The sequence below is a fragment of the Magnolia sinica genome, chromosome 1 (assembly GCF_029962835.1).
Source record: "Magnolia sinica isolate HGM2019 chromosome 1, MsV1, whole genome shotgun sequence".
Classification (NCBI taxonomy): Eukaryota; Viridiplantae; Streptophyta; class Magnoliopsida; order Magnoliales; family Magnoliaceae; genus Magnolia; species Magnolia sinica.
In genome coordinates this window covers 112,790,855-113,074,806 of record NC_080573.1, presented here as the reverse complement: position 1 = coordinate 113,074,806, position 283,952 = coordinate 112,790,855, and the positions used below count along the sequence as shown (strand labels likewise).

Sequence of the window (283,952 nt, the reverse complement as noted above, 5' to 3'; positions counted from 1 at the left end):
ATTACTAGCCTGTACAAGCAGTGTCTGCTAGATCGGTGATCTAGTCCGTTCTTCTTTTGGGTACCTGTGGATGGACCATGATCAATGATGGATGGCAACCTTTTGTAGATACTTTGAAGTATCTGACCTCGATTTAATCGGATCTAGGCACAGATCAATATTTCAGGTTCATTCACTTGGACCCAATCAGAAATCTAGTCCGGTTGCATTTGATCCTTTCAGATCAAATTGGCAGTTGGGCTGGATTGGGTAGTTAAGTTACCCAATTGTAAGTTGTATTGATTTTTACTGGAAAATACCCCCATGAATCCCAAGTTTACGGAAGAATCCTACACGAATCAAAATGCCTGGTAGTGTTTTCTTTAGGAGAAGTTGCCAAGTACTATCATATATTGTTTTTCTTTAACAAGTAATAAAATCAAAATTTTCCCACATGCATTGTAAATTATATTTAACCTGTCAAACATATGCTCCCAATAATGATAATCGTATGAATCAAAAATCTTTACGGTAGAATCACTAGATGTGCTGTAGTATATTATTTTTTTTGGTATGGCTCACCCTTGATTTTTATTATTTTTTAAGGGGCCCACATATGTGAAATTCACTCTGACCATTAGATATGTAATCCAAGAAAAAATAAAATAAAATCAGGCTGACCTGTAATCTAAGTGGGCCACGTCTAAGGAAACAGTGGGGAGAGAGGTGCCTACCATTGATTTTGTTGTGGGCCCACTGTGATGATTATATGAAATTCACTCTCACAATTAAATGCCACGCTAAAATTTAACCATAGGACTCAAATTCTGGACTCATACATAATTCAGGTAGGCCATAAGAAAGGAAACAGTTGGGAGGGTGAGCATTGCCCTCCTGAATCTGTATAAAACGCCTGATGGTTCTGAAGGATTTCACATGGTTGAGGTGGTTTTCACATAAGCATCATAGTGCAGCCTTCTCGAGGCACCACCAACTCCTTCACTAGCACCGTTGTTGCTTTTTCCCATTTTCTCCCTTCTTCCAAGTTCAACTCACTTGCATCTCTCTCATTTTCCAAGCTCCGAACTCCCTCTCTCTCACATGTCTGTCAATCTCTCATTTCTTCCTAAGTTACTCCATCATCGCCTCCGGTTAAACCATTGGATTTTCGCCTGAATCTACTTGCAAATATGTTGCCATTCTGACCTTCTAGTGAGCCTTAAACAGGTCCGCCTCTCTCTCTCTCTTACGGGGCGTTTGGATCGTAGCTTACTTTAGATAAGCTACCTATGTCATAAATAGTTTATCTTGATTTCTACTTAATCATAAGTACATTTGGTAAACAACATACTTATCATTCAAAAAGTAGAAAAGCATATTTGGTTTCCAACATTATAAGTAATTATCTCAAAAGTTTGTTTGGTCTCCCTCACATCCACCGTCCATCATGTGGGGCCAACCTTTGATGTGGATCATTCATTGTATGGACCCCAAACATCTACTCCTTTAGTAATCCAAAATGACTCATTTACTTGAGGAAGTAGATCGAGAGTTTATCCTACATGCAACAATCATGGAGATGTGGGCCACTTGAAGTATGGATGCCTTATCTTTAAAAGGCCACAATCCACCTTAATCCTGAACCACATAAATAAATATAACATGATTGAGAAATCAACACACTAAAGGAGGAGTCTTCCTATAAGATCACCGGAAAAGAAGAAGTTACCAACCCCTCCAAAAATGAACAATCATATGAGGAAGTTGATAAAACAAGTTATTCTTTTAAATGAAAAACTTAGAAAAATGCTTAGTTGAGGCAATAATAAGGTTACGAACCAAATAGAAAAATCTCATATCGAATATATATCTTCAAATAGGATCTTACCTAAGAGATAAATTTAAGAAAGAAATACCCTCTCTCGAAAACAGTTTGATTCGTAGGAAACTCACACCCTAGTAGATCGTGAAGAGGGATAGGTGACCCTAATTAGTATATGTGAGCTTATTGGTAGATCTATGGATTTAAGCTTCATTATCTTTTGGTTAGTTTAGCTTAAGTTACTTCATTCTTATTGTAATTTTTTAAATTATCTTGGTCATGTTGCTTGATAGGTATATCTTTTAAATGACCATATTATACATGCTCCATGAGTTTCTAATGTGTATATGCACCCTTTATACATTCCTTTGTTAGTATGCGCTTAAGGGTATAATTATGATTTTTAAAGCTTTTCATTTTTCTGTACTTACTAGCATATCCACGGAATTATCTTTTTATTATTTACAGACAAAAAAGAAGAGAAATACCAAGTCCCACTAAAACAAGTTGAATGTTATTTCGTAGGTTCTATTTGTTACAATGATTTGATGGAGTTATGGGGGAGCATTTGAGGAAGAGCATTGCAAGTGCCTATATGTCATGTCTTGTATTTATGTTGTAAATCTTTGTAATTTTGAAATGTAATATTTTGAGTTGTCATTAGTATAAAATATGACAGGGTGTAGTTTATATTTGTCACATAATTGACAAAAGAAGAGATTGTTAGTGCCTCAATTTGTCAATGATGTGTGCAAGTATGTCTTAAGTCGATTGAGCCTCTATTATAAGACTTTGAAGACCGAAGAGTTAAAGACTTGAAACATCAAGGCTTAAAGACAATAGGTAAATTGAGGTGCCTTGGTAATCCTAGACCTAAACCCCAAAACAACATGCCTCTGGCTAATCCATTCCTAAAAGGAAAACTATTTTTTTATCATCCTATGGTCTTAAGAATTCAATTAATCATGTTTAGATGACTTTAGAGGCTTTCTATGCATTGTTAGTTTGACCTAAATGGTCTGATTGAAAATGACCAAATCATTCCAACAACCAAATTGACAAAACTAGACATTGTTAGTCCGACTGATGGAATTTTCGGTCCAATTAAAATTGGCTAAATCAGTCCAGTAAACCAATAGGAAAATCTTTTCTTTTTTTTGGTTCTTCTGAACTGAGCCTTCGGCTCAAGTCAGTCCAACCAACAATTAGTCATTGTAAATTCATTTGAACTTTTTCTCTATATAATTTGCATTTGGATCTTTGCATAGGTGATGTAATTTGGTGATTTAGAAGCCTTAGTAGATCATAATCATTCTCGTTACTCCTAGACTCAATTCCAAAGAAATTCATGACATCTTCTTAGTGATTCATCACTCTAATAATCCAAGCTTCATTTCAAGAAGAACATGACATTTTGGATTCTCTAGAGATTAGACACTAAACCAATAGGTAAATCCCTTATATATTAATCTCTAGAATGCTCATATAAGTGAATTCTCAATTAAAAACAACTATCCATTAGTTATAGGAGATTCCTCCCTCCCTTCCATTACCTCAGCAATTCATAGGTACATCCTCAAAGTAACCAATCATTTGAAGACGAAGAAGATCAACATCAAAGTTCGATGGAACAAAAGAGAAGCTGATTGAAGTGTGGTGAAGCATTAATCAAGCATCTCAAGAAGGCGCATTGACAAGGCTCAATACAATAAGAGTTTATATTTGAGTTTAAAACCCAAACTCGAATAGGTCCTTGTATAAGACCGTCTCTGGCAGGAGTGTACATAAGTTCTTGTGAAGGACCGCATATGTTTTTTATTAGAAAATTAAGTATTCGAGAGAGCCACCGACATGGGTGCATACGTGTAGGTTATTGGTTAGCCTATAAAAAACCTTTGTAGTCTCTAAGGGAGCCACCAACACAAGTGTAAATGTGTTCCACCAACACGGGTGAGTATGTGTAGGTCTTTGTCTAGAACTGTCATTGACACGAGTATGTATGCACCAACACGGGTGTGTACATGTAGGTTCTTGTGTATGGGTATAAAAATTTATGGTGAACCTATTGAAAACCATTAAAATAGTGAAACCTGGTACACTCAAGTTTGAGTGCGTTCGCCGAGAGTGGAATAGGAATTTAACCAAATCACTGTGCATCATTGTATTTGCGATTTCATATGTGGATGCATTTCTATTATTACTTATGATTGAATTTGTTTAATTCATACGAATGCATGATTAGAGTGTGTGCTAGGTACTTAATTTGTAGTATACATAATTGATATTTCATATCTCACCCATATAAACTATTGTGCTTATATAGTTGTATCTTATTTAGTTTATGATCTTAAATCACCTTAATTGTATTAATTGGTAAATAATTTTAAAAGGTTATATTCATCTCTCTCTAGGACTTAGCTATAATTCTAAACTTCAAAACTTTGTATGTGTTATGGTATCGTGTTAGATAATTCACGCAATTTCATGTACTCGAGAGAACGGAATCTCATTAACCCAAAACCTATATCAACGTAACCATGTCGTCGCTACGAATCCAACGATCCCCCTCAGGTGTCGAAGCCCGCACTCGAATCCGAGTTATTGTGAGAAGAAAAATTGGAGCTCATATGCACAATGAGCCTAAAAACCCTTGAATAATGTCATAATTCCACTTTTTTATTAAAAAATCATAAATTAATTAAACCCCTTAATCAAATCATAGTGGCATAATATGGCCCTAAACTAGCTTAACCTAACATTATTAGTTGTTAGTAAGGGCCATTTTTCCATAAAATACTGATTTTCTTTGAAATTAGGAGAGTAAGCCACCTAATCACTTATAAAAGTGACTAAGTCTTAATAAACTATACTTAAGAGCCCTAATTCATGGATTATATGGTGTAAAAATGCCGTTAATTTTCTTAATAAAGTGGTAGGAGCAAAAAGTCAACAAAATTCTTCAAATTAAGGGAAGCTTGCCAACATACATTTTTTAAAAATACTTAAGCTTAATCTAAGCACTATTAAATCCCATTAAGTGTAATTAATCAACTCAAAATAATGATTAAATTAAGAGTAATAAAAGTGCATTAGCAAAAGTCAAATATCTTTTTCTTAAATCAAGGAAGGCTAAGTATTTTCTCCCCCTACTTTTCTAAAAAAGCACATTGTGGTTAATTAAGGTGTCATTAGCTCCCTTAAACCATGATTTGGTGGGACCAATCAATCTTGAATTAGGGAGGTGCGTCCACCTAAGTTTTAATCTACAAACCTCCCCGTAATTACTTTCTCTTCTGTATATAGTCATTCCCTAATCAAACTTTGTGCATAATAGTGCCCAATTTACATCCATAGTTAACCTAATTCCTAGTTAAGAGAGAGAAAAGAGGTAGACCATCCATCAAGAAAATTCCACCCATCCAAGGAAATCCACACCCTTAAACAAGGTGAGTGCACTCTCCAATTTTCATTTATTTAATTTCCTTGATCATACTTTTCTTTGATGTAGGAGTGAGATTTGAAGAAGGCAGACCCCATGATGAAGATCAATAACCGATCGGATGTACCGACATATTACATGAATTTTCCTACTATGCACAAGTCCTCTATTGTTCCCTGAAGGCTTACTCATACCGAAAGGTTTACATATTTGGTCTGCTCCACAGGTAGCCTTGGTATTAATAAGAGAAGATTCAAGTTGGCCGACTTTTAGACTCAGGTATTGATTTTCAAATTTAATTTTCTCAAGTTCACATTCCAGACCTGCTTAACTCCTTAAAGTTTCATAAATATCATATTTTATATTTTTCTTTACTTGCATTAGAGAGAATTTTATATTTTACTTGTTTAAGTTTGTCAGTCAATTGATTTTTTTATGCCTTAACCAAACCTAGCTTTATTATTATTATTATTATTATTATTATTATTTTCAAACTTTTCATGAAAAGCAGATTATAGGCCTCTTTCAATTGGGCATCATATCCTTCTTATCTTCTTCTTCTTTGGATGATATCTCTTCTCCTTCTTATATCGAAAAGTTGAAAAATAAGTAAAAAGGAGATATGATTGGAATCAATTATTTGTGTTGATCTGTCCACTTTGAAGTAATGAGCATGACTAACATTACGAAAAGAAAGTTATATACGCGGTCCATAGTTAATATCTGCGGTCTACATTGAATATCAGCGGGTCACTATTGTCAGATTTTCTATTATTGTATTTCTTTTTTTTTACAGAGATATTATACAAATATATAAGGAGATTAGCAACCCTATTCTTGGCTATACATAAATAGTGTATAATCACGAATATAATCTTTCTGATTTTCTCTTAATTGACAACTTATTAATTGATTTGACAACTCACACCAACACTCCCCCTCAAGTGGAAGCATCCAAATCTTCAATGCGCAACTTGTTTAGTGAGTTGTAGAAATCCTTACTTGATACAGCATTTTTAAGAATATCCGCCAGTTGGCCTTCGGACTTCACCAATGAAAAGCGAATTATTTTAGCTTCGAGATTTTCTTTGATAAAGTGTCTGTCAACCTCCAAGTGTTTGGTACGATCATGCTGGATCGGATTGTGAGCAATGGCGATAACTGCCTTGTTATCACAAAAGAGGTCCATTTCAGATGTAAGAGTAAACCTAATTTCAGTTAGAAGTCTTTTGAGCCACAGGAGTTCACAAAATCCTTTAGCCATTCCACAGAACGTTACTTCAGCACTTAATAATGCCACCACTTTTTGCTTCTTACTTCTCCATGTAACAAGATTCCCTCCAACAAACATGAAGTATCCTGATGTGGATCTTCTGTCTGTGGTATTCCCTGCTCAATCTGCATTTATATAACCATTAACTCTGAGATGGTTATTTTTCAAAAACATAAGCTTTTTTCCCAGAGAGGATTTTAAGTATCGTAAAATCCGGATCACCGCCTCCATATGATCTTTACTAGGTTGATGCATGAATTGACTTACTACACTCATTGCGTAGGCAATATCTGGACAAGTATGAGAGAAGTAAGTAAGTTTACCAACTAATCTCTGGTACCTTCCTTTGTCCGTTGGCATTTGGCTTAGATATTCTCCAAGCTTATGGGTTTGAATGATTGGAGTGTCTGTTGGCTTACAATCCAACATTTCAACCTCACATAGTAAGTCTAATATATATTTTTGCTGAGAAAGAAATATAACTCGCCTTGATCTAGCAACTTATATTCCCAAGAAATATTTAAGTCCTCCTAGATTTTTCATCTCGAACTCGGTCACCAATTGTTTCTGAAGCGTAGCAATTTCCTCCTTATCATCCCTTGTGTTGATCATATCATCGACATATATAATTAAAGTTGTTACCTTGCCCCGTTGGTGCTCCAGAAATAATGTGTGATCTGAATTGCTTTGGTGGAAGTCATACTTCTTCATTGCCAGACTGAACCTCTCAAACCATGCTCGAGATGATTGTTTTAATCCATACAGTACTCGCTGCAATTTGCACACAACTTCAGTGTTTGAAGATGTTGTGTAGCCTGGAGGAGTATCCATGTAGACTTTCTCTTTAAGGTCACCATGGAGAAATGCGTTCTTCACATCAAATTGGTGCAATAGCTAGTCCAAGTTGGTTGCGAAAGATAACAGGACCCTGACTATATTTAACTTGGCTACTGGCGAAAAAGTTTCTTAATAATTTACGACATATGTCTGAGTGTATCCCTTTGCGAGTAGCCTTGCCTTGTATCGTTTTATAGATCCATCTGCCTTATGTTTAACAGAGAAGACCCATTTGCACCCAACTATTTTTTTTCCTTTGGGCAATGGAATCAAGGTCCATGTTTGATCTTTAGTAGTGCTCTCATTTCTTCCTCAATTGTCTGCGTCCACTTGGGATCAGTTAAAGCTTCCTGAACTACAGTGGGAATATGACATGTGGACAGCTCGTGTGAGAATGTCTTGAGAGTTTCAGGTAGCTTTTCGGCGGAAACATAGTTGGCAATTTGATACTTCACGACCTTCTTTCCTCAATGTTTGGAGAGTATCTGTTTGGTGACTTACCACGGTTATGCCTGAAATGTAAGGTATACCCAGCAGACGTATCTATGTTATTCATAAATAAGAGTATAGTGAAATTGCTTACCTCATGAATATTCTCAGGAGATGGGTCTGCAGGCCTGAGAGATGGGAGAATTCGGGTTCTTCTCCTGATGATGTGAGCTCAGTTGCCGAAGGCCCTCTAGATTCAGAGAATATGTCAGGCCCTGAAGATGTATTTGTTGATTTATAACAACCCCAGTTCTAATAGCCAATCGTGAACACTTGCGTATATAAGTACACTTAGTAGAAAACTAGTAAATGCATAGAAACACTGGAAAATGAGGTATCGCCCCCATTTGAGGTAGAAGTATCGAATTTCGGGAATGAAATTCTGTTGAAGGAGGGTATATTGTAACACCCCGTGCTTTCGAGTACTAGGGTGTTACTATTATAATCTAGATTAGCGTAACTATATACATTGTTCACCATTATTTGACAAGTCATAACTCACTACTAAATTGCAACGGTTAGAATACCAACATCTCATATCCAACAATTTATTTAGATAAATCGATAACTAAACAATAAAATCCATGCATTTTAAGCCTACTTATAAACCCAAATAATCAAAATTTTATAATCAAAGACCTATAGTGGACTGAGTGAGTGAATAAATAATGTTAATTGGGGTGTGACCCACGTGATCAATTTAGAAATATATATATATATATATATATATATATATATAATCTAACTACAAATAATTAATTTATCTTTGAAAAACATACAGGACGTCTCCAAAAGAGAGAACCATGGGATTTAAATATAAATAATTAATAATCGAAAACATAATAATAAATTTAATAATATTAATAATAAAAAAATTGATATTTAAAACATTTTGAAAATGACACTTAATATTACAAATATGTATTTGGTCATCTAATCCCTAATCTAGGCATTAACATCTAGTTAAATGCTACCGTAGACCCTTACTACCGTTGACGTTCAAATTTGGTACGATCCGACCATCGGATTAATGAAAACCTATGACTGAGGACCCCAAATCACAAACTATGGCTGACCTAAGTCATGGATCTGATTTATTCTTCTTACTGGGACTTATTTTGAGCTGAAAAAACAGATTAACGGGAGGGATTGAATCACAAGCTGTGTGGACCCCACTCTTGTGTGGAGTGTGTACACCGTGTGCGTGTACCCGCGAAGCACCAAGCCACTGGCACGGTCAGACGAGCGCTGACCCGTGCCCGCCCGTAAGAGGAAAGGATTTCCCTCCTTTCCCTTTTCAAATTTCCGTCAGGTGGTCGAACAGGGACCGTTCTCAATGGATTGTGGCCCACCAATGTTGCCTGATGGATCGATCCGATCCGTCCATCTTGTATAGGGCCCGAAGAAGAACAGAAGAATGGTCGATCCACCGTTGGATTTCACGCATGCGCACATAAATTCAGCTACAAATCGGGCCTACAAACACAGGATTCCCAAAAATGGAAATTCCATTCCTCTGCTGCTTGGCGATCCGCATGAGCCTGCAAGAGCGGATCTGGACCATCCAAAGCAACTTAATCTCGACCGTCCAACCTATGGCGCCACTCCCTCAATACCAGAAAGAGAAAACCACGGTCGGTTTTCTGTTGCCAACAGTATTCGAGTACTTTTGTAAAACGAACCCAATCCAGGCCGTTTAATCCTCATCCAACGGCTCTGAGAGCTTGGGTGAGCCATAAAAAGATCCCGGATCGAGCAGCCACAGCAGATCCTCGTCCACTCTTGCGGCGGTTTGAGAATCGGCCATTTTCTTCCACTTCCGAACCCACCACCCAAACCTTCTTAGAGCTTCAAGATAGCTTATCCATAAGCTCCCTAGGGTCCCTACGAACTGTCCCACGCTATCAGAATGAAGGGAGAAGCAATGGGAGAGTCTCCGCCATTAACGGTCGCCTTCTCCTCCGCCGTTTTTCCCTTTGCCACTGAGTTGGATCGGCTCAGTCAAGCTGAGTGATTCCAACGTTGTGGCTGGAATGGGACAAGAAAGAAATAGAAGAAGTTAGAGATAAAGAGGGAAAACAGGGAGAAAGAGAACGGGAGAGAGAGAGAAGGTGGTGCGGCTGTGCTGCCACACCCGTCTGAGTCGGGTCAGGTCGCGGGTCGAGTCGGGAATCCTTCCCTGTCCGGAGAGGAAGAAGAAGAAAGTGGAGAGAAGGTGAGCAGGAGAAGAAGGCAAAGAAAGGAAGAAGAAGAAGGGAAGAGAAGAGAGAGAGAAGCTGTTACCCGGTCAGAACCGAGTTGACTCGGCTGAAACCGAGCCTGACTGGGCCAAGACGGGTCTGGACCTGTTCCGGGTTGGATCTTGCTGGGGTCCCAGCTAGGAGTGAAAGAAGGAAGAAAAGGAAGAAAAAGAGAAGAAGAAGGAAGTAGAAGGGAGAAAGAAAGAAAGATAAAGAGTGCGTCGAGTTGGTACATTGGTACCGCCCCAACCAGACTGGGTTGAGTTGCTGATTGAGTTGCTCGTTGATCTTGGTCCAACAACCTTGTTGGATAAATCAAAAGAAAAGAGTAGCTGAGTCAACTCGATTTAAGACCGAGTCGAGTGTGAACTAAGCTTGCAAGGTAAGATCCCCTCTTAAGCCCTTCGCGGGTTTAAGTAAAATCTAAGTTTATGTATTTATGCTTCTAAATTGGATGCATGGATATTGTTCTCCCAACCTTTCTGTTTGGATCTACGCTTCATTGAGTTGCATCCAACCTTGGTCGACCTGAGTCGAATCATGCAACTTCAGGCTAGGAGGTTAGTAAGTTATATGCCCCTTTTGTAGAATTCATACTCATTTGTGTAGCTAGAGGTACGTCAGGAAACTTAAATTTCCCAACCTTAACCCTAGGATTGGGGTACTTGTGGAGTTAATTAGATTAGCGTTCATAATTAGAACTCTATGGACGATTCTAACTATTCATTGGAAATGATTTGGGTTAGGACTTGTGCCTAGAGTACAAAGAAAAATTCAGTTCTAAGGATTTGAGAAACAAACCAAATTTAGAAGGTGATGACTCACCCCTTAAGCTTCCCACTTAAATTCTTCAATTTAGACATGGATGGTACATTGATTTCTCTTATTGAGTTACTTACCTTATTATATGAATATGTTAATCTGTTGTGAAATTGATTCATATAATGGACATGTCTCTTGAATTTAACAAGTATAAATGATTTGATGCTCACATGCTATTTCCATTTGTATAACCTGCTAGTTGATTAGACGTTGCTACTTGTGATCATTTAATGGATAGAATGAGACTTATTGTGGACTCCATCTTACAGTTCATATCTGCCCTATGTGGCTTGGATCGTCTATTTGCCCTTTGCAGCCTTGATGGAACATTGGTGCCCTTTTGTGGCTAGTTGATTCTCTCTTCATCTTGTAGTGTTCAATCGTATGGTGATTTCTAGGTGGAGCGGGTATTCTCTTAGCGATTTCCTATCCATCTTGCGGTGTTCACATACGATATGATTTCCGGAAGGAGTAGAGTTTTATATGCTGGTTTTCTAGCCATCTTGTGGTGTTTAATCGTACCATGATTTCTGGGTGGAGTGATGTTCATTTAGCGATTTCTTAGTCATCTTGCGGTGTTCACGTACGATATGATTTCCGGATGGTTTAAAGTTTGTATGTTGTTTGTCTCTTCATCTTGCGGTGTTCAGTTGTACCATGATTTCTGGGTGGAGCGGGTGTTCGCTTAGCGATTTTCTAGCCATCTTGCATTATTCACGTACGATATGATTTCCGGGTGAAGTAGACGTTTGAAGCTAGAATTTTTAGACATTTTATGAAATTTATAAGATTTATTATTTGACTACTTGGATACGGTCACTTGTATTGCGATTGCTATTATGGTTTGCAAATGATGAAATTGTGTTGATTAGGTTAATTTTGAGTATATGATCATAATAATGCATTGCTCTGTTTAATATATTCATTCTTATGACTTGCGATCTATTCTGGATTATGAATGATGAGTGTGCAATCTTGGAGGGTGCTCCTCACTACAATAGTCATTGACGCTATCAAACCATAACAGTTGATGTAGGTGCAGAGCGAGCCGATGCTGTTTATTGGGTTGGTAGAGCAAATCGAGTAACTGAGGAGCTAGACGGGGTCCCTACGGCCCATATTGATCTCCACCACTAGTTGATAGACTCCTGTCTTCAATTAATGAACTTTGTATTTGGGATTGTATAAGTCCTGTATGGGTGCTACATTTAAAGTTTCATTATGGTTGGAATGTTTTAATTTAATGCATGGTTTACTCTAGCTTCGTTGCTGTTAACTCTGATTAATGATAAGCGGTTCAAATTTACACTGGATTTTATAGGCTAACACTCTGGTTTTTGGGAAACGGGTTATATACTAGGGTCTTGAAAACACGGGGCGTTATATTTTTCCTCGCCAATTATTAGTGTGTTATTCCGATCTTCAAGCAAGTCAAAACTCAGCTAATTCAACTCTTCATCTAGTGTCTCCCCCTGAAGAGAAGAAGTGAATGCCGAAGAAGGATAGAACAATTCGGATTTTAGAAAGGTGACATCCATAGTCACATAGGTATGCTTTGTAGCAGGATCATAGCAACGGTAGCCTTTTTGATACGTGGCATAGCCCAAGAAGAGGCACCGAAGGGCACATGGGTCAAGTTTGGTGCTCTAGTTCTTAGGGATGTGCACATACGCCACACACCCAAATATGCAAGGAGGGAGCATTAGGGCCGTAGGTAGAGAGACCAAGGTTGACAGAGACTGTAATGAGGTTTTAAAATTTAAAATTTTGGAAGGAAGGTGGTTGATTAAATGTACGACAGTAGTAATAGCATTGGGCCAATGTCGTGTGGGGCATGAGCGCCTAGAAGGAGAGCTCAGGCAATCTCAAGAATATGCCTATTCTTCCGTTCAGCGACTCCATTTTGCTGAGGGGTTTGAGGACATGAGGTCTAGTGAATAAGACCATGTTGTTGAAAATAGGAATGAAAGTGATAATTAACATATTCACCACCATTGTCAGAGCGGAGAATCTGAATCTGAGCGGAAAACCGGGTTTGAACCATAACATGAAATGACTGAAAGATATTAAACACTTCATCCTTATGTTTCATCAAATATAACCAGGTCATCCGGGTGCAATCATCAACAAATATCACAAACTAGCGTACACCAGATTTAGTAGATAGAGGAGAGGGTCCCCATACATCAGAATGAATTAAAGCAAAAGGTGTATCACTTTTATTCATACTTAATGGATAAATAGCACGATGACTTTTAGGTAAAATGCAAATATCACAGTGAAATTCAGAAGTCTCCACATTAGAGAATAAATCAGGAAATAAATGTCGTAAGTACCCAAATGACGGATGTCCCAAACGATGATGTCACAGCCAAATCTGTCGAGCCTTGGAACTAAGTGTAGAAGACATGTAATGCGCACAACCCAAAATGAAATCTTCCATGTAGTATAATCCACCTCTTAGTACCACGCTCAATTATCTCCTTGGTGAGAATATCTCAAATAAGATAAAAATCGGAAAACATCAGCACCACACAATTTAAATCTATAGTAACTTGGCTAACAAATAATAGTTTGTGAGATAAAGGAAACAAGCAGAGTGTTGGGTAAATGAAGAGAGGGTGATAGGGTTATAGATCCGGCCCCTGTGACAGGTGAGGTCACTTCATTAGCAATCGCAATACTGGTGCACCTTGGGGGTGAGTGATGAGAGAAATCCGTGGGATCAAACATTATATGATTTATGGCCCCAGAGTCGAGGAGTCAATCACTACTGTCCACATCGTGGCGATGACTAAGTAAGGCATGACAGAGGTTACCTGGATCTACAGGAGAGAAATCCGATTTAGGTGAGGTAGTGGGTGGGACGAGAGAGAGATAAGGTTCGGCTGCTGCCACAACAGCCTTTCTCGCGCCTTCAGCCGTACCACCTCATTTTTTTATAGCTTGAAGCTCGTGCCACTAATCAGGGTACCCATGCAGCTGGAAGCAATTTTCACGTGTATGCTTCGTGTTGCCACAATGAGAGCATTTGAGACCATTAGATGAGGTACGAGCTTTAGAAGAAGGTTTCCCAGTATGCTAAGAAGTCGATCCAGACAAGCCAAGCTTTAGGCCTTTTGAAGCAAGCACCGCCCCTGGAGGTGGTTCGTGGTCGCCGGCATTCATCACCACCTGGCGAAGAGCCTCCCTGTGGACATGGGCATATGCTTGCTCCACGATGGGAAACAAGTGCACTTGCAACATGTCGCTGCGAATATTGTCCAACCTGTCATCAAGACCATCCAAGAATACATAGACCCGATCTTTTTGGAAAAGATTATTATAACATTCAATATCGGCAGGGCACTCTATCGGATTGGGATGTAAAAAAATCAATCTCACTCCAGAGTCCTTGCAAATCGGTGTAGTATTTTTCCAGGGAGCCACCCGCTTAGCGGAGACGTGAGACGCGGCACAGGAGATCATAGACTTTAGAGGTATCGGCACCATCAAAATAGGTGGTAGCAACTGAATCATAAACCATTTTGGCCGTGAGAAATCGAATGAAATTGCCGATTAACACCGGATCCATGGAGTTAATCAGCCATCCTTTGACAATGACGTTGTCAGTACACCATTTGCGGAATGACAGATCGGTTGGAGATGGCGGAGGTAACTCACCATTGATGTAACCCAACTTGTCTTTACCGGAGATGTACATCTCGACAACTTGGAACCATAAAGCATAGTTGGAACCATCCAACTTGATGTCAATTGGGACAGCTGCAGGTTCAGAAAGCACGGTCGGGCCCTGAGCTTTGGACAGAGCTTCGGCTATTTTTGTGGTGAATATTTCAGAGAGGAGCATATTATGGTCGATAGAAGAGTCATTAGACTTCGTCGGGGTTTAAGTGTCTCCCATATGTGAAGGTGGCGGCGTAAGGAAGGTATGAACTAGGGTTAGATGTGAACCAAGAGCCATAAATCGACTAGCTCTAATACCATGTTAGATTTTCTATTATTGTATTTCTTTTTTCTGTTTTTTTTACAGAGATATTGTACAAATATATAGGGAGATTAACAACCCTATTCTTGGCTATTCATAGATATTATACAGTCATGAATATAATCTTTCTGATTTTCTCTTAATTGACAACTCATTGGTTGATTTGACAACTCATGCCAACAACTATTAGTATTAGCAGTCCACAATGAAGATTAGTGGTCCATAGTGAATATCCAAAGTCCAAAGTGAACAACTGCGATCCATGTAGTCACACCATTCATACGGAAAACAGGAACCCTCATACTCTTATCCATTTCACAAACTCTCATAATTCATAAAACAAATAACCCCACAACATGTATAAAGGGAACCACCACACACTCCATTTCATAAACTCCCACCAATCATCCCCAACCATACAAAGAAGCACAAAAAAAACTTATCTTTTAGCACCATAGCTCATATGTCGGAGATTGTGGCTGGAAAGGTTTTAAAAAAAACTTGCTTGCACCTGGAGATTGTCATGAGCTTTGCTGGAGTTTCACCGAAGCTTAATCGGAGATTTTCATCGTCGCCCGGAGATTATGGTGTCTGACCATATAACTACTAATTGTTGAAGAAACTTCGGCTCCGTATGGTTCCGGTAAGTGAAAAAAAGGAATAAGACAAAATAAAACAGACAATCAGCCCTTGCACGGTAAGGGCCCCACATTTGAACCAATTCACATCTTATACAGGACCTACTCAGTTGTTTTGAAGCAAAATCACCTATTCACATGTGAGTGATTTTAATTTTATGTTTAAGGCACAAGTTTAAGGGCAAAACTTATCACAGGTGGACCACATCGGAAGAAACAACTTGAATTAACGCATAATGCTAATGTAGTTATAGGTCATAGAGAGATTGAAATTAAAAAAATGGAAAAACCCTTCTTTAGATACACTAATATTAAAATGAATGATAACATCAGCCAAAAGGTGTGCCGAATCCATTTTTGGTGGGCCCACTCCCCCTTTTCAAATAACCTCCTCCTTTTCATATAAGCTAACGCAGTATGATGAGTAGATATTGCAAACAGGCATCTACATCTTGAAAAAGATGAAAAGTGTTCCAACACTACAAAGGCTTAAGTCAGGCTACGAGGGGCTAACCACGGATCACGTTGTAGCGTAGGACTATTGGGACCAATATCCGGGAGATATGAGGAGGGTAAAGACATGGAAGCAAAGATGCACGGACTGTCCAAAGCCTGTAAAACTTGGGGTGCACAACGAACTGGTAGAATCGTGGAATCGAACCGGAACCAATAAAACGATCCGGTTTGGTCCGGTTCTAGATTGCATTGGTTCCGGTTCCGGTTTCAAAAATCCAAGAACCGTTTGATACGGTTCAGTTCCGGCTTAGGGGCTTGTAGAACCGATCCGAACTGTGGACCTGAACTTATTATTTAAAAAAAAAAAAGAGAGAAAAAAAACCTATATCTCTTTCTCTCTCTCTCGCTGTCTCCCTCTCTCTTGTCGTCTCTCACTCTATCTACGTGCGGTTGCGGCCTCTGCCGACTCTCACCTCTCCCCGTCTCTCTCTCTATCTCTCTTTCTCTCACCGTCTCCCTCTCTCTCGCCGTCTGTAAGTTTGCGTGCGCCGTGCAGTTGCCCAGGTCCCTGCCCTCCCTCCCTCTCTTTCTCTCTCTGTAAGACCCGTATCCTAGACCGTACCATTCCGTTGGCTTCTGCGGTCTTCCCGGTCGAATTTTGGCAACCTTCGACCCTTAACCGGTATTTACGTGCGACCCTGTGTCACACGCCGTCAACCTGAATCGACTCAAACCGAAACTTGTATCCTTGCGACCGCGCCGTCACCGCGGTTCCAACGCCGCGTCTCGCGCGCCGAGACGATACCCGGGCCAGGAGATGTCGGCCGCGTTCAGTTCAAAAAAAACACCACATGTTACAATCCCAAGAGAATGTCCCATCACTCAAATCAATCAATCAAGTACCATATCACATCATGTCAAGTACCAACACCCATCCCTCTCTTACCTAAAGTCAACTCTCCCTTACAACCAAGTACACATCCATCACCCATCACCCATCTCTCACCCATCACACCCCATTCCCCTCTCTCTCTACATCACCTCTCTCTTCTCATTTTCTCTCTCATTCTCCCAAGCAACTCCAACGTCCATGGCTTCCATGAGAGAACTAGGTGTGGCCCACTCCCTACCACCCAATCCCACCCTCCAAAATTGATCCCAACCATTGAAATTGTACCTTTGGAGCTCTAACATGCATTGGCGGAAGAAGGAAAGGGAGATCAAAGGTGGGTGTTGAAAGCATTTGATCTTGGTTTTTAATGTGAGGCCCACTTGTGGTGGGACCCGTTTTGATGTATGTGTTGTAGATCCTAGAGGGACCCATAGTGGCGGGGTCCCTCATCACACCGTTCTCTCTCTCTCTCTCTCTCTCTCTCTCTCTCTCTCTCTCTCTCTTTCCCCTTTTGTGGCCCACCTTGATGTTAATCCATGCCGTCCACCTTTGTGGGACCCGCTGGATGTATGCTTCAGATCCACACTGTCCAGATTCCCGGATGGTAGGTTAATCATGAAGTGTGCTTTATATCCTAACCATCTATCCATTTTGGCCAGATTCTTGGGCCCACCTTGATGATGGTGATCCAGACCCACCTGCCTCAGAACGTCCAGCAGCAGTTACTGCTGGACCGTGTGAAGTGGAAAAACAAATATCAGCTTGATACAAGCTGCACGGTGGAGCCCACCTTTTTTTTATGTGTTGTAAACTACACCGTCCATCCATTGCTGGACAGTGGGACCCAGGTGCTTGTGTAGGGTCTCCACCATCCAGACGTGGCATGTGGGACCCACCTGATGAATGTATTTGATATCCACGTCATCTGTCCATCAAGGACGTCCAAAGTCTGGATGATTTACAAAAGTAAAGAGGAATATAATATCATATATTTATATATTATATACATATATCATGAGTGGTGGGACCCACCTATTAAGATGGTAGTCTGGCTGAGTGCCTTGCACTAGTTGCACGTCTGTTGTGTTGAAACAGCAAGGTCTGGGTCTCACCTGCTATCCACACCGTCCATCGGATGGACGGTTGGACCCCACCTCAATGCATATGTTACATTTACACCGTCCAGACATCTGGACGATGGAAATCTACCATGATGCATGTGTTTTATCAAAGCCACCCATCCCTTTTTATTTATTATTATTTTTTTTAAGGGCCTGCAGCAAGTAATTACATCTGCTGCTTTGATACAGCAAGCCTTGTGGACCCCATCACAAGGTATGGGTTTTATCTGCACCGTCCACCCATTCTCTGCTGTTGTGAGGACCACCGTGATGTATGGTTTTATCCACCTGGGACGGTGGATCCACACCATGAGGTATGTGTATTATTCATGTCGTCCATCTATTTAAGAAGGTGGACCCACCCCACACGTGTGACACGTGTGGCAGGTGGGACCCACCTTGATTTATGTATTACACATTCACACCGTCCCTGCTGAAAGACGTGGATACCCACCATGATGTATTGTTCTCCACTGTCCAATCTCCTGGACGGTGTGACCCACCTGATAGAATATATATTATATAATATATTAATATATATTATGGTGGGCCCTCGTGGGACCCACATGCGTGAGAGGAGATTGGATGGTGTATCTCACATCCGCTCCATGGCTGGTGTGATTGACATCAGCTGGCTATGTAGGTCTGATCTGGGGAATGTGATATCCAGATCGTCCACCTGTTGTGTGGGCCAACCGTGATGTAAGTGTTTTATCTGCACTGTCTGTGCAGTGGATCCCATCTTGATTGTATTTATTTTGCATCCACCATCCATCACAGCAGATGGACGCACCCTGATTGTACGAGGTCTGTCTTGATGAATGTGTTGTATTCACACCGTCTGTCCATTTTGATGGATGTATGGCCCACCTTGATGCATCCGTTTTAGCTACGCTGTCCATTTGATGGCTAGCCCGTAGTCATTGTTGTTGTGCAGACGTCAGTAAGTTCTGAGGGCTACCGTGATGTATTTGTTTCATGGCCCATTAGTAGGGCCCATTGATCCAGCCCACTTGATGTGTATGAGGCCCATGTGTAGGGCCCACCTATTGTGTATTTGAAGCCCATGGGTTATGGCCCAATGTGATGTATTTGAGGCCCATGGGCAAGGCCCATTATGATGTATATTGAGATCCATGGGTCGTAGCCCATTATGATGTTATTGAGATCCATGGTTCTATGGTAATGTATTTTAGGCCCGCGAATTCAGCCATAATGATGTGTATTTAGTCCTTGAGTGAGGCCCATCGTGATGTACATTAGACCATTGTGTGAGGCCATGGGCCCACTATATGTTTAGCTCTATATGGGCCACTCCTTGGGAGCAATGTTGGTTAAATTTCCACATTGATGTGTAATGATGGTTGAATGTCCACATTGTGACCTTTCATTAGGCCTTGTTAGGCCCATTCTTACCCATCCCGATTGTCATGACCGATTTGCCAATTTCGACATCAGGGTCGAGGCCAATTCCGATTACCGATTACCGATTTCGATTATCGGGGTCGAGGCCGATTCTGATTGCTGATTATCGATTTCGATTATCAGGGTCGAGGCCGATCCCGATTGTCGTGACTGATTTTACCGATTCTAATTATTGATTGATCCGATTGTCATGACCGATTTTACCGATTCTGATTATTGATTGATCCGATTATCGTGACCGATTTACCAATTCTGATTATCAACCGATCCGATTGATGTGACCGATTTGCCAATTCTGATTATTGATTGATTCCTATTATCGTGACTGATTGTCGATTCCGATTGACGTGACCGATTTGCCGATTCTGATTATCGATTGATTCCTATTATCGTGACCGATTTTACCGATTCTGATTATTGACTGATCTGATTGTCGTGACCGATTTACCGATTCTGATTATCAACTGATCCGATTGTCGTGACCGATTTGCCGATTCTGATTATCGATTGATTCCTATTATTGTGACCGATTGTCGATTCCGATTGATGTGACCGATTTGCCGATTCAGATTATCGATTGATTCCGATTATCATGACCGATTGCCAATTCTGATTTACATAACCGATTTGCCGATTCTGATTATCGATTGATTCCTATTACCGTGACCGATTTGCCGATTTTGGTTATCAATTGATTCCTATTATCGTGACCAATTACTGATTCCGATTGACGTGACCGATTTGCCGATTCTGATTATCGATTGATTCCGATTGTCATGACCGATTGCCGATTCTGATTGACATAACCAATTTGCTGATTTTGATTATCGATCGATTCTGATTGTCGTGGCTGATTGCCGATTCTTATTGACGTAACTGATTTGCCGATTCTGATTATCGACAGATTCCGATTTGTCGAGGCAGAGTATCGAGGCCGATTGTATAGGCCGATTCCGATTGTCAAGGCTGAGTATTGAGGCCAATTCTGATTTGTCGAGGTCGATTTTATAGGCTGATTTCGATTGTCGAGATCGAGTGTCAAGGTCGATTTCGAGTGTCGATTCCGATTGTTGAGGCTGATTTCATTTGTTGAGGCCGATCATCGAGGCCTATGTGATGAGGCCCATTGTGATGCATTTGATGGTCAGGCGATGGAGCCCATTGTAATGTATGTTAGGCCCATGTGAAAGGCCAATTGTGATGTGTGTTAAGCTCTTGAGTGAGGCCCATGGCGTTGTATATCAGGCCCTTTGTGAGGCATGGGTCCACTATATGTGAGGCTCTATGTGGGCCATTTCTTGGGGGTAATGTTGGTTAAATGTCCACATTGTCAAGGCTGATTGTCGATGCCGATTGTCGGTGCCAGTTATTAATACCGATTATGAGTATGTGACAGCATAACATCACGATACATGCCCATACGCATCATCTACATGTTTGTTATGAGACTCCCCGATAGGCGAAGATTGTCTCACATGAGTACACGGTATGTGCAGGATTGATGCATGACTGGATTGTATGACTCATGCATCTTGCATTGTGTTGTGATTACTGTACGCCCTAGCGACATCAGGGTCATAGCCTCCACTAGTATTTCGCGGATGGCCAGATGGGACACCGAAAATCTGTTCTACATGGGGTGCTATAAATATCCCTGGGTGAAAGTCCCTAAACCCTCTTGGTTCCAGAGGTTGCTCCAACGTCTAGACCGAGTGGATGCATGAGCGTATGAGAGCCATATACTGTTAGGCCGCGTCTCCCACTGTGTCGTGGTCGGTTGGAAGGGGGTGCGGCCTTACCTGCCCGAGAGGAGGGGGAATGCTAGGCTGAGTCTGATCAGCTCGAGGAATGGGTCCGCTATCGACGAGCTGGGCCCGATATTGGCAGGCAGATAGTGAGGTCTCTTCTACTCACCTTATTGCGCGCAATGGGGCAGTAATCTGGTTTGGAGTGTAATAGACCCCGGTGATTTCCCAGAGAGTAACCATACTGATTGTGGACTTATTGAGTACGAGTTGCATATTCATACATTCATTTCATTCACTATCCACTCGGGCTGGTGGTGCGCAACTAATTGTTGTGTACCTTCGCATGGCTAGGATTTCGGTTGGGCGCGCGACTAACCTGAGATCAGGAGTCTACTACATTGAGTTTGGCTATCCAAATTTACGTATGAGACTGGTTTGGATAGAAGTCCTTTGTGATGGACCCCGTAGCCTACGATACTGCGTACTATCATCCCGACTTCACACTCTAGCTTGGTCATTTCATTCGCATCACATTGCATTTTCAGCACATAGCATTTGGTTTACTGTACTTCTATATTGCATAACATAATTAAGGTTAACGATATTCGTGGACTCGGTATCTGATATTTGGCTTACTATGTCTCCCCATTGCATAGCTGATCTACATTTCTTCTTCAGTATATGATATTGGATTATTATATTCTTGCATCGCATAGCCTGGATAAGGCTAACGGTATTTATGGGCTTATCAGCATGTTTTTACATTACTCTGATATTGTATGATTTATTAACATGCCCGTATTATTGATAATATTTATAGACTTGTTAGTATTTTCGCTTACTCTGATTACTCTGATATTGAATACTTGACACTTACCTTGTGCACACACTTACACTACCCTCTAAGCTTTCATAAGCTTATGCACGATAGATGCGTGCAGGTGATGTTAGGTTGCAGCAGTGTCGAGCTTGGAGCGTGCAGCGGTTTCCTGGAGCCCGATTTTTTTTATTTATGTATTTCCCTTTCAGTATTGTACTTAAGGATTATATTAGTAAATATGTGATGATGATGTTGCCTTTGTGAATTGGGTAATCTTGTGGTTATGCTTATTATGAGTTAAATGTACAAAAATAAATCCTCCTTGTAGGATCTCAGGATCGGAATCTGGCGTATGGACGCTAGGAGTCGAGAATGGGGTTTACGGAGGCTGTCGGCACCGGATTCGGCGATCGGGATTCCTGTGAATCCGATTTCCGGATTTGGGGCGTGACACACACACACACTCTCTCTCTCTCTCTCTCTCACACACACACACACACACACACACACATCTAAAAATCTAGCCTCTCTCATCTCTCTCGTTTTCCCTCCAGCGTAAGGCCGCTGACTTGAACTTCGCAGCCATGGCCTGTCCAATAGAGAAATGCATTTTCTAAACCCTAGATGTAGAAGATAAAGAGAGATGGGGTTATGTTTTTGGAAATGGGCCTGGTTGAAGGGCCTGTGGTCTGTCTCATTTAAAGGCCTGATAGAGTGAGGTTTTAGCCATTGTACAAGGTAAAGGAGAGTGAGATCAAGTAGAAATGGATAATGGGCCGGGTTTTTGGGCCTTGTCTTTAGGCTAAATGGGCTTGCATGAATATATGTCCATTTTCCAAAGTTTTTTGGTTGGATTTTACAAAGCTCGGAACCGTGGAACAGATCCGGAACCGAACCGGTTTTCACGGTCCGGTTTTGGTTCGGTTCTAGGGTGCTAATGGTCTGGTTCCAGTTCCGAAAATCCTATAACCGTTAGGAACGGTTCGGTTCCAGTTTCACCCCAGAACTGGACCGAACCGACCCGTGTGCACCCCTAGTAAAACCATGTATACACACTGTACGAGACAGATTGTGCACTGAGTAATTCAATGCGCTGTAGTGTACCGAGTAATCTACATGCGCCGACTGTCCATCCGTTTTACCAGCTCATCGAAGCATATCGAGAGAGGATGCGAATTAACTACCGAAGTGACGTCACCAAGTTCTGTGGGCCCCACCATGATGTATGGTTTTTATCAACACCGTCCATCCATTTGGAAAGATCATATTAGGGCATGATCTAAAGGAGTCAAATCTAAAACTCGAGTGGACCCCACCACAAAAAACAGTGGGGAGAGTGACGTCCACTATTAAAAACTTCTAAGGGCCACAAAAGTTTTCGATCAAGCTTATATTTGTGTTTTCCCTTATTTCATGTATGCATTAACACATGAACAGGTTGGATTTGAAATAAACATCATAGTGGACCTTCGGAAAGTTTCAACGGTTAGGGTCACTCTCCCCACTTTTTTCTGTTGTGGGGTCCACTATAGCCTTGGATCTGTCTCGTTCTTTGGATCATGCCTTAAAATGATCTCTCCAAATGTAACGTCTTAGAAAAATCCATACAAAGGCCCGAGTACCCCCTCAGGCAGAAATCACACAGGACCAAATCCTTTAGAAATTATGCGGGAATTAACTAGTGCTAAACTAGCTTATTGTGAAATTAGCACTAATCACTTTAAATATGATCTACAAGACCCAAACTGTGCAGAATCATTACCGCCGCATTACCTTAAAACTTTAGGTCAATCTCAAGTCCCGGTTGCTCTTAGGAGCGCTTCGAAACTTCGTATCGGACCTACACCGCACGTTGAAAGTCTGGTAACTACGAAACTATACGAATATGACCGCCTCGTTGGGCTTGACAACCATCCTAAAAATCAAGTCCTAATAATATCTAGAAATGCACAACTTTAGCCCAGAGCGAAGTATGTGAGAAATGCGAATACCTTTAAAAAATAAACCCAAACTTAAGTAAACTGAGTCGTTCACTTGTAGGTCCAAATATAAGGATTCAGACTGTCAGAATCTGACCCAATTACACCCTCGGATCAGGAAAAATTTTCAACACATGTCAGTACACTTTGCGGCCTCGATTGAGTACTGGTGACCGTTAAACTGAAACTGGTCCGCCATGGTCGATCTGTAAATCCAATCGGACCGAAAACTCAGCTTAACCTAGATCCAATGTTAGGGAGCTTAATTTCGACCGCACGTAGAAGAAGGGCCACCAGAAGTGCTCTGTTGGGCTGAAACAGATGCCCTTTGGATATAACCTAAGTATACCTTGGCCCTGGGGCCATTTCCATCAGACCTGGGCCTATATAAGGGCTTTAAAACCTCTCTCTCTCATCTCATTTGAATTTGGGAAACCCTGGGGGAGAGAAGAGAGAAAAGAGAAGGAAAGAGAGAGGAAGTGAGAGAGGGTACTGGTGTTTGTTCTTGGGATTTAATCCTACCACTCCACACGCTTATCTATCGCGTTTGTAGCGATATTCCGGTGTTTCCGACAACGTACTTGGGTAAAAAAAACTAACCTTAATCTGTTTTAGGGTATCATATAGTGTTAGTGGTGAAATAGCTAACCTATTTCGTACTGTAGGTTACCCTTGTGCCGTAGACAAAGACTCGATATACAAACTGAGTTTGATACTTGTTTATCGGCGTAAGGTGCGGACTATAAATGTTTAGGTTATGGTTTTCAAAGCTTTCAATGTCAGTAGTAATTTATGACTGGCTTGATTACTATCACATGTGCTTAAATATGATGGTTTCCGTATAATACACATATATGTGAACTATGTTGATTTTAAATGCATTTCATGTGTTTGTTGAAATGTCTGAATGAGTATAAAATTATGATTTGTGCTTGCCATGATTTCTGATTGGGAATACTTGATTGTTGTACGTATGGCAACTCCTATATGGAAGAATTTGCCATAATATGTGTTATAACTAATATATTACATGTATGTAATATGTGTAGTTTAAGTGTTTGATAAAATGCCTGTATGAGAAAACGCTCAATGTAATGTATCTAATGAGGGTGTTGAGATAGGATTTTCGATCCCCTCATACGTAGTTACAGTTTTCGGTGTGAAGCCTATATTACTACTATGTGATTATAGATGAAATGCTTATGTGTGATAACATGTGTATGATGTGGTTGTTTAAATGCTTAAGTAAGACTTATATTTACACTGGTTGTCACATGCTGTTTTGGATTATTATATGTTAGTGCGATTGTTGGAATGTGAGTGGGGCTACGATGTAGTCTAGGCAATCGGTAACAGATCCTGGGTTGGTGGCTGAGGTTTTTTTGCCACACTGGACGTGTTCGACGAATCTGAGTCGTACGTCGTTTAACGGCAGTGGTTAGGCCACCCGGAATTCTTACGCACTCCATGTTGATCAAGTCAATGTGCGCTCGTCAAGTAACTCGATTGACCCAATGTATGTTCACCATGTATGGACGCTACTGCTTGAATCTAAGGTACCAAACTCACCAGTGGAAAACCCGTTTAACCTTGGTACCTCGATCCGCTAAGACTCATGAGCCGGACATGGTGGTATGGGACACTGTGGTCGAGCTGTCAACCTACGCTGGGGTGACGAGCCTTCTCATAGTGTCCAGTGAGCAACCCAGACTCGTGAGCCGAATACGGTGGTATATGATACTGTATTCGAGCTGTCGGCTTACGTCTAAGTGACGAGCCATTCGTAGTGATCTTGAGCATATTCTAAGACTGCGCAGAGACGACAAGTCTTTCCGTAGCAATTAGAATATAAACTAGGCCTACACTGATCAGGTGACGAGCCCTTTGTAGTGACTTATAACCACAACATCGTATGAGATTTCTTAGGAATGATGACCCTAGAATGGATCATTTGTAACGTCTTGAAAAAATCCCTACAAAGACTCAAGTACCACCTCAGGCGGAAATCACCTAGGACCAGAACCTTTAGCAACTAGGTTAAGATTAGTAAGTGTTAAACTAGAGTACTTGTGAAATTAGCACTAATCACTTTAAATATGATCTGCAAGACCCAAGCCGTGCAGAATCATTGACGCTACATTACCCTGAAATCTAAAATCCATCCCTAAACCCAGTTGCTCTCGGGAGTACACCGAAACTCCATGTCGGACCTGGACTGCATGTCGAAAGTTCGATAATCGCAAAACTATATAACCATAACTGCATTACTGGACTTGACAACCCCCTCGAAAATCAACTCTTGATTGCGTCTAGAAATGCACAACTTAAGCCCAGGACAAAATGTGTGAGAAACATGAATGTCTTTAGAAATAAAATTCGAATTTAAGTAAATTGAGTCATGTCGCTTGCGGGCCAAATATAAGGATTCAGACCGTCAGAATCTGACCCAAATACATCATTGGATCAGGGGAAATTGCCCATACATGGCAATGTACTTGTGGCCCTGATCGAATGACGGTGACCGTTGAATTGAAACTGGTCCGCCACCGTTAATCTGTAAACCCAATCGGAGCGAAAACTCAACCTGACCTAGATCCATGGTCAGGGAGCTTAAGTCTGACCGCACGTGGAAAAGGGGCCACCAGAAGTGCTCCGTTGGGTTGAAACAGGCACCCTTTGGATATAACCTAAGTATACCTTGGCCCTGGAGCCATTTCCATCAGGCCTGTGCCTATATAAAGGCCTAAACCTACTTCTCTCTCACTACATACGAATTTACAAACCCTACGAAGAAAAGAGAGAAAAGAGAAGGAGAAAGTGAGGAGAAATGAGTGAGAGTGTGAGTTAGTTGTCGGGATCTTTCCTTGACGCTCCACGTGCTTAACCACCATCCTTGTATGGCTATACGTGCGATTCCAATTCCGTACTTGGGTAAGGAATCCTAACCCTAACCTGTTTTAGGGTTTCCAACTATTGTAATAGATGAAATGCTAACATATTCCCTGATATAGGTTGTTGTGGTGCCATAGACACAGACTCGGTATACAAACTGAGTTTGATACGCGTTTACCGGCGTAAGGTGCGGACTATAAATGTTTAGGTTATGGTTTTCAAGGCTTTCAATGTCAGTTAATGATTTATGACTAACTTGATTGCTATCACATGCTTAAATACGACGTTTCCCATGCTTTACACATATATGAATTACGTTGAATATAGTGTATTCCATGTGTTTGTTGATATGATTGAATGAATATGGAATTTGGATTTGTGCTTGCCATGATTATTAACCATGAATATATGCTCGTTGTGTATGACAACTCCTTTGTAAAAGGGCTTACCAGGATATATGTTATAACTAGTCTCATATATGTATGTTAAAGTGTGTAGTCTATGTGTTTGTTGAAATGTCTGAATGGACATGGAATTATGATTTGTGTCAGCCATGTCTATGGAATGCAAATACATGAATTGTTATGTGTGTGATAACTCCTTGTTGCGAGGATTTGTCCACATACATGTTATAATCAACATATGTTGTGTATGTTGATATGTGCAGTATAAGTGTGTGACACAATGACTGTATGTGAAGTAGTTAGATGAATTGTACTTAATAGGGTTGTTGGGATAGGATTCCCAACTACCGTAGTTATATACATAAATTCCTTCAAGTTGTTGTAATCTAAATAGTGTGGTTCGTGTAGAATACGTATTTGTAGAATGACATGTTATATGTGTTTCATTATACATTCAAATGCTTTCTATGTTTGCATTGATTGTTAAATGTTGTATGATTGTCATGTGTACATATTTCTCATATCCGAATGTGTTTGGGACTATAATATGTCCAGACAATCAGTAACAGGCCCTGTTTTGGTGGCTAAGGTTGTTTCACCACGCAGGACGTGTTCGATGAGTCCGAGCCGTACTTCAGTTGTCGACAGTGGTTAGGCCACACGGAGTGCTTGTGCACTTCATGTCGATCAATTTGAGGTGCGCTCGTACCAGTCGAGCTCGTCAAGTAACCCGATTGACCCGATATATGATCACCATGTATGGACGCTACTGCTTAAATCTAAGGTACCAAACTCACAAGTGAAAAAACCCCTATAACCTTGGTACCTCGATCCGCTAAGACTCATGAGCCAGGCATAGTGGTATGGGACACCGTGATCAAGCTGTCGATCTACGCTGGGGTGACGAGCCTCCCCGTAGTAACCAGTGAGCAACCCAAACTCGTGAGTTGAATACGGTGGTATGAGACACTGTATTCGAGCTGTCGACCTATACTGATAAGGTGACGAGCCCTTTGTAGTGACCTAGAACTGTAATATCGTATGAGATTTGCTAGGACTGACGACCCTAGAATAAATCATTGTTTGAGAATTGATATAAGGGAGGTACCTTAGCTTCCCAATCCTACTGTATGAAAATGACTAATAAGAACTTGGTAATCACGCTCATGCACCGCATTACATATGCGTTTGGCGTAGTAGGTCAAGCACTAAGGAAGTGTTGCATGCGCGATCGTGAGATGAAGTCGCTGAGGGAGTGCATGCGAGGGCATGCATCATTATTTCATATCATTCTTGCATTAATCACAGTACTTAGGGATGTTTACTTGTATTGCGTTATCATTACTGCTTGACCGAATTAATAACATGTTAACTTTTACTTTTTTGTTTCACTGAGTTGATCACTCACTCCCATGTTACGGGACGGTGTTGTACACACCAACCAGACCCTGTGTGTAGGTTTAGATGATGGCGTAGCCTGCGAGGCGGAGCCGGACTTTAAGAATGACGAGGAGGCATTCTCATACATGCAGTATTCAGGCGGGTTCTCGTAGACCGTTCTGAATCATCGGGGCTTCAGGATTTATGCTTGTAGAGGTCTACCACTCTTTTGACATTTTGTATTTTGAATCAGTACTTGTAACTATTTAACCTGGTAATGTGTTCATACTTTGGGGACTTATAATGATATATATATGGTCTCCCCTTATCACAGTCTTCCACTTGTGAAAATTCAACTGTCCCTAGAGTATGATTCGTTGATTTAGCTTAATCTCATTCATGTTTTATGCACTAACATGGACAACATCAAATCATCATTATATTTGTTGCATAAGTGATGTGTTGGAACTTGGGATTTAGGTACCTGCTCGACCCCCGATTTTCAATTCGTTACATCATTGTTTGAGAATTGATATAAGGGAGGTACCTTAGCTTCCCAATCTTGCTATATGAATAAACCTAAGTAAGCAACTTGACTAATCACGTTCATGCATCGCATTACGTGTGCGTTTGGCGTAGCAGGTCAAGCACTGATGAAGTGTTTCATGCCGCGATCGTGAGATGAAGTCGCTGAGGGATCGCAGGCGAGGGCATACATCATTATTTTTATATCATTCTTGCATTAACAAGAGTACGTAGGACCTAATTGTTGTATTGCGTTATCATTGTTGCTTGACTGAATTGATAACATGTTAACCTTTGCTTTATTGTTTCACTGAGTTGATCATTCACTCCCACGTTACGGGACGGTGTTTTAAACACCAGCCAGACCCTGTTATAGTTTCAGATGATGGCGCAGCCTGCGAGGCGGATCTGGACTTTAAGGATGATGAGGAGGCATTCTCATATACGTAGTATTCAGGCGGGTTTCTATAAACCGTTCTGGTCGACGGGGCTTCAGGGCTTATACTTGTAGTAGACCATCACTTTTCATATTTTGTATTTTGAAATAATACTTGTAATTATTTGACCTGGCGATGCGTTCATACTCTGGGGACCTACAATGATTTATATATTTTATACTCTGATCACAGTCATCTACTTGCGTAAATTCAACTGTCCCTGGAGTATGATTTGCTGATTTAGCTTAATCTCATTCATGTTTTATGCACTAACATGGATAACATCAAATCATCATTATCTATGTTGCATAAGTGATGCGGTGGAACTCGGGAGCTGGGTACCTGCTCGACCCCCGATTTTCAGGGCGTTACACCAAATGTATGGACGGTGTGGATATAACACATGTAGGTTCCACGGAACTTGGTGACGTCACTTCGGTAGGAGTCTGGCTACTCAACCTGTTAGTAGCTAATCCGTGTCCGTCGAGAGAAGCCAGAGCTTCAAGTCAACCACTTGATAGTAGTAGGGGTGCACATTTAACCGTTGCAATCGTGTAACCGAACCAAAACCGTTGGTTCGGTCCGGTTTGGTCCAGTTCGAGAGTGTTAACGGGTCGGTTCCGGTTCCCAAAATTTGAAAACTGTTGATTACGGATCGGTTCCGGTTTAGGGTCCTGTAGAACCGAACCGAACCGTTGATCTGAACTGTTAACCGAACCGTATATCCGAACTATAGAACCGTAGTCTTTACTTTCTTCTTTGAACTATAATTTGGCCATAAATGTTGTAGTATTATATTTACCTCCGAAGTACCAAGGGTTAGCTACAATTATATTAGTTTTTGGTTTTGGAAATTCATTAAAAAAAAACATGGGTTTTCTGTTTTCTCAATTATGTTTTAAAATCATTGTTGCCTGTTGCAATTTCTATATTTAGAATTCCATTGAAACATGGGTTCTGAGCTACGAATATGGAAATTAGGATTTCAAGGCAATTGGGTATTTCTATATATATATATATATATTAATTCCTCTGCTTCAATATTTTAAACAGGGCTGAGATTGTGAAAGTGGTTGATTTTAGGGCTTTTGTGAGATAGCACGGTAATTTATGGGTTCCGAGAATGAATAGAGAAACATGGTATTTTGATATTGGAATAGGGTTCTCTTTGAAAGGAGAAAGAAAGTATTTTTGTTTTCTTTTAATTTTGATCATTTTTGACCTATAGTTAGTGAATTTAGATCTGTGTGTTCCTGAAAACCATCAGTTTTCAGCCCATACCCGTTCAATTTTGCTTTGTTCATCATAAGCATTGACCACCATGCTTTGGATTCATTTCTTCAAAAAAAATATCGGTTTTCACTGCCACTTTGAGTGGAATCCCATTCTTGGGTAGTCCTTTTTTGTTGGTCATAAAAGTGGAGAAGCGGCAGAGCTTCCACGAGAAACAAATGTACAGCTCTGAAAAGCTTGGTTGAAGTTTTCTAACCCATCTTTCAGGTGGAAGATCCTAGCCTTTTTTTTGCTATTGGGGTAGATTATTCTTTTTCTTCTGTTTCATCTTTTTTTTTTTTTTTTTCCAAATCAACTAACTCAGCTGGATTTTTAAAAGCCCATAATCGTGGATCCGATCCGGGACTGAACCGTTTTTCACGGTCCGGTTCTGGTTCGGTTCTAGGATGCTTACGGTCCGGTTCCGGATCCAATATTTGCAGAACTGTTAGGAATGGTTCGGTTCCGGTTTCACCCCAAAACCCCACTGAACTGACCACCCCGTGTGCACCCCTACACTAAATAGTGTGCATTGAACGCCTTGGGTTGAAAACTTCTTAATGTCACGGAAGTTTCGGATTTAAGCTGATAATTGTGTTTTCTCTGCGTGACCTTATGAAAAAGTTGAGTGACAAAGAAATATCACTGTGGACCGGGAAGGTTTCGACGGTGGACATCATTATCCATACTCTTTCCTGTAGTGTGGTCCACTTGAGCTTGGGATGTACTTCAATTTTGGGCTCTTGCCCTAAAATGATATGTAAAACCGGATGTACTTCAAAATCCTGGACTTTTTATGAAGAAAAATTATGAGATAATAGACTATTAGGATAGTTAATAGAATATGGACGGTTCTAATCTTTGGACCATCTCAACGTGTGGGCTACAGGGAGTGGCGACACACGCTGGTTCTATATCGCGACGGAGGCAAAACGAACCCATGCGATGGTGACCATGACTTCCTCAGTAATTCGTATGCATCATAGACGTAACTGGATTCGCGGATCTCTCAAGTAAATTATCAAACGTGAGATCTATTCCGTTCATCAGGTGGTGAATATCATATATTTCTTGATCAATTTTCTCATTAGGCCATAAATAAGCGTAAAAATAAACGGACGGTTGATATGTTGAACAATTAGGACATTCAACCGAAATATATGGATCAGATTTGGAAGCATTCTTTAAATTTTTTTTCTTTTGGCCAAGGAATCAGAGGAACGCACCTGATGAACGGATTTGATTGCTCACACTGCAACAAGCTGGCATGTGTAATTCAGTGCACTCGCGCGAGTCATATTCAAGAAAGTATATCGGAGAGTGGGGAAATCAGTAGCCTGCCGCACCGTCCGGATTGGTGGTCGGTCGCAATCTAGGCTGTAAACCTGGCTCGTGCAAGTGATGGATCCGGATGTCATTTGTCGCAGTGTGGATGCGGGCACAAACTCACATCATAGCCCTTGGATCAACTGAGTTTCGACGGTTGGATATGGAACATGGAAGTTTCTTGATCACCGTCTACTTACTGGGTATTAAGTTTCGAAGGCGGCCCTACAGAGTTTACTCCGTAAGCATACCGCTTCCGCACCGTACGCCCAAAGCTGTGGGGCCGACCATGTGTTAACGGTAAAATCCACTCCGTTCATTAGGTTCTACGTTCTATTTTAGATCATAAACCCAAGCACGGACTCGCCCAAGCGCACACCAGCATAATCCGCACCGGCCAATCTCAGTCCAACGCGCCTTACCCAAAAACGGCATCTTCACCCTTCGTCTCGTCACAAGGGCACTTTTGAACGGACAATTGGCGTCGGACAGGAGTTAGTTAGCAGGATCGTAGCAACTGATCATGTGACCTCAACCGTATATCCGTAGGCCGCAAATCGAAGGGCTAAGATTTTCCCATCGACTGGTTACTTGGGCTGGGCGTAAATTCCTTCAACAGTAGGGAGCATTTCGTAATTTCACTACCCTAAAAACCCCTCGCTCCATAAATCCTTTCCCTCCCTTCCCACGCGCCCGCTTCTCCTACTCCAAAAATTCGTGAGTATTACATCTGCTCATAGGGTACGTGTTCTTATTTCTCCTCATTTCCTTCTTTTATCTCATAAATTCCATTTTTGCCCTTGAATTCTCATACTATTTTCTTCTCCAGCCAGTAAATTCACTTCAACAGCTGACATTCAAATTACTTTTTTTTTTCTTTTCTTTTTTGAACTTCCTGAAAATTTTCTGTATCGTTTTAATTAAGTGAATTGATATCTGCATTCAATCTGATTGATTAAATACACCCATTTTCCGACCCCGGAACTGAAATAGTGAAATTTGTGCCATTTCTGTTTCAAATTTGCAATAATGGGTTACCTTAGTTATTGCTTAGAAATGTTTTTTTTTTTTTTAAATTTTTTTTAATTTTAAATTTTTAAATAAAAGATAATTCTCAAGACTTGCTAAAAATTGGAAAAATGTTATTATTATTATTTTTTTATAGATAATTCTTGCTTGCGTTTTTTTTTTTTCCCTCCAATTCTTTCTATATCTTTTTTTTTTTCCTTTTAATTTTTGTAGCTTCTTGGAGGAAAAAATGGACTTCAATTAAATGTTGAAACTATATGAATTAATTACATAGTATCATTTTCTTTTTTCTAATTCCTTTTTTGTATGTGTGTGTGTGTGTGTGTGTGTGTGTGTGTGTGTGTGTGTGTAAATTCTAAAGTTGTTTTTATTTAATGATGATAAAGTAATGTGTGTTGAAATTATGTATTGAATATGATGAATTTAGGGGCTAGACTCCTATGTTAGTTTTGCACCATTTAAAAAATGGTGGTCAATCTTCAAACTTACATGGCCTAGTTGTATGGCAATCCAGACTGTCCAAATCACTGACCCAACTGTGGATTGAGCATAACTGAAAAAAAGAAGCTCTGAGAAGATAATATTAACCACCTGATTCTTCCCTTTCAAATTTAGACCTCATGCCATTTTAATTCTGACCATCCATTTGATAACCATTAATTGATGGTTGGGATTGCTTGATCAGTGTGGGATATACTCCTTTCACTATGGGAGCCACAATTTGGATTGTCTACATAACTGCCAATCAGTGCCACATGTGAAATGGATGAGTCACCACCAGTTTTTAAATGGTGCAAAACTAATGTAGGAGTCTATCCCTGAATTTAGTAGTGAGGCTGATCCAGCCTGTTGTTCATTGAGCTGGTGAGCATGGTTAGTAGTATTGGGTGAATCTCCACTTTCCATCCAGTGGGTTATTTTTGTGGAGGATCCATGTGATGCATACAACCCTGATCTGTATTGTGTGTTGATATCAACCTCAAAATTTTAATTATTTTTTGTTGATTGATTGGCCATACAAAATCTACAAGTTTAAATTAAAACAATGCTAACCCCAAACCAACTTTAGCCAAACTTAAAACAACTTTCTAAAACAATCATACCATAACAACAATCATTCCAAATTATAATAATACTAAGGTACTAAATTCTAGAAAATATTCATAATCACCATTACCCTTGTTCTTGCTGTTTGAGATTGGCTTAATGCTCATGATTGATTAACAAAAGTTCAAAGACCTGCTGCCGACCTAAGATCAACCCTCCTTTATTCGGGCTAATGATTGCTGACGCATCACTATGGAACGGAGTTTTACGAATTCTAGAAAATATTTCTAAAACAAGCTAAAGATAGTGATTTTGGATGTGATGGAAAATAACTTGTCCTCAAGGTTGAAATCCAGAAATCACTGTGACGAGTTCTGTCTCCCAAGTTTTATATATATATATATATATATATAAACCCATCCACTCACACCCCACACACCCACTCACTCATACCATAGTGGGATTTCACCACAATGGGTACTTGAACCCATGACCTCGTGTTGAAACTCATGTGAGTCTACCATTGAGGCATGAGTAAGGACCCGAGCTATCATGCAACCAATCATATCAACAGTCAGTGTTTGGTAATCACTGTCTTGATACAAAACACCAAAATAGGAGACATCTGATTCAGCTGTGAGTTTACCACTTGATGTATATGTCAAAGCTAGGTACTAGGAACTGCCTTGAATGTTAGTGGCACAAAGCATGAGCGTAGGTAGCTGCAAATTCAGTTGTGGGAGTGTGGAAACCTTTGTTCCAAGATGTTAGCAACTATAAACAACTAGGAAGATGGAGTGGGGTTTGAGTCCAAAGCATGATTTGAAGTGGCACCGGTGGAAGGTTCATGCAACTAAGCCCGAATAAATGGACCCAAAATAGCCACTGTCCTTGGTATTTGATGGAGATGTGATGCAGAACAATTAATCACTTGCTATAAAAGCTCGAACTGATAGAGCATGACGAATCAATCCCTTTATCTCATAGTCTGGGCCCCACATCCCATGGGTTAGGACCTTGAGCCCAATGTAAAAATACCCCTGCATTAATCACCTCCGGTGAGGAGTCTCGAATACAAAATCTCCCGCTCTGATACAACTTTGATGCAGGACAATAAACCACTTGCTCTAAAAGCTCGAACTAATAGAGCATGGCGAATCAATCCCTTTATCTCATAGCCTAGGCCCTACATCTCATGAGTTAGGACCTCGACTGAAGTCACCTCGTGGGCCCCACTTCACATGGGTTCCGCATCACACGAGCCACCTGCCTCACACGGGCTGCCCACCCCGAGTGTGCCCCTGCATCCAACAGGTCACCCCACTTGAGCCTGATGTGAAAATGCCCTTGCATTAAGATGCAAGTGGAGTATTGTGTTCCAATTATAGGCTTGTCCGCCATACAGTTTGTGTTCACCAAACTTTGACCATAACACCACAAAGGGTTCCGTTTCTCCCATATCCACATTTCTTTTATATGGTTGATTGGAAGAGGTTGTGCAACTGACTGCTTATCTCAGGGTGTAGAACTAGGGGATTCATGCTGTTTGAATGTTATCTTAGATATCTCCTTCAAATTTACTCCAAAATTTGAGACACGGCCAGTTTATAGTGATGGACCCTTTGACATAGTTTCTTCAACTTTGCATCCCTTGTCATTATAGTTCACAAACAATCGATAGTGGAAGATGGTTGTGATACCAACTGAAATGAACTCTGGCTGTATCACGCGTTTTGATCTCTTTTACGGAATCAACCACCACAATTCTAATTATTATCTGTTGATTAGTAGGCCACACAATGTCGACAATTTATAATAGAAACATGATCACCCAACTTACACCACATTTAACCTGACTTGCTAATGATATCAATGTCCTATCAATCAGAGCAATCTAAACCATGAGAATACTAAAATATTGAATTCTAAAACAAGCTAAATGGAATATATAAACGGGGACCACATTGCAAACAGGAATGCTAGCCGATTGAGTTGTGGCCTTCAAATAGATGGGTGAAAATAGAAGACGGTCAATGGTCTAGATAGGAAAGATAATATCCTATTAGTCGAATGGGTAGGATTCTTTAACTGGCGTGGTTTTTGTATGATGGCCACTCACAGAGGAGCCTATTAAATGGATGATCGGGATTCACCAAACAAGCGCCTGTGTGTATAGCGGAGAGACAAACTACTGAGATTGGTTCAGTGTGAAATGAAATGAAAGTTCCCCTTTCGTATCCTATTAGTCGGATGGGTAGGTAGGACTCTTTAACTTGTGTGGTTTTTGTATGATGGCCACTCACAGAGGAGCCCGTTAAATGGATGATTGGGATTCACCAAACAAGCACCTATGTGTATAGCGGAGAGGCAAACTACTGAGATTGCTTCAGTGTGCAATGAAATGAAAGTTCCCCATTCGTCTATAAGACATCAATGGTGATTGGTTTTGTTGGAAATTTGTTTTTCCATGGATTCAAATTTCAATTGTAATCATAATTTACTGTCATTTTATTTTTAGTTGGATGGATAGATTGTTGGGTGTTGATAGCATCGGCGAAAAAGGAGTACCATGGAACCATCTCCTGCGATATACCATGCACTTCTTGTAACTATTCAAATTGATGTACCTTAGAACCAATGTTGTCAAAATCGTTATCGTATCGCAAATCGTAGTAGGCTTTGAATCATATTGAATTGCAAATCATATCGTAAATTGTAAGATTTTTACAATTTTCTTAGAAAATTGAAAACAAATATGAAAAATATAAATAAATCAGGTTTTTGTTTTTAATTCATCAATTTTCCTTTTGCCATCAATGTGCACCAAGTAATACCATGTCATGATAGTGTTAAAGGATTCTTATTCCTTTATTATTATTATTATTATTATTTTTTTCTTTCAAGAAATTTCCCTTAAAAAAAACATACAAGGGTCCTTTAATAGTTTATGTTCTTGTTACATTCCTTGAATGTAGAATCATGGTGGAAAAACACTCTTTGATACTGCAGACCGATGAAAAAGATATTTTGATTTCTAAACATCATTCCATAATACACATATAAGTCAGCATGATCGTAACCATCCACAAAAACATTACAATTAAGTCACACATCAATTTGGTGTTTAGACCAATTAAGAAGTAAGAAATCACAAAAAAAGCTACATGATTTAACGTTGAAGAGAATATATATCATTTAATCTCTTATAAAGAACAAATAAAATAATTTACCTTTTCTAAATGATTCTTAAAGCCCCCACCAATTTAAAAACATAAAATGAAAACCAAGTGAAGCTTAACATAGAAGAGAACAAGTATAATTTGAATCGTAAATCTTGGGATAATCATAGAATCGTAGGAGTCATATAAAAAGGGATTCAAGGTTGGGATTCAAATCGTTTTGCTTAGGTTCAACTAAAATCGTATATTGTAAATTGTAAGATTTTGACAAAACTGCTTAGAACTATCATATTAGGAGATAGGCTTCCTAATCAATTCAAGAGATAAACCTTGTAATTAATAAGGAGGGGACATCCCCTCTCTCGAGTGTAATGAAGCCATTCTCTTCAAATCTTTCAATCTTTGCTTCCTTGCTCATTGCTCCTCATCAATGTGCCCTATCCTTTTCTTTATTAGATGGGTCCTCCAATCTTGGCAGTGGATAGCAAAAGCACACTAGCAATCTCATCAGGTATCCGTTCTCAATAGTTAGCTGTTTGTTGATGTTCAATGCTCATATGGTAACTTTGAACAAAGGAAAGAACATCACCAATTGATAAGTGGCATGTAATTGATTCTTATTCATTTCTTTTTGGGAGCTTTTAATTCTAGAAGAGGGTAAATTTCTTTGACTATTTTCCATGAGGAACTGAACAAAGCACAATTATGCGACAATAGAAAATTTGGAACTTGAGCATCTATACTTAGGTACAGATTGAAGTTCTAAATGACTGGGGTTTGGGCTTGTAGCTCAATGGTAGACAGCCTTTGTTTCAACTCTCAACATTGAGGTCTTTGTTTCAACATTTGAGGCTACTTTCAACATTCACAAATAAGCAATTCTTTAGAATTGTTTATTGAGAATTGCTTATGTGAAAAAAGCCATGTCTGGTTAATGTCTGCACTACTCCTTGAAGCAAATTGCATCTCTTTTATTTTTGTGTCTTCCTATTTCTCGAAACCCCGTAAAATTACATAAATGCCCTCCCAAATCACCCTCTTTAGGATCTTAAGGGCATTTAAGTCATTCTATTATTTTTCTTCCCTTTTTTTTCCCCCTATATTTTCTCTTTTCTCCAACCCCTATGAAATTACATGAATGCCCCTCAAGAGTTGTACCTTTCTAATGTTTTAAGGGTATTTAAGCAATTCTATTTGTGCACTTTTTCATGTATGAATATAGATAATAGATACCATTTAGTCTCACATGTATTAATCACATCACAAGTGTGTAGATAAGGACTGTAGCCATTGGATCTAGGATCATTTTTGGTGATCCAAACTGTTGATATGATGAGATGGGTCATATGTGTTGTGTACACTCACATGCTCCCTCAGTTATAAATTGTTGATTTTGTGACCCATAGACAGAAGGAAAGGTTAGAGCAATGGTCCACATCGAACCATTAAAACTTGTACCAATTGGACGGTCAGATTTTTTCCAGCTACCACAACTTTGCTAATAGACCATGCAAACAAAAGTCCATCAAATTAATGATCTTGATAACCACATGCTTGGCATGTGCATATTGAGGAGGGAATTGCCTGCAACTTTGATGGAGGACATTGCATAATGTCCGTGTCAGTCCTTGCAAGCCATACGATTCTCCTCTGGGTTTTCATGAAAAGATAGGCCTGAGCTTTTATCAAAGAAAGAACTATGTCATGCTTTGGCAGAGTATTGGTCATACTCTAAACACACCCATCTCGAGTGGTGTATCCATCCTGCTGTTTGAAATGTGGGCCACAACAACATTGTGGAGGGAAAAATAGCCTGATATTAAATCCATCAGATGATCCCAACCACTCTGTTTTGATCGTTGTCAATTTTCTTTTAACTGCCTATTTTCATGACAATTAATCAGATGCTTTAGTTTATCCAAGTAGTATGCTCCGCCCCTTCGATAAACATGGGTGGTTAAGAAAAGGTCTGATAGTCCAAATCCAATGTACACGTGCGGTTCACCTGATGAGTGTATTATCCTGGTTTTTTTGCTACATGGCATGTTCATAGTGTGCCGTACCTAATGAATGGCTTGGTCTCTAACAGGTGTGCCGCATGGAGATCTCTGGCATGTGTTCTGCCAGGCCCTTACATGAGGGGCCTCTCATCAAATCATGACTATTCTAGGAGAGGGGAAGTGCCTCCTATGAAATGCCCCCTCCATGCTTAGAAAATAAAGGCTGTTTTAGTCAATTGTTTATTAAGGGCCTGTTTGGTGTCACTTAATTAAATGCTCTTGAGCACACTGTAATTCCCAAAAGCATTTAATTAAGCAATAAACATGTTTGTGTAGGGGCTTGTATTAATTTCTTATTAAAAAGCAATTATGAAAATAGTGTTTTTTTTTTCCCTCAGCGACTTGGAGATATTTCCAAATAGCTTTTTTGCACTAAATGGCTGTACCCTCATTTGAGGGGGTGGAACATGTGTCTGATCTCTGTGTACAACACACGTGTTAGAAATTTGGGCCATTCATCTAGTAGAGGGTACTATGAACATGCCATATACCAAAAATCCAAAGGTAGCACACACATCAAGTCAGCCACACATGTATGTTGAATGTAGACTGTCGGACTCTTTTTTTTTTGTTTTTTTTTTGCTTTTTTCCTGACTGCCCATCTTTCTCATACGAGTTTGACCTGCATGGCAGCGGATCCCCATTATTTTTGTCCACGGCATGTGCATGCTGTACCCTACCTGATGAATTTGCCTGGATCTCTGATATGTGTTTCATCCACCATGATCCTTAACACGTCTTTTGCCCCCTTACATAGGACACCCCTCACTGAATAGTGACCCCTGTTGAAGATATAGGATTTAATGTCTATTAGGTTTGCTAGCTTAACAAGCACCAATCCCATGTGTCAACTTATAAAGTCTTCATGAGATGGAAAAGTATATCAGTTGGGATCTTGATGCAGGACATGAAAATTAGATATGATGTGCAAGATTTCAGGCCGTAGATCATAATAATTTAGAAATAATCACAATAATTCTACATCCCATGTAAAGTCAAGCATTCAACAAGGGGAATCTACGAGGGTCCAAGCCTACACATGTTAGTGTTGAATCAATTAAAAATTATAGACCAAACAATGCTCAAAGGATAGTAGACTGAATGTAAAGGAATATTTCCCAATTCAAGGGATTCTCACGTTTCAATTCGGGAAAACCTAATGTTTCAAAAGTGGAATAGAACTTGGGGATTTGAGATAATCTAGGGTTAGGGTTATGGAAATAAGGCGAAATAGGAGTGAAATAGAGACAAGAGGGAACCTGTGATCAGCCCGCACATGTGGACAACAAACCAGCCTGACGCATGTGCATGGATGGCGGCTCGCACGTGTGTGGGGGCCCACGAATCTGGAATCAGCCAGCTAGGGCCTGGTCGGCCAGGGATGGGCCACCTTCCCTTCAAATTTTAGGCTAAACGGATGATTAGTTTGAACAAGGTGTTCCGTTAAAGTTTCAGCCCTCCTGCAGGGCCAAATTATGAAAATCTGTTGTAGGGTGAAGATTAGCTGCAAACGCGAGTGAATTTGATGAAGGGATGGCTGTAGGAGATGAGGAATTGGAGGGTAGGAGATGGGGGCGATTTGAGATTGGTGTGGCTTCGCACCATGGTAGTTAGCCCTTCGAAGAAGGGAGGGTTTCGCACCCAATTAGGTTTCCACAACTCAGAGAATTAGAGAAGCGGGAAAACATAGAATTTTATTAATCATCTTCAATGAGAAAAAAATACTACAAGGGGTGCCTATTTATAATAAAATCCTATACCCCAAAAATCACGCCATGTGCGCACCCTATTACTTGGAGACGAAGTAATAAAAAATAATAACAAATCAAAGCAATCTAAACCGTCTATGATATTCCTAATAACAATAATAAGCAAAACTCAAAGTACTAGATTATTTAGAATAGTGGGCCACGATCATGAGAACCTATAATGGGATTCACATGACGATTGGGTCCACTATAATAAACCAAAACGCAGTCCTCTAGCTAGGAGGCCTTCCTTGGATGTCGTCATCGATCCAGATCGATGATGGGGCCCTCCTTGCGTACGTGCGTAGGGGGCATGCGTGTGCGTGGGATGTACCCATCAACTCTCCTCGGCTGTGAAGATTTCGCCATTGGCGAAACAAAACTCTTGAACCGCTTCAAGATGTCAAGATTAAGTCTCTGAAGCTTCTCATCAGTGAGCCACGTACTGTCTGAAGCTGGGCGTGACTTCTACTTGATCAGGAACTTTTGAAATTCACTGTCCGACGTCGATATTATCTGATGGCCTAGGATATCCTCCATCTCCTCTATGGGTGTGAGAAGGGTAGGTATCGGAGGTAGAGGCTGGGAAGATGGGTCGGGAGGGGGCTATGGATCAAGGGAAAGGTCTGGGGAATTAGGATGGTTAGGTGACAGGCTGAACAATGTATCAGTGTTCCCTTGAAATATAACTAGATCCTCCACATTGAATGTGGAACTAATTCCCTTGGAAGGTGGAAGATCTACCACAAACGCATTGAGAGCATTTTATTTTATAATTTTGAATGGTCCAGCGCTATGCGCGTGTAATTTACGAACGGCTCCTTGAGGGTACCGCTCTGGCTTGATGCGGACCATCATAGAGTCCCCTATATTGAATTCCTTAAATCGTTTATGTTGGTTAGTAGAAATTTTGTAATGTTCATTACTAGTATTGATCTTTCGCCTGATTTCTTGATGCAATGAACGAATGTGATGTGCAAAGGACTCTGTAGACTCTGATGGCCTATAGGACAGAGACATAGGGACAAGATCAATAGGCTTCCTAGGTTTATAACTAGTAACGACTTTAAAAGGACTTAAATCTGTGGATCTATTGACAGAATTATTAAATGCAAACTCGGCGATAGATAGTGCAGTGTCCCATGTCCTAGTGTGCTCCCCCACTAAACACTTGAGCAAATTTCCCAGACTCTTATTGACCACCTCAGACAGGTTTGATAGAGTCGCCCCAAGGACTAAATCAATGGCGTGCTGTATATCCCTTATAGGGGGAATCTCATCCAGTAGATTATCGGGAAAGACATCACGAAACTCATCCACTACCTGAATGACCTCAGTGGGTAACTCTTCACTATCCTCTGGTGCACTTTCCCTAGCCACAAGGGTGTACACTATTGAGTCCGACTTTGTCTCTCGCTCAAAGTCTTTGATATTTAGAATATGGAGAGGCTTAGACTTGAACTTCGATTCCTCAACCAACATCAAGTGATAAGAGAAAGAGAGGTATTTTTCCTTAAGAGTTTCTTTCATTTCTCTCTAATGGACTATTGAGGGTTCCCTCAATCTCTCTTTCTTTCTCTCCAAGTAGCCCAAAACCTCTTTGCTTGACCCACAAGCTTCATCTTGGCAAATCGGACTCGACGAGCATCCGACATGTCATACTACTCAAAATAGTGGTCCATATCCGCCAACCAATCTAGAAAAGCTTTAGGGCCCAAGTGACCATTAAATGTAGGGGCCTCTACTCTAACTCTCTTGAGGAGTTGTGCATCTGGGTCATAATGATCATAATGCCCCTCGCGGGGTGGGTGTACGGGTGCACGCCCATGTCTGTTTCTTTGGCCACCCCTATATCCTCTTGACCACTTGCCTGATATTGGGCATCTTCTCCAATGGCGGGGTTTGCCCATGCAGAGGTTTTTAGTTGGGTAACGTGTACATTAAGCCGATCCCAGCGTTGGTCAATACGTTGTTCCAAGCGTCCACCCAAAGACTCAAACTGCCGATTTATGTTGTCCATGGACTCTTGTAATTGCTCCATGTTTAGTGCAGGGTGCAATCCAAAACCGCGACCAATACGGGTGGGCATACAACTACTCACTCAACTCAAAGGTCTTCTAATGCCACTATATGCATCTAAATGGGACTAAATGCTCCTATAGGACTCTATATGAGGAAACTACGGAACACTCCTAAAATTCCAGCAACATAACTATCCAAACAGTTTATTAACAGAAAATTCAGCAATGGAAATTGGAGAATTTCTGACAATAGAAAATTCAGCAGTCTATGTTGTGAACGATGGGTCCTGAATAGCCCTATATGATGAAATTTGATGCAAAATAAACACGAGTGGACTAAACCCTAAACATGCAATGCAATCCACTATGAAAAACCTAAGCTCTGATACCAAATTTGATGCAGGACATGAAAATTAGATATGATGTGCAAGATTTCAGGCTTTAGATCATAATAATTTAGAAACAATCACAATAATTCTACATCCCACGTAAAGTCAATCATTCAACAAGGGGAATCTACGAGGGTCTAAGCCTACATATGTTAGGGCTGAATCAATTAAAAATTATAGACCAAACAATGCTCAAAAGATAGTAGATTGAATGCGAAGGATTATTTCCCAATCCAAGGGATTCTCACGTTTTAATTTGGGAAAACCTAGGGTTTCAAAAGTGGAATAGAACTTGGGGATTTGAGATAATGTAGGGTTAGGGTTATGGAAACAAGGTGAATGAGGAGTGAAATAAAGACGAGAGGGAACCTGTGATCAGCCACACATGTGGACAGCAAACCGACCTGACACATGTGCGTGGATGGCGGCCCGCATGTGTGCGGGGCTCGTGAATCTGGAATCGGCCAGCTAAGGCTTGGTTGGCCAGGGATGGGCCAACTTATTTCCAAATTTCAGGCCAAATGGATGATCAGTTTGAACACGGTGTTCCGCCGAAGTTTCAGCCCTCCTGCAGGGCCAAATTATGAAAATCTGCTCTAGGGGGAAGATTAGCTGCAAACGTGGGTAAATTTGATGAGGGGACGGTTGTAGGAGATGAGGAATATGGAGGGTAGGAGATGAGGGCAATTTAGGATGGGTGTGGCTTCGCATCACGGTATTTAGTCCTTCGAAGAAGGGATGGTTTCGCACCCAATTAGGTTCTCACAACTCAGAGAATTAGAGAAACAAGAAAACGCAGAATTTTATTAATCATCTTCAATGAAAAAAAAAGACTACAAGGGGTGCCTATTTATAATAAAATCCTATACCCCAAAACTCGCACCATGTACTCACCCTATTACTTGGAGACGAAGTAATAAAAAATAACAACTAATTGAAGAAATCTAAACCGTCCATGATATTCCTAATAACAATAATAAGTAAAACTCAAAGTACTAGATTGTTTAAAATAGTGGGTCACGATCATGAGAACACATGGTGGGATTCACATGACGATCGGGTCCACTCTAATGAACCAAAATGCAGTCCTCTAACTAGGAGGCCCTCCCTGGACATCGTCATCGATCCTGATTGATGGTGGGGCCCTCCTCCTCCTCGAGTACCTGCGTTTGGGGGGGGGGGGGGGGCGGGATGTCCCCATCAGATTTGCAGTTAATATTATTTGGCTAGAAACTCAAGTTGCTTAAATGTCAAGAAGCCCACACAGGTCCTAAAACAATGGATGGTCTAATCTGTTGTTTTTTGTACAGGTGGGCCTATTTGATGGTTGATCTGTCTAATTTTTTGCTACGGGCTGTAGGTCCACTTGATCCGCAGCTGGGATGTCCTACACATGTTGATGCAGTTCAGCGGTAGGTATGGGGATATCAATATGAGTCATTGCCCATGTGACATCCAGGCCATTCATTGGGTGGGCCCGATGGTGTATGTGACTATTCGGTCATTAGGTGGTCCTGATGTATTTGAAAAGTTGATGCTTAAAATTGACCAGTAATGCACCTTCAACATACACATTTAGCACAAGGTTAGACCTATTTTTGGGCCATAGAACATGAAGGATGGGATGCATATAATGAACTGCATTGATCCATGGGCGTGTGAGAGTAGGATTTGAGATCCTACTCTTTCGCCTAGCCATAGAAGGGCACTTTATTTTTGGCATAATGGGTGGTGGCCAAGAATACCATGGGTACTTAGGGGACACATTGAAAAGCAGTAATATGCAGTGTTCGAAGTATTGGCATCGCTACAAGTTTCGCCGGCCACGGATATGGAAACAATATCGATATTGCCGATAATATCGCTGATAACTAAAAATGCAAGAAAACATGGGGAAACCGGTAGAATTTACAGCGAAACTTCAGGAGATGTTAAAAGACTCATATTTGCATATTTAGGAATAAAAAATTTACAAAAAGAATGAATACATAATAAGTTTCCATTTAATGGGGGGCTTAAAAGCATGTGTTGTCATAAGAAACAGTTTAACCATCCCATCCATCCCATCTAACAATCTAATCATCCATGCAACCTTCCATCCAAACATCCATCGATATTGCAGAATATCGATAACTCATGATATTTTGACAAGAAATCATTGACAATTGAAAATGAAACAAAAGATTGTGGTCTTGATATCGGGCATGTTGTGATAACGATAATGTGTTGAGGTATTATCAAAATTAGTAATGACAAATTGAAAATTGCTTACAACAATGTGCTCATAAAAAAAATTTAAATATAATTTTTTTAATAAACAAACTTTTCGTGATATCTCTACATTGGCGATATTATTGAAATATCGCTGATACACTTGTGATACATGCGTCATCTCAAATTTACACAGTAAAAAATATTGGCGATATCGATACATTGGCAATACAAGTGATGCCTGGAATTTACATAATTGAAAAAATTGGCGATATCGATATGTTGGCAATACTTAGCGATACATTATTGATGCCTGGAATTTCTAATACTACCGGTGTTATCGGTATCGCCAAGCTGGAGATAATGATAATATTGGAGATATTTCGATAATATTGGAGATAATTCAAACAATGGTAGTATTATCATAACTGCTTTGACAGATTGACTTTGTCCATTGAATGTGCAAGATTAGGCTACTTTTCTTTAACTGGTCCATTCTCTACTGAAACTCTTCTAGTCCAATTGAATGGTTAAGATCATTAAATTGGGTCTCATTCTCTCAAAACCTAATCTCCTCGCAAAGAGGTCTGCAACACGAGGCTGATGTGCTGCTTCATGGTTTTACAAGAAAGAAAAAAAGGAAAAAAAAGTAAAAATAGAAAGAAGAAGAAGAAGAAAAGAAGACATGTTGCTATTATAAGTAGGGTACACGTTGTTATTATGTTTGTCTAGCAAACATGTTCTTTTTCGCTTGAACAATTTTCAATAAGCAGATTCCAAATAATTGTTTATTGTGAATTATTTCTTCCTGGAAGCAACCCTAATAATTGATAATGAGTGCCCTGACCAAACACATTTAACACTTGAGTGCTTTTGAGAATAACATTTGCCCAAAGCCACTTTTTTAAGCAACCCCAAATAGGCTCTTGACAATTAAGATTAACCAAACACATTAGTTAAATTTCATGAACTTGAGAATTAAAAAATTGCCAAATTTATGTATTGGGTGCCATACAAAGATTCCAAACAGCTCCCTATTAAAAAAATAAAAAATAAAATTATAGAGTTACAAGTAAGTATTCTTTTAGTTATAAGTTGTAGTTTGTGCCATTCTTTTATATTTCATGGGCATGTAGAGAAAAGCTGAATGAGGCCAAGAAAGTCAATTCTATTTCCAATGCATGTTCTGATCAAGTGCCATGTTTGCAGAAGCTTTCAAAGGTAAGATGCATGAGCCTCAAATGGAGGCACCAAAGCCTTTTGCATCAGTCAACAAGGGCGAGCCATTCAATTTCGTCCGTGTTTTATGTGGTAAGTTCTGTAATGACTGTTACTGTTATGTATGCATGAAAAAAATTGATCAAGATGGATTGAAGTTGTCGGTTTGAAACCCTTCAACAATGCACTATGTACTTGCTTGGTAGCCTGGCAATCAAGCTGGTGGGTCCCTGGTGCAATTCGAGCTTAAGATAGGGTATGTTAGTGTGTTAGGGTTCTGTTTTTTAAATCTAAAATAGCCAATTAAATAGAAGGACCCAATTATGAAGATTGTGGCGGGTGTCATAGGAATAGAAAATTGAATTGCATTGAATCAATTTGTTTAGATGTTCTAGAGGGGAAACATTATATTTGGTTTCTGATTGTAAATTGGATTCTTCAACTTGCTGGGCCCAGTTCAACTCGATCAAACGCACTGATTTGATTGAGTTTTTGAATCACCTTGACTGGGTTAAACTCATTGATACAGTCCAGTTTTGAATCACCTCTTGACAATGTTATCTTACAACTGAAAGTCCTACTTATGCTTAAAATTATTTATCTTCTAAGGATGAATAAATGTACAGAACTGTTTAGTTCTGCATGTTACTTTTACGTGCTTCTGATCTCACAATTTTGGATTATGCAGAGGGTTTTGTGGCAGGTGGTGCTGCTGGTGTTGTAGTAGAAACAGCTCTATACCCAATTGACACGATAAAGACTCGGCTGCAGGCAGGTTAACTATATTAAAGCCTTTATAGGTGTCTTTCTGTTGTTTGATATTTACATTCCCAAAGGTCTAGAATTAGCTATAGAAACACATTATCCAGTATTATTTGTCATTTGATGTTTAAAATAGGTGAGATTTAACTCAAAAAAAAAAAAGTGCTGTTTTCGTTGAAGAAAAAAACTAAAATAGCAAGTACTGTTGGTAGGAGGTAAATATGCATGTCGGTTGTTATTGGTACTGGATTCTAGTTGCATTCGGTGGGAGCAGAAGGAGCTGATTTGTGTGCGAGTTGGATGTGTCATTTCTTGTAACAAGCACAAAGTGATCTGCCCAATTTTAGAACACTCTGGTTCACTGATGCACTCCATGGGGTATGTGGTTGCAATTTGCTAAATGTTCATGAACTCACTTGAAATAGTAGGGTTAGTCCATCCATATTAAACCAGTTTTATGCTATCGCAAAATTGTCACATGTTTGTGTTTTCATGTTTCCTGTTTTAATTCTGAAACCTTTTAGTAAAATGATTTCGCGTTAAACTTAAATTTCGTGGGATAGGGCATGTGGTTAGAAAGAAAGTTTCTTTAGGCAAAAACCTCAATCCCACATCTAATGCAAACAATTGCAGGTTGGTAAGGTGCATGAACTTCTGAAAGGCATAAGAATAAGGCTCCGATGTTGTTCATATATGTAGGCAGTGGAAAAGATGTAAGAAATAAGTTTAACTATTAAAATCATCAAAGAAAAATAATTTAAATTGCGATGGGATCAAGGACAGGCTACTGGTTTTTACACTCAAAGGTTGGCAAGGCTGAAAGGGCACATGGATGCTGATGAACACTTTTTCTTCCTGGGCTCTTGAACTTTTTTTTTTTAATGGCAAGAGGCTAGGGAAAGAGACAATGAATGACCTTCTCATCCCTCTCTTTGGGGCTGTCAGCAATGTCCATTTGGCGCCCCTCTCAGCACTCTCTTTGGGACTGTCAGTAATGTTCATTTAGAACATTCTGCAAAATACCGGGATGCACTAAACACTCCCATCCACAAATGCACCCCAAAATGTGGATGTAATGATGATGTGTTGGACTTGCCAACGTTGCATTTTATTTTGGGAGGTGGACTCATGCTTCCGTCTAACATTTTGGATATGCCCATCTTGGCCCTTCATTTTTGACTAGAGAGTTGTGCTTGTTAAGTATTTACTTTATCTAAGTATCCAAGTTTATCTTAATATTTTATGCAGGGATGCACTAAACACTCCCATCCACAAATGCACCCCAAAGTGTGGATGTGGTGATGATGTGTTGGGATCATTGTCATTGCATTTTATTTTGGGTGGTGGACGCATGATCCAGCCTAACATTTTACATTTTACATTTTACATTTTACATTCACCCAAACTGGCCCTGGGTTTTTTTTATGAGAAAGATGTTCTTGTTAAGTATTTACTTTATCTAAGTCTCCAATTTTGTCCTAATGTTTTATGTTATTTCTTTAGTAAAACATTTTTGTTTTTGTTTCAATATGAATTCCCTGATTTCAAATTCTCTCTCTCTCTCTCTCTCTCTCTCTCTTATTTAATGAAAAGGAAACCACTCCATTAAATAAAAGAAGGTACACAGAATTGCTTAGCCATGTGGCCATTAGTGTTGGCAGGGGCCCCATAGTTTGTAGTTATGATCACCCAGTTGGAGCTGTTGTCTCCATAGTCCAATAAGTTCATTATATGGGCCATCTGATTAGTCCTATTGGCCAAACGGATCGACTGGTCCATTAGATGGGCAATCTGATTGGTTCAGTGAGTCCCAACTCCCAAGGATCAATTGGATGCCCCTAATTGGTGATTATTGATCAGCCAGCATGTGGGGTTCACTGCAGAACCTGCTTTGGTATGTATGGTGGATGGGTATCCTGGATGCATCAATGGTGGATTAGTTTCTTTAACATTTGCTTGAATGCAACAAAGCATGTTGTGATTCTGATGTCCCTGTCCACTGCTATCGAAGTTTGCTCGGATATGATAAATTTTTTTATTGCATTTATAACAATGTTGTGGTTAGCTGTTCATTGGGTACTCCATTTCAGGCAGCTCGTGGTGGAGGACAAATTCTTTGGAAGGGCCTGTATTCTGGACTGGCTGGAAATCTGGCTGGCGTCTTACCGTGAGTACGCCATTGAATGAGTTGGAAACAAGGCTTCTCTCATCTTGAATTCATGTCTGAGCCTGCCTTTAGATTGAGGAGTGTTACTGAGTTTTACTCTGTTTAGTCTGTTGTATTATTGTATTTATCTTGTTCTTCTCTACATCTCTTAGCTGTCTGTATTTCACTGTAAGTTTTAGGACAGAAATACTCGACTCGTTCAGCCATCAATTGTTTCAGTTGTGTATGGATTGACTAGTTGTATTTGTCGTATGGGTTGAACCTATGAACCATAGGTTGGATAAGGATGGTAAAAATTGGTTTTTTAAATTCTTATAATAATGTGTATTTGGTTTCTTTTTTAATGTAATCTGCATTATCTTTTTCCTTTCCTTTTGATGAAAAAGTAAAAATAAACAAACTCAAGCTGCATTTAATTAGTTCCCTGTTGATATGGTACCAAAAGTATGCAAAGGAAGTAGAATAGTAAGGGACAAGTGGAAATGATGGATTGTTAATTCACCATTGCCTGCTGCATTCCTTTGACATCTTTATACCAATTTCATGGGCTCTTGATGCATGCTGGACCTAGGGGTCCCATAGAAAACATGTAAAGGGATAGGAGAGGGACTGCATGATGATGGTGACATCTTTTTATTGACGTGCTCATTGGAAAGTGTGCATGCCATGCATGAGTCTTAAGTGGTTAATTATTGTCATCAGTCAAGGTTACAACTTGCTTCAAGTGTGATACAACATCATCAATTGAGCAAGATATATGAGCAGAAGATGGTCATGGTATGGTATAGTAGTAGTAACCTGTGTTAGGGTGGTGAAGGGACTCGTGGTAGGGGCCCGCATGACTCAAGCTAGGTTAATCATTTTTGGTTTGCATATTAGGAAAGATCTAGAAATTTCTTTATTGGAATATCCTAAGAATAGTCCAAGTGGGTTTCTTTATTTATGGTCGACATAAATAAAGACCTAAAAGACCTTTAATTGTTAACTTGGAGCTTTGCTAAGCACACACCCATGTGCAATAAAGCTCATGTACATGCCACACACGTGGCAGCATGGCACAATGGGTCTGAGATCCAATGCCTCCATCAGAAAGGAAACTCTATAATGATGCCCTGGCCCAAGAATCACGTTGAGCCACTGGTCAGTTGGTCCACAGCTTGCAAAACAAATGCAACGCTCTGAAAAACTTGGCTGAAGTTTTCTTACCTGCACCTGTTTCAAATATTGGGGCTCACATGCTGACCCCACTTATTTTTGGCAAAACACATAGAAGGTTGGACCAACCTGATGGATGTATTGGATCTCACACCTGTGCCATTCTGGCACATTTGTGGCATTTACATGAGCTTTATTGCATAGCAAAGCTCGTTGGCTTGCGATGCAGTCATATTGTATAGTTTGTTTTGGGGTAGATAGTTAGGAAGTCTTAGTTTGATAATAAGTTGAATTGGGAGTGTTTTAGAATTACAAAGTTGTGCTTACGGGCCTCATGGTACTACTTTAGAACTTATTTCTCTCTCTGTCTCTCTCTCTCTCTCTCTCTCTCTCTCTCTCTCTTTTTAATACGTCTGGAGATGTGATTCCTTCTTGTTTACATTTATTATCAATTAAAGTCTGTTTGTTGGGTTTTCTACTTGCTTGACAGTTGATGTTTCATACATTGACAGGGCTTCCGCGATATTTATTGGTGTATATGAACCTACAAAACAAAAATTGCTAAAGATCTTCCCAGAAAACCTTAGTGCTTTCGCTCATTTGGTAAGATCTCAACCATTTTTATCTATCAATTAGACCATAAATTGCATATGATCCTTCTATCTTTTGTACTCTCATGGAAGACATCATTTTTTTTTTTTTTTCCTGTGCACTTCCATTTTTAACTTCCTTTTATCCTATCTTGCCATAACATTTGCATATGCATATCCTGCAAGTAGGATGCAGTCATGGCACGAAATATGGTATGCAAGAAAAGATAAGTTATATACTATTGACCGTTACATATCTCTAAACAATGAAAAATAGTCTGGTTATTACAATTTACACAAGTGGAATGTGTCAACCAAGGGGTCACACTCTCAAAACGTTGATCCCATTTAATCATGTACCACACTTAGATTGTTTATTTTAGGAATGAAATTATTTTCCTTCATTATCCCATCCAATCATGTACTATACTTAGGTTGTCCATTTTAGGAATAGAATTATTCTCCTTCATTATCCCTTAAATCAGGGATTGTAATCACCCAAAATTATAGGTCATATACCATGTATAGCATTCTACAATCTATTTAAGAGGATGAAATCTCACAATGAGATCATGAATTGGATCAAAACTTGATTTTAAGATCTCAACATTTTAGATTTCTATAGAAATATCATGGTATCAGAGCCATGGTGCTCTCTTTGAAGTTCGTGTGATTTTCTTTGTGATCGGAGACTTCTCATCTTCAATTTATAGACTTCCTTGTCTTTCCCATCAATTTTTTGTTTGCTGCAATACAAGAAAGTTTCAGCATCTCTCAGTTCGTACAAAACGAGTCTGCGATCTTCCAAGCAACGTTAGAAATTACTCTCAGTTCATGACAACCTGATTAGTCAGAACATTCATAAGATTTTTAGCAATTTTTGCGCAACAGAGATCCAATCCATTCTTGGTTGTCAATCATAGAAATGGAGAAGTTTGAGGTATTTTTGGTTCAATTTATTGGAAAAAATTATACCTCTTGGGCTTTTCAATTCCAAGTATACCTTGGAAGGCAATGAATTATGGGGGCATGTCTCCGGATCTGATCTACTGCCTACAGAGGATGAGAAAAAGATATCCTCCTGATATACTTAGGATGCGAAAATCAAATCCTGGATTCTTGGATCAGTAGATCCTCAATTCATTCTGCATTTCAAACACTATAAAACCGCTAATGACACGTGGGAAAATTTAGAAAAGGTATATCATCAAGGACATTTGGCATGTCAATTCCAATTAGAATTCGAAATTGCTCAATATCATCAAGGAACTTTGTCCATTCAAGAATATCCTATGAACTATTCAACTTATTTTGTCCACTGTTTGATTGTCCCCGCCTCTTCGTATTGTGTTGTGTTCTGCATGCTGAGGACTAACGTTGAACTTTGCTTATATTTGGACAGTTTGATTGTCCCTGCCTCTTAAATGGACTTCTTTTTTCTTTTTCTCATTTTGGTTCTGGTTTGCAGGATGTTGGTATTATACTTCTTTGTTGGATTTCCTCGTTTTTGTAATATGTTTCAGAATTGCAGACTGCAGGTGCTATTGGAGGTGCCGCTTCTTCTCTTGTTCGTGTCCCGACAGAGGTACACAAGTTTACTTTTAGTAGCAAATTCCCAAATTGCTTTTATTAGCTCTTGATCCTATAGTGCTTTCCAGGTAGTCAAACAAAGGATGCAGACTGGGCAATTTGCTTCTGCTCCTAATGCTGTCCGCCTTATCATTGCTGACCAGGGCTTTAAAGGTCTTTATGCGGTATGTATTAGTTTCTCATTTTAAAATTAACAATGGATGCCTGCACGCCTTGATTGCAACATACAGATGTTGGATTTTTATTTTACTTATTTTAATGGAGTGCACAGGTTGGTTCACCTAGGGATTCAATATTACCATATACTGGATTGATTGGATGAAACCCAGAATGAAAATGAGGCGGAAAGAGTCCTGGACACTCCATGTTTTGTGGAGATGTTTGGCACATCCTGCAAAATGGCGATGATGGCTGTTTTAATTGCCTCTGTCCACTAAAGTCATTCAAAATATGAATGAGATAATAATGGATTGGATCTGTTATCATCAATTTTGTATTCAAAGCAGTGGACGAACAGATCAGCCAGCATTCCCAATGACATTCCAGACTGCGGCTAGCCCATCATCATGTCTTTCTTATGTATGTGGATGCTGTTACTTCTTGCATGTTGTGAGGTATCTTAGTGGAGGTAGAGTGGTCCTGACCTTTGTCTCTGAGATTGTAGGGATATAAATCCTTTCTATTGCGGGATTTGCCATTCGATGCCATCCAGTTTTGTATTTACGAGCAACTTCGGATAGGGTATAAGCTAGCGGTAAGCTTATTTTTGTTATTTTGTATTTTTGCATAAACACATGTTAATGCATGCCTTGGCAGGTTTTATTTTGTTGAATTGGTAGATTATGCCCTCAATCATGAACATTAGAAAATTGCGCAACTTGATTTCAAAAAGCTTATACATGCAATCCATTATAATTCTGTACATTATCTTTGACTTTGTACACATGATGGGTGACCTCTCTGTCTCTCTCTCTCTCTCTCTCTCTCTCTCTCTCTCTCTCTCTCTCTCTTCCTTCATATGCTTGAAGTTTGAGGTACAATGATATTAAACAATATTTGAGGTACATAGTAACCAGTAGGTTTATTTGTCATCCAATGTTCTTAAATCTTTTTATTTTTTTGTTTTTTTATTTTTATTTATTTTTAATTTTAAATTTACTGAATTTTATTAAAGAGGCACAAAAGATACAACCCCAAACAGACCACTAACAAAACACAACCCAAAACACCTCCTTTACAACCTCATTACAGCCCAAACAATAGAAGCTAAAGACTCAACTTTCAATGTTCTTAATCTTTCGTGCGCAGTTTACTGAAAGTAGCATGGGATCTCTGTCAAGATTTACATGTGATCTCATATTCTTGAAATGAAATGGGTCCTGCCTCCTTGACTGTAAGAATTAGTTTCAGACTGTAGTGCACATCTTTTACTGCAGTGGCAATCAAAGAGAACGTGGGTACTGCTGTTGAACGCATAACTGGATGGTTCTCTGTGTGGCCTTGTTGATCATGGATTTGATCCCAGCTTACCAGCCCAATAAAACACAGAAGAAAAAGGAAAAGATAAGAATGCTGCTAATCAAGAAAAGATTATGCCAAACAATACAAATTATGAAGAGGAGAAGATATCATAGGCTGTTTCGGGAACCACAATAAAATCCTAGATGGGGTTTGGTTCCTTGAAGTGCCAAGTGCAATCATTGACTATGGTAGGCCCTGTTTGATAGGTCTTCACGTGAGATGGATACAAAGGGGTTTCTTAGTTTTATTTTTATTATTTTGGCCATTCATACATCCAGGGCTAAGCTCTTAATTAAGGTGCACACTAATCGGCAAAAGTAGTGGATTTGGCTAAGTCTTAATTCTCTAATACTGGAGTCAAATTAGATAAATTTCTGTGAACAATTGTGCATAACATTTTTGAACAGTAATACATATTTTCTGAAAAAGCAATTTAAATAAATCAAAATAAAGTACTGGTGTCATGTGGTTTATGTGAAACATAATTATTAATTAATCAGTAAATTGCACAAATGAGATGATATCTTTTGACAGATTTTCTCTTGGATTAGGAGGTCTTGGTAAAAAAAAGAAAAAGAAGAGAAAAAAAGAGAAAAAAAACGTGCACACACACAGAGAGAGAGAGAGAGAGAGGAAGGGGAGTCTGGTCCTTAGGGTTGTCAACAGGTCAGGCCTGGGGTTGGCTTCGGCCCAGATTTCTAACCGTTCGGGCCGGGCCTATTTAAAATGTTGATTTTTCCAGGCCCAAGCCCTGCCCATTGACACCGCCACTGGTCGTTATTCAGATTCAAGGTTAGTTTTAATAAGTGGAATGCATGGTTTTTTTTTTTTTTTTTAATTATTTAAATTAAGTGTTCACTCAGTGGCTGCGCAGGATTTGTATGGTAACTAATTGAAGTACTGAGTTCACCTAATACCACCTATGTTCATCCTTTTACAACTTCTCTAATTGTTTAAATGGATTCAAGGTTCTCTTGACTCTTAGGATGTGCTCTTGTAATGGTATTCATAAAAACTCAGATCATTTATCTGCAAGAAAGAAAACCAAAATATCATTTGTTGGTATTTTGACATTTTTATATATGTGGGTCATGTCAAACTGGACATTAATCAGACCTTTTGTCTTATCATGTCTTATCCAATAATTTACACATACTGATAAATAACTGTCAGGCATGGAAATAATTTTCCCATAACAACCATAATTTCTAACTATGCCGAATCACTTTCACAACTTAGCATCAGTGGTCCTTGTGACCTAGTTGCTTCGCGGACCTTGGTTGTAGGAACCCTCTATCTAGGTGCCACATTGACGCTGCACTTCGTTCCCCTACTAGTGACTTAGGGTTGCGAGTAGTGACAGATATGTCATGCATCTTAACTGTGATGGTGAGCACTGAGTAGAAGGTTTTATGAAAGCTGTGGATGTAGAGTTGTATTGACAGTTGGTAATTTTTGTCCTATGATACTCCTTTTAGCGGATTGATGCTCAAAATGTGGGAATGTGATCTAATTTGTTACTCTTTTGGTCCATGTACAATATGCTCCATTTCCTTTGTTTTGTCGTTATGTACCATGTAACAATGGCTTAAACTGCAAGTTTCATGAAATTGGCTCAAGGATACTCCCATTATCAATAAAAAATAACCTGATAAGTAATATTTTTTTGGTTTTCATTTGAGCTTTTCTGCATACAGCTGGAGAGGTATCTCATTTTATTCTGATACGAGATAATTGGAAATTGTGTTTCTTGTTTATTTTAGAATGAGTTCTATCTGCAGTTGCAGACTAGAAAAACTTAACTGTGCAATGATTGGTCAAGCAACCATGGAGGCCCCTTCTCAGGGTTAATTTTGGGAGCTGGAAATGACTGGAGGGGTGCCTGACCAATCATCACCTGAGTAGGTGACTTTTTCCTAGTCAATGATTGAGCATGGCATTCCTCTCTTAGTTGCATCGACATTCTACCAAGGTGCCACTTCATCTTCGAACTTGCACTTTAGACTCACACTACCATTCCTACTTCCTAGGATTCTACATGTGCTAAAATTTTGAGCCAGATGTTTCCTCACCACTGGACCCCAACTCCTTCCCACGACCCTTCATGCTGTGTGCTTAGTTCCTTCTACTTAGATACCCTAGGAGTCTCTCTTTTATCAGCACTTGGAACAGATTATGCTACAAGTGATGGTTTTGTTTTGTTTTGTGTTTACAGAATCTGACTCTGTTCTGATTGTTGATTACTCGAATACTTCATCACACTGGAAAATTTCTTTGATAATAAAGAGAAATTGGTAAAAAAGTTGGGTTTGAGCCTATAGCTTAATGGTAGACATTGTGCATTCAACATTGAGGTCTCAGGTTCAATAGCAGCTTAACAGTAAATAATAAAAACAGAAAAAGAAAAAAAAGAAAAAGATTAAACAGTCCATCATACAGAAATAGGTACATGCTATACCATGGTTTGATGTATCGTCCGAAACTGGTACATATCGCTCATGAATGATATAGCTCTACTGGCCCATATTGGCCCGAAACAGCCTGATACAGGGGCAATATGACCCTGTATTGGTGGTGACTGATACGGTACCTGGAAATGATTTTGGGAAGAAATGCATGGTACAAAACCAGTGGAATGAGTGATTTCACTAGAAGGTTCAACTTTTTGTCCCCTTTTTCAATCTTACTTCCAAAGAAACAAATGGTGGTTTGACATTATAGTCTCCATGGAAACATTAATATTTTATCACATTTCAACCCTTCCTCTTTTGCTTTACAAAAGAATTACCGTGTTCTCAATATTTTCAATCTGAGTGATGTGTATTTTTCATTGTAATGGTATTTGATGGATGTTTGGCTTTATTATTGTATCTTTTCTTTTTCTTTCTATATCATGTACATAGACTAAGAAGAAAAGTTCTTGTGCCGCAAAACGATGTGCAGATAATGGTTACTTCTCTTTCATCTGCAGGCAAAGAGGGATTTAAATGATCCTGAGAATGCTATAATTGGTGCCTTTGCTGGTAAGTTGGCATGCCTACTTCCAATTTACGTAATTCTGGACTTTGCAGTTACTTCTTGCTGCCATACAATAAAATTGGTTTGGAATCCTTATAATTTTTTCTTGGTTAGCTTTGAAAACTTTGCTTGCATTTGCAACTTATTCTGAGAATATATCCTATCTAGTGGAAGTCTACCAAGATGAGACTGAAGTTGCGAAAGCTTACTCATAGTTGATCACATTGTTAGTGCATTGATTTGTGCATCTTGTTTGTCTATCATGTGAGTCCGTATGTCATGTAGTCGGTTGAGCCCTTGGAAGCTGAAGACCAAAGACAAGAGTACATGAGCATCAATGAGCAAATAACAGGTAAATGAGGTGCCTTGGTGACCCAAACCCTTGACCCGAAACAACCTCTTAAACCTCTAGATGATCATGGCATAATAGGTAAACTTTGTTGATAATTCCTTAGTCTTAGGAGCTTAATTGGAACATGATAAGGCTAGAACAGGTGCAAAGCTGTTGTGAAATCGTATGCCTAAAACAATAGTTTTCGAGTGGTATTCGATCCCATCGACAGCCTGTCAATGGGACTCGATCCAATCGAACGCTCACTCGATCAAATCGAAGAATGAGTCCTACAACCATCAAAGAAATTCCTGGATTTTCTCAATAGGATTGATGCACTATTCGATCGGAGCCGTTAACTAGCCATTTTATAATTGTTGCAAATTGGTTTATTATAAAAGGGCATTCGGTTCTTGGGCTCCACACACTCGCTTTTCTCTTTTATAGTCTCAGAAAAGACCTTTTACAAAAAAGTGCTCTTAAATAAGATTCTTAACATAAAGACACTTAATAAATTAAAAGTTGTTCCTAACTCCTTAATCTCAACATAAATATAAGCTATACAAAAAATAACGAAGCATGTAAATAATCTAAACAACTAAACTATTTCATGGCCCATGGGGGTCCACGATCAAGATGTTCAATGATGATGATCCAACGGTCTGATCATCGTGTCCATCAAGCTCCTATATGCAGCCCACGCGTATCTTCCTAGTGTGGGGTCTTCAACATGGCTAGGAATGTGAATTGGGCCAAGTGGGCCTCATGTAATGGTCGTCTAACCATAAGGAGATTGGTGCAGTCTTCCTTTGGTATGGTGCTCGAATGTTGACATAGGGATTAACGTGATAAGGTCGATCATCGTCTTCCTCAGGGGATAATTACTCTGAATCCACGGAGCTTCTCTGGACTCCTCACAAAGATTCCTCGAATCCACGGGGAAAAATAGAAAATAGAAATAAATTCTAATAAATTTGAAAATAAATTGATTGATGATAAAAACGAATTTACAATCCTTTAAATAGTGATATCAAACCTAGGAAGAAGTTTCAAAATCAAACTCCAACTCAAACTCCCAAAAAAATGTGACTTGCTATAAATAGTAAACATACTATTTATAGACGATCATGATTTCTACTAGATTTCATGGTTTTCGGCCAAAAATAGTAAGTGTCCAATTTGGCCTAACCATGTTATTCTCCTAATTTTTCTAAGCCCTTTTCATGTTGGGCATGACTCCTAAAGCTCAAAGGATCAAGAGTTTTGATGAAACTAAAACTTATTATAAATATTAAAAACGAAATTAAAATAGACTTTCGACTGTCGATCTGATGCAATCTCGCAAATCCGGCATGGGCAACTTGGTGTAGCAGGGTTGGTTGGCTAAAGTAGCTTCTCCTACCCCGAAATCATTATGGTACGTCGAAAAACTCATTCCGGTTTGCGAGATACGACTGTTTTAAGGTTCTGACGGTCCGGATCACTTCTGCCTCCGATCGGGCCTTCTTTAGTCTATCTTGGCCATGAAAGTATCCGCGATCCTCTTTACATCAGTCCCCTCCACTTCAAAAGAACTCGTCTTCGAGTTCTTGTCTTGCTTCAGTTCATGATACTCAATCAGGTCCGCGACGTTGGAAGTAGTAGAGATCTCCATGTCATTCGGAAGATCAACAACGTAAACGTTGTCATTGATCTTTTGAAGGATCGATACCGATCCAATCTTCTTATTCTTCAACTTGTTGTAGGTCCTAGTCGGAAATCTCTCCTTGCATAAAAGAACCATAACATGGTCGTCTGCCTCGAACACCTTTTGTTACTGATACTTGTCGGCTTGCTCCTTATACTTGTTGTCCGAGGCATGCAACTTGGATTGCACATCCACATGAATGCCCACATTCGGTCCGCCATATGTTTTGCTGCAATAACCATATCCGGGAGCTTGGGCAAAGGGACCAAGTCAAGTGTGTGGCGACGCACTCGACCATAAACAATCTGGAATGGGGACTTCCATGTTTAGCGGTTCATCATGTTGTTGAATGCAAATTCTGTTTGAGATGAGGCTGAATTCCACTACTTCGGTTTGTCACTTCAAATACATCAAAGGAGGTTTCCCAACTTGCGATTCACAACTTCAGTCTGCCCATCGGTCTGTGAATGGTAGGTACTACTAAACTGAAGTTGTGTACCGAACTGATTCCAAAAAGTCCGCTAAAAGTGGCTAATGAACTTCGTGTCACGGTTAAAAGTAATAGTCTTGGGAACCCCGCATAGCCGCATGACCTCTCTGAAGAATAGATTTGGCACGTGTGTTGCATCGAGAGTCTTCTTATATGGGATAAAGTGCGGAATTTTTTATAAATGATCTACCACTACGAATACCGAATCCATGCCGTGCTGTGTTCGTTGGAGACCAAGCATGAAGTTCATAGATAAGTCCTCTCAAGGACCGTTAGGCACATGTAATGGGGTGTAGAGGCTCGTATTCTGAGACTGCCTCTTGGAGGTCTGACAAACATGACTGTGCTGCACTGCTTTACCCATGTCACGTACCAATTGCGGCTAATAATACTGCTCTTCCACAAGAGCCAGGTCTTGTCTCGCCTATGGTGTCCACCAAATTCACCTCGATGTAGCTCTTTAATAATCTGCTCCCTCAAAGAACTTTGGAGATGCATGGACGATTTCCTTTGAAGAGGAAACTATCTTGTATATGTAGGTCACTGGGATGACCCTCTTAGCATCTCATCTATGCATCCTTGAAGTCTTTGTCCTCGGCATACAACTCCTTGAGACAGTTGAAGCCGACCACCTCATTGCTCATTGTAACAAGTAGTGATGCACGACAACTAAGTGCATTAACCACCCCGTTCTGCCGCCCTGACTTGTGCTTTAGAACGAATATGAATTCCTGCAGAAATGCAACCTATCTAGCATGCACACAATTCACGTTAACCTAACTATTAATTAACCGTAAGGCTTGATGGTTAGTGTAGAGAACAGACTCTCTAAATCAGATAATGCCGCCAATGTCTCAGCGCTTGAACAACTGCATACAACTCAAACTCATATGTCGATCACTTCTTTCGGGCTTCGCCGAGCTTCTCGTTGTAGAAGGCTACCGGCCCGCCTTCATGTGATAAGACTCCAATTCTGATATATGAGGCATCTCACTCAATCTCAAACAGTTTGTCAAAACTGGAAAGAACCAAGATCGGTGTTGTGGACAATCGATGCTTGATTTCAGCAAAGCTCTTGTCAGCCTCATCGGTCCACTGAAAGTCCCATTTTTAATGCAATTTGTAATATGTATGACTATCGTGCTGAAATTCTGCACGAATCGACGATATAAGGTCGCCAACCCGTGGAAACTCCTCATTTCATGTATGTTTGTCGGGATCGGCCATTCCTTGATGGCTCACACATTTTCATTATCCACATGGATGCTTATGGATGTCACAACAAATCCTAAGAACAAGAGGCCGTTCGTTAAAAAAAACTGCACTTCTTCAAGTTAAGGTACAACTTGTTAACTTGCAGGACCTGTAGCACTTGCCTGAGATGTTTCATGTGCTCCGTCTCATCCTGACTATATATCAGGGATGTCATCAAAATATACTACCACCAATCGGACAATGAACGGCTTTAACACTTGATTCATCAGACGCATAAAAATGCTTGCTGCGTTCGATAGACCGAAGGGCATGACCATCCTCTCATACAACCGTTCGTTGGTCTTGAATGCCATTTTCCACTCATCACTGGGCTAGATACGAATTTGATGGTACTCTCTCATCAGATCTAGTTTAGAGAACACCTTGACACCTTCTAGCATATCGAGCATGTTGTCCAAACGCGGTATTAGGAACAATATTTAATGGTAATCTTGTTAATTGCTCGATTATCGACACACATGTACCAACTCCCATCTTTCTTAGGCATTAACAACACTGGCATATAAACATGAGCTCATGCTCTCTCTCAAAAGACCCTTATGGATCAAATCCTCTACCTGCCCCTGAAGTACCTCACACTCTTTCGGATTCGTTTGATGTTGAGGGTGGTTGGGCAAGCTAGCCCCAGGGATGAAGTCTATATGATGTTGGATATCCCACATAGGGGGCAATCCATCGGGTAACTCTTCGGGTTAGATTTCCTTGAATTCGTTTAGCAATGGCCTTAAACTTGGGGGAATTTTTAAGGACTCTGATTTCTCGCCCTTTACCACTACGGCACATACCTCGCCGGTGTCCTTGGATTCTTCCATGAAATCCCGAATGCTCAGTAGAGAACTCCCCTCCACCTTAAAAGCTTCAGGGTGGTTCTCTGGTGCCATAGGGGCAAGGACCATCTTTTGACTGTCCTTGATGAAGATGTAAAGATTGTCTCGTCCTTAGTGGGTTGCATCATGGTCCGACTGCCATGGTCGACCGAATAATATATGGCATGCATTTATGTCGACCATGTCACAAAGTACTTGATCCTTGTAATTTTTACCAATTGAAAACGAGACATTGCATTGTTTAGTACATTGGTTCGTTTACCTTTTTTTATCTAGCTAATCATGTAAGGGGAATGATGCTTTGTCATAAGTAGCTGCAACTTGTTTACCATCACTTTCAAGACGATGTTCTCGCTATTGCCATTGTCTATGATTACATCATAAACCTTGCCATTGACGGTACACCACGTATGGAATATATTGTACCGCTGTGAGTGCATCTCCTTTCGTGGAGTGTACAATAATCGCTTCATGACCAAGGATTCGCCATGATCCTCGGCTAACCATTCTTCGTCACCAGCTCCTTCCTCAGTAGTTGTTTATCTTGATCAAATCTAGGGCATTCTTCCATTGTATCACCTTCATTGCCCCTTTCGTTAATGTGAAAGTGGGCTATGGGGCATTGAGGGCAGGTGTTTGATAAGTCGCTCGGTTGGCTACAACGATAACAAACCGACCATAAGGATTTAGAATCCTACTCGGACTTGCTATTGTGCATGATGCCTAGATGGACTGCTCCTCATGTCACGGTTTGCGATTGCAGGAGGTTGAGGATGTCCTCCTACCGGTTCCTTTCCTCGTGCCAGTGGTGAATCCTGTGTGGGACCCGTCATGAGGGGCTGAGTCGAAGGATAGGTCCGAGTAGAGACTCTTGCAAGCTGTGTTTCCGCCCTACCTACCAATTGAACTGCTCATCCATGGTCCCGATCGAGTGCATCTGAACTCGGTCCTGAATTGTCGATCGTAACCCACCTATAAACTGTGCTACCTTCTGCGATGCGGTTTCTGACAAGTCATTCCGCGTTGCCAACCGCTAGAATTCTTTGGTGTAATCTGTAACGGTTGATTCCCCTATTGGAAATTTTAGTATTGCTGGAACAATACCTACTCGATAGTCACTAGGGAGGAACTGTGATTGAAGAAAGCGTCTCATCCGTGGCCATGATCGGATGAACGCCTTGTTCTGTCGGGCACATGAGAGTTGTAATTGCTCCCACCATGCAGAAGCACCGGATTTTAATTTGAATGCTACTAATTTCACCTTGGTTTCAGGTTGTTTTTAGGAATGAAAATCAATCTATCCAAGTTTGAATTCTTTGGTATCAACCTTGATTCCAAGGTTTGCTCATTTTTGGCCGAATCATTCCGATGCAAGGTATGTATGCTTCCCACTATCTATTTGGGTTTGCCTAGAGGTGGGCATGTAGGACGATCCGGCGGATCCGACCCGACTCGGTACCGTTCCGAACAGAACTGACGGCATAGATTGGCCTGATTGAGTCTGTCCATCCAGATTCGATCGTTTTTCGGATCAGGTTCAGATAGTAGTGTATCCGAACAGAACCGATCCAAAAATCCGGACCGAAAGGGTCCGAACCGACCCAACCCGACCCGACCTGAACCGGGGATGTAAATATCCCTGTATCTTTGGCTTTTCGTTTGGCACAAAAAAAACCCGCCAAACATACACTTAGCCCCCAACTCTCTCTTTATCTCTCTTTATATTTGTCTCTCTCATTATATCTGTCTCTCCCTTTCTGTTGAAGATGAAGGTGAGTAGAAGACTAGTTAGATATGCGGTAGATCAAATACCTCTCTTTCTGTCGTTAGATTTTGGAGATATCTCTGTTGGAGAGATATACACTGGAGATACGATGGATAGCTGTGGACGGAAGAGAGAGAGAAAATGACTGATAGCAGACATTGATTGAAGAAGGTCGGCGTACAGCTGTTTACAGGCATCGTCTTGACAGCCAGACCCAAAGACGGAAGCAGATTGGCTAGTGTAACGTTAGCAAGTTCTGTGGCTCTAATCACGAGGTATGTGTTATATCCAAACTGTCCATCCATTTGGCAATATCATATTAAGGGTTGGGACAAAAATAAAACAGATCTAACCATTAAGTGGACCACACTACGGAAAGCAACGGGGTATAGAACGTCTACCATTGAAACCCTTTATGGGTTCACAGAAGTTTTGGATCAACATGAAATTTGTTTTTCCACTTCATTCAGGTCTTTGTGACCTTAAGAACAGATTGGATGGAAAAGAAACATTATGGTGGCCCTACAAATTGTTTAATGGTGAAAATCATCATCTGCGCTGCAATTTATGGTGTGGTCCAGATGATCTTTGGATCTGATTCATTTTTTTGGATAATGCTCTAAAATGATCTCTAAAAATAGATGAACGGTGTTGATATAGTAAATAGGTCACTGTGGGGCCATGTAACGTGGATCTCCTTTGAACCATTTGTACAACTCGGAGCTCGAGGAGCGTTAGTGCTCGTCTTCGCACGACACGTGCCTAGATCAGCTAGCTAGCTGGTGCTAGCTGTACTTGGAGGGAGACGGATCGGCTACTCCCCCCCGTGGCTGATGGTCGGTGCTCTGTGGGCCCCACCATGATGTACGTGTTTCATCCATTCCGTTCATCCATTTTTACATATCATTTTAATGGCTTGATATAAAAAGTATAGGGATATAAGTCTTACGTGGGCCACACCACAGCAAAACAATAATGAATGGATATTCACCAATAAAATCCTCCAAAGGCCCACTGTACTGTTTATTTGAAATCCAATCGGTTGATTTGGTCATAAAGACCCAGATGAAGGGAAAAAATAAATATAAGCTTGATCCAAAACTTTTATTGCCCCCAAAATGTTTTTAATGGTCAAAATTCATTCAACACTGTTTCCTATAATGTGGTCCACTTAAGATTGAGATATACTTCATTTTTTTTTTCATATCATAAAATGATATATAAAAATAGATGGACGGCATGGATGATACACATACATCATGGTGGGCCCCACAGAACACCGACTACTAGCCACTTGGGAGTTACCATTTACAAAGCTTCTTCAAGAAGCTATCTCTATTGTGTAAAGCTTCTTCGAGAAGCTATCTGCGGTGTAAAGCTTCTTCAAGAAGCTATCTCTAGTGTAAAGCTTCTTTAATAAGCTAACTGTCCGTTTTTTTCCTACTGAGTAAATTATGTGGGGCCCATTTTGAACTTTTTTTGGTTTATCCACACTGTCCATCAGTTTTGATCCGAACCTTACTCAATCCGATCCAACTCGGTTTTGCTGACCGAGTCGAAGTCGGATTGATTCAGGCCACTACGAGTTCGGATCTGTTTGAGTTAAATGACCCGGATCCGGTCCCAAATCGGATCGAGTTCGGGTCGGGACCTACAAATTTCGAACCTGGTCGAGTTGGACCAAATCCGATCCAACTCGGTCCGATGCTCAGCTCTAGGTTTGCCCCTCTACATAGGTAAGCCTCCCATTGCCCTTTGGGACAAAATCATTGAGAGAATGGAGTGGAAACTCTTTTCTTGGAAACTGAATCTGCTGTCATTAGGAGGTAGACTAAGTCTTATAAATGGTTCCCTATCTAATTTGCCGGTATATTTCCTATCGCTTTTCAGATACCTGAAATCAGCGATTGCTAAAATAGATAAATTCAGAAGAAATTTCCTATGGCTAGGTTTCAAGTACTGGGAAATTTCTGCTATTGAACTGGAAAGAGATTTTCTGTTCATATGAGAGTTGGGGGGACCTTTTGCTGTTTAATGAAGCTCTTTTTCCTGCATTTTTCTTCTGCTTTGCTTGTGTTTTCTTCCCTTTCTTTTGCAATAATAGTATCATCTTTCCAAAAAAAAAAAAAAAACCTGAAAACCTATATTGGCCGCATAATGGACCATTATGGGGCTGTTACAGCCTTTATGGGGGTTGTAACGGCTGTTACGGGTCATTTTTTCCATAACATGTAACTGTTGCCACTGTTACCTTTACGTAACGGCCTTTACAGCACACCATGGTTGGGGCTTAGGGTGTATATTATGAAGAGTGAGATGTTAGGCATTGGCATCAAGTAGCATCTCTTGCTGGAAAGTGGGGTGGACTGCCTGAGGTTACTTCTTTTTGTTGGTTGGCAGATACTACTACGGTGCTTACAAGTGATTACCTTTGGATGAGGAATATGATTATCCCAAAATGTTGTGCATTATGTGCTTTTGGGATGCAGATTGTGGATCATTTATTTATGCATTGCATCTTCACTAGAGTTGTTTGGAAAAGATTTCTTGATCTTCTTCTTCTTTTTTTCTTTTTTCTTTTTTCTTATTTATTTATTTATTTATTTTAAATAAAATTTGCTGGGTAATGCCTCTGATTGGTTTCTTCTTCTTAGCGTAGCATGTGTGGGGTAGGCTATAAAGGGAGAAATCTGTGGAGACTTCTCAATTCTCATGCATTTGTGATCGATTTGGGTTGAGTGGAATGATAGATGCTTTCGCAATTGCCATCTATGTCCTGATGAGGTGTTCAAGAATGCTAAATTGGATGTGATTGTGTGGGCTTTAATTCTCAATCAGTTTGTGAGCTGTCTTGCTGTATCTTTTGATTCTTGTTGGTCAAGCTTTTGCAAATTTGGGGCATTGATCCCTCATCTTCACCTTCTTTTCTTTCAATGGAATCTGCATTACCTCTGAAAAAATTGTAGGCGACATGCAAGTTGCACCATTCTATGAAATGATAAGTTCATGTTTCTACGAAAGCACTTTCCTTTTAGCAAGTTTTCCCTTTGATGTTTCTTATTCTCTTTTCTATCCTTTCAAGGGTGAAAGTGTCTTCTGTATTGGATCTTTATGTTCAGCAGCTTGACCGGACCAAGCCTCCACAACTTCAAAATTTCCTTTGCTGGATGGCCTGCTCTCCTCGGTTGGAGTAGGGTCAATTCCTTCCCTTAGAACCATGCTTCAGAGTTTCCTACCTCATATGGGTCTGCAGTCTATTCTTTTGACGTATCATCCTAATATACCATATCTAACTGAATGAGATTTCTTGTAACCTATTCCTTTTTTTTTTTTCCTCCTCTCGGGTTAACAATAAGAGGTTAATTACATGAGTTTCAAACTCTAATTTTATCTTGCCTCGTTTATGGTTCACATTGTCAAGTAAAGAATGAATAGCGGTGGCAGTAGGCAGGGCTAGGGTTGGCTCTGGTCCTAATCAGGCTAAAATTGACCCTGGTCCTGGTCCTGGCCCTGGCACAGCCTTTGCCCTAAATGTGCCTAAAAGCCCCCAACCCTGCTCCTAATCAGGCTGAAAGGGCCTTGTCCCTGTAGGCTGGGCGTGGGCTGGGAGAATAAAAAGGTAGTTACCAAATGTGTGTATAGTACCTACACATTGTGCCAAAAAATTGAGGTATTGCAGCACTACAATCTCCTTATTCTGCTTGCACTAATCGGAGCAACTACTATCTGCAGGTGCAATAACTGGAGCCATAACTACTCCTCTCGATGTAATTAAGACAAGATTAATGGTTCAGGTACTGCCAATCTGTTTCTGTTTCTTCACAGAACACATTCATGTGAGGATGGATACAAAATTGATGCAATTTCCTCGACCTACTTTCCAGGGTTCAGCAAACCAGTACAAAGGGATCATCGATTGTGTTCAGACCATTGTAAAGGAGGAAGGACCTCCTGCCCTCTTAAAGGTTTGATCATTCTATCTTGTGTTTTCTTCCTTGCGATATACTGAACGTCTTTTGATCTTAGGCACTTGCGATAGTCGCAATCTTGCATGCTTGATGGAATAGTCACATTTTTTCAAATAAGATGTCCTTGTCATTTTGGGTTAGAAAACTCAAGCCGCGTTGAGAAGCCTCCTTGGTTCTCAGTAGCAGGACGAAAACTGATAGAAGTGCATCAAAATTTCTCTGTGAATCTCTAGAGACAGGTCTTTTCTTTTGTGCTTTTGTTTTTAGTCCCAATAATCTCCTATCCAAGGTGCCGTGCTACTGATTCAAGGCCTCTTTTCCTTCCCATGTTCACGTCTCCAAATCCTCCTTTAATGTCTTTTTAAATTATTATTTTTTGAATATCATGTACATCTTTTCAATAATTTTGGATTGTAGATAATTGCAGAAAGTTCTATGTTTTATTAATACAGCCAATAAATAACCTAATTTTCTCTACTCTCTTAATTTTAGAGCATATTTTAGCCTTTTATGTCATATATGGAAGTCACTACATTGGCATTCTGTGGAACAGCCATTGTGTTAAATGGCTGTTAGTCACATTTCATGGGCTTGCTGGCTTGCTTCATTGAGTGTGCTTTGAAATGGGGTTTCCACACTCTCCGAACTCAAATCTATTTGGAAGAGCAAGTGGGTCCCATTCAAATAGTGTAAAATGCACATTTTTTTTATATCTCTTTCTAAACTGCGCTTTATATTTTCAATAATTATCTTATGCAGTTCTCGTTGATTGTAATCGACCTGTCGTTTGTAATCAACCTATGTAATAAATTATTAGATAGAGATTGCGTGTAATCAACCTGTGTAATGATCTATTACATTGCACCCTGGGAGTAACATGCTCTCATTGCTGGTCCCCAGCCCAGATAAAGGAGGGTTGCGTCAGGTTGGCAGCCAGCATCAAACTTATGCCATAACTTCAAACATGAATCTATAGCCAATCCCAATTAGTTGGGACTTGGGATTAAGGCTTAAATGGTTAATGATGATGATGATATCTTATACAGAAGTTCCATAGCTGCTCCTGCTTCCTGAATCCCCCCCTCATTTTAATTTTAATTTAATTTTTTTCAAATTGCTGTTACAGGGCATAGGGCCAAGAGTACTATGGATTGGTATTGGTGGATCGATTTTCTTTGGTGTTCTGGAGAGGACAAAGATGTTACTTTCACAGAGGCGCAGCAGGGTCCAAAATTCACAACCTCCTAAACGGGAGTGATTATGGCCATAGTTGTCAAAATCCTATGATTTACGGTTTACAATTTGAGTTCAATATTAAGTAAAACAATTTAAATCCCATCTTGAATCCCTTCTTAGATGAATCTTACGATTCTATGATTTTGGAAGAAATGAAACAAATTCCTCTATATGCTGCTTTTGCAGTGTAAGGGCCAAAATATACATGATCCTCCATCTCAGGGCATGCAAGGTATCCTTGGGTTTTCAGTTTTACGATTGGGCCATATTTCCGTTCAGGACTGCTTGTACCGTGAGAACAATCGTGGATGGCCTATGTACCAAAAATCTCAGACTAGAAAGTTTTAGCCATCCAAGCTTTCTTTTTTTCTTCCCTCGTTCTGTATAATTGAATTTGGTTTATTTATTTCTTTCCTGAATTCTATTTCCAGGTCACTGTTGGAAGTTTAGGAGTGTCCCATTGAGAAATTTCTTGGCCATGGTCCATCCATTGGGGCACGCATAGCAATGGTCTGGATCACCTAATTGTTCAGCCCACATTATAAATTAAGGACCCCAAGAATCCACAGGCAATGGTCTGGATCATCTAATTGAACTGTTTATCTGGTGGCCACCAGAATCCACAGGCAATAGCCCAAAAATGACAAATAGACTTATCTTAGTGTAACATCAATGGTTCCAAAATGGGAGGTTTACCAGCCGCACGGACTGTCCTCATGCATCTATATAGCAGGCCTGGAACGTGTAGGACATCCAAGCTGCTGTGTAGATGATCTGGTAAAGGAAATCAAGTTGGTAATGATCAATTGGACAATACAGGCAGACCATTCTTTCTGTAAATGTTTGGGCGATCTGATATTTTACTGGGCAGATTTTTTCATCACATCATGATACATGGTTGGATCGCCTTGGCCATGCAGATGCCAGGTTTGCACGTGTGGCTGTGTGGAGCAAGGGTTTTCATAGGAAGCATCCCCCTGTATCAGTGCTATTTACCGGGACTGGTTTCCACTTGGCGGATTGCATCTTAGATGATTGGAACCATTCGTGTTCTATTTACTACCATAAAGATGCTATGGCCTTATAATCATGCTTCATTGATGATCCTGACCATTGACTCTTGGATTTGAACATGATCCTTTCAAAATTTATTATGTATTAGAGACCATGGTTTAGCGAGATAATTTTTAATCCTTACAAAAAAGAAACATGATCTGTCCTTGCTGATGTGAAATGGTGAAACAACTTACATGACGAGGATGATCATGACCCAAACAGGCTCACAATTTTCACCAGCGACCACCAGATGTGAAAATAGGCAGAATTCGTCCTTGAAAAAGTATTGCACAAGATTCTTTTTTTGAGCACATCCACAGTTAGCATAACACCAAGAAAGTCATGCTCCCACATCTCTCTCCATTAAAGAAAAAAGAAAAAGAAAAAGAAAAGATTTGAGAATAGAATCATGAGGGCATTTCACATTTTGAATTTTCAAGAATCCTTTTAAAAATGTGAGGCATGCACACGAACATTTACCAAAACAACTATATCAGAAGATCTAGATTGAAACTCCTTGCCTCCATAATGCAGGGGCATTCTCACACCGGGCTCGAGTCGGGGTGTCTGTGGGATGCAAGGGCACACATGGGGTGGGTGGGGCCCATGAGGGAGGTCTCCTGGGGGTGATTAATATGCATTTCACACTGGACTCAAGTGGGGTAGCCTGTGGGATGCGGGGATACACTCGGGGTGGGCAGCCCATGTGAGGCGGTACCCATGTGATTTGGGGCCCACGAGGGGGGTTCGGCCGAGGTCCTAACCCATGAGATGTGGAGCCTAGGCTAAGAAATAAAGGCATTAATTGGCCATGCTCTAACAGTTCGAGCTTTTAGAATAAGTGGTTAATTGTTATGCATCAAATTGGTATCAGAGCAAGAGGTCTAACTGTGGGATACAAGGGCACACTTGGGATGGGCGGGGCCCACGGGGGAGGTATCGTGTTCAAGACTCCTCACCGGGGGTGATTAATTATCCTGCATCACTCATATTAAACTAATAGACAGTTTGTGTGAGGATAGATGTTGCAAGGGTACATATTTGCTGGGTATGCATCCAATGTTGTCGAATTGCATATGTGATCATGTGCGATCGCATATGCAATCGCACAATCGCATATGCGACTGCAATTTTTTTTTAATTAATAGATAACTAATTTTACATATTGAGAGAAAATTAATTAAACAATGAATTAAACATCAAATCATCGACATTTAACAGTATAGTTAACAAGAAGTAACAACAAAATCAACAAGCATTTATTTATTTATTGTAGAAAATCAACAAGCTATCTTCCTTGAAACTTGATCTTCCAACTTTCAAGAGAGGCAATGTAGGAGGGAGAGAGAGAGAGAGAGAGAGAGAGAGAGAGAGAGAGAGCACTTGTAATTAAGAAATGTAAGAGAATAAGAGACTAAGAGAGTTTTGGAGTGAGAATATTGCAAATGGAGGAGATTTGGAAGGCCTTTTTATAGGCAAAATGTTTTTTTTTTTTTTTTTTGGTGAAAAAATAAAATAAAAAAAATTTAATGTGCCATGGCCAATATGCGATTGCATACATTGCATATGCAATCGCATATTTTCGCATATGCAATTTGCATATGGATATGCACAAATACGGTCGCACATGAGAACGCTGCATGCATCACATTCTCTTCTATTGTAGGATGCACCATGGGACATCAATACAGTTTTCAACACAGCTCGACACAAGACATGCACAAAAAAAATGGTAAAATCAATGCTACAAATTTGCACTCCAATTGGTAGAAGGAAATGAACTGCCTTGTGCACGAAATTGCAAATCTCTGATTGTGGTCAGCGAGGACAATTGGAAGAAGGGGAAAAAATTATAAATGACAGGGCTATCTGAACTGAGTGGTGCCAGTCGAATTGCACGGTCCATATCACTTCGGGGCCAAATTAAAGTGAGTTTAACACGCAGGCCCATCGATACAACACCGCTTACACATTGAATATATACTTCTCAGGATACAGATCATTCTCTGCTGACAATCCAAAAGGGTCGTGCAGAAAGCCCCTGAACCGTTATTGTTTTTCTGTCCCGATTTTTATGGCAAAAATTCATCCCCACATAACACCTGGACTATTGGAAAATCTAGGGAGATGCTTTACGAGGGATGCAATTATCAAAATGGCTTTTGTCTTATTTTTTTTTTCTTTGAAAACAGCTAAGGACTTGTTTGTTTCTTTCACCAATTACCTGGTAGTATAAAGAAAATGTATCATTATTATGATTTTACCACTGTCAAATCAAACATAGGAGACTCTTCTTGTTTTATTGAGATTCAACATCCAGTAGTGCCATGCTGGTTTAGACGGCTCCTCTTATACCCCTCCCCCAGAATCGTTAGTCAAATAGTCAAATGCATATGCATTTAGGAGATGGGTAAATAAATTTGTAATCATTGCACTTTTTCATAAATTTATCCTAAAAATCTAGAATCCGAACAGTGACATCAATATAAAATTTAACATTTAAGTGATAAAAAAATGCCATCATCACAATTTTACTGTCAATAAACCAAAACACGAATTGACAATATAATGCATATTTTTTAGGAGAACTAATTTATAATCCGTGCACATTTCCTTTACATTACAATGGGAATTGATGATTAAATGCAGATGTTATCAAATGACAAGTAATTTATAATCATTGCACATTTCATTTACATTACTATGGTAATTGGTAAAAGAATCAAACCCCATTGTAGAACTGTACATGTGGTATGCATATGACATCAATCTGTCCAACTTATATGCACCCGATGGTGGTGATTACATGAACCAAAAATCTGGTGGATCAAAATTATCAGAGGAGACTTTAAGTTGGATGTTTTTGAGTAGTGCATGTTACTTTTTAAGGTTTGGCCCACCTAATGATTGGATCTGCAATATTTTAGCTTCATTTGGTAATCACGGCAGGGTGCATTTGTTGAAATGGTTGAATATCAAACTACCACACGGGCCTACATTTCTCGATTCTCCACTTTTTAAAGAAAATATAAACGAGGGCATTTGCATAATACTGCCCAAGAATTTTGGTTCCTAATATGCACTATTTGGTAACATCCAAATTCCTGAGGATTTTTCTGTAAAAATCCCTTTCTTTCTCTTTTTTCTTTTTTAAACATAGAACATATACTGTATTGATTTGAAAAGCAAAATTTCAAGAACTATATCAATGAATAGAACTATAATAATATACAACATACAAGAAAGAATACCACCACCCCAACTTCCACACTGTTAAGCCCCAAAATAAAGCAGCTTTAGGAAACCTCACTTCATCAAAACAATTTCAAAGAACCAAAACGTCAGGCTCATTGGCTTAAACTTTCTCACCACCTTAGAGAGATGAGTTGGCTGACCTTGACGAAAGACTTGAAATAGAATATTGATAGACAGAGTTGCCTTGCCTTGCCCTGCCTTGCTGATAAAAAGTGTTACCACACAACTTCCATATCGTTCTGGCTTGAGTAAAGGTCTACGTCAGCAAGCTGTAATGTCTCTGAAATCCTTATTAACTGTCACCATCACCATCACCATCATCATCATCATCATTGTTCTTGATCTGTTTTTTCACATGAGTGGGAGGTAGGTGCCCCCATGCCCTTTCCTTAGAATGAGTGGCCCAGCATTGTCGGGTACCCTATCCAACGCTTTCATGCATGCATTGATCACATCTCCGAATCCTGTTGCAACTGTTGCCAACTGCATCCTCAACCTTAAATCTCTTGTTCGTTTCAGTAGGCTTCTAAATGACCTTCCCAAGTGCCTGGCCCATTCTGCAGGCAATCCCCCAGGCGATAACCACACAGAGAAGTGCGACTGGTCCCCCCTTGCTGCTACCTCGGCCCTGTAGAACCTTGCCAGCTCCCCAAGCATTGATGGCTGGAGTGGGAGCACGGCTACAAACTCGGCCACAAACTGCTCGGTGAGCTCTGGCTTGAGCATCTGGTTCCATAGTACCAGGGCCCACTCACTGGGCTGATTGAGACCGTAGGCTTCGGCAACAATGAGAGCTTCCTGGAAGCGGGACTGCTCGACGAGTGCACGCCGTGCATTGGTCTCGGAGAGTTTGATCCAGGCAATATCCGGCATGCGGATCTGGAGGGATAGGAGGGAGGCCTGTGCACATGCACGGCGTGTCTTGTTCCCGGCGTCGATCGTTGAGTGCACTTCAGCGGCCTCGATGAAGAAGCGCATGGACTCCAGGAGGTCCTCGGTCTGCTCCTTGTCATTGCGGAAGCGCCAGTTCTGCATGGACTGAGTGGCTCGTGACTCTAGCAGTGACGCTGTATCGTGCTTCATGTCAAAATGATTATAGACCTGAAAGAAGAAAAAAGAGGAATCTAAGGCATACATGGTTCTTTTGCTTCTTTACCACACAGGTGTTACTGCTATGTAGAGTAATAGCTTGCTCTAACAGGTGTTTCAGCAGATAAAAAATGGAAAAAAAAAAGAAGAAAAGGAAAACCGTTTAACCTGATATTTCAGCTGTTTTTTCTTTTTAAATTTAAAAATTATTATTTAATGGATGATACAACACCTCAATTCCATGAGGACTGGAGAGGCTGTTTTCTTAAACAGGAAATATCTTTTACACAGTTTTAGAGTTCTTGAAAATTATGACGTTTCAAAAGGAGATGATCAATGTCCTTTTGTGTGAAGGAGTAATGGGAGTTTAGTTGTTCTCCTTGGGGACTTATTAGATGATAGCCTTTTTTTGTTTTTCTTTCTTTCAGAGTGGAGCTCTTCTTTTTTACGTGTATTATACAAAGCTTTTTAAGAATGCTTTTGAAAGCAATATGTTGTTACAAAAGCAATAAGTGGCAAGGTATCTCTTGATTTTCTGGTTGTAAACATTGATGGTTTGTTTCAGACTAGGAGGATGTTCCTTTTCTCTCTCTCGGATATCTTTCCAAAGATGGGAGTATTTTAACTTTCACTTGTTTCAAAGGTGCTTGAAAGCGAATGTTAAAACTTCAGGGCCGTTGCTGATACAAAGTCCACTGTTATATTTTCTTAAAACTATGATTCAGATGACCAGAAATGTGCAAAGAGAAGTGCTCAGGCTGAGAGTTTGTCCGGTACATAGGTTTTCAGCTGTGCAAGTGTGCAATGGTTCAGTGATCAAAACTGTTGGTGTGATGGGCCTTAGAAATACCCAGATTTGAAGACTCCAGTAACAGAAAAATTTGGCCATTTTGGGTTCAATGTAGACTCTGTATTTTGTTCACTGGGTATTTCCGGATCGTCAGTTCAATGGTTAGGATATTCCAATATGGAAAAAGTTTTGTGCATGGTCCATCCATAGTGAGGCCCATAATATCAATGGCTTGAGTCACAGATCTCTGGTCCCTCCTGTACAAACTGAAAACCCGAGCAACCCGTAGGAACTCTAAGCCAGAGCACTGTATGCTACCTCAGAGAACAAGCTAGAAGCCTAGAATACTATGTGCATTTTCCAATATTTCTTAAATGGCAGTAGGCTCATCCACTGTGTGCATGACATGCATGTCGCTCAATCTAGAATGCGAACCCAGACTCACCGGGTTAAGCATATAGTCCAAAAGGCAAGCAATAGCTGATATTGGCCATTGCATTTGGACCTGCCACCATTTTCTTATCGTCGTGCATTTGCTGATTGTTCAGCTGGGGTCATTTTTTGGGGTAGGATTCATCCACAATGACACTGACCTTTTGGATTGTCTGGATTTACTTGCATGTATGCGATGTGTTGCCTGCTAGGAAAACATTCTCATGACGCCATGCATGCAAAACATGTAGAATAGGATGCTATCAATTCCAAGCAAGACAGAACATGAAAATAAAAACTCTTCGGCATTAGCATAAAGGAAGAACAAGAGAGGATAAAGCATGCTTATAAGAAGAGAGGAGCCCGATGGGAGCTTTGAACATCCAAGCTCTCACACCCCCAATGTCCTAGTTGTCCACACACCCTTGGGTGATGTTGGCAATGGCAACATCCACTTGGGGATGGGCACAGGATCCCTTGTGCATTACTTGTAGAGTCCCATGGGCTTACAAACTACCCATCCTCCAATTTCTTACGTATTTGGATCATCACCAACCACTTGCATATAAGAGATATTGACGCAGGACAGCCCTAATTATGATGCATGCTCATGGAGATAATTAAATAGCGGAAATAAAAGGAATAAATGATCTAAAATTCTTACAGTAATCATCATAACTGAGAAAATCATAAAGGAAACATGCAATGGAGCAGGCCATCACTACAACCATGGAGTATGGAATTCAATTATTACTTAGGTTGGATCCGGCGAGGGATGAGACCTCCCGATCTTGCATGGTCACACCCAATCGATCAATGAAGATCACTAGTCCGAAGAACCAATAAGTTTCTCGGATTAGGGATTTGAGAATTTGGGGATTTAGGGTTTAGATCGGTTCTCAAGATTTTGATCGAAGAAGAATTAGCCAAAACTGAAAAATAGAAGGAAGAAAGTTATTACCTTGAGGAAGTTAGAGGGGCACAAGAAGAAATTAGAAGAAGAAGATCAAGGGGAGAGAAGAAGCATTAGAGAGAAGAGAGGAAGGAGGCAACCAAAGGGTTTGCTTTTCATTAATCAATAGTTGAAATTCGTGTTTAGGGCTTTAGCCCACTTAAATAAGCAAATAAAGACATAAAATTACTAAAATACCCCTAGAATAAGCAAATAAAGACATAAAATTACTAAAAGACCCCTAACTAAGTCAAAAACGCACAAATAACATAAGTACGGGAAAGTTTGGGCGCTTTTGGGCGCTCGGTCTTCTTTCTCCAATCTTCCTTCACATGTGTCTTCCCTGAGTGGGGTCTTCTATATGTCCAATCACATGTGAAAGGTCTTCAGCTCCTCAATAGTCGCCTATCCATAAGGACGACACTTGTGGTTGGCGCTTTCTTCGTTGGTACACCTTGAATGCGCTTGTGTCCGCATCAATTCTCCTCGGGTGAGAAAAACTCGACTCCGACGAGTTGAAACTTTTGTAGCGCTCGAGTAGATTTGGATCAATACCCTGCAATGCGTCGTCCGACAGCCACGTAGATTCAGACGATGGTTTATTCTTCCACTTGACAAGATACCTTTGGAAACCCCCATCTCTCGTGGATACTATCTCGTCATCCAAGATTTCTTCAATTGTTTCTTTATGGGTAATGGGTGGAGGAGGGGGTGGAAGGGGTTGGGTAGCAAAATCAGAAAAAGGCCATGAAAGGGACGATGTATCAATAATGGGAGTATGGGCACGGACTAGATCTTCCACATTAAAAGTTGGATTAATGCTCATTTCAGGTGGAAGGTCAACCCGATACGCGTTGGACCCAACCTTTTGTAATATCTTGAATGGTCCAGCACTACGTGCTTGTAATTTCTTTGCAGATCCTTGAGAGAATCGCTCTGGCCTTATTCGCACCATTACATAGTCTCCTTCTTGAAATTCTTGCACTCTACGATGAGAATCAGCTGAAACTTTATAATCATCATTGCTCTTATTTAACCGCTGTCTAATATGTGTATGCAAATCATGAATATGGCGTGTGAATGCATCGGTTGACTCAGAAGACCTTTGGGTAACAGACATAGGTAAGAGATCTATGGGCATTCTAGGTTTATAACCACTTACAATTTCAAAAGGATTCAACCCTGTAGTTCTATTAACTGACCCATTATAAGCAAGTTCAGCGGTTGGTAAAATTAGGTCCCAAGTCTTAATATGTTCACCCACTAGACAACGTAGAAGATTTCCAAGGCTACGGTTTACCACTTTAGTTTGACCATCTGTTTGTGGGTGGTAAGCAGTAGAAAACTGCAAACGAGTTCCCATAATGTGCCACAGTGTCTTCCAAAAATAGCTAGTAAATCGGACATCACGATCAGACACTATGGTTTTAGGTAACCCATGGAGACGCACCACACCATCAAAAAAGAGACGAGCAACATGAGATGCATTTGACGTCTTCGAACATGGGAGGAAATGCGCCATTTTAGAAAAACGGTCCACAACGACAAAAATGGAATCGTGCTTTTTAATAGTCTTTGGAAGCCCAAGCACGAAGTCCATACTAATGTCCTGCCACGGAGCATGTGGCACTGGCAATGGCGTGTACAGCCCAGTATTTTGCTTTCTTTGCTTTGCCGGTTGATAAGTCGACACTGCCCTAAAACTTTGGCTACGTCTCGCTTGAGGCTTGGCCAATAGAAACGATCTTCCACGAGGGCAATGGTCTTATCACGACCAAAATGGCCAGCTATCCCTCCTGAATGAAGCTCCCAGATGAGGAATTCACGAAGGGACATACGGGGAATACAAAGTCTGTCTCCCTTGAAAAGAAAGCCATCTTTAAGAACATATTCACCCATAATATGCTGGTCACTAGAGAGCGACGCGTAAGTACCCCCAAAATCAGGACATATGGGGTATTCATCTTTCAGTTGCTCAAATCCGACTACCTCTACACTCAAGGAGTTGAGCAACGCCACTCTCCTACTAAGGGCATCCACTGGTTTGTTTTCAACCCCGGCCTTGTGTTTCAAAACAAACGAATATTCCTGAAGAAACGCTACCCACTTGGCATGCCTTGGGTTGAGTTTCTTCTGAGAATGCAAATATCTCAAAGCCTCATGGTCAGAAAACAAAACGAATTCTTGTGGTAGGAGGTAGTGTCGCCAATGTCTCAGGGATTGCACTACCGCATAAAATTCTTTGTCGTAAGTGGAGTATTTTTGTTTTGCCTCATTCAGTTTTTCACTGAAATAGGCCACTGGGTATCCTTCTTGACTCAACACTCCACCTATACCGACACCAGACGCATCGCACGCTACTACAAAGACTTTAGAAAAGTCAGGTAGACGCATGACAGGATCTTCCACCATCTTGCCCTTAATTTCTTTAAAAGCCTTGATGGCGGCTTTAGACCACACGAACTCTCCCTTTTTCATGCACTCGGTAATGGGAGCCATGATCGTGCTAAAACCCCTAATGAACCGACGATAAAAAGTTGCTAAGCCGTGAAAACTTCGCACCTCATGAATGTTCCTTGGTTCTGGCCACTCAACTATGGCCCTGACTTTTTCAGGGTCTACCCGCATCCCTTCAGATGACACTATAAATCCTAAGAACACAACTTGGTTAGACATGAATGCACATTTCTTAAGATTATCGTACAACTTTTCCTTCCTAAGGACACTACAGACCTTCTTTAAATGTTCAAGGTGTGATTCCTTAGTGGTACTATAAATAAGAATATCGTCAAAGTACACCACTAGGAATTTTTCCATGAACGGCCTCAAAGTTTGTGTCATCACCCGCATGAAAGTACTGGGTGCGTTAGTCAAGCCGAATGGCATGACCAACCACTCATATAGCCCATCTTTCGTCTTAAACGCCGTCTTCCACTCATCTCCTGGGCGTATACGAATTTGGTGATATCCACTCTTGAGGTCTATCTTAGAGAATATAGTAGACCTGGCCATCATGTTAAGCATATCATCAAGTCTAGGTATAGGGAACCTATACTTGACAGTAATTTTGTTTATGGCACAGCTGTCCACACACATGCGCCACGTGCCGTCTTTCTTTGGCGTCAACAATGCAGGCACGGCACACGGGCTCATACTCTCTTGGATGAAACCCTTTTGCAGAAGCTCATTAATTTGCTTCTTCAACTCTGCATGCGCTGCAGGGTTCATCCTGTAGTGAGGAAGGTTCGGTAAAGTAGACCCTAGGACAAGATCAATGGCATGCTGTATGTCCCTCATAGGTGGCAACTCATTCGGTAAGTCTTCAGGAAATACATCACTGTATTCCTTCAGGACCGAGGTCACCTCACAGGGCAACTCTGATGGAACCTCAGGTGTAATTTCTCTAGCCACAAGGGCATACACCATAGAATCCTCCTTAGCCTCTTTTTCAAACTCTCTTGCGTTGATTATATGTAAAGACTTAGGTTTGGATTTCCCCATTTCTCTAGGCTCACTTGCCTTCTCATCCTTCTTCTTCCCTAGTGTATTCTCAGGTGGCATGGGATTAAGTTTGATCTTTTTACCATTATACATAAAAGTACACGCATTCGAACGGCCAAAGATCGTGACATAATTATCGAATAGCCACGGTCTACCTAGGATAACATGTCCCACATCCATAGGTAAAACATCACACCACAAGGACTCTTTGTATGACCCAAACTCGATGGGGACTAGACATTGCTGGGTGACAGGTAGGGATGTCTTGTCAACCCAAGAAACTTTATACGGGTCTGGATGAGGTGTGGATTTCAGTTTTAAGCGATCTAAGGTGCTAGTGGAAATCACATTCTGACAACTTCCACTGTCCACTATCACCTTACAATTCTTTTCACCACACTTGGCAATAGTGTAGATGATAGTGCTTCGACGCCAGTTAGCACTACTTCTAGACTGAGCTAACACACGCCTGACTACTGCAAGCGTTGCTTCTCCATCCACTTCTTCATCAGTAAGTCCTCCTTCAGGGTGATACTCTTCAACTTCATAATCACCCTGGTCATCTCCACCCTCGTGGGACTCGCCTATAACTAAGGCTCTCCCACGGCTCTTCGTAGGACACTGATTAAACATGTGACCAAGGTTGCCACACTCATAGCACCTCACTTGGCTCATGTTACTAGGACCGGCACCAAGAACCCCTTTGCCCTTGTCCTCCCTAGGCCTAGGCGGAATGGTCGCCTATGCCCTAGGTTGATTACCAATATTAGGTCTAGTTCCTTGGGAACTAGATCTAGCATTGGAGTCTCGGGACTCAAAACGACGAAAGACAGGAGCCTTCAGATACTGCTCTAACTCCTGCACGACTTGATATGCTTCATCTAAGTCCGTTAAGGGCCGAGTAATAAGCTCGCGCTGAAGATCCGCACAAAGGCCCGTCTTAAAACGCGAGAGCGTTACTAGAGGGTCTTCTCGGATATCACATCGCATCACATACTCTTCAAATTTAGCGATGTAGTCAGCGGCAGGCATTGACCCTTGGCGTAAGGATTGCCATTGGTCAAGGAGCTTCTGACGGTATGAGAGAGGAAGGTACTTCTCCTTCAACTTCTCTTTCATCTCATACCAATGTGTGATAGGGGCTCTACCAACTCTCTCTATCCTACGCTCGGTGTTGGTCCAGAAGAGCTTGGCTTGACCCACAAGCTTCATCTTAGCAAACCGCATTTGACGGTTTTCTGACATGCCATACCACTCAAAGTAGTGGTCCATGTCAGCAACCCAGTCAAGGAATGCCTTGGGATCCAAGCGTCCATCAAAACTCGGGGCCTCAACTCTCATACTCTTCATCGCACGCTCATCTGGATCATAACGGTCTTGATGACCACATGTGGCTCGTGCCTCTCGCATCACACCACGACCGTTACCACGATCTCTATCCTCACTACCACCACGTGTGGCAGCATGTTCTTCAATGATTCCTTCCACTTGAGAGTGCGCATCTTCCCCTACAGCGGGGTTTTCCTTTTGGGACGCCTCTAGTTGCTCCACCTTAGTCATGGTAGTGGTAATTTGGTTCTCAAGGCGGGCAAACTCACGCCTTTGACCCACTTCTAGGGCGGTTATCTTTTGTATCAATTGAGCAAGTTGCTCAGATAACTGCTCGTTATTCATGGTAGGTTGAAGTCCGAAACCTTTACCTCTTCTCGTGGGCATACAATGAAGACTTGAACCAAACTCTACCTAACTAGACTACTAGGAGTTATGACTTTCAAGATGAATGCGATGAATGCAAAACTACTATGAACTGACACAATTAAGTTGAAACAGGAAACAACTCAAATCTGAAAATTTTCCAGATTAGGAACTTTCTAAAATTGAAAACTTTCTAAACCTGGAACTTTCCTAAGTTAAACCTAAAAATCAAAACCCTAATTTGATAACTCGATCTAGACAAAAACCATGCAAGCCTAGGCTCTGATACCAAATTTGACGCAGGACAGCCCTAATTATGATGCATGCTCATGGAGATAATTAAACAGCGGAAATAAAAGGAATAAATGATCTAAAATTCTAACAGTAATCATCATAACTGAGAAAATCATAAAGGAAACATGCAATGGAGCGGGCCATCACTACAACCATGGAGTATGGAATTCAATTACTACTTAGGTTGGATCCGGCGAGGGATGAGACCTCCCGATCTTACATGGTCACACCCAATCGATCAATGAAGATCACTAGTCCGAAGAACCAAGAAGTTTCTCGGATTAGGGATTTGAGAATTTGGGGATTTAGGGTTTAGATCGGTTCTCAAGATTTTGATCGAAGAAGAATTAGCCAAAACTGAAAAATAGAAGGAGAAAGTTATTACCTTGAGGAAGTTAGAGGGGCACAAGAAGAAATTAGAAGAAGAAGATCAAGGGGAGAGAAGAAGCATTAGAGAGAAGAGAGGAAGGAGGCAACCAAAGGGTTTGCTTTTCATTAATCAATAGTTGAAATTCGTGTTTAGGGCTTTAGCCCACTTAAATAAGCAAATAAAGACATAAAATTACTAAAATACCCCTAGAATAAGCAAATAAAGACATAAAATTACTAAAAGACCCCTAACTAAGTCAAAAACGCACAAATAACATAAGTACGGGAAAGTTCGGGCGCTTTTGGGCGCTCGGTCTTCTTTCTCCAATCTTCCTTCACATGTGTCTTCCCTGAGTGGGGTCTTCTATATGTCCAATCACATGTGAAAGGTCTTCAGCTCCTCAATAGTCGCCTATCCATAAGGACGACACTTGTGGTTGGCGCTTTCTTCGTTGGTACACCTTGAATGCGCTTGTGTCCGCATCAGATATACACCACAAACTCATTGTTCCTTAACATTTTATTCATCTATACATCATCATCACTTACCATCATGTGGGTTGTGGGCCCCAAACAAGGACCCTATTGGATGATCTTGAAGATCCACCATTGGATAAGAGACAGGCCATGGTCAAAGAAAATTAATTTACTTAGGATGGCTACAACACATTTTTCTTGCAAAAACCACTTTAATGATTTTTATTTTTATTTTTTTTTTAAAAAAACAAAAGACTACATTTGCTCAAAATTAATTAGGCTTGTCAATCAAAGTGATCTTCCTGGGTGAGCAGCAGTCTACACAAGGGACTTACATTTCTGGATTCTTTATTGAGCTCACATAGGACTAGTTTCCGCAGTATTGGTATTGTTGCATGTATCGTTGGTTGGGGAGGAAACATGTAATGATACCGCCGATACCCAAAAACGTATCATTGATTGAGGGAAACATGGGGGAAATGGTGGAATTTCTCAATGAAACTTCCAAGAGATGCTAAAATACACATATATAGGAATCAAATAATTGCAAGAAAGACGCATAGATAATATGTTTTCCTTTAATGGGGGCATGTAAATAGTGACAAGAAACCTTTACAGTTGCTACCATCGTGAAAGAAACTAAACATCGACAAGAAACCTTTACCTCACTACCTTGCTTAAAATAAGCAAGTTTATATGGAACTGGATGCCTCTTAGTCCTCAATTGGATCTATTCTATTATGTCCTCAAAAGTGACATTTTTACAGTTGCTACCATCGACGATCACCCCACAGACTTTGTCATTCACTATGCAGCTCGTTTAGAAAATATTAGTTTACAACCAATCATCTTCCTTAGGCGACTTAGGCGCAAGAAGAGCCTTTTGGATCACCAATGTTTTTGGGCCATCGCCATATAGTATCTTGTCTCCACCGCTAATATCAAAATCCGCACCATGCGTTTCCTCTATGGTCTCACCTTCATCATCAATTGACTGTTCCTCCACAACTGCTTTGGAACTGCTAGCCAAATTGATTTGTTGCTTCCTACATTCGGAGGATATATGTCCAATTCCATTGGATTTGTAGCACTAGATATTATTTTGACTTGTTTGTCCTATTGCCTCATCGTTTAAAACTCGTGACCTTGACGTAGAAGTGACATTTTTGGCCCGACTCGAATCCCCTGCCGGCTGGTTACTGCTACCCGGAATATCGGTGAATCGATTAGAAGCTTCCATGCAACCATACATGGCTTTAGTCCTTTAAAAAAAGGTGACTTGCCTGCATGCTTCTACAACAGTAAACATTGATTGAATACCCAACTGATATGCAATAGTGGGCTATAACCCATCCATGAAACAAGTAACCAATTGCTCTTCAGTCTCGAATAAATTATTTCGGGCCACTAGATGACGAAACTCTTTCGCGTACTCCTCTACGGTCCTGTCCCCTTGTCGGATATGCTGTAATCGCTGGAAAAGAGAATGTGCGTAGTTGATGGGTAGAAAGGCCTCCTTCATGAGAGACTTCATCTCCTCCTATGTTTTCACTTTGGATTTCCTGTGCCTTTCTTAAGTGGCCTTAGCCTGTTCCCACCATTCTAAAGCTCTACCTTTCAACTTCATGGCGATTATTTTCACATTTTTTGCTTCATCCACATTTTTGTAATAAAAAAATTCTCTCCACAACATTAATCCAAATTAGAAAATCATCCCTGTGCATACTACCGTGATATTCAGTGACCTCCATATTCACTTCCAACTCCCTACTTTGGTCCTAATAATCTCCTCCTTTCCGCTTGTTACAGCTTAACAAACGGGGCTTCACGATGGAATGGGTTACTGTTGCTCCTAATCGACTCATTATCGTCATTTTCATGAGTTGGTGGTTCATTCCTCGCTAATAGCGTACCGAGTTGTTGGGAGATGGTTTGTATTTGCCTTTCTAACATGGCAAATCTCTCTACTATTAGATCTGAGTCTTCTTTGTCCATTCTTCATGCACCACAACCTCTACCTCTATGCAGCATCATCATAGGATAAGAAGCTCACGCAAGAATGAAACACTGGTGAAAACAGAATCTCTGATTCCAAATATGGTGTAGCTAATGAATGAAAATCGCCAACCACTCGCAGTTGTATCAAACCCTAGGGCCAAATCATGCCCAAACACACCCAATCCAAGAATTGCGATTTTTTTTTTTTGTAAATTTTAAAAACCAGAAACAAAAGGAAAAAAATACAATAACTAGCGAATAATTGAAGCTCTCACCAGTTTTGATGGCTTGGATCATATGCTTCACATGTGCAAACATGCAATTGCACAAATCCTAGCCCAAGGCTTGTAGAAACGTAAGAAAATGTCCTAAAAGCTGCTGGACAATTTTTATTATTTAGTTTTTATATGAAAGGGAACAAAAGAAAAGCCCTATAATTAATCTGGGCCTTTCACCAAGCATAAACCATGGGTTGGATGTTATAATCTCAGCTCTATTATCTTATTTTAAAGGAAAAAGACTAAAATACCCCAACTACTTAAGTGAAACATAAGCAGAATAAAATAAACTAAAATTCATCTAAAAATAAATAAAAAATTGTTACTTAAGAAAATGCCATCAAATGTAGGGCTGTACATGAGTCAAGCTAGCTCGCTCAACTCAGCTCGACTCAGCTCGGATTGACTCAGCTTGAAAGGCCGACTCAAGGCGAGTCAAGCTTGTTTACTAAAGCTCAAGTTGAGTTCAAGCCAAGTTCGACCATGGTGTATTTCAACTCGACTCGACTCGAAGCCCGAGCTCAGCTCGAGTAATATATTTTAATAATATATATTATATATATATATATTATATTAATATTAAATATATATATATATATATATATATATATATATATATATATATTTAAGTTAAAAAAAAGAAGTTAAAACTAAAAAGTTTTTACTAAAAAACCCTACTCGTCCCCATTCCCTCTTTTTCTTTCCCTTACCCTACCGAGGTAAACTCGACTCGACTCGAACCACTAGCTCGACTCAAGCTCGACTCGAAAGCTTTGGTAAACAAGCCAAGCTTCAATGTTGAGCGCGAGCTCGAGTATAGCATGGACGAGTCAAGTCGAGCTTGGCCCACCTCGACTCGACTCGGCTCGATGTACAACCCTAATCAAAAGACATGGACCCAAAAGTGTACCACGAGTGCCATAATGCGTGGTCCATGAGTTTACAGGTTTGGCCCATTATGGAAGATATTTGCGCCCCTTTCCATGCTCTAATCCATGCCAAAACTCCTCGGCAAGTAGATCAACCTGATCCATCAACATTAGGTAGTCCACATCCTCATCACCTTTAGATCAATATTTGTTCTTACAAGTAAAGATTAGTGCAACCAAAGACAACCAATGCACATGCCTAAGCGTTTTGGGCCTATTACACCTCGCTTGGATCCTAGGCTAGGCGTTTATCTTAGGTGGGCGCCTAGGCATTTGCCTAGCGCCCAGTGCCTGGGTCTTAAGCACACCTGCGATAAATTTGGCATTTCACCATTTATGGGTACCTCATATGTGTGGGTTCTTTGTTGTTTTATTACCCATTAAGGGTGCAATAGATAAGAAAGGGATTCCAAACCTGATGGGGACATCCCGTGCACATGCGTAAGCACGCCGAACCCCCTACACGTATGCCAGAAGGAGGGCCCCATCATCGATCTAGATCGATAATGACGTCCAGGGAGGGCCTCCTAGTTAGAAGACGAAATTTTGGTTCAAGAGAGTGGGCCCGATAGCCAAGAAAAGCACATCATGGGATCTCATGATCGTGGCCCACTACTAGGATTGATTTCATATTTTACGTTTTGCTTATTTATGTTATTTAGAACATCATGAACGCTTTAGATTTCTTTGATTGATTTTTAATTTAGTTTACTTCATCGCCAAGTAATAGGTTGCGCACATGGTGCGAGTTTTGGGGTATAGGGTTTGTAGTTCTTTTGATTTTTTTTTTTTTTTTGAAAGATCACTTAAAATCATAGAAGGGAAGAAAAATAGAGTAAGAAAAAAACAAACAAAGCAAAATAGGAAAACAAAGAACAAAGCAAAGCCCAGCAAAAAAATTCCTGCAAGTTTAATAAAAAAGAACAAAGCAAAGCCCTTGTAGTTCTTTTGATTCATTTAAGTTTAATAAAAATTCCTGCAAGTTTTTTTCTACTCTCCGAGCTTTTGAGTTATGGAAAAATTCAAGTGGGTGTGAAGCCCTCCCTTTCGAAGGGTTAACTACCGTGGTGCGAAACCACGTTTATCCCCATCCGCCCCTCCATCTTATTTCATCCTCCCCACAACCATCTTCGCGCCAAATCCATTTGTTTTGCAGCTGTTCATCCCTTCACAGCCAGTTTTCAGAATCTGGCCCTGCAGGAGGGCTGAAACTTCGACGGAGCACCATGCCCAGACCACAGCCCGGATCGACGTGAGATTTGGAGGTTTTGCAGCCCCAGCCTGGCCGACCAAGGGCCAAGAAGTCGATTTGGGAAGGCGGGCCTTCATTGCACGTGCGGCCAGCCCATCTGCGCACGTGCGTCAGCCCCGGGGCACCGTCTACACGCGAGAGTTATTTTTGGGTCAGGTTTTTCTCTCGTTTTCTTCTTTTCATTCCTAATTTTATAAACCCTAACCCTAGATTGCCGTAAATCCCCAATTTCTATCTCTTTTCTCACCCTAGGGTTCCTTGATTTGAAATTGGTGATCTCCTTGGATTAGGGATTGATTGTCATGCATGTGTGGATGATTTCTATTTCCCTTTGAGTATTGTTTGGTTCATAATTTTTATTGATCCAACGCTAACGTGTGTAGGCCTAGACTCACATAGATTCCCCTTAATTGAATATTTGGACCTTTGTGTGGGATGTGGAATTTGTGTAATTGTTTATAAACTATGTGGTCTTAAATCTAAAATCTTGCACATCATATCTGAATTTCATGTCCTGCATTAAAACCCCTATTTTAACAACCTTTCTCAATTCTTTTGATATTAAAAATTGAGATATTCTCCCCCTAAATTCTAATAACTTTTCTCATTTCCTTTGTTTTTTATTTTTTTTATTTTTATTTTCTTTCTTCTAATAATGTGTTAGGGTCATCACAATGGACTTCTTAAAAGCAATTGGTGCTTCCATGGGTGTGCCCATATAAGAGATACAAGGTGAATTCGGATTTTAGGGAATTGGAAACTTTAGGTTAGAGGATTTGCGGATTTTGAAAAATTGGATCATATGGTGAAGAAAATTTAGGGATTTTGGTAATATTATGTTTTTAGATTGGGGAATTTGTGAAAAATAAGAGGGTTAAGATTTGGAGAAATTGGAAAATTAAGATTTTGAATTGGGGAATTTGAGAAAAATTCAAAATATAGGGTGTTGGGCGAAGAGGAAATTAAATGGTATTGAGTTTGATTATTTTAAGAAAAACTTGTATGTATATACATATATATATATATATATATATATATATATATATATATATATATATTAAATATTGATATTTATTTATATAAAATTTAAAATTGCACCTTGAATCTCTAAAGCATGCGCCTACATTTTCAGTGCTAAGGGGTAGTTACTCTTGGGGTCCACCTAGCGCCTTTGACTACATTGGTGAAGAATACAGTGAAAATATTGTCCCCATTCAAGTACACATCTAGGGAACTTATGTTTCTCTCATTGGTTTTCATTTTAAGGATCACTACAACCAACATTTTCTCATTGTTGATAACAATCACATGGAGTTCAAGTTAGAACACTTGAAAGTCCCGACGACAATGTAATCGACCTCTAACACGTTCGTTCTGAACCACTCTTCCATCAACTCCTCTTCATTTATAAATCCTCCTTAGGTTGGATCAAAGGTCAAGAGTTTAACAATCTATTTGAATGATTCAAAAGATAAGTAATATATATCTTAGGATTGGGTTCAAATGAAACAAATTCTTTCAAAAGATTTGCACATTCGAACGATCATATTTATGCATGGAGAAAAATCCCACAAGTTTTTAATGAAGTCAGTCAAGATTTGATTCCAAAAAAACTAATCTTATTTCTAGGATATTACTCAAGAGAAACATAGAAAAATGCCAGATCTCCTCATCATGGACTTGATCTTCTCATGGAAGATTTTCTCTCCTTCAAGAATATTTAGGAGTGGTCCACCGTGAGATGTTCCCAAAAAGTTACGAATGACCTAAAGGAGTCATTTGAGCCATATGGCCCATGTTCACACATTATTTGTAGTTAATTACACAAGTTTATAATGTTTTAAGCTAAAGAATTGAAACATTGTGTAGTCCCATGGGTGAGAGAACTATATCTTAGTTACTTGCACAAAATGAGATTCTTCTTGAAACTTATAGTTTTTGCAAGAAGGTTTCTAATTGCGTATATCATTGGAAGTTCTAGCCATCCGGATATAGTAACTGTTAGGGGGAAAACCGAACTAGCTTGCTGTACGATATATGCAAGTGATCATAGAAGGGTATCCTTAAAGTTGTTCTAATTAAGAATACATGAATGAACTCCTTGAGCTACCGAGGCATCAACTATGAGATGAGCCCTTGTGTGACCTTGAAGGCCGGCACTGAGCTGAACTGCTTAAGGTTAGAGCTCGATAATAGGACTCACCTCCTGATCTGCTCAGATTCAACCCGACATAAGAGGAGGAAAATCCAGAGAGAAATCCGCCCCAAGCCAAGAAAGGAAAGATTTGGCGAGATTCTAGCCGAAGATCACGCCGACCGAGGTGGGCTTGACAATACTTTCGGAAGTACAGTTGCATTCAAATAAGGACCCTCTAGCGTATCCCACCAAGATACGCAAGTTCAGGAGCCACCTAAGCATCCTATAAATACACCCACTTCCATTGGAGAGAGGTAAGCACCAAAAACCCTAACTCAAGTCCCGTTTCTACTTTAATTTGACTCGCCTGACTTAGGCATCGGAGGGTCCCTGGCCACAACCGGCGCCCCCGCTGTCCTTTACGTAATACTGGTGTAGGTATTCGAACGTCTACAGGTGTGGTACCTGCCCATCTAGATTTGAGCAATAACAGGTGTGGTACCTGCACATCCCTGGAAGATGAGGAAGCCGGCTTCGCCTGAGGCGAAGGGGCCTCCCCTGTTCGAGGTGCCATTGTTGGCGATGGTTCCCCTGAAGATGGGGTAGATCGGGAGTCTCTACTGTCATTCATAGACCTCCCATGGAAGGCTTGTAAAACTAAGGCCCCGGAGTTCTCTTCGGAAGACTTACATAAAAAGGGGGAGAAGACATGAAGAAAAAGGAAGAAGAAAAGGGACTCAAGCAAGGGCCAAAGTGTATCGGAAGCACAAAGATCTTTGGTTGCAGTAGGCTGACAGAGGAGTGTACAAGACGAAGACTAGCGGAGGACTAGGTTGGCAAAGCTTGGGCTTCGCAAAATCAAGTAGGTAAACAACAAGGGGGAAAGCCTCTACTTATACAGTTTCTGTGGTCGGGCATTTAATGTTGACTAGAGCCACGTAAGCTTGAGGAGACGCTTCGACTGATGTGCCCCTTAATGTGGCAACATAGGGTTAGCACGTGCAAGGCCATGATGACTCAGGCGACAAGTGTCCATTGGTGAGTTGCATGGAGGCCGAACAACGCTCACCAATTAATGGGCATTCATTCGTACTATGCAATCACTAGAGCTGGGCATATCTGACCCAATCCGGTGGATCTGACCCGATCCGACCCGTTCAGAACCGAACCGACGGCCTGGATCGGTGCGGATCGAGTAGGGTCATTCAGATCCAACGGTTTTTCGGATTGAGATCGGGTTGTGGTTAATCCAGACCGATCTGATCTGAAAACCGATCCGAATGTATCCGGACTGATCCGATCCGACCCGATCCGGAGTGATTTTTATCAATACTTCTACTTTTTCCTGTGGTATGGTCCACTTGAGCTTTGAATATGCATCAATTTTGGGTTCAACCACTAAAATGATCTGGAAAAACCAATGGACGGCGTAGATAAACCACATGCATTGACGGTGGGCCCCAACAGAGTTTACTAAATACATCGATAAGAGCCGCTGTTGCACACGCAAAATTGGATTTCCTGCCAAAGCCTTTCGCAGGAAGTAACTGCGCTGGGAACCCAGGTGGGGCCCACTGTGATATTTTGGAGAAATCATCTCCGTCCATCAGTTTTTTTATTTCATTTTAGGACATGATGCCAAAAATGAACCGTATCCAATGCTTAAGTGGGCCGTAATAAAGGAAAAGATGGTTAGGGAAATTCCTACCATTGAAACCTCCCTGGGTTCGACAATGATGTTTATATGCCATCCATACTGTTAAGAACGTCATTCCTACTGGGATGAACTGAAAACACAAATATTAGGATGATTGAAAACTTCTGTGGCCCCACGAATATTTCAACTGTAGAAGTTCAATTATCACGTTTTCAGTCCACTTGAGCATTAGATACGGTTACTTTTTGGCATGATTTCTTAAAATGAACTCACAAAACTGATGGACGGGCACAAACATCACAATGGGTCCCACCTGGCTTGCCAGTGCAGGCTTTCGCAGGAAATCCGCGTCCTACCCACCCGATGCAATTCCTTGCACGACACGTTAACACAGCTGGTGTGTAGATACGTGTCGTGCAAAGACGATCGAAGACCACCTCGAGCTCCGAGTTGTACGAGTAAACTATGTGGGGTCCACTGTCATTCATGCATTTTATCCACTCCATCCATCCATTTTAACAGATAGTTTTAGAGATTTAGCTTAAAAGTTAAGTCTATCCAAAGCTCAAGTGGACCACACCAACGGAAACAGTGTGAATTGAATTTCTACCGTTCAAAAGTTATTGGGGGCCACAGAAGTTATAGATCAAGATGATTTTTGTGTTTTCCGTTCATCCATGTCTACTTGATATTATTAACATGTTGGATGACAAATAAACATCATTGTGGGCCTTGGAAAGGTTTCAACGGTGGAAATTAATAGTTCCACTGTTTCCTGTGGTATGGTCCACTTGAACTGTGTATATGCTTCAATTTTGGGCTTAACACCTAAAATGATATGTCAAAACGGATGGACGGCGTGGATAAACCACGTACATTCACGGTGGGCCTAAGAGTTTACTCAGTATGATAAGGGCGTACTGAGTAACTCGGTACGCAATCCAATTCCTGTGTGAGACACGCCAGCGATACAGTTGGTGTAGATACGTGTTGTGCAAAGATGAGCCCCGACACGCCTTGAGATCCGAGTTGTACGAACAGCTCAAATGAGATCAAAGTTACAGGGGCCCACCATAATGTTTATTTTCTATCTAATCTGTTAATAAGGCTAAAAATACATGGGTGAATAGCAAATTTTTTTTTTTCATATTGTTCCGAAACTTATGTGATCTCTAACAAGGTTTCAATGGTAAACGTTCAATCCCCAACTGTTTTTTACAGTGTGGTCCAACTGATCTTTAGATCTGTCTTATTTTTCAGCTCAAGTCTTAAGATGAGCTCTTCAAATGGATGGGCGGATTGGATATAACACATAGCTCATAATTTGACCCATAGACCCAACCCGATCCGAACCTTACCCGACCCGATCACCGAGTCGGGACTTGGTTTGGGTCAAGCCAACCGTGCATCGGATCGGTTTGAGTCAGATGTCCCAGACTTGGTCCCGGATCGGATCGAGTTCGGGTCAGCCCATGTAGATTTCGGACCGAATCGAGTTGGGCCCAGTCCGATCCGACTCGGTCCGATGCCCAGCTCTAGCAATCACCATCTATCTTTTTCGATTCTTGCGATGGCCGCCGCCTTTCCCGCATTTCCAGACCAATTCAGGCTCCTATTCCCCAAGAACAAGGTGGTGGAATTTAAAAGGAGAAAACAATGTTATTCAGAAATAAATTGATGGAAGAAGGAAAGTGGAAACTTAAGTAAATGTTATGTGGAATGAAATGGCTGAGTGCATTAGGAAAGTGGCAAAAAATGTTTTAAGAGTTTCTAAAGGGAAAATCTAATATGTAAGGAAACTTGGTGGTGGAATGACAATATACAAAAAGCTATCAACAAGAAACGTGCATGTTTCAAAGTCTGGTTAGGGACTAGAAATAATGAAAATCTTGAACAATATAGAAATGCTAAAAAAAACTGCTAAGAAAGTATTACATGAAGCTAAACTCAAGGCTTATGATGATCTTTACAATAGATGAGGGACAAGAGAGTGTGAGAAAGATGCATTCAAACTTGCAAAAATGAGAGAGCGGAAGAGTAGGAACCTAGATCATTCTGCATTAAGAGCTATGGCTGGAGGGTACTAGTAAAGGACAATGAGATCAATGAAAGGGAAATTTTATAAGATGGCTAAAAGACCAACCATATTTATGGCACAAAATATTGAACAATTAAGGAATAACATGTCCACAGGATGCATGTAGTTGAAATGAGCATGTTGGGATGGATGACTGGCAAGACAAGGAAGGATATAACTAGAAATGAATGCATTTGAGGGAATTTAGTAATAGTACCAATAGGTAACAAGATGAGGGAAAGTAGAGTTAGATGGTTTCGTCATGTACAATGGAGACCAAGAACTACGCCAACTAGGAGTGAGTTCGTATAAGTTGAAGTATCAAAAAGCGCAATGGAAAGGCTCAAAACAGGGGTGGAGGTAGTAAGAAAAGACTTGATGATCTATGGTCTAACCAAAAGTTATGGCTCTTGATAGAGTGAATTGGTGGAAAAGGATTCATATAGCTGACTCCAATTAGTTGGTATAAGGTTTAGATGATGATGACGATATTTCTAGACATAAGATTTGCTCGAAATTTTAACATAATCACCATTATATTATAAGATTTTCTCACAAAATTTCTGCACATCAATATTTCTGAAAACCCCTTTCAATTCAAAGGTTCTACACATTCTAAAACATGGAAATTCCAAAATCATATTTCCAAAAGTCGGGTTAGCCCCAAATTTTATTGTACTAAATAAAAATTTCACAAAATTTTGGTAAAATCCGACTCCCAGAGACCTGCATTCGACAAGTTTGAAGGATTTCACAAAAGCTCATCTTCAGAAAAATACAAGTTTTTAGTGCTCGGATTTTCCAGACATTGATCATATAGGTGTGTTTCTCCATGATTGGACAGCCCTTTGACCAAAATCAAGGGCTTCATAATATTTGAAAACTAAAAAACTTCCAACTTAGAAAATTTTAATAAACAATAAACTCCACGATTTACATTTTCTATGGATACTCCAAACAAGGAGTGTTTACACATGCATTATGGGGCCCGTCTTTAATAATAGGACCAACCCTCTCATCATGATCATTTCAGCCCTCAGTAAGATTTTTATTTATGTATTTTTTTTTTTCAAATATGAAAACCCTACTTCTTCCAAAATGTCTTCTATTTATGGATCAACCATGAAAACCCATTTTCTATGGTGGGTTTTTCTCTTGGACCAAAACTCACCATCAAGATCCATAACTCCCAATTGTTAACAAAGGAAAAATCATGCAAAGATATCCCAGAAAGAAACATGTAAAAAAAGATGAAACTGTAGAAATATTATGAAAAAAAAAAAAAACTCAACACTTGGCATCCAACACACTTTCTCATGTATGAAAATGTCCAAGGTGGAACGTCCACCATTAAATTTCCAATAATCCTCATATCCAAAAATTCCAACCCTAGATTCAATTGCATGCATCAACCTACACTTTGATACCACTTGTTGGGAAAACACTCCTATGACGCCATGCATGCATCACATGTAAGATCGGATGCAATCAATTACAAGTGAGGCATAGAACATGTGTGTGTGTGTGTGTGTGTGTGTGTGTGTGTGTGTGTGTGTGTGGATATGGTGTAAAGAGAAAAAAACAAGAGAGGAGACGTTTCAAGCCATAACCATGATGGGAGAAGTTCTTACACCTCCAATGCCCTAGTCGTCTACACCCCCTCAGGCTAGGAACACTTTCACACTCTTCAAAACCTTAGAGGAAAGAGAGGAAACGAAGAGAGAAGAGGGACATCCACTTGGGGATGGGTGTGGGATCCCTTGGGGCGTTATTTACGAAGTTCCCATGGGCTTGAAGCCCATACCTCCTATTTCATGTGCACATGGGCCACAACCAACTAATTACACATGGAATCTCTGTCATGTGCAAGGTGTCCCGTATCCGTTACAATACGGCCGTATCGGCCGATACGTAATAGTAACAGCCGACACCATTATGCGATACGGGGTCGAAATAGCTGGGTCCAAAAGAAAGGAACCGAAAAAAAAGATAACTTTTTTTTTCTTTCTTTTCTTCTTATTCTTCGCGGGCTGCTGCCCTCCTTCTTCTTCTTCTTCTTCTTCTTCTTCTCTCTCTCTCTCTCTCTCTCTCTCTCTCTCTCTCTCTCTCTCTCTTCTTTTTCATTTCCGGCATCGGCATCGAAAACGGAATGGACTATGTGGCTGTTTCACAGCCACGCACTTAAATTTATTTTTATTTTTTGTGTTCTGCGGTGCATGCTGAACAGTGCACTTGCACTGTTTTATTACACGGTTTGCTGTAATGTTTATTTTCCATCTAACTTGTTAATTGGGTCACACTGACGTGGATGAAGGGAAAACACACATGTCAGCTTGATCTAAAACTTTTGAAGCCCCCAATAAATTTTTAATGGTGGACGTTTAATTATTGTTATTTCTTATGGTGCGGTCCACCTGAGCTTTGGATCTGCCTCATTTTTGGGCTCATGCCCTAAAATTATTTGGCAAAATGGATGGATGGTGTGGATATAACACATTCATCACGGTAGGGCCCAAAAAACTTTGCCACTCGTGCTACACTTCACAATCCAAGTCCCGCCTAATTCGAGCCCTTAAAAAATTGTACACGAGACATGTATTAACTTGAAATTTACCAATTAAATTATGAACTGTAGTTGCTAACTCACAATGCCAAAATCAAATCGTTTGAATACTTTTAATTGTTAATTTGTAGACGCTTATTTTTTAAAATATGGCCTTTTGATTTTTTTTCATGATTCACTATCCAATAAATGTCCACCAATTCATAAGTGGGATAATGCCAATAAATTGCATGAATTTGAGGCTGATTTGGGGCATGGATTGGTCGTCTAAGTCAGCCCCAAATTGGCAACGCCATCTACCTGAATTTAATTTCATTTTTTTAAAAGAACTATTGGGAGAAATAATATCAAATTGTTAAGTATATAAATTATATATTTAGAAAATTAAATATATGAATTTTGCAGTCAAATTCAGGTTATCTGGCTCATAAATTCATCAGACAGTCCGATACAACGTCTCACCAAAGAGTAGACCGTTACACCACCATAAACATGTTCCAATTTATAAATGAATGCATATTTGGAATGCTTAGAATATTCCGGATTTAATCCACATTTTTTTATATATATATTTTTGGCAAAAAAATAAATAAATTTCCACCGTTACGGGCCGTTACGCTCCCGTATCGCCGTTACACCCCCGTATCCGTATCGGTATCGGAGTGCACCGTTACGCCAACCAATACCGATACCGATACGGGATACCTTGGTCACGTGGCACTTCATTCATTTACACGTCCTTCCACATCATCACTTTGCCATCATGTGGGCCTAAACCCCAAACATGGACCTCACTTGATGATCTTGAAGATCCACTGTTGGATGAGAGACAAGTCACGACTAAAAGAAAATCAATTTACTTAAATTGTAAAAACACGTTTTCTTTTACCGGGAAAAAAAAAGAAGAAAAAAGAAAAAAATAATGAAGTCTTTTGAACCCAAAAGACTGCACGCTAGGACTATCAATCCAAGTAATGAGAAATGGTCTACATAAGAGACTTCCATTTGTGAATTCCTTATTGAGCTCACATGGGACAAGAAGTTTCCCTTTTGAGCGACCCACCACACATCATCTCGGGGCTTGAGAACCACATCATGTGTTAACACCACTTTATGGGATAAAAAAGTCTACACAATCACTTCACTATGATCACTTCCTCAAGATGTAGTGAAGATGCACAAAAGTGTGTATGGAACCTAGCAACTGAAGAGCATCCCTTCGCTATGATCACTTCCTCAATGTGCCAACTACCTATGTTTTTCATATTCATGTACTAACCTGAGCACCCGACTTAAATTGGCCAAGACTAGATCAACACTGCTAATGCAGTCATCTAGTACCTTGACAACCCCACACATGTACTATCCAAGTACATGTCCGTTCTGAACACAATTCTCATGGACGAGGAACCTAATGCTTATCCCTCCTGTGTCAATGGCTTAACTTGATGCAGGAATAATGGATGAAATCAAATAATGTGTGAGATCAATCAGAAAAATTAAATTAATTAGTAAAAATCACAAATCCAGCTAACATCATCACAAATATCAAGATTCTAAGAGGAAAGCATGCATAGTTTAAGCCAATGTTCGAAATATTGGTATCGCATTACATATCACACCCTTGGGATACAGACACGTATCAGTTATTGCAAGGGATATATCATTTGTATCGAGGAATTTATCGCGCTTTTTGGGAAACATGGGGAAACATTGGGAAAATGGTTGAATTTTTCAATGAAACTTCAGGGATTGTTAAACAAGACCTTATGATGAGGACATCATGTCACGTACACCCTTACGTACGTATCAAAGGAAGAGGCAGGCCGCGCCGATTTCCCTGTAGCTAAGCGAGTAGTCGTAATCGTGATGAAGACCCCATGTGCATGTGCAAGCATCTGCAAGACCCCACACTGGGAAGATGCACATGGACTGCTTTATGGAGTGATCCAGATCACTGGATCGCATGGATCATGTGATCGGGCCATCGATTGTTGATTGTCCACATCAATTTTAGACTTTATTATATTTTGGGATTTATTTTTTGATTATTTTATATTTGGACACATTATGAGTGTTTTAGTTGATTTTATTTAAACTAGGGCTATTTTCGTTAAAGTTCACAAGACAGAGATTTTTGTAAATTTTGAAACTTCTTGGATCTATAAAAAGAGGAGGGCGTGTGACCTCTCCCCATTGAATTTCGTGATAAAAAAAGAGAAAAGCTCTTGCTTTCTTTTCCCATCTTCATGCGATTTGAAGATATTTCCATGCGATTTTGAAGGAAGATTGGCGTGAGGCTAATCTTCATCAACAGAGGTGCAAGGTCTCCATTTATCCCCACACTATCTTCTCTTTTCTTTCCCATCCAGGTATTTTCTTCAGATTCTTAATTCTCTCATCCCAAATCTTTGTCTTCTCCCAAACTCAACTTTGTCATACCCATCCACAATCCAAACCTTAACCGACCTAAACCCATCCTCCCATGCCACACGTGTGACCGTACGACCACACGTGTGAAACCCACCCACTCCTTTTGGTTTCCCATCATCATTATATCAAAACCCCTTTCTTCCATCCCCGAAACCCTAACCCTAAACCTAAATTTCTTACTTTCCCAAATTACCAAAACCCTAATTTTCATCCTAGGTTGTATTAGGTTTCCTATTTTGAAATAGACTATATCTTATGCTAATTAGATGTCTCTACATCCATTAGATCCTAGTTTCTTTTTATTTTAATGATCTTGAGTTACGATGTTGGTAGCTTAGGCTAGGATTATGCATGGTTTTCTTTTGATTTTCATGATATTTGTGATGATTATAGCGATGTTTGTGTTTTTTATTATTATTTATTTATTAAATATCTTAATTTGGCTATTTGATCTCACATGTTACTCAGTTCATGCATCGGTCTTGCATCTCCTTAATACACACTTTTAAATCATAACATCTCAAAAAAGAAGTGTGTTTCCTTTCTATAGGGTCCTAAGCTATGCGTTATCTGATTAAACTAATGCAACTATATTCAAATTGAATGCATAACATTTAGAGTATACATGATGATCATTTCATCAAACACTCCCAAATATTTCGAAATTACTCTCAATTGACAGCTAGTTAGAGGAAAAGTTTGAAAAAAAGAAGATAATATTTTAATATTTTTAATTAAAAATGATATTTATTTTTCGAAAATTGACAAAGACTTAACAAAACAGTAGATCAACCCTCATAAATGCTTAATTTCATGTTTGGAGTCCAACATTGCAAGCAATTTCGGAGAAATTGGGGAAATTTTGAACTTTCCCCAAATTTTCCCAAATTGGACCACCTACATTCAAAATTTGAAATTAGAGTGTACGTAATGATCATTTCATTGAAGACTCCTAAATACTTTGAAACTAGTCTCAATTGAAAACTAGTTGAAGGAAAATTTCAAAAAAAAAAAAAAACATGGAGAACATGAAGAACCAATGGATATCAAATCAAAGCTCCAACTCCATAATTTTTCATGCAAAACGAGAAGAACCAATGGATTTTTAACAATCTAACACTGATTTAACATAATTAAAAAAAGAAAGATCAGAAATTGAAAATGCTCCTCTGATCAAACATGTGAGATATATCGGCACTACTTGTGTGTTTCGTATCGCACAGGTGAGATACAAGATATATTGTAGGATATATCGGCCGATATTATCGATATTTAAAACAAGTTTAAGCCTAAGTTGTCAAGCATCGTCCTACATGATCATTAAACATGGAAAACTAGGATCTAATGGATGTAGAGACATCCAAATAGCATAGGGTTAGGTCTATTATAAAAGGGAAGATCTCATACTACCTAGGATTTAATAGATTTGGGTGTCGGTGAAGCTAGAGTTAAGTAAGTTTGGGGAATTGGATAAAGGGATTAAAGGATTTAGGTATGATGAGATGAGAATTAGGGTTTTGGATGTAGGAAAATTAGGGATTTTAGGTTAATTGAAGGATTTGGGGATCTATGGTTTAGGAATTTTGGGAAAATGAGAGATTTGAGGTTTCAGGGTTAGGGTTCCAAACAATGGATGAAGGGGTTTTGAAGGGGAAATCAAAAGATGCAAGGGGAATAGTGATGTGGCCATATGGACCAGCCCATGGGCTCGCATGTGTGGCCGTATGATCACATGTGTGGGGTCCGGTCGGCTTAGGTTTGGCCCGCGGTAAAGGGATTTGATGGGAAAGGATAATGGGGAAGAAGGGAAGATGTTTGGAAGAGTTTTGAATGGCTTGGGTGAAGGGAAGATGTTTGGAAGAGTTTTGAATGGCTCGAGTGAAGAGAAGATGAGATTTCTACAAAATACCATGAAGTAAAAAAAAATGAATCAATGGTTGATAACTGGAAGCTTTGCACTCCCGTGATTGAAGATGGGCATCACACCAATCTTTGTTCCAAATCACATGGAACAAGTCTTCACATCGCATGTAAGAAGAAACAAAGAAGCTTTGTTGTTTTTCTTGTTTCTTTTTGAGCCCCCCCCCCGAAGAGCTTCTAGAAAATTACAAAATAGTCCCTGCTTTGGCCCTAGTCTAAGAAAAAACATATAAAACCACTCATAAAGTGTCCAAAAGCATTAATCAAACATAAAACTAGATCCTAAAACATGTCCTATGATGAAAAATGGTCCACAATCAACAACCCCATCATGTGCATCTTCCTAGTGTGGGGTCTTCCAGATGCTTGTACATGCACTATAGGGTCTTCAACACGGATACTCGCCTAGCCATAGAGAGACTGAGGCTCGCTTCCTCCTCTGACATGTGCACAAAGGTGTACGTAATGTGATGTCCTCATCATAACCACATGCACAAGGCTTGATACAATATCCATGACGGCCTACATGGATCTAGTCATACTATATTTTAAGCATAATCTTTCTAGGATGCATTTCAAACATGAATTTTCCTAAGTAACCATGCTACATTGATCAGTTGCATAGTGTGAAACATGGCTTAAGTGGGAAACTGATTTTCTTTTAAGGGCACAAAAGCCAACATAACTACCATTTAAGAAACGTTGGAATTCTAGTGGTGCAGGACAATTAGACACTTGCTCTAAAAGCTCAACTGTTAGAGAGTGGCGAATTAATCCCTTTATCACATAGCCCAGGCCCCATATCGCATGGGTTAGGACATCGGCCAAACCCTCCTCGTGGGCCCCCTAGCCTTTTTAAATTAGAAGAGATATATGCTTTAGTTCTCTAACACAAAAGGAAAAGAACTAAAAAAATGAAAAATTAAATGAAGGTTTGTAGTTACAAACCATAGCAAATGCATCAAGATCATGTGGATTGAAATGCTTTAGCGCTGTAAGAACAGCCATTCGAAATCCTCTGACCCCGTCACCAGTACCCGTCGCAGTGTCTGCAGCTGAATACTTGTGAAGCAGAAGCTCCAGTTGCCCATTTTCTATAAGAATGCCTAGAATAAAATTCAGGGCATGGAAATTGCTCACTCCAGTTACCAGTCGAGCTAAACATGAGAAATCCCCTTCTGACACATAAGATTCTACCCTTGTTGCTGCCAGGGCTACAAGAACATCAACTCCATCTAGGCAAGCAGAAGATTTGTAGAAATGGTGGGCCAGAATGAGGAGCTCAACCTGAAATATCATGTGAACTAGTTATAAGAGAATATATTAACATAGTTATAAGAAAACTAGTAGCAGGAGCAACAAAAAAAAAAAAAACATTTCTAGAAAGCATTTAGGAATTGCCAGATCCCAAGGTAGGAAGAACTCCCTAAGTAGAAGTTATAGAAATTATAACTCGAATAGCTATTTGTGAAGCTCTCTAAGGATCCATAATTAGCAAAGAGAAATTATTGGGTCCTGCTCATTAATAAGTGAACAGTTTGTGGATGTTTGTTTACCGGTATTCTGTACAAGTGGGGCTGTAGTTTGGTGATACAAACAGTTGTTTTAATGATTCCCTCAATGGAGAAGGCATGCCTCGAAAACCGTAAAAATTGGCATATAATCAAAGGTTGTGGTATTTGAACCTGGGTGGTTGGGGAATTCTCTATCCAAGATAGGCCTCATCAGATGAACGGTCTTGAATACTGAACCAGGGCCCCACATTTATGGAATCCCTTGCATCAGAAACAGGACCCTATACTCCCTATAAACAAATAGGAGGCAGATCTGATCCTCGAAAAATCCTCAAATCAAGACAACAAACAACAATGAACTTTAGATACAGCACAAAAGGGGTGTATAATTGCATCTAAAAGCAAGACTGATCCTATTCAATGTCTGAGGAATAAAGAATATATATGAAAACTTGGACCAAGAACATACTACTCAATGAATCAAATATTGAAAAATGTTTATAAGTGACAGAAGATAAACTGCATAAACTAGGAACCAAATTATGTAACATGAAATATTTAATGCAAATGAACAAAGTTTATGGAATGAAGGAACAGATATTAGGGGATGGCTGGGAAGAGCAGAGGAGAGATTTTGGAAGACTTAGAATATGCAGACTAGACTGAATGATTATACGAGCCATATGATGCAAACCAAACCCACTGACTAATAAGCACCATGACTGTAAAATCATGATAACACTGACTAGTTTTTATCACCAGCACAGTTTTCTGGTAGCTATTTCACTAACAATTACAGTTTTGAAAGACTACCTTGATCATCGGTCTGAGAACAAATCCTTAACTGATTATATGCTCTTTATTATTTTAACCAAGATGACAGGGCTGCTTCAGTTAACATCGATTATTAGAAGTGAGAATGCATGGATTTAATTTACAAAATTCAGTACAAATATGTGCCATTGGACCCAACCTGCTGCCTGATTAGATATACAATTTTGAATAGTATGGGTAGCCTGACATGCACAGGAGTGCATGGATTGGACCTGACACACTATCTGATGGATATTTAATACCCTATTTGGTATCAAGGTCATACCATTGAATTTGTTAGATCAACAAATGGGGTCCACCAGTGGACCTAACCTTCTGTATGACTCGATTTCTGGCCAAAATCCAATTGGACTGGATTGTAGGGCCACAAATCCAATCAGATAACCCATAAATGCAACCTGAAGGATTTGCATCCACAGGGCCAATCAGCAGTTTAAAATGGTGTTTATCCATAAATCAAATATGGAGTTTTCCCTCACACAAACCAAGTAGTTGTATATAGAACTCTTGTATGGTTGGTGTATATGTAGTTCTACTATTTTCTAATTATTTGGATTTATTCTTTAAATTTCCTTATATAGAACTTCTGTATGGCTGGTGTATATGTAGTTCTACTATTTTAGAATTATTTGGATTTTTTCTTTAAATTTCCTTAGTCAATGTTGAAATGTTTTAGGAGAGTTTTAAGTGTGAGCCAATAAGGTTTTAATATTGGCTTCTTCGGTTTGAAGTAGAACTTATAGAAGGCTGAGGCTGTTTGGATGCATAAAATTAATCAATTCAGGATTTGGTGTGTTTGTGGGTGGGTGTGTGGCTTTGCACATGCATGCATGTGTATAGCAATATCTATGGACAGATTTATTTTTATTCCATATCTATGGACAGATAATGAGAAGAAGACGAGTAAAATTAGTTTCTTGTTTCTTGAGATGGCATTCAAAACCCTAGAAGGTGATTCTTCTAGAGCCCCCCTCTAATGTGACTCCTTCGGGTTCACAGTAGAGTGATTCTGCAAAGTTGTCTTTACTTTCTGCTATTTTCGAATTTCTTGATAATAGCGGGATTTATGAGAGACATATTGGAACATCTAGAGGTGAAATCAATCGTCAAAAGTTTGTAATCTACACGTTTCTAGTTCGATTTTCGTATTTTGTTGTTTCATTAGCAGTGGGAGGAGCATTTCGATTCTTGTGAAGCACAAGTGATATTTGTGCAGACTGGATGGTATCTGAAATGATATCATGTTCTTAAAACCACGAGAAGAATACCATACCTCACATGCATGCGGTATTTCTTGACCAGTAATAACCAAGCGCATCAGTGCATGGCCAATTTCTGGTTCCGAGGGACAAAGTTCAGCCCACTTCAAGAAGTCAGAGAACCTCCATAAAAGAGGAGCAGGCCCCTCTTCCTTTTGAGAATCCATATATCCTCCACGATGTGCAGCCAATAGACCCTGGTAAAAAAAATAAAGATACAATAAATAAATATTTGACTTTGAACATGATTTAAGCATCGCTAAGCTAAAGGAGAGGAGAAGGATGCTGGAAACATGCCTTCAGAAAGGATTCAGCAAGAATTCTTGCAATACTGGCTAGAGGCATGACATGTGTCTGTACTAGGAGTTTGGCTTGCTCAAGTGAATCTTGAGCTTTAAGTGAAAGCAGCTGTAGCAGTTCAATTGGCCGTTTCCCAAATGCCTCAGAAAATGAAAGGCCCAAGACATTTGCAGCTTTTACAACTGATACTATTCTCTTACACAATCCACGCCCACAACCTTCATTGAATTTAGTCGCTAATATCTCCAAGTCCTGCAATCATGTAAGAAACATGTAAGGATATCCTGTCAACATTTAAAACATTTCGAAAGTCTTAGGAAATAGGTTAATTGATTTTAAAGATATCTAAATTGGGCATATGTATGGAATTTGGTGCCTGACATAGGTATCAGCTGTCAGATACACTGGCTTTCAAAAGTCAGAATTGCAGACAGGTATGTGCAAATTTTAAAATAATAAAACTGCATCTTAATGCTATATTGTAGTAGTTTATAATTAAAACACTCAAAATTCAATAAAGAAATAATAATAAAACTAGAAAATCACTATTTCATATGAACATATTCCAAAAAACAAGAAATTCATAAATAAACATAATTTGATTTTTTATATGAGCCATGTATCTAGCAGTGTTGGACACGGTGTTGACATGGCACAGTTTCAAAAACATTTCGTGTCCTTATACACAGACTGAAACGAATTGAGGGGAAAAGCAGCAACAGCACCATTAAACATGGCTAATGACATGTCCTCATTTCTTTTTATCTCAACAACCTAAAATTAACTGAAGCAGATCCTTCACAAAGAATATTAACTAGAGTTGAATCAAAACCTGCAATGAGTCAGTCAAGTTATTGTCACTCAGTATATTGTATGATTGAATAACTGAAAGAGCTTCCTGATCAAGCATAGGTGTAGATGCTTCTCCACTACTACTAGGAGATGAAATAGCAGCAAGCTTTAAAGCAGCATCTACAAGCACAAATTCAGATGGCATGTGCGATGGAGACAGCTTCTGTTGAAGCTGCTTGGCAGCCGTTATTTGCCCAAACTCCAATAGAGAAAGGACAGCTCTTTCCAATTCAGCAGGTCCCACTCTTTCCTCCCATCCAGACAAAGATGCCTCTATTCTGACATTTTCCTCTTGCAACTGCAAACTTCTAACTAAATCATTGTTGGTCTTGAAATGAAGAGAGGCGGAACTATCATCAAGGTCGCCAGTTCTATCCACTGCATCTACTAAGGATCGTCTTGATGGCAGGTAGGTTTTCGCTCTCCGCTTCATCTTTGTACCACCTCCTGACATGGTGGGAGAGTTACCATCTAGGACTTGCGGCTGACGAAAATGTGTCTGATTAATTTCCCTCATGTCATTTCTCTCAGTAGCTTTGGCCCTCATTGCATTTAAATGATTATCCATTTTTGTGATAATAATTGCAGTCTGATCTATAATGCTGCTGCTATTTCCTGCCACTGGATTCTGGCTATAATTGGTTGAAGTCAAGTCTCCCTCAGTCTTTATCTGAGCCTCTGATTCCACAGCTAAGAGCCATACTCTAGTCTCAATTTCCCGCAGCAGATGCAAAGGGTAAACTCTGGAAAAGTTAAATATGAAAGAATGAGTATGAATTAAGGTATACTGAGCAGAATAATAGGTATCAGAAAATCACTTACGGGCTGGATTGGGTTATAGTCCCACTTAGCCATTGGAGTGAAAGTAAGAGCATTTCGTGCAGTTCTCTTGCTGGAATGTCTTTCTCTACTGCTTCTGCGTGCTTGAGGAAAAACAATCCAGCCTGCGGGTGACTCAAAAGAAACACAAGTAAGAAGACAATTTGGAATTAAGAACGGTTCTTTACATGCTGGCTAATTTAGTATGAGCATGACCTGTAATGCAGGGAAGGAATATCTGATGAATAGTGTTTGGCAATGGCCCCACAGAGCAGCTCTCTCTTCTGGGACATCCCATAGGAACTCCTTCCACTCTGCTACCATGGCTTCAGCCTGCAAGACATGCATAAACAGGAGACTGGAAATGAAACATTTAGACAAACAGTACAATGAAAATCAGTCTAGAACAGCAGCTGTACACGGTCATTGCTGCAAGTTGGAAAAATATCAACCATTTTCAGCACATTTAGTGCCTGAACTGATTATGTGACAGATAGCAGAAGCTTAGATTCCTATGCATGAAGCAGGGTACCCTTTCTGCAAGGCTGAGTTGATCTGCCTTTGGGGGCATTGGGTAATTTTCCATTCAATATATTTGTACGTAACCCCTTAGGCTGCCAATTAACCGGGCCGCATTTATTTATTTTACTTCCATTTGGAACATTGAACAGTACTGGAGCATATCAAACATAAAACTTTTTTCCTAATAAAGCATTAATGTAAAAATCGATTTCAGGAAATCTATCTGACTCGTGCAATACACAAATGTAGAAGCAGATGAATATAACGTACTCACTGACTCATGCAGGGTACCCTTTCTGCAAGGCTGAGTTGATCTGCCTTTGGGGGCATTGAGTAATTTTCCATTCAATATATTTGTATGTAACCCCCTAGGCTGCCAATTAACCGGGCCGCATTTATTTATTTTACTTCCATTTGGAACATTGAACAGTACTGGAGCATATCAAACATAAAACTTTTTTCCAAATAAAGCATTAATGTAAAAATCGATTTCAGGAAATCTATCTGACTCGTGCAATACACAAATGTAGAAGCAGATGAATATAACATACTCGCTGACTCTTTCCACTGATTGAACTGTGCAGTTTAAGCATTGAGAATTAAGAGTTGAGAAAATTTTTGTGACAAGCTATAATTTCTAATAAGATCCCATGTTCAGGAAGATACATATTAAAAGTCAACCTCAGAGCAGAATAGCCTACAGATCTGGGAAGGTTCCCCAAACAAATCTATCTTATCTATAATCTATTATACTACTTGTGTTTGCATGCACACACATATTTATTGTCCAGTTCACACACATTTCTCGAGTTCCTTCAAAACCGAAATGTTGTAATTCTACCTCAAATTGTATAGTCTTCAATTTCGGGCAATCTTTTCTGAGAACTGTGGCCCATGCAGCCAAGCTAGACATGAAATGCTGGCCAACCAGAATCAAATTGTTCTGTGAACCACAGATCAAGGGTAGCTTTGAACATTTTATAACTTATAGCTCTTCCCTTGACAAGATAAACTTTTAGCAGTCTAAATTCCCAGAATAACAAAAACCCTTCCATTTCACACAAAGCATTTCTCAAACATAATCAAGGGTTATCCAAATCATTCTGTTAAAGTCTAAGACATGTAACATAAATGTATTATACCTGTGTCTCAGTAACATGATGAACAACTGATTTCCAAGGAGCACCACTCGATTCCAACTGCCTGGCCCAATTACGTGCTTGTTCCCAGTGTCCATTTTTCTCTAAGGCTGTCAAAAGTGAATCATCATCCAGTGTTTCATTCCCCAAGTACAATTCATCACCTTTGCGTAGAGAAGGTTCAGCTAAATTAATTTTCCAATAAAGTCGGCGAAAGCATGCAGCAGCAGATCCCCCATCTCCAAAATCAGCTTCAGCCAGAAGTTTTAGCAAGCATCTTTTTTCATATGCTGATGGACTTGTTGAAAGCATTGCATCTGCAGCTTTAACAGCAGTTGAGCTTAACCATGTTGTTCCGATCTTTCCATCTTTTCCAATGTTTATCGGCATATGATGGCGTTCTTCCTTTATTCTGGAAGAAAAGGATGCTAGATGAGCTGCAGCCTCTAACAGTCTCATTTGAGAAAATGCCTAAAACCAATATACGGAAGGATCAATACATTAATTACAACAAAGTCATCATCCTAGCATGCCTGAACAGTGATCAGAAAAAAGGCACCAAATATAAAGATTGGACTGTTGAACTTTAGCCTTGTCCATGTACCTGGAGAGATCTGATGAAAGGTAACAGAGAACAGGATGGAAGGAACATTTCAAAAGCTCTGAGCAAAGGAAGAAACAGATGTTGCTCACAAAGCACTGCGACCATCTTGGACAGAGAAATAAGTCCCTCATCAGGATCAGTTGGTACTTTTATTTGTTCATCAGCTTGTTTTCTCCTTGCCTCTTCAGCAGTGATTTCTTGAGCAGCAGAAATTGTGGTAGCACTGGAACTACTATAAACATCAAACAGGGCACCAGATGGGCCATTTCCTGATGTTTGTTCCATCAGATGCCTCCGTTTTGGGTTCCTTCGATTGTAACGAAACATAAGGGCTCTACTACCAGTTGGCAGGGCATTAGTTGCCATTACAGCTGCTCCAACATTATTTGCAATTTGAGAGGAAATGTCATTCACCTTGATCAATGAGGTCTCCCTACAAAGAGAAGTCATTTAATGAGATTTTGACTTGATTTCTGTTGCAAGCCTTGTTCTGACTATCGACAACATTATCAATAATATCGCCGATATTATCAGTATTGGCAGCTCCGCCATACCAATAACACTGGTGATATTAGAAATTCTAGGTATCGACGATATATTGCCTTGTATTGCCTATGTAACGATCTAGCAAAATTTGTTATTTTATTTTATTTTATTTTAAATTCCATTTAAAAGCTTTTTTGGGGCGCATGGTTGTATGACCAACTCCATGTATGCATGTGTATATGTATGCATATATGTGTGCAAGGATGGTTGGAAGTGTCTATCAGTATTTATGCATGATTGGTGAATGGATAGATCATGCATGTGCGTATAGATGTATATGTCATTGTGTGTATGTATGTATGCATGCATGGATGTGGTGTTGGATGGATAATAAATCATGCATTTTATTTATGTTATGTGCACGCATGCATGGATGGTTGGTTGGTTGGATGGATCCACCATGTTTCCCCAATGTTTACTTGCTTTTAGGCCCCCATTAAAGGGAAACTTTGTATGCATCTTTTTTGTTATTATTTGATTCCTAAATATGCAATTATGTGTCCTTTTTAAATTTTTTTTTTTTTTTTTTTTATAGCATCTCTTGAAGTATCATTGAGAAATTCTACTATTTCCCCATGTTTTCCGAATGTTTCCCTAAGTCAGTGTTATATGCTTTTAGGTCCCCATTAAAAGGAAACTTATATGTATGCATCTTTTTTTCAATTATTTTATTTTATTTTATTTTTTGAACAATAAAAGTTTATTACCAAACGGCCAAAACCGAAATTTACATGCGTACACAGAAGAAAGGAAATTACAATTCTAGCCAACTATCCAAAAAATGATCAATTGCCTTGGATGCAATCGCCCATTCCATAACATTGCATTTAGCCCTATTAAACACCTCCAAGACCTGCCCTGACTGATTCCTGAAACATCGATTATTCCTTTCTAACCATAAGAACCAAATCTCTGTGAGCAAACAAAGCTGCCTCACTTTTTTCTGCCTATTACCATAATCACCACTGCAACATGAAGAAAACTGTGCAATAAAGCACGGCGAAATCTAGGCTTATTTCGAATAGCTTGAAAAATACCTTCCCAAATAGCTCTTGCGAAAGCACAATGAATAAATAAATGATCTACTGATTCCTCATCTTTTTCGATTCCTAAATATGCAAATATGTGTATTTAGCATCTCCTAAAGTCTCATTGAGAAATTCGACCATTTTCCCCATGTTTCCCAAATGTTTCTCTCATTCAGCATCACATTTCCGGGTATCATCGATAATATCAGCAGTATCAATACATGTTTTCGTATCCCCAACCAGCTATACATGTAATGATAACGATATTATGAACACTGGTTGTAAGATACCCTAATTTACATGGAAATATGAAATAAATAAATAAATAAATAAATAAAAAATAAAAAAATCTCCCCTGAAATCCTTCCAGAAGATAGAATATCATGGTCATATAATAAAAAGAAATGCCATTGCAATAATGGAAACAAAATAGAATCACAAAAACTAAGGTGCAACAGTTCAGCCAACAACAACAGTGAAGATGCCTGCAAGAAAGAAGGGTCACTGTTAACCTTGCTGCGGTAATCTCAAGCCAAACTGTCAAGCATGAGAGAGGAGATGTATCTGGAAAGCATGACGCCACCATTGCCAAAAGAGACCAGCGCAAGTCTTTTGCTCTTATCAGAAGGGCCTCCCCCGGATTTTTCTGTTTCTCACACTCAGCAAGAATCCCAAAGAGTTCCACAGGGATCATAATGTCACTTTCTATAGAGAAGGAAATGTCATTACTTTTTCCTGAAGACATTGGATTTGTTGAAGAGGTAGCCTTTTTCCTTGTCAAATTCATGCTTCTCAGAACTGTTAATATGTGGGTCCTGAGCCTTGGATCACTGAACTCAGATGCCTGATAAAAAGCCGAAGCAAACAAATCAGAATGGAGAAGAATGATTTTTATCAATGAGAAATAAGTAAATGCAATTCTCTTGATAATAGTTAATGTCATATATTGCTGAAGAAATCAAACTTACTACTTGGATGACCATGTCAAATGGGAACCCCCCGACCTGAGCTTCCGTCAGAAATCCAACCTAATAAAATAATATGCTATATTTATGGTTCAATCTTGGATGATCCTAAAAACTTTATTCTTAAAATGATGGGTGAGAAAGTACCCAGTCATTGTCCTTTGCAAGCACAGCAAGATATTTTGTGCTTAGCGGAAGATGATGCAACTGACAGAAAGCTGTAACCAAATTCCAGTGCCGGCTTGCATCTTTTTGTTGAGATCGGAACTCAGTTCCATCACCACTGCCACTTAAAAGCCAAGATCCACAGGTATTCCCTTCAACAAAAACTGGCAGGCTCACTTTTTCCAAATGCTGGAGGACAGCCATTAGAGCCCGTGAAGGTTGTCTACTGGCTGCAACTCTATTGGGAGTATCCTTTTGCTGAATGCCAAGATTATCATGGTGCTGATAATCTTCTGCCAATGCTCGAGCAAGAGAAACCGTAAGATCACCTTCACTGGATACTGCACAAAATGCAGATCCCTTCGGTGAAAGATGCTTATGCTGCTCATTATAATCAATGGACTTGTAAAATGAAGAAATTCGTCGTAAGGCGGCAACATCTACACGAAGCATGCTAGCAGATAAACCACAAAGCTCAAAAAGAAAAGCGCAGGATGCAACCAGAACAGAGTCCTCAAAGTGCAAGATAGCAAGTGGCATAACCTGAAACCAATAGAGCACACATGAATGTTAGAGAGAGAAAAGAACCAGATATCTAACTGATTATCCAAAATCAGTGATGAAAACAATGTAGTTACCATTAAAAGATGGAAAATACCTTCTCAAGTGAAAACGGTAGAAGATGTATTTAAGGTTGTTAAATAACTTAGCATTTCATAATTTATTTCATGAATCAAAACTAGGTCCATTCTAGCAATTACCTTCAGTGCCATATTCATGGAGATTCAAATCAAAATTATACTGGCCTTTTGAAGGTTACAACTTTCTATTTTACACTATTTCCCCACATATTTAAGTGATGACATGTGTCATATTGAAACATCCTACTCAATGAAAAGCAAAGCATCAATCATTTCACCGACTATCTAAAAGCAAAGAGAAACGTTCCCTACGGATGAAAGAAGTGATTCTTCATTTTGAGCCAAAGGTGCAATAAGTTTCTGCACATTCAATTGGATATTAGTTTGTCCATGCATTGAAGCTCCAGATGATTCCTGATGGGCAGTTGTTGATTTTAACTTAAGAGCGCGTATGCCAAGGAGATGGTTGAAAGCTGCTAGTGCACGGCCACGATGCAAGTGGTGCTCAACTCCAAATCCATTCTCCTAAAACAAATAGAAACACAGTAAGACCATTGAAGAATGTCAGCACAACTACACAAGTAACTTAAATGCACAGCCACAAAGCCATTTAAGGTAAAGGAGGAAGATCTCACATTCTGAATTGAGAAATAACGGTCAATCATAATGATATAGAAAGAAATTATTGGCTCAAATTTATACTAAGATTAAGGTTGTAGTAAAGATGGGTAAATTCTTCATGATCACATGGAATATTCTAAACATATACTTAAACACCTTGAGCTCATCACTCAGAAATCAGGATGCATGATCCAAAAACTGCAATATAATTTAGAGCATGGAACATAAAGAAAAACTTGTAGCAGTTTAGCAATCACAATAAATACAAATCCTGCGGAAGTTCTTTCTTAAGATAACTCAACTTTCATTGAAAGACAAGGAAAAAATATAGGAAGGGATAGTGATGAGAGGTCACCAATCCCTATCCAAAATAGAATCAAAGCCCTGACAAATTTCAAAGAACTCGACAAGCATCTTTCCAAAGTATTTAGGGACTTGTCCCATCCGACCACTTTCATTGAACTTGCTAAATTACGAGTTTTGCTATTGCATTAGGCCCATGTCAACCAAAGTCCTACAAGCATGGAAAGGTTCCGTAGAATCTTCCTTTTAGAATGATAGCAATTTTTTTTTATTTTTTTGGAAAATTGACAATTTTATTCCTAAAAGGCCAAAGCCGCAAATATACAAGTATAAAACCAGAAAAGATATACAAATCCCTCCAACATTCTAGCAAATAAGAGATGATCTTTAATGCTTGCGCCCACCCCAAAATATGAAATTTAGCCCTGCGGAAAACCTCCAACACCTACCCCTTACAATTACTAAAACATTGATCATTCCTCTCAAACCATAGAGCTCAAACACCTACTAGCAAACTTGAATGCCAAAATTTCCTTCGATCTTCCCTATACCCCCACCATACCACATCAAGAAGAACTCATTGATAGAGCCCGACATCACCCATGCAACTATGAATAATTTGAAAAAGTAATCACACATTTCTCTTGCAAACAAGCATTGGATAAAAAGATGATCCACTGTTTCCTCGGTTTGAAGACATACAAGACATGCATTTGGAAGGATCAAACTTCTTCTGCAGAGATTATCCAATGTTAGTACTTGCTTCCTCCCCGCTAGCCACGTGCATGCCACCACCTTTGAAGGAGCACCATAACGCCAAATGAATGACGTCGGACAGACTCCAGATGAAGAAGCATCCCCTCTTACGAACATATATAGGGATTTCACTGAGAACTTTCTGGATTTTTCTTGTAACCACACCATTGAGTTCGATTATGAGATTATCGAAGATACCGTAGAAAGCATTCCAAGCAAACTAATCAATTCATCAAATTCTTCATCTACCAAATTCCTTCTACATGGCGGGGCCCATACTACTTCCCCTCCCACTATGGAGAAACAACCAGCCACCCTAAGATCTTCTTGAAGAGAAATCCCCACCAACCATGGAAAAAGCTAACTCAACCTCTACGCTCCTACTCACTTACCTTCCCAAAATCTAATATTCTTCCCATTCCCCAGCATAAACCCCACCCCTTCCCATTCCCCTAATAGAGCTAAAGTCATATCCTCCAACTTCCTAAAGCCCACTCCCCCTTCATCCCATGGCTTAGATACTTCTTCCCATTTCATGAGGTGAAATTTATGTTTATGTTCCGCTCCTTTCCACAAAAAACCCGCCTAAGTTTTTTCAAAACCAACTTGGGGCACTTAAATAGAGACATATAATAAACTAGTAGGTTAGACATTGCCGTCTTAATCAAAGTTATTCTCCTATCCATAGACAAAAGTCAAATTTTCCATTGAGACAACCTTCTTTCAAACCTTTCGATCACTTTATCCCATAGGTGTTTTGCCGGTAGGAAAGGAACCCTCCCTACAACCAAATGTATAAGTATATAGCTTTAGTTCCTCAGGAATTCCCACCCCCAAAATTTAACTCTTACTAATATAAATTTTCAAACCCAAAACATTCTCAAAGTTGACAATGATCGCTCGAAGATTTTCAACATCTAGTGAATCTACCTCGCAAAATAGCAAAGTAACATCAACATATTGCAAATGAGAAACCTAGAAATCTGATTTATCCACTTAAAAACCATTCATCAATCCACCTCCACCTCTGTCTATCAACGTGCTCAAGGCCTCCATGATAACGACAAAAAAGTGTGGGGAAAGTGGAAACCCTTGACGTAGACACCTTGATGCTAAGGGAAAAAAAAAACCATTCGAGGAGCCATTGACCAAAATTGAGAATTTTGCTGAACTCACATATTTTTACATCTAGGATTGCCATTTAGCCCCACATCCCAGCCTTGCTAGCATATAATATAGGAAATCCCAATCTACATGATCATAAGCTTTTTTGATGTATATTTTGCAAATGAGACCTTTTAATCCTCTTCTATTACAAGACTCAATATACTCATCCGTCACAAAAAAAAAGAAAAAGAAAAAAAACGATCCACTATCTGTCTTCCTTTCATAAAAGCCCCTTGCGAATTTGAAATAACTTCCCCCAACACTGCTTGAAATCTAGAAGCAAGCATCTTGGCCAAGATCTTGTAAGGACCACCCAGTAAACTTATGGGTTTGAAGTGTTGTAGACTCTCGATACCTTTTTTTGGGTATTATTGCTATGTATGTGGCCCCTAACTCCGAAGCAATGCATCCTTTCTCATAAAATTCATTCATGAACCCAAACACATCCCTCTTTACCACCTCCGAAAACCTATGGTAAAACGCTATTAGAAAACCATCCGGGTTGGGAGCTTTACCACTACCCAATTCTTCCACCGCTTGTTTAACGTCTTCCTTAGGGAAAGCCTTTTCCAATGATTCTGCCGCTTGTGACAAAATTATCGAGTAGCGACCTTTTCCATTCTTCTCGTGTTAACAACTTTTTTTTATAAAAGCCAACTATAGAGGCACATACCTTAGTCCTTCCCTCAATACTTTTTGCCTTCACTATGAGAGATTTGATCTTGTTTACCCTTGCCCTAGTGCTCGCTATAGCATGAAAAAAATTGTGTTTTCATCACCCTCTTTCAACCAAAGGGCCTGCGGTCGTTGGCGCCATTTAATTTCATCCTCTCGCATTCTGACATTGTACTTTGCGCAGTGAACTTCCCACCATGCTCTCCTCTTCCATTATATTTATTAACTCTTCTTTTACATTGAGGTTCTAAATTTCTTGCAGAATTTTTGTAGTCTCCTCCTCGCGACCCCTCAATTCCACTTTCCTCTATTTGTAGACTCTTAATTTTAACCTCTTTAATTTCTGGAATAACACAAATCCTGCACCCCCTTGTATCGAAATGGGCGATCACCAATCTATCACCTTTCCTACAAAGCCTTTAATTCTAACCAAGAGAGCTTAAATATGAAAGGACGAGGACCCCAATCTTCCTCATCTATCTCTAGCAATATCAAACAATGATTTGAAACCAGATAAGGCAGGCCTCTCTGGTGAATCAGTAACGGTTTCTCCACCCAATCTGCAGAAAGGAGGAAGCGATCTAACTTTTGACTTTAATGTCTTAGCATATCCATTTGACCATGTAAATTTAACTTCGTCCATAGGTAAATCAACCATTTCATTCCTAAGAATCCAGTCCAAAAAGTTCCGCATACTAGTTATTCGACCCCCATTTGATTTCTCCTGTATGAATTTGATTATATTGAAATCATCACCTAAGCTTCATGCCACTCCAAGAAAATCAACAAGATCAAACAAGGCATCACTCAATTAATGTTGAAGAGCTCAAAGATTTCCACAAAAATTAGCAATAAACATAGTCGTCGTCATCATCTAAGACACGCCCCAACTAATTTGGGTAGGCCACATGAATACTTTTATGCCATTCCACCCTATCAAGGGCCATAACTTCAGTTAGACAATAGGTCAATAAGTCTTTTCTTACTACCTACACCCACATCCTTTTGGGTCACAAAAAATTGGCAATGAACTTGGTGAAAAAAATAAATGGTCCATTGACTACCCATCCAAAAGGCAGAAAATGCTGGAATGATCATTTCCGATTTCTCAAGTGATTTATGGTTAGCATCTTATTATTTCCAACCAACCACCCATAAGCAATCACCCCTAGCGACCCACATGAGAGCATATGAACACCAATCAAAGCATTTGACGAGATTGCTTTGAAAGAGCTGAACAAAATGGTTTCATAGAAAAGCATCCCAAACTATCTGTCTTCTAATAGAATCTATCCCTCGCTCTGATCAACAACTAACAAACCTGCATGTGATCCATGAGATCCATGAGACCTGCAAATTCTTCAAGTTTCTCTCCATGAAAATTCAATAAAAATAGTAACCATGCTAATTGGTTCCCTCCAACAGAGTAACATTGATAAATCATCACCACTCTATCTACCATAACCTGGGCCAACATGGGAAATGCAAAAGGCCAAGACGTTGGTTGGGCACCATACATCCAAAATCTAGTTCCAAACCGGTCCTCAATGCTATGAATAATCTCCTTTCTGATTTTGATGCCCATTCTATAAATCACTTCCCATGCACCCGAAGCTCTATACAAAGAAAGGGCTTTAGTTAACCAATCCCCAACTTCCACACCATATTTGTTCACCATAAGTTGCTTCCATAAAGTTTCCTTTTCCACCCAGAATCTCCAAAGCCATTTTGCTAGAAAAGCTAAGTTCACAATCTCCAAAGATTTGATGACAATCCATCCTTGACATGGTGTGTCGTAAAGGCTGTTACAGGGCCGTAAAGGCCGTTATGTAAAGGTAACAGTGGCAACTGTTAACCATTACAGGGTCGTAACGATTGCAACAACTGTTATGGAAGAAATGACCCGTAACCGCTGTTAACGGCCTGTTACGCCCCCTGTAAAGGCCGTAACAACCCTGTAATGTTCTATTACGGGACAGATGCATGTTTTTTGGTTTTTTCTCAACGTTACGAGGCAAATATAAGTTTTTCGAAATTTTTTCTTCCAATGATAAAAGCGAGACTATAACAGCAGTTATGGGGGCTGTAATAGCTGTTACAACCCATATTGTAAAGGTAACGGTGGTGGTTATATGGTCACCATTACCACTATGGAATACCATAATCCTTGATCTTTTAGTTTAGACACCACACCTCACCCCACCCCCACCAGGTAGACTTTTTTACTTCTCCTCAATACCATCCACAGGAAGTCCCTTCTTGTTCTTTCAAATTTGCCTAGGACACTAGATGGCTATTGGAACATGGACATTAAATTGATATATTTGACAAAACCACCTTAATTAATGTTAAATTCTACAACTTGTTAGTCTTTTAGATGGTGAAGATGAAAGAGAGAGAGAGTGAGAGATTCAAGTTGTTCAATAGCAATAACGGTGGCGCCATTACCGTTACGATACGGGCTGTAACAATTTTTACAACATTTCTTTTTTCTTCTTCTTCTTCTTTTTTTTTTTCTTTTTTTTTTTTTTTTTTTTTGAAAAATCCTATTTTGGAACTGTTACAAGGCCGTTATAGGCAATTTTTCCTGTAACGGCCATTACGACCTTGTAACGGGTAACGGTTATAGCCATTACCATTACATAACGGCCGTTATGTAAGCATTTTTATATACCTTGAAGAGATTGCTACACGTAGAAGGAGAAGGAATAGGTGCAGATAATAACCCTAACCCCAAAGCTTGTTTTTATAACATGAAAAATATGTGGGAACTCTCTCCCTACATTGGGCCTTACATGGGCTTCCCACATGGGCCAACCCATAATATGAAACTGCTTAATCAACTCCTTCTTGCAGCCTATTCCACTATATACTTAGACTTATTCAACTTCCCTCTTTTCTATATTTCCTACACTCCCCTTGAAGCTAGAGCATCCTAATGAGGCCTAGCTTGGAACAAGGGCTAACATAATCAAATCTAAGAAAGAAGGAAATTCTTCTCTAACATCCCCCTCAAAACTCAACATTTATTTAAAACATGAAATAAAAGATAATGCAGTCGCGGAGATGAGTAGCATTGGCTGTGTTGAGATGCAAGTAGGCGAGCGAGCGGAGGAAGCGATGAGATGACCAATAACTTCAAGCGAATAAACACTTTTGTAACTTCAGTGATGTGAGCAACTAGACCAACTATCTGGCACAAATGAGTTTAGATCAACTATCTAGCTCAGATAATGATGCGCCAACTACCCAACACAAACATAAGTACGGATCAACTATTTGGCACCAATGTTGTCAAAATCATTATTGTATCGCAAATCATAATAGGGGTTGAATTGTTTCGGATTGCAAATAGTAAGATTATTTATTTATTTATTTATTTATTTATTTTTTACAATTTTCTTAAAAATTTGAAAAAAAATATAAAATATAAATAAATAAAATTTAAAACTCATTTATCTTTCTTTTGCCATCAATGTGCACCAAGTAATACCATGTCATAATAGTGTTAAAGGATTCTTATTTATTTATTTTTTGTCTTCAATCAAAATTTCCTTAAAAAACATACAAAGGTCGTTTAATATTTAATGTTTTTGTTACCTTTCTTGAGTGTAGAATCATGGTGGAAAAGTGGCCTTTGCTACTGTAGTAGACTAATAAAAAATGATATTTTGATTTCTAAATATCATTCCATAATACATATAAGTTAGTATGATCATAATCATCCATAAAAACATTACAGATAAGTCATACATCAATTTGGTGTTTTAACCAGTGTTTGAAATATCGGTATCACGCAATGTATTGCACCGTTGGGATACAGATATGTATCGGTTATCGCATGGGATATATCGTTTGTATCGCGTAATTTATCGCCCTTTTTGGGAAACATGGGGATACATTGGGAAAATGGTTGAATTTTTCAATGAAACTTTGGGGATTATTAAAAAAAGACCTTAATACACACTTTTAAATCATAAAATCTCAAAAAAAAAAAAAAAAGGTGCACATTATAGGTTTCCTTTATATAGGGTCTAAGCTATGCGCTGTCCCATTGAACTAAGACAACTATATTCAGTTTCCACCCCGTCCATCCGTTTTTCTATATCATTTTAAGACATTATCCAAAAAAATGAAGGAGATCCAATAATCAGGTAGACCATACCATATGAAACAATGGTGATTGACCATTAGTGGACCACAAAAGTTTTGGATCAATCTGATAATTGTTTTTTTCTCTTCATTCAAACTTATGTGAAGCTATCAGCAGATTGGATGCCTAATAAAATATAGGGAAAATTAAGGTGCACCCTAAGAAGTTTTTAATAGTACCGTATTCAACTACCATTGTTTTCCTGAGTATAGTCCACATGATAATTGGATTTTCTTAATTATTGGGATCACGCTGTAAAATGATCTGAAAAAACGGATGGATGGAGTGGATACAAAATACACACGTCAAGTTGGGCTCCACGATAGGGTTTTACGGTCTTGGGTGAGGCCGAGGTCTCACCTAAAACCATAAAATTATATGGTAAAATGGATGGATGGAGTAGACACAGAATACACACGGATGGACGGAGTGGTCATTAATCATTGTTTCATGTACTGTGGTCCACCTTAAACTTTTATCTTATTCATTTTTGGTACCATGGCATAAAATAAGCTAAAAAAACATATGCACAGCGGGGATATATAATTCATACATCGAGGTGGGCCTTATGGTCAGTGGTCCCACACACATTGCTGGTTTTGGAGACTCACCCAAGTTGGGATCGGACGCGGATTAGGTGTTATCTGGGTAACAATTCTTTGGGTGTTACTCTTACCATAGGGCCCACCTTGATGACATTTAGTATATCCACTCTGTCCATTCGTTTTTCCAGAATATTTTAGGACAAGTTGCTAAAAATTAAGCATGTCCAAATCTTAGGTGGACAGCACCACAAGAAACAGCGATGATTGAATATTCACCATTAAAAACTTCCCAAGGCCCACTTCAAGCATATCCATAATGTTTATTTTCCATCTAACTCGTTGATAAGTTCAAGCAGAAATGAATGAAGGAAAAATACAAATATTAGCTTCATCCAAAACTTGTGGCCTACAAAAAGCTTTTAATAGTTATTTACCACCTTTTCCAGTGGTGTGGTCCACTAGAGATTTGGATCTGCATAAATTTTGGGATAACGTCCTTAAATGAGCTAATAAAATAGATGGACGTTGTGGATATGGATAAAAATCATCAAGGTGGGCACCACACAATAAGGTTAACACCCACTAAACTCTTATCCAGAAACAACTAATCCGCTCCCTCCCCCGTGCATAGTAAGAGACGGATGGACCAATCAAGAACTGTATGGGGCCCGCCATATTAAGTATGTTTTATCCATGCCGTCCATCCATTTTGACAGATCATTTTGGTGCATGATCTGAAAAAAGAGGCAGATTGAAGGCTCTAGTAGACCACACCACATTAAATAGTGGTGATTAAGTTATTTGCCATCCAACCTGTTCAAAACGTGGTAGGGCCCATCGTAATGGTTATTTGGCCATCCAAGCTGTTCATAAGGTCACATGGACCAGAATGAAGGTAAAAATTGAATATCAGCTTGATCCAAAACTTCTAACCTTATCAAAAAGTTACCAATGGTCAGCGTTCATCTCCATTGCTTCTTGTGGTGTGGTCCATTTTAGCCTTAAAAATTCCTATTTTTTGGACTCATGCCCTAAAATGATCTTCCATAATGAATGGATGGATTGGATAAAACATATACATCAAGATGGACCCCACAGAGCCCGTGATACGATCGTCCGTCTTCAGCTAGTGCGACACACCCGCGTTGGTAAAACGATTTAAAAGCCAATTTTCGAAAACCTGCAAATAGAGAAGGTTTCGGAAAATCTCTCGAAAAAATCCCTAAAATCAAGGGAAATCTCTCGATTAAACCCAAATCTCTAGGGCTTTCGCAGATTTCTTGTCGAAATCTCATATACAATGTAAATGGAGCATTTATTCGAAGAAAATCAAGGGAAATCGAGATTTCGTTGAGCTTACGACGCACCGCTATGGATCGATCGAGTGGCCCACCAAATTCTGCTTCCGATCACGCAATGTTCTTCTATAGGTACCGAAATCCTCTGGATTGAATGATTTTCCCTATTTTCTTTTTTCGATTTTTTTGGTGACATCGCAAAAAATTGTGCGATATGGTGCGATATATCGCACGATACATGGAAATCTATATATATTTTTTAATTTCCGAGGGGTTTACAACAGGTTTCGTTTCGCTGGCCAGCAATAACGATAATATCGGCCGATAGTATTGATATTACGAACACTGGTTTTAACCAGTAAAGAAGTAAGAAATCACAAAAAAACTTCATGATTTAATGTTGAAGAGAATATATATCATTTAATCTCTTATAAAGAACAAATAAAATAATTTACCTTTTCTAAATGATTTTTGAAGCCCCCACTAATTTAAAAACATAAAATGAAAGCCAAGTGAAGCTTAAAATAGAAGAGAACAAGTATGATTCAAATAGTAAATCGTAGGATTCAAATCGTAGAATCGTAGGATACATATAAAAAGGAATTCAAGGTTGGGATTCAAATAGTTTTGCTTAAGATTCGATTAAAATCGTATATTGTAAATCATAAATCGGGTTTTGACAACATTGTCTAGCACAAATAAAAATGGACCAACCGTCCAATATAAACAACGAGTCCAAGCAAACTTGAAGTAGAGAAGGTTGGGACAAACACCTACTTCAAACACAAGTCTTGGCCAACTATTCGGTACATAAATTAGTCGGGTCAACTGTACTTTATAAAAACTAGTCGCATCACACATGCTAACAAAGGAGGGCCTGATGTAATGAAGCTACTACGGCGTCAAAAGAGGTGGTGGAGAAGAGACGAGCCCTTGTCACACAGCAAGAAACGATCTAGTCAATAAGGTAATGAGGTGGGCCACAACATCCCAATCCAAACTGTCTAGCAATGATAATAATGTCCCAACATCACAAAAAAAATAAAATAAGAAAATGATGGCAAGCCCACAACAAACTGGGCTAACAGGGTATATGTGAATCGAGTCCACTAGACAAGCAAATCAGTTCCAACAACAACCACAAACACAAACCCGCCAAACAGGCCCAAGCAGCAAAACAGATCCACCAGGCCCAAATAGGCAAGTTTAACAAATCAATTCAAACTATCTCCAATTGGTCCAACAACTTCTTCATGTTCGAGGCTCAAAACAAGTTGGGCCCAATGATGCATATAATGACTACGGCCCAACAATGAGACTTGGACATTCTCAGCCCTCCCAAATTAACAGGTACGAATAAGCATTCATAAAGTCACAAGCTTTGACTTTTCCTCAACTCTTTTCCCATCAACCAGAACACCGTAGGCGCAGTTGCATCTTCTCCTTGCACCAGCAATAATATGAAAGGTTCCAAAATTTTAACCCCTTAAATAGACAGCCTCTTATCTTTGTTGTGACATAATATCCTCCTCTTTGACCTTCTTTTGAATTCGAGCTTTAACAGATTCCAAGTATTCCTTTCATCCCCCAAGATAAGTGAGATGACCTCCTTATCAAGAGGATTTTAGCTTTGAACTCCTCCAAGTCCTGAAATGATCCTTTTTCCACTTTTTTAACAACGCTTTACGTAACTTTAGTTACATCATTGGCCTATGCAGTAACCACCAAAAAGAAAGATTTCCACCACTCTTTGATTTTTTACTTAACATTTTCGAACCACGTTAGCGCAAACTAAAATGGAAATGAGCCCTCATTTCTTTGCAAGATCCCAAGATAGTGGGACAATAATCTCAAAAAGGAAGAGCCAAAAACCTCAGTGGAATTCCTGGAAACCTCTCTTCGTAGTCAGCCAAGCCAAGAAATCTATCAAGCCTGGTTATTACTGGCCTTTCTTAGTTATTTGACCAGGAAAATTTGATTCCCCCCATCAGAAGATCAATCAACTCATGCTTGTCTACCCACTCCGAGAACTCCATGCTTCTTCTAAACGCTCTGCCCCATTCATCTTCCCAAAAGAACCTTCATAAACAAAATCACCTCCCAAGCACCATGGTTCTCTCCATTTATTCTTCATGCTAAGTTTTGTCCCAAAAGAACAGCCCTAACCAAAATATAGGCCCATAAATTGCTGTAAAAAAAAAAAAAAAGCCCCATCTAAAACCATTGCTTACATATCCCAGGACCCAAACAGTAAAATGGATCCTGCACACCAGTATCCCTAAATCCATGAATGTCTGTTCCTTTAACCATGATCTCCGTAGCTGTCCTGATAGCAATAAGTGCAACCCAATACATTTATTTCTTTCCCCCTATGGATATGATGATCTGAATACCCATAGCCTGAATTTCTGTCTCCTGAAAAGACATAAGCTGAGGCTTTTGGCTTTTGAAAAGCTGCTCTTTTTCTTTTCTTTTCTTTTTTCTTTTCTTTTTGAACATTGGAACATTTTATTAACAAAGGCGGCAGCCAAATTTGAAAAGCTGCTTAATCTGATCACTTTTCTAAGGGCAGCCCAACCTCCTTACACTCTATGATAACATTGTCAAATAACCACTTGCTCGAGCTTTTAGAGCAACTGGTGATTTGACATGGTATCAGAGTGGATGGTCAAGTATTCAAATCCTAGGAGCAGCGAATATGCCTCCCTAATATATTCTCCCACAGGGGGCCGTTTATGGTGTGAGTTGTGAGTATCCCTCCACCTGGGTGTGAGTTGTGAGTGTCCCTCCACCCTTGCCTAGTATGTTCCTGTGTGGAGTTCCAACCAGTATGTGCAGGTGAGTGTTAAAGTCCCTTGATATACAGTGATACACCATCGTCTGACAGCTCGAGCTTTTAGAGCAACTGGTGATTTGACAAACATGAATATGAAAATATCTAGATTGCCCTTCCCCCCCTTGCTGCAATGCTTTGGACCCCCTAAAGATCCTGTGGGGGAATCATTGATTAAAACATGACCTATGCATCCCAAACACACTTGCATGCATTTCTTCCATCTTACTCCAAATCCAAGGGGCTGTTACATGTAATTCAGGAAGTTCAAATCAATATGATTCTCTATCTTTCCCATTTCAAACTAATACATAATTCCCTGCATATTACTTCATGTAATGAGAACAAATGCATTCATGTGCAATGAGAGCCCATCTTGAATCTGCCTTGTGAGAACAAATGCTCCATGTGAGCTTAAGATCACACCTCCCAGAACCTTTCTCAACCTAGAGGCAATGTTTTTTTTTTTCCCCAGGATTTTGCACGATCCACCAATTGGATTGATTAGCCTAAAGTCTTTCAAACTCCTGGCTCCTTTCTTAAGGACCAAAGTAAAATGAGGCTCCCATTTCTTTCAACCCAGAATATCTATATCATGGGGTTGAAACTCTTTGCTATGCCTCGAATTCCAGCACCAAATTCCAATAAAACATCAGTGTATAAGAATTATCATTTGATTTGTGAGAATACTTCTAGTAACTTGAAAGTTGAAACTGAGACTCCACAAAATCAATTCCTAAGAAAAACAGTAAGACTTGAATGAATTTATGAGTATGTAACACAGACAATCATTCTCTCATTACGAAAGATAACAAGCAATAGTTTATCACTGAGTATCATCCATATGTTAAGCAAAGATGCTGAAAATTTTGAGTTTTCCTCAAAGAAGCATAAACAACTTACCTCAAATGAAGAAGCATATAGTTCCTCTTCAATGTTTTTCTGGATAGCTGCTTCCCAAGATATGGCACGGATTTCAGCATTTTCATTTGCTATTGAATCAGCATAACTGTTTCTGTGCATAAATGATTCTCCTGTGTGTGTGACACCTCCTAAAGATTGCCATCCAAGGGGGCCCTATAAGCACAGATAGAATTAGGCCCTGTGGAAAAAAAAAAAAAACTTGGGTGCAAGTTATCATTACCATAGGTGAAGATGGACTATGGAAATGGCTACAAACAAGTCACCATTGAATACTGATGGAGAAAGTCCTTGTTTATACAAGACTATGATGAATAATGTTACTGTTAAAGAAAACAAGCCATTCCACAATTGGTCATGTTACTCGCAACTGGAGAAAAGAATCTTTGCAATTGTGGTCCACATGAGATAGTGATTTATTCCATAATTGAAAACCTGATCTGTCATTATCCCAGATAATATTCAGCTGCGATGATTGATTGGATATTACTGCAGTAGTAAGTCTAGTGACGTGGTGCATGATTGAAGAAGATATGCTACTGCCTAACAGCAAGCAACATTCACTTTTCTGAAAGTTGGCAACATGTAATCAACAAGAAGTAGGCACCTTAGTTAAGCATCTATATGTTTGATACAAAAGATTATACTGAGTAATTGGAATGTGAAGATCTAGCACCAGAGAAACAAGTCTACAGATACAAATGGAAGTTTACTTGGGGAATAGAACTCTTGGAGAGGACTTTCTGAGGCTAGCTGGCTTATCAGCAATCATGGAAGTCCCAGTGGCCCATTGCTATTCAGTCTTGGGTAATGAGGCCGTCTGGACCCTCCATGCCAGAGAAACCTGTTGGAGGAAGAGGAAACCAAGTTTATTTCTCTGTTGAAGTGGCTTACCGGTATTCAGCCTTTGCTGGCTATCGAGGATTCACTGCTTTGGACTAAGGAGACGAGGTCAGGGAAGTTCTCAGTGAGTTCCTTCAACAGGTACTGAGCCGGCACTTATCAAGGAGGGGTAAGAATAAGATGCACAAATGTCTTCTGTGGTCTTATGGGGCCCCTTCCAAGGTTGTTGTGTTGGCTTGGCTGGTTGGATGGAAGAAAGTGCTTGCAGTTGACAACCTTAACAAGACGAAAGTGCTAATCATCAACACTTGTCTTCTCTGTTTGCAGAACGAGGAGACTGCTGAGCATTTTTTCATCCATTACCCTTATTCTAGGGAGCTGTGGTAAAAGTTTTTGGAGACTTTGGTGCGTTTGGGGTGATGTTGGAATCGATTGAAGGTTTGTTCCTTTCTTGGCATGGGGGTGTGTTGGGAAGAGAGGGAAGAAGGTATGGAGGGTGGCTTTATTGGTTGGTTTGGCTGGTTGGATGGAAGAAAGTGCTTGCAGTTGACAACCTTCACAAGAGGAAGATGAAAATCATCATCGCTTGTCTTCTGTCTGCGCAACAAGGAGACTGTTGAGCATCTTTTCATTCATTGCCCCTATTCTAGGGAGCTATGGTAAAGGTTTCTGGGGACTTTTGGTATTTCTTTGGTGATGCCGGAATTGATTGAAGGTTTCTTCCTTTCTTAGCATGGGGGTGTGTTAGGAAGAGAGAGAAGAACGTATGGAGGGTGGCGTTATTGGTTGGTTTGTGTGCTATCTGGGGGAGCAAAGTAATCGGTGTTTTCACAATTGTAGTGGGGGAGGTTTTTAGGCAGGGAAAGAGGGATGTAATGGATTGGGTTGTGATCACTTGTGGAGGGGTGGGGGTTGCTCTCTACCCTCTAATTCTTGGGCTGGTTTGTAATTCTTTGGCCAGATCGACCTATTATCAATGAAATCTTTACCATTCAAGAAAAAAAAAAATGAAAGTCAAATTTTCTTATGAGAATGAAAATGTCTTGGTAATCAATATCTTTCTTTGAATGTGTCTTCTGGATTACCAAGAGAACCTTTAAAAAAAATAAAAATAAAATAAGGGTGGGATCCACCTGCTATGTATTGAAGAGAGGAAAATGTACAATTGGAGATTCTGGCAGGCCCCATAGGGTGACAGGCCACACCTATCATATGGAAAGAGGAAGGAAAGAAAAAAAAAATCTACAGAGAAAAGAAAGCAAAAAATGGAATCGGTTGCTGTAAATGGCACTAGCTGACAAAGCTTCTAAGCAGAGCTGAAAAGAGCCTCCCAGATGGAGAGTAGAGCTACTCAGGGGCACGAAATTGGTAGAGTCTGCCCCCAGTGCGACGCGAAGGCAGGTTCTGCAGAGAAACAGGGTCAGCCAATCTCGGATTTGGGCCTGGAGAGCCTAATCTGGCCAAGGCCAGATCTTTCAAGAAGCATCGAGCCTCTAATGGGCCTCGGAAGGTCACTCGGCTCAAGGAAGGAGTTCGGAGCACCCATGCTAGCCAATTTTGCGAGGCCGTCGGCCATCGAGTTTCCTTCTCTAAACGTGTGGGCGAAGCTGATGTTAAGGGCCTGGGTTAGCTGCTGAATTGATCCCAAGAAGTACCAAATCTTCCAAGGAGAGTATCTGTTAGGATTGATCACGACATTGAAAATCACTCGGGAGTCTGTCTCATCTATGATTTGATTCAAGCCTCTATCTCTGCAAAGATTCAAGCCATCAACCAGCACATGGACCTCAACAACTATGTTGGAAACTGAACCATATCTGTTATGGAAGGCAAAGATGAAGTTGCCAAGGTGATCTCTGCATATTCCGCCTCCACCCCCCTCACCCGGGTTGACCCTAGCGGAACCGTCCACATTCAGCTTAACTCATCCAGATGGGGGTTTATGCCAAGAAATAATTTGAATCTTACCAGAGATAAATGGATAATTCAAATCCATACGGACCATACCCAAATATTGGTTGAGGTGCATCCCTTGAGCAGAGGAGATATTTAAGTGAGGCAAATGAGAAAGTAATTCTCCGATCCACTTAAAAACTTTGGCGATCGTAGAGGCTGTTGAAAAGGGCCAACCGTCGAATCTGGCTGTGTTTCTGCCAAGCCATAGTTCCCATATAATAAGAGGGGGAATGAAGCCGCAAAGAAGCTTCCAAGAGGAGGATTTTCTAGCAGCCATCGTCCACTGCTATATTTAGAGTGAAATGGTTTGCCCTTGGGGGAAGTGGATCTCGAATAGTTGGGCGAAGAAGTACCAAACTTGGGAAACTTCAGGCCATTGGAGAGAAGGTGGTCGAGGTTTTCAATGCTGGGGGGGGGGGGGGGGGCAATGTCGCTGATATGGGATGATCTGATCTGTTGGATGTTGGCCATAGGAAGAGGAGCTGAGGTGACTAAATTTTGATGGTTTGAGGGAGATGGGAAAGAAAATGGAGTTGTTGTGTCTTGGTTGAAAAGAGGGAATTGGGCAGGCTGAGAGGAAGGGCTGGGACTGAGGAGATGTACTTCAGCTTGGAAAGGAATGGGGCTAGAAGTTGTGGCATTGGCCTGACCGCGAGGAGTTGGTGAAGGGGCTGATCGTGGCTAATGGCTGCTAGCGGCAAACGCTTCATGAGATGGGTTGGGGTTCATACAACATTCGCATCTTGACGCCAAGTTGATACCAATGTTCTGAACCACTGCATCTACCGGGATCGCTCTATGCATAACTTTCAAAAGAAATATGCCGATCTTAGGAGGAAGAAGCTTGTTCCAGGCCCAGGGGGTCCAGGGCTGAATGGGACAGGGCGTTCCAAACAGATTTTGAAGAAAACTTCCCTGAAGGCGATAGGTTCCAAATAAGTTTGTCTCGTCTGTCGGAGAGGATGATGCCGCTATCTTTAATTAATCTGGTTGAGGCAGCAGGGAGAATGGATTCAACGGACGAAAGGTTCCATCCTCCAGAGGGACTCCAAAAGTCCTTAACCAAGGCATCTTTGGAAGGGCCTAGAATGGGGGTGAGAGTAGCTCCAATCAGAAGCCCCTTACCTGTCCAATTATGAGTCCAGAAATTAACATTTCCTTCTCCAATCATCCATCTCGAGTTGAGAATGCAGAAAATGAGCATGCTTCTAACTTGAATCCATATGCTCGAACCTCCAAAGTTGGTTAGGCTTCTGCCATTGATGAATTTAGAAGGGTACTTTGCATTGAATAGCTTGGCCCATAGAGATTTCCCTTCAAGTAGCCTCCATGCCATTTTGCAACGGAAAGCTTTCATGATATCCATGAATCTTCTAATGCCTAGCCCGCCTTCGCTAAATGGATAGCATAGTTCACTCCATCTAACCCAGTGCCGGAAGTTACCAATTTCTGAGATTCCCCAAAAGAATGAAGCTAGCATCTTTTCAATCTATTGTTAGGCCTTAGTCGGGACGTTAAGGGCTGAGAGGATATGCACAGGGATTACCAAGGGAACCTTGCTCCACTCAAATCATTACATTTCCTTCTAGTTGAGGACATGTGAACTCACCCCATAAAATGTCAAAACAATGGTAGATAACTCAATGCAAAGTACAAGGAAAATTTCTTCAGTATTCACTAGTTGACGGGTCAATTAGTCCCCAGATGCCACCCTCCAAATCATTGTTTATTCTTATGTGGTGTTCCTAGACCTACGAATGTGCAAGAGAATTGAGTCCAATCATGTGACATTCAAGGATTCTTGTTTATCAATACCAATAGAAAAACCCTATTCAATTAAGTGATATTTACCTGGAAAAAAAAATAGATGGATGAGGAGAATAGATCTTGTTTGGGATGAATTGCTTCCTAAGTAATTTATTGCATTCACTATCATTTAGGGGTGGCAATGGGCTAGGATGTTTGGCCTTGTAGGGCGAGGGCATGGCCCCCTAAACTTGGCCCGAGGACCAAGCCTGGGCTAAAAGTCTTGGTGTCCTGGTAGGCCGAGCTAGGGTCATTGATGAATGGCCTACCAAATCATCAAGCAGGTAATTGGCAAAATAAAAGGACAACATGAAGATACTTTTGAATGGTCCCATTCAACATAAATATGTAGCTTAAAAGCACTTTTGGATTGAAGGTTTGTTTTTATCATCGAAACAAATATGAATGGATTCATCACAGTTGAAGGGGATACGGCAAAAAGTTGATTAGATTTGAACCATTTGACCTTTGATCATATCACTCTCTTTTACTTACAAGGCTTACCCTGCCTAGTCCAACCCTATAAGGCAAGGGCCATGCCAAGGACTTTCTAGCTAGAGTAAGGGTGGGGCTAAAGGGATTGGGCCAAGCCAAAGCAAACCTTAGCCCATTGCCACCCTACTTTCTGTATCCAATCTTCCAGTCTATTACCTCTTTTATTTATTTATTTATTTATTTTTTATCTGTTTCTTCTCCTTTTTTCAAAGGAAATAAACTAAGACTCCCAGTGGTAGAGTGGAATGGTGGAATAGGATTCATGTTTTGAGACTGAATGGTGGAATGAGATTCACGCGGCCGACCTCAATTTCTTGGGACAAGGCTTGGATGATAATGATAACGACAATGATGACGATGACAATGATGAAGAAACTAAGACTCCTAGTCTATTACCACTCTCTCTTCAAATGTTGTGGTGGGTGGCCAAAAGAGTTGAGAAGCTGCAAAGAGATTTCATTTGGGAGGGGAAAGCAGTAGGACATAAATTTCATTTCGTGCAATGGGAATATGTGAAACAATACAAGAGAGATAGTGTTGAAGAAATGAACTAGGCACATCTTCGGAAGTGGTGGACTCAAAGATGAGTCGAAGGCAATGTGGAGAAGTATCAATGCAATGAAATATGACAAATGCATGGGCGGATGGTTCAATAGAATCGCCCCATAAGTATGAAGGGTCAGAGATTTGGAAAGCGATTTGTGAAGTCGGAAGAGAAACTAATGCACACAGTAGGAAATTTCCCAACAGGACACACAAGCTCTTTAGGTCAGAACATCAATTTGTTACCAAGAAAGAGGGATTCGAGAGTTTGGTTGATTTTCATCTAGTAAGTTTGATCAATAATCTATATTAAGTATTAATGAAATTTCTGGCTACAAGATTCTTAAGAGTTGTGGGTTCAATGATATCTAAGTCTCAAGGGGCATTCTTGTGTGAGAGCCAAATCCACAATAGTGCATTAGCGGCTCATGAATGCATTGATTCTAGACATAGGGCAAGAATCACCAAGATCATTTGTAAATTATATATGGAGAAAGCATATGATGTGGATTGAAAATTCGTTGGCAATATGTTAAATAGACTAGGATTTTTTGTATTAAATAGCAAAGGCAAATATTGGAATGCAAGACCCCAGCATGCTTTTCAGTTCTTGTGAATGGCTCGCCAAAAGGGTTCTTTAAAAGCTCACGTCGCCTTCAACAAGACGACCCTCGTTCCCCGTTTCTCTTTATAATGGTGGCAGAGGTTCTCAACAAGATGTTTTTGAAGTCAAGAAATAAAGGACTAATCTAAGGATATGCAATTTAGGATGCTGATGCTATTTTTCAGCTTCAATTCACTGATGACACCTTGCTCTTTTATGGGGCAACTCAAGCTCAAGTGGATAATTTGCATAAGATTATTCGATGTTTCGAGGTGGTTTCAATTCAAAAATTCAACATTCAAAAAAGTGACATTTAGGTATCACTCTCACTGATACAGAAGTGAAAGCATGGTAATACCTTCAATGTAGGAATCGCAAGTTCCTATTGTCATATCTTGTCCTTTTGTTATGCATCGGGAAAACAGCAAAGCACCTTTGGGATGCAATTTTGGAAAGAATGCAACATAAATTCTTAATATGGATAAGTGAATTGTTATCATTTAGGGTCTGCATCAAGCTAACTAAGGCTACTTCATTTAATATACATCTCTATTCATGGCCCTATCCATTTTCCCTTAAGTGTTATCAAGAGGGTAGTAAAAATTCAAAGAGATTCTCTGCATGGGCAAGGAAAAAAAAGAAGAAGAAGAGAATTCAATCTAGTGAAATGGAGAAGATGTATGTAAACTTAAGGAGATGAGGTGCATTAGTATAAGATCGCTTCGTCATCATTTATATCCTAAGTAATTGGAATCGGCTACATGAATCTATTTCTGCCATTCCACTCTATCAAGGACCTTGGCATAAGATCACTCTAATAATTCAATCTCTCTCCTTGCCAAGTGGTTGTGGAGATTCAGGGTAGAAAGAAAAAGCCTTGGGAATAGGGTCATATCTGTCAAGTATAGTGAGGAGTGGATAGTGTTCACCACCTCATTGTCTACTTACAAGGCTTCACGGTTGCGGAAGGTGATCCTTTGGGTGACTAATTCTCTCATAGAACGCGTATCAGTTGTTCTAGGTGACGGATCTTTTATGAGAATAGATGGTGTGGGGACGTCCCATTCGACAATGTGTGTGTGCAAGTGCACGTTGGGTGAAGACGAATGAATTTGCTAGTTTGATGGTTGGGTTGAAAATCAAAGGATATTAGGTGTGGAATGGGATGGATGCGTTTGGAACACAAGCAAGTCAGGGCCTTCATGATTAATTCTTTCTACATAGTGCTCATCCGAGTTGTAATATGAGGATCCTATTCATCATAGTTGAAAATATCCGGGTTCGTCTCAAGTGGTGGCCTTTACATGGCTAATGGATATCCTACATAATGGTTCTCTTTTGGGTGATGCCTTAAAAAGTTGGGGATCTTTTCCCAATGTGGTAGTTCGCTTGGCTAGAGAGGAAGAAAATGAATGTTTCATGGCAAGGATGCATCCCTAGAGCAACTGTTCCATAAGGTTGGACGGTTAGTTGTGGAATGGTCTAGAGTGTCTAATGTTTTCAAGGGATGCCCTTTGGAGCTTTTCCAGGGAAGTTACAGAGTTTTGTCATCTTTGTATTAGCCAGATGATTTCTCATCATCCCTTTTGTATTGCTTTTTAATAAAATTTTGAATTACCCTTTGAAAAAAAAAGAAAAAGCAAAAAAAGATCCAGGTTATTCCTTTGTGATTGTTGATCTTCCTTCTTTGAATAAAACTAAAATTGTTGTTTATAAAGAAAAGGTGGGTTTTTGAATGACTTTACTATGCTCGTTGATGGTTTCAATGCTTTCGCACTACCTCTTTACCAAATATTTTTCTTCTTCTACTTCTTGTGTGTGTGCACACGCGCGCTCCACCATTTCTTTACAATGAAGAATTTAATGTGACAGGAATTGATCTACAACCTAACCAGAAATTTCTCAACAGAAATTGTCATTCCCAAAATACAAGAGTATAGAACACAGATCATAAACAAAAAGAAGAATCACGACTACTATTAGGAATAGTATTTTTTTTTTTTTTTTAAAGGAAACATGTTATAATTTTTCTTGGGAGTTACATTTGGAGATTGCGAAGATGACTATGCTACTCTATTCCAAACTATTCGAGAGGGGAATTTAGAAAGAAAAGAAGGCTGCATTAGCAGGTCAACCAATATCTCCTAGGGGTTTGAGGGAGCTGAAAGGGCTCAAATGGTGGTGTATCATCATTTGAGGGTGGGTGATGTAGGACAATTAACCACTTGCTCTAAAAGCTTAAATTGATAGAGCATGGCGAATTAATCCCTTTATCTCATAGTCCAGACCCCAAATCCATGGGTCAGGTCCTCGGCCGAACCCTCCTTGTGGGCCTCAAATCCATGGGCTCTGCCTCACATGGGCCCCAAATCCATGGGTTCTGCGGGCCACCCAACTCGTGTGTGCCCCTGTATCCCACGGGCCACCCCACTTGAGCACGGTGTGAAAATGCCCCCACATTAGTGGGGATAAAGGGAGGGGTAAAAAGGGGAGCCAGTGAAGGTTATGGGTTCGAATGTGAGGGGCATGGGCTGCTCTAAAACAGGGCTGCTCTAAAACACAAGTCCAAATCACGGACATTTGCAAAAGATATGGGGTTCAAATGATGGCTATTCAGGAAACGAAAGTGGCTTCAATGGGGCAGAATATGGTGGATGAGATATGGGGAGGCAACTCGAAAGAATGGTTGGCCAAGGATGCAGAGGGTACTGCAGGGGGCATTTTGGTAAAATGGAACTCATCTCTTTCGTTGAAGGAAGATAGCTAGGTCAGGGATTTGTCATTAAACCTGCAACTGCACGATAGGGTTTTTGGGTTTAAACGGGCATTTTCTGTTTATGGCCCAAATTGTCCAAGCCTCAGGAATGCTATGTAGCTGGAGTTGGACTCTTTTAGAACCAGATGGGGATATCCCTAGCGTGTAGGATGGGATTCCAGTATTGCAAAATTTTCGTTTGAAAAATCTACATGGGGGAAGATATCTTAAAGTATGGTTGAGTTTTCTGAATGGGTGGGGAGGAATGGAAAGGTAGATGGGGAGTTAAATTCACTTAGTCAAATGGGCAAGTTAAGCCCATTCAGTCCAAACTAGATTGCTTTCTAGTATTGGGGAGCTGGATCGATAGTTTTCGTTTATGCAATTAGCAAGGGCTGCCTAAGCCCGTATCAGACCATGGTCCAATTATGCTTGAAATGGAAATGGAGAGCTGAGGGCCCAAACATTTTAGATTTGAGTTAGCATGGGTTGCGGTAGAGGGCTTCAAAGATATGAATAAGGGATGGTGAACCTCCTTTCATGTCCATGGTCAGTCGGGTTTCATCTATTTCAGAAACTTTGAAGGAGTTCTTCCGTAATCATGAGCAAGAATTGGACACTGTTTTGGCAGAAATTCAAACCCTCGATATTAGGAAGGGGCCATAGGGATGTTCTTTGGGGGGAGTATTATAATTGGCTGAAAAAGAACGAGGTGAAGTGGAAACAGAGGTTGCAGGTAACATGGTTGAAGGAGGGTGATAACAACATTGAATTTTTCCACGTAGTAGCTAGTGCCTAAGCTCGAGGAAATAGAATTGAAAGTGGGGTGGAAGAGGGGGTTAGATTCGAAGGCAAAACTGAGGCTTGTGAGGCAATTGTAGGCCACTATAAGAATTTTCTATCAGATCCTCAAATTAGAAGGCAAAGGCTAGACAATTTGGGGTTTGAGGTGCCCTCAGGAGTAGATGCTTAGTAGTTGGAAAGGACCGTTTCCGAGGAGGTGAAGGCTGCAGTCCAAGAATTGGAGAGAGAATGGGAAGCCATTAGTGGAATTGGGTTCATCTTTCATTGTGTTGATTCCAAAAAAGGAAGGAGCGAATCGCCTTTATGATTATCAGCCCATCAATTTGATAGGGGCTTTGTATAAAAATATGGCTAAGGTCTTGGCATCAAGGGATAGGGTTGTATGTTGGGTCACATTATCTCCAATAAGCAAGCCGCTTTTGTGGAAGGTAGACAAATCCTGGATGGCTCATTGATAGCTCATGAAGTTATTAACTCACACCACCGGTCAGATAATAGTGGTGCGGTGTGGCGTGTAAGCTAGACTTAAAGAAATCCTACAACCATGTTGATTGGGCTTTTCTAGATTATATATCAAGTCGGATTGGCTGTAGAGGAAATCAAATAGTGTGGGTTCAAGAATGTATGAGATCGTCTAAGTTTTTAGTGCTATTAAATGGCTCCCCGAAAGGATTTTTTAGATCAACAAGGGAGCTTAAGCAAGGGGATCCATAATCTTCTTTCCTTTTTGTTGTGGTTGTGGAAGCGCTACGTCGCATGTTGTCCCAAGGGGTTTTTGAAGGCCTTTTTAGCAGCTTTAAGGTGGTTAAGGGGGATTTCCAAGTGTCTCATCTTCGATTTGTTATGTAGATTCAAGTGATACTATCGAACTTTTTTTTTTTTACTTCTTAAATCTATCTTCTAGTGTCCGAAGTGAGTGCTTAACAAGCTTGAAAAGCTTAGAGGGATTTTTTATGGCAGGGAGAGGAGAAAAAGAACTTTCATCTTATGAAATAGGAGGATGCTTGTAGGCCAAAAGAGGTGGGAGGTATTGGGGGTTAGAAGCTTGGATTCCATGAATTCAGGCTTTTGGGGAAATGGATTTGGAGATTTGCTAAAGAAAAGGGTAGCTTTTGGAAGGAGGTTGTTAAGAGGAAATATGGGGTGGAGTGGTGGGCCAGTAGCTTTTGAAAGGAGGGTGTTGAAGGCTATAATGAGGTTGAAGGGTGTGGTGAAAGAGGGGGTTTGTTTGGTGTGAGGAATGGTTTGAGGGTTGGGCTTTGGAAGGATGCGTAGCTGGGAGAGTGGATGCTGCAAGATCTTTATCCAAACATAGCTTGAGTGGTGGTGGATTCTGACATCATAGTTGCTTGATGTTTTATTGTTATAAGGGACTCAATCTTCCAGATGGTGAAATTGAAGAGTAGGTAGCCTTTTTGTTGAATCAATTATTGAGAGAGGCTCTCCCGAAGGAGTTCAATTCGGTGTGATAGAATCAGGTTAAGTCGGGGAAATTGCCAGTGAAGTCCCTTTTTCATGCGTTGTCTAAGGTTTTGACCATGAGTGAGAAAGCACATTCCTTCTTCCTATGGTCCTATGGGGCAGTGTTTGCTTGGTTGGTAAGTTGGAATAGGGTCTTAACGATCGATAATTTAAGGAAGATGGGTTTATATATTGTGAATGTGTGCCCCCTTTGTTTGCAAAGTGAGGAATCGATCAATTGCCTTTTCATGTATTGCTCATTCTCTAATGAAGTATGGGAAAGATTCTTCAAGATGTTTGGAGCAGCATGGATGTTGCCCAAATCCATCAAAGGCCTCTCTAAGCAATGTCATGGTGTTGGTATTGGTGTGGGAGCTTTAGGTCAAGCGGTGTGGAGAATGTCCCTTCTTGTGGGTCTTTGGTCCCTATGGGGTGAAAGAAACAACATGTATTTTTGGGGATGTTATTGGGATTTCTATAGGAGTTTTCCTTAAAATAAGATCCTTGGTTGTAGGATGGGTTCTAGTTGTAGAGCAATTATGCGATTGTAATATGCCTGGCCAGGATTGGTCTGGTTGCAAGTTTTCTCTTCTTTCTGATTTTGTATTCTTTGCAGCCTCTGCCACTTTACTAATAAATTGTCATCCTTAAAAAAAGTTACAAATTTTCACCCATAATATGATAAGATTGTGACACGCAAGATTATAGAACACAGATCCATACATTTTCCTCAATTAAACAAATTGGACTTCTTTTTTACCACTCAACTGCATAACATAAATTAAGACAAAAAAGTACAAAGTACATGGTAAGTAAAGTAGAAATAACCTGGACAAAAATCTGAACCAATCTTCGTATAGCCTTCGAGAACCAGCATGGGAGCATTTGCATCAACGAAGTGTCACCTCCAGTAGAGGAGAAAATCTGATCACGCCAATTCAAATAGTCCGACAAAGCAGACTTGCCAAATACTGTAGAATGAAAGATGCTGTTCAGATTCGTTCAATAGGAAGATTTTTTTATTTTTTTTAAAGAGAGGTCAGGGCAAATTCTTCGAAAGAAAACTTGGAATAGCACGACTATGAGACAGCACTGAAACTGGAAAAAGAAGAATGTGGAAAGAAGAAAATAACCCCTCTTTGCATTAAAGGCCAAAGAAGCGCCATCTGCATCCTGTCCAAAACACGCTGAAACCAAAGTACGCCACAGAGTGGGGAACTGTTGAAGACCAGGTCTTAGATTTTCCAATGTGCACTGGGCTGAAGAGCTACAATGCCTATTTACACTTCCACTGCACAGGCATTTTTGAATGGGGGCAGGGGCATACATTAAGGTGGCTAAAGCTGCCATTTCTCCTCCTCCTTCAGCCATATCATCAACGATACGTATGATTTCATCAATCTCAGGAACGTTGATATTGTTACCAAGAACTACATTGTGAGACATAATTGACCGAGCATTAGAAAATGATGCATCATATTCACGTCCTTTTATCCTCGATAAGAGCAACCACTTTGCCCAGTGACAATCTCCCTGAAAAGTATCCAAGCATTACCAAAAAATCATACAGGATATTATAACTAGTGGAACAACAAGGCATGGAGGTTATAAGTCATCATGATCACTGGACACATCTTAAATCATCTAAAGTATATTTGAAAAGCTAGGCAAATAAATAAAAAGCACTATGTTAATATTCTGGGGAATATATTACAAAACAAAAAGAAACTCTACAGTTTGATGTGATGTTTTAATCAAGATGGTCAAAGAATATTGATATGAATCCATAATACCAGAGACCATGACACCTGGACTTTTAGATTTCTTGGGATACCCACATCAAATTTGACAAGATATGGGTACAGGTGCCATGCCCAGCTGAGTGTTGCTTAGACATGCTCAGATGTTTTATATACAAATCACAATAAATTCTAAATGCATATTCAATAAGTGTTTCAAATAGCACACGCTGCGTAGCATAGGTAGCCTTCGTGCTACCTTCCCTAATGTATATCCACCCTAGCATACGATAGTTTAGGTGGCAGGAATGCTACAAGCCTACAATCTATGTAGCGTATAGCAAAGTAGAGGTAAGAGTACAACACAAGGTACTTCAGCTTTATAGCTTAAAAAGCTTAAGCTTTGAGGGGACCTAATTTTGTATTAGTTTAAGCAGTGTGCTTTAAATAGCTACGCTATGTAGCATGTAGCTTAGCCTTAATGCCTTGTAGCTCATGAAAATAGCTTAAGTCGTGTGTAGCTTACGTTACACACTACATAGACTTCACTACATGCTACGTAGCTCACATTACAAGTTATTTTTCATTACAATATTAAAATCAATTAATGTTTTCAATGATTAGTTGCATTTTTCTATTTTCAATAAAAATTAGTTAATCTTTTTAATGCTTTTAGTAAAATAATATAAATAACAGTATTAAATCAATTTCGTTGCTCTTTCTTTTGCCTTTCCTTTTACTTTAGGCTGCATTTGGTTGGACCAAGCATCATGAAATTTTGTTAAATTTCACTATTAATCAATCTAATTTGGTGCAGAATGTCATGAAATTGCCTTGATTAAAATCTAGAAGTAGCATGTAGCTTGCACTACGTGCTATGTAGCTTACACCTCACGCTTTAGAGGGGTGAACGCTACGCTAAACGCTATTAGCTATTTAAAACACCGTTAAGCACCCATTTCAAAATGGTGGTGACTCATCATCCTCACATGTGGCACTAATGTAGCTATCCAGACCATTCAAACGGTGGGCCCCATTTTGGATAGAGCATACATCTAGAATCACACCTATCAAGCAATCCTAATCACCCGCACAACTATGCCAAGTGTACGGTTGAATAGCTACAGCCATTTTAAAATGGAGTAAAATAAACAGGAATCTAGCCTTTAAAAAATATGAGGTTTTCGAAACAAGGCATTCACAAGTTCTAATACCTTCAACCGCACATCGCTGCCCGCCCAAAATTCCAGCCTCCTAATTCTCTCAATCCACACAACCATTTGAGACAAAAATTTAGCCGATCAATTGACACTTGGAGAAGACCATTTGACAAAAAAAATAATAATAAAATAAAATAAACTGGGGCATTGGAGCACAAACAAAGGAAAACATTCAGTTTCCCCCTTTTCACATCCATATGGCTCTTGAGCTTAGGGCTCGATTGGGAACTTGTAAACGGAGGTAAATGAAATCCATTTCATAATTACACTCAAATCAAGTGTAAATGGAATCCATCAGTTGTGTTTGGTAGCTTGTAAATGAAATGCACTGGCATCCAACACTTCTAGTCTAGCGGGCGTGATCCAACCATCCACCCATGAATTTGGGGGTTTTTTGGGTGGATGTCCATTGTTTTCTATGATGTGATGTGGCCCACGCAATGATTGGATAAGGTTGATCTTTGGGGCATGCTATCATCAAGGTTGAGTTCACTTGATGTGTGGATTAGATGACAAGCAAGCCTAACGCCTGCATCTGACAATCCGACCACGTTAGCCACATACATGGAAACATGGTTGTTTGCAACTGTTGGAGCATGTAGTGGTTGCAAGGCTTTCAAAAATTGTATTGCCCCTCAATCCCACTTCTCAACTGGATGTGTTAAAATAAGGTTTGGCTCCATCATCTATTGTAGCCTGTGATCCAAGTGATCTTCCCATTGCATTACGCAAAAGGAGACACCTGTGTATTGCTCATCAAATTTCCAATTTCATGTCATTCAACACCCTTCCACCTTCGCATTGTGTTATTTCTCTGTTGATTCCCCTATTTGTGTGCGAAAGTCAGGCCCTTTCACATTGTGAGTGAAGAAATGTTATGTTGGATGAAATGCATGCCCTAAAAAAAAAATATATCAATCATGGAAATTCCTTTTGTTCCCCCTAGTAAGCAAATTGTGGGATGTTATTGGGTCTTTATAGTTAAGTAAAAACCCAATGGAGACAAATCACGCTATCAAGCCCGTTTAGTGGCTAAAGGACTAACTCAAACTCATAGCATTGATTTTCATAAAACCTTTGCCCCTGTTGCAAAGTTGAATCTCTGCACATGTGCTACTATTGCTTGTTGCTGATTTCTCTTGCCCCTACATCGGTTAGGTGTTGAAAATGCCTTTCTTCATGGTGACCTACAAGAAGTTTCAGTGGATAGGATTTCTTCCATCTACTGGTGTGCATACAATATGCAAATTATGCAAGGCTATTTTTTGGAGTCAAACAATCTCCTCATGCATAGTTTAAGCATTCAGCAAAGCAATGTTGAAATGTCACTACACATAGTAGTGCAAATCATACTCTATTTTTCAAAAGAAATGTCGGCATCTTCATTGTGATTGTTCATGTTGACGATATTGTTGTTGCAAGACATAATCTCAAGAAAATTCAATTATTGAAGAGGTTTCTCTGTCAGAAGTTTGGCTTAAATATTTGGCCCCTTGCGATAATTCTTGGGCATTGTAATGGCTCAATCTCAGTAGGACATTGTTACGTCACAATTGAAGTACACTCTTGATCTCATGTGTGATTGGTCAACTTGATGCTTGACTGATGGATACAACCAGACAAAATAGTCTTCACGCTCGGTGGTGATTTGTTGTCAAATGTGTGGAAGTATCAGTGATTAGTAGAGCTTATATATTAATGATTATTCATCCAAGATATCTTGTGTGTCGTCATTGATGAGACCAATTTATGCACGTGCCTCATTCTTGCCGCCTAGGTGTTATTTATCAAATCTTGAAGTACTCAAAAGGGTCTACTAGTAGGTCTTTTATGCTCTTAACCAAAGTATCCAATATGGTTATGTAACAGCAGTAATGGCTGTTACATAATGGTAATGGTGATAATTGTTACGTGTTATGGAAAAATTGACCCATAACAGTCCGTTATGGGGCCAAATTAGGGTTTTTTTTTTTTTTTTTCCAAAAAAAAAAAGTCATAACAACTAATGCCGTATGGTAACGGTAATGGCAGTGGCCGTTACCGCCACTTTTGCTATTAGTGTCTGACGTGCTCTTGACATGGGCACCTTATATTGAGGCATATATTGATGATAGATAAACAATCTACTAAAAGTTATTATACTTTGGTGGGTAGAAACAAGCTATATGGAAGAGCAAGAAGCAATTAGCGGTGGTTCCTCTACTGTTGAGGCAACATATTATGCCATGACACAAGCCATGTGCAAGCTACTATGGTACAAGACTCTCTACTGACCTGCATATTCCACTTTCTCTTCCAATGATGCTTTGATGTGATAATTAGATCAATCCTATCTCCTCTAATCAAGTTATTATGTAGTGGTAGTGGACGACAAATTGGCCAGCTTGCTAGCCGATTAGATATGGGCCGTATCAACCAATACAGCCTCCATATTAGTCGATGCAGCCCTGTAACAGCCTAAACTTTCTTTGGGAAAAAAATCTCAAAAAATTATAATTTTTTTTTAAAAAGACCCTATATATGCACATTTCTTTTTTGGTTATGGACGTATATTTGACGGTGTAATGGGCTGTCTTTGGTAAGAATATTGTATTGGACAACATCAACTTGCCATGCTGAAAGTCCACAAAAAGGCCCTAATCGAATACAGGTCAACCAACATTTGGTGGATTAGGGATTGCCACACGTAAGTACAACAAAATGAAGATTGTAAAATGTTTTTTTTATTTTTTTATTTTTATTTTTAAAAGAGTGATAGTTTACCCCTTTTGATGTTACCCAAAATGGTCTGCTTCGCTTCGATTCATCGAATCCCACTCAAAATTTGTGTTTTAATCATCAAATAGTCCTACATGGTTGATGTTATTTGTAAAGGACTACATTGTTGAGAATGAAAGGAATATATAGAAGAGGTGGGAGATCTGTATGAGATTTTAATAGACACACACACACACACACACACACATATCCATCTATATAATTATTTATAGCATGTACAGCTGCATGGACATCCTACATCCCCCCCGCGACAAGAAAAAAAAAAAACCTCAAGTTGCTCTAAGGAGTAGCTTGAGCTTGAAAGGCCTAAAGAATATTTATTCAGAAACAAAGGAAAATTTTCCACAACCAAGAAATTTGAGCAGCAGCGAGTAGCATGAGTTGAGTATGCAAGGTTGCAACATCATCTCCAAGCATATGGTGCACCATAGGACAACTGAATATATGTATATTGGACTTTCGATGACTTCTAGGATGCACACCATTGGTTCTTCCAATGACCAACGATTGTTCTAGTGGCACTTCCGGCAGCTAGGATTTCAAAAATTGCCATTATGGTGGATACAACAGTTCCAGTAGTTGGGAACCATTGCTATTCCAGTGACTCTAATTGTTTTGTAGCAAAGAAGAGAAGCTGGCAAGAAATGCTCAACAGAACAAAGAACGCCAGGTTTGATAACATGACAAATAATTTTCTAGTGAGAAAAAGATGAGCAGAGAAGGATTCTAGTGTAAACATGATGACTAGGTTGCATTCAAGGCAGATGAGGCAAGTGCATCACTTAAAGTGCTCCTGGCCTCTTGCAGAGCACTGAAACTAATGCACCCAAGGAGCACCAAATGAACCTCTTTTCTTCCAAGATCAATGTGGGTTTTCATGACTCTCCACCAACTAGGGAAATCTGTCATTGCATTGATGATCTTGAGCGCAGACAATGGCGTGCAAATTTCGGTGACGGCAGCAACCGATGACGAAATGGGTGCAGATTCTGCCATAGTTATAAAGCAGATGAACAATAGATGTGGGACAGGTTCTCACCGGTGAGCTTCGGAGCAGACTCATGTAGGGGCTCAAGAGTCTGTGCAGACGATTTAAGATGGGTGCAATTTTTTTCTACTATCAGACGTGGCAGCGGCCGTAAAATTTAAAAGAAGCTTCTATTGATGACAGCGGAGAAGCAAATGGTGAAGAAGAAGATAACAGGAGTTATGGAGCTAGCAATTTTGCAATCAAATCTGACGATGAAGATGTATAGTGGTGGTTGTTAGATGGGTGACAGATTTAGTTGGGAAAGATGATGGTAGCAGCTTGCGTTCCAAAGACAAGGATCTGAAATCTGAATTGGGATCCAAACAAATCTTAGATGCAACGGTGACAAACATTGATGAGTAAGGATCAAAGGAGGGGAAACATTTGAAGATGACAGCAGGATCAGCGACAAATCATGGCACTGATGCTATGTTATTAACAAGAGACTACATTATGGAAAATGTTGTAATATATAATTCCATTGAGAATGAAAAGATCATATAAAAGAGACAGGAGATCTGTAGGAAACCTTAACAGATATACATGCATCCATCCATATATCTACCTATAGTATGTAAGATATCTTATACCATGAAAGTTGAAATGAATAAAGTCGAAAGACGAAGGGGGGGAAAAAAAAACTGAAATTGGAAGCTTTCAAAATGGTCCTTTTTATGGTCTTCTTGGCCTGTAACAGCGTATTGGCCTGTCAAAGAGCTTATACGGGGCATTTCGGCCTATATCAGCCGATATGGCCATTTTTTAAATAACAAACTGATTCACGTAAGCGAGGTGACCGTTTCTTTTATTTAATGGCCTTTACGGTCACAATGTAACCCTTTTTCAATACCATTCCTCCAATTTACCATGAATGGACAAAGCATATCAAGGTTGACCATATCCATCACAAGCTGGTCATGATCGATATCAATACTCAATCTTGAGGAGAAGTGCAAAGACGAATTTCTGTAGTCATGTTTGTACTATGTTTGTTTGTTTCTTTTTGTGATCATGTTGAAAATTATAATGGTCTCCTTTTATTAATATCATTAGTGTGGTTGTTTGTGGACAATATGTACAACTTTTGCCCTAGTCTTCTCTCTCTCTCTCTCCTCCTTCCTCTCATTCTTCTCTCCTTTCTCTCTCCCTTTTCTCATTCTTCTCTCCTAATCTTCCGTTCTTTCTTTTATTCAAGAGATTCAACTTTGACATGGGAGTGTTGTCAAAGTCAGAATTTTCCATGTGCAGTTCTAAGACTATAAAAAGGACATTGCTCTCCAATGGGCAGTTGAGATGTAAAACTTCTCCCAACCTACCAGTTTAAAGCCAGCCCCAAATTTCTAGGAAAAAGACTAAGATGATGATGATGATGATGATGGTAATTTATAACAATCTCATGAGGATTGGATGGTGAGGATAGAAAAAGAATCTAGAAAGACAAGCAATAACCCAATGGAGTCCATCACCTAGGAGGTGTATGGAAACAAACTTTTTACGGAAGTACTCTAGGAAACCTATCAAAGTATTCAATAACAACAACGGTGGCCATAACGACCAACCTTATGGCCATTATGATATGGGCCATAACGGCCATTAAGCCCCTATAACAACCGTTACAGCCCTGTAATGGTCAAAATCATTTTAGAGGAAAAATGTATTGGCCCATTATGGTCCCTTGTTGGCTGTTACAGGCCTGCTATGGGCCAGTTTTTCAAATCAGGCATTACAACCCCATATCACATAACAGGCACCACGTTATTGTTACGTACAGCCATTATAGTCATAATTGTAACCATTTTTAATACCTTGGAATCTATGTCCTTCTGGAATAAGGGTTATATCACATAACAGGCACCACGTTATTGTTACGTACAGCCATTATAGTCATAATTGCAACCATTTTTAATACCTTGGAATCTATGTCCTTCTGGAATAAGGGTTGTTACGAGGGATGACACAGGCGGAATATGTTTTCTTTTTCAAGCCCTTAGGCACCATTGATTCTAGCAAGGCAGAAGCAACAGCACAATGCATTAACCTCCAATTGTCCAAGTCTTCTTTTATGGATCCCTTCATCCAAGGTGATTCAAAGAATAAGATAAAATGGGTGTCTTCCATGGAACCTGGGCCAATTATTCCTTTTCTCATGCTTTTAGAAGGCTAATAGTAGAGTAGGCTCTCTAGCCAAAGGCAGATTAACAAGAGTTACCGCTCTTTGTACTTTTCTTTTCTTTTCTTTTTTTTTCATTTTTCTTATTCTTTTTTGAATTCTCTCTGAAGGAATCATTACTATTTAAAAAATTACAAGAACAATCTAAACATGGTTTTAAATAGTCCAGTAATGAGTTGACTTAGTGAAATGAGTCATGCTGTGAAACTTGCACCTATTCTGCCCAAGTTAGAATGAGTCCCTACCAGCTTCAATCCTTCAGTAAGTTGCACTTGGAGTCAATTAAATCAACGAGCCTAAACTGGATAGTGAAGGATACCCTAGTAATTACACCAAGCCTATGCAAAATTCCAATGTGCCAGAGTCTCATTCCAAATGCACTGAGGATGGACTCCACTGCCATGCATGCAAGTGCATTTGCAGTGAATTTCAGAAAAATTACACAATTGGATTACACAACCCCATTCATGTTAATTTCTTAAAATACCCGAAATGCCCTCCAATCTACTACACAAATGGGTTAGACAACCCCATCCATGATCTCCCCTTGAAAAATAGCATGGCATTAAAATTCCTAAAATGCCGGAAATGTCCCAATCTACTTAATCATATTCCCTGTTCTACTCTCGAATCTTGATAATTAGAATAAAATCCAAAAGCACACTTACTAGAATGATTACTTTGTCAAATAGGACATCAAGAAAGTCAGTAGGTCCTTGTTGTTTCTTTACAACTTTTGAACAAGATTAGTAGACTACACGTAGAGCTGTACATGAGTAGAACCGAGTCGAGCTTGGCACAGCTCGACTCGGCTCGGCCACTAGCTGACCCTAGCTCGAACTTGGCTCGGCTCGGTCCTCAAGCCTGACTGGCCAGCTCGGCTCGGTTCGGTCAGCAGCTCGGGTCAGTTCGAGCCAAGTTCGAGCCTATGCAGCATTTTCTCAAACACATGGAGTGCACCTTCAATTTCTCACAGTATGCAAAATTGCAGCAGCAGTTTACAAGTATTTCATCAAACACTCAATAGGTAGAATCAAAATCAAGATACAATGGTAGTTTTATCATGTAATGTTTTTTTTTTTTCTTTTTGTAGTTATTTGTTTCATATCCATACCTTCCTCGCCACCAGCTGATCCCGTGGAGAATGTATGCACCCGAAACAACACTTTGTTAAGTCATTTCATCAAACAATTGGTGAGCAACATCAATATCAAAATAACCGAGTCACCGAACTGGTTCGATCCGAGTTCGATTCAAGTTGAGGTTTGATCCGAGTTGATTCGAGCTTGGACAAGCTCGAAATTTCCGAGTCAAATCGAGCTTTTTCGAGTCGAGTCAAGTGAGCTAACCGAGCTAACTCGGTTCATGTACAGCTCTAACTATGACCCAACTTAAATTGGGAAACATGAATGCTGGGATTTATAGCTATTTACAGCTTTCTTTTGAATATAAAAGGATACATTTGGAGGAAATTAGGATTGACTACAGGATTTGAAGCTTCCATGGTCAGGAACAAAGTTTTGTAGTTTTTTTGGGTTGCATAATAGCACAGATTATTTTAGGTCTATGTTGCTAGATGGCTGCTTCTTACAAGATTATTACTGAATTTAGAACTCTCTACTGCAATTCAAGATTTAAAGTACACATTACTGTAAATTTCGGAGTGTTTGCCTGTTTATTACTCCAGTAGTTGGCTAATGGATTTTTTTTTTTTTTGTTCAAGATTCTTATACATTTGAGTATTTCTCCTCAGTCAACGGCATCACTGTCTGACTTCACCTTCTCGATGCAGCATTAGAAGAGGAAAAATAAAATAAATACCACAGTCTATTACAAGTTTGTTGTCCTCTTTACTTGACACTCTTGTGCTATAAGAATAATAGAAAAACAATTGCTAATAAAATGCTAAGAAATATCAATTTGAAATAAAAGGGAAGATAAATTTTCATTATTACTTTCACATAGTGAAGAACTTGTAATAGACTGTAGTTAGTCCAAATAAAATCTAAGCATACACTAGAGATACCCTAAGTAATGACAAACATTTATCAAGATAAATGAGAACATAGAAATAAGCCATTACAATCAAAGCAAGCATTTGCAAACTGTATCTTGCATTGAAAATAGTAAGACTCACTGGTTGCTGGGAAACTTACTGCAGCTTCCAGTAATGAACCAAGAGAATCATTATCTAGAATCAATTTGTGGTGGTCCAGGTAGAGGTCCAGAAGGTTAGGCAAGTTATATCTTGCACAATGATGTATTACAAGTTTGTGCAAGGATTGCAAAGTATCTTCGTGAAATTCTTCAGTGATATTTCCGATGTCAAGATCTGATAAACTCTCGGCAGATCCACCCTGGTAGGAAATTTCAGATGCGTTGGTAATAAAGCCTGCACGTGCCAGAAGCGGTATAATCTTTGCAGTGCCTTCCCAATATTCCTTCATGAAAATAAACTTTCTAGCTAGTTTCTTCTCCATGAGCATTCTTAACCACATGGAGCACATATTAACAGCTGAAAACCTGAAAATTTTAATGTTTGGTACATTTATGCAAACAGCATCCAATTCATCAGCAGGGAGGAAATAATTAACGTGATCAGGCATCCTGTCGCTGCACTCAACAGTAGCAGCAGAATGTAATCCATCCAAATTGACTTGGAGACTTCCATCCAATAACAAGGATGGAGGAATCATGTCTAGGAGCCTGGATACCTCATCCCAATCATTGTGACATATATGGTACTCCAGTTGTGATTCCCATAATGTGTGAACTCCCATAAGAAATGGTTGATCCAGAACTATCTGCACAACAAGAGACGATTATAAAAATATATGTGAAGTTTTATACAGTAACTACAAGAACACATGTAGAAAGGTGAGAATAAATAGAATCAATCGGATTTGCAAGTTGCACTTAATAAGGAATAGCCAGTGAAACAAAGTAAAATCCCATAATCAATCAATGCACAAGAAAAACAAGATAATTCCACAGTATTATACCATTGATCAAGAAGCAATACTGTTTACAATGTTGAACTTGACCATTAAGAAGACACATAGAATAACATGGTTTCAACTCAAGCAACATGACAGTTCCATGTATCTGCACAACCATCTTTAAGGACTCGACCTTGGCATCCGAGTCCACCAGACCCTCAAGCACAACAATATTGTTATTTCAGTGAAGAGTAAGGTTCTCATTTGCTCATTATAACTTGAATTACCAACCTGCAAAGTCGAGAACATTCATTGTCAAAGAACTTTGGTTTTACAATATTTTCCAGATATTTGTTGAGTGTAATGGCATATTGCCATTGTTCTGAGTATCGGCGATATTATCAATAATATCACTGATATTATCGGTATCGCCGGCTTAGCGACACCGATAATATTGTAGTATAAAAAATTCTAAGTATTGCCGATATATCTCTTAGTATCACTAATATATCAATTAATGTATGCAGTATCGATAATATCGGCCAATATGTTGGCCGATATTATCAGAATCGCACTCTAGGGATACGAAAAATCCCTGGAGTACTGCTGAAAATGCGAAAATCCTGTGTATTGGTCGAAATATCGCACCATAATGCTAGGTATCGGTAATATCTCGCGATATAGTGCGATATCGCAACTTTTCCCCTTACAAAATTTCTTGGTATCGACAATGCCTGTCAAAATCGCCAGATAGTTCCCAAAACCCCCTGAAATTCTTTTTTTTTTTTTTTCAGATTTTTTCTTCAATTTTCTTTCTTCTAACCTGTTTGTGGGTGGATTTCGGTCCATCATTGTTGATCGCGAGGCTTCTTGATTAGAGAGACCTCTTTCTCCCAAATTTCTTGGATTTGGGAGAAAAACCAACGTTTGAAAACATAATCAAGATTTTCTTGCATTTGGGGCTATATCATATCCATAGTCTTGTGGTAAACAACGAAAGAATAGAGGAAAACATGTTATCTGCAAGTCAATAATTGATTTTATTCCCACTTGCTCGCCAATGATGGTTGGAATTGGCCAAGGTTGGACAATCTAGCTTTGATCAAATTGTTGATCACGAGGCTTCTTGATTAGAGAGACCTCTTTTGGGAGGAGGTGCCAAAAGCAACGAAAGTCTTGGCAAGGATAAAGCTCAAGGTTTAAATGGCTTTCTTGATGCATTTTACCTTGTACTATGCGAAGAGGTTAAGGGTGATGTTATGGCATTCATATTTGTGTCTTTCGAGAGAGGAAGATTGTCTAAAGATATAGGTGCATTTTTTATTGCCTTTGGCCCTAAAAAATGTGCAGAGTGTGTGAAGGACTACTGGTAGCATGGTATCCAAAAATGGTTATGTAATGGCCATAACAGTTTTTCGTAGCGGTAACTAGGAGTACCGTTATGTGTTATGGGGCGGCAATGGCCATTACAGAAAAATTGGCCTGTAACGATTTGTTACAGCCCCGTCATGGCCGTTATAGCCCCATTATGGTCAGTGTTGAGGGTCAAATATTGCATATTAGACCCCAATTATTGCCTGAAGTTATGAACATGATACTGTTTAATGGCCCGATTTAATCGTGTTTGTGATGCAGAGTGTATTTACGAGCTTGAACTAAAACAGGGTGCTAAAAGCATGGATTTAACGCTCTAAAGTCACTAAGGCAAGGGACGGACTCTAGGAGACTAAGATCGACGGATTTACACGCAAGAGATCCAAGAAAATCGAGAAACTGAAGCTCAAGTGGCCTGAAAGATGTCTAGAATGCTAGACAACAAAGTTTCCACCATGCGTTCAGCCCGAAACTTCATACGTGGATTGAGGACTATAAATTAACCGTACACATCAATTTTCATCCATTAGATCCCTCGGAAAGTGGTCCAATGGACAGATCAGCCCATAAAACCTTGAGTTGGGGCTCGCCTGAAATCTGGATATACTTCAATTTCATTATCATCGCCTTAAATTGGTTGAGGAAAAGGATGGACGGTACGGATTCCTTATGAACATCACAGTGGACCCCACATGAGGGTGTGTGTGCATTCAGTGCACACACACGCGAGCCGCACCGGACTGGAGAATCCGGTCAACAGGCGCTGACCTGACCACTGTTGCGCAAATAGTGGGCCCCACTCGCTCCCCAGAACGTTGATCTGGACCGTACATTCATTCCATAGGATGGCCAAGACCAACTCCTAGGTGGCAGAACTGCAGAAGAAAGCGTGGATCAGATTTTAACCATCCAAACGCAGGACGGACGGTAGGGAGAAAATTCTGTGGGCCACACTGAAATCAGTCCAAAACTGACCATTCCTGACTGGTTTTTCAAGGGGAAACCAATGGACGGAGTAGATTTCTTTGAAAAATCTGATAATGGCCCCAACCGACAGCCAGCGCAAGAAGCGCTGGCTCTGTTTTCTGTGTTCGGAAGAACCGGACGTTCCAGGAGGTAGTGGCCCACCACTGATGATTATATTGATGATCTGGACCATCTATCATGAAGATGAGCTTGAGCAGGTCGAACTCTAGTTGACTGTTTGTAGTCATATACGCAAATGTGCCCGCTACAGCAATCAACAGATGACCGTCAGCTGCCGTTACAATAGGATTGCTTCACTGGGCCGCATCAAAGGATGATCAAAACTTTCCCTCTCTGGTTAAAATTCTGAGGAGAAGACAATGGATGGACTGGATTTTCTTACCAGCATTGATTATGGGCCCACTAATCATCAGATGCGTAAAATGCTTTTCAGAATATCTGCTGCGTAAACAGAGTAACCGACCTGCGAAAGGAGTGCGTTCACGCACTCCACCGACTCCATCAAGGTCGGTTCTCCAGCGACAACTCTCTACTGCCTTCATTGCCTATAAAAGTAAGAGAAAGAGAGCAAATCATCTTGGCTTGGGTTAGACGTGGAGCAGAGAGATAGAGTTTGTTTTTGTTTTTTTCTTTTTGTTTTTTTTTCCTTTCTTTTCTCTTGAGATTTAGTTAATCAAAACTATGGTTGGCTAAACCTCTTAGCTAGGGCTAAGAGGTGATGCTTGTAGTATGATGTGAGAACTTGTTGCTATGCCTTTTGTTTATACTGAACTGATGTTGATTTTAGTTTAATTAAGGGAATGTTTTTAGTTTTTAATGGTCTGTTGTGACTGAAATTACAATGGGTCTGCGATAGCTTTGAGCATGTTCCTATTCCTTTTATGTTTATGACGTCAGGAAGCCCTATTGTTCACCATCGTCTCCTGGGCATGGTCGGATGACAGTACCCTTCCTAACCTTCATAGCATGTGGATTGGTTGGTAATTAGTTTAATTCTGTTGTTTACTTTGTCTCCTGGGCATGGTTTGGTGATGGAATCCATTCTAATTCATATACCTTTCATCTCTTGAAAACTAGATCAAAGTAAGTTCAGTTTGATTTTCATGGTTACACCCTTCAACTGGATGAAGATGAGACGCTAAGTCCAGTTGAGTTCTTGAAGCAGGCATAAGATCTCCCTGATCTCTACAAGTGGATCCTCTGAATCCCTAGTTTCTTTTCCCTGAATTCCTTAAATTTTAGATAATTATTTCACAATTATCCTCAATCTACAATCAATATTAGATTTCATCTTAGTCTAGTTCTAGTTCTACTTAGTTTCAGATAACGTACAGGTATCAGTCCCTTGGGATTCGACCTCGGTCTTACCGAGTTTATTACTACATCACAACCCTGCACTTGGGGAGTGAACAGTCAGCCGCTATGGCCCGTATCGTAACGGTAATGAAGGTGGCCATTATCGTAATTGAATACCTTGATTTCAAAAGGTTAGTTATTTTGCATTTTGATCCTTTTTTTCTTTTTTTTTCTTTTTAAATCATAAGAAATCAATGTGAAATCATAACATATCAGTGATTCTTCATGTTTTGGATGAAAAAAAAAGGATCTCAAACTTCAATTTCGAGATTTGTTAGTAGGTGGCCCGATTTGGGGGAAATTTTCAAATTTTCCGCAATTTCTCCCAAATTGCTTACAATGTTGCACTCCAAACATGAAATCAAACATGTATAAGGCCTGATTTACTGATCTATTAAGTTTTTGTCAAATTTCAATTTTAAAAAAAAAAAAGCACATTTTCAATTTAAAATTAATAAAAATCCTTTTTTTTTTTTTTTTTGAAATTTCACTTCTAACAGTATTCAATTGAATCCAATTTCAAAGTACTTGGAGTTTTTGATGAAATGCTTATCATATACACTCAAATTTTGAGATTTGAGGGTAGGTCCGTCGAAATTGAGGGAAATTGGGAATAATTCCAAAATTTCCAAATTCATTACAATCTTACACTTCAAATATGAAATCAAACATGTATGAGGCATGATCTACTAGTTCATGTATTTTTTATAATTTTCAAAATTAAATATTATTTTTAATTAAAATTAATAATAATAAATATTTTTGTATGAATTGGTTGTATTTTCATTAATGTTTTCTTACATTTATAAATATTATGAATTCATTTTGAATGTAGTTACATTAGTTCAGTCAAACAACACATAGCTCAGGGCCCTACGCAAAGGAAACCTATTATTTGCACTTTTTTTGAGATGTTATGATTTAAAAATATATAAAAATCTTGTTTAACAATCCATGAAGTTTCATTGACAAATTCAACCAATTTCCCAATGTTTCCCCATGTTTGCCAAAAAGTGTGATGCATTACCCGATATAAACAATATATCTCATGCAATAACCGATATGTATTTGTATCCCAAGGGTGCGATATGTAACGCAATACCGATATTGCGAACATTGGTATCAATATCGCCAAGGTTTTCAACTGTGCAAATTCCAGGTGTCACTTGTACGCCAATGTGTGATATTTCGATAATATTGCCAATGTATCGATATTGCAAAAAATCCGTTTAGTTAAAAATATTTCCATTTCAATTTTTTATGGGTGCATGGTTGTATAATGAAATGCATGTTTGTATGTGGATGGATGGATGTAGATATGGGTGTATGCAAGTATGCATGGGTGGATAGATATGCATGTGTGTCTCATTGTATGTTTATATCCATGCATAGATGGTTGGTTGGATGGATGGATAGATCATGCATGTGTTTGTATATATGTATGTGCATGCATGGATGGAGGGATGGATCCACAATTTTCACCATGTTTCCCTAAGTCAACGATACATGCTTTTAGGCCCCCATTAATGAGTTGTATGTACAAGTCAACCAATATCAACATTAACAAATATCTACCTTTATGGATAGATTAATCAAAACAATTTGTAAATGAAGTGAGAAAAAAAAATGGCAGAATTTATGTAATAACAAATGTATATTTTTTCGTATTTTCCGTATGGTAACGGAATAGGTTGCTCGGGACTTGAACCCCGGACTAGTCGGATGTGGTAGATTATTTCCATCTTGCAATCGGACAAAAAGGGAAAACTTATCGTTTTTTTAAAAGGTAAAACTGCCAGGGATTGAACCCTAGTTCACTCACACACACTACATTGTTTATACTACCTAAACTAACAAGCGAGAAACTTATCATTTGATTCCTATATATGCAAATGGGCATCTTTTTGTTATTATGTATGTGTCTTTTTATAATTATTTGATTTCTAAATATGCAAATGTGTATTTTAGCATCTCTTGAAGTTTCAATAAGAAATTCCACCGTTGTTTCCATGTTTCCCCAAAGTTTCCCTCAATCAATGATACATTTCTAGGTGTCAACAATATCGATACATGTTTCTGTATCCCCAACCAGTGACACATGTAACGATATTGATACTACAACCACTGCATATTGCCTTAGCTTTAGGCGAGTGACATGTTCCCAAGGGCAAAAAGGTATTTTTCGTAAGGTTACTTGATCTCTAAGTCAAGGCATGCTATAAAAGCTAATAGAGATGGTCTCGTCTTAGAAGCCTTGAAGAGTTTTAATTGTGCTAGCAAGAAAAAGAGAGATACAAGAAGGTTTTTCAAGGGGAGAGTATTCTCTAATATGTTTCTTCTCACATTAAGGAACAATGGAGAGAAGTGATGGGATGGTTTTCTGAGAGGTTTTATTGGTTGCTTGGTTCATTGTATGCAAGCACTATTTCTCTTGGATTTTATTTCTCCTTATTTTGCTAGTTGAATAATTTCGGGTGCTTCCTTGTGGATGTAGTCACATTGTGACAAATCATATAAATCCCATGTCTCCTCCTCTATTTGTTTCAACGCATGGTGATGGGTGTTTTGTGTTTATCTTCACAAGACCAATTACAAGAATGGCTGAAAGGCTTCCCCATGTGGGAGCTCCATTTGTTTCTTAGTTTTTGGATTGTGAGCTTCCTTTTATGCAAGGACAAGATCAAACCTAATTAGGCAACACAACACCAATGGGTTGCAATGATAAAGAACAGCATATGACTAGCTATCCTATCATGGTTTTAGGTAAAAAAGCTATGAGCTTATAGAAGATTTTTTTTTAAAAAAAGTGACTATGAGCTTATAGAAGTTGAGAACACCAAGAAAGAAACAATGGGCAATGCACAGCTCATATTATCTCACACTATCAGTGGAACAAAATTTAATTAGAGCCTGTTTCGAAGCTAAGAAAATAGAAAGAAAGTTTTCAATAAAAAAAAGGTAAAGAAATACTTTCATTTGTTTGGGAGTTTGCAAAATGTCCATGGAAACTTGCAAGTAGTTTTCTAAGATCTACATTGTAAAATGAATGAAGAACCACATCAACCATTCATTACGATCTTATGCGGTGGAAAACAATAATGGAATGAATCCACCTCCTCCTTGCCATGTGAGCCACACTATGTAGACTTGGAGAAGGGATGTTCCATATTGATTATAGTAGAAAATGTCCTATCAGTGATCTAGATTGTCCATCATGTGAGGCCTACACCTGTCAAAAAAACTCTGATTGACTGATTCCAACCATTTGATTGATGGCTTAGAGTATGGACGGCCCATATTGATTACACTAGGAAAGCTTGAACATTTATCTAGACCATCCATCATGTGTGGACACCTTTAATGGCTCATCCCATTCAAAATCACTTTGATAGGATGATCCTTGCCATAAGACCAATGGCTTGTACAATGGAACACTCATATTGAATATATTGCTAACGGCCCCTTAATGATTCGAGACCATCCATCATGTGTGGCCCACCTTTGATGACTCATCCCTATCAAAATCATTTTCACTAGATGATCCTAACCACCTGATCAATGATTTTGAAGAATGGATGGTTCATATTGATTACACTAAAAAAAGTCCGATTATTGATCCAAACCATTTAGTACGTGTAGCCCACCTTTGATGGTCAATTCTTATTAAAAAAAACACATTGACTGGATGATCCCAGAGTTCCAAATATTGCCAATAATATTGATATTATTGGTATTGCCAAGCAGGAGATGCCGAAACCCACAGAAGTATCTCTTTTTTTTTCAAATATCGCCGATATATCAACGAAATATCGCCCATGTAATGCTAGGCAATAATATTGCCACAATATCGTCATTCTCCCTTTAAAATTCCCATGTATTGCCTAAATCAATGATATGATCGACAATAGGGTCGACATAAGTGGCAACATGCATTAAAAAAAAAAAAAAAATTTAAAAAGAAGAAGAAGAAGAAGAAGAAGAAGAAGAAGAAGAAAAGAAAGATAAGAAAAAACAAAAAAGGGAAAAAAAAAAAAAAACTATAAATCTTCATCCAAAATGAAAAGGAACTCATTAAGAGATATTAAGGGGTAAGAACATAACTCTATCAAGCTCGAGAAGAGATTCAATCAATAAAAAAACTAAACTTTTTTTTAGCTTCAAAGTCATGAGGACGTAAAAGGGGGGAAAATCAATTTTTTTCCTTTGTTTGGGCTCCAATGTTCTTGAAGAAACATGGAAATGGACCATGTAGGGCTGATTGATCGGCCAAAATCTCCTCTTCAATGGGTTTGTGGATTTCTAGAGTCGGGATGTCGTTTTGGGGGCTACAATAGAGCTTAGTGTTTAAAGTTGAAGAAGCAAGGCTTAGGGCTTTGGGCTTGAAATAAAAGGGATAGGGCTCTCTCTCTCTCCTCTCAAGAGAAATTAGGGCTCGAAGTCGAAGGGGTTGGGCTTTAAATTTGGAAGTCTTTATGCTTGTGTTTGTTTTACACCATTTAAATGTTCATATGACTCTTTAAGTTGTATACTTGTCACACTTGTAGGGACAGTTACAATTGCCTGATAGGTTTGATTCTACAAATACACTCCATCAACAATAGGACGCACAGTTTGAATTGTTTTGGATAGCTATACTTTAGTGCTATGTGTGAGGACTGAGAAGGATGGGTCGCCACCATCTTCCAATTGGTGCTCAACTAACATAAATATATGGAGCCAAAATCTCAAAGTTTTGGAACTATGGTGTAGTAATGTATGTGATGTATGCATTGACGGATGGACGGATAGACATATAGGCATGGATGGATGGATGGATGGATATGCATGCATGCATGGACAGATGGATATATTTACTAATGTATGCACGCACGGATGGATGTATAGATGGATGGATGGAAATATGGACGTATTAGTGTATCCATGGTTGCATGAATGGATGGATGGATGGATGGATGCATGAATGCATGAACGGATGGATATATTTGTGAATGAATGTATGCATGGATGGATGTATAGATGGATGGATGGACAGACAGATGGATGTGTTAGTGTATTCATGGTTGCATGAATAGATGGATGGATGCATGGATGGATTAATGGATGTATTACATAATAATTCATTTCGTTACTATTAAACTATTTTATTTTCGACAGCACATGCTTTAGGCCCCTATTAAATGTAAAGTTATTATGAATGGTTCTTTTTTGCAATTTTTCCCGAATATGTAAAATATGTGTATTTTAGCATCTCCTAAAGTTTCACTAAAAAATCCCACCTTTTTCCCATGTTTCCCTCGGTCAGCAATACATTTCCTGGTATCGGCGACATCGATACATGTTTCTATATACCCAGTCAATGATACATATAGCAATACCAATACTACGACCACTAGATGATCCTAATCATTTGACCAATGGATTGGGGGATGGATGGTCCAAATTTATTATAGTAGAAAAGGTCCAATCATTGACTTGGAGCACCCATCACGTGCTCTGCCTTTCCCTCTCAAAAAATCATTTTGATTGGATGATCCTAAACATCTAATCAATTGTTTTAGATATTGGATGGTTCATGTTTATTATACCAGAAAAGGACCCACCATTGGACTAGACCATGCATCATGTACAACCCATCTTTGAAGGCCCATCATTGAAAAAAAAAAACAGTTTGTTGGATGATCATGGCCACCTGATTAATGGTATGGTGATTGGGCAATCAATATTGATTATACTAGAAAAGATCTAAACATTGATCTAGGCCATCCAGTTTGTGTGGCCACTTTAGATAGTCCAACCCTATCAAAAATCACTTTGATAGAACTATCCTAACCATATGATTATACTAGAAAGGTCCGATCATTTGTATGGACCATCCATCATCCCGCATTTAAAGTTCATCACTCTCAAAAATCACTTTGATGGGCATCCTAACCATTCGGGCAATGCATGGGAGAAGGGATGGTCCACATTAATTACACTTGGGGAATTGGCATATGGAAAGAGGAAGGGAGAGAGAGATGGGATGAGAGATACTTACGGAGGGGAGAAAAAACAGAAGGATGTTACTACACGCACAGAGAGAAAGAGAAGGTCCCCAACAATTGGCGACCCATCCACACCTTTTCCTGTTTTGTAACCTACTCTAGTTTTAGATCTACCTCTTGTTTGGTCTGACATCCTAACATGAGTTTGCACAATAGATGTATAGAAGGATGTTACACGGCGATATGGTGGGCCTCACATAGCCTTTATTGGATGGCTCATTGAACGGGCTACATGCAAATGCAAAGAGACGACGATGACCTCCGACAGTGAGAGCTAATAGCTTGCATGAATTTAACAGTGAAAACCAATGACCTCCGACAGACGACGATGACCTCCGACGACCACCGACAGATGATGATGACCACCGACGACCAACGAGAGACAGAATTAAGCATAGATGCAACAGAGAATGACAACGCGATTCAAAAGGGGAGGAAGATAGAAGAATGGATCCAGGTAGAAAGGAACGAACAGGATCGAATAAAGGGTACCAACAGATATGACTCTCTTCCAACGATCTTTGTCAAGGGATATCCCTCCGGTTGGTTTCCCTTAAATCTGGAAAGGGTTTTCGGGAAAGCAGGGGCAGTCATGGATGTGATAATGCCTAGAGATAAAAAGAATGGCGAATACGGGGGATTTGCACTCATCAGGATGAGCTCGGAAGAGGAGCTATCCAGAGCGGTATCGATGCTACATGGATAGAGCTTTGGGGAGAACAAGCTGCTTGTACAACAAGTAAGGTTCGGACTGGAGAGAAACCAAAGAAAGGGAGCAACCTTAGATAAATTGGATCGTCGACCAAATCTGGTTTCAAATACTATCCCCACATCAATCTCCTCATATCATGATGTTCTGGTGAAGCAGACTCACATCAGGAATCAACCTTCTATCTCGACCGAATCGGAAAATAAAGGTGGAAGAAAGAGAGAATCAACGAACCCAAAGGAAGCATACTCAATTACCGTCAGCAAAGAGCGTATAGAACAATCCAAGAAGGATCTGCAGAACTCGGTGGTAATCAGAACTAGAGAAGGGGTGATGATATCATAGGTTAAGAAATGGATCGACGGGGTTTGTCGAATCAGAGCCTCTAAATACTCCATCAAACCCATTGGATACAACGAGTTTTGGGTAAAGCTAATGCCGGGCCTGAATCCGGACATCCTTATCATGGCAGGAGCAGTACACAACGACGGGCCTGTATACTCAGTCTTGAGCAGGGAGTTCTCTCCTTTTGGCCTCGAGGAGGTGTGGATTCTTATTTGGGGGATTCCCCTTGAACTCTGGTATGACGAGTTTTTTATCACTGTCGCGAAACTCTTCGGGCCGTCAATGGAAATAGATCAAAAAACCAAGATCGGCAAGGAAGTGGCAGTTGCCAGGATGCGAGTGCAAAGAAAGAAGGGAGACCCCATTCCATCTCAGATTCAGGTAATAGTCGAGGACAGGGAGATCTTCCTCCCAATTCAGCAAGAGGACAAACGGTCACCATGCCTAAGATGGGGTGATCTACGGCGTGCCAGAGAACCCTCTGTCGTTTCCGGTACGATAGAACCGACTGGAGCAGAGACCAGGGAAGCACAGTTGCAGAACTCCCGCAGAACACCGGATGCGGCTACAGTGCTCTGTCAGGAGGCGATGACTCCAACCGCCTGGGATAGTGTCCTTTGTCAGACAAGGAGACGCGGGATAGCCGCTTATCTCGATCTTGGGACAGATGGCAGTATCCCAGATAGTCGTTCTGAGAGCGCAGTCGCTTTCCCTGAAAACAGTCTCCACTGTCCATTGAGCTGCTTCGATACGGACTTAGAGACGCGTGGCGAAATCGCATTGACTGTCGTGTCTCTCAAGAAAGGCGGGCGTCTTGATGTGCCTCATCTCAAATCGGGTATTGGACCCGATTCCATAAAAAAACCGAATAGTCGGATAACGGGTCTTCATAGGTGCAATAATAGACCCGAAGTTTCAGGTCCAAAGGCTTCCAGGTCTACGTTATTAAACCAGACGTCTTTTAATCTAAATCTCCCTGCTATTTCATACCCGCCTGCAGATAAGAGCCTTATATCGACTCGTCCAATCCCCACAGATGCTCTCATTCCTTATTACAATCACTGCCAATCGCAACAAACCCCTACAAGCTCCCAATCTAGCCCGAAGAAGGCGATTCAAGGAATCGACAATCCTGAGTTAGACCAAGGACCGTATTGCTCCGACAATCCGCCATCTCAACTATCGGTCCGATCCTCACCTCCTTCGTCAGTTCGTAATTGGTCAGACCATGGTCTTCTCGACTTGTTCCAAGAGCACCCAGATTTAGAAGTCATTGAAGCAGAACCACTACGGTCTTGCGTGGGAATTGACCAGACTATAGTTGAAGATGTTTCTCAACAGATAGTAGGCTCGGAAAAAATTAATCTGGTTGAAAAGATCCATAATAAGAAATGGATCAGAGATGCTTTGGGATGTGTGGGCAGATCTCTTGGGCTATCCTTTGGAGATTGTCCGGAGGATTTTATAGCGCTATTCCAATGCGTAGAGTTCAACGGAAGACCTCTTGCAGAACAGAAATCACCTAGAGGACATAGATTAACTCCACACACCAACAGGGAATTGCAAAGTCTTCCATCAGGGCAAAGATTCTCAGAAACTCCATCGAAAAGGGCCTCCAGCCAGGGCGTTCGGGGAAGCTCCGTTTCTAAATGAAGTTGATTTCATGGAACGTGAGGGGGGTGGGGTCCAAACAAAAGAGAAGGATTATCAAGGATACCTGCATCAGATACAAACCAGATATTCTATCTTCAGGAAACCAAGTGCAGCAATTTCGATGACAGACTGATGGGAACACTCTGGAGGGATGCATATGTGAAATGGGTGGCGAAAAACTCTCTCGGCAGCGCAGGTAGTATTCTTATAGCTTGGAAGTCGTCTTTTTGGCAGGCCCTTATCAGTTGGAATGGTAATTTCTCGGTTTTATCCTCCAACATATTTCATTAGGTTTCGTCTGTCTTTTCTCCTCAATTTATGGGCCTATTCAGGATGGGGACAGGGGATTCTTCTGGAAAGAACTTTCAGACTCTAGGCAGAAATTCTCGGGAGCTTGCTGCATAGCAGGGGACTTCAATATTATCAGGAACGTGTATGAAAAATCTCACGGCAGAACTGTATCCCCAACTATGAATGCCTTTTCTTCTTAGATTGAAGAAGAGGAGTTGATGGATCTTCCTCTTCTTGGGGCAAGATTCACCTGGTCAAACGGGATAGTGGTCCCTTCGATGAGCAGGTTGGATAGGTTCTTGATCTCTACAGACTGGATAGATCAATTTCCCCAAACTTCTCAATCTATTCTCCCTAGAACCACGTCTGACCATTGCCCCATATTACTTGCTGTGGAAGAGCAGAATTGGGGACCAAAGCCTTTCTGTTTTGATTTATCGTGGTTAAAAATTGCGGGGTTCTCCAAAAAGGTTGCCGATTGGTGGACAGGTTTCCAAGTAGAAGGCTCTGCAGATTTTAGATTGTCTTCTAAATTGAAGATGCTAAAGAAAGAGATAAAACAATGGCATGTAAGAGAGATTCAAAACAAGGATCAGGATCTAGAAACGCTGATAGCTGAACTGTCAGCCATAGATGCTCAGGCTGAAACAGATTGTCTCCCGATATGCAGGCCAGAAGAGTGCAGGTGATTCAAGACATTGCTAACAGCATCCTTCAAAAAGAAACATCTTGGAAAGAAAAGGCTCGGCTGAATTGGTTAAAGGAAGGTGACAGGAATACTCGATTTTTCCATACTATGGCAAGCATGCACTCGTCAAACAATAGAATCTCCAGTATTTTGGTGAACGGAATTCGAAAAGACGACAAAGGCGAGATCGCAGAGGAGATGATAGCTTATTTCAGGTCCCTTCTCAAGGGAGAAGAGTGGTGCAGGCCCAAGCTAGATGGTATCCAATTCAATTCTATTTCGGAGGAGGAAACTGTATCTTTAGAGGCTCCTTTCTCTGGAGAAGAGATCAAACGGGCCATCGACTCGTTATGGGCTGACAAAGCCCTGGGCCTGGACAGTTTCCCGATCTCCTTTTCTCATTTTTGGGAGGTTATCCAATCTGATGTCACAGAATGGTTCAAGGACTTTCATAACAGGAGTAGGATCTCTATCAGCTTAGGGGCTACCTTTATAGCCTTGATCCCAAAAATGACAGGCGCCGCATCTCTTAAAGACTTCAGGCCCATTAGTTTATTGGGGGGCCTTACAAGATTTTGGCTAAGGTTTTGGCAATGCGTCTGACAAAGGGAAGCTTATATCAGAAAATCAGAGTGCTTTCATAGTAGGCAGGAAGATTGTAGATGCAGCCCTCAGTGCAAATGAAGTCATGGATGCTAGTGTAAAATCAGGTCGGAAGCATATTGTTTGTAAACTAGACATCGAAAAAACCTATGATCATGTGGACTGGGATTTCTTGCAATATATGCTTCAGCGTATGGGGTTTGGGGAGAAATGGAGAGCTTGGATGCGAGAGTGCACCGGATCAGCCCACTTTTCCATTCTATTAAATGGTTCCCCAAAAGGATTGTTCAAAAGTTCTAGAGGTTTGAGACAGGGAGATCCTCTCTCTCCCTTCTTATTTCTAATTGTGGGGGAGGCTTTGTCTAAAATGCTCCTTAAAGGGCAAGAGGAGGGCATTCTAGGAGGGATGCACATCAAAGGTATGCCAAGGCCTATCACGCACATCCAATACGCGGACGACTCTTTAATTTTCTCTGAAGCTTCGGCTGAGAATGTGGTCAATCTCCGAACTACTGTCCGTTGCTTTCAAGCGATTTCCGGTTTAAAGGTAAACTTGGTTAAATCCAAAATTTTCGGAATTAACATGGAGAGAGCAAAGGTCAAAAGTCTCGCTCAATTATTTGATTGCACCGTTGACTCGCTGCCGTCTTCTTTTGTGGGCTTACCGCTATGCATTGGTCAACCCCCAAAAACCCTATGGGACAAAGTGATTTTCAGAGTCCAGTCGTATCTGTCGAGATGGAAGAGCCGATATCTCTCGTTAGGTGGCCATCTCACGCTAATAAAAGCCGCTCTCTCCAACCTCCCGATTTATTTCATGTCTCTCCTCAAATGTTTGACCCTAGTCAGAGAGTCTATCGATACAGCGATGCGGGATTTTTTATGGCAAGGCAAGGAAGTAGGGAAGAAGTTTCATCTTCTAAAGTGGTCTAAGGCTTGTCTTCATTTGTTGGACGGGGGAGCGGGAGTTAAAGATTTGAAAGTTATGAATCAAGCTCTCCTTGGAAAGTGGATTTGGCAGCTTGGGGCTGATCAAGAAAGTCTCTGGAGTTCCATCATCAAAGGCAAGTATGGTACATCCTCTGGTGGCTGGTGGGTTAAAGATTTGCCTTCTCATAAAGTTTCTTATATCTGGAAAGAAATTATGAAAATGAAACGGAAAGTCCTACCTAATGTTGGATTTGTGCTTGGCAATGGCACCAAAATTCGTTTCTGGGAAGATATTTGGTTTGGAGATCAAACGTTTAAAAATAGATTCCCCACCTCCTATCGCATCGCTACTTCCAAAAAATCCTCCGTTGCTAATCATTTTACTGAAGTTGGTGGAAAAATTGTCTCGAATGTGATTTGCAAAAGAGCTCTCCAAGATTGGGAGATCCCAGATTTTACAGGCCTTCTTGAAAGTCTCTACACAGCAGCCCCCTCTCTCGTCAGAAGATAATATTTTCTGGAAACCTGAAAAATCGTCTCTCTTCTCAATTCGATCCCTCTACAACCAGATACACATACAGCAGTCCGATCCTAAGCTTAATCTCTTATTCCTGTGGAAATATGCTGCCCTCCCAAAAATCATAGCGTTCGGATGGCTGGTAGGGAAAAAGAAAATTCTAACAGAAGACAACCTGAGGAAAAAAAGGGATGATCCTCCCCAATATTTGTCCATGCTGCATGCAGGCAGAAGAGACTGTCGACCACCTAATGCTTCACTATCGGCTCGCCCAATCCATTTGGGCAGAGATCATGCTCAGTTTTAACCTTTCTTGGTGTTTCCCAGGCGAAGTTAAGCAGTTCCTTCAAGCGTGGCACTGGGTACAACTAGGAAAGGTGAAGACAATCATTTGGAGGATGTCAATTCTTGCAATCTGGTGGTCGGTTTGGGGAGAAAGGAATAGCAGATGCTTCAGGAATTCTTCTAATTTGGCTGGGATTGTAGCTACTAGGGCCAAGTGTCTTATGATTGAGTGGTCCTCCAATGTCAAGGATCTTTTTGGTCACGGCTTTTTCTTTTTAGGAGTGTAATTGTGATCTGCTTCCTCAGCAGCCTTTCTTTTGTCTGTTTCTTTTCTTTCCCTTTAATGATATCGTTTCATCTTTCAAAAAAAAATAAAAATGCAAAGAGAGGTGCAAGGGGGATACTTGCACACGATAAGGAGCGGGGAGGAGTGGGTAAAGTCCAAGCCACGTTTACGCAGCTAAAGTCCAAGCCGCCTGTTTATAAGCACACACATTTTCAAAAATCCAGAAATTCCACCAATCTATATTGAAAATCTCATTTATGTCCTGTATAATCTCAAAGGCCATGACTGTCCTAAAACTAACTGCATGGGCAAAATGTCCTTAGCTCCTCGAATTATATATAGTAGAGATTAAGAAAAGAGCAGTGGAAAAGTGTACAGGACAAGAAAATGGAGGTGAAATTTTTTTCTTGGAAAGTGAAGGTGAGAAAATTATAGAGGAGATTTTCCAAGAATTCATTTTCCTTTATTTTACTTTCCACTAAAAAGTGAACTCTCAAGCAAAGAAAGTGTCATTTCCATGGAAAATATTTTCCATCCAAATTCTTTCGAAGCTCCCAAACAGGCCCTTAGTGAATACCAGTCGTCATCCGTCAATTAGTAAGAACTGGTTTAGATGCTTCCAAAGAAAAATTTTTGAAAGGTGCCCATGGTATCTTGAGCCCATGAAATTTTACTAGATTTATGTGGATATATCTATATGACTTGCCCAGCAAAGAGAAAACAACAGTTGCCAACTTGTCGTTAATAGACTCCATCCATCCATTAATTCCAAAACAGGAAATAATCCAAAGGAGGCGGATTTCTGTTTTCAAACAAAACCCTTTAAGAATACTATACAAACCACAGAATCTTCAAAAGCCTGCCAAATGGGACCTCCTATATCCAACAGCAAGTGAATAAAGTCACACAGCACACAACCTTCATTCATGCCCAACACTTTTGACCAGCAACTATTCTTCACAAAAAGAAATTGACGGCTTTCAATGTCCAAGGAGATAGGCATGTAACTCTTCATTTTTCAAATAGCATGGATTTTCACAAAGTTTAGCAGTATTACAATAAAGCCACAGAAATAATCGATTAGTAACTCATCAATCTTTGAACTTTCTTCAGAGAGATTCCCCTTGAACAATTTTGTATTTTTATTTTTTCTATGAGGCGGTGTTTGGAAACTATGGATTCCAAGCCAAATTGCGCAAAAGGAAAATGGTTTCCCTTTGATGTGACAATGTGTTGTTTAGGTAGCAAAGAAAAGGATGGATTTCACCAAGCAATCATTGCATTTTTCCATAATTCGGATTCTTGGCACAAGAAACTAGGTGAGTATTGTGAGAGGAATGATATTTCCACTTGCTACCAAAATAAAGGACTCAAAAATTGGAATCCATTTTTCAACAGTTCTGATGGAAATCATCATTAGATAATTACTGTTTTTTCCTTTCTTTTTGCCTTAGATTTCACGTATCTAAACATGCAATAAAGGTAAATCTCTTAAACCATGGAAAAGATTTGAGAATGTTTAATTCCAGTAAATATAGGCATTTTTATCGACATTCCTTTAATTTGACAAGAAATTGTGGAGCAAAAGAATATGCAACTCTTTAGGACCGAAAAATACAAAGAGAACAATTATAGCATACTTTCTTCTTTTACCACTTGGGTTAGAATGCCATTGAAACAGAGAATTAATCCTACACAAAATAACTAATTAAATTCTCCTAAATATGATTTCACATTAATGAGTTGCCATACAAGTTCTATCAAATGTGAATATCAAGGCCAAATACCAATCTCAATGATGTGTACATCCAATACAAGTTGATGGATAAAACATCATAAATTATGGAAGCAATAACAGGGTAGATGAAATGGTTGAACACAAAACATGTTTTGCAGTGTTGAGAAGTTGGCCCCTTGTGTTAAGTAAATGAGGAAATATCCAGTTTTGTAGCCAATAGCATCCATGAGCGGCTATTGTTAAGAATTAGACCATGTTCTATCGCATTACTGATTGTGGTTTTACTCGGGATTCATTCTGATATCGAACTTTTGAGCAGATAACACTACATTATTCTGTTTTTCATGGTGAAATCCCAGCAAAAGAAATGGAAGGAAAAAAAAAAACACAGCTTACACGATCCATAGTTCTTTGATCCCAGGCATCAGACCAGACAGCAGCACCCGCCCAATATCCAGCATGAGTATTATCTTCATCCACCAGAGGAAAAGAAGAGCTTTCATCAATATTTGTCCAAGAACCTAAAACAGCTCCATCAACCTCACCGCATTCAATGGTATAGTCATCAGATGCCATTGAACAAGACAGCTGCAATCTATATCCCTTCGGCAAACTTTGATCAGAGGAAACTTCATTGAGTTGCTTCTGCCTACTGAGATATGTGCCCCAGAAGCTGCTGCTGGGATACAACCTCTTCCCATATAGAAGAATGACGAGTTAGTTCAGTGGAATACGGATCTTGGGCATCATTTTAGACATTACTCATAAAAAAATACACAAGAAAGATCAGAAGCCTCAGAAAAGAATGCAAATGAACCTCAATAAGGGATATTCTCTCCAACATCTTCCATTCATATGGTCCCAGGTATCCAAGTCTTTTCGTCTCCAATGCAATTTGCATTCGAAGAGATCTTCTCACAGTTCCGAATACCAATTGTTTGAGGCTGATTTCAATGTCTTCTCCAAGTCTTTGCAATGTTGCTATAGCTAGTCCTGTTTCCCCCTACCGACCAATGCAGTGTTAGTACACAAACAAAACCAGAGTCAGCTTAAGTAAAACAGGCAAAATACACTACCTTTAAGAATAGGTCATAAGCAATAGCTCTTCCAACATCACGAACTACATTAAAAGTATCATGAGGCTCTTTCTCGGTGGTATCCAAATCCCTTAAACGTTGAATGTGAAGTTGAAGAACTGCTAAAGGGAGACGACCAGAGTGCAAAGCATCTTTGACAACAGATTTTAGGTCTAAATTATCAATTTCCCAACGAGCAATCATATCCTTTGGATTTTCCAAAGGAATCATTTTCCTTCTTTGAAGCAAACCATGCGAGTCAGGGACAAAATTTTCGTGGAAGCTCCCAGAACCCAAGTGGTTTGTGGAGACCAAGGAATCCGTCGTTGACAAAGTAAGCTTTTCAGTGCTATCCAATGCTGAGTCTGATACGGGAAATGCTAATTCCCTCTGGTTCTGAACTTCCAGTACATCTTTCACCCCCAGTGAGATAGGGTCTACATTAAGAATTGGAAGAGCAGAATCATCCTGTGTTGCACTGGCATCTGCCAGACTTGATGCATTCATATTATCCACCTGTATAACAGAAACAACCGCTAAATTGTCAATTACTTGTCAAGAAAACACCAAAGGTCCCTGTCTGCAGCAGAATGGCTCCTTAAACTGATGGTTAGGAAACACAAAGGTTCAACTCGGCTCAAAATTCAATTGAGTCGACTTGAAGACTCGGCCAAATATTTATCAAGTCTTTAATGTGAAAACTCAACAATTAGTAATACTTCAAAATATATAACAAAAGAGTAAAAAATAGAATATCTGTAAGAAGTGTGAAAAATAGAAAAAACTGGAAAACCCTTTCTTTTAGAAAGAAATTCACCAATTTTTCAAAATAAACCCTTTTTAAAATGTTACAGTTTGCAATAAAAATAAAAATACAGAAACAAATCAGACGCGGTTAAGAAAACTGTAGAGTTAACTGAGCTTTTGACGAGTTGAGTTTTGATTGATTAAACTCAAAATCTGATACAGTTGAGTTGCCCACACCATGTTGCATTGTTTTGAGTTTTCAACCCATGATTAAACTCAAAAATATATCAATGACAAAGAAGTCATCATACCACTCCTGGTCCTGGCCTTTTGCATTTCGTACTAAGTCGGCATTGCAATTTCCTGATGATTTCTAAAAAGTGAGCCATCTCCTGAAGCCTTCTCAAATTGTTGATCTCACTTTCTATCTTCTTTGGTAATGTTGGCTGTAGATAAAACACTTTTGAACCCTTAACACCCTGAAAGATGAACCTCTCTTTCTTGTGCTCCACTAACCCGTATCTCCGGACCATTTTGGTTGCAAAGCAGGCAGCTAAAGCCAGAAATCTGAAAACATCATTCACACATGAGGAAAGCTGGAACTAAAATCTAACATGCTTAAAACAGAATAAAACAATCAGAAGCTTCTGGAGAGGAAGCTATGAATACATGTTTCAGCTTCCCAAGCATTAATAGGGAAAAAACAACACCTTCATTCAATAGAGAAACAAGATGCTAGCCTTTGACATTGAAGTTATTACTCCCACAGTAACACTAGTGTTGATCAGTCCAAACCAGGGACCTTATGTTGGGTGCATTGAGTTACAGACAGGCATGCTTACAAGCATGCCGCCCGAGTACGTTGTAGGTTGTACATGATACTCAATAACCCTTAACTAACACTGTATGAGGAGTGATGTTTGTTATCTTGTGATCAGCATGGTATGATGTTGACTTTCCAGTGAACAACAAATAAGCTGGAAGAACTAGTTTATATTGTTTCAAGTTTTCAATTCACTAATTTACATATATAACTGGAAGGAAAGTTGCAGAATAACACCCTTAATTGAAGTCACATGAATTCCAACATTTGAGTGACCGCTTTAAGGTATAACCAGAAAAGGCCTAGATAGAAATGAATGAGCACAAAGATCTATTATATAAAATAAGCAATAAGCCAATGTGCACTTCACGATATACAAATTTTCTCTTCAACACTCCCTTCATGCTAAGAGCCACCACTTGTACATTGAAAGCTTGGTTAGAGGAAAGTTAAGAGGAGAGTTAGAGGAGACATTCATCCTGAAATGAGATCTCATATTGCTAAATGGATCCTTTGATAGTAACAACCGAGTCCCGGATGTGGACTTCCAATAATTTGGGTTTATAACTGAAGATTAATTAATATAACAGGAAATCGCTGCGAGTCAGTGGAAAGAAAAAAGATCTGAAAAAGGCAAGGAGAAGCTGGGTGGAGGCAATGCCGCTGAACAGGAGGGATGGCAGACGGTATCTAGAAGGAAGCCAGAATTTCTGAAAAACGGGAGTATCAGAGAGAAATTGCTGTCAAATTACCGAACCCTGTTTGTTCAATCTTTCCAGGAAGGGTGGTCACACTCACCTATCAATTTTGAATGGGTTTTTGGAAGTGCTGGGGTAGTTATGGAGGTAGTGATTCCTAAAGACAGGGCCTCAAATACCTTAAGAGGTTTCGCTTTTGTCTGTCTGAGTACAGAGGAGGAGGTGGACAATGCAGTTCACCTGCTGAATGGGGAGAGTTTTGGGGGGATTAAGCTTAAAGTTCAGAAAGTTAGGTATGGTCCAGAAAGGAAGAACAGAGAACAGAAAGATGGTTTCATCTTCGGGAGGCCTGCGTCTACAGTGAAGGATTCAATGATGAAAGGGGAGAAAGGTAATCAATCAGGGGGATCGAGTTCAGAAACAATGTTGCCGGGTGTGGAAGGGAAAACCTATAAGGATGTAGTTTCGCAAAAGATGGAAAAAAGAGCACACAATTCCAGAGCAAACGAAAAACCCAGGAAAAAAGTGCGTATGGAGGGAATCTTCGATTGAAGGATCAGTTTTGAGAATCCACAACAAAGTGCTAGAGGATTCGCTGAAAACTTTTGAGTTTTCTTTTGTTGTCACTGTGAAACCAAGGATTACGGAATCAATGGTGGTGGAATGGTTTACAGAAAAAAGTAAAGGTCTCTCTGAAGAAGACATAGTAGCCAAAAACTTACAAAGTTGGCATGATGCTGGTATCGTTGGGAAGAGAAGAACATGCTGGAGAGGACTTTACGGCTGCTGTATCTTTTCCAAATGATCTGATTGCAGAGATTCAAAATTGAGAGAGCTGGTCAGTATTCGATTGGGAAGAACATTGGCATCAGATATGGAATATACCACTCGAGTTCTGGATCGATGATATTTTCAAGAAATAGGAGCTTGCATCAGGGAGATTACAGAGATTGATAGACGAGCGGAGGACAGTGATGAATTGCATTTTGTGCGATTAAAGATTAGAAAGAAAAAGCTAATCCCCTATTCGAATCAGACCACTCTTAAGAGTTGATGAGGTCAAAGTTAAAACTACAGTGATCCGGGAGCAGAAGAAACAGCAGCTCACTGAGGAAGAAGATGGGCGAGCTTCGTTGAAAGCACCCGTGGTCCGCATGGAAGGACTGCCGGTGGTGTGCTCTCGCGAGACACTGAAAGGGGCAGAAAAACAGTGTCGTAACACGATTGGTTATGAAAAAGGTGATTCAGATTTCAGACGAAATGGACGAGATGCTGACGCATGGAGCTAGAGAAGCTTTGGTGGTAACACGTGTCGAAAATTTGGAGGTAATCATACATCACACTGTTCAAATGCATAATGCAGTGAGATATGCGGAAAGTTCGGGCCAGCTGTAGTTAATGGCAGTGTAGCGAAACATATTTTCGATACTCAGCCGCATGACTAGAAGTTGGGCCGAACACCAAAGTCGATACTCAGCCGCATGACTTGGAGTTTCTACATGGGGTTTTAAGTAGCAATATTGCACATGAGGACTCTTTTATAAGTTATGGCGTCGAACCCTAAAAACCATTTTTTTGAAGAAGCCCTGGTAGATTTCCAGAGGGGCCTGAGTCAGGAGAAGTTGCTGGAAAATGAGATGGCACCCCAAAGAAGTTCTTTGCCTATACTTCTGATTCCATCTTGTGAGAAGGTGGGTCACAATTTCCGGGGAAGCGCACATCCATGTTTTGAAGGAGAATGCGTTTAGACCTCACCTTTCAACACGGGGAAAGCTCTATCTCAAATAAAAGACCAAGAACTGGAGAAGACAGAGTTTTCGACAAGTCCAAAGGTTGCAGAAGCATCTCAGGTGCTTTCAGTCGCAGTGATAGAGAATTCTTCCCTTCTATGTCAAATGGTCACATATGAAGATGAAGGCATGATCACCATAGACGTGCTTACATGGACTCATCACTTGTCTGCTGGGTCGCCTCTGGAGGTGGAAGACCTAGGGACTCCTGTGATGACTCCTTTAGCTATTGCACAGCACCCACAATCCATGGTCGGTGCGGGTAAGAGTCATACCAGACTTCAATCCCTGCGATTGAAGAGTAGCCAGCTGCAAAATAGAAGGGATTCCATGGTGCAAGGGATGAAAAGAATTAAGTTGGCGACAATGGAGGTTGCTCGGCTAGTGGGGGTCAGTTTTGGAGATGGACCAAAGGATTATGTATCCTATTTCAAATTTGTAGAGGAAAGGGGGAGGAGGCAGTTATTTCCAAAACAAATTCAATCCAGGCTTAGAAAAATGGTGCGTTTGGATGACAATAATTTGTAGGTAGGAACTAGAACAAAGAAAAGGATTAGAGGGTGTCTACAAGGTCCATGCAGTTGCCAATGAAGATCATGACGTGGAATGTCAAGGGCATGGACTGTGTACAGAAATGATGCCAAATGAAGGATATGTACAAGTGATACAGAATTCAGTTGGCAGAGTTTCAAGAAACTAAATTGAAAGAAATAGATTAGAGGTGGATAAACTTGATATGGTGGAGTCAACATAAAGACTGGGTAGCTACACAAGTGATAGGATTAGTGGGAGGTATATTGGTTATTTGGAACTCAGAGAATTGGAGCAAAGAGGACAGTTGGTCAGAAGAATTCTTTGTATCTGTGGTTTTGAAAGAGATCGCATCGGGGTTTCAATTGAATGTTCAGAACAGTTTATGGGCCATGCAAACCAAAGCTTTGTAGTGAACTATGGGAGGAATTGGATAGATGTTGAAACAGACGGGGCTTACCATGGTGTTTGGGAAGGGACTTCAATGTCGTTAGATGCCTTCATGAGAAGTCAAATGAGAGGCAGACGACTAAAAGCATGAAAACATTCTCTGGTTGGATCCAGTATTCGAGTTGTCGGTATCGCTACAAGTTTCGCTGGCTGGAGATAAAGATATAATATCGTTATCGCCGATAACCAAAAATGCAGGGGAAACAAGGAGAAACATGGGGAAAACACTGGAATCTTTTAGTGAAACTTCAAGAGATGCCTAAATACACATATTTGCATATTTAGGAATTAAAAAAATTATAAAAAGAATGCATACATAATAAGTTTTCATTTAATGAAAACCTAAAAGCATGCGCTACCGTAAAAAATTACTTCAATAATAACCAAAATTCTACTAACCATCCATCCAAACCATCACGTCCAACCATCTAATCCATTCATCCAACCATCTAATCCATCCATCCCATGTATCCATCCATCCAACCATCCAATTAATGCATCCATTCCAAACTTTTGTGGGTCTAAATAAGTTTTTAATGGTGGGCATTCAGTGACCACTATTTCATGTGGGGTGGTCCACTTGAGACATCGGATTGGTGGGAATTCATATAATTGTCTTACATGATGAGAATGGCTTATCATTTGACATAATGCATCTACATAGTGGGTCCAATCTGGTGAATGGCTTGGATCTCACAAAAGGATTTCATGTGTGAGGGCGAGTACTCGGCTATTTAAAAAATATATATAGAATCATCCATTCATTAAGAATTTTGGATTTAAAGTTGTGAGTTGTGACTAGTCCATTCAATTTTCAAGATAAAGAACGGCTCAGATTGTTAAAATATGTCTGCATATGGGATAGAAATCCTCATATAGGCATACGAATTTATAGCTATTAAAAAATCTGCTTGACCAGGCTTTGTCCTTGAAAGTTGAAATGAGCATTGTGGCTAGGAGTCTGCGACCACCGTCGAAACCTAATGGTAGGGCCCACCTTAGTATATGTATTGTATATCCATGATGTCCATCTTTTTTGCCAGCCTATTTTAGGGCATGGTGCAAAAATCGAAGCGAATACAAATTTCGGGTGGACTGCACCACTTGAAAGAGTGGTCATTGAATGGCCACCATTAAAAACCTATTTTGGACCACAAAAGTTTTCGCTCAAGGTGATATTTTTTTTTTTCATTTCATCCAGGTCTATGTTACCTTATCAGTAGGTTTGATGGTCAATAAACACTAGAGTGGACCTTAGGAAGTTATAAATGGTGAGTGTCCAATGACCATTGTTTCCTGTGGCGTGGTCCGCCTAAAATTTGTATTTGCTTCATTTTTCGAACCATGCCCCTACAATAACCTGGCCAAAATGATGGACGACATGGATATACAATTCATACATCGAGGTAGGCCCTATAGTCAGGGTCCCATCCATTTGGATGGTTTCGGGTCGCAGCTTAAGCCGCGCTCTTGTGCCAGGAAGTTCCCAAGAAAGCTCCAGACAATCCGTCTCTTACTAGAGACGAGTTGTGCACCAGGGAGATGCGCGGGACCCTGACAGTGGGCCCACCTAGATGCATTTCATTGTATATCCATGCCATACATTCATTTTTTTAGATCATTTTAGGGCATTAGCCAAAAAAATGAGGCAGATCCAAATCTCTGGTGGACCACACCACAGGAAACAATGGTCATTAAATGGACACCATTAAAAGCTTCCTCAGGGCCACAAAATTTTCAATCAAGCTGATATTTATGTTTTCCCTTCATCCAAGTCTACGTGACCTAATGAATAAGTTGGATGGAAAATAAACATTACAGTGGGCCCAAATAAGTTTTCAATGGTAAGTGTTCAATCACCACTGTTTCCTTTGGTATGGTCCACCTGAAAAGTGGATCTGACTCATTTTTAGGTTCATACCCTTAAATGACCTTACAAAATAGATGGACGGCACGAATAAAGCACATAAGATTATAGTGTGGCCCATAGGGCATTAAAGGTGGGCCATTCCATAGTCGCAAATTGCGCCAGCATTGTCCCGTCAAAAAATGAAAGTGGAAGCAATTTGGGGGAAAAAAGGGTTCCAAACACACCGTTTCAAAACCCTATACTCTTGCCCAAATCTCAACCAAAAATCTATTAAAAAAAATTAAAAAATCGCTGAAGATTCGCTGAAATCCCTATTGCGTTTGAAATATATTATCCAATCGAAAAAAAAAAAAGAAAAAAGGAGGGGAAATTGGAGGTTTTTTTCGTATCTACGGAATTCGGGCCTACAACTTTCGATGGATTCGCAATTGGCCTACCAAATACTGTTTGCGATCAACCAATCCTCTTCTACAGGTACCGGAAATCACACACTCTCTCTAATCTTAAAAAAAAATTAAAAATGAATTTTTTTTTTAATTTTTTTTTTACAAATTTACACAGTCGCCGAAATTCTCGTGGTAAGGTATCAACAACGAATTTATGTCCAACAACCCATTTTATCGCAAAAATTGCCAAAATTTTGGCGACATTTGGAAGAGAAACGAAATTAGTAGGTTTTGGTGTCGCCGGTGTGGCGACACCAAAATTACTGGCGATATTATCAATTTCTCTCCGATAACTTAAACACTGGTTGGATCTTAAAAAATGAGTTGGTGGACCTTCTAATGGAGGTGTTATATTTACATGGTCGAATGGGCGAGCTAAGCCTACCAAGTTAGATAGATTCCTTATCTCTATGGAATGGGCAGAGAAGTTCTCATTGATTCATTAGAGCAGTATGCCCGGACCTTTCTCTTATCATTGTCTGGTTTTGCTTGAGGTGGATGAGAAGAATTGGGGTCCACGCCCTTTCATATCTGAGTTAGCTTGGTTAGAGGTGGAAGGTTTCGTGGAGAAGGTAGCAAAGTGATGGACATCCTTTTCGGTTTATGGGGGTGCAGGTTTCTATCTCTTTTAAAAATTAAAGTTGATGAAAAAGAAAATATGAGAATGGAAAAAAGTGCATTTGAAAGGCTGGGAGGAGGAAACATCCAATCTTCTTCAGGAATTGCAAAGGTTTGATTAAAAAGAAGAGATGGGGGAATTGTCGGAGGAGGAGAAGCATGGCGGGAGGTATATTGTGCAAAATATAATGCTAGATTGTGGGATGAAGAGATTAAATGACGACAAAGGTCCCAGGTAACATGGCTAAAAGGAGATAAAACACCAAGGGTGTGTTTGGATTCTTAGTTTGGCTTGTATTATATTGTTGTGAGTGAAATCTTCCATCACATCATGGGTTTCATAGGGTTTAGCTAGTACTAAGTAATGTATAAGCACTTGCTTGGATTAACCAGATATAGTTGTAGTCACCGCAAGAAGCAAGTAAATCGTGTTTGGAAAGGGAGTAGATTATGTGGTATAAGGTAACACCTTACCCTTACCATGTGGGGCCCACCTTGATGAATGTGCTGTATATCCATGCCGTCCATCCATTTTTCAACTAATTTTAGGACATCAACCCAAAAATTAAGAAGATCCAAATCTCCGATGGACCACACAACTAGAAAAAGTGGTGAACAACCATTACAAGCTTTTTGGAGGCTATAAAAGTTTTGGATCAAGCTTCTCTTTGTAATTTCCCGTCATCCAGCTTTGGTTGACCTTACCAATGGCAAAGGCTCATGTTAGGAGCCATGCAACAAAGGCTTTGTGGGGCCTACTATGATTAATGTCTAGCATTCACTCTATACATCTGTTCCGCCGACTCATGTTACAACATCCCAAATGACTGAGATCTAAAGCTCAAGTGGCCCATAGATTCGGAAAAGGTTGGGATAGGTTGCCCATTGTTGAACCGGTCTCTCTCCTCCTACATGCATACACGCAATGCATGTGTGTGGCCTTACCCTTTCCCTCTCTCTCCTTTTTTTTCTCTCTTCCCTACTCTCCACATGCATTCCGCGTGTCCCATCCCTTACTAAATAAATATTTAAGGTATGGAATTTAGATAGTAGTAATGCCTAAATATTTTATACTTTATTGATCTCGAACTTCTTTAGTGGTAAGAAGAGCAGCACTTCCAAATATGATATGACAGGGGGTTATTCATAAATCATGACTCGAAAGCAAGGTATTCCAAACTTAACAACAACGGTCATAACCATTACGCTTTACAGGGCCAAAACGGCCATAACAGACGTTATAGAGAAAAATAAAAATAAAAAAAGTTGTAATAGTCACGTAATGGTCCGTACAATCATGTAACAGTTTTTTCGGGGGGGTAGCATAACAACCTTTACGGCCCATATCATAACGCCATCGGTACTGTTATGGAACACCTTGCTTGAAAGCATCATTTTTTCTTCTTTCTCTAAATGCCAACTTCATTAAAAGGTAAATGCCAAAAGACTATCTATTTATGGATGGTTACAATCATGTTGACCTATATGTATTGTGGAATGATGTTTAGAAATCAAAATATCTTTTTTGTCAGTCTATAGTGTCGAATGACACTTTTCCAACGTGATTCTATGTTCCCAGAAGGTAAGAAGAACATAAATTATCAAAAGATCCAATGTATGTTTTTTGGGGGAAATTTCTTGAAAGATAGAGAAGTTAAGAAACCTTCAACACTAGCATAACATGATATTACTTTGTGCATATTGATGGCAAAGGGATGATTGATGAGTTTTATTTTATTTTTTTCTTTATATTTTTATATTTTAAATTTTGAAGAGAAAAATAAAAAATCTTAATATTTATGATACGATTTGCGGTTGGATACAATTCAACCACTACAACAATTTGCGATACGTCATACGATTTTGACAACATTGGTAACGACCACTGTTGCCATTATTAAATACATTGGTTCTCATCTTTACCATTATGTTATCATGGTAAGAACTTCAAATTCATAAGATTCTAGGCATCACGGATTCATGCTTATGAAAAAATACAAGAAAACCCAAAAAAGATCATATGGGTGGGAGCTTCAAATTCATTACATTTTGAGCATCCCCCATACACCATGAAACCCACTAGACCAACAGTCTAGACCACAGAACCGTAAGGTGCACTTCAAGTGCTAATGTACTAAGACCTAATAATCATTTACGTCTCTTCCAAACTTGGATTGCAACTATTGAGCAAGAGAAGCAAAAAGATTACAAGTGAAATGCATGATTAAACCAATGCTCCACTTAAACAGAAATAAACACATGAGCAATTTAATCATGCATTTTGCACCGGACAGCTTTAATGTAGGTGATTGCACATTCATAGTAGTTGCACAAAGCGTGAAGAAAAGTGATAACAAATTCAAGTGAAGGAGCAAGGGAGCACCTATTTCACAACGTTAGCACCATATAAACAACTGCATAGAAGGAGAGGGAGCACACATCTTAAGCGCGATTTGAAGTGGGAGCAACACTTTGTTAGAAGGATCATGCAACTAAGATGCATACCATGACACCCTTAGGATATGGAAACATATGTTGATATCATTGATTTTTATTTATTTTTTGTTTTTTGAAATGTAACAATTTCATTATAAAAATATTAAAAATAAAAAATAATAATAAAACCAAAGCCAAAGAAAAACCTAAGACAACGTACATGGCAGACCAAGAAAAAGATGAGAGAAGAGACTTAACAAAAGCCTTTATGTTAGAGGCCCAGCCCATTACATCCAATTTTGCCCTTCTAAAAACCTTTGAAACCAGCCCACTGTGACTATGGAAGCATCAATTACTCCTTTCTCCCCATGAGACCCAAAATGCCTGCCAGGAAGGAAAGTCTCCAAATCATCCTCTCTTTCTTCCCAACACCATCCCCATGCCAAGACAAAAGGAGGCTCTCATGGATCCTGGCATCACCCACGAAACCTCAAAGATCGCCAAGAAACTCTCTGAGATCACTCTACCAAATGGACAGTGGATAAAGAGATATGATCAACCGACCCTAAATTTTGCATTTGGGGATCACCATCTTCCTCTTCCAAAGATCATCGATTGTGAGAACCTTATTTCTCCCCACCAGCCATGCAAGAGTTGCTACCCTGGGGAGTCACCGCAGTGCCATAGCAAATCGGTGTGACCTTTGTGCTCACCGAATGATGGCTAAAAGAATCCAACTTGTGGAATGAGCTAACCGAGAACCAACCAGACTTTCCTTTATTCCACAATAATGCATCCCTATCTCACAAAGATGGACAGACTATGGAGCTGCTCCAAAAGCATAATGAGATCATCCGCTTCTCCCTCCAACAGTAGAGATCACGTGTTTCATATATTTCCTTTAGTTGTTTGGTTGAATGAAGATTCTAGTTTATTTCAGAAATCATTGTTGTGAGCTAATCATATTGCCTATTGCATGTTAGAAGTTCGTAAGTTGTTTCTTTTGAAGAAATAAAATGGCCAATACCAAGAGTTAGTTTCCAAAAGAAACTAGCACTAAGATCCTGCAGTTTAAAGATTTAAGGAAATGGCTACAGCTTTCATCAACAATCACAACATAAATTTCCTCAACAGATCCACAAATCTAAATGTGATGAGGAAAAGAACATATTTTATCTGTATGAAGAAACAAGAAAAGGATTTTTTTATTGGGGGAGCTCAAAGAAAAAGAAGATTTTTTGTTTGGCCTATCTTCTCTTCTTTCATTTTTCCCCAACTCAATAATAATGAAATTCTCCACAAGGCCCCTCCAAAAAAAAAAAAAATTTATCCACAAGAACAAATTTTTTGTCATGCTTAATATTAAGAAAGAAGAAAAGAGACATACCTTGATGCCAGAGCTACCTCATTATCGTTTCCAACCTTACAAAGGATCTGATAAACAGAAGTAAAGAGCAACCTCAAAATGCCTTCTTCTGCCAGATTCACATCCACAAGCATCTCTAAAGATCTGGTCATCCATTAAAAATGCCCGGTCAGAAATCAATTGCTATAATGAGTAGTAAAAGATATATTTGGATGTATCTTGGAAAGAAGGGCATGTGGCGTAATTTCCCACACAAATAACTGCACAATACATTAGGAGTCCACAATAGGCTTGGGCGGAAAAGGTGGATAAACTGAACCCCACCTAGTGCAGTTATGGATTTCCGCCCTGCCCCAAGACAAAATCTGTTCCAACAAGAATCGCCAAATGAGTAGCGATTTCAGGTACATTCAAATGGGCTGTAAATTTGTAGCTGCAAAAAATCAAACTCACTGTCACTCAACCCTATATATTCAATCAATAAACAAACCCTTAAACAGAAACATTTGGACATACTGAAACACATGAAAGAATACCAAGGCGGTTTAAAATCAGTGCAATATCAAGTTAATCCCAGCTGCAAGCATAAGAAAGTCCCCTCAAGTATTAATTCAGTCTACATTTATATTTTTCAGTATAACAGCAGTGGATATTGAATTACATCGAAGAGCAATGACACACAACAACAAGAGCAATGATAATCACACAACACTGCACATATAGAAAGATGTAACTGAGAAACATCCCAAGCCTTCCAAGCGACACCTCCATGTATCTGAACTAATTGGCAAAGGATACGCATCTTGAGAAGACCTTCAAATGATCCCTTTGAAGTTTCTTGGAAAGAAATGATTCCAAACCACCCTCTCCTCCACCCCCGACAACATTGTGATACTTTGCCTCTTTAAAATATACAATCTTGTCTGACCACCAATGACACAGACCCTGCATGGAAATCTATCACCGCATCAAATGTCCTCCCAAAAGTCTTGTTCAAGAACCATCCCCAATCTCAATGTATATTTGTTTGCTGAAGCCCCAACTGAAAACAACTTTCTATAGATCATACACCCTGTATTGAGAAGACCTCGTAATTAGTCGTGTTCCCTCACACGATATTTTGCGGCAACTATGTGCTTCAAGAGTCCTTCCCTTATTGTCCCCAAACCACCACAACCATTTTCCCGAAAGTGCCCTATTAATGGTGCCCAGAGTTTTTGTCCCTGTTCCCCTGAGAATCTGAAGCAATTATCTGCTTCTAGATACATGCATCGTCATTCCTGACGGCTCGAACCTCCACAACCATTTTTTGAAAAGAACTCTATTTATGATGCCCAGGATTTGTATCCTTGCTCCCCTAAGAATCAAGGCAAGCATACGTCCTCCCATTTCACCAAGTGGAACTTCTGCTTTTCTGCATTGCCCCTCCAAAGAAAAGGCTTTTGAAGCCTTTCCAATTTCTTCAACAACACAAAAAGGTTTGACAAGGACATAATATGTCAGCATATTTAGCAAATGCAGAATTCAACTGAGTAACATGCTCTCCTAGAACAGCTACAAAATCTCCTACTCACATATTAAATACGAACATCATCCATTCTCTCAACACGCATCTACAAAATCCTCACAATCCCATTAAACATTCCTAATGCAGGACAATTAACAACTTGCTCTAAAAGCTCGAACTGATAGAGCATGGCGAATTAATCCATTTATCTCATAGCCCAGGCCCCACATCCCATGGGTTAGGACCTCGGCTGAACCCCCCTCATGGGCCCCACTTCACACGAGCCACCTGCTTCACTCAAGCAGGGCCCGCCTCACACGGGCTACCCACCTCGAGTGTACCCCTGCATCCCACAGGCAACCCCACTCAAGCCCAGTGTGAAAATGCCCCTGCATTGATCACCCTCGGTGAGAAGTCTCGAACACGAGACCTCCTGCTCTAATACCACTTTGATGCAGGACAATTAACCACTTGCTCTAAAAGCTCGAACTAATAGAGCACGGTGAATCAATCCATTTATCTCATAGCCTAGGCCCACATCGTATGGGTTAGGACCTCGGCCAAACCTCCCTCGTGGGCCCCACTTCGCATAGGTTCTGCTTTACACGAGCCACCCGCCTCACACGGGCTGCCCACCCCGAGTGTTCCCCTGCATTAATTCCCAAAATATCCAATAAAAACTTCATACAGTAGCTTGTAATAAGAAATCCTATTGGTGTTAGGATCTCATATAGTACAGTTCTCATGTTATGCGCGCCCATACTTGATGAAAGCATTGCTGGGAAGTAGTATTCAAAGTATCAGTACCGTCACATGCATTGATGACCATAGATATGGAAACGTGTATCAATATCACCTTATTATCACTGATACTCAGAAAATATTGTTGTCTGAGCGAACCATTGGGAAAAAAGGTGGAATTTTTCAGTGGAACTTCAAGAAACATTAAAAGACATGTTTATACATGTAGGAAGCAAAATATTACAGGGGAAAAAAAAAAAAAAAAAAAAACCATGTATAATAAGTTCTCATTTTATAGGGACCCAACCATGTGTTGTCAAAAAAATTCATCGTAAGTAATTAATGGAATGGCCAATATTTATTAGTATATAAAATTTCTATAAAAATTAACAATGAAAAACACATTTTTTTTCCAATATAAAAATGGAAAAATTAGGATTTAACCAATTTCCCTCATTTTTCACTTAAATGTTAATTTTTCGCTACAAATCCATGTCAATGCATGAGAATCATATATAGATGTGGATTTCCATTGTAATCCATGCTAGCATTTCAAAAACAAAAAACAAAAAACAAAAAGCAAAAAGAAGAAGAAGAAGAAGAAGAAGAAGAAGAAGAAGAAGAAGCAGAAGAAGAATCAAAAACAAAAAACAAAAAGCAAGAAGAAGAAGAAGAAGAAGAAGAAGAAGAAGAAATTTCTATGGATTTTCAACACCTTTTGAGTTCCAACCCGTTTTTGTTTTGAGCGGAGATTTCTCCCCAAATCCAAACTTTGATCAAATAAAAACCAAGAGTGATCAAAATCACCTACGGAACAAAATACCAAAAAAATCACAAAAAGGAGATTTTTTGGGTTTTTGAGTTTTTTTTCCCAATTTTCTCTTATGTATGGTTATTTCCCTATTGTGAGGGATATCATCAATGGCATTGAGGATATCAATAAATCGATGGTATCACCAATACAAGGGAACTTTTATACGGAAACTTTCTCAAAATATCGCCAATATTGATAATATTGACAAATGTTGCCAATATGATTAAAAAATATCAATGATATTTTGAAATTTTCAAACCGCCAGCAGTTTCGATATCGCTAACTTGGCGATACCCATAAAAGAGGCGATACAAACGATACTATCACCAATGTTTGGAACACTGCTTGGAAGCAGTGCGCCAACCAATCCCAATCCTAGGTAAAGTACTAAGATTGAGGTCAAGCTGGCAATCTATTATAGAACTCAACTTTGGAAGGTAATATTGATGTCAAGCTGGCAACCTATTATAGAACTCTATTCTGGAAGGTAATTCGCCAAGTATCCAACCAAACCAAAATGATATAAAAGCCTAAAAGGAAGCTACGAATGACGAGAGACCCAAAAGACAATGAAACCTATACACAGTGTTCGAAATATAGGTATCGCGCAATGTATCGCACCCTAGGGATACAGATACGTATCAGTTATCACACGGGATATATCGTTTGTATCGCGTAATTTATCACACTTTTTAGGAAACATGGGGGAAATGGTTGAATTTTTTATTGAAACTTCAGGTATTATTAAAAAAGACCTTAATACACACTTTTAAATCATAAAATATCAAAAAAGATGTGCACATAATAGGTTTCCTTTGTATAGGGTCATAAGCTATACGTTGATCAATCGAACTAAAATAACTATATTCAAATATGAATGGAAGGATTCGATAAAACATATACATAAAGTGGACCCCACAAAGCCCACGACAAACAGAACGGTTTGTCTCGAGCTAACACCACGCAACAGGAAGCGGATTGGGTGTGTACCTCACACACCACTGATATCGCTGGTGTGTTGACGTCACCAAGTTTTGTGGGTCCCATCATGAGGTATGTATAATATCCAAACTGTCCATCCATTTGTCGAGCTCGTCGTAAGGCTTGAGCTGAAAAATAAGACAAATCCAAAGATCAAGTGGACCACACTGTAAAAATCAGTGTGGGATTGAACATCTACCATTTGGGGGTCACAGAAGGTTTGGATCAATATGATATTTTTTTTTTCCTCTTCATCCAGGTCTGTGTGACCTTATGAATAGATTGGATGGAAAATAGATGGTATGGTGGGCCCTAGAATGTTTTAACGCTAGAATCATTGTCCCCACTTATATTTTTGGTGTGGTCCACTTGATCTTTAGATTTGATTCATTTTTAGGTTGCTACTCTAAAATGATCTTGGGAAATCGATGAAGGTGTGGATATAATAAATACATTATTTTAGGGACATTTTGATCTCCTTTGTACCGTTCATACAACTAAGAGCTCCACAACCGTTAGCGCTTCGCACGACACGTAATGACCCCGCATCAAAAACAGATCGGGTGACGGATAGGCTACTCACCCTGCAAGTGGCCAATGGCTAATGGTTGGTGCTCTGTGGACCCCACCATGATGTATGTTTTTCATCCATGTCGTCCAACCATTCTTCCATATCATTCTATGGTATGAGCCCAAAAATGAGGTTGATCCAAATCTCAAGTGGACCGCACGGTGTTGATTGAACGCCCACCATTAAAAACTTCTTAGGGGCCACAAAAGTTTTGGATTAAGCTGATATATATTTTCCCTTCATCCAAGTCTGTATGACCTAATCAACAGTTTAGATGTCAAATAACCATTACAGTGGGCTCTAAGAGGTTTTTAATGGTGGGGCATTCAATCACTATTGTTTTCCCATGGGGTGGTCCACCTGAGATTTAGATCTACCTAATTTTTGGGATCAAGTTCTAAACTTATCTTTCAAAAAGGATGGACAGCGTGGATAAAACACATACATCATGGTGGGGTCCACATAGCACCGACCACTAGCCACCAGGCTGATGGCAACGTCACTTAGCCAAACCGCGTCCCCGGCATCCCATGAAAGGCTTTAGCAGGAAATTTGTCCCTAACAGTTGTGGGCCTCACCATAATGTATGTGTTGTACCCACACCATCCATCATTTTGGAGAGATCATTTTAGGGCATGAGCCAAGGAAAGAGGCATATCCAAAGCTCAAGTGGACCCCACCATAGAAAACATTGGAGATTAAATGCCCACCATTAAAAACTTCTTAGGGGCCACGGAAGTTTCCGATCAGGCTAATATTTATGTTTTCCCATCGTTCATGTTTGTGTTAACCAACGTTGTTAAATGCGACTGCATATTCGCATATGCGAATTCCCATATGCATATCGCATATGCCATTACAGTGCATATGCGATCGCATATGCCAAATGTGTGAGGATATGCGATGTATGCGATCGCATACAGCATATGCGATCGCATATCTGCCAACTGTTGGCACATTATTGTGTTTGTTTATTTTTTATTTTTGCAAAAAATCAAACTTAGTGTAACTTTGTACCTATAAGTTGTGCAAGTATATTGTTGAATGTAACTTAGTGCAACTAAGTTGTAACTTATTGTAACTAAGTTGTAAATTGTAACTTGTAAGTAGTTTTAGTGTTATAAAGTATAAATAATAAACATTAATATATAACTTCAAAATTGTATTTGTACAATAAATAGCTTATTGATTGTTTTGTTACTTAACTATATTGTTGAATGTTGAATTTGATGTACTTCATTCATTTTTCTAACAAGTCACAAACTAACTTTATATATGTAAAATTACTATATTAGTTATCTATTGACTTAAGGAAGCTTCTCCTGAGTTCTTATATTTTTCTACATTTTTTTCAAATTTTCTCCTTGTTTTTTGTTTTTCAAAAAAAAAAATTATGCAACCGCATGTGCAATTATGCGATCGCATATGCACACAAGCATATCCGATCGCACAGAACCGCATATGCGGTTTGACAACATTGGTGTTAACTTATTAACAGGTTGGATCTCAAATAAACCTCGTGATGGCCCTTGGAAGGTTTCAACGGTGGGCATCACTGTCTCCACTGTTTTCTATGGTGGGGTCCACTCAAGCTTTGGATCTGCCTCATTCTATTTCATGCCCTAAAATGATCCCTCCAAAATGATGGACGGTGTGGATACAACACATACATCATGGTGGGGCCCACAAAACTTGGTGATGTCACTTCTACAACGAATCTCGCTACTCAAACCCATCGGTAGCTAATCCAATCCCATTTTTGAAAGAGGAAAGGGTTCCGGAAGAACCAAAACCCTAAAATCTCTCCAAAATTCCCAAATTCCTTCAATCAAACCCAAATCTATAGGCTTTTATGGCAGATTTCTCGCCGAAATCTCGTGCGCAATTTGAATCTTACATCTATACGAAGAAAAAAGGTAAGGAAATTGAGATTCTTGAATTCAAAGCTTTTCCTATTTTTTTCTTTTTTCTTTTCGATTTTTTTTTTTTTTTGGTAATTATGCAATCCAAAAAGGGATAAATCTGCAAATAAAATCTATGATATCGCAAAAATGGTGAATGATATTTCACACGATACATGAAAATTTGTTTTTTTTTTTTTTCTAAGGGGTTTCCAGCTGATATCAAGTCGCCAGCCAGCGATAATGATAATATCGGCCAATAGTATTGATATTGCAAACACTACCTATACAATAATACCCTTTCACCCAACATGATATTGTGATAACTAGTGTTTTAAGTATTGACGATATCGGCCGATATATCCCACAATCTATCTTATATCCCACCTGTACGATATGAAATGCACAAGTAGTGGGATATATCCCACATGTTCGATCCGATGAGCATTTTTTTTTTTTTTTTCAATCCTTTTTACCTTCTGTAAATCATGTTAAATTAGTGTCAAATTGTGTCCAAACATGAAAAATCACGGATTGAGAGCAATCTTAGTGTCAAATTAGGAGATGAACCGAGCTGCAAAATTTTGAAAAAAATCAAAATTTCCCAATTTCTCACAAATGAGTTGCAATCTGTGTCCAAACATAAAATCAAACATGTAACCTGATCTTGTAATTTTTCTTTTGCTTTTGAATGTATTGCTTGTGTTTCCACACATCTTCTTATATTTATAAATTATATAAATATGCATTGAATATACATGCATCATTTCAGTTAGACAAGGCATAGATTAGGACCCCATACAAATAAAACATATTATGTGCACTTGTTTTTTGTAATGTTTTGATTTATAAGTGTCAATTGATGTCTTTTTTAACAATCATTGGAGTTTCATTGAAATTTTTTATCAATTTTCCAATGTTTCCCCATGTTTCCAACAACAGTGATATATTACATGATACAGCCAATAAATCCCATGCAATAATTGATACATATCCAATGTTTTAAATATCATTATCGCATAATGTATTGCACCCGTGGGATACAAATACATATTGGTTATCACATGGGATATATCGGTTGTATCGAGCAATGTATCGTTGTTGTTGGGAAACATGGGAACATTGCAAAATTGGTCGAATTTTTCAAGCAAACTTCAAGGATTGTTGAAAAAGACATCAATACACACTTAGAAATAAAACAAAAATAAAAAAATAAAAAAAGGTGCACATAATAGGGTTTCCTTTGTATGGGGTCCTTACATGCACTGTCCAACTGAACTGATGCAAGTATATTTAAAGTCTATTCATATAATTTATAAACGTAAGAAGACATTTATGGAAACACAAGCAATACATTCAAAAGCAAAAGAAGAATCACCATATTAGGTTACATGTTTGATTTTGTTTAGATACAAAGATTGCAACTGATTTGTGAGACATTGAGAAATTGTCTTTTCCCAATTTTTCGCAACTTGCCCCATCTCCCCCAAATCTCATAATTGAAGCTCCAAATCCATGATTTTTCATAGAAAACATGAAGAATCATAGATTTGTAACCATTTGACATTGATTTAAGGTGATTTACAGCAAAAAAAATAAAAATGGATCGAAAATCGAAAATGCTCACCAGATCGAATAGGTGGGATATATTAGCACTACCTATGCATTTCGTATCGCACAAGTGAGATACAAGATATATCGTGGGATATATCGGCCAATATCGTCGATATTTAAAACATTGTATATATCCATATCCCAAGGGTGCGATACGTAACACGATACCGATATTTTAAACACTGATGATAACATCCCTTTAATTGAGTGAGAGCACCAAGGCTCATAAGATAATTCTACCCTTTACCATTCAACATGAGCTCCAAAGCCTGAGCACTATCATTTTTGTTGCACTCTCTCCAAATTGACAACAACATGGCCAGCAATGATAAATTCCAAATCTTTCCTTTATCCTAGCCCCCACTTCCAAGCCAAGAACAAGTCCCCAAACTGCATGGCGTCAACCAATTTTACATATCGAATAAAGCTAAGAATTTGCACGAAACTGAAGATGCAAAGTTACAATGGATGAAAAGATGATTGGCAAGTTCATCATTCTTAAAGCACAAGGTTAGCACTTTATCCTTGGCCACAAACCACCTAAGCACAATGACTCTTCGAGGACCATATGCCGCCAAATGCCTTTCAAGGTGCTAATAGTAGGTAATTTTTGCAAAAGAGGTTCTGTTCATCCGAATGCATGTCTTTTGTGCTTTCAAGACAAGGAATCGGTGGATCATCTTTTCATCTATTGTACGCTCACAAAAGGATTGTGGGATAGTTTCTTCAAACTGTTTGGAGTCTCATGGGTCTCATTGAATTCCATTAATAGATTTCTTTTGAAATAGCATGGTGACGGTAATGGGAAATCGGGAAAAAAAATCTGGCAATTAAGTTTGTTAGCGAGCATCTAGGTAAATTGGTTAGAAAGGAATGATCAATTTTTTAAATCGTGAGGGTTGGGTTTTAGGGGCTTTTAGTAGTGCTAAATCTCTTACAATGGAATAGGCAATAACATCAAAGGTTATTGCTCATTTTCTGGTTTGTTGGTGGGAGTTATAAATCCTTTTCTGTTGTCCTTATGTAAATCTTTGGCTTTAGCTTGTTAGTAATAATATTATCAAAGTTTTTATTTAAAAAAATGCCTTTCAAGGATGTTATAGACTCCCTCACCACCCGCCCTGTGAAGATGACGATAGAAAGTTTTTAATCAAGAAAATGCATGATAATCAAACTTCCGTCACCAATGACCCAAAAGGAGACTATTAGGGACCACAACCAAGGTGTTTTGTATACATTACGATACGCCTGTAAAGGTCGATATGTAGGGTTGTACACGAGCAAAGTTAGCTCAGTTAGCTCACTCAACTTGACTCAAAAAAGCTCAATTCGACTCGGTTCGAAACTGAGTTTGAAACGAGTCGAGCTGATTTTTTGAGCTCGAAAAAATTTCGAACCAAGTTCGAGCTTGCCCGAGCTTGACTCGATTCAGATCGAACCCAACTCGAATCAAACCAATTCAGTGACTCGGTTACTTTGATATTGTTGTTGCTCATCAAGTGTTTGATGAAATGACATTATGTGTGGCTGGTGGCAAGGTACGCATATGAAATGATGGAGAAGGTGAGCCTGAGAAATGATGGACGGATTGGCAAAGTGAATTTATCACAGCCATTTCTTTTAGGTCCCACAAAGCTTCCGGCCATAGGAACTTGTTGTATGTAAGGTAACTGGCAATTCACGTCCTCATTTCAGCCATCAAAGCTTTTCTTCCCATGGATCTGAATCCGTACAAATACCTTTTTTTCTTGATTTTTATGTTGCTTACAAGGTGCTTGATGAAATACTTGTAAAACCACTGCTATTGTTTTACACATAGTGAGATTTTGAAGGTGCAGTCAATGTGTTTGTGAAAATGCTCCACAGGCGAACGCTGCTCGAACTAGCCTGAGCTCCTGATCGAACCGAGCCGAGCTCGCCAGACAAGCTCAAGGACTGAGCCGAGTTCGAGCTGGGGTCAGCAAGTGGCCGAGCCGAGCTGGCCAGACAAGCTCAAGGACCGAGCTGAGTTCAAGCTGGGGTCAGCAAGTGGTCGAGCCAAGTCGAGCTGTGCCAAGCTCAACTTGGTTTGACTCGTGTACACCTCTACTGGTATGCATAGGTAATGGCCATGACTGTTATGCGTTACAGGGGTGAAACAGAGTAGTTGGTTTTTGGGGACGATATCGGCCATTACAGTGGTCATAAAGGCTGTTACAGGGCATAATGATCGTTAACCTCATAACGGTTGAAAAACAACCAATTTTTTCTATTTAAATTCATTTTTTCTCATTTTTTTTCACTTTTCTCATTCCAAAAACTCTCTTAGATCATTTTATAATAGATTTCGACCACTTTTACTTTATTTCTTAAGATTAAAACCATAGATTGAAGTGATTTGAGCGAATAGAAGCTCCAAGGGCCTTTTTTTTTTAATTTTTTTTTAAAAAAAAAGCAAAGAAAGAAAGAAAATGTAGTATTTATGCCTTTTTATGATTTCTAGTTCTAATGCTTGATTGTGATGTGGAAATATTATAGACATATAATCATACTCACAAATTCACTAGACAGCACAATACAACACTCTCACCAAAGAGTGGACCGTTACACTACCATAAACATGTTCAAAACAAAAACAAAAACAAAAAAAAAAAATACATATTTAGAATATTGACATTATTTTGGATTTTCTAGATATTTTTTCAAAATTTTCAGGCAAAAGAAAATTTTTAACCGTTACGGGGGTCGTAATCATTATGCCCCTGTATCGGCCATTACAGCCGATACCCGTATTAGTAATGGTGGTGACCATTACGGCCACCGTTATAGATATGGAATAACTTGACCACAACCAAATTTCACCTAGCAATAGGATGAAATCATCAAGCTCTTCATTTGTAGGCTTCTTTCAAAAAGTACGACACCAAACCACCACATTCCTCGCACCATTGAAACCCCAAGTCACATATCCTCTTGGCAAGAAGAGATGTTATACAAAGTAGGGAAAGCAAGGTGAAGGGATTCATCTCTACAATAAGATTCTCCCACAAACATAACATGCATGCCGTCTCCGATACGATAACCCTTTCTCAAACTCATTGAGCCTTCCTATCATTGCATTCCAAATCCCGAAAGCTCTGTATGGTGATAATTAGAGAGTGAACCACCCTCCCTCTTATTTTCTACACATGCACTTACCCGGTTCCATGAATTTTTCATTCTCCATCCCAAGCTACCATAGCCACTTACCAAGCAAGGTTCATGGCCTTCCAATTCCATTTTGCAAATTTCCTTCCAATTCCATTTTTCCATCATAAAACTTTTGCCAAGCAGATCTTAAGAACTCATTTTTCGAATATGGTCAGGAAAATAGAAACATAAAGAAAACTTCAAATAGAAGGGAAAAGCTTATGATGATGGTGACAACTAGTGTTCATAATATCGATACTATCAGCCAATATATCGGCTTGATATTATCGATATCACACTCCAGCAATACGAAACCGAGCTACAGAGACTTAAAAATTTTAAAAATAATAATAATAATAATAATATAATATAAATAATAAAAATAGGGGAATGCTTGATATCGTCGAGATATCGATGAATAACGGTCGATATCTCACGACATCACAAAATATCGTGTGATATCGACGATATTAGAACTTTTAGCAGGCTTTTTCGCAAAACATGCTATAGCCACCTACCCATTTACGAGGCTACTGTAGTCACCTACCAATTTCGCTGATAAAAGTAGCAGGATATCGGTAGATTCAACACAGCGAAATCATTCGAAACAATTGGAAAGAAAGGGAGAAAAAAAAAATCTTTAAACGATGGATCTCGTACCTAGAAAGAGGTTGGTTGTGATTGGAAAGAGGTAGGCTGTGATCGGAAAGAAGTGGGCTGTGATCGAAAAGAGGTTGTGATCGGAAGCTCCCCCAAAAATTAGATCGTTGCAGCTTGAAGGTGAGTGAATATCATCTAACCCAGAAAAATAACCCCAAAAATCGAAAATTTTTCGAGATTTGGGCGTGATTTTGGGCGATTTGAGGCGATGTGGGCGTGATTTGGGGGTTTGGGGTTTCGGAATCCCAAAACCCTCTGCCTCCCAAAATCAGCTTAAAGCCCTTTTAAAACCATTTGGGCACCGCTGGGTTGCGAGGTGATGTTTGTGAGAAATCCACTCTGTCCATCCGTTTTCTAAGATCATTTTAGGACATGTGATTGAAAATGAGGTGAATTCAAAACTCAAGTGGGCCGCACTAGAGGAAACAATGGGGATTCAATCACCACCGCTGAAATATTTTTAATTGGGCCTCACTTGGGATTTTTGCATGAGGCTAAGTGGACAGTTTTTTCACTTCATCCCAGTGGGAATGACCTTATAAATAGGTTCGATGGCATATAAACATCAAGGTGGAGCCCACGAAGGTTTCAACGGTAAAAAACTCTTTCCCCAGTTTTCCCTCTCGTATGGCCCACTTGATTTGTGAATCCACCTTATTTTCTAGCGTATGTCCTAAAATGATATCATAAAACGGATGGACAGAGTGGATTACGTACAATCATCAAGGTGGACCCCACCTACCATCCTAGCGCACCAACTTGATGCGTACATGTTTTGAACGGACGCAGATTGGCTGGCGTACGATGTATGCGTACTGATAAACTCCATTGGGCCCATCTTGAATGTATGTGGCTTATCCACGCCGTCCATCCATTTTTCCATCTCATTTGAGAGGTTGAGCCCAAAATTGTAGCATATCCAAAGATCTAGTGGACCATACCACAGGAAAGAGTGGGAGTAATGATTTTCATCGTTGATACCTTCCTAGGGCCCACAGTGATGTTTATTTGTCATCCAACCTGTTCATAAGATCACAAAGACATGGATGAAGGGAAAAAACAAATATCATCTTGATCCAAAACTTATGTGCCCCCAAGAATATTCAACGTTAAACGTTCATCCGTTTTTGTTCTTGTGGTCTAGTCCACCTGACCTTTGGATGTGCTTCATTTTTCGGCCAAAGATCTAAAATTATCTAGTAAAATGGATGAGGGGAGTGGATAAAATACATAAATCACAGTGGGTCCCACAGAGTTAACTCAGTACGTTTGGCGTACTAAGTTACTCAGTACACAGTCCACTTCCGTGTAGCACGCACCACTGACAGACGTCACCTAGTTTTGTGGGTCTCATCCTGAGGTATGGGTTATATCCAAATCGTCCGTCCACTTGAATAGCTCATTTGAGGAGTTGAGCCGAAAAATAAGACATATCCAAAAATCAATTGGAACACACTGTAAAAAGCAGTGGACCCTATGAACGTCTATCATTGAAACCCTTTTGGGGGTCACAGAAATTTTAGATCAATATGATATTTGTTTTTCCTCTTCATCCAGTTCTGTGTAACCTTATGAACAGATTGGATGGAAAATAAATGTTATGGTGGGCCCTATGACTGTTTGAACAGTGAGAATCACTGCAATATGTGGTGTGGTCACTTGAGCTTTGGATATGACTCATTTTTTGGATCAAGATCTGAAATGGTCTTTCCAAATGGATGAATGGTGTGGATATACTAACAACATCATTATTGGGCCCATGTAACTTTGATCTCCTTTGAACCATGCATACAAATAGAGCTCAAGTAGCGTCAGCGGTCGCACCATAATCCATCCAGGCAGGGCGCTATGGGGTCCACCGTGATGTAAAGGTTTTATCCACGCCATTAATCCATTTTTTAAGATCATTTTACCTTATGATCCAAAAAATGAAGAAGGTCCATAGCTCCGGTGGACCACACCAAAGGAATCAGCGGTGATAATGACACCCACCATTGAAACCTTTCTAGGGGCCACTGTGATGTTTTTTTTACAATCCAAACTATTCATAATGTCATGTAGACCTGGATGAAGTGAAAAAATAAATACCAGCTTGATCTAAAACTTATGCAGCTCCTAAGAAGTTTGTAATGGCGGGCGTTCGATCACCACTTTGCGGCCCACTTAAGCCTTGGTTCTGCCTCATTTTTAGTATAATACCCTAAAATGATCTGTAAATAGGGATGGACGGTGTGGATAAGACCTTTACATCACAGTGGCCCTCACAGAGCTCTGCCCAGTTGGATAATAGTCTGGGCAGGGTAGGACGCACACATGAAATGGGATTGCATACTAAGTTACTCGGAACACTCTTATCATACTGAGTAAACTCAGTTGGGCCCACTTTGAATGCATGTGGTCTATCTACGCCATCCATCCGTTTTTCCATCTAATTTAAGGGGTTGAGCCCAAAATTGAAGCATATCCAAAGATCAAGTTGATCATACCACATGAAACAGTGGGGATAATGATCCCCACCATTGAAACCTTTCTAGGACCCACAGGAAACAGTGGACCCATATCTTCCTGCAACAGTTTTATAAAGGCACATGATGAGGCACATGTGGTTAAGATCTCACTATTTTAAGTGGATTTTCTTTGGGCCATATGGTTCATGCACACGGGAGTGGATTAGGTGGGCACCCCGGTAACACTTTAGTGGGTGTTACCCTTACCGTGGGGCCCACCTTGATGATGTGTTGTATATCCAAGTCATCCATCCGTTTCTCTAGACCATTTTAGGACATATTGCAAAAAAACAAGTAGATTCAAATATCAGATGGAACACACTAAAGGAAACAGTGGTGATTGAGTGCCTCACCATTAAAATTTCCAAAGGGCTCATTGTAAGGTTTTCGTAATGTTTAATTGCCATCCAACCTGTTGGTAATGTAAAAAAGACCTATATATTGCATGGATTTTTTACTTGAGCTACTTACTGCCTATTGGATTGTGCTCTATGGCCCCACCATGATGTATGTGTTTTATCTACGCCATCCATCTGAGATTTAAATAACTCTCATTTTTAGGATCGTTCCTTAAAATAATATGGTAAAATGGATGGGCGGCATGGATATACAACACATTCACCAAGGTGGGCCCTAACAAGTTTTAATATAATATTCTTTTACAGATAAAATGTCAGGAGGAAGAGGAGGGAGACAACATGATAAAGGGTGACAATATGGCCGGCCCACTCCCGATAATCGATTCGGGAGTATACGTAATTTATGTGGCCATGTATCAAGGAATAATGGCGTAACCCGCTTGAAGGAGCATTTAGCGGGAGGGTATCGCAATGATGTAGATTGCCCTAAGTGCCCACAGGATGTGCGAGAAGAGATGAGAGCCATATTGGAAGAAAAAAAAATGTGAAGACAAGAGATGAACAATATGCACGGGAGAGGGAGATTAAGGAGGAGCTGGGGCGGCCACCATATATGGTTGACAAGGATGTAGTGGATCTCGATGGCGATGATGATCCTGAATATAGACACACCGTTTAAGAATCCATACGAGATCAGTGGGAGGGGGATCAACAGAGGAGGTGGGACACGAGTAGGCCTAGATTTGATGGGTCTATCCATGAGCTTCGTGGGGAGAGTGGAGTAGGTGAGAGTGTTTGGTGTGGGGGATGGGAGCATAGTAGGCGGGGAGGATTATGAAGCATGGGCAGGAGTAGTAGCATGCGAGTGTCAGATCTACCTTCAGATCCGAGGATGTACAAAGAGACAGGAGAGACAAAAGAAAATAAAAGACATGTTTAGTGGAGGGGATGTGAGGAAGAAAGTTGAAAAGTTTATAGCAAAGTTTTTTATATACGATTAAATCCCCGCGAATGCCGCCGCAAGCCCACACTTCAAAAATATGATACGTGAAGTGCAGCGTGAGGGTGACAGTGTGCAGCCGCCCATGCCCTTTAAGATCATGGAGAAGTATTTGGATGATGAACATGCAGAGATGAAGACATACGTCGATTCGTATAAGCAATCATGAGAGATGTACGGCTGTACCGTCATGTATGACAGTTGGACCGGACCGACGAAGATGTCGATCATAAATTTTATGGTGTATTCCCAGGGACAGGCGGTATTCCTAAAGTCTGTAGATGCGAGTAATAAAATTAAAGATTCTAACTATATTACAAGCTAATGCACAACATCATGCAAGATGTTGGGAGGAGAAACATTCTGCAGTTTGTTACGGACAATGGGAGTGCATTTGTTAAGGCGGGGAAGGATATTCAGAACAAGTATCATATGTATTGGACCCCCTACGCAGCTCATTACATCGATCTCATGCTGGAGGCAATCAAGGATAGGCCGTCGGTGAAGACCATAATTACTGATGCATAGCTCATCACAGACTCCATATACAACCACACCTGGTTATTAGCCGTGATGCGCGAGAGGTGTAGTGGGGATATAGTGCGCCCTGAGGCGATGCGGTTCACCACAAATTATATCGCCTTAAGTAGCATCCTCAAACACAGACGGGTTATGAGAGCTTTTCGCCTCTCATGATTACAAAGAATGGAAAGGGAGGTTGACAAAAGTAACCTGGAGAATCGAGGAGCTGGTGCTGAGAAATACATTCTGGGATCGCGTGCGTGGTATAGTGGGTATTCTAGAGCACATTTATGTGATGTTGAGGATGGTGGACAATGAGACATCCATCTATGGGGTCGTTGTATCTGTCCATACGGCTGATGAAAGAGGCCATCATGGTTAAAGATTCCAATGCATATAAGTGAGTGCATACAATAATAGACGACCATTAGGAAAGGACGCTTTCTCACCCACTACATCAGGCTGGTAAGTATTTATATGGATTTTTTTCTATATGCAATAATAAATGAGGGTTGTACTGATGTGTATATGTTAGTTTTCAGTGTATTTCCTGAATCCCAAATACCACTACAAACGGAATCTCTTCGAAGATAGTTCATTAAAGAGGGATGTACATTAGGTGTACGATCACTTATTCCCCGATTGTACAGGGAAGGGCACCTTTGGTAGTGAGGTAAATATGTTCCGCACTTACATTCTCATTATCTTCATCCCGACCATTCCATACTTATCCTAGTTACTATATACCATCAGCAGATTGTTAGATTCCGCGACGCGGTTGGAAGTTTGGGTGCCACCCTGTGGTGAAGTGAAGGAACACCATGACGGCATGTGAGTTACTGCGATAAACTTTTTATATTATTTTGGAAAATCTAAAATAATGAAAGAATTTTATGATATGCAAGCAAATGGTGGTCTATGTACGGGACCGACTGCGAGGTTTTACAGCGATTGGCTGTCCATGTGCTTGCACAGACGGTATCCTCATCACCCTGTGAAAGGAATTGGAGAACATTTTCCCTCATCCACACAAATAAACGTAATAGACTAGGGTATGAGAGGCTTAAGAAGCTAGTGTATTATCACTATAATATGAAGTTACGAGAGAGGCTGCTCCTTGTGGAAGGAAGAAGAAAAGCGCAGGAAGACCCACAAGACCTGATGACGGTCAGACAACATGCATATGTTGAGGATGAGGAGGATGACCCAGTTTACTAGTGGGTTAGGTTAGATGACTGAGATACCTCGAATGGGAGACCAGAGCCACATGTTGCGACGGAAGCAGAGACACAAGGGATTGATGTTGACGCACATGTGGAGCAGCAGAGGTCTCCTAATGAGGCATTCGACCCATTGACGAGGAGTCCGGAGGGCAACCTGCAACAGTCACTATCACAGGGGACACGTGGCAGGGAGACATTGTCTGACACCGAGTCTGAGTCAAAGAGTGATGCGGGGAATGGGTCTGGTGATGGTGATGGCAGCGATAAGGGTGACAATGACTCTAATGACAGTAACGATGATGATGATGATGATGATGATGGTGACGGGGATGGTGGTGGTGCGGGTGGGAATCAGGATTAGAGGCCTATTAGCCCTTTCACTGGAGAGGAGAATTTCGATCAAGCCACACAGGACCCTGACCATGGTTCTCGTCCAGGAGAACCACGACCACGTCTTATTTACAATAAGACATACAAACGTCAAAAGCTACTGAAGAAAAAACAAATTCAGAAACTTTCAAATTTTGAGCTGCTGGCAAAATGCATGAGGGACACAAGCGTTTGTGACAAGCGAAGTGGCTCTAAATTTGGATCACGGACAAAGGAGGGGAGCTCGAGTTACAGGCCACAACATGAATCTGGATGACAAACACAGGAGAGTAACTCGAGTTATGTGCCACAGTATGGGCATGGATATAGACCTAGTGGATATGCGGCGAGTGACTCCAGCAGTCACGGCACATCATTTTTCAATATGGTCAAGAGTTCACTTATGTATATGGGCACGGATATAAGTAGCAGTATGGATATGGCCATCAATATGGATACCAAGGAGCTTCATATGTGCCATTCCCAGATCCATATCAGTCACAAACTGTGACGATTACGCAGCACCCATGGATGGGCATATTGATTCAGTTCGGAGAGGATGAGTACCGGCGTTATGTCAGGGAGTATCTTAACTGGTACCACTCTATTATGACATGGGCACAATATTGTCGATTTGTGGAGCAGCAATACTATTCCCAGCCCTGTCGAGATGGAGATGATGATTACAAGCCACCGCGCAACTCTGTGGGTCTAGGCCACAACCAATCCCCACCATTGATATGTATATTTCTCAATTTTTACTTCTGCTTTTAAATGAATTGGTTGTATTTTCATACTTGTCTTTGATATATTTATAAATGTCATGCATTCAATTTAAATATATTTGCATTAGTTCAGTTAAACATCGCACAGCTTAGGACCCTATACAAAGGAACTTTATTATGTGCACCTTTTTTTTTTGAGATATTATGATTTAAAAGTGTGTATCAAGGGCTTTTTTAACAATCCCTGAAGTTTCATTAAAAAATTCAACCATTTTCCCCATGTTTCCCAAAAAGTGCGATAAATTATGCAATACAAACGATATATCCTGTGCGATAACCGATGAGTATCTATATCCCAAGGGTGCGATACATAGCGCAGTACTGATATTTCAAACACCGGTGACAACAACATCAATATAGGGAACAACTTGAGAGAAAAGAAAGAAAAATGAGAAAATTTGCCAACTAAAAACAACATAGGTCCTTTCCCGCAGCTCTACTAAATATTTCACCAATACACAAGTTGCCTGATGGTAAAGGAATAGCTCCTTATTCACAATTTTCTCAAGGTAAATAGCCACTGGCCTTGTGGGAATTCTTACTTCTTATGGATGACAAAGGATGTGTTAAATGACTTGAGAGAGAGAGAGAGAGAGAGAGAGAGAGAGAGAGAGAGAATCAAATGCATGGCCTTTGAGAATAGTGATATCAGCAACCACGAAATAGGAGCTTGGTGAGCAAGAGTTATCAGGGACTTCACCTCTTAATCTTTTCTCGGTATATCACGGAAGGTTACCACACGAGTTCAATTAAGTGGGCCTCTAGTTTATAGCTGTTGCAATCCATTCAAAGTAAATGTTTTTCTGTTGGACGGCGGCAATGGACGAAATCCTCACTCATGACCATTGAAGAGCAAGGGTCACTTCCTTCCCGACAGATGCTCAATGTGTTTTCTTCAGGTAGAAAATGTTCCCTGTTTTCTCTTGCACTATAGCTTCACCTGGAAGGTTTGGACCACCTTATTTGATCATTTTTAGCATTAGGTGGGTCATTCCTGGCTCATTGGAGATTCTTATGTTTTGGTGGAGGAATATTGTTATCTTACAGTGAATCGAATGATTTTATGGTGCATTGGGCTTCAAAGACACAATGGAATTTTTCTTGGGAAAGATTGCAGTGATTCTACTGTTTTTTAGAACACTCAAGAACTCATAAAGGACCAAAGCAAGGCTGACAAGAAGATGCTCAGGATATCCAAAGAGATGATCAAATTAAATTGAAGTAATTAGATGTGCATTGGGAGGCAACAAGCCCAAAGAAATCGGAATGCACCTCTGACCTCCCATTGAGTGGTCCAAGTTGAATTTAATGGGAGCTCATTTGAGAACCCAGGACCTGTAGGTTTTGGAGGACTGTTTACTAACCACCTTGGCACACGCATCCAAGCATTCTCTGGACCTTCTGGTCAATGTGACTATGCAGGGGCCTCTGTTATGCTTCAAGAAGCTACGACTGCCATTAATCATCAGCTCAACCCACTCATTATGGAGAAGGACTCAAGCCATTGCCGTCCAGTGGGCCAAGTCTGGCCACTACTTGTAGGAGGTCACGAAATTAATCAAGGAGCTCAAAGATCTGTTTTCCAAATTTAAGTCTCTCTCATGTGAATTGAGAAGCAAACTTAAAAGTTGATATCCTCTCCAAGAAAGGGCTTAATTGGATTCTCTTAGAATATTTGACTGTATTTCAAGGTCATAAGCAGTCTTTTGTAATGTTTACAGGGCTATGCATGGCCCATGGCAATCTCTTGCATGGTATTCAATAACGGTTACGTAACAGTCAGCACCATTGCACGATACTGGGCTGTAATGCCCCATCTGGAAAAATAAATTAAAATTTTAAATTTAAAAATTTTAAAAAAAAAAAAAAAAAAAAAACGAACCAACCATAACATTTCCTTACACACATATAAGCCTAATAGGGAGGCTATTTGCATTTTTTCAATTTTTCTCCACTTTTGTGAGTTTTGGATCTTGGAAGTTGTTTCTAAGCTAATTTCAACACCTTTGTGCAACCATTCAAGCTTAAAACACAAGATCTAGTGTTTTGGAAGAAGCAAAACTCCGGGGGCCAAATATGGGAATTTTTGAAAAAAAAGGTAAACATTCTTTCTTTCTTTTTTTTCCTTCTTTTTGTTCATTCTTGCTGAAAATGTTTAGATTCAACATTATATCACCAAATCGACCAGATCTTTCTAGATTCGTGGTTGATTTAGCCTTGTCCTTTAATTTTTCACTTTTTTATTTTGTATTTTTGCTATTTTTTACATATTGTTCAGCAAAATTCCTTTTTTGAGTGTGGATTGTTCAAATACAGCATAGAGCTTAGATCTACACATGCATGCAATAAATCAGAATTTTTCATCTGATTTTCTATTTTTTGGCATTTTTAAATTCCGGCTATCTTTTTAGTGACTAGTGCCATATTTAATTTTCAATTTTTTTGTCTTCAAATTACTTCGAGGGAATGATGTCAAATGCTTGGGGATATTCATTAGTGGATGAGTTCCATAGATTGCATTAATTCCAGGCCAATTTAGGAGCCTTTTTAATACTCCCCCAAACCGGCAAAACAATTCATCCAAATTTATTTTCAGTTTTTCTTCAATTACTTGGGGAAAATTATGTCAAATGCTTGGTGATATGCATTAGTAGGATAAGTTCTATAGATTGCATGAATTCAGGCCAATTTGAGGTCGTTTGAGTGGACCCCCAAATAGGCGACACTAGTCATCCATATTTAAATTTAAATTTCTAGTTAGTATTTGTTTAAGATGTCTCTTTAAATACTATATGTTTATATTTTGGCAAGAGCTTGGTACTTTTGGGGTAATTTTGGGTTGACAACTTTGACTTAGGGCATGCTTGGATTACCAAATACCATGGTAATGTGTAGTAAAAATGGTCATTATTACTTTTTAACCATGCTTGGATAGAATGCAAATCTCAATGAATTTCGGTCACCAATTTACAGCCTAGTCACATCAATGTAAATCAATGACTCTCAGCCAAATCCAACACAAATAACCACCGTATCTCTCTGACGAGAGAAGTGACTGTTGAATGGGTTTGGTGCATTCATGTACACTGAAATAGAGATGCTCCATCAAGTTCTTCCTATTAAATTGGTGGTGCTTTCGGTCTTAATCTCACAAACTATTTTCTACAGAGAATGAGAGAGTTTCATTCTGGTTTAGCCTCTCCACCTCCCTGTCGGTGACCATGCACTAGCAACTACCTTCCTCACACCTACCTCCCTTTTTTTAATTTCATTTCTACCCCTTTGGCACATGGATGAGGAAACAAAAGGAGAGATCCCACCAAAGCGACAGTAGCCGTAATGAGCTCTTCATCTACTTCACGCCCAGACCATATACAAGCACGGATATAAAGCCGTTTGTGTACATGGACATGCACCAGAAAAAAAAAAAGTGTTCGACATTCAAACACAGTTATAAAGTATACGGTCTACATCCAAACACATGTCTATATCTGCCAATCGTATTCATAGGTCAGTTACAACGTATCCAAACATTGTTAAAAGACAGCTCTGTCATACCGTAATCAGTAGTTGTCGGATGTATACGATACGATATAGGGATATACATTACTACACAACGGTATTTGGTAAACCAAACAGGCCCTTGGAGAATTAGACTTGGGAAACGAGTTATGAGCTATGACTTGTGTTGTGAACTGTAAAAAAGGACAGCCCAACTAGGAATGAGAGTACTGGATGGCAACATTGTGAGATATTGGTTGGAAATAGGCATGCCATAAAATGCAACTATTATGGCAGATCAGTAACCGAAGGAATCACACGAATGAAACAGCATTTGACACATCAAAAGGGGCAAGTTGTGAGGTGCCCAAGCGTGCCAAGAGAGGTGATGTAGATAATGTGGTAGAATTTGGAAGAGAAGAAGGAGAAAAAGCTATCCACTTGGAAGCCAGGTATTACCATTAATTTGCCAATGAACGTCATTAAAGGATATCATCATCAATTTCTGCAAATGTGTTAAGCAATTAATGTATCATGATAAGCAGGCTTTCTTCCTTGTATAAAGACCGGTGAAAATAACATTGTACAATACAAGAAGGAAGGAAGTTTAGGATAGGACCTTTTTTTACTGTTAGTGAATGACAGGACATACTATGAAAGCCATACAGATCAAGGTACGAGAGAGTTAATACAAGCTTGCTCGAGGCCTCAACGCGATACTCTGGATGTTGCCCGAGCAAAGGTGTTTGGTCCTAATTAAATGGGTGTGGGTGATGATGAGAATGTCGGGTCTGGTAATGGTTTAGATATAGAAGTTATAATGGTAAGGAGTGAGAGCCTGTGCACCACTCATGAAGATGAAGAGTGTCAACACATGTTTGGAGGGAGGGGGTCCATTTGTTATGTGTGGGGGCAGTGGGAGTGAAAATGGGAGTGGGGTTAGGAGTGGGAGTGGGAGTAAAAGTGGGAGTGAGGTTGGGGCTAGGCTAGGAGTGGGGAGACAGGTGGGAGTGGGTGTCAGGGTGTATGTTTGGTGGTTTACAACGTGCCTTCAGGCTTCAACCGATGAGGGACTTCACCGTACTCCCCCCTGTGGCTGATGATGTGCATTTAGTAGAGACAGGGAGACCCTCATGTGATCTGATTTCATTTAGGAATGAGACATAAACCAAAGAAAGTTAAAACACATTTGTGGTAAAAATGCAGTTGAGGAGCTTGGAAGGACAATAACCAAGTCATTCATACATGGAAACATAGCTCCAGATGTTGCAAACTCCCCTTATTAGCATATGGTGATAGATGCAGCCGCAACAGTAGGAGAAAGAGTCAAAGCACCAATGTTGTCAAATCACATATAATCGCATAAGCCATCCGCTTGGGCTGATCACTTATGCGATCGCATAATCGCATAAGCGATTGCTTACACTGATGGCTTTTTTTTTAAATTTAAAATAATAATAATAATAATAATGGGGAAATTGAAAGAAAAAAAAAATCATTAAAAATTCTAAAAAATTAAGAAATTTTGTCTAATTATGAGTGATAGGATTGCCTTTTTTTTAACTATTTCATTGTAGTTTGGCTATTAGACCATTTATAAGTTAAGTTATATTATATATATAAGAAAATAAATCTAAACAATCAACAAGTTACACTAAGAGAGACCCCCGGCAACATTGGATCCTTACACTTGCTCCAGTGGTAGACTCTTAGGAGTTTCAACACCCAGTCAAGGGTTCAAGTATCCATAGGTGGTGAAATCCCACTACGGCGTGAGTGTGTTGGGGTGTGTGTGCGTGTGTAAAAAAATTTATATAAAATAAAAAATTTAAAAAAAAAAGTTACACTAAGAGAGAATTAATTACTAAAAACTACAAACATAGAAATTTTATTGATAACTTGAATCTTGACTCTACAAGTTACAAGTTGCAACTTATCACAATCTACAAGAAATATGACCATTGGCCATTATGACATTGCATGCTAGAGTATGCCAACGTTATACAATTGTGCCATCGCATAACCATCACATACTTTTGTATGCCACAGCATACTTCCTACATGGCATATGCATGGCATATGCAATTTGAGCCCATGTATGCGATTGGGCAATTGCATAATCGTTCATCCGATCACACATCACAACACTGCAAAGCACCCACAGCTTGTGAGCTTAGGGAGAAATACACAAAGGCAAAGAGTACAGAAAGGTGAGGACACACTTCTACCTTGGTTGGAACAAAAGAGAAGCAAGTAGAAAGGGCAGTGAGGAAGACGAGGTTCAAGACCCAATGTTATGTGTGGGCCAACAAGAGAGTCGTGTAGCTATCTTGGAATTAAAAAGGATTGCAAAAGATTTGACCCAAGGAAAAAGTATTGACAATAAAACCAAGAAAGATGATGATGATGAGGCACTTGCTAGTCCTATTGTTGCTCAGCATAGGTGGGTATAATTGTCTACAAAGTTTGAGAATGACGAACATTGACGGCGCAAAGTCTGAACTTATGAGCATATTGATTCACGATACAACCAGCCAAGGGAGGAGCATCATGGGGAGGCTAGCACCAATGACACTGGAGGAGGAGCACCAAACATCAAATGGCTTATAGATAAGGGTATGGATATGACATGGGCAGTATAGGGAGCCTATAGAGGCACTTTCATGTTAGACTAGTCATGGATATGATCCACAGGGAGCAAGTCGATATGGGGGCCACAAGTTTCCTTTGTATAGGGTCCTAAGCTATGTGATGTTTAACTGAACTAATGTAACTATATTTAAATTGAATGCATGACATTTATAAATGCATCAAAGACATGTATGAAAACACAACCAATTCATTGAAAAGCAAAAGAAGTAAAAATTGAGAAATATACATGTCAATGATGGGGGACTGGTTGTGGCCATAACTGGCACATTTGCTACCAAAGCCTTTGGCATGAACTTCCTGCGTTGGGAACCCAAGAGGGGCCCATTGTGATGTTTGTGAGAAATCTACTCCTTCCATCCGTTTTGTGAGTTCATTTTAGGACATGAGGCCAAAAACGAGCCGAATCCAATACTCAAGTGGGCCGAAAATGTGAGGATTGAATGTCCATAGTTGAAATATCCGTGGGGCCATAGAAGTTTTGAATAATGCTAATATTTGTGTTTTCAATTCATCCTAGTAGGAATGACATTATGAACGGTATAGACAGTGTGTAAACATCAGTGTCGACCCGAGGGAGGATTGTTAAAAAAAGCCCTTAATACACACTTTTAAATCTTGGCATCTCAAAAAAAGATGCACATAATAAATTTCCTTTGTATAGGGTCCTAAGCTATGTGATGTTTAACTGAACTAATGTAACTATATTTAAATTGAATGCATGACATTTATAAATGCATCAAAGACATGTATGAAAACACAACCAATTCATTGAAAAGCAAAAGAAGTAAAAATTGAGAAATATACATGTCAATGATGGGGGACTGGTTGTGGCCATAACTGGCACATTTGCTACCAAAGCCTTTGGCATGAACTTCCTGCGTTGGGAACCCAAGTGGGGCCCATTGTGATGTTTGTGAGAAATCTACTCCTTCCATCCGTTTTGTGAGTTCATTTTAGGACATGAGGCCAAAAACGAGCCGAATCCAATACTCAAGTGGGCCGAAAATGTGAGGATTGAATGTCCATAGTTGAAATATCCATGGGGCCATAGAAGTTTTGAATAATGCTAATATTTGTGTTTTCAATTCATCCTAGTAGGAATGACATTATGAACGGTATAGACGGTGTGTAAACATCAGTGTCAACCCGAGGGAGGTTTCAATGGTAGGAATTTTCCTCACTACATTGTTCTTTAGTACGGACCACTTGAGTCTTGGATCCTGCTCACTTTTGGTCTAATTCAATAAAATGAGTTCATAAAACAGATGGACGGAATGGATTTCTCACAAACATCATGTTGGGCCCCACATAGGTTTCCAGCACAAGGAAATTCATGCAAAAGGCTTCTGCATCAAATCAGTGTACGATGTAACTCATTACACCAAGCGTACTGAGTAAATTCTGTGGGGTCCACGGTGATTTATATATTTTATCCACAACTTCCATCCATTTTACCATATAATTTTAGGCCTTGGAACGAAAAATAAAGCATATCCAAAGCTTAAATGGACCACACTACGGAAAATAGTGTGAATTGAATGTCCACCGTTGAAATATTCCTAAGGGCCACGAAAGTTTTGGATCAAGCTTATATTTGTGTTTTCCCTTCATCCATGTTATTATAGTCTTATGAACAGTTGGATGACAAATAAACATCACTGTGGGCCCTAGCAAGGTTTCAACGGTGGAAATCATTATTCCCACTATTTCCTATGTATGGTCCACTTGAGCTTTGGATATGCTTCAGTTTTGGGATCAACCCTTTAAACAAGCGGAAAAAACAGATGGACGGCGTGGATAAACCACATACATTCACGATGGGCCCAAAATCACGGTCAAAGATAATCAGATTTACCATTTAAAGGATCGTACTGTGTCGATAAACAAAATACATTCCCCGTTAAAGAGGGATTGCATTTCCTGTTACAGGCTGAAGCTCAGAGGGTTCCACTACTTCCGAACCCAAATCCCTAAAATTTCGCCAGAAATTTTGCCGTTTTCGAAGAAAGAGGGTTCCGGAAGACTGGTCAAAGCTCGAAGGAGGGTTCTGGTACTTCCAGAACCCCAAAAACCTGAAATTTCACCAGAAAATTTGTCGTTTTCGAAGAAAGAGGGTTCCGGTCCTTCCAGAACCCCAAATCTCGTCGATTTCTTACCGAAAACTATTCTCTATAGGTATTGCAACCCCTTCTCTCACATCGATTCCAAGATTTTCATTTTTTTTCTCAATTTTTCGGTAGTTGTGCAACCCCGGCATCTTTGGCCTTGGTCTCGTGACTGTGATAGAAATCCATGGCTCTGTCGTAAAATCTATAAATAATACATGATATGTTGGCAATATCGAGGAAAACCGTGATAATATCAACGAAAATCGTGACAATATTAATGAAAATCATGCGATATCTTGTGATATATCGCACGATACAAAGGATCCTTATTTTTTTTAATTTTCGAGTGCTTTTTTGGGGATTTCATATCGCTTGCATGCGATATCGATATTATCAACCCATAGTATCGATATTACGAACACTGCGTATGCCAACCCCATCAAGATGCAATCCGCCTAAGGATTGCATATGCCTCCTAGGCCATCCAAAAAAAGAGATAGCCCGCCTTGATGTCTATGTGAAATCCACGCCATCCCACCATTTTGCTAGTTTATTTTGGGGCATGAGCCCAAAAATGAGGCCGATCCAAATCTCGGGTGGACCACCACAAGAAAATAGTGGTGATTGAACACCTACATTGAAAACTTCTTAGGGGCCACAAGTTTTAGATGAAGCTGATAATTGTGTTTTCCCTTCATCCAAGTCTTATGTGACCCAACCAATAGGTTGGATGGTAAATAAACATTACAGTGGGCCCTAGGAAGTTTTTAATGGTGCGCATTCAATCACCACTATTTTCTTGTGTGGTCCATGAGAGATTTGGATCTGCTTCATTTTTTGGACCATGGCCTAGAATGATCTAGAAAAACTAATGGATGGCTTGGATATACAGCACACACATCGAGGTGGGCCCCATGGTCAGGCAAACACCCACTAACATGTTGCCCGGTAACACCTAAACCACTCCCTAGATTGCGTAGTGTAGAACAGCACCTAGGTCGGTCCATGTTGATGTGGGAAAGTTATGTCGACCCCACCATGGTGTATGTGTTATATCCACATCGTCCATCCATTTTGTTAAATCATTTTGGGGCATGGGACCAAAATTGAGGCAGATCCATAGCTCTAGTGGACCACACCCCAGAAAACAGTGGGGATCGAACACCTACCATTGAAAATTTCCTGGGAGCCACAGAAGTTTCAGATCAAGAATAAGAGAGGTTAGGGTTATGCATCCCCTCCCATTTGCTTTTATTCAATTAGGTTATAAAAACCAAAAATAGTATAACTGCTCCTTTCTTATACGAAATATGTCAGGTGCTACAAGATCAGGAAAAGAGATCAGGGCTGTACGAAGATTCTCATATTTATCAACTTTAACACAGCATAAGGAATATCATATCCTCTTGCAAAAGTCTGGGACTTTCAACATGGTTTTATGAACCAGGTGGTACTTTCTAAGAGAAATCTAGATCAACTTCATATAGCATCCTCTCAACTTCATGTAACATCCATATAGCAGGGGCAATTAGTTTTCCAAAATTTCCGATGTGAGAGAGCAAACAGCTGTCAACATACTGTGTTTTCTAGAATCATTTAGATTATCATAGATTTTAATCCAATTCTACTTCCATTATCAGATATATGTTTGATATATTTTATACTGTATATAAACTGGTACTTAATAATAAATTTGAATCTTTCAATGCATTACAAAAAACGTGTGGTGTCAGGTTTTCCTATAATGCCACGTCCGACACCTGATGTCAACATGTAGAAGCACATGCATCTAGGTTTCATAGCATATTACATTCTAACTTCTTTATAATTTAAATCATGATGATTTTAGCTGGAAAAAATATATATATCCAAGTTCATCATAAAGTTAAAGGTGAGCATGATTCATAAAGTTAAAGGTGAGCATGATCAAGAATATCACCTATCTATCTCATCATATTTCAAGTAGTCCAAGGCCAACTGCAGGCGACGCATCCGAGAAATTTTCAAGTCCCATCCTGCGACAATATCAACAGCCAACTATCAGTTTCTTAAGAAAATAGTCATTCATATTTGACAACAAAATAATTCTATAAGGAGCGAAAAAACCATCGCATTCTAAAGGTTGATGGCAGTTAGCTTGCAGAGCATGGAGTCTGCCATCATATGTAATCAGAATCAAAGGCAAGAAAGACTATGGAATGAAAGTAATAACACAGAAGCATGCATCATGTAGAATTGACACAAAACCACAAACATAAACAGTTCAGCAGCCAGGCAATCAAAGCCACTATATCCAAACAGCACTCTCCAAAATTGACACCGCAATAGAAGCATGTCTCAGCTGCAAAACATCTAGACTGCTTCAGAATTGAACCTACGGTTGCATTGATAAAGAATATTTCTTGTATTATTCAGATATCTATTCCCCTTCAACTGTTGCAGCTCCTGGTTGGCCATATTCAGTCCGTACATGGCTCGCTGCACTAACATCCTCTTTCCGGCAAAGCTTTCGTCGTTCAGCAAATTAATAGCCTCTTCCACCTCCTCCGCCGATCACATCCATACAAATGAAACCCCCTTGAAGCACCCATCTCTTTGAATAGAGGGGTGACACTTCCAATACTTCTCCCGCCCTCCCAAAAACTCTAGCGAAATTGACTAGAAGCCATCCTGTAGGGAATCCTTTAATGTATAATGTTGGAAGATCCCTCAAGAGGCCTCACTCAACCCCTTTCCTCCCACCAGCCTGCTTTTCCATTCTCCAGCTATGGCTGATGACCAAGGTATCCCGTATCGGCATCGGTTGGCGTAACGGTACCCCCCGATACCGATATGGATACGGGGGTGTAATAGCGATACGGGGGCGTAACGGCCCGTAACGGTGCAAAATTTATTTTTTTTTTGCCAAAAAAATATGAAAAAATATGGATTAAATCCAGAATATTCTAAGCATTCCAAATATGCATTCATTTTCAAATTGGAACATGTTTATGGTGGTGTAACAGTCCACTCTTTGGTGAGAAGTTGTATCGGACTGTCTGATGAATTTATGAACCAGATAACTTGAATTTGACTACAAAATTCATATATTTAATTTTCTAAATATCTAATTTATATACTTAACAATTTGATATCATTTCTCCCAATAGTTCTTTTAAAAAATGAAATTAAATTCAGGTAGATCACGTTACCAATTTGGGGCTAACTTAGAGGACCAATCCATGCCCCAAATAAGCCTCAAATTCATACAATTTATTGGCATTATCCTACTTGTGAATTGGTGGACATTTATTAGATAGTGAATCATGAAAAAAAAAAAAATCAAAAGGCCCTATTTTAAAAAATGAGCGTCCACAAATTAACAATTAAAACTATTCAAACAATTTGATTTTGGCATTTTGAGTTAGCAATTACAATCCATAATTTAATTGGTAAATTTTAAGTTAATACATGTCTCGTGTACAATAAAGGGCCCGAATTAGGTAGGACTCGGATTATGAAGTGTAGCACATGAGTGTCAAAGTTTTTTGGACTCCACTCGTGATGAATGTGTTATATCCACACCGTCCATCCATTTTGCCAAATAATTTTAGGGCATGAGTCCCAAAAATGAGGCAAATCCAAAGCTCAGGTGGACCGCACCATAAGAAACAACAATAATTAAACGACTATCATTAAAAATTTATTGGGGCTACAAAAGTTTTAGATCAAGCTGACATGTGTGTTTTCCTTTCATCCACGTCAGTATGACCCTATTAACAGGTTAGATGGAAAATAAACATTACAGTGGACCCTAAGAAAATTTTAATGGTGAGCATTCTATAACCACTGTTTCCTATGTTGTGGTCCACCTAAGATTTGGATCTTACTAATTTTTTGAATCATAACCTAAAATGAAGCGGCAAAATGGATGGATGGCATAGATAAAATACATACATCAAGGTGGGGCCCATGTGGCACGTGTACATTTTATTAAAATGTGCCTGCCTGCGTAACTCGTACGCAGTCCATCTTGTGTAACTCGTACGCAGTCCTGTGGGTTTGATCATGAGGCATGTGTTATATCTAAACCGTCCATTCATTTGATGAGCTCGTCTTAAGGCTTGATACGAAAAATAATACAGATCTAATTATCAAGTGGACCACACTGCAAAAGGCAGTGGGGGATTGAACGTCTACCATTGAAACCCTTTTTGGGATCACAGAACTTTTGGATCAATATGAAATTTGTTTTTCCTCTTCATTCAGGTCTTTTTGACCTTTTGAACAGATGGGATGGAAAATAAACGTTATGGTGGGCCTAAGAATTTTTTGATGATGAAAATCATCATCTCCGCTGCTATTTTTGGTGTGGTCCAGACGATCTTTGGATACGATTCATTTTTTGGCTAATGCTCTAAAATGATATTTAAAAGTAGATGAATGGTGTAGATATAATAAATACATCACTGTGGAGCCCATGTAACTTTGATCTCCTTTGAACCATTCGTACAACTCGGAGCTCGAGGAGTGGCATCGCTCATCTTAGCATGACACGCACCTATAGCAGCTATACTAGTGTGTGGTACACCAATCAATCCTCTTCCGATTTCAAAAGAAAAAAAGGGAGAGGGAAACCGAAAAGAAAAAGAGGGAAAGAAGAGGGAGAGAGAGAGAGAGAGAGAGAGAGAGAAGGAGGAGGAGGCTCGGGCCGCAGCCGCAGCAGGGCGAGAAGAAGAAGAAGAGGAAGAAGAAGAAGAAGAAGGAGAAGGAGAAGAAGAAGAAGAAGGAGAAGGAGAAGAAGACCAAGTATGTTTTTTTCTGGTTTTTTTTTCCCCTATTTTCTAGGCCCATAACAGTCGTTATGGGACCGTAACGGCAGTTATGGCCCGTAACGTGCGTAACGGCCCCGTAACGGCTGTTGCGGTCACAAAATCGGGGGGGGGTGCCCGTTTCGACCCCGTATCGCATAACGGTGTCGGCCGTTACCGTTACGTATCGACCCCGTATTGCGTAACGGTGTCGGCCATTACCATTACGTATCGTCCGACATGGTCGTATCGTAACGAATACGGGAGACCTTGCTAATGACTGCTTGTCCCCCCTTGAGGTGTTGAGTCTGTCGTCCACTGTGTTTTTCCCCTTTAAATTGCCAAAGGATCGCTGATCTCCTTCGTCTTTGCTATCCGAGCCTGAGTTCACCCTCCCCGATGAAGGCATCTGGGATCCATCCCCCTTTTTCTTCCTGCGTGAGCTCTCCCCTCGCATACAATAACTACCTCTCGTTCAACCGCACAGATTACTAGCCGACTTGCTCCGAACCTTTCTCTCGTCTGCTCGAGAGAAACCTCTTGAAGTCCTTCCTATCGACAACCTTCCTAGCTCATCCTTCCCACCGACGTCCTTCCTAGCACATCGTTCTCCTCCAAACGGAGAAAACTCAATCTCAATCAACCTAAATTTTGACATGTTACTTTGAATAGGAAAAATCATGAACTAAATTTTGACATGTTACTCTTGAGAGTAGAAAAAATTAGAACAAAGAAAATAAAGAAACAGGAAGAAACGTTGCATAATACATGCCTTATTCTCAATTTTCTTACATTACGTTGCATATGATTCAACAATTCATCATAGAAATTTACAAGTAGAAAGTCAATCACCACTACAACATTGCCATATGATCATGATCTAAGATGCTGTTTTTTGTCTGGGTATTGGATCCAGGATACACTTCACTGATTGAAAAGATACAAAAGAAAAAGGTGCAATCTTGTGGATCATAAGTATAGACACGACATATGGTGATCGCAGACATGCACATGCAAGGACATGAAATGCAAGAGGACTTATACCATACAGCAGGAGCGAGAGTGGATCATGTGTCCAAATCCTCGTATGCATGTACATTGTACACAACCTCTGGATTCATAGAACACACTACATCAATCTAGAACCTTTAAATTGAGGGAGGAAGCATGCCTTTAAGGATGGCAACGGTACACAGGCATAGATCTCATATGCTGTGTGCAGGTGTCAACAAGGTTAAAGTAAAAAAGTGATTTAGTTTTTGCATAGGATCATAGAATTGAGAACAATATGCAAGCACAAACATTGAATGAATAACTGATACAAGAATTCTGCAAAGAAACATGTGGTCTAAATGATTGGGATTACACAACGTAAAGAGTCAAAAGCTTCATGGCCTATACAGGAGAAACAATGCTCATCTAGTACATAACAAGTAAAAGGCGTAGTTAAGTGTACACATCTTGTAAATTAAATTAAATAACCAGAAAGAGTTACTAACAATGATTGAAATCAAACACCAAACAAAGAATAAACCATTCTCACCATTGTCCAAACATAGGCGATCAGCCACTTCTGGGCCTTCGTATAGAAGGGCCCTGTCCAAAACCTCTAATTTCCAAGATGGCCACAGTTCTTTAGATTCTTTAATTTCCAAGAAACTTTCCGCTTGATATCCACTGCACACACTGAGACTCGGTCGCCAGTATCCGATTAATTCTACAGGCAGCATGCTTGATGAAACTGAAATTGAGGGAAGAACAATAGAGAGACCATCTTGTGATATCACATAGAAATTTCCTTGAAATGAACAACCAATAGCCTGTCCAGGAAAGACTTGTTCCTGCTCAAGGAGAGAGAACTTGTTGGGGTGCTTGCATGAATTCAAGCCTCCTTCATCAAGAACTGATGAAGCAACAGTTAAACGGGAATGAGCAATTTTAAAACCCCTTTGATCCTTCACATTGCATTTAACAAGTCGAGTGATTCCAAACGGAGAAAAATAAATAGAATCCCCCCTGTCAAATCCACATATAGGAAGAAGTATTCTACGGATGGGCATAGTTGAAATATCTGACAGGGGACTACGGAGACCCTTTTCCTGTGACGAACTGGAAAAACCATTCAAGGAATCAAATTGGCTTCCTCCACCCTGAATATGCCGTTTTAGCTCCTTCCAATGTTTAACATCATCATTGTGGTCTGTTGATGGAAACTTATCATTTTCCATCCATGAAATCTTTGAACCTTGACCTTTTAAAAGATCAGAAAATACTCTCTGACCACCTATCTCAGAACCTGCAACCTTCCATCCAGCCAATATGCCAAACCCACCATGATGGAAGTGTGATAATTTGTTACTTGGATAATACTTTTCTGAAATAAAGTCATCTGCACAAATTACATATACTACTCCACACTCATCAACAGCAGCAAAGTGCGAAGAATTCAAGGCCACCATCAACTTTTTGAAGATTCTTTTAGTGAAGAAGTATCCTCCAGCAAGGTGATTTGTCTTCTCATGGACTTCATTACCTTGTTCAACCTGTGTGCCAGTATTATCGGGAGCCACGGCACCCTCTATGGATGGCATTGAATGTTGCGCTCCAGAGGGTGGTTTTCCATTCATTCCACAGCACTGTAAAACATCAAGACGAGCAACCAATTTTCCTGTTGTTGCACCCCAAACTAGGATTAAGCCTAAACTGTTGAGGCAAAGAAGATATTCCTCAGAAAATTTGAAGTCCATCCATTCAAATTCCGGCCCCGATTTTGGAGAAAAATCAGGGAGGTCAACTGAAGAAACCCACTGTATCCCCCACTGATAAAGCATAGCAACCACTACAACATTCCTGCCTGTATTCTGTCCACCTTCCTGAGTAATGTCGATGGGTACAGGTTCTGGTAGTGTCAGAACCATACCAATTAAACGGTATGAAGAGCTGGAGAACACACAAGAACATGTGAATGGATATATTGATGTATCAACCACTTGTCCTAACATCGTATCTTCCCTCTGGTTTTCATTTGCATTTGATACAGGATTCGCACAAGAAAGGAAATCCAAGAATATAGAATTGCTAAAAGTAATAGCAAATGAAACAACTTCCGCAGAATGAGGAAATGAAGACTTTGCTGGGAACCTGGCCAAAAAGTTGCCCTCAGATTTGATAGTTTCAACTTCAGCAAGGAAACTTCGAAACCATTTTTTTGGTGTGGAACTGCTATCTGAAGAGTCATCATGACCTGCTGAACCATGACCATCCTGTTGATTTCCCTTGGTACTAGAGGCCCACTTTACTTTGCAGGAACTTTCAGAACTTTGGGGATAAGAGCAGAGCTGCTCCTCTGCCTGCGGATTGCAAATGGAAGCAGCAGAAGGCCCCCACTCCACCCACCTACCTCGCACAAGCCCATCCTTGGGAGCAGATTTGATCATTTCATTATTTTTATCCAGGTAACGAAAAGCGTGGACAGTAACACCATGATTACCAGAAACAACAAGGAGTTCCTTAAAAACAGAATCCTTACGCTGATCGTATGCATCCCCGCAGTGACCCCAAGCCAATGACTTTACATCACAAACAACAGGGTACTGCTTAGATGTTGAAGGATTTCTTTGATGTGAAAAAGCCTTGTCAGGTACAGTTTTTACAGGTTCAGATGTGGATGGGGTAATGTACAATGAATCTGACCTGCCTGAGGCTGTCCATTCAGGAGAACAAAAAGGTGAAGTACTTGGCTTCTGAAGACCTTCAGAATAGTATCTGTCCGAATAATCTCCATTTATTGATATGGAAGGAGATACTTCCCCTGAGGATGTAACAAAATGAACCTGAGAAAAATAAAGAGAACTTCCTACAATCCCATAGGGAAAAGGTTACAAAGGGGGAAGGCATATTTACCAGCAATCAAAGGAAGTAACAAGGCTTCACACTGATATGAAAGCAACAGCAATAGCTCCCTTGTTGGAGAGAGAAAAGCTTCATGGAATTCTGAAAGGTTGAGTTGAACCTGCGATTCGCTCCATTTACGCAACTGCATTACCGCAGGACCATCTACAGCCTCATAAGGAATAACCATTTGAATTCTACCTATAATGACTAAGCAGTTTCAGAAGAATGAAAGAAAAATAATGGGAAAATTAGAGAGAGAGAGAGAGAGAGAGAGAACTAGTTAAATTAGTAGCAATGATACATGAGTTTTTCTGTTTTAGTAGGAAGTTCAGTATAGCTGTTGAGAATAACTAAAGAATTATAAAGAGGATCATGACTTTCATGCATCTTCACTATAATTGACATCTGCTATCTCAGCTTCCCAACTATTCATCATGAAGCTCTTTTGCTCCATTTTTTAGCTTCCCGATAATCATTTCTTAGAACCAAGAACAATGCCTTGCATTGCAAAAGTGATATACACACCCATCATTTAATAATTTTCTTGGACTTTGTACATTCAAACATGATAATATACGTTTGAATGAATAAGAGAAGGAAAAGACTGGGCAGTGATCGAAGAGCAGATTGATTCAATGTGATGCAAATTGTATTGCCCTTCCATGTCAAACAAAAAAAAATTAATTAATTAATTAATTAAAAAGAAAGAAAGAAATGTGTTAAGGCAGCACAGTCCAGCTGGACTTTGATTGTCAGTTCCAAGTGCACAGTTTGGCTAGACTCTGATTGTCAGTTCCAACTGCATGCGTGTACACACTGCCTGGACTCATTGTCAGTTCCAAGTGCACGCACACACAGCCTGGATTCTGATTGTCAGTTCCAAGTGCGAGCACGCACGCACACCCACACGCACGCACAGCCTAGACTCTGATTGTCAATTCCAAGTGCACACGCATGCACGCACACACACAAAGTGATGCAGGACGGATGGCCTAAATTAGGATGATGAAAATAAATTAATTAACGGACTACCTGAGTAAATCAAAGCATTAAAATAAAGCCAATCTACCACAAATTTAGAGAAATCAAATATTCAATTAAGCTCAAGTTCAAGATCACATCACAATCCTGCAAAATAGAACCTTAAGGCTATGGATCGGACATGGCCCAATAGAAGGTACAACTTCCATCTAGCATAGGATCCATTCTAGATTCGAGGATCCACTTGCGCTTTGTTACGGTTTGGGTTTGGAAATCAAGAAATTGGGAATTTAGGGTTTTATAAAAGGCTATGGCTAGGGTTAGGGTTTTATAAAATAAATAAGACGAGAAAATGATCAATGAGGGGGGAGGCCGTTCGGCTGCATTCAGTGTTTTAAATATCGACAATATCAGCCAATATATCTCACGATATATATTGTATCCCACCTATGCAACACAAAATGCACAAGTAGTGGGATATATCTCACATGTTCGAGCCAGTGAACATTTTCGATTTTTGATCCTTTTTTCTAGTAAATCATGTTAAATCACTATCAAATTGTTACAAATCCTTGGTTTTTCATGTTCTGCATGAAAAATCATACATTGGGAGCTTCAATTTCGAGATTTGGAGGAGATTGGCTGAGTTGCGGAAAATTGAAAAAATCAAAATTTTCCAGTTTCTCGCAAATCGGTTGCAATCTGTGTCCAAACATAAAATCAAACATGTATGTAACCTAATCCAGTGATTCTTCTTGTGCTTTTGAATGTATTATTTGTGTTTCCACACGTCTTCTTACATTTCTAAATTATCTTAATAGACTTTGAATATACTTGAATCAATTCAGTTCGACAACGCATAAATTAAGACCCCATACAAAGAAAACCTATTATGTGCACTTTTTTTTTGTAATGTTTTGATTTATAAGTGTGTGTTGATGTCTTTTTTAAAAATCACTGAAGTTCCATTGAAAAATTCGACCAATTTCCCAAAGTTTCCCCATGTTTTCAACAACAACGATATATTACGCAATACAACCAACATATCCCATGCGATAACCGATACGTATCGGTATCCCAAGGGTGTGATACATAACGCAATATCGATATTTCGAACATTGCGGACGTTGTATGGATAGATCCATGCATTGTACGAGCACGTCCGTACATTCGTACGGACGGTGTGGTGGGGCTGGGTCAATTCGGTGGGTGATGGGTTGGATTGATGATGGTGGAGTTAGGGTTTGAGAAAGAGAAGAGAGAAAACTCGATGGAAAAATGGGGTTTGAGAGAGAGAAGAAAGAAATGCATTGATAGGAACAAGAAAGATAACTTGGAATCACTCCAATGGCTTCACACCAAATTCCATTCACAGGAAGTTTTCTTGCACAAAAGAAGCAATGTAGAGAAATTTCATTCAATATGTTCATAATCTCAAGTCTCAAGTCTCGAACAGGTATAAATAAGAAAACCTAAGCAAACCCTAAGTCTAGAACTATTCTCGACCATACAAATCTATTAACGATCAAGATCAAAATATGAATCTCTAATAACTTAAAATAAAATTGAAAAATAAAGTTGTGCTACACGCAGTGTTTGAAGTATCGATATCGCTACAAGTTTCGTCAGCCAAGGATACGGAAACAATATCGATATCGCCGATAATATCGCTGATAACCGGAAACATGGGAAAACATAAGAAAAACGGTAGAATTTTCAATGAAACTTCAAGAGATGTTAAAATGTACATATTTGCATATTTAGAAATAAATAAATAAAAATTGCAAAAAGAATGCATACATAACAAGTTTCCATTTAATGGAGCCTTAAAAGCATGCGTTGTTGTAACTTGTAAGAAATTAGTCCAACCATCCCATCCGACCTATTTAACCATCCAACCTTCCATCCAAACATCCATCAATATTGTAAAATATCAACAACACATGATATTTCACCAAGAAATCATCAACAATTGGAAATAAAACAAAATATTGTAGTCTCAATATTGTGCATGTTGCGATATTGATAAAATCGAGATATTATCAATATTATCAATGACAAATTGAACACTACATACAACCATGTGCTCATGAAAAAAAATTAAAATACAATTTTTTCTAATAAACAAAATTTTGATGATATCAATACGTTGGCAATATTATTGAAATATCATCGATACGCTTATGATACAAGCATTACTTAGAATTTATATCGTCGAAAATATTGGCGATACATTGGCGATATTGATGCATTAGCAATACAAGCGACACCTAGAATTTACATAGTTGAAAATATTGGCGATTACATTAGCGACATTGATACATTGGCGATACTTAGCGATACATTGCTAATACCTGGAATTTCTGATACTTCCAGCGTTATCGGTATCGCTACCAGTGTTATCGGTATTGTTGAGTTGGAGATAAAGATAATATTGGAGATATTTCGATAATATCGAAGATAATTCGAACACTGGCCACACGGCACAAGGATGATCTCCAACATGCAACAGGTACGTCCACACATGATCAACAGCTTGGATGAATATGGTCCAATGTGTCCATGGCTTGGATGTGCAGACTAGTGGCCGTACACCTAAATCCGAGTCTTCGAACATATCCAACGGTCCGGATCACCCAACCGATGTATCCAAGATATCCAACAGCATGGTCGAATGTTTGTAACGTCCAAACGTGGTCCAGCTCAGGCTGGGTGACATCCAAACAGTCCAAAAATCTATCAATCAATTCCAAATAAGCAGCACACATGCATCTTCCAGTGTGAGGTCTTCAAAGAAGCACAACCATGCATGTGGGGTCTTTAACGTAGCTACGAACCAAAATTGGGTCCATTGGGCCCCATAATGAAGCTAGGTGGTGTAAGACAGCCTAATCCAACCCTAAATGAATATAGAATTTAAAAGGGGCAAATTTATGCAAGCATTAACAATAAAAATTCAGCATCATACATCATGAAACAAGAAAGAACTACGGAAAATTCAATAATGATGACAACCATCCATCACAAACATGTTGTATTGAACCTTAAAATCTGAATTTAGTCGGATCCGACGAAAGGTAGGACTTTTATCTCACAATGGGTCCGTCCGACGATCCAAGTGGATTTTCTAATCCAAGAAATAGGAATTTTCTGGATTGGAAAATCTGAAAAATTCATAAAAATAGATGATTCTTTGATTATAGTTCAAGTCTAGGGCCTTAGGTGCTAAGATTTGAAGAAGTTCAAAATATGTATATATAGGGATCAAGATCTTCCAAGATCTAATGATTTGGATTGAAAAGAAAATGGATCGACTTCTAAATCTAGAGAATTTAGAAGAAAAGGAAGAAAAGAGTTTTAAAGAAGAGAATACCTTGGGAAAAGAAAGAAGGCGAGAGAAGAAGATGAGAAATCACTTCCCAAGGCCTCACGCCCTCTTCCAATCACTGGAAGTCGAAGACAGGGATCGTACGGCCTTTAAAAAGAAGCAAAAGTTCTCTTTTTCATAAACATAACATAGCATTACTTCTGAGGTTTAGGACAAAACACCCTTATAAATTCTGAACTACATTAAATGACCGAAATACCCCTACTAAAAGTGTTAAAAAAATTTACACAAAAAAAAAATGTGCAGACACAGTCTCAAAACTCAAATAAATGAAATGTGCATAAAATAAAATCAAATCCAATATGCTCAATGGCCCCGATGATAGCGTAATGAAGGTGGGCCGTGACAATCCAACGGTCCGATCACACCATCCTCACAATCCAACGGTCCAAATATCTCATCCAAGCAACTTACACACGTCACAAACACATGTGTAAGGTCTTCAACGTCTAGAGACCCGACCCGTACCCATCATCTAACCACATTGACAAGGGTAACGCACACCTCCTACGTTGATATAATTTAAATGGTCTGATGTCTACATCAACTCCCCTCGGCTAAGAAGAGCTCGACTCGGGCAAGATAAAACCCTTGTGCCTTTCTAACAAATCTAGATCTAGCCTCTACAACTCCACTTCCATCAACCATGTACAATCGAATGATGGTTTGTTCTTCCACTTCACCAATTACCTCTAAAATCCACCGTCTCGAGTGGAATCAATTTACTCATCCACAATTCCTTCAATTTCTTCTCTTTTCTCAGGTATGGTGGGCATAGGTGGTGTAGGTTGGGAAGAAAATTTACAAAATTGGTCAATGGTTTGGAACAAAACTAGGGTCTATGGGATGGCTTGAACAAGGCATTAGATCATCCACATTGAATGTTGAACTAATGCCCATGCAAGGTGGAAGATAAATCACATACGCATTGAATCCAACCTTTTTCAGAATCTTAAATGGTCCAGCGTTGCGTGCTGGTAACTTCTTAACGGTACCTTGTGGGAACTGTTCTAACCTCATCCTAACCATAACATAATCACCCTTATTAAACTCTTGAATTCTATGATGTAAGTCGACTTAAATTTTGTATTGTTCATTACTAGCATTTATCTGCCTCCGAATCTCCGCATGCAACTCATGAATATTATGAGAAAATGCATCGGCTGACTCTGAGGGCCTATGGGTGACTGACATAGGTAACAAATCTATGGGCGGTCAAGGTTTGTAATCACTAACAATCTCAAATGGACTCATACCCGTAGACCTATTAATTGAACTATTATATGCAAACTCGGCGACAGGCAAGACTAAGTCCCAAGTTTTAACGTGTTCACCCACTACATATCATAGTAGATTCCCGAGACTTCGATTCACAACCTTAGTTTGGCTATTAGTTTAAGCATGGTAGGCAAACGAGAATTGGAGTCTCGTGCCCATCATGTGCCATAATGTCTTCCAAAAATAACTAGCAAACCGGGCGTCCTGTCAAACATTATGGTTTTAGGCAAACCATGTAATTGAACCACCCCTTTAAAGAAAATCTTGGCTATGTTGGACGCATTTGAGGTTTTCAAACACGGGAGAAAGTGGGCCATTTTGGAGAAACGGTCCATGACCACAAAAAATGGAATCGTGCTTTTTAATTGTCTTGGGAAGCCCAAGCACGAAATCCATACTGATGTTTTGCCAAAGTGCATGTGGAGTCTATGTGTTGTCTAAACATTGAAGAACAACTTTTCTAGGAAGTTTAAATAAAAGCCTAATTCCATTTCATAGTGTTCATTCCGATGTGTGGAGGCCTACTCTTATTGTGTCAATAGATGGCTACCGATATGTCATTTCATTTGTGAATGATTTCTCTCAGTGTACTTGGTTATATCTTATGAAGACTCTTGATGAAGTGTCACACATTATTAAAGATTCCATACAATTGTTGATGCGGGACAATTAACCACTTGCTCTAAAAGCTCAAACTGTTAGAGTATGGCGGATTAATCCCTTTAGCCCAGGCCCCACATCGCATGGGTTAGGACCTCGGCCGAACCCCCCTCGTGGGCCCCAAATCACATGGGTACCGCCTCACACGGGCCGCCCACCCCGAGTGTGTCCCCGCATCCCACAGGCTACCCCACTCGAGCCCGGTGTGAAATGCGCATTAATCACTTCCAGTGAGGAGTCTTGAATACGAGACCTCGCCCGTGTACCCCAAATCACATGGGTCACCCACCCCGAGTGTGTCCCCCCATCCCACGGGCTACCCCACTCGAGCCCGGTGTGAAAATGCCCCTGCATTAATTGTACTCACACAGTTTGATAAAAATAACAAAATATTTTGATCAGATCATGTGAGAGAACACTTTAAAGGCTCGTTGTGAGTACTTGGATAGTAGATGATACATCAAAGCTCCTACCCGTACACTCATCAAGAAAATGGAGTTGTTGAGCAGAAAAATCATCATCTGCTTGAAGTTGGTCGGAGTCTCTTGATGGGGATGAACATTCTAAAACGTTTTTGGGTGGATGTGGTTCTTACAGCCACATCTCATTAATCGTATGCCATCTAAGGTTTTGAACTTAAAATCTCATTATGAAGTTCTCTATCCATATCAACCTATGTTCATTGCTCCTCATGTCATTGAATGTGTGTGCTTTATTCGTGTCTTGGGACCAAACTGAACCAAATTAGATCAAAAGCCATTCAAAGTGTTTTTCTGGATTATCCTGCCACTAGAAAAAGATACAAGTGCTTTGATCTTGTGTCTGAAAAACAGTTTGTCATTATGATTGTCACATTTTCTTAATTCATGCCTTTCTTTTCTAGTAAGCCCGCCTCTCTTCAAGAGAAGATTAGCGAGAAGGAAGAGAGGCATCTTTTTCTAGCTTGTCATCTACCTACTCATGTTCCTTGTAGTCTATCAATTGATGCCTCAGGAAATTTAGAATATCCTACTTATGCCACGACTAATATGGTGAAGGAAATCCGAGTATATTCAAGACACCAAAAAGGGGTGACCACTAAGGCACATCCAGTGTTTAAATTATCGGCGCTATTATCGAATTATCACCGATAATTTCGATGTCGCTGGAGTTGCAACACCAAAACTCACTTTTTTCGTTTCTCTTGCCGATTTTTCAACAATTTTATCGATTTTTTGCGAAAGTTCAGTTATCAGCGAGAAATCTCTGTATCTACTTCCCCTGTCAGGCTCTCACGGGATAACTATAGCCAAAAACCCATTTTCGATGATAAAAGGACCGATAACATCGGGGCGTTGCGTAAATACGTAACATATCCAAAAAAAGGGGAAACTTGCGGATTTCCATACCTGTAGAAGAGGATCGCTCATAGGAAATGTTAGTGGGCCAATCATAGAAGAGGATCGATGATCGGAAATTGTAGTGAGCCAATCGATCGATCAATGTGCCGTAAGTGCAATTTAATCTCTACTTTTCACTTTTTTTCTTCGAATACATCAAAATTTTCAAACCAAAAGATGATTTGGGCAAAAAATCTGCTAAAGATTAGGGATTTGGAGAGATTTTCTTTCAGGAATTTAGGGTTTTGAGGGTTCCGGCTTCCGTTCGAAAATGGCCTCTCAAATGGTTTTTACAGGAGCGGATTTGCATGACAATGGCGTGTGGACGTCTTGGACCCCACCATGATGTACGTGTTATATCCACACAATCCATCCATTTAGCAAGATCATTTTAGGTCATGACCCTAAAAATGAGGCAAATCCAAAGCTCGAGTGGACCACACCACGAAAGCAGTGGGGACAATGATTCTTACTGTTGAAAACTTCCTATGGCCCACAGTGATGTTTATTTGTCATTCAAGATGTTCATAAGATCACACGGAGATGGATGAAAGTAAAATACAAAAATTACATGGATCCAAAACTTTTGTGGCCCCTAATGATTTTTCGATGGTAGGCGTTCAATTCACATTGTTTCCTGTTGTGTGGTCCATTTTAGCATTGGATATGCTTCATCTTTGGGATCAAGCCCTAAAATTATTTGGTAAAATGAATGGACGAGGTGGATAAAATACATAAATCACAATGGGCCCCACAAAATTGACTCGGTACGATAAGCGTACAAATTTACGCAACGCATAGTTCGCTTCCGACGAAGTCGTTGGGCATGCGACTTGTTTAGATCCAATGGTGGGTCCATGCTCTGTGGGGCCATCATAATGATAAATATTTTATCAATTTTGTCCATTTATTTTGAAAGATATTTTTAGGGCATGAGCCCAAAAATGAGGCAAATCTGCATCTCAAGCGGACCACACCAAGAGAAACAGTGGTGATTAAATTCCCACCATTAAAAACTTCCTAGGACCATTGTATGTTTTTTTTTTGCCATCCAACCTCATGATTAGGTCACACAGACCTTGATGAAACGAAAACATGGTTTAGATTGTGTTAGAATTTGGCACATGTACCATTTTCAAATGCTAGGTATCAAGTGTCATATGCAGCCATAGTATCAAATACCTTCCCTTTACGAAACGGAAGCCGATTAACTGTTACCCAAGTAACAACTTAGTGGGTGTTACCCTTACAGTGTGGGGCCCACCTTGATGAATGTTTTCCACATCCATGCTGCCCATCTGTTTTTTTTTTTTTTTTTTGGCTCATTCAAGGACCTTATCCAAAAACATAAGCAGATCCAAATCTATGGTGGACCACACCATTTGAAAAAGTAGCGAATGACTATTAAAAGCTTTTTGTAGGCCACATAAGTTTTGGATCAAGCTAATATTTGTATATTTCTTTCATCTAGTTCTAGTTGACCTTATCAACAGGTTGGATGGCAAAAAATCATTACGGATCTACTTTACATTGGGCCTCAGGAAGTTTTTAATGGTTACCCTTCAATCATCACTCTTTCTTGTGGTGTGGTTCGCATGAGATGTGTATATACTTAATTTTTGAATCCATGTCCTAAAATAAAAAGGGCTATAAAAACGGGTGGACGAAGTGGTTATATAATATATCAAGGTGGGCCCTACAGTAAGGGTAACACCCACTAAGTCATTGCCTAGGTAACACCCAATCCACGCCTTTTTGAAATTGGGAGTGGATTGCATGTGACCCATGCATGGGGCGATTGGGATGTACGTCACAAATCCACTCCGTCCATTTGTTTTGAAAGACCATAATAAGGCAAGATTCTAAAAATTAGGCAGATCCAAAGCTCTGGGGAGCCATACCACATGAAACAGTGGGGATTGAACACCTGGCAGTGACAAAATTTTGTATCAGGATGGTATTTGTTCCTACAATTTATGTGAGTGGTAATAATTGTACTAACGGTTTGGACGGCATATAAACATCATATGGTCAGCTACAACTTATAGGAAGGTTTCAACACGTTGTTCCCACTGTTTTGTTGGTATGACCCACCACCTGAGTTTTGGATCTGCCTGACATTTAGAACACCGTCCTATGGTGGTCTTTCAAAACAGATGATAGGAGTGGATTTGTGACGTACATCTCTATCATGCAAAAACCACACTAATCAGATAATCCAATCGATCCTCGATTTGGCCTCTTTGAGTTCATTTACTTTTACATGTCTTAATTATTATATGTTATCTGCATTTGTAATATATAAACTCATTTTGGTTGCTATTGGAGTGATTTTTTATGGCATTGCATGCTTTTTGGGTCCAATTAAATGAAAACTTATTATGTAATGCATTCTCTTTGTAATTTTTTTATTCCTAAATATGCAAATATGTGTATTTAGGCATGTCATGAAGTTTCATTGAAAAATTCCATCGCTTTTCCCATGTTTCCCTCTTTTTCCCCGCATTTCCGGTTATCGGCGATAACAATATTATATCTTTATCTCTGGCTAGCAAAACTTGTAACAATACTGACAACTCGAACACTGGGCACATCCACCTCCTAATTTGGATTCGTAGAACTAGGTAATGTGTCCTTTTGTCCATGACTTTTGTTCTCGAGGATGGTCTTCCTATTGCCTTAAGGAAAGGGAAGCATCAATGTACTTTGTGTTAAAGTAATAAAGTCCCTTGATATACATTGATATACCACACTCTGACAGCTTGAGCTTTTGGAGTGAATGGTTGTTTGACATGGTATCAAAGCGGAAGGTCCTATGTTCGAATCTCGAGAGCAGCAAACATGCCTTGCTAATATATTATTCTCCCACGAGGGGTCAGGAAAATCAGGTCCGGCCCAGGGACCGGGAAATTAAGCCCGGCCTATTTATGGTGTGAGTGTCCCTCCACCTTCGTCAATATGTTCCCGTGCGGAGTTCCCACCTCGCACGTGCGGGGGGGTGTTAAAGTGATAAAGTCCCTTGATATACATTGATATACCACACTCTGACAGCTTGAGCTTTTGGAGTGAATGGTTGTTTGACACTTTGCACCCTATATCTAAGTTTGTTTCATAAAAGGCCGTGTCCTACCAATTATTCTTTCTTGTCTTTGGTTTCTTTTCTATCTTTTTCCTCCAAATTCCAAGAGGTGGTTTTTAATCCAAAGTTGTATGAGGTTATGATGGAAGAGATGAGGACTCCGATTTTTCTTTTTTAAAAAAGGCACATGGGAATTGTTTCTTTTTTATCTTCCATTTCTATTGGCTTGATGAGGTTCCTTAAAGCTAATATTTCAATTGTTCGAGTTGAGGTGTCCAAACCAGATTTGCAATAGTTCTTTTTTGCTCCTTCAGATTCCTCGTGGAAATCGCGCCTCCATGCTAGAGTTGTAAGCAGTTTGTTCTCTAGAGCTCAAGCTTCTATCTCCTCATTTGTCTCTTCACGCGGTAAAGCCATGGAGAAGCTTACCCATATCCCTTATTGTGGACCACATACTCGGTTATTATATCTTGCTTATTCCCTTATTTTCTTGTAGGTTTTTTCCCCTGCCTTGGGTGTGAGTGATATTTTGTTTCCGGCCCGGGGTGTGAGCTTTCGCTAATCGAGGGTCCCTTGCGGCCCAAGGTATGGTCGTTTTTTCTTCCTTTTTTTCCCTTTCTTCTTTGTGTTGAGGTTTGTTCTTTTCTTTTTCTTTTCTTTTCTTTTTTCGTTGCAAATGGGTCTTCATAATGAAACACAAGGCAAGATGGATCCATTGAAAGGTATAAAGCTAGACTTCTTGCTTTATGAGATTAACTACAAGGAAACATTTGCTCTAATAACCAAAACGAATTCCAAGTGTATTGTTGTCCCTGGCTGCTGATTTTTCTTAGCCTCTTTATCAGCTAAATGTGAAAAATGCATTACTTCACAGAGACTTGAAGGAGGAAATGTATATAGCTCCCTCACCTAGTTTCATATTCCCCAAAAATGAAGGAAAAGCTTGTCGATTGAAGACATCTATTTATAGACTTAAACAATCCTCTCAAGCTTGGTTCAAAAGGTTCAATTGAACTGCGAAAAGGACTAGTTATGCCAAGAGTAAAGCAGATCACACTCTCTTTGTAAAGTGACGAGGACTATTGACGACCATTGCAGTTGTTTATGCAAATGATATTGTGGTGATCGAAAATGATTCTCAGGCAATTAAAGACCTGGAGGAATTTCTAGCAAATAAATTTGAAATAAAGGATCTAAGGAATTTAAAATTATCTTCTAGGAATAGAGGTGGCTCGATCAAATAAAAGTATCTTTAACTCTTAGATAAAGTATACTCCGAACTTGTTGGAAGACATCAGTAAGCTAGGTGCTTGTGGTGTAGATTCCTCCATTAATCCCAATCATAAGCTTAGGCAAAGTGAGGGGAAGTTATTACAGAACGAGGAAATGTGTCAAAGATTGGCTGGCCTATTACTCTATTTATTTCTTGCTCAACTTGATATCGCATTTGCAATAAGTGTGATGAGTCAGTTTATTCAGGCAACACGAGTTCCCCACTAAGAGGTAGTTGAAAGGATCTTAGGATATTTGAAGAATTCTCCTAGGAAATGTCTTTTATTTGCAAATCATGGCCATCTTAACATTGAAGCCTATATTGATGTTGATTGGGTTGGTGATGTAAATGACCGAAAGTCAAATATCTGTGAAAGGAAACTCATGTGGAGGAGCAAGAAATAGATTGTAATGGCTAAGTCTAATGCAAAAGAATAATACAAGGCCATAGCACATGGTGTAGCAAGGTTATTGTGCGTATAAAAATTCAATTATGAGACTTGGGAATTATGGCTAGTTGTCCTATGAAGTTATTCTATGTTAAGAAGGCCGCCAATAAGATTGCTCAAAATCCAATATAGTATGATTGTACCAAAACATTGAAGTTGACAGGCACTTCATCCATGAGCAAGTTATCGCTAGAAATTTGTGACTACCATTTGTAACAACTAAGAATCAACTTACCAATATTCTCACTAAGGGAGTTGTCAAGACAAAGAGTCTATTCTCAATAAGCTTGGCATGATAGATATCAATGCCTAGCTTGAGGGAGAGTGTTGAGATATAGAATTACAAGGGTCTTTGCGTAATAAAGCATTCTTGAGATTGATTTTTTTTTTTTTTTTTTTTTGAGAGGTAACTTGAAATTTAGAAAAGCCTGCTAAAGGCGGGGAAAGAATACAACCCGAAACTAGGAGAAATGAAGAAGCAAGATCAGTAAACTTCACAACCTTTACATTTGCAACCAACTCCAAAACAGCATTTTTCATCAAAAAAAAAAACCTCTTCGAATGAAGAGTTCTTGTTTTGGAAGCTACAACCAGTTTGGGCTTTCCAAATAAACTAGGGAATTCCCATTGCGAGTAGCCTCCAAATAATTTTCCAAGCTCCACACTCTGACCCTCCATGCCAAGCCTATAAAAGATGGTCAACTGACCTCAACATCACCAATGCTTTATGGAAAAGAAGAATAAAGTGCTCCCAAACTTTCCTAGTGAAAGGGCAATGGATGAAAGATGGTCAACCAACTCTACATCTCCCATGCACATCAAACAAATGTTTGGAAGAATGGGAGACCTTCTTTGAAGGTTGTCTATAGTGAGCATTCTCTCTCCTTACAAGCCAAACAAATGCCGCAATCCTCGAAGGAGCCCCGTACGACTAATAACGATACGGTACAGGAGGTAAAGAGGATGGTTTAGAGATCAAGCTATAAAAGGATCGAACTGAAAAGATGTCAGAGCTATGAACCTTCCACACCATGGAATCGTCTTCAAGAGGTTGCAGCCACACAAGCTTCAAATAATCAAGGAGTCGAATGAAATCTTCAGGTTCGTCATCCGTCAAATTCCTCCAACAAGGTGGAGACCAAATAACAGGTCCTCCAACTAAGGAATAACATTGATTAGCATAAAAAAGACAGTCCCAGGCTATATAACCTAGACTTGGGAAAAGGTCTTGCAATGGTCTATCTCCGCACCAAATGTCCGCCCAAAAGCGAATTCGATTTCCTTTCCCGAGTAAGAAAGAAATATCATTACAAAATAAGTGCTCAGAAGATAGAATCGCCTTCCAAGCATGAGAAGTTTGGTATAGAGAGGATGACTTGATGCTCTAATCACCTGGTTGAGTATTGTACTTGGACACTAGAAGTTCCCTCCATAACTTCCCTTGTTCTGAAGCAAATCTCTAATGCTACTTGCCTAGGAAAGCAACATTCATAAAGGCCAAGTTTTTAAGCCCAATCCCACCTTTAATAGGCTTACAATCATCATTCCAATTCAACATATTGAATTTCGTCTTATCCTCGGTCCCTTTCTAGAAGAAATCCCTTCACAACTTATCTAGTATGTCCAAGACCAACTTGGGACATTTGAACAAAGACATAAAATATATGGGCATAATGGCAACCACCGCCTTGATCAAAGTCAACCGACCTCCCAAAGAAAGATATTGACGCCTCCAAGATGACAACTTTCTTTCAATTCTTTCAATAAGCATAACCCAAAGGTGTTTGGCCAGTTTCCCAATGCAAAGACGCAGTCCAAGGTAAGAAGAGGGGAAAGAGCCGCATTTGCATCCAAAGACGTTTGCTAGCTATCAGAGCTCCAACCAATCCACATGAATTCCCGGCATTTCACATTTAGAAACATTTATAAGCCAGAAACTGCTTCAAGGCAAAGAAAAATCTTACAAAGGTTATCAACCGCCGTAACATTAGCATCGCAAAAAAGAATTGTGCCGTCCGCATATACTCGTATTCTCGCATCCGCTACCTTGAAACCATTAATCAAGCCATTTTCCTCAGCTTTGTGGAGCATCAAACTAAATGCTTCGCCAATGACAACAAAAAGATAAGGAGAGAGGGTTGCCTTGATGAATGTCGTTGGACGCCTTAAAGAAACTGAATGGAGACCCATTGATAAGAATAGAAAAATATGAGGATTGAATACATGACTGGATCCACTCTCTCCATTTGGGGTTGCATCCGAGCCCCTCAGGCATATAATCTAGAAAGTTCCAATTGATATGGTCAAAGGCCTTCTCTATATCAAACTTACAAACCAATCCGCTCTTTCCTTACTGATGTCTTGAATCGAATACTTCATGAGCTATAATGGCAGTGTCGAAAATCTGCCTTCTTGAGATGAAAGCTACTGGATTTTCTGAAATGACTGAAGAAGGGACTTTTTTAAAATCTTATGGAAAGAATCTTGGCCAGAATTTTGTATGGGCTTCCGATCAGGCTAACGGGCCGAAAATCCTTCAGCTGCTCTGCTCCTTCAATCCTAAGGATAAGGGCCATGAATGTGGCGCTGAGATCTTTAGAAAGACGGCCTCTTTCAAAAAAAATCTGATACAAATCTCAAAACATCAACTTTAACTATCGACCAGAATTTCCGAAAGAAGAATATTGAGATGCCGTCTAGGTCGGGCACTTTATCTCCACACATAGAATCTAATATAGGTGCTTCGAGAGAGGCAACCTCTTCAACTGAAAGACAAGGGAACTCAATGTTATATGTTTTTTTGTTTTTTTTGAAAGATAAGATTATATGAATTTTTTATAAAAGTTTTAATAAATCATGGGTAGAAGGCAAATGCCCTAAGTATCTCGACTGTTCTCATTCTTTTATTCTCTTTCTCCTTCTTCTTCTTCCTCCTTTTTCTAATCTCTCCTTACCTCAATCTCTCATATTCTACCCTTCTTTCATCCTATCTTGATCTCCAAACTCTACTATCACAGAATTTGCAATGCGATTTTATAACTCATCTTGTTACAAAAACTGGAGGTCTTTGATTCTCTCTGATCTACTTGTACAGCCACATGCACATCACCTGCTTCTTTGATAAAGGAGAAAATTCTGGCCTACCAGGTTAATCAAGGAACAAAAGGAACTTCCTAATCCCAGAGGTTCCTAGGATGCCCCAACCTAAACCAAGTGGGAAACTATGACTAGAAATTGAATCTAATAAAATGATTCCATAAAGGAAAAAGGAAAGTATCTAAGACAATTAAATTCGAGTCCTAAACCTATTATAATTAGGGGTGTACACGAACCAAGCTAGCTCGGTTAGCTCGCTCGACTTGACTCAAAAAAGCTCGATTCGACTTGGTTTGAAGCTGAGTTCGAGCCGAGTCGAGCTGATTTTTTGAGCTCGAAAATGAGTTCCAGCAGGCCCCAGCTCGACTCGGATCGAATCTAGCTCGAATCTAGCTTGAATCGAACTCGGATCGAACCAATTTGGTGACTCGGTTACTTTGCCATTGATGTTGCTCACTAACTGTTTGATAAAATGACTCAACGAAATGTGGCTGGCGGCAAGGAAGGTTTGACCGGTGGCAAGCAAGGTATGTACATTAAACAAATACCTTTCTTTCTTTTTTTCTTTTCATTTTTTGGTTTTTATATTATTTAGAAAGTGTTTGATAAAACACCTATAAAACCATTGCCTTTGTTTGTAAAACAGTGGGTTTTTGAAGTTGCGGTTCAGGTGTTTGTAGAAATGCCTCAATGGCGAACTCGGCTCGATCCTAGCTCGAACTCAGCCCGAGCTACTGACCGAACCGAGCCGAGCTGGCCAGTCAAGCTCAAGGACCGAGCCGAGCTAAGTTTGAGTTGAGGTCGGCCAGTGTTCGAGCCGAGTCGACCTGAGGCCAGCTCGACTCAGTTCGACTCGATGTACTCCCCTAATTATAATCATAAAAAATGGCAACATGGAAAAATGAAACCAATTCCTTAACAGAACTTCTGACAGGGCTATGAAGACATTTGCTTCATAGGAAGCATAAGGTATTTGGCTGATGCGTAAAACCATTCATATGAGCATGGGGCTCTAATCATTTTATCAACACAACATCGACAGCCACAGGTATCGCTTATAATGGCCTCATTTTCTACTTTCTACCAACCCAAGTTATTCCGGATAATGTTTGTGGCCTTGCTCCTTGTTGACATTATTTTCAATTCACATCACTCTCTTGTCTTCGATGGTCATCATGTTCATCTAGCACTGCATCCTCTAGACATCAACTATTCATGAAATTCCCCTCTCTGAGTCATGTGTGGCACTTGTGGTAATGTGCAGGCATGCAGCATGGGGCCTGGCCATGGTGGCAAGTGAGTCATGTTAAACCTGTTGAGTAATCATGTGCCAGCGCATTCAATGCATTTTTGTGCAGCCAACTGCTCAAGTGTGACCTTCCTATGGCCTCTTTTTCCATTCCTGCAAGCTCACTCCCCGATAATGCTCGGAACCTTCTCTTTGTATGACCCCATCTATCAACATCATTCTCCCAACCAAAGCACAGGTTAATTCCATGTTTGTTACTCACAACTATTTTAAGATTCTTAAGGCTGCATTTGGATGTATAAATTGGCTTAGATTGTAATAAGTAAGTTTTGATAAAGCAACATATCCATAGTTAGTTTAGTCCCACTTCATTTAGAGCAAATAAGCAGCTGCAGAATACAACTAGTTTCATTTTAAATTGGCCCAAAACAAACCAATTAAAATACATCAAGAAAAATGTAAGATTTCTACCCGGGAAGAAAATACCGTAACCCTTCACTAATATCATGTTTCAGTTTAACCATCATAATCCAAGTCGATTGTACATCCAAAAGCTGAAAATGATATACAATTTAGTGTATACAGAACAACACTAACTGATGCAGCACAAGTGCATATAACTCCAGATTACAAGAAAACTCTCCAAACTCCCAATCTTAAAATTAGCAACATTAACGGATCAAACACGGAAAACCCAATGTCTAAAATCCACGAAAAGTCTCAATCACTAATCTAAAAGCTTCAGATGCCAAACGCCTTAACTGTGAAAATTCTAAGGAAAACCAATCCATCAGAAAAAATCGAAGAAGTTGCATGATCAAAGCATCCATAATAGATGGTTATGCACCTTAAATCCACGCAGGAAAATCGAGACCAAAATATCTACCGAGTAATGATTCTTGGATTTCTCGGGACGTGTAACCGAATCGAGGAGCTGAAATCAATGAAGATAATGAGAGAAGATGAGAGGAACGAGCAGAAGCCTACACCGTATTAGCTGTAGCTCGATCTAGGGTTTCACGGGTGCCGAAGAAGATGAAATTCCGAGGGTATTTTGGGAAATTTAGGTGGTAGTTTTGAGGGAGGGAGAGAACGGCATCTCTCTGCAGAAAACGATCGCAAAGTTTCGATCTCCCTCCATCGCTTAGCGCCCTTTTATACCCATCGCGTTCCTGTCTTGCAAGATGGTACGGTAGAGTCGGAAGAACCGGAAAAATGGTAGGGACGCGGTTTGTCTGGTGACCCCTGTACCGGCCATCTAGCTTATGTCAAGGCTCCGTAGGCCTCGCCATGATGTATGTGTTCTATCCGCGCCGTCCATCAATTTTTCCATCTTAATTTAGTATATGATTCCAAAAATATGGTAGATCCAAATCTCCGGTGGACCACGCAATGGGAAAACAGTATTGATTGGACGTCCACCATTAAAAACTTCCTAAGCCCCACGGACTTCGGTACAAACAATAACATCAACATATCCAAAACTTACGTGGCTCCTGGAAAATTTTCGATGGTAAGTACACACAATGTTCACTGATTACATGTGGTGTGGTCCATATAAGATTTGGATCTACCTAATTTTTTATCTGGTACCTTAAAATGAGTTAGCAAAGCGGATGTACAGCATAAAAGACATATATCCTAGGCTCATTGAGCTTTGACACCAGCTGGGAGGCTCTTGTAGGGTCCCTAGCCAAACTGCCTCCCTAGACATATGGGTCTACCATTAGGACCAGAACGGATTGGCTACTCCCCCTAACACCAGCCCCGTGGCTGGTGGTGAGTGCTCTGTGGGCCCCACCATGATGTATATGTTTCATCCATTCCGTTTATCCATTTCTAAAGATCATTTTAGGACTTTGAAATGAAAACTCGGGGAATATATATATCTTAGGTGGACCACACCACAGGAAAACAATAGTGATTGAATATCCATCATTTAAATCGTCCTAAGGCCCAATGTACTGTTTATCTGACATCCAATCTGTTGATTAGGTCATAAATACCCAGATGAAGGTAAAAAAAAAAAAAAAAGATCAGCTTGATCCAATACTTTTATGCCCCCCAAAAATTTTTTAATGGTCAACGTTCATTCAACATTGTTTCCTGTAATGTGGTCCACTTGAGATTGGGATTACCTCGTTTTTTGTATAATATGATAGAATGATGTAGAAAAATAGATGGACGGCATGGATGAAACACATACATCATGGTGAGGCCCAACGAGAACCGGACACCAGCCATTGGCCGGTGTCAGGGGAGTAGCCAATCCGTTTCCTATGTCCAGAGAACACGTGGCAGAAAATGTAACGATAGTAGCCATCCATCTAGTGCGACAGATCAAGGATGACTCGTGTTTCAAAAATTACACTGGGCATATCATGTGATGAATTTTTAGCCATTAGCTATTTTCATCTCTCACCATAGATTTAAAAGCCACTTTTCAATGGATAGGATAATAGGCTACTTGTGCATTTGGAAACATAATCCATTCAAGGAAAGGCGACTTACATGGAAGGAATTGATTGATTCATTAGTCTCCCATTGTACCGTGGTGATCTTTACTGGCCCGTTCAATTAGGTCGGGACCTGGCCCAGTTCCAACCGGTGGTGACCATGGGACCCACCTGCATGCATGTGTTGTATATCCATGTCATTCATCTATTCATTTTATCAACTGGCTTTAATATGTCGAAAATGAAGCAGATCCAAATCCCAGGGGCCATATCATAAACAACAGTAATTATTGAATATCCATCATCAAAAACTTACTATAGTCCATCATGATGTTCATTTGTCATCCAACTCGTTAATAAGGTCAAGCAAACCTAGATGACGGGAGAACATAAATATCAATCTGATCCAAAACTTTTGTAGCTAACAAAAAAAATAAAAAATAGTTAATCATCAGTCTTACCTATGGTGTGGTCCACCTGAGATTTGGATATGCTTTGTTTTTAGGCCCATGCCCTGAAATAAACATATATGGTGTGGATGGATAACATATTAATCTGAGTTGGGCCCAAGGTCACGACCCGATGGAATTCGGTCAAGACCTGACCTGACTAAATCCCTGCCGGATTTCCACCGCGTCTACCGTATCATCTCCCAGTTCTCTCGGAGGTTTGCAAAGCCCACGCGAGTAGGGCTATTCACCGGTTAGGTTCTTGTTGGTCTTAGAGTACATGAGCTGGGATGATCCGGTGGGGTCTTGTCGTTTTGCGTTTACGGAACCAAACACTGATCCATTCGGATCTTGATGGCCGTTGGGTACCTCTTAGGGCGTGTTTGGGGCATGGCCGTAGGAAGGATTAGGTGAGATGGGATTCAAAAAACATAATTATGACCCAGGGTAGCCTTGGATAAGCTTAATTCCGTGCTTTGTGTGTAATACGGTGGTACATTGAATGGATATACCCACCATCATTTGAAATTATTGAGAATAATATACATGTGTTATATCTAAACCTTTCATTTGTTTTGTAACCTCATTTCATAGCATGGGTTTAAAAATAAGGCAGATCCAAAACTTATGTGGCCCCAAAGAAGTTTTCAACGGTAAGTATTCAATCCCCATTGCTTTCTATGGTGGGGTCCACTTGAGCTTTAGATCTACTTGATTTTTTGGCCCATGCTGTAAAATGATCTCGAAAAATGGGTGGACAGTGTGGATATAGCCCACACATCATGGTGGGACCTACACAACTTGCTAATATTGAGTGAAATTGGCACCAACCCAATGCAATTCCATCTCATCTAATTCCTGGCTTTTCCATTCTTCCCAAACATGGAGTGGATCTGGCACAGGACCATATGCAATTCCGTCCCACCTAAGCCCATCTAATACCATGCGCCAAACACGCCCTTAGGTCTTTGAACCTTGGTTTTGAGTCGATGTGCTCTCAGCTCCAAGACAGGTCTGAGTTGAATAAGGGCACTTACATGGTCTAGACCATCTAATGGATAGATCAAATTATACATGTGTGTCCCCATGTCACATGCATAGTATAAACTAGCTCTCTTTTTACATGCCTGTAATTTATAAAACCTTATTCATTTCCTATATTAATTAATATATCATTTTCATCATCATTCATTTATTGTACTAAGGTTTATTTCCATATATATATATATATATATCTATATATATATATATATATATATATATATATATATATAGACACACACACACACACACATTGTTGCTGATAAAACTAACTCGACCTGACCCACCAATTTTAACCAGTAATGGACCAGCCTAAATTGATCTTGACTGTGTATAAGTATTGGTTGGGTCCATCAGGTGCCCGTTGGGGCTATCAAAGTGTAGGGTTTGGTTGGGTCTTATGATACCAGTACTCAGGCTAATCGGTTTTGGATCTTGTCCAGTTGACGGGTCCTTTTAAATTTGGGTCTCATTTTGTTTGGCTTGAAGTTCAGTCGTGGGTGTGTGTGTGTGTAGAGAGAGAGTCATGCTCACCTAAGCACCCATGCACGTGCACACCTTTGCACATGTATCATAGGTCTCTAATCCGAACGGTCCATGTGATATGAAATCCCATGAAACTTTAAGGTACAAAATTTCATCTCAATTTAAAATTCTGGTGGGCCATAGCAAAGAGAAATGCAAATCAAGGGAGGAAACTTTTTTCATTTTTCATGGCCCACCCAGAACTCGATTCGAAACCCGACTCGAGTCGAATAGTTAGATAGAGTATATAGAGTGGGTGTACATGTCAAATCCGAGTAGATGTACATGTCAAATCCAAAGAAAAAGGTGGAGGTGTACATGTCAAATCCCGAAGGGAAAAAAGATCTGACCAGATTGCGTAGTGAGTAACTCACTACATTGAGTAAATTCTGTGAGGTCCACCATGATTTATGTATTTTATCTGCTCTATCCATCTATTTTTCCCAAATAGTTTTAGCGATTAAGCCCAAAAATGAAGCATATTCAGTCTTCAAATGGATCACACTATAGAAATAGATGAATTGAACTTTTACCACTGAAAATTTTTTAGGGGCCACAAAAGTTTTGGATCAAGGTTATATTTGTGTTTTCCATTCATCCATATATGTATGATCCTGTGAACATGTTGGATGGCAAATAAACATCACTGTGGGGCCTGGCAAGGTTTCAACAGTGGAAATCATTATCCCCACTGTTTCAGGTGGTATGATCCACCTGATCGCTGGATATGCTTCAATTTTAGGCTCAACCCCTTAAACTAGATGGAAAAAGGGATGGACGGCGTGGATATACCTAATACATTCAAGGTGAGCCATTTCACTCAGTACGATAAGAGCGTATCCGATTTCAAAGAGATTCAAAACAGTCAGCAACTATGGAAGCGGATTCCGGAGTGTTACACTTAGCGTACTGAGTAAACTTTGTGAGGTCCACCATGATTTATATATTTTATCCTCTCCGTCCATCCATTTTAAAATATAATTTTAGGTCTTGAGCTAAAAAATGAGTCATATCCCATGTTCAAATGAACCACACCACAAGAAATAATTTAATTGAATATCTACTGTTGAAAAATTCATGGGGACCACAGAAGTTTTGGATCAAGCTTATATTTGTTTTTTACCTTCATCCATGTCTTTATGATCTTACGAAGAGGTTGGATGACAAATAAACATCACTGTGGGGCTAGAAAGGTTTCAACGGTGGAAATCATTATCCCCACTGTTTCCAGCGATATGATCCGCTTGATCTTTAGATGTGCTTCAATTTTGGGCTCAACCCCTTAAATAAAATGGAAAAGCTGATGACAACGTGGATAGACCACATACCTTTAAGGTTGGCCCAACTGAGTTTACTCAGTACGCAATCCGATTTCAGCAACTGCACTAGAGAGAGAGAGAGAGGGGAGGTGATACAGTAATTAGTGAGGAATAGGGTGAAAGGGCTACCAACATTTAGGATGGCACGGCAAAGGTGGGGGACACCATGCGATTGTATGAGGAGATAGGGTTGTATAAAAGAGTAGGCGGCATCCTTTCTGAGTAAAAAAAGAGAAGCAAAGGGGTCATACTCAATCCGAATCAATGCGAACTCGATCTGACTTAGTATTTTTGATCAGGTCGGACTCGGTTCGAATCAGCACAGCCCAGACCTGGACTCAAATCAAGTCAAGCATGCTGGACTAGGTACCGAGTCGGATCGAGTTTGGGTCAGGCCTTTTTCAAAACCGGATCGAGTCGGGTTAGACCTAACTCGGTCCGACTCGACTCGATACCCACCTCCAGTGGAAAGCAATATTTAAAATGTTTCTTGCTCTATTAGTGGCCACTGTGTGATACATCGCTTTGGGTTTGTGTAACGCCCTAAAACTCAACACCCAAGTACGAAGACTTGAATTTTGAATTTGAGGGTATTAACACTATGATAGTCGTGTACTAATTCAATTTACAAACAACCCATTTGGCAAACCTTTACAACTAGTGATCAACCTTGATTTAACAAGCAGACCTTACTGTCTTAAATCCATAAATAATCTAATAAGGGTTCCTCCCAACAAAATCCAGTAAGTCAAGCTAATAAGGCACAAACGGGATTGTGCCCGATCAAAGCCAACAAAGCACAATTATATACAGAAGATGGTAAGTCTAGACTAAATTCCATTTATTCAAAAACATAGTAGCCAGTAGTTTGAGGTACCGAATAAAGTATGCGTCACAACTGCATAGCCACAATTTTGACATTCATTTCCAACATAATTAGTATCTCGCATAATGACATAAATAGGGCTATTCGATCATCTGGATTCAACCATTAATTCACATAATTCCACAATTTCCACTAGGGATTCTAATTGTCATATACCATGTATCTAATCATTTAACATGTAACACATGTGATTCCATAAAAGCATATTATAATGCATGTCCATGTAAATCACACAAGATAAGGAACATATTCAAGTGATTTGAATCGAGTTAATTAGTGTGCATGTGTGATTCATCATATATAAGAGGTAAGCATGTTATGTGATCATATACATGATTCTAAACATGCCATGGATTCTAGTAAGGATTGTTTCATAATTCAATGGTTCGTTAACACAATTATTCAGAGATTGACAAAAAATGTTGAGGGAAAGCTTGAAGGACATTTCATCACCTTAGGCTTTGGATTTCGCGATTATACCATTTCGATTTGGGCGCGATCCGATAAAGGTAATTAATTTCTAGGGCAAAAAATTGGAGAAAATCCAAATTACTACATTGATTAGGTGCGATCATACTAACTCTACCCAATTTGGGGTTTAATCGGGTATTTAAATGGTTATCTTACATTCACAATCCAATGATTAGCTAGATGGCTCAATTCAGCACGAATCCAAGGCTCTAGCAACATTATGCCCCGTGCACGACTTCTGCTCAAAGATGTGCTATGCTATACAATGGGCAGGGCTCAAAAATCTAAGGTAGGATGAGAAATTACTGGCTAGAGGTGATTCGGGAGAACCGACGCGATTCGGAGCGACGAGATCCAACTCCAATCTCCCAATCATGCTCTCTCTTTGTCTCTATCTCTTTCATTTTCTCTCTCATTTCTCCCAAATTAGGGCTGGAATGAATGAAAAAAAATGACAAGGGAAAAAGGAGTATTTATAATCCCAAAAATTCCACAACTTAATGCGAGCTGTTAGTTAGACTGACGGCAGTTGTTTGTTAGACCGACAGGTCACTATTTTTCTCTATTTTGTGCTACCCATGTCGATTGAACTGGACAAGTCATTATTTTTCCTTGTTTTATGCTACTCAGGTCAGTTGAACCTACAATGTCTAAATTGTCTTGTATCAGCCTAGTTCAATGCTCCTTGGCCCTAAGAGTTAGGTGAGATGGTTCATCATCGATTCCAGTATTGGAAATTCTAGTCTTTAATGAGATCAAGTGAAGGTTATGACTAACCAGATGCTGGGGACCGATCGAATGCATTTTGTAGGACAACCTTTGGGTTGAATATTCAATTTGGTGTGCCTTAGGTAGGCTCTACCTAATCGGATGTTCGAACTAACGGACTAGGGATCCGAGGCATTTGGAGTCCCTTGACCGGTCTTACACAATCGACTTATTGTGTGTGAAGTCAAACTAAGTTCAGGCTCCTAGGTTTAGGGTTACACTTAAAATTTCAAAGTTCTTCATGCTCGCGCGTGTAGTCACATGCAATCGCATACTACCTCGAAAGGTTTTATAGGTAATGCCTGAGCACATCAAACAGCCGAGTATTAGAGGGTCGAGGTGTTACAACCTACCCCCTTAGAATAATTTCACCCCTGAAATTATCTAGTGTTCTTATTAAGCCCACCATTAGCGATCCAGGCTTTTGCTTGGCTTGGCTAGGTATGGTTTTTTAATTCTAACCTATTTTCTTTTGATGGATTCCTTAATGATGCCCTGACAATGACTCAAGTTATACTTAGTAATCTAAATTGGTAGTTTGGTAAGTCATCCACACTATTAGGCGGTTAATATGCTCTGATCTATATTTGATGATCTAACCCTGGGTAGAACTTAGACCAATCTCCATCGATCGATCAGGTGTACGTATCTACTAACTTAAACGCACTAGGTTCATAAGATGGATGTGTATACCGGTTTGCTTAGGCTGGTGCACCCCAAGTAAACTCAGCTTAGCATAGCCTACCCGCCTTAAAATAGTTTATTCTAAAGATTCCAAGCACATCTCTTTATTACTTGTTAGGGAATGATGAAACCTTATACACGAAGACGTTAAGCTAACAAGTATCGTACCTAAGTGCATACATAAGGAATATAGTTCTTCAGTTGGGCTATGTTTACAAAAGCAGGAATATGCAACACAACGTTTGTTAAGCATATATGAACGAAGGAAATAGATGCAACTGAAGTGCATGAAACAACTGAAACTTTAAAGTTATAAATGCAAAAGTTTATACACGCCACAGAATAACGATTAAGAATTCATCGAATGTGAACAATCGCCCAAATATATTCATGAATTCATAGTGACAGTGACCAACAAAACATGATTAGAAGCTTGAGGCTGGTGATTATACATACAAGTAACAATCAACCATCTAACTAACTCTAGTTGAAGAAAAAACGTGGTGCCTTTACTAACAAAAGAAGGATGATATGCTTCAAAGGTAACAATAGATCTTCTGCTGCATTTTCTCCACACACCCCTAGTGCTCCTCGATCGCGGTCAATCGAGCCTGGATGTCCAGTGACGACTGGCCCGGATATGCAGCGTGATCGGATGAGGAGGAGAAAGAGGAAGAAGATTCGTTCGCTAAAGACGATGATGCAGCCTCCTCTAAAATGACTAGGGTTCTTATGTTTAAATCACGTCATCGATTAGATCGATGATTAACTATCAGTCGAGCCGATAGGGACTAAAGTCAAACTAACAGTTCCAAAAGGGTCCTTATCTCTCTTTCACTATGAATGTGTAGGCCAGGGTGTGTAATTAAGAGTTTCCATCTCATAGGTGGTACGGTTACATTTTTCAGACAACTAGGTGACACCGTATTTCCTATCAACTTAAATACAACTCCCAGGTTCAATCAGTTGTATTTAACAACTTCTAAAGGGTCTAAAGTGTTTCAACAGGGACCTCCCTACCCAAGAGTTGGTCCATTGACTCTCCATTTTCAGCGTTCAACAACACGGAAGGATGGTTATAGTGGGTCTGATCTCAATACGTGGACCTTCTGCTTGGCCATGGCGGAGAGCTCATTGTATCACTCCTTGATCTTGGTGAATTTCAGTCTTCTACTCGATCGAGGCAGTGAGTCGATTAGTAGTTGCCCAGGATTTAGAATTAGGTCAAGCCGTGAATACTTCACCTAAACATAGTTCCGTAAGTTCATGGTCTCGATTTCTCCAGACCCTTAGGATATATCATATGGTTTCCTGTTTTTACAACACAAAGGACCCCAAGTCCAGTAACTCAACCCGAGGGTCGAGGATTTCTCGAAAAGTGACGATCCTACCTCTAATTGCTTCTGTTGGAGCACTTATTTTTGCACCCAATTTGTCAATCATGTGAGTCCTTGTGTCTTCTAGTCGGTTGAGCCTTTGGAAAGTGAAGATCGTAGACACAAGCAGAGCTAATGCAATAAGGAAGCAACAACAGGTGCTTTGGTGATCCTAACCCTTGACTCAAAACAACCCATAGACCTCTAGATGATCATGACCTACTAGGAACACTTAATTGATCATCCATTAGCCTTAGGAGACCAAGAAAAACATGATAAATAAGGCTATAAGAGGTGTGAAGCTGTTATGTAAAAGATTGCCCAAAATAGTAGATTCCAGGTGATGTTCGATGACATCGAGCTACCATCTAACAGTCTTCGATGGCATCGAAGACTTGACCGATGACATCAATCGAGAGTCAGGAATGTCCAGTAACTAATTGGATTTTTCTCTGAAATTCTCGATGGCATCGAGGTCCCTTCGATGACATCAAAGTCTCCTCGATGACATCGATTAAGAGTCAGATTTGTCTAGCAAGGTTTTGGACTTTTTTTTCCCATGACTTTCTCGATGGCATCGAAGTCCCTTCGATGACATTGAGACTAGATGTTCGATGATATCAAAGGTCAGTTAATGACATCAATAATGGTCCAGAACTATCCAGCAAGAAAATACCATATATTGTCTGTATTGTTTAATGGCATCGAGTAACCCTTCGATTACATTGACAGATCCGTTTTCTGTCTTTTTTTTTTTTTTTTACCATTTGAGCTCGAACTTTTTATAAAGGGCATTCGATTCTTGGGTATTTTGATGGTTTTTTGAGCAACCAAAGGTGAGGTAATTCCATATGCATATCCCTCATCTATAACCTCTATTCCATTGAGTTATAAGCTATCTCCTTTGATATTATAATTTTAATGAGGATTCCAACCTCAACATTGAGAAGTGCTTGAACTCTTCCTCTTCCCAGAGATTGGACTTAATATATCTTGGCAAACCTGAAAAAGGCGAGCTTAACAGTCCTTGGGGGGGTGAATAGGATTATGTCAAATATTTTTTTTTAACTTACTGAAATAATAATTAAATCAAAAATCTCAATGACACTAGTATTGAAAAATTGATTCAAACTTAGTTCGTAGGACAATCTTCACCAAAAATAAAGTTTTAGCACGATAACCTTATTTCACGAACGCTTGTAAGGATTAAGATCTCAAACCAAGCATGAGATAATAAAGATATCTATTACAAACATTCACCACATTTGCATAAATAAAATTACAATCATTCTCCACATATATAAAAAGTAAATATTCACCACAACACCAAGAATTATAGTGGTTTGGTGTGTACACCAACTGTTCTCAAACAGCCACACCTACTCCACTCCCAATAATCACAATCCACGTGATATTGGCTTTCACTAAAAACAAGGTTTTCATAGGGTCACCTTAAAACCTGATATAGTTGTGATTTTAAAGGGCTATCACAGAAAAAAAAATCCCACACTGAGATGTTTTGGCTATCTCAGAAAAACCAACAAATGAGATTTTTTGGCTGTCTCATAAAAAACCAAATACACAAAGTAAAGTGATACTTATTTTTACCAAAGAAGAAGCTATAGCCATAGATTGCTTTTCTTAAATGACGAATGTTTGATGTTCAGTCCAATAGAAAAGGTCTAGGGTTCTAATTGATTTTAGTTAGTTTCAAACCCAAAGGCTACTTGTATTAATTCCCTCAAATCTCAATAAGAGTAAACATTCTTTTTGATAAATTAGAATGACAGACTTTTGAAATAAAGGAATGTAACCCCCCGTACTTTCCCGTACTCGAGTGTTACTATATGAACTGATTTAGTAGGATGCGAACCTAGCTTAGTGAACATTCACGTGCATCCTAGTTTGAACCTGACCGTTGAAGGTAATTCATATCTACATATCAAACAACCCAGTAGTCAAATAATATATATACTAAGTGTATTATTTTATCTATTCATTATATTATAAATTTTACACAAATATAGATTAAAAGGTTATGGATGTATTTTGATAATTTATATACAAAATAAAGAATGTATGAAAATGTATCATAATAGAGTGTGTCATGTATGTAATTAATGCACATGAAATATTGTGAAAATAATATTATATTAAATAAACATAATCAGTGGCAATTTCACAATGGATAATTGAACTATAAATATTAGTGTAGCATTAAATATCTTTTATAAATATGTAAGCAAGAATTATTAGATATTTTACATAAAATCGTGTATTATGTAACAATGTAATTTCAAATACGATATTGTGCAATTTCCAATTCATATGTATGTATAATACGATATTGTATATTATGAATTATACACTAGTAAAGGTGTGGTCAATAGCATGTATATAGTAGTAGGTTAATACTAAAATTATATTTATATAATTGTAAATTATTTTAATCAATGTAATTATAAGTAATGTACAATAGTAGTAAATTTTATATTAATTGGCCAGTAATATATGGTGTAAGCCTCACAAACGACCCATTAAGATTTTCTAACCATTGACACTCAATCTTGGGGTGATCCGACCCTCAGATCTATGGTGAACCACCGTTGGAGCTAGGAATCGACCCATATGGCTCACCTGGGCCTTGGATTTGCCCCACCTTTGGAAAAAGGCCGTGGTAAGGCCCACAAAATAGGATGGGCCGAGTAGATTTATCGCAAACATCATGGTGGGCCCCACATGGGGTGTGTGCACACCATAGCGGTCTGCGCATGAAGTGCACTGGACCGCGTCGAGGGTCAGCCGGGCGCTGACCCGAGAAAATTCAAAAAAAAGAGGGAAAGTGATGTAGAACGTGTCACAGATACGTTCTTAGCATGGTTGGGCCAAAAGAAGATGAACCGTAAATTGACCATAACTTTTGATCCGGGTATCGTTATGGGGCGCATAACCTATCAATCTTTACTGAAATGGGTCATCCGAGGTGAACTGACCCACAAAGTGGGTCACATCTGTCTGTTTCATCAGAAAATGCACGCTTTCAGCTCAAAAACGAATTTTAGAAAAATTTTACTATTTTTAGTAATTCTGATTTTTTAAATATTTTTAGAGTTTTAGATTTTTTTTCCTTTTAGAAATAACTTTTAATTGTACTAGGACTCTTCTAGGGAAAGTTTATTTGCAATTTTTATTTTTAAAAATTAGGCCTTAGAAGAGTTTTATTAAAATTAGGTTTTTTATTCAAGTTAGAATTTTGTTATTTTTGGTAATTACGATTTTAGTTTATTTTTTCCTTATTAATGGTGTAAAGAGACGCATTAGAGGATTATCAATTATTCATTAATCAAATTCGAATTTATTAGAATTTATTTCTATTTCCTGCTTTCTTTCCTCGTGGATTCGAGAAGTCTCTGTGAGGAGTCCAGAGAAGTTCCGTGGATTCGGAATAGTTATCCTCTTGAGGAAGACGGTGTTCGACCTCATGTCCTCCCCTGCGTCAGTTTGGTATCAAAGCGAGATTTTTCCTCGAATCAATGACTTCTAACGACGGGTCGGGCAACAATCTCATGGGCGGTGCTCCAGGGAATTTACCTTTAACGGCGGTAACTTTCGAAGCAGCGCAACGAGAGAATCGGTAAGCCATGCAAGGGTTGCAGGCTTCCATCGATCGCATGGCGAATCGTTTGGCAGAGGCCCTATGGCAGCTCGGTGTTTATAGTGGTGATCCACCACCAATAATTGCTGAAATTCGTAATTATATTGATCGTAGGGCGATGCTATCAATGAACCACAGGATGGTTCAAGAATTCAAGATGAAAGTCAATCTTCCTAATTTTAATGGTCAACTCTACTTCAAGGACTTCCTCTATTGGTTGCTTGAAGTCGAACGCTTCTTCGACTACATGAACATCGTAGAGAAAAGAAAGTTATACTCGTGGCCTACAAGTTGACAGGCAGAGCTTCAGATTGGTGGGAACAACTTCAACTCGATTGGATGAGACAGATGAAGGTGTCAATCCGCACCTGGTCGCGGATGAAGAAGTTATTGTGCATACAATTCCTCCCTCAAGATCACGATTAGGTATTATTCCAACAAAATCAAAATTATTATTAGGATAGTCGATTAGTAAAAGGTTATGTAGAAAAATCCTATTATTAGTCCGTGAGAAACGACTTCATCAAAACGGAGTTGCAACAGACCATAGGATTCATCAGTGGCAAACATATGACTTCTATAGGAATGGAAAACCAACCCAAGACTTCTAAAGTGGAGGGACAATATCTCAACATTAAACAGGCATTTGTTAAACAATCTGAGGAAACGGGAAATATATACCCATTGGTTGAAAAGAAAAAATATGTGGAGCCTGTGAATATCCTAGAGGATTTGGAACCAATATCGCAGGAGTTCAAGAGGGTAGTGCTCGATGAACTCCCTAATAAATTACCTCCCATACGAGATATACAAAATCACGTTGATCCCGTCTCATGGGCAAGTCCGCCTAATTGCTTACATTATCAGAAAAAATATGAGATCTTGAAGGCAGATGTGAAGGAACTAATCGATATTAGTCAAGTCAAGGAAAGCATGAGTACATGTATTGTGTCAACTCAAGATCTTAATGCCAAGTACAAAAAAAGGCTAATGAGCATCGGTGTCAGAAGTTATCTCAGACTCATGTGTCAAGTCTCTTGTGTAACTCGAGGACGAGTTTTTTTCAAGTGGAGGGGTCTGATGTAGAACGTGTCATAGATACGTTCCTAGCATGGTTGGGCCAAAAGAAGATGGACCGTAAATTGACCATAAGTTTTTCAATCTTTACTGAAATGGGCCATCCGAGGTGAACCGATCCATAAAGTGGGTCGCATCTGTCCGTTTCGTTAGAAAACGCGCGCTTTTAGCTTAAAAACGAATTTTAGGAAAATTTTACTATTTTTAGTAATTTTGATTTTTTAAATATTTTTAGAGTTTTAAATTTTCTTTCCTTTTAGAAATAACTTTTAGTTATACTAGGACTCTTCTAGGGAAAGTTTATTTGTAATTTTTATTTTTAGAAATTAGGCCTTAGAAGAGTTTTATTAGAATTAGGTTTTTTATTAGAGTTAGAATTTTGTTATTTTTGGTAATTATGAATTTTAGTTTATTTTTTCTTTATTAATGGTGTAAGGAGACGCATTAGAGGATTATCAATTATTCATTAATCAAATTCGAATTTATTAGAATTTATTTCTATTTCCTGCTTTCTTTCGTCGTGGATTCGAGAAGTCTCTGTGAGGAGTCCAGAGACGTTCCGTGGATTTGGAATAGTTATCCTCTTGAGGAAGACGGTGCTCGACCTCACGTCCTCCCCTACGTCAGAAAGGCCTCTGCCTCGAGTGTTAAACACGATGGACGGACAAAGTCCGTTCATCACGAGTTGTGCCCCACCCCGGGCCACCATCCGGACAATCCGATCCATCCATTGAGCAGGGAAGGCCTGGACGACCAAACCTACGTCGTCTGAAAGACCCCATGTATGCGTACATGTGCACGTGCGGTGCCAGTCACAGATGGACAGTGGTATCTCCCAAAATAGAGCCGCTATGGAGTCCTCCACATAAGCAATCCGCGTCAACCACTCTCCCTCTATCCTAGGCATTCTTCTAAGCTTTAATCCACGCTTTCCATTCACTGCCAAAAAGAGTCGTATGTGGCAAAGGGATGGCGTGGGAGACCATTCCATTTCAGGTGAGAGGCGTCGGCATGATCCGAGCCTCTCCCTGGGTCACGTGGACTAATCCCGAGCGTCCGCGTTAGGGCAACAGCGGCTACCCCAAGAAAATCGCCAGCTCACGCCAGAAGAGAGCCGCGGTGGAGGAAATCTCGCGAGAGGATTACACCTTGACCTAGGACAGGAATAGTAGGCCCCACACTGATCGTGGGCCCCATCTGACCCATCCAAACGGAGCAGATCATCGTGATAGGCCCAAGGCGAAAAAATGCCATTACAGGTGGCGTCGTCTTCCTCGTTAAACCAGAAAACCCACTGTGATAGGGTGGGCCCCGTTCCCTGATCAAGCAGGCTCATTCAATGGGCCAGGATGGTGGCGAATCATCCCGCGTTGTGGATCATTCCCATACATGTGGGAAATGACAGTTACAGTCACCCAGCCATGAAGCCATGTGATAGGAAATTGTGGCCGTTGGATGTAGGGCTTGAGCGCACTCCGTGCCTATAAAACTAGCTCCATTCTCTCAGGATTCTCACCACCATTTCAAGAAATAGAGAGAGAGAGAGAGAGAACGAGTGTAGGAAGGCGAACTCGGTGCCGCACTGCACCAAGACGACCCATCTAACTGGGGTCGAGTTGGCTAAGTGCTGGCCATTGTAGCCATTATGGAGAAAGAGAGAAGGAAAGGAAAGCTGGGGGGAGAGAGAGAGAGAAAGAGAGAGCCTAGCGTAAGCGTGCACTTGGTGCCGCACTGCACCAGATCGATCTGATCAGTTTGGGTCGAATGGGTCAGTGCAGACCAAAAACGGCATTGCAGAGAGGAGGTCGAGCCCAGGTAACCCCGAGCACACCACCTCCGTTTGTCCGTTTGATTCCTATTAAGATTAGGCTAACTAGCTCCCTTGATCAAGGCCACTACTGGCCGTTATTGTACTGAGTTCCCGCCATCAGACCGAGCCTTTTTCCAGGGCCGGAAACTGCCTCTGATCAGGGCCAAGATCAACCCCTGATCAGGGCCGAAAATGCCTGAGAGCAGCCCCTCTGATGGGCTGAGTTGTTGAACTAAAATGGCCTCAGCTGGGCCGTTTCCTGAGCTGGAAAAGACATCAGTTGGGCCGCAGCTCGGGCTGAAACTAACCCAACTCCAAGACTTTGAAACCACTGCGGGCCACACCCTGAATATCAGGTGGGCTGCACACTGAGTTCCAAATCTCAGTGGGCCACATTTGAAACTCTGATGGGCTACCCCTGCAAAACGGATGGGCAACACCACGATCAACAAGTGGGCCGGACTCTGGTCCAGCTCTATGGGCTGAGATCAGCCTTAGTTGGGTGGTAATGTGGGCCATGGGCAGCCCCTATCATAAGCCACATTTGGGGCTAGGAACAGTCCTGAATCTGGGTTGAAGTCAGCCCCAGACCAGGCCTAAAATCAGGCCCAGTCTAAATCACAGTTGGGCCAAAGTGGGCTAAAAGTTCAGGCCCAATTCGGGCTACATTGGGCAGCAAGGTGTTAGGCTACATTGGACCAAGATTGATGGGTCTGATTTCCCCAATGCAGGCCCAAATGATTGTGTTCGTGGGATCCCTAAAAGCCCACCTAGTTATGGTTAACCATTGGTGGGATAATTTTGTTAATATTAGTTATTATGGATGCTCGATATTAACCAATATCATTATTATGTGGTCATTAGTAGATTTTTATGTTGAAACTAGTTATTATGAACGAAGTTGTAATTATCAAATAGAAGTATTTTATCATCCTTAATGTTAGACCATAGTAGTTTATCACGGCTAGATTGATTAGTGATAGCTATTGTTATATTCATTAAAATTTATTGTCACTTTCATTATAGGGTTAGTATAATCCTTGTCAACATGATTGTTAGTATTAGTCCTTATCATATTACTCTTATTACTTGCATTAGCTAATAGACTATTAGTCATTATAAGGATATCAGATAATGTTGGTATATCTAGAGATGAACTTATGAACCACTATTATTAATATTGATGGATTAATACTCCCATCATGAATATTATTTGACTCATTGCACGGTATTAATAGTAATCACAACGTTAAAAATAATTTAGGATCCAAATCTTAGAATCTAAGGTTAGGACCAAACCCTAGGATAAGGCCTTAATTCTATATTTAAAATCCTAAAAGTAATCCAAACCCTAGGTCGTATAAATCTTGACCATATACACTTGGTAGAACATTGATCTCATGTATAATTTCACAATCCATGGTAGGACTCCACTCCGAGGATGCACACGCTTCCTAGTAACGTCAGTTAACGATTCAAAGTATAAGGTGATGATTCTTCCCCTTGAGCTTTCCATCTTCTCATTAGCTTAAGTTATAGTTTTTATTTAAATTCATAATCAATATCTCCCTTTATAATCACATGTGTTAGCTGGTGGAAATTGAATTGCTGTATTACATGCTTTATGATTATTCTGTATAATTGTTCATGCTTGTGGATTTCTTTTTGTGGATTGCTTATGGAACTTAAACTGGTACATTAGTGGAAAATTTCCACATATGAATGTACACCCATACTTGGGATGTAACTTGAATAGTTGTGATCGTAATAGACCTTCGACTTGGTGGTTATTAAGTAGTGGTCCAGATGGATCATTGATGTGGGCCTACCATCCAGGGCTGTTGTGTCTAATGATTTTTAAGGATGGTCTTTTATCGCATGGTCTAATACTCGCCCCATGTGGCTTATTTTGATATTAGCCCTATATGGCTTTGTTTCGGTATTGTCCCTATATGGGTTCGATGTTTTATATAGTGCAACCATGCAATAGTAAGCCCTATATATTGTAATATGATTGGCCACTAGTTGACGAGGTACTATTGAACATCCTAAGGTGGTAGTCTCATAAGCCGGGGATAGTGGTATGGGACCTATGTCCGAGCTGTCAGCCTACGCTGGGCTATACGCTCCCCGTAGTGACCTTTGAGCTTATTTAAACTGACTGGTTGTAAATGGACTAATAATGACTTGGCTAATCATGCATGCATGACATATTACGATGGCTTGGATCATGTTGCCCTACGATTACGCTAAATGTTGCGCTTATGACCAGTTATTCGATTGTAATAATGACTCGGATTCATCATGCCCCGCGATTACGCTGAATGTTGTGCTGATGACCAGTCATATGCCCGCCCGGATGTTTTACACGGGGCACAAACCATCTGGATGTTTTACCCGGGTCGATGATTGCATAGGTGACCCGACTGGAGGGTGTTTTTCAGGTTCGATGATTGCATTCATGCATCCATCCATCTAATAAGACTGCATTTACTCTATTTTAGTTGTCTGGATGTTTTATACTATTTCTTACCTAATGCGGCGGTGTGTAATCTTGAGGGGAATTCAAATTGAGTTGGTCACTCATCCATCAAATATATAACCGTACAGGTAGCACAGGTGGCCCTGATGATGTTCACATTCATATTGGTGAGGAGCAGGCTATGGTTGACAAGAGTGCATGATTATATTTGCTAAGGGCTACTACAGGATTTCACAACTCAAGATTGTTGCAAAATTTACTTTGTTTCACATGTAATGTTATTTCATTTTGTATTCGTACGAATGGAGACATTGGTTTGTATAAGTCATTATGGGCAACTCATGTATATTTCAAATGTAAATGAAAATTTTTCCTTTATGCTGATTTGTCCACTCAACGCTCATCTGCTCACTCTGATAAAAGAAAAATATTATATTTGACCATCCTTTAAGGTTAACACTTGGGGTTTTGGGACACGAGTCATATACTAGGGTCCTGAAAAGTAGGGGCGTTACAAGGAATTAATGAAAAAGCTATAAAATAAAATTATAAATACCACTTGATAGATTGACAATAAATGAGGCTTCTCAATCTCTTGAATTAGGGCTTTGATAGGCTTAAGTTGTATTTTTGGATTGAGAAATGACCTTTATTTATAGTCATAAAATATGTTCCTTCGACTGGTCGAAGCACCGGATTCAGTTCCAATAAATTTTCAAATTTGAGTGGGATAAGTTCCAACAAATCTTTGACTGGTCCAAGAGCCTGTTCGACTAGTCGAGCAAGCTGAACCCGATTAGATTATAGTTGCTGGACTTCGAGTCGAGAAACCTTCGACTGGTCGAGGACTTTACTCGACTGGTCGAAGATGCAACATAAATTCTGTTATACTTAAGCTGTTCCTTTGACTAGTCGAGGAATTTCTTAGACTAGTCGAAGCATAATTTTGACAAGTCAAAATTTAGTCAATTGTAAGTATAAAAACCTAAATTAAATATGTTTTGAAAGCCCCTAAACCTATGGTCTTTCTAGGGTTTAAATTACCTGTATAAACTGAACTTCGTAGAAACTTGAAGTTCTCAAAGGAGCTTGATCTTCTACTTAGAATATTCATCAGTAGGAGTTGAACTTGCACTTGGAGCTTGATCTTCTACCAGCATTTTTAGTAGAACTTGAACTTGAACCTAAAGCTTGATCTTGCACTCGGAGCTTGATCTTCTACTAGCAATTTTAGTAGAACTTGAACTTGAAGGTGAACTTTCCATCTTGATCCACGTGACTCGAACTTTAGCTTGACTTCAATTTGAATATAAGCTAAACTTCAACTTGAATATGAGCTTGTCTTTAACTTGAAGAATACTATGCTAAGTTGTTTTGACAAGACGAAATTTGACAAACCAGGTATAACATGTGCGTTAAACATAATAGCACTTACAAAACCATTGTCCAAATCCTATAAGAGAAACTTTTAGTTGAATCTCCTATGTAAACAACTTCTCGTTAGTTATAAGATATTCAACCAACCTCCCATCACCTTGGTCACCTCGAAAAAGCATCATATGCAAGGTGATTAATAATGGAGTTGAAGCCTTGGCGAAGCGGCTATAACATGATCAAGGGAGCATTGGGGAGTTGATTAAAGCATGAGAGAGTAGAGATCAAGCAACCTATGAAGGCGCTACAAACGGGGCTCAATCTGACAAGTAAGTTGTCATTAAGAGTTAATATTTTAGTTTCTTTTCTTATGTAGGATTGAGGCTAAGAGTTTGTAAACCCAAACTCAACTAGGTTTCATAAGACCTTGGCCTTTGTATTAGGCCTAAATACGTGGTTCTTATGTAAGACAAAGGTTGTTGGTTAGCCTAAGGAGAAACCAACACAAGTCTCTTGTGGGAGCCTCCGACGGGAGAAAATGTATCGGGTTCTTATGTGGAACCTTGGCTCTTGCGTAGAGCCTAAAACCTTAGGTTCTTGTGTAGGACCTTGATTGTAGTGTGGAATGTAAATTCTAGGTTCTTGTGTAGGACCTTGACTCTTGTGTAGGGACTAAACCTTGGGTTCTTGTGTAGGACCTTGGCTCTTGTGTAGAGCCTAAATCGTTGGGTTCAGGAGTAGGATCCCTGCTCTTGTGTAGGGCATAAATCTTAGAGTCCTTGTATAGTGTTGTAAAGGTTAAAGATGAACCTGATTTAAAACTTTCGATAGTGAAATCCGATACACTCACAGGTAGAGTGCGTTCGTCAGGAGTGGATTAGGCAAGTAGCCGAACCACTGTATATGATAGTGTTTGGGATTGTCATTTGCGCACTTGTTTAATTATGCATTTGGTTTTTAATGTTTAATTATACATGCATGATTAGATGAATGATTAGTGATTGAATATGTAACATATCCCACACACACATATACACTATCTTTATAGACTAGTTGCTTATTTGCAAATCCTTTGCAGTCTATGTGATTGGACCCTCTATTGGCTTGGAAGCCTTAGAGTTATATTACCTTGCTTAGTTTAATTGTTAATTAGTTTAAGTTAAGAAATTTATGTTTTAAATAGACATAATTTTACATGGGTCCTAATCACCCCCTCTAGGACATAACATTCATTCTTTAGCTCCGTTAAGCTTCCGCACTTAACGCATTATAGCAAAAACTGCAATTTCAATTGGTATCAGAGCGGGTAGTGTCAAGCCCGTGTCCTAGTGTCCATCTCGTTTCGTAGGATCCCGCGGTCCTTCCAGTCAAATTTCGGTGACTTGCGACCATTAAATTTCATTTGCACGCGACGTTGAGTTCCATCTTGTAAACCCGAAGTGATTCAGTCCAAGACTTGCGCCATTGCGACCGAGTCGTCGCCGCGGTTTCGACGCCGCATCTCGTGCGCCAATCCGACGTCTACATCACAAGTTGTGGCCCGCACACTATAAAGGCCGTGGATCGCATGTTGCGGGACCCACTTATCACATGGCACCATTCCCGACTGGGGTGACATCATCCAAAGTCATCATTGCTTTTTAGTCAAAGCAATGATTGTCTTACATCTCATTATGGCATGCCTCCTTGCAATTAATAATGGCCTTACAAAGCCATCATTACATATCTCTACATATCTCTCTCTTACCTCTCTCTCATTCTCCATTTCTATTTGTTGCAATCTCCAACCGTCCATGAAAGCTCCCCAAATCCAGCAACTTCAAGCTTTAGCCCCTCCTAATCCAACCCTCCAAACCCCATCTCCACCATTAATATCTCTCCCTTGTAGCTGAGCAGACCGAAGGCGGAAGAAGAAGGAGATCTAGGGCCTTGAGGTGAGTGCTTCTCTCTCTCGCTCTCTCTTTCTCTCTCCCTTCCCCGTTTGTGGCCCACCTAATATATGAGTTTATTGACGCTGTCCGCAAGTGGGACAGCCTTGCTGTCCATCAAGCAGGGCCCTCCCCACTGATCGTCCAGCAGCACCATTGCTGCTTGTTTTTGGGGCAGGCCCTGGATGAGGGAAAGCACAAATCCCTGCTCAGTTTTTGGAGTGGAGTGGCCCACTGACATGGGCCCCACCGTGATCTATGTGTGGTGTCCACACCATCCCATGGCTGGACGTAGGACCCACATGGTACAGATGCCTTACCCAGGTCGTCCATTCAGGACACTGCGCACCGAATTACTGTAGCCAAAAAAAAAAGAAAAGAAAGAAAGAAAGAAAGAAAAGAACTAATATAATAATAATACATATTATGTGGTGGGACCCACTTGCTTTGAAGTACATCAGTTGGTGTACATCTACACCAGCTATATGGCTGCCGCTCGTACGCTACAAGTCCTACGGGTCTGATTGGAGGTATGTGTGGGTCAGATCTGCACCGTCCAGCACTTTGGACGGTGGGTCAGATCCGAGCCGTCCAGCAACTCATGCTGCTGTTGACGTCAGCCATTGTGAGCTGACCTTGATGCATGTGTGATATCCGGACCATCCATTCGCTGGGCAGTTAGTAGCCTCAGCTGCTGTGTCATGCCAACAGTTCCGTGGGTCATCTAGACCGTCCAGGTTATGGCCCCACATGATATATGTGTTGCGTCCATCCTTGTCCGTCCATCTTTGTGAGGCCTGCCATGTGGATGTGTTGTACCCACCATCCAATCACTGGACGGTGGGAAGCAGCTTGGCTGGAGTACCTCACACCAGCTGCAAGGCTGTGTGTTGACGCAGCAGGTCTGTGGGACCCACCTGGATCAGAAGTGGATTGGGTGAAATGTCTCCCACCAGCCACCAGGATGGATGTGAAGTATATCCACACCGTCCACCAGCAGAGGATGGTGGAACTCCACCTTGGTGTATGAATTCCATCTACACCGTCCATCCAGGCCTTCGCTCTGGACGGTGGAAGATCCAAATCTCTGGTGGGCCACACCCTTGTGGACCCACATGTTATGTGTACTGCACCTAGACCGTTCGACAAAGGACGGGGGGCCGCATGGTGTTTGTATTGTATCCTCACCGTCCAGCCCTTGGACGGTGGGAAGGTGCTGACGCACCTGAAGTATCAGGTATTGTTGCATCCAAGCCCTCCTGCCACATGTGTGGGGACCACACCATGATGTATGCATTTTATCTTGGCCGTCCGCCATTTACATTCATCCGGACGGAGATCCCATGATGCATGCGTCTCATCCAACCATCCATCTGTGCTGTATATGGATGGACGGTGCGGTGGGTTGCATGGCCTTGGCACATGTGTAACATCCCTGCTATCCAACCATCCATCTGTGCTGTATATGGATGGACGGTGCGGTGGGTTGCATGGCCTTGGCACGTGTGTAGCATCCCTGCTATCCACCGTCCAGCAAAGGACGGTGGGACCCACATGATATACCAGCTGTTGTTGCAGCTAGGACTCCCAGCTGATGGGCCACCACGCGGCTCCCCCTTATCAATGTGTTGTATCCAGCCGTCCATCAGGACAATGGTACCCACCATAATCTATGCATCTTATCCACATTGTCCAATGTTAGAACGGTGGGTCCCACTATTGGCTGACGTCACTAAGTTCTATGGGTTTGATCAGGAGGTATGTTGATTCAAACCGTCTAATGGGTGGACCACACTTCAGTGGAGTGATCGTCTACCATTGAATCTGTTTGGGAGTCACATAGGTGCTGGATCATGCTTACACGGTGTCGTGGGACCCACCACGATGCATTTATTATATATTTGCACCGTCCATTCACTTGGACGGTGGGCCACCTTGCTGTATGTACATATCCCTCTCTGTCTAGTTGTCTGGACGGTGGGCCCTACTGAGATGTATGTGTTTTATATCCCACGCCGTTCATCTGGAATGGGACGGTGGGGGCCCACTTGCTGTGTAATCGCATCCCACCATGCTGTACGTATTCTATCCAGGCCGCTCACTTGTCTGTGCACCCATCAGGTCCAGCAAGCAGCTGGGCTGACCGTCCAAAGTGGCCTACCTGCTGTGCAAATTACATCCATGCTTTCATATTTATCTGGTGGGGCCCATTTGGGAGGTGTAGGCCCACCTGTTATATATTTAATGCCCATGTGCAAGGCCCACATGTTGTGTATTTGGGGCCCATGGGTTGAGGCCCATTGTGATGTATTAGGGCCCGTAGGTTGTGGCCCATTGTGAGGTATTTGAGGCCCATGAGCGAGGCCCGATGTGATGTATGCGTGGCCGTTATGTTACGTATGAATCCCTTGTATGGGCCACTCCTTGGGAGCAATGTTGGTTAAACGGCTACATTGATGGGCAATGATGGTTAAATATCTACATTGTGACCTTCTCTTAGGCCTAGATAGGCCCATTCTCATCGCTCTCTAGTGGGTTAACCCAAACGCTTCGGCCCCATTGATATTGTTTGATCCATCATCGGCCGTTCATCTATGGACTTCGCCTTGCAACGAGGTCGATTACCGATTCTGATTATTGATCGATCCGATTGTCGTCACCGATTTGCCAACTCTGAGTATCGATCGATCCCGATTGTCATGACCGAATTGCCGACTCTGATTATCGATCGATCCCGATTGTCGTGACCGATTTGCTGACTCTGAGTATCGATCGATCCCGATTGTCGTGACCGATTTGCCGACTCTGAGTACCGATCGATCCCGATTGTCGTGACTGATTTGCCGACTTTGATTATCGATCGATCCCGATTGTCATGACCGATTTGCTGACTCTGAGTATCGATCGATCCCGATTGTCGTGACCGATTTGCTGACTCTGATTATCGATCGATCCCGATTGTCGTGACCGATTTGCCGACTCTGAGTATTAATCGATCCCGATTGTCGTGACCGATTTGCCGATTCTGAGTCTCGATCGATCCCGATTGTCATTACCGATTTGCCGACTCTGATTATCGATCGATCCCGATTGTCGTGACCGATTTGCCGACTTTGAGTATCGATCGATCCCGATTGTCGTGACCGAATTGCCGACTCTGATTATCGATCAATCTCGATTGTCGTGACCAATTTGCTGACTCTGAGTATGGATCGATCCCGATTGTCGTGACCGATTTGCCGACTCTGATTATCGATCTATCCCGATTGTCGTGACCGATTTGTCGACTCTGAGTATCGATCGATCCCAATTGTCGTGACCAATTTTCTGATTCTGATTATCGAGCGATCCCGATTGTCGAGGCTGAGTATTGAAGCCGATTTCGATTGTCAAGGTCGATTGTATAGGCCGACTCCGATTGTTGAGGCCGATTTCGAGTGTCAATTCCGATTGTCGAGACCTAAATGATGTATATGTGAACCGTAGTCGAGGCCTACTGTGATGTATTCATGGCCCATGGGCAAGGCCCATTGTGTGTATTCATGGCCTATGGGTAAGGCCATTGTGATATGTATTAGGCCCATGACGTATGACGCATTTGACGTATTCGTGACCCATGTGTAGGGCTCACATTTCATGTATTTGAAGCCTATGAGTGGGGCCCACCTGTTATGTATATGTGGCCCTTGAGTAAGGCCCATGGTGTTATATATTAGGTCCTTGTGTGAGGCCATGAGTCTACTATATATTGGACTTTATGTGAGCCATTCCTTGGGGGTAATGTTGGTTAAATGTCTACATTGTCAAGGCCGATTGTTGGTGCCAGTTATAGATACCGATTATGAGTATATGACAGCATAGCATCACAATACATGCCCATACGCATCATCTACATGTTTGTTATGAGATGTGGTTGACCATTGCATATGACATTGGGTATATTGTTATGAGACTCCCTAATAGGCGGAGATTGTCTCACATGAGTGCACGGTATGCGCAGGATTAATGCATGACTGGATTGTATGACTCATACATTTTGCATTGTGTATTGTGATTACTGTACGCCCTAGCGACATCAGGGTCGTAGCCTCCACAGGTATTTCATGGTGGCCAGATGGGACACCGAAAATTTATTCTACATGGGGTGCTATAGATATCCCTGGGTGAAAGTCCCTAAACCCTCTTGGTTCTAGAGGTTGCTCCAACGTCTAGACCGAGTGGATGTATGAGCGCATGAGGGCCGTATACTGTTAGGCCGCATCTCCCACTGTGTCGTGGTCGGTTGGAAGGGGGTACAGCCTTACCTGCCCGAGAGGAGGGGGCAATGCTAGGCTGAGTCTGACCAGCTCGAGGAATGGGTCCGCTATCGACGAGCCGGGCCCGATATTGGTAGGCGGATAGTGAGGTCTCTTCCACTCACCTTGTTGCGCGCGATGGGGCGGCAATCTGGTATGGAGTGTAATAGACCCCGGTGATTCCCCAGAGAGTAACCGTACTGATATGTGGACTTATTGAGCAGGAATTGCATATTCATTCATTCATTCATTCACTATCCACTCGGGCTGGTGGTCGTAACTATTTGTTATGTGTACCTTCGCATGACGAGGATTTCGGTTGGGCGTGTGACTAACCTGAGATCAGGAGTTTACCACATTGAGTCTGACTATCCAAATTTAGGTATGAGACTGGTTTGGATAGAAGTCCCTTGTGGTGGACCCCGTAGCCTACGATACTACGTACTATCATCCCGACTTCACACTCTAGCATGGTCATTTCATTCGCATCGCATATTACATTGCATCCGCAGTACTTAGCATTTTAGGTTGCTATGTTTCTGCATTATACGGCCTAGATACGACTGACGGTATTCATGGACTCATCAGGATTTGTATATTACATTGCATCATCGACATCTGATATTTGGCTTGCTGTCTCTGCATTGCATAGCTGATCTGCATTGCTTCATCAGTATATGATGGTCTTGTCAGTATTTTCATTTACTCTGTTATCGTATGATTTATGATCTTGTTAGTACTTCTGTTTACTCTGATAATTCATGATCTTGTTAATATTTCTGTTTACTCTGATAATTCCTGATCTAGTCAGTATTTCTACTTATTCCGATATTATACGATTTATGGATTACCAGTATTTTCGGTATTGTATGATTATGGCATTGTATTGAATACTTGACACTTACCTTGTGCACACACTTTCACCACCCACTAAGCTTTCTATAAGCTTATGCACGTTAGATGCGTCCAGGTGGCATTAGGTCGCAGCAGCGTTGAGCTTAGAGCGTGCAGCGGTCTTCTGGAGCTTGATTTTTTTTTAATTTATCTATTTCCCTTTCAGTATTGTACTCAAATGATTATATTAGTGGATATGTGATGATGATGTTGCCTTTGTGAATTGGGTAATCTTGTGGTTATGCTTATTATGAGTTAAATGTACAAAAAAATCCTCCTTGTAGGATCCCAGAATCGAAATCTGGCGTATGGACGCTAAGAGCCGAGAATGGGGTACTACGGAGGCTGTCGGCACCGGATTCGGTGATCGGGATTCCTGCAAATTCGATTTCCGGGTTTGGGGCGTGACAGGTAGCTCTTGAAGGGCGTAATCGCTTGACTTAATCTAAGGAGCTTTCAAATGATGTCTTCCTATAAAGGGAGAGATAAGGTTACCCAAGAACACAAGCTTATTTGTAAATCTAGTTTGAGTAAACCTTTTAAGATCAATAGAGGAATTGAACTCAATAGTCGCATTTTTTCTTCTACCCCTCTGGTAATCCAAAGGGACTGTCTACTTCGGGAAGTAGCTCAAGAACTCCTCAAGTGTGTCATACTTGTGGAGAAGGAGGACACCTTAAATTGAATGTGCATCTTTTTAAATGGCCTAATCCACCTCAGTTACAAACTAAATTGGAAAACTCTCAATGACTGAGAAATTGATATACCAATGGAGAAGCATCTCTAAAAGATCTCAGGAAAAAGTTATAGAGTTTCCAACCATTCCTAAAAGAACCGATCAGTCGAAGGTGTTGTTAATTTTAATTACCCAGCTTAATGAAAAGGCCAAATCAATGCTAATCAAGGGAAATAAAAATTTGGGTAGGACTAACATAGATAAACCACCTATCAAACATAGATCTCTAACTAGGAAATCATTTAAGGGAGATACTTCTAGGAATATCATTCTCCCTCTCGAACATAGTTCAGGTCCTAGGAAATTCACACCCAAGTGGATCATGAAGAGGAATAGGTGACCTTGGATGGTCTAATTGTGCTAAAATGCTAAACAAGAGGATTTAGCCTCATTTTGAGCTTAATTGATAAATCTGATGATCAAGACTCACATATGAGCTTTATTGTAAATTTTGAGGATTTCAGCCTCTTCCATGAGCATATAATTAAATCAGAGGATTTTTGGCTCATATTATGCTTAATTGTAAAATCTGAGGATTTAGCCTCATTTATATTGGTAATTGGTGAGACTCGAATATCGCACATTTTTCCCCATTTATATCTTGGTTTTATGAATATGATAATGCTTAATATTATATTTTATACATGTTCGTATTGCAAGGTGAGCTTAAGAGCTTAGATTGAAAAGAATGTTAAAAATATAGATTTGATGCTCAAGAATTACCAAAGCAAAGAATGGACCCTTGGATACCAAGATTGAAGAAGTCACGTGCCAAAGATCCAAGGAAACCAAGTGAGGAATGAAAAGAATCCAAGATTTGAAGTGTTGGTCGGCTAGCCCAAGAATTTAGCCAGCCCGAGAAAGTTTGGCTGAAAATTTAGCAACATATTCTTTTGGAATTTGCAGGAATTCGGCTAGCCCAAGTGTTGATTCGGCTAGCATGAGTGTTGGTCGGCTAGCTGAAGCTCTGCTAAGGTTAGCATAAGGTTATACAAATTCTACGTGGAGTGAGAAAATTTAAGGCAGTTTTCGAATTTTTCAAGTCGGTTTGAAGGAGGGAGTTCCCCACTTATAAATAGGGCATCCCATGGCATTCCTAAGCATTATCATTCAGAGCATTCAAGGGCAAGATATAGGGTTTTTTTCTAGGGTTTTTAAAGAGCTTTCAAGTTTCTTAAAGTTTTAGAAATTATTTTTCTTTTAAACATTTTCTATTTGCATTTATTTCTTTCTTATTGCTTTTTATTTTTGCAATTTAGTTATGTTTTTCTAAGTTCCTTCTAGCCCAAGCTAGAAGGGAAGCACCTGGGTTTAATGATTCTTTAAGTTATGATGATGATTGTTTTTAATGATGAGATGAATGGTGTATGCATGTTATCAATCATCTAAGTTTAGGTTTTTTTTATCATTATGTGAAATCCATTTGTTTCCCTCATGTGAGATCCATATTGATGGATAGGCTTGACCTAGATCAATTGCATTTCTTAGATGGGAGATATTCTCAACCTGTTACATTTATTTGATTCATTATCTTATGGATATGAATGCTTAAAATCACTGGCATTTGAGAATATATGTTAATGGTGCTAATACATGATTATCTAATCTCTTATATCATTTACTAAAAATATTTAAACTTTTCCGATTAGGCCGACCATAGTGTTCGGATTCTAATTGTGTTTTCAAAGTCATCATGATTTATTGATTATTAACCTACGTGTGGATCTTTGAAGCTTGGGTGTTGTTTTAATTTAATTGAATTTTATACTTTCAAAACTCTCAAAATCAAATCATCCATTTAGTTTCCATTACTTAGTTAGTTTTGCATTTGATTTTCTCATTCTTATAAATCATCTCCCTGTGGGATCGACCCTGTATTCAAAGGATATTACTTATGAACCTCTACGCTTGGAGGCAAGCAATCAAGTTTTTGGCACCGTTGTTGGGGAGAGACGGAGATTGATTAGATCCGTGCAAGGTAGCTAAGGTAAGTTCTTTTCTAAAACCTCAAATTTTCTATACATTTTCTGTTTTACTTTAAAAGTAAATTCAGTTGGGTATTTCAAGCACTAACTGTGACATAAGGTTGCTCCTGCTTGGGATTTCATCACCCAAGTGTTATAGTTGTCTTATAGTTGCTGCTTAATCACAAAGACCATCCGCTGAATTTATTTTTCAAATTAGCATAGTTTAATTTTTGCATTAGTTTTACTTTCTTTTTATTTTTATTTGCTTTGTGGATTGAACCTCATGGTCGGCTCTACCGCCTAGGTTATTGATTTATTTTGCTTTGTGGTTTGAACCCTTATGGTCGGCTCTGCCGCCTGGGTTGTTGGATAAGTTTTTATTTTTACTTTAAGTATTATACTTGGTATTTGAATTTGTGGTTTTTGTTGTGTGGTGTGGATGGTTTATATATGCCCCTTTGGAGTAGGGATCAGAGCAATCGACTCTCCTCTGAAGGTGGACTAGTCCCAGGCCTTGATCATTCATTTAGGAAAGGTAGTCAATGCCACTTGGATTCCATGGCAGACCCAATTGATAATGTAAATCCAAATTTGCTAGATCTAACTATAATCTAAAACAGAGAAAATCAATGTAATCCTCCTCTCGAGGATGAGAATGAAGTTCATAAGAATGTGTTAAACCAACCACGTACTTTACGTGAACATATACATGCCGAGAGATCAACTTTACCATCTTGCATTGTATTCCCTGCTCAAACAGGGAATATTGATTTTAAACCAGGTGTGATTCAATTGATTACTAAATTTCATGGATTGAATTCTGAAAGCCCCTGCTTGCACCTCAAAGACTTTGAGGATGTGATTGCAACATTATAAGTAAACAATGACAATAGGGATGCACTCAAACTTAGGTTATTCTCATTTTCTCTAAAGGATAAGGCCAAAGCATGACTCAAGTCTCTAAGACCTCATACCATCACTATATGGCAAGCCCTAAGTAGAGAGTTTTTGAAAAAATTATTTCCCGAGCATAAAACAAATGCACTGAAACAGGAAATCATGTCGTTTTCCCAAAAGGGGAATGAAATGTTTTTTCAAGCTTGTGAACGTTTCAAAGAACTTCCACTTACTTGCCCACATCATGGTTATGAACCATGGCACTTGATTGATGCGTTCCGAAAGGGCTCACCATAGATACGTCAGTTCATAGAGATGATGTGTTGTGGAACCTTTCTCGACAATTATCATAATGGGGCTTGGGATTTTTTAGACATGTTAGAAGAGAATACTCATATATGAGATGTCTCTGCTAAACCGGACCAAACTAGACCCATTCCTAGAGAGAAAGCGGGGTTGTACGTCCTAAGAGAGGAAGACGACCTTAATGCAAAATTCGTTGTATTGGCTAGAAAGTTCAAAGCCTTAGAAATTATGAAGGTTGATGCAATTAAATCAAACACCTCCTTAGCTAATTTTTGTAGCATTTATGGTGGTGCGGACCATGACACAAAGAATTGTCTAACAATCTCAGTTGTATAAGATATCATGCATGAGCATGGGCAAGCAAATGCTATAAATAACTACCAAAGGCCAGTTGTGCAACCAATGGAAAACACGTACAATTCAAATTGGCGTAACCATCCTAATCTTAGTTGGGGGAGTGAACCACAAATTAATGCGCCCAATGCACCTCAAGGGCCTCTACAAAACAACTTCTTTGGGGCACCTAACAATGCACAATATGTGCCCTTACTAAAGCGATCATCTGTGAAGGATGCATTGGTCGCATTCATGAACTCTCAAGCTCAAATGAATCAGTCTCTAATCCAATCAAATCAGGAATTAAAGACGGTCATAGGTAGGATTGAAACTCAACTAAATGCTAGGAAAAAAGACACACTTCCTTCTCAACCTGTGCCAAAGCCTAGATAGATATACACATTTCATTAGAGACGCAAATCCAAGTGAGCTACATCATGAACAAGCTAAGACCATCATTACCTTGAGAAGTGGAAAAGAGGTTGATAACAAGATAATGCAACCGGTAGAAATATCAGAGGATGAGCCACCGTCTCAAGAGAATGATGAACCGGCTATGGTTCAAGAGCCGCAACAACAAATGGATAAAGAGACTAAGTCACATGAGCTTCCAGTTTCGTTCCCATCTAGACTTCAGAACCCGATTGTCCCTATGAAATATCAAGAGGTGTTGGATGTGCTCCAAAAGGTTACTGTCAACATTCCTCTGCTTGATGCTATTAGATAAATTTCATCATATGCTAAATATCTCAAGGATTTGTACACTGTAAAGAGAAAATTAAACGTGCACAAGAAGGCCTTCCTTACTGAGAAAGTGAGTGCTATCATTCAAAAAAGGGCCGTACCCAAATACAAATACCCGGGAAGTCCCACTATTCCTTGTATTATTGGGAATTTCTAAATTGAGCATGCTTTGCTAGATTTGGGTATAAGTGTCAACTTAGTACCTTATTTGGTTTACCAACAAATGGGGTTAGGCGAGCTTAAATCAACCACAATTACATTCCAACTCGCTGACCGCTCCATTAAGGTACCACGGGAAATTTTAGAGGATGTGTTAGTCCAAGTGGAACAATTCTATTTCCCTGTGGATTTTATTATACTACACACTAAACCATGTGTAAATGCTAGAGCTCAAGTTCCCATTATTTTAAGTCACTCATTCCTTGTAACTTCAAATGCAATCATCAATTGCAGGAATGGAATGATGAAATTGTCTTTTGGTAACATGACCTTATAGCTTAATATTTTCAATCTATGTAAGCAGCCCATAGACAATAATGAGATCCGTGAGGTGAATTTTATGGACTGCTTGATAGAGGAAGAGGAATTAGAACCTAGCTTATCTAAGGAATTGATAAAAGTCTTCGGGGACTTGAAAATTCTAATTTAAAAAAAGTGCTTGTTGAAATTTGTGATGATAATGAGAGCACTACCACTTAGGACATTGGTAGATACCAATGGAGACCGCGCACTCAAATCTGTTTATCGAGGACTTGCGACATCTGCCATCACCAACCAATGCTCTAAAGCTTGATCTAAAACCACTACCAAATGAGCTTAAGTATTTATACTTAGGTGAAAATGAAACTTATCCTGTGGTGATCTCTTCATTTTTAGAAAAGGATCAAGAGATTAAATTGTTGAATATTCTAAGGGACCACAAAGGAGCCTTCGGCTGGACCATTTCTGACATTAAGGGGATAAGCCCTTCTATATGCATACATTAGATCCACCTCGATAAGGACGCCAAACCGATTAGACAACCCCAAAGGCGTCTCAATCCAAATATGATGAAAGTTGTAAAAAATGAGGTGATTAAATTGTTGGATGTGGGAATTATCTACCCAATATCCAATAGTGTTTGGGTGAGTCTAACTCAAGTAGTTCCAAAGAAATTCGGAATAAATATCGTGCAAAATTTTAATAATGAACTCAAGCCAACACGTGTCACCACAGGTTGGCGTGTTTGCATTGATAATAAAAAATCGAATACGGTCACAAAGAAGGACCATTTTCCTCTACCATTCATTGATCAAGTTTTAGAAAGGGTAGCAGGTCACTCCTTCTACAGCTTCCTTGATGGATATTCTGGATATAACCAAATATAGATAGCCTCGGAAGACCAAGAGAAAACCACGTTCACTTGTCCATTTGGCACGTTTACTTTCAAAGGATGCCATTTGGATTGTGTAATGCCCCAGTAACTTTCCAACGGTGTATGCTAAGTATTTTTTCAAATATGGTTGAAAAGTTTCTTGAGGTTTTCATGGATGACTTCTCTATATTTGGGAGTAGTTTTGAGGAATGTCTCAATAATTTATCTCGTCTTATCTAGGTGTGAAGAGAAGCACCTTGTCTTAAATTGGGAGAACTGTTATTTCATGATTCAAAAAAGAATTGTTTTGGGCCATGTTATCTCTAATAATGGAATCGAAGTAGATCGCTCAAAAGTCGACATTATTGCTAATCTACCTATTTCCCGAACTGTTAGAGATATTAGATCACCTCTAGGGCACGCCGGTTTCTATAGAAGATTCATCAAAGACTTTAGTGCCATTACTAGACCTTTGACTAATCTTCTTCAAAAGAATGTTCCATTTAAGTAGACATATGAGTGTGCAAGTGCCTTTAATAAAATTAAATCATCCCTTACCACTGCACCTATCATGCGTCCACCAGATTAGACACTTCCTTTTGAACTAATGTGTGATGCAAATAATTATGTCATAGGGGTTGTTTTGGGCCAAAGGAAAGATAAACGGCCTCACGTTATTCACTATGCGAGTAGAACTCTAAACTCAGCCCAAGCGAACTACTTAACAACTGAAAAAGAGTTACTTGCAGTAGTTTTTTCTTTGGATAAGTTTAGGTCTTACTTGCTAGGATCCAAAGTGGTTATTTTCATAGACTACTAGGCTTTGAAATATTTACTATCTATGAAAGATGCAAAGCCAAGACTTTTGAGATGGATCCCCCTATTCTAGGAATTTGACTTAGAGATAAAGGATAAGAAAGGAGTAGAGAACGTAGTAGCCGATCACATTTTCAGATTAATGTTAAATGATTCCACTGAGGAGATGCATATCCAAGACACTTTCTCGAATGAACAATTATTTGCGATCCCCAAATTGCCTTGGTATGCGGATATAGTGAACTATCTTGTGACAGGAAAAACGCTTCCTATCATTAGAAGTCATAAGATAGGAAGCGTTTTAAAACTGAGGTTATGAACTTCTTCTGGGATGACTCGTATTTATATAAATATGGGACTGATCAATTTTTTAGACGTTGTGTCTTAGAAGATGAAGTTCAGAATATTATTTCCTTTTGCCACATGGAAGCATGTGGTGACCATTTTTCTGCTAAGAAAACCACTACAAAAATCCTGCAGTGTGGGTTTTACTGGCCCACCATGTTTAAAAACATCCACGCTTTTTGTATTGCTTGTGATAGATGTCAAAGATTGGGAAGAGTGTCCCAGTGTAACATGATGCCTTTATCCCCTATTTTACCATTGGAAAATTTTGATTGTTGGGGTATTAATTTTATGGGCCCATTTCCATCTTCTTTTAAATTTATTTATGTATTGGTTAGTATGGACCATCTTTCCAAGTGGATTGAGGCAGTTCCAAGTAGGATTAATGACAACAAAGTGGTCATACGATTCTTTAAAGAATTTTTTTTCTAGATTTGGAACTCCAAAAGCCATCATTAGTGATGGCGAGTCTCACTTTTGCAATAGGACATTTGAGGCTTTGATGAAGAAATATGGTATCAAGTATAAAGTGAGCACCCCATACCACCTACAAATGAGTGGGCAAGCTGAGATTTCTAATCGGAAAATCAAACATATTTTGGAGAAAACTATGAGGCCAGATAGGAAGGATTGATCCCTTAGACTATTCAACGCTTTATGGGCTTATAGGACTGCTTATAAGACCCGGATTGGAATCTCCCCATACAGATTGGTGTATGAGAAGGCTTGCAACTTACCAGTGGAATTGGAACATAGAGCATACTAGGAAATAAAGAATTTAAACTTTGACATGGACCAAACAAGTAGACAAAGGAAATTAGAGTTAAATGAATTGTATGAGCTAAGGAGAGACTTCTATGAAAACTCTAAAATCTATGAAGAGAGGACCAAAGCTTTCCATGACAAAAACATCCTGATAAAGAATTTTGAATCTCACCAAAAGGTCCTATTATACAATTCCCGTCTCCAGTTCTTTCTAGAAAAATTAAGGTCAAGGTAGACAAGCCCTTTCATTGTGAAGAATGTATACACTCATGGGGCTGTTGAAATTAAGAATCCACGTAATGGCAATGTGTACAAGGTTAATAGTCAAAGATTGAAGCCTTACATGAAAAACTTTCATTTAAGAGAGGAGTCTGTCCCTCTTCATGAGCTAGAATATTCGGATTGATGCTCCTAGTCTAACAGAGCATTTGTGTAGGATTTGTATACTATTCATTTTTTTTAGTGTCACCTTGCAGGAGAGTTCTTCATGGCAAGTAATTTAAGCTTTAAAGTTGTTGAACTAAATATCACATGTTTAGAGCTTAGATTATCATTGGTCATTCCTATTTTTCATTGATATTTCATATGAATGACTTTAATTAAAATGCTCTATGATTTTAATGATTATATGCATCCCTTAACCCTTGTTATCATGAGCATTATAATTGTAAATCTTTGACTTATAGAGTTGTTTCATAAATGATTTTATTGGTATATCTTTTGAAACTAACCCTTTGTCAAATACTAACAAAAATGCCGAGAAAGTAATGCATTCTCTTATATAGGGTTTATTTCTTATTGATGCAGGTTTGATCGGGGAAGTAATTTAAGGGGAGAAATGCAAGTGTTATATGTCTTAGTATATCGAGTTGTAAATTTTTTATATTTGACATGTAATATCTTTAGTTGTTTTGGTATGTCATCGGTATGGACCATAACATGGTCTTAGGTTAGATTTTTGTCACGTAACTGACAAAGGGGAAGATTGTTAGTGCATTTATTTTGGCACATGATTTGTCAATCACATGAGTTGTTGTATCATGTAGTTAGTTGAGCCTTTAAAAAGTGAAGACTGAAGACATAAGTAAAACTGATGCATCAATGAAGCAACAATAGGTAAAATAGGTGCCTTTATGACCATAACCCTTGACCCAAAACAACCTATAGACCTCTAGATGATCATGACCTAATAGGAATATTTAATTGATCATTCCTTAGCTTTAGGAGACCAATAAAAACATAATAAATATGACTAGAAGAGGTTCGGAGCTGCTGTGTAAAAGATTGCCCAAAATAGTAGATTCCAGATGATGTTCAATGGCATCGAGTTGCCATTAAATAGTCTTCGATGACATCGAAGACTTAGCTGATGACATCGATCGAGAGTCCTGAATGTCCAACAATTAACTTGATTTTTCTATAAAATTCTCAATGGCATCAAGGTCCCCTTAATGACATCGAAATTTAAGTTTTGATGACATCAAAGTCTCTTCGATAACATCAATTAAGAGTCAAATTTGTCCAGCAAGGTTTTTTATCATTTTCCTCTTGCTCCCAATCAAATATATATAATAGGCAGATTGTAAATAATATTTCTCAACGGACACTATGAGGAAGCTCGTCACCCCAACGTAGGTCGACAATATGATCATGGTGTTCCATACTACCATGCTCAGCTCATGAGTCTTGTGGATCATATCGCTAATGGTTATAAGTAATTTTATTTAATGGGAATGGGCTATTCTAGGTTCAATTGGTTGTTGTCATACATTGTGAATATACATGATTAATCGACCATTAGACTAATTTGATTAACTTGAGAGAATTTCAGTGCAACTGACATTGGGTGCAAGTATCCCGCGTAGTCGAACTACCGTTTGTCATACGTGTTCAACCCAGGTCGATCGAACAAGCTTAGGGTAGCCGACTTAACTCAAGCCACACCTTAGTTCAAGCGATTTACCGGCTGTCCCAACATTGTTAATAGTTCTAAACCTCACGAAGGACTAACTATTTATTAGACAATCATAATGAGATTTCATATAAATGCTAAATTTAGCAACTAATTCTTTTAAGTATTTCATCAAACATGTGAGCATAAAAAAGCAAGTAATAGTATAATTTGTAATTAAAATCAAAATATAAACATGTTATTATGTATCGATTCATTCACAACAAGTAATCATTACTGAAACCCTCAATGGTCGATAAACAATAACTAGGAATAATTGTCTACACCTTAGAGGGTTCCACGCGACCTAATCGCCCTTATGGTTAGGGTTTTGCGGGAAAGCACTAATTCCCAATGTAAAGCAAGGAAATGTCGTTAATAGCAAGTAAATTAATACTTATATGTTGCAAAATTAAAGGGTTGAATGTAAGTCTTACCTCCGTTCACAAGTAGCAATGGATTTAGTGGAGGATTCAGTAAGTCCAAGGGTTTGATCGATGAGATACTAACCCCCAAGCACCAAGATCCCTCCCTCTCTCTCATACTCACTATATTCCTCTTTCTCTCTTCTTCTCTTACTAAGGTAATTCGTATGGAGCAAATGAGTTACCCAAAGTTAGGTTTTTATAGTGCTAGAAGTGGTGTAAATGGCCCTAAGGGCCAAATTTTTGGTGTAGTGACCCTATGGGAGGGTGTTTTCAACAATTTGGTGTCCACTAAAGGGTGTATGGGTCGATATAAACCATGTGATAGATGACCCTAGTGATGATCTATGCATAGACATGATCGGTCCACCATTTAGATGCATCAATCGACGAATATGATTATAAGTCAGTTCGACAGGTTAGATGCAGGGTGTTAACTTAGATTGGTCTTCTAAATTTGCTTACAATCTAACGATTCGAAAGCCACAACTTTAGCATAGATCGGATAAAGAAAACTAATTTAAGTTCTTGATTAATTTTAGAAATATTTAGACATCTCATGCACTGGCCTTGCAAGTCCAAGTTGAGTAATTCGAGATGTGATCTTGACTCGATGTCCCACTATGGACGTCAAGCCCGGTAAGATGAATGTCTTTCTATAGTCTCAGGTTTAATGGCCGACTAATGAGCGATATAGATCTTGTTTGGATAATCCAAGCATTTTTTAATTGAATTGGGTAGCGAGATTTCTTGTGTGCGATGATTATGGTTTGGATTAACTAAGTTCATAATGTGTCTTATTTACAATTAGCGAAAATGACGATCCAATCCTAATCATCCTAAACTGTTGGTTCTTAGGATAAAAGAGTAACTTGGTCAGTTTGGTTTGGTAATTAAGTTTTGATCACTAGTTGTCTCGACTTTATATAGGTCTTTATTTAGGTCCGATCGTCTTAATTAGTCAGTGATAAATCCGCAAGATTTGGGGCCCCGGATGAATAAATCACGAGATTAAACTTGAGGTTTAAGTGATCGGGCTGATTTGTTAATTTCTTACGGTTAATTAATCATATTTATGCGGCTCTTTACTAGTAACACCCACGTATAGGCTAACATTGAGTGTTAAAGGGTCGATAAGTGACAACATAAGCTAATTATTGAGAAAAAATTTCAAGAATTTTTAAAATCCAAATAATGAAAGTCTATGATGTTACATTATGTCGATGTAAATTAGGCCATATGCACCAGTACCTATCGATCTATCACTAGATATTATATGCTTCTCAGTATTTTTATTATATCTTGAAAGTGTAAGAAGCAACCCATAGTCTCTAAGTCCAACACAAAAGCTGGGTATCGAGCTATATCTTCCGCCTCTAGTAAGATCGTCTGGCTATGAGGTCTTCTTTCAAATTCTAGGATTCGTAGTACTACCCCAATTCTGCTTTCATGTAAATAAAATCAACGCTATCAAAATTGCTTCCAATTATGTCTTTCATGATTGGACAAAACACACTGACATTGATAATCACTTCATGAAATAGTTTCAGTCTATGATTATTTCTCTTCCACACTTGACGTCTCGAGATAAGATCACGAATATTCTCACAAAGACTAGGACGATTGTCCACTACTCCTTTCTAGTTCGCAAGTTGTTGTTAGTTAATCCACGATATCATTTTTTAGAGGGGACGATTTAATTAATAGGTATAGATAAATAATCTATTTTTTCCATGTATAAGGTAATTAGAAATAAATACTACATTTATTATTTTTATGATGATTATTACCTTATCTCTATATGATGGTGTCTCTATATAATGGTGTATCTCTATAAGAAGCTCTTGGTGAACTCTCACTGGGGTAGTACAATGAATCTCATATTTATTACCTAATACTATGATTTGTACGTATCTCTTTAGAACGCTATCCCAATATACGATGATGCATCTATGTGGAAAGCTACTCCAATGCTACATCTAAAAATTAGAAGAGAATTCTCATAATGGTATGGTGTCACTATAGTTTGTGTCTAGCTGACCGATTAGGAAATCGGGAAATGACATCAATAGATAAGCCTTTTCCTTGTTATAATACACCTACCATGCCATCATACACATGACAAATTGGACAATGAATTTGAACCATCCACCTACTGGGCACCACCATCTCTGGTCCAACACTCTAAAACCACACCAATCATTTAATGTTAGCCATCACTTTTACTCTCCATTTTCATCCGAACATCAACTACAAAACTTTTTTTGTCTTTTTATTGCACCTTTGAAAGCATGGCTTTAGATATCTCATCTATGATTCTTAAATCAAGGACCACCCTACGAATAAATGGACTATTGTGATCCATGTATACTCTACAGCAAATACGTTGGGTAGGGACCCCATGATCATATTGGTTTTATAATAATCTAGAACCCAAAGATGATAGAGGAAAAATATAATGAGACAATTGGATCTATCAGGTTCAAGGCTCGACTTGAATAGTCAATTTCTCAAGACAAATTTTTTGCCCTTTTTCTGGTAGTTCCAGCAAGTGCAAACAAAGGAAATCTACAAATTGTCTTTAGAATACAATGAACTCTCAATCCAAATTTCGACACGAAAAATTGCACATTTAAGTGTTGAACAGATCTCTAGTTTTAACACCAATATGCCTTTTTAATGTTCTGAAAAATCACAGTAAGAGGTTAGATTTGAGAGTACTGCACAATAGAGGATAATACTCTTCTGGATTATAATATCCAGGATTTATAGCAATTGAATGGTTATGGAGTTCTTCCTATAGAGATACCAAAGTGCCTCTTCAAGACATCCACACCCATTCATAGCAAACAACATCCTTTCATGAAAGGACATGACTATTTGTCCTATGGCAGTTATTTATGTACCCTTTTAGACTGAAAAAGGTTATCCAACAATTTAAAATTATTGCTACATAAGCGACGCATGGCATATGTGCCACATGTACAATCATGTCACAGTCACTCTCAATTAATACTAAGGTTAATAATACTTCAAAGTAGTCAAGTTGCACCATGGCCCAAAAAGTTTGAATCCATATGACGATGCGCACGTGTGAAGTGCTAAGTGTGCTTAATAAAATGGACGGTGCTTCGCATTGTCCTTAAGGAGATTTGAACCCTGGTTGCAGAAGTAAAAAACTCATTCTCCTACCAACTGGCTATGCACACTATTTATGAAAAGTTTAAATAATTAATATATTTATTTACTTACTAAAAATAAATTTTATTTTTATTACAAAAACACAACAATCCCCTACAATTTCAAAAATAAAACCAAATAGTAGAACCAATGGTATATCATTATAATAGGTGCATAAGTAAATGTAACTTATGGATTTGAACCTTTACTTTAGTGTATACATATCAAAGTTTAGTCAGGTACTTAGTGACCAGACACATAACACACATCTATTCATATATAACTGGAGATCTAAAAGTTTACACATTTATGGCCTTGTGCGTATCCTAAGTTCACGAGTATTCTATAGACGATCTCAATCTCTTCAAAAGTGGCCTCACTTCTTTACTCGTATAAGTAAATTTATCAAAGATGATTCTGCTTCACCTTAGCAAAGTCGTCTTACAGACCTATTAAGAATTAGTACTCAACCTCCTATGAAATACGGAAACCAAATACTAGAGTTTTAGGAATAATACTCAATTTATTTCTAGCGCATGTTTTAGTCACATACTTGACTTGTTTGTCCCTTTGAACCCAGCTTATATTTCAAAACTTAGGTAGGGTTGCCATTAAGAATGAAAGTTATATCTTTACGGATCTTAGTCACATTCTTTTAGTGGTTCTTCTTATTTAATCTCTTGATAAACCTTTTGTCAATGAATTTGCTAAGTTCATGATGAATTTAATATATTCTACTGTGATCACTCCATCTCTGAGCAATCATTTAACAAAGTTATGTATTAGGCCCATATTTCTAAACTTACAATTATAAGTCTTACTCATAGCACAACAAAGAGTAGCCTAATTATCACAAAAGATAGATATGACAGGCATAGGTTTTAGCCAATATGCAAGTTCCATCAGTAGGTATCTTAGTCATTCTTCTTCTTTACAAGCAGTACCAAGTGCTATAAACTCACTTTCATTATAGAGTGAGATATGCACGTTTGCTTCTTTGATGCCCATGATATTGCTCCTCCTCCAAGAGTAAATATTCAGCCACTTGTAAATTTAGATTCTATGCTATCTGCATTCCAACTTGCATCACTGTACCCTTCAAGTACATCGGGATACGACTTATAATACAGTCCATAATTTATGTTTCCTTTTAGATACTTCAAAATCTTGATATTGCATTCTAATGTACTTGTTTTGGATTACCAGTGTACCTACTTAGCATTCTTATAGTGAATGTTGTATCGGGTCCAGTGTAGTTCATTGCATACATTAAACTACCAAAAATACTAGCATATTTTTGTTGTGCTTTACATCTACCAGTATTTTTAACTAATTAATACTTGGTCCAAATGGAGTTGAAACTAGTTTACCATCATAGTTATTAAACTTCTTTAATACTTTCTCTAGATAATGAGATTGTGTTAAGGCTATTCCATCATTAAGATTATAAATCTTAATTCCTAATATTACATTAGCTTTACTCATATCCTTCATGTCAAAGTTGGTACTTGAAAACTTTTAAGTTTCTTTCACACAATTCACATTTGGTTTAAATATTAACATATCATCTACATACAAGCAGATAATGATTTGACATTTAATATATATGCATTTATCTGATTCGTTCACTTTAAAACTACTAAATTGAATTGTTTGGTCAAACTTCTCATTTCATTGTTTAAGAGCTTGTTTGAGTACATAGAAATATTTGACCAATTTACACACTTTCTTCTCTTTCCCAGGTTGAATAAACCCTTTAGGTTGTTTCATATAGACTTCCTCATCTAGATCACTATTTAAGAATGCCGTTTTGATATCCATTTGATGGATTACTAGGTGGTAAACTGCTGCAAAAGCAATTAAAGTCCTAATGGTATATATACGAGTAACATGAGCATATGTATAAAAAAAATTGATACCTTCCTTTTGTCTAAATCCTTTGGCTACCAACTGAGTTTTAAACTTATTTATGGTTCCATCAGGATTAAACTTTCTTTTGAAAATTCACTTACATCTTATAGGATTTGAACCTGGTGGAAGATCGACCAAACATCAAGTATTATTGGAGACTATGGAATCTATTTCATCGTCGATGGCTTCCCTCCGAAACTATACATCAGGAGATGAGAGAGCTTCACTAAGTATTGAAGGATCACTTTGAATACTTAATGGTAGAGTAATCCCCTTTCTTATTTCATTTATATCCCCTTTTATAAGGAACATATAGAAATCTGGGGCAAAAGAAGTTTCTTTTCTTGTTTCGTTTCCTTTTGAATGAGTGTTAGATCTATCATGAATATTGCTTGATTTTTCATTCATTGCTTTTACTATATTTTCATCAACCTACCTTTTTGTATGATTATTTATAGTAGTCTTTGCATACTATATTTTCAAAAAATATAGCATACCTAGATTCTATAATCATGTTTTTATTAATAAAAGTAGATTGTTCTAAAACCAAATATATATATGGGACTAATAATCCCATAACCCACAAAGGCACACCTGATTCCTCTAGGACCTAATTTTACTCTTTTAAAATCAATTATCTTGACTTCTATTATACTTCTCTATACTTTGTATTAATGAAGACTAGGTTTCTTATTTTTTCACAATTTATATGGGGAGACATCTAATTTTTTATGTGGGATAGCATTTAGTATACAGTTTACTGTTAATTATGCTCGCCCCCCCCCCCCTCACAAATTAAGTGGTAATTTATAATTTAATATCATAGAGTTGATCATCTTAACTAGTGTTGTGTTTTTACATTCTACTAGGCCATTTTGTTGAGGTATGTAAGGAGCAATAATTCATGGATTATACCATTTGATTCACAGAAGTAATTGAATTCATTAGAAGAGTACTCACCCTCTTTATCACTTCCGAGGGCTTTAATCTTTATATTCAATTGATTTTTCACATCGGCCTTATAAAGCTTAAACATTTCAAAGGCTTTATCTTTAGATTTTATCAAGTATACATATAAAAATCTAGTGAAATCATCAATAAATGTGATAAAATACATTTTCCATCATGAGTTAAAGTGTTATTTAAATCACATATATCGGAATGAATTAAATCCAAGAGTTGTGATTTTCTAATTCCACTTGCAAAGGGTTTTCTGGTTATTTTAGAATAGGCACATGCATCACATTTCGCTTCTTGTTCTATTCTATGTTTTGGTATAAGTCATAGGATCATCATTCTTTTCATTGAATGATAGTTAACATGACTTAGTTTAGCATGCCATAAAGAAACAAAATCCACTATATAAAAAAAAATATTATTATTATTATTGATATTCAATTTAATCATACCATTACATGAATATCATTTGCCTACAAACATACCATTATTGGTTATAACGAACTTATCAGACTCAAACACTATTTTAAATCCTTTATTATTGAGAAAATCGTCTGACACTAGATTTTTAGACATGTCAGGTGCATGTAATACATTTGTTAGTATCAGTTTTTTACCTTATGTAAATTGAAGCTCCACTATTCCTTTCCCAACAACATTCGTACGAACATTATTACCCATCTTCAATTCTTGTCCATTTGCAATACCTTCATATGTCTTAAAGATGTTTTGGTCCTTCGATATTTGAATGGTTGCACTAGTGTCTAGCCACCACCCTCAATCAGATATTACTATGTTAGCTTCAGTAATCATTACCACAAGTTAGTCTTTTGCAATATTAGCCTAAGCTTTCAATTATTTCTTCCTGTGTTGACATTCCTTTATGTAGTGTCCTTGCTTATTATAGAAGTGACACTTGCCCTTTTTCTTTCCATTTTTCTTAAACATCCTTATTTGGGGGAATGGATTTAGAGTTTTGAAATTTTGGCATGTCTTCTTCTACTATATGTGTTTTGTAATGATTTTTTGAAGCATTTTCTCTATTGTCTCGGTTTTTGGACTCTTTTCTATATAAAGATATAGTTGAAGCCCTTCGAGAGTATACTTATTCTCATCATGTTTCAATTTCTTTTTATAATTTGTTAAGTGTTAAATATTGCATATTTTCTCCTATTTTTACCTTGGTTTTATGAACATGATACTGCTTAATGTTATATTTTATACATGTTTGTGTTGCAAGGTGAATTTGAGAGCTTGGATTGAAAAGAATGTTAAAAGTATGAATTTAATGCTCAAGAATTACCAAAGCAAAGGATGGATCTTAGGAGACTAAGATTGAAGAATTCACATGCCAAAAATCCAAGAAAACCAAGTAAGGAATGAAGAAAATAGAAGATTTGAAGTGAAATTGTGAAATTCTTGACTAGTCGAAGCTCTGACTCGACCAGTCTTGGCTCTGGCTCGACTAGTCTAATAAACTTCGGCTCGAACTCCAGCGACATTATTTTTTAAATTCGCGCGAAGATGACCTTCGACTAGTTGAAGATTAGCTTCGACTCGTCTAATGTTACGCAAATTTTGTGCGGACTGCGTAAATTTGAGGTGGTTTCCAGACTTTTCCAACTCGGTGCGAAAGTTGGAGTTCCTCAACTATAAATAAGAGTTCTTAGGATGTTCCTAGGTATCTTCTAGGGTTTAATGAGTGGAGTAAAAGGGTGGAGAGTTGCCGCCAAGAGTTTTTTTTCTTCCTCTTCCTTAGTTTATTTTTATGTTTTATTTAAGAGTTCTTAGTTCAATCATGTCTATGGTTTACTAAACCTCTTAGCTAGTGCTAAGAGGTAAAGCTTGTAGTATGATTGAGATGTTTATTTTGCTTTAATTTATGTTTATCTTGAACTTCATTGATTTCTAGTTGATTTTGAAGAAAATTTTCAGTTTTTAATGGTTTGTTGTGATTCCAATTACAATAGATCTATAATAGCTTTAAATATCTTCATTTCCTCTTTGAGATTGTGGGATTGGTAAATACTGTTGTTCACCATCATCCCTTGGGTATGGTAGGGTGACAGAATTCCTTCCAAATTTTCATAATTTTCTTCCAGTGAGACTGGATCAATGAGAAGTTCAGAGATTTGGCCGTCTCTTTCTCTAACTAGATAAGATGAGACTCTAATTCTAGTTGAATCTCTTAACTCATGCAAGGTAGCATCTCAATTGCTATAAGTGGATCCTTAGCACCCTAGTTCCCACCTTTCAATTGTTAGTTTAATTAATATTCATAATTATTCACTTTATTTCTAAATTTCTAACTTAGATCTTCTTCTAGTTCTAGTTCTAGTTCTAGTTACTTTTAAAATACGCACAAGTTTAGTCCATGTGGATTCGACCTCGGTCTCATTGAGATTATTATTACATCGCGACCCTATACTTGGGGTTGTGAACATAATCAAACCATGATGGGGGTAATTTTGCTATTAATACACCAACCAGTAATTCTTCAGGAAGATCTATACCACTAATCTTCAATTCATCAGCCAAGTTTTGAAGTTTGGTTACTTGGGAGATAATTAGCTGATTATTTTTAAAATTGAAGTGGATATAATTGTTGATCAGAAATTTCTGACTATTGACCTCTTCAGTTTTATATTTTTGATCTAATTTTGTCCAAAGGTATTTAGCAAAAGATATTTTACGATATGAATTATAGATGGAATTAGAGAGGGCGTTGAGGATATGACCTTTGCACAGAAAGTCGTCCTCCTTCCTTTTCATCTGTTCTGCCTTTACTTGTTTTGAGTCGTCATCTTTTGGCTCGAGTAGAGAAGGTAGTTCATCATCAAGGATGTACGATAACTTAAGAGTTGTCAGAAAGAAAAGCATCTTCTGCCGCCATCTTGAGAAGAATCGACCGTCGAAACGATCTAGTTGTACAAAATCTTGGTTCATAACTTGAATGGAATGAATTGCCTCCATTGTGACTAGAGTTAAAATCTGTCTTGAATGTTGGTTTTATAACAATCTAGAACACCAAGAGGATAGAGGAAAAAGATAATGAGACAATTGGATCTACTGGGTTTAAGGCTCAACTTGAATAGTCAATTTCTCAAGACAGATTTGCTGCCCTTTTTCTGGTAGTTCTAGCAAGTGCAAACGAATGAGATTTGCAAATCGTCTTTAAGATACAATGAATTCTCAATTTGAATTTCAACACGAAAATTTGCACATTTAAGTGTTGAACATTTCTCTAGTTTTGACACTGATATGCCTTTTTAATGTTCTGGAAAATTACAGTAAGAGGTCATATTAGAGAGTACTACACAATAGAGAGAGAATACTATTATGGATTATAATATTCAGGCTTTATAGCAATTGAACGGTCATTTAGTTCTTCCCGTAGAGATACCAAAGTGCCTCTTCAAGACATCCACACCCATTCATAGCAAACAACATCCTTTTATGAAAGGACATAGCCCTTTGTCCTATGGTAATTATTTATGTACCCTTTTAGATAGAAAAAGGTTATCCAACAATTTAAAATTGTTGCCACGTGAGCGACACATGGCATATGTGCCGCATGTACAACTATGTCACAGTCACTCTCAATCAAGAGGGTAGTCAAGTTGCACCATGGCCAAAAAAGTTTGAACCACGTGCCAAAAAGACTAAGGCTCTTTTGGCTCCATGTGATGATGCACACGTGCGAAGTGCTAAGTGCACCTAATAAAGCGCCTAAGCAGCCCACGCCGCACACTCAAGCGTGGACTGTGCTTCGCACCATCCTTGATGGAGGAGATTTGAACCTTGGTTGCAAAAGCAAAAACTTATTCTCTTACCGACTGGCTAAACACACTATTTATGAAAAGTTTAAATAATTACTATATTTATTTACTTACTAAAAATAACTTTTATTTTTGAATTTTTTTTTATTACAAAAACACAACATATCAATCATAATGGGAATATCAGATATAGATGTAAATGATATCTTCTCATTTACTCTACAATGAATGGGTTGGCCTGGGATGGGAAGTGGATTGCGTGGTGTGCACGCACCACTGACCTCCGTGGTGTATTTATGTCACCCAAGTTCTATGGGCCCCACCATGACGTATGTGTTATATCCAAACCGTTCATCCAGTTCACGAGATTGTTTTAGAGATTGGTCCATAAATTAAGCCAGATCTAAAGCTCGAGTGGACCACACCACATAATGCAAGAGGGATTGAACATTTACCATCGGTTACAGAAGTTTTAGATCCATCTGATATTTGTTTTTGTCCTTGATCCAGGCCTGTGTGACCTTATGAATAGGTTGGATGGCAAATAAACATCATGGTGGGCTCAATGAAGGTTTCAATGCTGAGAATCATTGTCCCCTCTACTTTCCGTGGTCTGGTTCACTTGAGCTTTGGATCTGACTCATTTTTTTTGGTCATGCTCTACAATGATCTTGCAGAATGGATGAACAATGTGGATATAACACATAGATCATGGTGAAGCTCAGAGAACTTGGTTACGTCAACATACTATTAAGTAGGTGCGAATTTATTACTTGTTACAAAAAGTTTTGGCCATAGGAAGCTCTGCGGGTCCATTGCAATGTCCATGTGATTCGAAAAACTCGACTATCTAACTTGTTCATACTCGACTTGACCCGAACTAAGTGGGTGAGTCGATACGAACCGATTATATTTTGCCCAATCCAAACTCGAACTGAGTCGAGTCTGAATCACCTAGTAACTCAACTCGACCCAAAATTTGACTTGGTACCGACTCGACTCAATCTGAAACTTGACTCGACTCAAGTTCGAGTAGTGTGTGTGTGTGTGTGTGTGTGAGAGAGAGAGAGAGAGAGAGAGAGAGAGAGAGAGAGAGAATGTGAAATTATTAAAAGCTAAATGTGGAAGGAAAGAAGGGGAGCATACAAAAGCTGAGATGTTAACCCGATACAATCTTCCAACAGAAAAGTGGTAATTTCCTGCTTGTGGTGCTGCAAGCAAGCTCTGCAGGTCTCAAATTACACAACATTTGAATCAAAGGAGGAAACTATTTTCTTTTTCCATGACCCACCAGAGTTTTGTATCAAGCTGAAAGTTGGGCTTGTGAGGTTTTAAGGGGTGCCACATCATGTGGACCGTTCAGATTCTGTGCCCATGACACGTGTGTAAAGGTGTGCACGGGGTGCTCACGTAAGAAGGTGCGCATATATATATATATATATATATATATATATATATATATATATATATATATATATATATATATATATATATATATATATATATAACACCTAAATATAATCTAACCTACCCACCGCACCCAACCCAACCTCTCTTCCTCCCTCCCTCCCTCCTCTCCTAAGTTCGATAGCCACCCACTACCACCAGGCTCTCTCTCTCTCTCTCTCTCTCTCTCTCTCTCTCTCTCTCACTTGACAGTCCCGACCTAATAAACACTAGCTTGCAGCTCGGCCGCTCGTCTCGACCGAGCAACTCGTCCGCACCCACCCGCTCTACTCGCTCGCCCCTGACTCTCAACAACCATTCAACTTCTAAGTAAATTAATCAAAGTAATTTTGTGTTCGAAAAGACTTCTATTTTATGATTTTTATCTATTCTTGTGAAATACATTATGCTAGGGTATTCTAATTTGGAGGTTTTGTTAAATTGGAATCGGGTAGGGTTGAATGGATGAATGGTATGCATATAACACATAGATCACGGTGAAGCTCATAGAACTTGGTGACGTCAACATACTATTAAGTAGGTGCGAATTTATTACTTTTTACAATAAATTTTAGCCATAGGAAGCTCTGCGGGTCCATTGCAATGTCCATGTGATTCGAAAAACTTGACTATCTGACTTATTCATACTCGACTTGATCTGAACCGAGTGGGTGAGTCGATACGAACTAATTAGATTTCACCCAATCCAAACTCAAATTGTGTCGAATCCGAATCACCCAATAACTCAACTAAACTCGACCCAAAATTCATCTTGGTACTGACTCAACTTAATTTGAAGCTTGACTCAACTCAAGTTCAAGTAGTGTGTGTGTGTGTGACTGACTCGACTTAATTTGAAGCTTGACTCAACTCAAGTTCAAGTTGTGTGTGCGTGCGTGCACGCACGTGTGTGTGAATGCTCATCTGCACACCTTCTTACGTGAGCACCAATGCATCCTTTGTACACGTATCATGGGCACAAAATTTGAACGGTCCACATGATGCATCACACCTTGAAACTTTATAGGCCCAAAATTTAGCATGATCCAAAACTCCAATGGGCTATAGCAAAGAGATGCAAATCAAAGGAGGAAACTATTTTCTTTTTCCATGACCCACCAGAGTTTTGTATCGGCGTGAAAGTTGGGCTTGTGAGGTTTCAAGGGGTTTCACATCATGTGGACCGTTCAGATTCTCTGCCCATGACATGTGTGTAAAGGTGCGCACAAGTGCTCACATAAGAAGGTGCGCATGTGAGCATTCCTACACAGACACACACACACACATATAACCTAAATCTAATCTAACCTACCCACCCCACCCAACCCGACCTCTCTCCCTCCCTCACTCCCTCCTCTCTTAAGCCCAACAACCACCCACTACCACCAGACCACCCCTCTCTCTCTCTCTAGCTCTCTCTCTCTCTCTCCCCCACACCAACAGTCCTGACAATCCCGACCCAATAGCCACTAGCTTGCAGCTCGGCCTATTGTCTCGACTGAGAAACTCGTCCATACCCACCCACTCCACTCGCCACCAACTCTCGACAACCATTCAGCTTTTAAGTAAATTAATCAAAGTAATTTTGTATTTGGAAAGACTTCTATTTTATGATGTTTATCTATTCTTGTGAAATACATTATGCTAGGGTATTCTAATTTGAGGGTTTTGTGAAATTGGAATCAGGTAGGGTTGAATGGACAAATTGGAATAGGTCGAGTATTTGTATTTGGTCCGGGCTAGCTTGGGTGCGTCTGAGCTTACTATGGTGTGTCTAGGCTTGCTTGGGTTAAGACATTTCTAAATCTTAAAGCCTAAACATAAACCCAAAGCCTAAACCATAAACCCTAAAAAAAGGTCAATTCGACCCAACTTAGTCCGGGTTAGTCCAAGCCAAACCTAGACTCGGATCGAGTTAAGTAAGTTGGACTCGGTATCGAGTTGGGTCAAGTTCGGATCAAATCTATTTTAAAACTAGGTCAGGTCGAGTCAACCCTAACTCGATCCGACTTGACTCAATACCTAGCTCTAAAAAGAAGTTTTGGATGATATTGATATTTGTGTTTTCCCACATCTTTGTGGGAATCATTTTATAAACTGAAGTGGATTGTGTCAGACAATAAACCATTCAACGATATCTATGGGGGGCCACCATAATGTATCTGTTTATGGATGCCATCCATCCCTTTTCTCATATCATGTTAAGGTATGGGCTTAAAAAATAATGGAGATCCAATGCCATCCATCCCTTATTTTTCATTTCAAACCCTAGGACGAGCTCGTCAAATGTAATGACGGTTGGGATATAACACATACTTCATGATAGGGCCCACAAAACTTGGTGACGTCAACCCACCAGCCAGGTCAGTGGTGTGTGGCACACCATCCAATTCGCTTCCAGACATGTGCCCTTGTACAAACGGATGCGGATTTCCTGCAAAAGCCTGTCGTAGGAAGTTCTTATGCTGGAAACTTAAGAGGGACCCACCGTGATGTTTGTGAGAAATATACCCCGTACATCCATTTTTTAAAGCTCATTTTAGGACTTGAGAGCAAAAATGAGAAGGATCTAAGAATCAAGTGGGCATTATTAAAGGAAAAGGTGTGTAGGGAACTTCTTACCGTTGAAACCTCTCTGGGGTTGACAGTGATGTTTTCATGCCATCCATACCGTTCATAACATCATTCATTCTGGGATGAACTGAAAACACAAATATTAGCTTGATTCAAAACTTTTGCGGCTCCACGAATATTTCAACTGTGGACATTCAATCGTCATGTTTTTGGCTCACTGTGAGTATTGGATCCTGCTCATATTTGGTCTCATGGCCTAAAATGATCTTAAAAAATGGGTAGACGGAGTGGATTTCTCAGAAACATCACATCGGGCCCTGCCTAGGTTTCCAGCGCAGGAACTTCCTGAGAAAGGCTTTCACACTAAATTGGATTGCGTACAGAGTTACTGAGTAAACTCAGTTAGGCTCAATTTGAATGTATGTAGTTTATCCATGCCGTCTATCAATTTGTCCAGTTCATTTTAGTGGCTGAGACCAAACTTTAAGCATATAAAAATCTCAAGTGAGCCACACCATAGGAAATAGTGGGAATAATGACATCCTTAAAACCTTATTAGGGTTGACAGTGATG

The 283,952-nt window shown here is 39.6% G+C and overlaps 2 protein-coding genes and 2 non-coding genes across 10 annotated transcripts; 2 read left to right on the top strand and 2 right to left on the bottom strand.

Annotated features, from left to right (window-relative positions):
* The first annotated feature begins 32,728 nt into the window (after nucleotides 1-32,728).
* On the top strand, nucleotides 32,729-69,658 carry LOC131254362 (S-adenosylmethionine carrier 1, chloroplastic/mitochondrial). 3 transcript variants are annotated; one of them, XM_058255353.1, is made up of 13 exons: nucleotides 32,792-32,945; nucleotides 37,916-37,970; nucleotides 47,098-47,199; nucleotides 47,795-47,881; nucleotides 49,963-50,035; nucleotides 51,703-51,793; nucleotides 53,312-53,365; nucleotides 53,439-53,534; nucleotides 54,035-54,124; nucleotides 57,863-57,914; nucleotides 68,017-68,078; nucleotides 68,169-68,249; nucleotides 69,379-69,658. In XM_058255353.1, exons 2-13 carry the CDS (start codon nucleotides 37,916-37,918, stop codon nucleotides 69,508-69,510), a joined length of 975 nt encoding a protein of 324 aa, XP_058111336.1. In that variant the 5' UTR covers nucleotides 32,792-32,945; the 3' UTR covers nucleotides 69,511-69,658. The 3 variants fall into 3 exon arrangements, with proteins under 3 accessions (XP_058111343.1, XP_058111336.1, XP_058111340.1); XM_058255357.1 differs by having other exon boundaries at nucleotides 32,840-32,921; XM_058255360.1 differs by lacking the exons at nucleotides 68,017-68,078; nucleotides 68,169-68,249 and having other exon boundaries at nucleotides 32,729-32,945.
* A 4,063-nt stretch (nucleotides 69,659-73,721) lies between these two features.
* Nucleotides 73,722-232,634, bottom strand: LOC131254340 (uncharacterized). Of its 5 annotated transcripts, none has more exons than XM_058255340.1 (26): nucleotides 232,248-232,630; nucleotides 214,579-214,776; nucleotides 212,219-214,486; nucleotides 207,825-207,900; nucleotides 178,924-179,046; nucleotides 168,186-168,441; nucleotides 167,128-167,643; nucleotides 166,869-167,054; nucleotides 166,448-166,744; nucleotides 147,463-148,110; nucleotides 137,503-137,902; nucleotides 137,198-137,340; nucleotides 125,085-125,258; nucleotides 112,143-112,355; nucleotides 111,172-111,732; nucleotides 111,028-111,087; nucleotides 110,572-110,903; nucleotides 108,486-108,918; nucleotides 107,885-108,352; nucleotides 106,437-106,553; nucleotides 106,224-106,345; nucleotides 105,382-106,144; nucleotides 104,547-104,801; nucleotides 104,264-104,446; nucleotides 101,591-101,929; nucleotides 73,722-74,900 (listed from the first exon to the last, which is right to left on the bottom strand). In XM_058255340.1, exons 2-26 carry the CDS (start codon nucleotides 214,754-214,756, stop codon nucleotides 74,151-74,153), a joined length of 9,861 nt encoding a protein of 3,286 aa, XP_058111323.1. In that variant the 5' UTR covers nucleotides 214,757-214,776; nucleotides 232,248-232,630; the 3' UTR covers nucleotides 73,722-74,150. The 5 variants fall into 5 exon arrangements, 4 of the variants coding, with proteins under 4 accessions (XP_058111323.1, XP_058111313.1, XP_058111318.1 ...); XM_058255330.1 differs by having other exon boundaries at nucleotides 214,579-214,767; XM_058255335.1 differs by having other exon boundaries at nucleotides 214,579-214,767; nucleotides 232,287-232,630.
* Nucleotides 232,635-262,634: 30,000 nt separating this feature from the next.
* On the bottom strand, nucleotides 262,635-262,741 carry LOC131222906 (small nucleolar RNA R71). The gene has a single exon (XR_009160224.1). It is a non-coding gene; the product is annotated as a small nucleolar RNA R71 (small nucleolar RNA).
* Nucleotides 262,742-280,494: 17,753 nt separating this feature from the next.
* Nucleotides 280,495-280,612, top strand: LOC131223648 (small nucleolar RNA snoR104). Its single transcript, XR_009160593.1, has one exon. It is a non-coding gene; the product is annotated as a small nucleolar RNA snoR104 (small nucleolar RNA).
* Nucleotides 280,613-283,952: the final 3,340 nt, after the last annotated feature.

Bases quoted from the DNA above. Each gene is read 5' to 3' on its own strand.
- LOC131254362 (XM_058255353.1), top strand. From the start codon at position 37,916: ATGGGTCCTCCAATCTTGGCAGTGGATAGCAAAAGCACACTAGCAATC. The intron at 37,971-47,097 runs GTATCCGTTCTC...CCATGTTTGCAG, and splicing joins CACACTAGCAATCTCATCAG to AAGCTTTCAAAGGTAAGATG. The intron at 47,882-49,962 runs GTTAACTATATT...CATTTCAGGCAG, and splicing joins AAAGACTCGGCTGCAGGCAG to CTCGTGGTGGAGGACAAATT.
- LOC131254340 (XM_058255340.1), bottom strand. From the start codon at position 214,756: ATGGTTATTCCTTATGAGGCTGTAGATGGTCCTGCGGTAATGCAGTTG. The intron at 112,356-125,084 runs GTAAGTTGTTTA...TATTTGTTTTAG, and splicing joins TATATGCTTCTTCATTTGAG to GAGAATGGATTTGGAGTTGA. The intron at 74,901-101,590 runs GTTTGTAACTAC...TTCTTCTTTCAG, and splicing joins ATCTTGATGCATTTGCTATG to GTCTATAATCATTTTGACAT.